The sequence below is a fragment of the Pseudorasbora parva genome, chromosome 3, assembly GCF_024679245.1.
Source record: "Pseudorasbora parva isolate DD20220531a chromosome 3, ASM2467924v1, whole genome shotgun sequence".
NCBI classification, from domain to species: Eukaryota; Metazoa; Chordata; class Actinopteri; order Cypriniformes; family Gobionidae; genus Pseudorasbora; species Pseudorasbora parva.
In genome coordinates, this window is record NC_090174.1 from 8,842,604 (window position 1) to 9,076,280 (window position 233,677).

Here is a 233,677-nt window from a genome sequence, read left to right on the forward strand (position 1 = left end):
GCAGACATTTTTCATGCTCAAACAGCAACATTATGTATGAAATAAAATCCACATTTCATATTAGTTTTATTTTACGTATGAAAGAAAGCATGTGAATTTCTTCCTTCTGCTGAACACAAAAGAAGATATTTTGAAGACTATGGCTAACCAAATAGTGGATGGGCCCCATGGGGGTCCATCAACTGTCTGGTTACCGACAGTCTTCTAAATATCTTCTTTTGTCTTAAGCAGAAGAAAGAAATTCACACAGGTTAGTAAATGATGGCAGAATGTACATTTTTTGGTGAACTATCCCTTTAAGACATGCAGACTAATCGCTGTCTCTGTTGTCCGTGCCAGAGTTCTTGCGTCGTCTTTTGGAAGGTGGCACTAGATGTGCAGGTAGCTCACAAGGGAGCCCAAAGCCCTCCAATTTCACCTCAATGAGATGGCCGGCCAAAGCAAACTCCTCATCGTCTAACATGCCATCAGCGTCCACATCTGCGAGCTTCCAGATGCGTCCCAGAACTGAGCTGGGCAGACGAGTGCTCATCATCCAGTTCTTCACTTTAGTCCCACTCAGCTTTCCCTCATGAGGTGAAAGGTTGTAAAAGATCTCATCATACTTTGGTTTATCTTTTGATACCACCCATTCTTCATCTAAGATATAATCAATTTCTCCATTGGATCCAGAGTGATGAAATGGGTTCCTCACAGTAAAAGGGCCCATGTGAGACCCTAGAAAAGGTCCTCCTTGCACCAAAAGTTGGTCAGCTGCCTCTTCTTCTTGGCGTAGAAGAGGCATCAGCTTGGCAATGTCAGTGTTTAGGAGCTCATCCAACCCAGCTAAGAGCTTAGGCTTGAGGCCTTTAAACTTGAAGTTGTGACTCAAGAGTTGCTCCTGTGTGTGATGATTTGAGAGTGAAATTGCTTAGAGATATATCAATCTCATGCTAATATAGGTAGCAGATAACATTTCATAATAGGCATGCTTGACTATAAAGTATTTGAATAGTTAAACACCTGCATCTTGGCGCAATCTGGAAAATCTCCAGGTGAAATCTGATGCCTCTGTTGGATTCTTGAGTAGATGATGGGAAGGTCATAGATTAGATCCCTTTTCTTTTTTTCTCTGCAGAAAACTAAAGGCATCTCTTCTTTTAGAGAGCTAATGATATAAGCATGGGCCTGTGGGTTAAGAAAGGAAATAAGAGAAGCCACATAAATATTTTAGTATAGGACTACATCAACTGACCACAACAAAACAAGCAGGTAGATGTATTGTAATCACAACTATATTAGTCCAAAAATTGCATTTTGTTTCCTCAAAAAGACAACTTTCACACATTCTTCAAGTCAATCGCTCCCACATTCTCAAGCAAAGAGATTGTGGAGAGGGACCGATTCCAGACCTTGGGGGACCTGCGGAAGCAGCGGACTGAGTCTGGAGTCGAAACATCTAGAGCCACCGTGCACAGGCGTGTGCAGGAAATGGGCTACAGGTGCCACATTCCCCAGGTCAAGACACTTTTGGGCTACAGAGAACCAGCACTGGACTGTTGCTCAGCGGTCCAAAGTACTTTTTTCGGATGAAAGCAAATTTTGCATGTCATTCGATCTTCTGAAGAGACACAATCATTCACACAAAAATTGAAATTCTGTCATTAATTACTCGCTCATGTCGTTCCAGACCCCTAAGACTTTTGTTCATCTTCGGAACACAAATGAAGATGAAGACATTCTTCTCTCAGGCCTTCTGAAGCCCACAGAAGCGATGTGTTTGTGTAAGAAAAATATCCATATTTAAAACTATTTTAAAACTAAATTAGCTTCCAACAGGCAGTCTAAAACGAGAATTTTAAAGAGAAATATCGGAGGAGCTTGAGTTTGTTGCCCAACCCTATTTGTTTGAACTGCGAGAGGCATCAAAGCTCACGTCTACATTGCGTCAAATATCACATCAGGGGTTACTCTTTTGCCATTAAGTCAACATGCGTAGGCCGTCTGCTGGACGCTAATTATTTTAGTGTATAAAGTAGTGCTGGACAATTGATTAATCATGTGTGTACTGTGTATAATTACTATGTATATATAAATACACACACATGCATGTATATATTTAAGAAAAATGTGTTGTATATAAAGATAACTATTATATATAAATATAAAATATACAGTATATACATGCAAATATTTCTTAAATATATACATGCATGCATTTATATATATACATAAAAATTATACACAGTACATACACATATACATTATTAAAAAATTATTTAAAAACAAACTTTTATTTTAGATGCGACTAATCGTGATGAATCGATTCCCCAGCACTAGAATAAAGTTTTAAAATATGGATATTTTTCGAACAAAAACCCATCGCTTCACTTCACAAGGCCTTTATTAACCCCCAAGAGCCATGTGGAGCACTTTTATAATGGATGGATGCACTTTTATTGGACTTCAAATCAGGACTGTCATTCACACCCATTATATAGCTTGAAGAGCCAGGATATTTTTAATATAACTCTGAATGTATTCGTCTGAAAGAAGAATGTTATATACACCTAGGATGGCTTGGGATAATGGGTTAATTTCATTTTTGGGTGAACCCTCTCATTAATTTAGGTTTTTATTCACATATAAACATTGGTCAGTGAACTTACACAGAGCCAAACCTGCCTGACGCACGAGAATGAACCTCATTGGTTCTTGTGAAAGCTCATGCGTGCTGCATAACACGAGAATGAACCTCATTGGTTCTTGCACATGCTTGCAAGCAAACATGCTCGAGCTTCCGTTTACAACAACTAGTGTGCATTGATGAATGTTTATACATGAATAAAAGGCTAAATTACATCTTTTCAACATATTGTTTGCATCTGTTCAACATATTGTTTTACATATTGTTTGCATTGATCAACACACATCAAACATCAGGTTTCACAAAAATATTCATTATGTTTCAAACACGAACTAATGTCTTGTGGGTTTGAAATGGCATTTAAATATGACAGAACTTGAACCAACTCTTTGGTGCCTATATTTATTTATTTAAAAGGGACTGCATATTGATGAACATATATGTAAATATGGCAGATTTAGCCCACTGGCTACTTTCCATCTGTAGTCCCTGGCAGATCAGGACAAGAAATGACATAAAACAATACACGCAGTCACAATAAATTACAACATTAGACTTAAACAACACAAAGGCTATGACTCAGTCCACTGAACTCAGTCAGAGGTGGCGGAGAAAGGCCATGTAGACTTTTATAAATTGAACAAGCTAATTTTAATTTTAAATTGTCAAAACGTTAGTTACACTTATGAAGTATCAGACAATGATGATATGAATAAGGTTTTTTATCTAATATTTTTAAGGCTCTTATATGACGATTCAATTGGTTTTAAGACAGCGTTTGTCATTGTCCAATTTGTTATGCAATATTCAATGTGTGAAAAAAACATTCATGCTGTTCATGCTGTGAAGAAATATTTTGGAAGCATTTTCTGGCAATAATGATCTAATTTGTTTAAAACTACGAATATTAAAATTTACAATTTTACAAATTGTTCCAACATGTTTTTTAAAAGACAAACTTGAGTCCAAAGTCACACCGAGATATTTAAATATGTCTACAATTTGAATCTCCTCCCCTTTTAAAATTATATTTGCACTTGGCTTTGCTGTTGGATGCTTTAAAAATGCCATATAAACTGTTTTTTTAGAATTTAACAGAAGACATGACTTTCTGAGCCACTCGTTAATGCACGTCATAGCTTCCGTCATTGTATGAAGCCTATATTTATAAGAGCAATACATTGATTTGTAATGGTGCAAGTACAGCAAGCTTATTATTTAGTGAATATAACTGACAAAGTTATAGTTATAGTAAATAGTTATAATAAAATGATATTTAATGGCGCCATGCATGTTTTTCCCCAGTGTTGCTGTATTTCCAAATGAAACAGGAAGTTTGGCTGTTACATGTTGAAAGATCTCTCCCATTACAACACAGCTAGTCAAAATAGGTTGTGTTGATGTAACAAATATTTCTGTTTTTGACTTTTAGATGCATGGGCCTGTGTATCTGCTCAATGATCATTTTGATAACTCTTCTCAATACTCTAACATAGATGACCTCAAAGTGAATAGACATGGATTAAAAGTTCAATTATTATTTTATGGAACTAAGTCAGTTGTGTAAAGCACAAAGGTCCTCACCCTCACAAGCCGAGCTCGTTTCACTAGATCATTGAGTTTCCTCAGTGCAGAATTTCGTGGCAGGTTTTGAATATCTGCAAAAAGGTCTTCCTCCTCTTGCTCAAACAGTTTCCGGTTGTCGGTCATACGCATTGGAGAGGACCAGAAGGAGCCGATGTAGACTCTCAGAACCTCTGGAGTGCAGAACACCTTCCCGAGTGACCACATGAGGGCGCCGTAGACTCGCATCAGCTCCTGGGAGTCCACCATGTCGGCCTTGTTAAGCACCACTCTGAGCTTGTCCTCATTTCCTCTCAATGCCATTATAGCGCGTGAAAACTCATCAGAGATCTCTAGCTTGTGTGCATCACACAAGAGGATGATGCGGTCAACATGCTCTGCAAACCAGTGGATAACTGCTGGAAAGTCATACCCTGAATAAATAAAGAGATGTTGAGGTCATGCACAGCTGCTGGATCAGATATATCTTAACCGAGGAGCAAATTTCAATCAGATGTGAGAGTCCCTGGCCCTCAAAGTTGAAACCTACTGTAATCAAACATATCTGAACATACTAATCAAGGTCATCAGATCTTAAAGGGTTAGTTCACCCAAAAATGAAATTGATGTCATTATTGACTCACCCTAATTTCGTTCCGCACCTGTAAGACCTCCGTTCATCATCGGAACACAGTTTAAGATATTTTAGATTTTAGTTCCAGAGCATATGCAGTCTATGCCCACTATACTGTCCATGTCCAGAAAGCTAATGAAAACATCATAGTCCATATGTGCACTGTAAAAAAAATGTGGTTGTTTTTTGTTGGTTTAACTTAAAAAAGTAAGTAACCTGGTTGCCCTAAAATTTTGAGTTTATTGAAATTAAAAATTTAAGTTGATACAATGAAGGAAATTTGTTTAATAAATAGAAACCTGAAAATAGCACTATTTGGTTTCACTGCATCATCAGAAATAAAACACACACAATTATCCAATATGCTTAAAAAATCTTTCAATAATATTTTAATAAAGGTTGTTGAATCTCAAAAAAATTTCATTGTATTAACTCAAGATTTCAATTTCAATGAACTCAACATTTTAAGGCAACCAGGTAACTTTTTTCAAAATAATTTTTTACAGTGTGACATCAGTTAGTTGATTAGAATCTCTTGAAGCATCGAAAATACATTTTGGTCCAAAAATATCAAAAACTACGACTTTATTCAGCATTGTCTTCTCTTCCGTGTTCCTCCAAAAAGATTCAAACGGTTCATGAATCAGTGAATCGATCAATGATTTAGGTCACCAATGTCATGTGATTTCTAGCCTGACAAGCCAGACCCACATCAAGATGTTTGGTCTGGAAACTCACCATAGACAGGACTCAATCTGAGGGGCGGATAAACGGTTGTCTCAAAGTTGAAGCTAAACTATGCAGGACAGTGGCCCTCCTCTCCAGTGGCCTGTTGCACAAAGCTGTTTTTGTTTTTTTTTCGGGCTCAAGAAGGTAGATTGGTTTTTAGCTGTGTTCATCATCATGGTAACATACACTACACAGCTAACCTGCTCTGGAGCAGGTTTTATTCTGGGTTAGATGGCTAACCCAAACTGGACCAATCAACTGCAAGTAAAGACGCAATAAAGCCTCACCCCCTGTTCCAAATTTGCAGTTTATAGTTAAAAAAAATCAAATTGCTTATCCTTTGGCGCTAATTATTTATTATATTTAAATGATAGCCAATGAATTAGAATTATTTTTAATCAATATATTCATATAATTGTTATATGAATTGACAAGTAGCCAAATATTCATATAAATATAAAACATGCATTCATAATTATTTTAAACAATGTGTATTTATTTGAGCTCTTGTGAAACTATAATTATTAGGTATATTTCTTTGATTCACATCATGCATTGATATAGTGGGATATTCTTTAAGCTGCCTTCTCAAACAGTCGCTGCAGCAACAGTGTTTATTCCTGCCTTGTAAACACATTTACTTTCATAATAATTTTCAAAACGATCTTCAGAAGAGAAGTCAATCAAACAGACACTGTGATTGGCTGTTTGCCGCACGTCACACTTTCAGGGCCCCGCGCTTCAGAGTTAACCGCTAACTCTGTTAACTCTGAAAGTTTATACCAAGCTTTGAGAAACGGTTGAACTTGATCTAAACCAGGTTGGATTTATCTGGATTTGTCAACTCTAAACCTACTATGAAACTCGGAGTTTGTTCAGCTAGCTTCATGCAACAGGCCTCAGGAAAGTGGATCTTGAGAGTCAGAGCCCCGCCCTAATCAGAGCCCTTAAAGTGAGGACTTTAGAGGGAGAAGGGTATTTGCATGTCTAATATACTCCATTTGCAACACACTTGGCAAAGGAAGCAATGAAAGACAATGTCATTTCCTCAGTATCTTCACCTGGAATGTAATCATGGCACCCTTTAGATGTTCTCACAACAGTAATTTCTTCTTTCTTTTAACCGTTGCAAATAAATACAGGCTATGTTTTATCTATGTGTGTGCGTGTAGTCCAGGTAAGCCCTACATTATGAGGACAAAATGTCCCCACAAAGATGAATCACGTTGAAATCCTTGTCCGTGTGGGGACATTTTTTGGTCACATCAGGAAAACAGGTAAACAAGTAGTCACTTTTACCTATATGTGTATCACCCTTATTCAAGTGACCATAAAGAATTACTTCCTTAAAATGATCATCGCATGTACCCTCCGCTAACAGTCTTGTAGAAGAGCCCTTAGTAAAGGGATTCTGTTGTTTAGTTCCTTTCTTCCCCTATAAATGGCATCCCCTTCCTGAAGTTCCCTTTAAGGGCAAAAAAACGCCTTATAATTTGTCCTATAGTGTCACATAAAGTGCACCAAAGAGCACTGCAATCTTCAGAGGGCGACATCAGCGAGAAGAAATTCAACTCCACCTCTAGTATATGGAGTATAAAGCAGGCCTTGGTTGAATATTATGATTTGCGAGCTAGTCATTTTATACCTTCATTGCTTACAGCATTGTTTATGAGACTTCATACCTCGACTCATTTTGCGTTTGGCCACAGACAGGATCCCTGGTGTGTCAATGATGCTGATACTCTCTAGGACTCGGTTGGGTAGATGCACACACTGGAATCTGAGAAACAACAGATGAACATTACTTCATTCCAGATTTTCTATGCTAATTCAGTATTTTTCAAATTGACAGGGCATGGGAAAAACATCTACAGATTAAGTTTACCATTTAAGCCAAATAATGAGTCATTAGCTAATGTTTTCCTGACTATGTCCACCCTGTCACAAGAGTAATCTCTGCTGGTGGAGTGATTTTGACTCACTCAGTCCAAGTGCAACAGAGTTTTCCCCCTGTGATTAAAATTTCTTCTCATTGCATCATTGCCTCTGTCTCACTTACCGATTGAGGAAGGTTGTTCCAAATGGGCTGAGTTTGCGGAAAGGCTTGATGGGATCTACAGTTAAAGCATTGCCATGAATAATTCCCTCAATCTCTCCATGCATTATAGCTATGAAACTGTCGGTTGTTGGTTCCGGGCCTACTCGGCTTCCTGGATACTCTTGTTCAAGAAGATATCTGCCACACATTAGAACACATTGTTTAAACTAGATCATAATAATAATAATATATAATCCATTAAACAGGCAATCGGAAAGTCACACATATGTATGTATGCATGCATGTATATTTTATATATATACATATATAAATATATATATATTTTTTTATGTTATTGTGTTTTGAATGTATAAGTGTTAAATGTGAAGCACCATGAGAGCCTAAACTAATTGCCCCAAGGGGATAAATAAAGTTCTAAACTAAACAAACAAACAAAAAACTTTAAAAAACTAAACTAAAAATGTGCAAAACAGGCATGAAAAAACTGGATACGCCCGAAAACTAAAGAAGGCTGCTTTCGTAAGTATGCATTCCAAGGTAGGAAGGCATCAAGGCTCGTCCGAATCCAATGTTAGCTTCATAGCCTGTCTAGTGAGATACCTTCATCTGAATGATTTTTTAAGGCAGCATGGACGTATCCTTCGCTCCCTTCGATATCCTATAATACTGTGCTTTCCATTGTGTGACAGTTGAGCTAAAAAAAAACTGTTTGGTGGTCAGTTTGCGTGTAAAATATGATTTTGACCAATGTTTTCCACTTTTAAATGTCATTTCTAGTGATAAATTACTATTGTAGAAAATAAGTATTTGCTTAGTTCTCACCAAAGCTCGCTCTATTTTGCTGTAGATCATTAAACCGTTACCCTGCATTAGAAGTCTGTCCAAAATCTGTTTTGTGAGGTGCGCAAACGCTTCCTGCAAAGTCAGTCCTGCAACAAGTCAGCTGCCTAAATTTTCGGATGCAGCCAGAGTTTCTCATCCAATACTTTTTTCATTTATCATAACTGGGCCTGTTTTGAGAATGTGGGTCACATGACTGTTTTCTGGGACCGTTTACTGCGCCTCTCCTAAAAGCAACACTGCTGCCAATGGTGCAGGACATTCTGACTTTGTGGAAAGATTATATATTAATCTTAGTTTTCTTCAGTAAAATAAATAAATAAAACTGAATTTTAATTATTATTTTTGCACATTATGAAATTATTGTATCCCCTGATTTATGTAATCCAGATGATATAAAACAAGATCTAAAACCTTTTTTTTCCTAATCATTTTCCACTCTTGCCTGTTTAATAGATAATATAATATAATGGTGGTAATAGAATGTATTTCTTCAAAACATTACATGTTACTTCCAAGATGTGAAATGTCTTAAACATGTTTTTATGCTTTTATTTTTATGTAGCCAATTGATTAATTCACATGTAACTAGTTATTGTTTTTTTGTTGTTGTTCTTTATGTATTGCACTTATTACTATTGTTATATATTGTTCTGAAGAAGAATGCAATTGTGATTCACCTGATAAAAGTGGTCTTGCCTGTAGAGCACTGACCCACCACTAGTATCATGGGCTTGTTGTCGAAGTCTGCATCTTCAAGGCTTGATGAGTGGAAATCGGAGAAACCATAACACTTCTCCAGAGGGAGCAATTTTTGCCGGTAGAGGATCTTTAAAGCCTCAGTAACTGTGTGAACTTCCTTCAGACATTTACCACCACTGCTCTTTGTTTCTTTACCAGCCATTGGGCCGCAGCAGTCTGAGAGCTTCAGTAGAGTTTTCCTATATGTATACACATAATACAAATGAATGAATATATGATGGTTTTAATGAGAGTGTGTGTGTGTGGGGGGGGGGAGTTGTTATTTTCTGTGTTTGTCTAAGAAAATATCAATATTTAAAACTTTATAAACTGTAATGCCTAACTTGCGCTGACTGTTGTACACGCATTCACGAGAGACTGCTGTTCCAGCGTATGATTTAGGATGCTCCAGTGAGAATATATGGTGGTTCTTGCAAGAAACCAAGCTTTGTTTTGCTTTATCCTCTGCACTTCCACCTCCATCACTGGAATTTATGCTACGCCTGCACCTTACGTCATACGATGGAACATCAGTCTATCGTGAACACGCGTCCGACAGAGAGCAGAAGTTAGACATTACGGTTTTACATATGGATATTTTTCTTACACAAACACATCGATTCACTTTAGAGGGCCTTTATTAACACCCCGGAGTCATGTGAAGCACTTCTATTATGGATGGATCATGGATGCACTTTTATGGACTTCAAAGCCATTCACTGCCATTACAATGCTTAGAAGGGCCAGGACATTTTTTAAATATAATTCTGATTGTATTCTTCTGAAAGAATAATGCCATTTACACCTAGGGTGACTTGATGGGGAGTATATCATGGGCCAATTTTCATTTTTGGTAGAACTATCTCTTTAATTTTTTTGGTAAATGCTGACTGCTCATCAAGGACATTGATGCTGTTTCTTTCCATTTCAGGAGGATGAAAACCAGATTATAAACGCTGTGGCTGACCAACACAAGACACAGCTGGATTTAAATTAGTCAAAGTCCTAAAACCAAAGCACAATTTACTCTAAAAATGTTTTGCAAAAATGCAACAGCTTGATGTTCTTCTATGGTTTTTCTAAGTGTAAGGGTACATACACAAAGATAGTAACATGTCCTTTTAATGGTACTGGATATTGCATTCTAAAAGTATTTTGCACATCTTTTTCTGACATTGAATAATAGTATAAGAATGACTTCAAAAGTTTCAAAAACTACTCCTTCTGCTGGCCCGAATTCATCTACACATACTTCAATCAATGCAGTGTTTTTACTAGTACTTTTTAATTGACTATAGCATATGGAACACTGCCAGGAGCATTTAACATCTTATACTGCAAATATCCATATATCACATTTAATAATTAGTGTAGATGGACTCACTTTGACGTTGCTGTAGAGCTAACAGATGTGCTCTTAACCCAGACACATCTGTAGAACAGAGGGGAGTAGTCCACTCTTTCTCAGGACTCTCTCAGATTGGCCTGATGGGAAAAAAGTGGAGGTCCAAGTGGGTGGAGTAAAACATATGAAGCATACAGAAATGATAGTGTCATGGCATCTGTTCGGCCTCAGAGCACATAAACATGGGCTGTGGGAATTCTTTCCTTCATAACCGAGACATGAAGATGCACAAATACATTGTTTTAATGTTGGATTTTGCAATGCATAAAACCACAAAGGTACAAAAATACTGTTATGTAAGCTTTTATGAACAGCAATATTTACAGTGCTTAAACTCTAATTGGTAGTGGATATTATTTTAAGTTTACAAATAAAATCTAATATAATTTTAAAAGTAGAATTTGTTTTTTCAATTATAGTTGCAATCAGTGTTGTGGAAAATTACTCATAAAGTAATGCGGCACTTCTTTAAAAAAATAACTAATTGCGTTAATTTTTATGGAAAGTGTTACATTTTCATTACCGTTTCTCACCTGGGCTGGGCTTGCTTGTTTGCACTTTATAACAAAAAGAATTGGCAAATGTAATGTCCAATTAACACCAAAAGTCAAATGAGATATATAAAAGTGCTGTCAAATCAATTCAAATGAATGTTAAATCACAGATTTAATTGCATTCAAAATAAAGTTTTTGATAATTATTTTTTATAAATATATTCATTATTTCGTATTATCTTAATTTGTTTAAAAAACAAAATCACATTTTAAAATCACAAATCGCACTTCTAACCAGAGAAATCTCAATTATATTTTTCCCCAAACCGTGCAGCCCTAAATTATCATTTCACTTTTCACACCAAAAGATGATCCAGCACACACAACGCCTCTGCAATCACAACATGAAGAAAGGAGATGTGTTAGTCAACAAATGGGAAAACAAAGTAGCTTCCATCGCCTATTTGAATAAGTAACTCCAATATTTTAATGCAAATTTCAAAGGGTTACTTTGCTAGATACTATAAACAAGTAATCTGATTACATTAACTTATATTACTACCCACAAAACTGGTTAATTAACATATTGACACTAGTTAGTTGATATATATTAGTTTACTTTAGCCCAATTAAACTATTCATATTAAAAATAGAGGGGGAAAAAGAAAGAAAAAAAAAAGGATTAAGAACGCTACGCCATATCTTACCTGGACCAGTTGAGATTTTTTTTATGCAGCAAATACAGTTTACTACTTCCTTCAAAATGCACAAAACAAAAGTTGAGGCATTGAGCTTTCGAGCATAATATTTGTAGGTTTTAGCGGGTGGTGATGTACAGAGGTCCTGTAGTCTGCAGAGATCCAGAGCTGGATGAAGACATCTGTCCTCCTCTCCAGTCACACACAGCAAGGCTGTCAACATCAAACTTTTTCCACGCCTGTTCAGTGCGTCACTGCGTCCCTCTGGTTCTTCCTTCCTATGTTACACATGACAATTATTGTAAGGGAGAGGTCTGAGTATTATTATTTTAACTAGATAATCATCATTATGAGTTTACTGAATGGAGATAATTTCATGCAGGCAGTCTTATTGTTTACTATTTTACAATTAAACAACTGTGTGGACAACTTATGATCAATATAATTTTCCCACGTTTATCTGTTACAAATTATAGTTGATATGAAATCTATAATTTAACCCTTAACTTTGTGAATCAACGCTACAATCAAAATGATATTGTTAACCTCCGTTAAAATACTTGAATAAGGGGCGTAGCTAAGGGGGGAAAGTTAGGACGATTCTAAGGACCCATGCACTTTTGGAGCCCCCTGAGATCGGTTTTATTAGTACTAACAGTACTAGTAGTAATAAAATATAGATTGTAAATTTATAATCTACCAGAGTAACAAATAATTTCATGTCTTACTTCTGCATTTCTGGCACAAAAAAAAATCTCTCCCCCATTCACTGCATGGTTCCGTCCTGTTCCCTATAACAATCACGGAGTGAGATCAGATGGTAAACTGTCAAATTAGAGATGTCTTACCGAACTATAAAGCCGGTCATCAAAACTAAGGCTACAGCGACAGTCTATTCAATAGGTTACGTTTTTCACCACTGAAAATAAAAATCTAATTTTGGCTCTTGTAACGTCAAATAATCTAAAAAAATAAATATAAAAAAACAACATTCCGCAGGCTTTATGTTCAGAGCTGTTGAGCGCGAATTCCAGCGCAAGGCTTCAGTTTAACAGTCACAAAGTGCAAGATGAGGTGTAAGTTAGCTAACTAAACAGTTGTGTTACGATAGAAGTTAAATGAGCCACAGAACATCAGTTTGCAAAGACTGTATCAACCAAAGCTCAGCTTTGAGAAGGGGAATATGCAGGTCAGGAAGGAAGGAGAAGAGGATGGAGATGAGAAGCAGCTCTATTGTGCTATTAAACACAGATATACACTACCGGTCAAAAGTTTGAGAACAGTTCGATTTTTAAAATATCTTCTGCTCACCAAGGCTACATTTATTTGATCCAAAATACAGCAAAAACTGTAAAAACAAATTGTTTTTTTTCTATTATATATTTTTTCTAATATATTTAACAAATATTGTATTCCTGTGATCAAAGCTGAATTTATCATCATTACGCCAGTCTCAAGAGACGCATAATCCTTCAGAAATCATTCTAATAAGAGGACGATGATCAACAAACATCCATGATTATTATCAGTGTTGAAATCAGTGTTGAGGATAATTTAATGAATTGAAAGTTCAAAAAACAGCATTTATCTGAAATATATAAAGCTTTTGCAATATTATAAATGTCTATACTGTCCCTTGATCAATTTAATGGGTCCTTGCTGATGTATTAATTTAAGTTCTTTCTCAAAAAGAATTAAAAAAAACCTTTCTATTCCTCAAATGATCCTAAAAAAAATTACACAACTGCGTTCAACAATCCTCATATGAGAATGTTTAATGAAGGATCATGTGACACTGAAGAATGGAGTAATAATGATAAATTCAGCTTTGATCACAGAAATAAATTACACTTTACTATATATTCACAAAGAGAATTTAATTTACATTTGAATAAGATTGTACAATATTACAGCTTTTTTTGTATTTTAATAGCAGAAGAGACTTCTTTAAAACTATTTTTAAAAATCATACCGTTCTCAGACTTTTGTTTGAGTAGTGTATATATAATTAAATGGCTGACAACGATTTTGGATCGTTATAGGTTGGCCTGTATGTTTGTATGATAGGGGGCCCAACATCGACATAATATATGATGTCTATGGGGCCCAACCTCATATTCTTTCAAGGGCCCAAAATTGCTAACCCTGACTCAAATAATACTCAAATAAAATACTTGCATAGTATAAAATACTAAAATACTTGCACAGCCACAAGACAAACAATATGCATAATCATGATAGGATATGCAGTTAGTTAGGAAAAAACTGCTTTTTATCAGAATGTATGCGCCCTTTCTTTTTCTGACAACAAAGGGATAGGCGATGGTCACGTGATTACAGTAAACAAGGCTTCGTTACGTCAAACCTGCTTTTTAATGGTTCACCGCTGGGGATTATGACAATAGACATGATGTCTATGGTTATGACGACGATCTGTAAACTATTCACCTTCTTTTAGGTGAACAGACCGTAAAAAAATACGGTCTTTGGTAAAACGCTTTGAACCCATGAATCATGCGGATTGGCTGAGACTGCCCCCCAGCGGCGAACCGTTGAACAAGCGTAACTGATCTCAGGTCAGCTATATACATTTTAATTAGACAGTAGTAAAATTAAAAGGAATAATATAAGTTAATAGTCTTATATAGGCCTGTTTAGCTGAGCCACCGATGTAACAAACAAAAGCAAAGCCCTGAAAATTACTATTGGGATGATTGTATTATGATTGTACGGTGATTTTATGCATTTTGTGCTTGAGTGTTGTTGCATTTACAGGTGTCTGACCAGCAGGGGTCCCCAGCGTGAACGCTTCGAAACAGTGAATCATTTGTCCGCATTTAGTTCAATCGGTTCGACTCTTTGAAAAGCTTCGTTTCTCCCATCAGTGATGAAAGGAGATTTTTTAAAGTCTTGCTCGCGTTCGTCTAATCACTTCCAGTGAAAACTGTTGTATGTAAAAGTGTCACACAAAAACAGCGAATATACTGTATCGTACTCCTTCGGTATGGTGCTAAATGTTGAAAACTATTTAAATTTCGTTGAAAACTCAGGATATGGGCAGTCGTGAGGGGCATATATCTTTGGTAAAAGTAAATATTTCTCAGGGTGGGTTTTATTTTTGAGACACTGGGAAATCATTATTTTGTCACTAGATGGCGACAAGTGAGTGTATTTTTGACATAATTTATGACACCATTGCCTTTTGGACATTAAATGTCAAAAAACACTCACTAATACCAAGGATGCATTTATTTGAGCAAAAATACAGGAAATCAGTAATATTGTCAAATATAGTCACAATTTAAAACAACTTTTTTCTTTTTTAAAATACTTAAAAAAGTAATTTATTCCTGTGATGGCAAAACAAATATGCCACTAGATGGCGACAAGTGACTGTCTTTTGAGTGTTGTTTACAGGTTTTTTTTAATTTTTTTAATTATGGCTCCTTTTCTACAAATTCTACACACAGAACATTACACATCTATTGCAAAAGACAAACACTTCATTCAAAACTATTTTAACTCTTCTACAAATTGTGTTTTTGCATACTAACCATAGATACTAACTCCACACACAAACCGTTAAAAGCCATGAAAACGGCAAACTACACATAGATATGTCAAATCAAATGTAAAAAACTACTATCTTGTGTCTTTTACTTGCTCAGTGTGCAGTGGAGCACACAGGAGTTTGTTGCAGCACTCTCACGTACAGTTGTGTGCACAAATACATTGTATACATCGTATGTATGCACAATTTATTATCTTCAGTTATTGAACTAAACCGAATCATCACAGAACTCACTTGAGCTCTATAATGGCACAAGTGGCTTGTTAAAACAGCTTTACAGCAAATTTGGATAAGATTTTGAAATATGAAACAAATTTGAAAATATTTGAAACAATTAGTCTATATATTGCTTCGGGACCCTTAATTTGTCAAATAAGTTTAGACAGGGGCTGGTGGGACCTAATGCTCATTGTTGGTCATATTCTAGTACATAACTTGTACCTTCTAGCCTTTGATTTAACTATTATCATTTGCATCATGCTGATGGCTTTATTTACAACTCTCATGGCCACATTAAGCTTTGCAGAAAGATAAGCTTTGTTTGTAGAAAGATGTATAGATGAGCTCCTTTGAAGGGATCTTCAAAGTAATAGAAAGACACACAAAATACCTAAACCGGAAGCGATGCAACCGGTTTTACAGGAAGTATGTTGCACATAACCCTCATTGATCTTGGTGTCAGACCAAACCTCCGTTCTGAGTTGTGTGTGTTTCTTAGGCTTAAGCATTCCCCAGTGTTTCCACGACCTTTGGTTGTTCTGAAAGGAGTTCCCTGTTCTTCGAGCCTTTTATGCAAGAAAGACAGATACAAAATGTGATCTGGCTGATAAAATCTGAGCTATAGAAGACCATGCAAAAGAAGCCTGTCTATAGTAGCTGAGATAGAGCCCCTCTACGTCCCCCGTGACGTCCTTTGTCACATTTCACGCACCCTTCCCCCTCAAATAGCGCAGATCTTCCCCCCTGGCCAAAGTACGGTCATCTTCCTCTCAGAAGAGCACCGTAGCCAAGGGGGAGGTTTTTTCACTGTCTGAGGGGGAAGGGTGTGTGACGCATTACAAAGAGATCCTCTACGTCCTCTCTACGTCTCACTGAGGCGTCCAATTACAGCTGGTAGAGACGGGCTACTTTTGCATATGGAGGACAGCTCAGATTATACTACTGTAAACCTACAAAAACTCCTGGTTTGAAAATATCCAGTTTTTTTAAAGGTTTAAAGGTTTATAGCACCATGATTCACAGTCACATTTGATATGAGAATGCAGAATAAGTGTTTTTTCCACTTACCACCAACGATACACATTCCTGGGAGTCCGGGGTATAAATAGCTCTGGTGGAAGCTCTCAGTTCGTGCTCGCTTCGGCAGCACATATACTAAAATTGGAACGATACAGAGAAGATTAGCATGGCCCCTGCGCAAGGATGACACGCAAATTCGTGAAGCGTTCCTCATTTTTATTAATTATGAATTATTAAGAATTTACTGTACTTTTTCATATTTCATACTGTACCGAGGAAAAAACTGTTTACTGGTGCAGTACGCAGCCTAACCGCTAGAGCGCGGCATTGCACTGCCGTCTGGCGCTAGAGCGGCTCACTGGAATCATCTTTTACTCGACTTCAAATGAACAAAACGTTTTGTTTACAAGCAAAAACATTTTATAAGTATTGCCAATGATTACATTTACCATCATAACGTTTCCTCGGCCGATTTAATCTACTATATTAATCTGACAGGTTAGCAACAGTAATGATAACGCTAAATCTTCGTTCCCTTCACCTCAAAGTAGCAGATATCGACACGAATTCAATCAAATATGATTATATAGAATACATGCTAATGTATAAAGTCATTGAAATTCACTTACCGTGCATGTGTGTCATGCGTGTTGTTTTCGCATAGCTTGGCTCACATTTGCGTCGTTTTTCTTGCCTTGTGTTTTTCTTTTGTACCTGAAAAAGAGAAAACGCGAATTATAAACACTATATGTGTATTTCCAGCCGCCACAAACAAAACTCAACCAAACATTTATATAAATATTTTTTTTTTGCATTTAGGCGAGTTGCAGTAGGTAGTTGCAAACATTTTCGCTGCGTTCAAGACCAAGACTAAAACGTTTCTCCTTTCCAGCATCATCTGACAGATCAAAGTTTAAAGAAAAGAAAAATGTTCAAAACAAAGAAATGCTAGATTTGAAAAGTTGTCTAACTTCTTGTGTACTGCTAAACTAAACTGAAGAAGTTACCGCTGTAAATGGCTGGATATCATATGTGGCAAATTCCCTGCGTCTCAATCAGCTCCCAAGTTCACTAGTCAGGGCACTGATAGGAAATAAGTCAATGCTGACTCCCTGATCAGTGCCCTGACAACTGAACTAGGGAGCTGATTGAGACACCCGGTGTGTTTGGACCAATACAGCAAAGTAACTGAAATTATCATTTGTATAGTCACCATTTGGCAAAACCATTTTTTTTTTGTTCGAGCTGCTATGGAGTGGAACCTCACCCACATACATTAGAAATGGAACCAAATATAGTACATTAAAGATTCAGTTAAAGAAATGGTTAATTGATAATCAGAGCTGTCAACATTAGCCCAATGCTAGACCCATTTTCGCTGCCTCCTGCTTGCTTTTTGCTTTGTGTCATGTATTTATCTGATGTCTGGCTGTTGTTGGTCTGATGTGTTTTTATTGTACATCTTAATTAGTACTTTTTTATATTGTGTTTTTTAGGATGACATTTGTCTAGGGACTGCAGGTGAAAAATAGCCCTTTGGCTAACTCTGGCATATTAACAGAAATGTTTATTAATATGCACTGTCCCTGTAAATAAATAAATAAATAAATAACAAAAAAAAGGCAAGAAAGACAACAGAGAAGGAAAGAGATGCCGCCATGTATATCAAACACAGAAACACTAATAAAAACATTCATATAAAGCCTCATAAAAAAGAATGCAATAACCAAGCTTTTAAAAGTATATAACTGGCTGAGTATATCCCTTTAACGTCTTACATTAAAAACAAAAAACAAAACAGCAACTAAAATCATGTTTGAGTGTGTTTTATTTGTTGAACAATACACCTTAAAAGTCCCTTCAATAAATATTAACCACAGACATTAATTTACTGCTAAACTGAAAATGCCCAATGAAACTCATGTCTTAAAAATGCCATTAATCTTCCAGGTTTTGGTCTACAAACAGGGGCCTGTTCTTCGTACCTCGCGTAATACGTCCGAGATGATTTGACAGACCCCAAATCTTTTAATCGTGATAACTGATCTCTGGCTAATTTGGTTCTTCAAACGAATTTGCGGATTGGATTAAAATATCTGGGTTAAGTTATATGAGATCACTACTCGTGCCTGTGTTCCCTGAAGAGGGCAGATGCATCGATACTCGGTACCAGCTGAAGTGCAGCAAGGACTTTGCAGCTTTGATTACGGACTCCAGCACGGTTAGCGCTCACACTGCATGTGAACCGCGCCCGATTCCAACTGATCCGTGCTCTGGCCCACCTCTTCCAAGCGGGCCAGGGCCGGCTAATTGAGCCGAGCCGGGGCACGGTTCGGAGCACTCACACTAGTCAAACGAACCACGCTTTGGTAGTCAAACGCACTCGGGCACGGTTCAAACTGGCTAGTGCGAGTACACCCTTAGCGACGTACGAAGAATGGGCCCCTGGTCTATAAATATATAGCAGAAAAAACATCTGTATCTTAAGCAGCAGATCTGGCAACAGCTGTTGCTGTTGAGCCCACTGGAGGAGGTTGGCTTTGAACACACTGTACTGCCTTGTCGGATACACTGCCGGATGCAGATTGTGTGGCCATGTCGGATTGTTTTGGGAGGTTTTGACAGCACAGGTGGGAGGAGTTCAGAGGGCACCAACGGAGGCCAGATTACCGCCGAAAAGTTAGATAAGTCCATACCATTCTCATCGCCGTGCGTGCCATCACTCTGTCTGACGCACCCACCACTAGCCTAGCTTAGCACAAAGACTGGCGGTAAACGGCTCCATCTAGCCTACTGCTCAATAATTAATTCATTACATTTATATAGCGCTTTTTCTAGGCACCCAAAGCGCTTTACATAGAAGGGGGAATCTCCTCAACCACCACCAATGTGCAGCATCCACCTGGATGATGCGACGGCAGCCATATTGCGCCAGAACGCTCACCACACACCAGCTGATTGGTGGAGAGGAGACCGAGTGATGAAGCCAATCAGGATATAGGGATGATTAGGAGGCCATGATGGACAGAGGCCAGTGGGCAAATTTGGCCAGGATGCCAGGGTTACACCCCTATTCTTTATCGAAGGACATCCTGGGATTTTTAATGACCACAGAGTCAGGACCTCGGTTTAACGTCTGATCCGAAGGACGGTGCTCTTTGTCAGTGTAGTGTCCCCATCACTATACTGGGGTGTTAGGACCCACACAGACCACAGGGTGAGCGCCCCCTGCTGGTCTCACCAACACCTCTACCAGCAGCAACCTGGTTTTCCCAGTTGGTCTCCCATCCAGGTACTGACCAGGCTCAGCCCTGCTTAGCTTCAGTGGGAATACAGTCTTTGGCTACAGGGTGATATGGCTGCTGGTTAATTTAGTCAATAAGTGACTAAATAAAGGCAACATTTTCCTATTTACATGTTGTGATGTGTATAGTTACGTCATGTACTAAGAGCGACGGAAAAGGAAAAGTTATGATTATAGTACGCACGGAAATGAGAATAGTATGCATGGACTTACAGTATCTAACTCTAGGGGATAAGGTGAATAAGCTAAAGTCCCAAAAGAGTCAGCCTGTTCCTTTTAGTTGCATTTTGGTTGGTCGAATCACAACTGGACATGGGAGACCCATACCCTTTTACACCTGGTGTTATAATCTGTCTCTTTTTTCCACTTTCAACTACTGTCTTTTTTAAACCGGGCCTATTGGACAAAATATGCAGGTGCAATTCACAAATGAATGCACCTGGAGAAATATATATAGAAGAGCAGCAGCTTTCCTTTCTGCTGTTAGAAATCAGGAATGGTGAGAGAACATTGAGCTACGTTTTTCATCTTCAAAAAGTTTAAATCCCGTCTGTCTAGCGCACTTCCCATAATGTTTACACATTAGTAGGCGGAGAGTAGGCGTCTTTTGTGGCTTTTCACATTCGACCACAAGAGCGTTTGCACTACGAAAACAATCCAGTCAAATACGTTTTTAACTACCTCTGGAAGTGGTCGAAAGTGGACAAGCTCAAAAGGTTTTGGCCCTGTTTACACCTGTATTTACCATTGTCCACTTGTGATCCAATCGACCAAAACAGATCTTAAAGGAGTACTTCAGCGCTGGGAAGATGAATCTGTATTTAAACTGGGTCATTAATGTAGTAGAAATGTGAAATAATTTTTTAATTTAGTGCTTTCTAGACTGAGAAAAGACAGAAAACGTATTTTTGTCTCATGGGGATGAAAGTCAACAATTCCCAGAATGCGTCGCTGCCCTACAAGGCCACTCCCAAAGCCACCGCTACTAGATTATTGAATCATTTTCACTTTCCCATCGCGACCGCGTTCATTTTCATAAAATCAGTTCAGTTAGAGAACAATTAAAAACTGAACGTGTCTGTTCAATATGTGATTTAGCCGCTGAGGGAGTCTCACAGCCCAAAACGCTGCAGGAGTCAGATATATTGAGTCATGGATGAGCGCATGATGAGAGCTGAGGTAAACGCGTCCGCGGCATAGATTCACAGCGCATGTTCAGTCTGGCGTGTTTTCAGTTCACGCCGTTGAAAGCTTAACTTTCATAGGAATTAATTTGAGAAGTTGAAAGACTTACTTTGCTCTGCTGGCCGCACCATTTAAACATGAATGCCTGAGGCTGCAGCTGCAAGCTGAGTGCTGTGTGTGATCTCCCATCCCCCACGCGCGAGTTGAAAACATGCGGAAATGGCTCCCTCCGCTGGCTGTAGTCTTTACTCTTTAGCCTCTGGCCAAAAATTCCGCCGATGGCGCAAATTGACGATATTTGTTTCAAGGGAGGAATTTTTCCAGAAATAAAATGCATAAATCTCTTGTCTCAGGGGGACATGAGGGAGGGGGAAGCACAATTATTCGAATATAATCCAGGGTTTCTCCTGATACAAAGCCATATACTAATCGCTGAAGTAACCCTTTAACACCAGATGTAAACAGGGCCTAAGACCTTCCTGATGGTCTCGTACATCCCACACGCTGTCAATTGAATGCCAAGCTGATGACAGGTGAAGATAAGTGAGATTCATGCCTGGACATGCTGGCATCTTCTCAGCATTTCTCTTCCTTGTACACTTATGCAGAGCATCCATCTTGGTACCCGGTCAGACTGTCTGCTTCCTCACCCACTTGATGAAGCTGAAATGGAGGAACACACACAATTAACTTGAACCCCAACACTACACAAAGGGATAGTTCACCCATTGAATGTTTATTGTGTTACCTCCAGTGCATCCAACATGTAGGTTTGTTTGTTTAACCGTTTGAATCTTTCTGGAGCAGCACGGAAGAGAAGACAATGCTGAATAAATTCATAGTTTTTGATATTTTTGGACCAAAATGTATTTTCGATGCTTCAAGAGATTCTAATTAACCAACTGATGTCACATATGGACTACTATGATGATGTTTTTATTCCCTTTCTGGACATGGACAGTAAAGTGGGCATTGACTGATTATGCTCTGGGACTAAAATATAAAATATCTTAAACTGTGTTCTGAAGATGGTCTAACGGGTGTGGAACGACATTAGGGAGAGTCATTAATAACATCAATTTCATTTTTGGGTGAACTAACCCTTTAAGATGTTTTACAGGTAGAATTGCTATTAAATTGATTACCTTTATAACTTTTTAAATAGGAACATTAAAATGCTAATGAAGTAGGGAAACATGAGAAATACAAATAAAAAATCTGCAAAGTTACAACGCTCAACAAAGTTTATGAATTTCAAAGCAAAGGGAGATATTTTCTCTTACAGAAACCGCTTTGTAAGGACTACAACAAGATAATTCACAGGTTAGTGACATCACTAACCCTAAAATTTACATAAACCCTGTCCCCGGGAACAAACAACAAAGGGAGAAGAGGAAGGGTAATTGTTGTAGTAGAGCACATTTGGGAGTCTGCACAAACGGTCACATCCTGTCTTTTCACATTCATTGCAATACAGCACATAACACAAGTGCAATAGCATGTCATAAAGCAAGATGGCAACATAAGATATAACCGTAATTAAGTTAAACTAAACCAAACCTGTTATATCTCATGCATTTCTTCATTTATTCTTTGGGGTAAGACATCATCTGTTCTGAGGACACAAAACCAGCATATCCACTAGTAGTTGTTGTATTTATTTGAAATGGCAATTAATAGAATTTACTGAACTTTCAAATTAATTTTACATCTGGCTCTCAAAGAAGCTACTCACCAGACAGAAAGCGTCCACTGATTGACCTCGAACAGCTGAATCTTTCCCCACCTGCAGGACGTGATTGATTAGTAAGCAATTGCTGTTAATGTCAGTCTGTCAATCAATTAATGGCAATGACTGTCAAACAGCATATCCCTGCTACATATTACAAAATAAAAAATAAAAAGGAATTTTCAGACTACACTTGTGTGTCATCATATGTCGTTAGCATACGGTGGCCGAGAGCTCAAAGCGCTGCAAACTGAATAAAACGCATGCAAATACAAAAAAAAAACATCAGAAAATGTAAAAAAACATCTTCATCAGTTTGATAACACATGTGCTGCAAATACTCACTACACAACTAAATGCAGAAACGCGGTGCAAAAGTTCACTTACACAACCAAATACAGAAACTGGCTGCACTTTTTACGCTGAGTTTAGGGCAATCGGTTCGGGGCTCTGATTCAACTGTGCGATAGCCCCTCACGAGGGGCGACCACATTTTTAACATGCAAGAAATTCATCCGACCATCCGATTGCCGGTCGGGAGAGGTTTATCTTCTCTCGTTTGTCCTATACACAGTGCATGACAACGCTAAAAATCGTCCCGACCCAAACAAGAGTTGCACGTTTCAAGAATTCGAAATTAATTGAACCACTGAATCGGTTCTTCGATTCGATAACATGAATCAACAAAAAAAAGAACCGCTAAATCGACTTCCCTCATTGGCTGCGCTCTGTGCCGTTTCTACAAAATGATTTTTTTAAACAAATAATCATCAGACTTTCGACGGAACACGTTAACATCTTGATGTAAACACTAATTTCTAGCAGTAACGTTAATATAAGAGTGGATTTACATCGGATTACATTCCTTGTTTTACAGTTAGTGTTATGATTTAGCACGTGCTAATTTTGCTTTACGTCACGATGTTCAGTTCACTTGCGATTAATTTTAGTTGTGTGTATTAATATGACTGCTAGCTAGGCTACCTACATCCAAAAATTATGTGTTGTTTAACTTATAATTTTTGTATTTTTAACACATAAAACTATAGTTTCAATCTCATGTGATCGCAAATATCGCCGTTGTTTTTCAGGATTAAGTTAGCCCACCGGATTGCGCTCGTGAAATATTAAGAAGTGTTTTCAAATAGCTGAATTTTATTTCTCCGCTGTACAACAGGAATCCCACTGAGTTGGTAATGATGGAAGACCAGTCCGACAATGTGTCCAGTGATGCGACCTACAACATATCGCCATCATCAGACTTGTCAATCATAGATCCAGAAATGTGGCTAGACTCCATGTCTTATTCAAGTAAGAAAATTAGCACTTTAAACAATATGGTTTCCTGTTTATTGGATTTTCTGACTGTCCAAACCAGAATGTATGTCTTTCTCATTTGATACAGAAAGCAGAAAGTCCTCCACATCCGGCCCACTAACCTCTGTCCGTCCTAGCACAGAGGATGCTGAGCTTCTGACGCCTGTGGGCTCTGGGAAGAGATCCAGAGTCTCTGTGAATAAGTGCCATGTGTGCAGGAAAGAGTTTAAAACCTCCAGTGCACTTAAAACACACCTCTTGATCCACAGACATGATGGGCCACATATCTGCAGCGTCTGTCAGAAAGCATTTAAACAATATCATCAGCTGTGAGTATCACATCTGCTGGCATCTAGAACGGAGGTTTTCAAACAGGGGTCCAGGGGAGCGCAAAGGAGTGCTAGGGGACAAATGTCAAAAATAAGGTTTAAACTAAAAAAAACATGATTTAAAATAAATATAAAAATGAATTAAAATAAATAATACATCAGCACAATGTTAAGTGAATGAGTAAAGAATCGAGTGAGCATTAATTTGTTAGCATATAAAATACAGTAATGGCTATCATACATGTCACTTTAGTACCTCGACACAGAATGTTATGAAAATGATAGACCTGAGCTGAGGCAGAATTTTGTATTATTTTTTCAAAACTGCATTGTTCTGGTGTTTAAAAATGAAAACAGAATGAAAATAGTCTTCTCTTCCCTATTGTGACGTATATCAAAGTGAAACGGCTTCTCGAACAAGAAGAAATGTAGGGCAGGACTTCATTTTGTCAATCAGGAATTGATTAGATTGTTGTGGTTTGCTAGCCTAGAAATCTAGACGCACCCTAGCGGCAGGAAATTTGATCTGCCCGCAAGTGTCTAGGAACTCTCAATACCCTTCTGAGCTGTATTCCTCACAATCTGGACGGGCCAATCACATCGTGTGTAGAGTTGGCGGGCGGGGCCATAATGACGACGGCCGAGTTGCGTTTGCGTGCTTCTGTTGTCTAGTAAACACAGAAACTGGCGAAGGGCGGCGGTCTTTCGAATCAGCTTTGACCTTCTGGAAGACTTGGAGTTAAGCTTTTCTCGGAGAAAAGAACAAAGAACGGCACTGAAGTCATTCTTAAAAAGGGAAGATGTGTTCGGAGTTTAGCCGACCGGATACGGTGAATGTTTAATCTATCAACAAGCTCTGCTTCACCTTCGTTGCTCTGGTTGGTGGTAGCGCTATCCTATCCCGTGCAGAGGGAGTTTGAAAGACAACCGTTTATCCCGCCCCTCGGATTGAGCCCTGTCTATGGTGAGTTTCCAGACCAAACATCTTGATGTGGGTCAGGCTTGTCAGGCTAGTGGTTTGCTATTGCTGTGATGTTATGTGAGTGACAGGTTGTCAATTTTGTCATCACTCTCTTCCGATTGCTTTAATCCATTTTTTCCCCTCTTTTGGAAACTCTTTCAAGGGAACACAAACGGGGATACAAAAATGGTCACTTACCCCACCACAAATTAATACATTTTTCATAATAATTTAAAAAAAAAATTTCACGTTTGTTTATTTAAAAAGGGCAAATTTGTAACAAGCTAGAAATTATACAGTTATAATTATATTGTAACTCCATAAATTCATTATCACTTTTACAAAAAATGATCGGGTAGTAGCTTTCAACACCATTTTTAGCATTTTCCCAACCATCTGAATGTACAGCATTAACGTAGAATAACAATACAGAAAACCAAATGTTTATGCATGCAAGGTATAATAAAATAGATTTACTCTCCCCTTTACTCGTTCACTATTTACTTCATAGCAAGTCTCACATGGGGGTGTAAAATAGATGTACAATTCTTCAGTTGGGCAACACAACACTGATCCAAAACGCTCTCACACTAGCCCCGAGCCAGAGGGCCATCCCAATTTTTGAGCCCTGCTTACAATCAATAATATCTGTCTGCTGAGCCACAGTTTCACCCCAGCCACGGTTTTGCCCCGTGTATGCACACTTTCATTACAGCTGTTTAACTCTGATGCATTGATTTTTAAATCTTAGTTCTGTCCTAAAACTATTGATTATTGTTGCTCCTGCTGTTATTTTGCATCTGCTGTTGCTCGGAGGCCTTCAGGCTCCTTTACTGAAATAAAACTATGCTGTCATGAACACATATCTTTCTTTTTACGTTTTTTCTCCAAAACCAAACAGCCTGGTATAATAAACACAATGTATTTTCAAAACCTGGTATAAAAAGCTAACTTTTGAATAGATATTTAAACGTTTTTTAGAATGATTACATTATGTTTATCAATTTAAGTTGATTAAGTCTGCCTAAGGGTAAATGCTTAAACACAAATAAAACATACTTTTAAACAGGCTGAAGGTGTGAGCATATTATTCATTTGTTGGAGACATAACCAAGAATACAATTTAATTTACATTTATTTAATACATTATGGGTGGGTTGCACCAACAAGGATTAAATTAAGCTCAGTTTAGAGCTAATCTAGGATTTGTTGATCTAGGCTTTAATTTAAATCTAGTTGTGTTGCACCACTTAATTTTAAACCAAGATTAACAAATCTGGGATTAGTAGTATTTAACCTGCGATTAAAACCTCCATTAATTTTCGCCGCCATGATGAGCCACTGACAGCAACAATACTAACATTCAATTTCCTTCTTTATTGAACACCAGAAACACTCTCTCTGACATAAGGAGCTCTCGCTGATAAAGGAAATAAACTTGTAAAATGTCCTCTGTCTTTATAAAGTGCTAGAGAGTAGCAAGTTTAAATTTAATCCCTAACTGAAATTTTAATCTGAGATTCAAGTTATGGAGCAACAAGATTATAGTTAATCCAGGTTTATTATGAAAATAAATCCAGGATTAAAGTCATGGTTTAAATTTAAGCCTGCTTATTTTTAAACAAAGTTTAAAGTTTGGTACAACAGAATTATAAGATAAACCTTGATTTAATCTAGATTTAAAGTTAATCCTTGTTGGTGCAACCCACCCTTAGAATTTAAAACTTTAAACATTGCATTATTTTACCAATACAACTGATCACTAACTGTAAAATTAAACAACTGCAATTACAATAAATAAATAATAATTCAATTGTAGTTTTATTTCCTTCCAGTGCCATTACATGCATCTGAAAGACATAAGTCTCTCATGACGCAATGGGCATGCGTGGTCAGAACTGCTGTGGTTGGTGTTTAACTGTGGCTATGCGTCACTGCATTCAGACCCTTCTCCTTACAATAGCAGCTAATGTAAATTTACTGAGAAATGCAGTGTGCACAAATCCTGTTTCAAGTGCCATTACCTCCTTATTTCTCCGTAGCACTTCCCACATGATGACACAGCACAAGAAGAAGATGTATCACTGTACTCTGGCTGGCTGCCCCAAAACCTACAGTGACAAAAACTCCCTGAAACATCACTGTGCGTCTCGACACGGAGTCCACTTAACGTCTCCTTCTTCCACCAGCTTTACTTATAAGCATGACCTGCTGGCCTCAACGGGGGAGCCTTCGGTCAATCGTGCACCGTTAGACTCCCGCGGCCTTGTCATCTCTCAACCAAAACCTGTTTCAACCCCTGTGCTAAAAGATCCCAGTTATTCTGGAAAACTCAAGCTTGAGTTGGGGTGCTACGCAGAAGACACCCATCCCGCTAAGGTAAAACGTTTAGCGCACCAGGAAAGCTGGACTTTAGCCACTGCCGGTGAATCTTATAAGGTTCAAGAAAGCCCCAAGATGGTAAACTCCACCCAGTGGACTTTAGGTCTTGACGTTGTTGAAGAAAATCCTGTGGCTGCAAAGAGTCGATTTGATGTTCGTGGTTTGGACACCAATCTTGATGTCCCTCAATATCACCCTGAAGGATGGAAAGAGATGCTGTCATTTCAGTCGAACAAAGAGGCAACTACCTGCAGCGTGGGTAGCCCTACGAGGCCACCAGCTTCAGTCGGCCCCAAGAAGCATTGTCCAATCCTGCTGAAACACAGTTTGAAAGACCCCAAACCTCTGAACAAGTTAAAGCGACGGAACACCTTTTCTAGTTTTACTCAACCTGTCTTATTATGCCCTGAACCAACAAAGGATTTTGACAGTAACCTTCCTGATCCTGTACTTCCTTCTCCTCCTCCTCATGCATCATTAGCCAACATCAGGAAGAGGAAGTCCTGCTCTCAAGACTCTAGGGACATCTTGTCTAACGTTCCAGCTCCTCCACTGCCTGCTCCTCAGCCTAGTTGTCATAAACGTTCACGGTCACGCTCTTCCTACCTTGTCTCACCTAGTCAGGTGGCACTTGCATCCTTCAGCACTTACCTAGGCAACCCATTTTCAGAAAAGGTACACAGCATTCCACTTTTTCCTATATGTCATCCTTTTTTGAAGAAATAATCAATATTTTGCATTTCATTATGCAGGAGTCCATTATGAAATCAACAGGAGAGGAGCCCAGCTCTGATTGCAGGTTAGAAAACAGAGTAAAAGCAACATTGAGATTTTCTAAAGTTAATAGAGATTGTGTTTTAAAAGGAATATTTCAACTCAAAATTAAAATTTGCATCATCCTAATGTTGTTCCAAACCTGTATGACTTTCTTTCTTCCGTGGAACACAAAAGGAATAGCAATTTAATCATTAGTCCTTTGCTCACAGTTTTCATATGACCAATTAATTTCATTCCTTTCCAGCCAGTCATGATTACTGAATAAGAATATTTAAAAATGTATTTAATCCAAAAAAAAATGTAACCATCAAGGAACAATATTATCATGCTGACTTTAATGCAAGTTTTAATCTTCTGAACAGTGCAAATATATATTATTTTACATACTACTGTTCAAAAGTTTGGGGTCAATTTTTAAAAAGTTTTTGAAAAATCTCATATGCAGTAAAAACACCAAATATTATTACAATTTAAAGGTCCCATTCTTCGCGTGTTTTCAAAGCTTTGATTGTGTTTACAGTGTGCAATATAACATGAGTTCATGTTTCGCATGTAAAAAAACAGTATTTTTCACACAATTGACTTATCTGTACAGCGCTGTTTCCTCTGTCCTAAAAACCGCCTGATGATTTCCTTGTTCTATGAAGTCCCTCCTTCAGAAACACGTAACGAGTTCTGATTGGGCCAGCGCTTCCCGTGTTGTGATTGGACAGCAGCTTAGCGCACTTTGCCCGGAAAGGTCCCGCCTCTTACCATAACGGGGATATGCAAGCGCTCTTCTCCTCGTGGGAGAGCAACAAAACCACGGCCCCTATTTTGCGTGTTCTTGTGGGCAGAGGGTTAGTCAACAAACGGTTCTAGTGACGTCAGTACATCCCTGCAATTCCTGCTGTAGTCCAAACCGGCCGTTCGCTGTAGGCTTTGAAAGGGAACTTCTGTTTAATAAAATTTCTCGCTTGGCATTGAACTTTGAGCTTTATAATTTGACAGGTATTATTTATGCTATAATGGCAACATTACACACTAACTAAAGTTTGAAAGATGGAATCGCGAAGAACGGGACCTTTAAAGTAACTGCTTTCTGTTTGAATATATTTTTACAATGTAATTTATTCATGTAATGCAAAGCTGAATTTTCCGCATCATTATCATATTAGTCTTCAGTGTCACATGATCCTTCAGAATTCATTCTAATTTGCTGATTTGGTGCTAAAGAAACATTTATGATAATTATCACATTTGAAAATAGTTGTGCTACTTCATATTTTTGTGAAAAACTTGGTTTTATTTATACAGGATTCTTTGACGAATAGAAAGTAAAACAACTATTTTTCACTGCAACTTGATAAATGTAATTCAGCCTTGCTGAATAAAAGTAATTTCTTAAAAATAAACACTTTATAACACTAATTTTGTAGTGCTTTTTTGTCGGTTTTGCAGCTTGACAGCATTAGTCTATATGCTTTCATAGTATGGAAAAGAGCGATTTTTAGGATACTATTCAATTAAATAGCTCCTGAGACCTGATACTGCATTTTTTTGTATATTTTTCAGCAGACCAAACACAAAGACCTTTATATTCTGACTCAGCAGATCTATGATAAAATCACTGCATGTTTGATTGTGGTTTGTTTCCTGCAGAACACATAAAAGAGCTTCATCTGTTCGCAGAGTTCGATCGCAGCCCTCGTGTTCTCAAGAAGCTCTTGCCTCTGACGGAACAAGGGAGAAACACAATTCACAGCCGGCCACCTCAACACTGGTGCTGACATTTGAGTATTATTGTGAACTTAAAACATGAAAATCAGCACAATACTTACATTGACATATTTTATTATTTATTTTTCTGTCACAGGATGAAGGACAGAAGGAGAATTCAGAACAAAAGCAAAAGTCCAAAGGAACAAACCTGTCCCCACTGATCATGCCCGTGTCTGTCCCAGTCTCTGTGGCAAACATTTTAGACTTCCAAGCTTCCACACATGAAGTAATCCTGTAGTAGATAACAACTTAATAACAATAAACAATGAATATATGGCTTCAGGGATAGTTTAAAAGGCAATCATGCACTATCCACTAAATGAGTTTTTATCTTCTATAGGCTGAGAGGTTACAGACTCGTAAAGGTGCTTCTAAGAGGTCTCATTGTCTTGACCCTTTAAAGCGCCTGATCATCCCCAGTCCACCTCTGCCTCTCCTGTCTTCCCCACAATGGGCCCGTGATCAGGAAACCCAGGGTTTGCAGAGAAGCCGTGCCACGGGGGGTTACCCCAGCCAGCTGCGCTCTCCAACCTATTTGGCAGACCACCCGCTGAGCCCTAGGTTTCATCCCCCACCCTACACCCCTCAGCCCATGCTGAGCCCTCTCCGTCCCGGGACAGGCCTCTACTTTAAAAACCTGCCGCAGTATCAGCCATGCCCACCACTACCCAGCACCCTTGGTGAGCACTAAACCCATTATTTCTTATATTTATGTTACTTTTTTTTATTATTATTATTTTGTTTTCACCAACAATGTAAATCTTTTTCTTGAACAACCAATAAAAATACAGCAATAAAAACAGCTTTAATTATATTTTACCGAGAGAACCTGACAACATCGGTTTCACAGATTAATGCAGATAATGTCATTGTTTTTTTTTCCTTTCTTGCCAAATCATTTTAACTTTGAAACCCTACAGACGGCGTCTCCTTGCCAATTGACAACACAGTCGTCAACATACAGCCGTGAGTCACTCTACATCTGTATTAAAGATGACTTATGCTTTTTTACATTAAACTTTCTTTAGTGTGTAATGTTTCTGTTAGAACACGAAAACTATCTGCAAAAAGTTACAAAGCACAAAGTCCACACCAAGGGGAGTTATTATCTATATCACTACGTATTGTTGCTGAACTCCATGAAATGCCTCGATTGTAGCATTCTTGAGCTTTCTTCAGGGAACGTACGTTACAGTATTTCTCATTTAAATAATTCCCACCCAAGGTATATGCAATATAAAGGGGGCATGGTCTTGTAGAGTTTTGTTAGTTGTGTGTAGGGTTGGGTATCGTTTGGGTTTTTTACGATACCGGTGCCAAAGCGGTACTTTTAAAACGGTACCAATGCCTGAACCAATACTTTTAAAAGAGCCACAAAACGACGGTGAATGACATTAAATAATGGCTTCTTATTGATTAAAAAAAAAATAAAAAATGTTAAGTATACTTACATACATAAATAGATACAAAACCCAATTTACTTAACAAATTCACAGTAAAACTGAAGCCACCGAACCCAACTACAATAGCCCTAATTTAACACTAAATAACAGTAACGGCACTAATAACAGCAAAGTCTGTGTTCTTGGTATCCTACAAACCAGCTTCAGTTCAGCTTTATTTTGCAGAAAAATTATTATATTCTCTGGCTAAATACTTTAGAACGCATCGCCTTATTGTTTTCATGGCCAGGCGTTGTGCTTCTCACATGACACACAGCAACCACAACAGCTGTATCGGTTTTATTTTGTTTTTTTGTTTTTTATTCAAAATATTCACAAACTTGTTATTATTATCATGACCTATCTGATAATCAGCTTTTAAATATGTGTAAGTGAATGTGTTCTGTCATAATGATCACGTTAGTTGATCAATGCGCAATGGGCACCATCTTGTTAGTTTGGGTCTCAGAGAATCGGATCTGTCGGATTTACATCACGTAAATTCATCCACGTCTCACGAAATACATGAAAGTGACCGGTGAACTGGGAGAAGATTAGCGTAAACTATATAGTAACTTATATAACGTGTGTCTGATATGAATAAAACACATAGTCAAATTATAACTGTCAGAAAGGAGTTATTGCCACTTCCATAGACATCAGTGTGTGTTTTTGCTGTTTGATGTTGAAAACACTGAATAGTTGTGATATGTGACGAGCACTGAGCATGTCTGGCTCAGCGCCAGCCAAGTGCGAAAGCACGTTTGAACTTAAGTGGGCGGCACAGAAATGAGGTACCGAAATCTGCGCTCTGATTCGGTCCGGTACATGCCGGTTATATAGGTATATGGCACCGGGTTTTGGTACCCAACCATAATTTGTGTTGTCGTCATTCCCAAGAGATGCTGTTTTTCCCATAAATATTGTACATAATATCTAGTTATATATATAAGTATATTGAAATGTATTACCAAATAGAGAGGAACATTCTACACTGTCTTATTTACAAGATCATCCATTTCCTTTCAGTGTCAATGGCAGTTACTTCTGTCCTATTTCCTTTAGGAGGATTAACGTGGGTTCACGTTTTCAAGCAGAGATTCCCCCAGTGCGTGACCCGCTCTACATACTTTATGAAGAACACCCTGCTCAGCTCGTCTGGACTCCTTGGAAAGATCTCTCTACCAACACAGAGACACAGCAAAGGGGTAAAGGTCATTTCCCCCACCCCCTCCTCCTCAGACTGGATCCTCACTAGGGTTGCCAGATTGTTAACACAGAACAGGAATTAACACAATTGACAATGAAAGCCACACTATAGTTTGATGAATTGATTTATCTGCGTTTTAATTAGGGATGATCCAATACCATTTTTAGAACCGATCCCAAAAATTCTGAGTATCGGCTGATATCGATACAAATCCAATAACAGAGTAGTTTTGTTTAAAAATTGTGCCAAACCGGTTCTTTTAAAAAGCTTTTGGTGGCTAAACAGTGCCTGAACCGATACTTTAAAAAAAGAGCCACGAAACGACGGTGGATGACATTAAAGAATGGCTTTTTTTATATTTTTGAACACACACAGTTTGAAAGTGAATGGAGAAAGCATTGACGTGAACTTGAATTTAATGACTTAAATATTCATCTGTACCTCTGTACCTGTTTTTTTTTTTGTTTTTTTTTGACATTTTGAGTACAAAATATATATATTTTTTAAATCCTTATCCAGTAAATCATCAACTGGAAAAAGACATTAGGCCGTCCAATATTGCTGTGGACAATGGGGCCTAAAAGGTTGACTTGAGAACTACAGGTTTAGACACTGGGTTCTCATTTATAAAATGTGCATATGCACAGATTTGATCTTCACGCAAATGTTAATATTTATATAAAACAGTCTTTGATGTGGAAAAGTGCTTAGCAGCCTGTCAGGTTCTAAGCAGCTGTACACACATTTACTTGTAGAAAAGAGTGAGTACTGCAGGTATTTGTAAATCTAAGCAATTCTTGCCGCTCGCCATTTTCAAATTAAGAACTTGGACGTTGACTGGTGCTCATTTAAAGGTAGGGTAGGTAAGAATTGGTTAACAAACTTTTTTCCCAAATATGTTTAAACGTTCTTTATATATCAATACATAATTCAAATGTAAGTACTTTTAAACAATTTGAGTGTCTGTAGACCTCTCTCGACTGTATTAAAGACGGCTCATTATTTCCATTCACTCCACCTTCTTCCTTCTGTGCTCTTTCCAAAGCCACGCCCCCAAAACACATGAACCCGCTACACCGGTGAATCAGCTGGAAGACGCATTATTTACCTGAGACGAGTGGTGTGCATGTAGTGACATCATGTCAGAATTGTTGATTAGTAGTAGCTAAAGCTAACTTAGTTCTAAAAAAAGTTCCTGGATGCGGTGTACTAGCTTTTACACATGCCTTTTGTTATCTAAAGTAAAATTTTGCGAAATTCAACACGACAGCGATCAACTTGAACTAAGCATATTGAGTATTTATCATCTCTACTAATGGCTAAGTATGTAATATTGTAACTTTATGCTAAGTAATGTTACGCTATATTAGGCAGCTACATATGCTCTTGATACAAGCTTTATGAAAACATAAACTTAAAAATGTATAATCAAAATGAAATATTACCTGTTCAGCAGAAAAACAGCCAGCAATGAGTCGTTTTTCAGCCCCTTGAGGTCCCTCAGTTCTCAACATCGTTGGAAAGCCACGCTGATATTTACTTGCGTTTGATTTCTTTGTTTATCCAAAGACTTCTTGTGCATTGCCTTTACATGTAGGCCTACTGTCTTCCTTTTTTTTTTGCATTGTTTGCCTTCGCTAACTGCAAAACCCGGCACCGTGCATTTTGAATGCTTTTGCTCTTTGCGCATGTGGCAGATCCTGTAGTGAAAGCGGTGGTTGCCATGGTAGCAAGAGAGAGTGACAGTCGCCCAAGCCAATCATTTGTTACATCCCGAACTAAAATAATGAGCGGTGTTTATTGCAGATTAAAAAGTCTAGAGTCAATTGATTTTTATACTCTCTATTTCAGAGTACTTACATTTTAATTATGTATTGGAATATAAAGAAAGTTTAAACAAATTTGGACAAAAGTGTTTTAGATCATTCTTACCTACCCTACCTTTAATGATATTAACTTATTGTTTACAAAGCAGAGATCTGAAAGCATTCAGTTGCTCATTTATAAATATCTGTAGAAGAAAGGCGTACGCACATTTTTTTGTGTGTACATTCGTTCTCTGCATAATACAAAAGGGTCTGCAAGATCAAAAGGGTTAGTTCACCCAAATATGAAAATGATTTCATTAATTACTCACCCTCATGTCGTTGGACATCTTCGGAACACAAATGAAGATATTTTTGTTGAAAGCTGATGGCTGAGAAAGGCTTCAGAAAGTCCTCCATTGGCATTCAGTACATTGCCACTCACAAGACCCATAAAAGGCACTAAACACATCGATACAAAGTCCATCTCACTACAGTGGCTGTACAATAATTTTACAAAACGATGAAAACTGTTATTGTTCAAAAAAAAATCAAAATAACGACTTTATCCACCAAGTTATTGACGTAAACTCGACGCATGCGCAAGAATATGACGCAGATCCACTGTTCGGATACTTGACCCGGAAGCGAAGAGGAGCGTCGCTATCACGGGAGTTTACAACCAAAACCTACACGGAAGACAATTGCTTGGCAGATAATGTCATTATTTAAATTTTTTGCGCACAAATACTATTCTCACCGCTTCTTCAACTTATTGTACGGCCCCTGTAGTGAGATGGACTTTGTAACAACGTTACAGTGCCTTTTATGGATCTTGTGAGTGGGAATGTATTGAAAGCCTATCTGAAGCCTTTCTCAGCCATCAGCTTTCAACAAAAATATCTTCATTTGTGTTCCGAAGATGTCCAACGACATGAGGGTGAGTAATTAATGAAATAATTTTCATTTTTGGGTGAACTAACCCTTTAACAAAGTCAAAGGTTAAACCCAGCTCACTGCCTTTTTGTTTTCTTTTAGCATGTGAAAAAGGTTAAAACTGATCACACATCTTTTTTGTGCTTCAGTCACTGAGCTTATAGACATGTGCTGTTCCAGTGTGCTACCAGGAGGAGGCACCAACATCGAACTCACACTCCACTGCCTTCATGAAGTCCAAGGAAACATAACGGTGAGCTTATTCATCACACTGAGAGTATTATTTACAGATGTTTAATACATGATTTGACTTTCAGGCAGCTCTGGATTTACTGCTAATGAGAGGATATTACCGGACCTCCTGGCACCCTCTGAGTGATTATCACTACACAGGTACAAGCTCTTATTTCACAAATACATCAGGGATGTATAGTCCTGTGCCTGCACTTTCTAGCTGTTTCACTCCAACCTTAATTAAATACACCTGAAACAACTAATCAATGTCATCAGGATTACTAGAAACGTACAGGCATGTGTGTGTTTGAGTTAAACAGGAAAAAGGTCTTCCTGGGGCAGAAGGGGACACCTATGAAATACATAAAACTCTTAAGTCCTTCATAAACGTAATGTTGCTCATGTTAATTGGCAGGGTCAGACCACTGGACTGCTCAAGAGATGAAGGTGTTCAAGAAAGCTCTGGCTGACCATGACAAGGACTTTCAACTGATCCAAAATGTGGTATGAAATTTAGAGTTCAGAAAAGACCCCAAACCACATATGCTCTCTTCTGCCGACATTCTGCTCTCTTGATATGTCTTAAAGGGATAGTTTGCCCAAAAATTAAAGTTCACTCATCAGGGCCCGTATTTATCAAGCTTTTCAAAGGGCTATTTTAGTCTTAAGTGCTGAGAATTCATGAAGTTTACTCCTACTTTCAAACTTAAGTATAAAAGCAAGTTATCAAATTTCTTAAAGCTAAGAATCACTCTTACTCTCCCAGTTATTTAAGACAGCCCGAGAGGTCTCTCAAGTGGTTAGGAGTTGCCAGTAGGGGCTTGTGATGGCACTGAGGAGACAGAGATGTGAACAAATCTTTCAATAGAGGGAGAATGTGTTCGAAATGTTTGACGACGAGCAGTTAATCAAACGGTATCGTTTGGACAGAGCAGGCATCATCTTTTTCAGCGCTGGTTAATGTTGGGTTTAATATAAAAAATTTAAAAACGCTGTTCGACTAATTCAGCACGTAGTAGCGATCGCTTCTTCCTCCTGCCAGTTCGGCTTTCTTTTGGAATCCGTGGTGGCTGATTATATAATAAAAAAATCTAGGCTATATATAGGCAGGTCAGTTAACAGCACACCAGTTTAAAAATTGTAATTCAGGCATGGATTGAAAACATGATTATCTTTCATTTCAAATGTGTATATTATAATGTATTCTCCTGAAAACTCTTTATTGTCAAATGTGTGTTGAATGTAAACTCCTCTTAGGAACTTCACCATTCAATGTGAATTTATCTGAGAATATTCTTAAATATGGACATCTATTCAGTGATTGGTTCATGCCTATGACATCATCCAAAATCCCGTTTGTGGCACAGCAAAATGTCGTAAATCAAGTCTAAGACTGACACTTAAGATTTAGTCCTACACTTTACTTAAAGTATGATTGGGATGCTTGATAACTAACTTTTAAGCGCAGCTTTGAGCCAAGAATTTTTTTACTCTTAAGTCAATTCTTAGCAGTGTACTTGTGAGTAATTCTAAGATGTTTGATAAATACGGTCCCAGGTTTCCAACCTGTATGAAGTCCTTTGGTTTGCTGGAAATCACAAGTTTAATAGGTTATTTAAGTAGTAGCACACCTCTCAAGTCACACAATTTTGATCATTTATATCTGTAATACAAATGATGATGGACGGACGAGTCACATAATGATATTTTGGGTTAGAGGTTTGTTTAAATCCCTAGTGAGTGGTCTAGAAATGAGTCCTAAAATACAGAAACAAGTTAGCACATCACCTCATTCACAGTCTGAAAACGGTTTGTTCGATGATTCAGGGTGCTTTCACACTAGCACTTTTGGTGCGCACCCGGGTTTGATTGACGTCAGAGTTCGGTTCGTTTGGAAGATGTGAACGCGGTCTTCCGAGCCTGGGTGCGCACCCGCGAACCGCACCCGAATCCGCTTAGGGTGCTTTCACACTTGGTTCGATTGCCTGGACCGAACCCGAGGTCGATTGCTCCCCCTGCCCCCCCCTGGACTGTGTTCATATTATATTATTTGGGTCCGAACCTGGGTTGGTTTGTGTCATCGTTGTTTACCCGGTTGCTTAGTAACGACAGCGAGCATAAAGGCAGCGAAATGCATAGCGTTGCTCCCGTCACTTTTATATTTTTGTTTTTAAACCGTTAGTTTTGTTACCAAAGCTTCAGGTGTGTCTATCTGCCGCGAATGTACTGCAAATGCTCTAAAGAATGCCGAAGACGAGCAGAAATGAGAGTCATCTCATCTCATGAGATTCATGAGTTCACATCAGCAGCAAACCGTACCGGAGTTCACATGAAATGAACCCCAGACCACCTTTTTAAGCGGACTCGGAAGACCGCGTTCACATCATCCAAACGAACCAAACTCTGACGTCAATCGAACCCGGGTGCGCACCAAAAGTGCTGGTGTGAAAGCACCCTTTAAAAGGTGGTCTGTGGTTCGGTTCATGTGAACTTGGGTACGGTTCACTGCTAATGTGAATGCAATCGTACTAAATCGCAGAAGTGAACCGCTATTAATGACATATGATTTGATAAAAATGTGTGTTTTGTGTGTGTTTCATTAATTTACCTGACGATCGTCACTGACATACTACAAGCAGAGAGCTGTAGATCTCATTTCTGCTCGTCTTCGCCGTTTTTTAGAGCATTTGCAGTGCATTCGCGGCAGATAGACGCAAGTGCCATTACATACTGAAGCTCTGGTAACAAAACCAACAGTTCAAAAACAAAAATATAAAAGTGACGGGAGCAGTGCTATGCATTTCTCCGCCTTAATGCTCGCTGTCGTTACTAAGCAGCCGGGTAAACAGCTGCTGCTTTGATGATGCAAACAAAGGGTTCGGATGCAAATAATATAATATGAACACAGTCCAGCGGCGGCAGGGGGAGGGGGGAGCAATCAATCCAAGTGTGAATGCACCCTCAGTCTCTCTAAACCCCTCCTTTCCACAAGCATACTCTGCTCTGATTGGTCAGATTGGCTGAGTCTGTTATTACTGGATTACTGCTTATAGCGCTATAAGAAACAAAACAACCTTTACCAAGGCTGCATTTGAAATGGCATACTTTCCTACTATATACTATGTGAAAAACAGTATGTGACAGAAGCATGTCTGAATTCACAGTACTCATAAAAGAGTAGGCAAAAATTACCTGGATGACCTACTTCTTCCAGCGAGATTCTCCAGTGTGCATACTATGATCACTTTACTATCCCATGAGGCCACAGGATTTATGAATGGCAGTGATGCGACACAACTGACGCTGGTAGATAACATGATAATAACAGCATGGCGAATGTAGTGTGTCCAGATTACATTCATTCTACACACATTCATGCTAAATAGAACATACTTTTTTAGCGGTCAAGAAGTAAATATTTATTCAAAATAAGGACCTTCTTAAGAGAGTATGCAATTTCGGATGTAGCCCCCATCTGAGTTCCAGCTTGATGCACAGTGATACAACAGTAAGGATGTTGTCCAACAATAAGGATGTTTCCATACCTAGTCAAAATGGCGTCTTCTCAACATGTCGACAACATGAACCAAACTCTTCCAGTCTGCTACAACTAGTGTTTGAGGGTTAAAGGAAACTTTGTTTGCAGGCAGCCAATGAAGACCATAAACTGACATTATGGAAATTTGTTAATGTTACGTTGGTATGTAACAGGAATTGAGACTGGAACTTTATTTGTTGTGCACTTTGATCTTTAAAACTTTCCAGACTTTTAACATTCACAAACAGCTATAATACACACTACATGAAAGATTATATTTTTTTAAAACATAATAGGTGCACTTAAAATGGCTATAGTTAACAAAAGCTCAAGATATGTTCACATTTTATTCTACAAAATAAAATACATTAGTCATTCCCATAGACTGTAAAAAAAAAAAAAATATGGACGATATTTTAAGATAAGCCGTCCGATAAGCCGTTCTGAAGCTTAAAGTAGGGGCGAGCTGGGTGTGCCATCGCGTGTCACTCCAGGATAACAGAAAATGGAGAAAAAGGCGGGATGCGGGCGGAGCTTAGGTGACACAATGACTATAGACGGCGGATGAATGGCTATCCACCTGCAACTCAAAGTAATCACGCCCTTAATTATGCAGAACCTAAAGGCTTTAGAGTTTCAAGAGTTTTATTTGTCACATACACAGTTATACAGTATACAGCCGGCAGTGAAATGTAAACAGGTCCGCTCCATGGACAGCAAATAACAATTAACAAAAAGAGCACAATAAATTATAAAATAGGAATAGGATAAAATAGGAATAGGATAAAGGTGCTATATATACATATGTAGAATTATGAATAAATCAAGTAAAAGAAATAAGAGATGTGGAATAAAATAAGTGAGATAAAGTAAACTGGAGACTATAAAAATAAATCTGTGGATAACAGAAGTGCAGGAGTGTAATGTGCAAACAGCATTATAATGAGTAGTTACATGAAACACAAGAATAAAGTGCAGTGCAATATCAGTATGTGAGTTTGTTAATACTGAAGTGAGGTGAAGTCACATGTAGTTAAGTGACAGCGTTCAGGAGTCTGATGGCCTGTGGGAAGAAACTCCTCCTGAGTCTCTCAGTTTTGGCCATCAGGCTACGGAAGCGCTTACCAGAAGGCAGCCGGGTGAAGTGGGGGTTGGCCGGGTGATTAATGTCCTTGATGATTTTTGTAGCTCTGCCTCTGCATCGTTTGATGTAGATGTATAACGTAAACGAATGAATTATAAAAATCACCCCCTCACAGCTGTCATGAAGGTCAAAATTAGCCATATAGGCCAAAACCACAATTGGTACCAGGCTGCAAACATGTTTTTTTCTGCTGTAAAGTTTGGTATTTTAACATGGGGCTCAATGAGATTCTGCTCCCTTCTGGAGCCTGCCTCTAGTGGCCAGTTGAGGAATTGCAGTTTACATTACATCCGTATTGGCTTCAAGAGAGATCGCGGGAGGTTTCCGCTTGGTCATACCCTACTTGTGACTTTTCTTTTTTACCTGTCTTAATAAATACATCATCCCTGCAGCACTCTATTGCCTTAAAGGGATCGTTCACCCAAAAATTGGTAATTTACTCATCCTCAGGTTGTTCCAAACTTTTTCTTCTGCTGAACACAAAATACATTTTGAAGAATATCAGTAACCAAAGAGTTGATGGACCCTACTGACTTCCATAGTATGTTTTTTATACTATGGAAGTCCATGGTGTCCATAGAATGTTTTTTTTGTGTGTGTGTGTGTGTGTGTGTGTGTGTGTGTGTGTGTGTGTGTGTGTGTGTGTGTGTGTGTGTGTTTGTGAACTTTCCCTTTGAAAAATGTCTCTAAATACTAAATGAATGTTTGTTTTTTTAGTTGCAGACAAAATCAATAGCTCAGTGTGTAGAATATTACTATAACATGAAGAAGCTGAAGAAGTTAAATCAACGTGGCCGAGCCGCCAATAAAAAGGATGGATGTGGAGAGAACGCTGTATGTTTTATTTTACATTAACACATTATCAGTTATTACATCTGAATATACAGTACATCATCTAAATAGATGATAGTGGGATTTAATTTACAATTGGCCTCATTTCTACTATTTTCCAGAATATGTTCTATTGCTTCCAAGTGCACCAACAAGAGCAGACAGACAGAAACACACGACAGAAGACAACAGCTGCTGAGAGCAAGGTGTGTGCCAGGTTAGAGACACTACATCCTACAGCACTCATAAGGTACAGTGTATCTGGAAAGTATTATGTCATGTACAGCCTTATTCCAAAAGAGATTAAATTCATATTTTTTCCCCTCAATTCTACAAACAATACCCCTTAAACGGGGGGTGAAACACTCAGTTTCAGTCAATCTCATGTCAGTCTTGAGTACCTATAGAGTAGTATTGCATCCTTCATATCTCAAAGTCTTTAGTTTTATTAGATTTATAAAAGAAATATGGGCTGTACCGAGTCTTTCCGGAAAAAAACGAGCGCCTGGAGGCGTATCGTGTGGGCGGAGCTAAAGAATGACAAGCGTGCAAAGCGGTGACGTCCTCAAACGTGGAGAAACCCACGGCTATCAATCTCAGCTAATAGATATATGATCCAGAATCAGATCCGGAGGCTGAAATAAATTGAACAGGAGAAACGGCAACATCAGGACGTCCGTCTCTGTGGTATGTACTGTATTTAGTGGCCTGTCAACATTTGTGTGTGTTTACTCGCAGTTTATGAGGACTGGATTCGGTTTATGGACTATTGTATGTGCATTTGAATGACGAAGCACGCGATCGTGTCGTTTACTGATGTTTACTCTCGCGACGGTAGCCAATAGCAGAGACATTTGAAGCAGTTTAACTCACGGGCTGCTTCCAAAGCAGGACCGAACCTTTATCGCTGGGACCGCTCCGTCAAAAACACACTTCTTTGGTATGATTTGGTGAAGTCCTGACAGCAGTGAACGGTGGAGATCCACTTTTGCGACGCAACTAAAGCGATGTTGTGAAGCTTCCCGTCATTTCTGTGTTCAAATCGGTTCAAATGCAGCGCTGCCTTCCCAGAATGCTGTGCTGAAGCGTTGAAATCACCCATAGGAATAAAGTGGAGCGCGGCGCCTGGATCGACTGGATCTGCACCTGAGAGACTGTTTACGGCGTGCATTTCCTCTCTCGCTCTAGTCACGTGCGCGCGCACCCTACCGGGAGAAGAGCCCGTACGGCCCATACAAGGACCTTCCGCTCTATTAACGTCAAGCCGACCCATACTCGAAAAAAACTCTCTGAAACTTGTGAGAAACCGGAAGGAGTATTTTTGACACAGAAATACTCCATCAAATGTCCAACATTAGTTTTTGAAACTTTGTCTATGTTTAGGATGGGAATCCAAGTCTTTAACAGTGTAAAAAGCTCAGTATGCATGAAACAGCATTTCATCAGCCACCTGAAGGATTCTCAGACTACAAGAAACAAAATTATCTGGTCTGATGTTCTGAAAGACAAACTTCTTTCACATTGACACTGTTCAGTGTTTCAGAAGAGTCCTCCACTTTCAGAACAATTTTATCCAGCTGATGAATGTTAAAAACATTGACAGCCAATCAGAATCCATCCTGCTGTAACGAGCTTGTGCATTTACAAGGAGGTGCTTAGAATTAACAAAATGATATTGTCCGCTGGTGTGAATGCTAATATAGTTATCTTTACAGTTATTGTTCTTGGTGTGAACGGGCCTTAACATAGTCCAAAAAAAAATGTGTGACATTAAGCTAAATATAATACATTTATGACACTATTTTGTCACTCAGGCATTTTCACTCCTGGCTTTCTTGGGATAGTTTATTGCGAAACCTGGCGCATTTACTCCTTTAGTTTGGCTAGTTTAGGCATGAACACAGCAATCACACTCAGATCCGCACCAAAACAATCACTCCTAGATCGCCTGAACGAGGTGGCCTCGGCCTGATTAAAAACAAACTGGAGAGATTCGATTGAAATGTGAAAGCAATCCCACCCAACAAACCAAGCGGTATCATAATTCATAACATTAGATCCGTTATATAAATATTCTTAAAATGTTGTGTAATTGTTCTTTCACTGTGTATTGCACAAAAAAGTGCTATTGCGTATTTTTTCTATTATTACTTTGGGCATCAGAGTTTTTAATATTTTTATTCTAATAATTTCACAGTTACTCTCCAAATTTATGTAGAAACAAATTAAATATTTGTTGTAATGGCATCTTTTTATGAATAAAGGCCAGTATCACTGATACGAATACAGCTGCTGATGTCTATGAATTTTTACATTATTGATAAACATTCAGCATTACAGTTTTATTGAAAGCAATATCGATTTCAACATTTGGTTTAAAAAAAAACTTTTAATTTAAGTGAACTTAAAACAATCTACACATAAACCCATTATAATAAATTTACAGAATATATATACAGAAATTTAATAAAGTCAAAAAGTCTGCACTGCATAAATAATTAAATATAGTTTAATCCTTATTCAAGCCACAATTTTCTTTGTTACCATTGTTCGATGATTAATATTAATGAAAGACATCACAGCAGGCTGCTGTGAAGATCTGCCACTGCCGAACATGACGCTGATCTGAATGGTTTAAAAGCATTTGCATGAATAAGAGCGTGATCATACACTACCCAAGGATGACAGAAAAAAAACATGCTGCGTTAAATATTTTTAACATGTTAAACTGAAGGGGGAAATAGTATCTGATGCGCTAATTTTGACAGCACTTATACGCAGTCAAGGTTTCTGCAGGTTTTATGAAAGAAAATTTAAGACCAATTCAAGAAAATTTTACGGGAACATAAGACGTTTACATTTCGAGAACATATTGACGTGTTTTAAGCATTAGTGACACCTCAAATTTTGGAAATACAATTTCCAACAGATATCCATAACTTTGAGATAATTGGGAAACCTTGTGATTAAAGCAAGAACAAATATCTGCCAATGGGTTCATAAAAATCTTCTTAATTCAAATATAAGTAATTATAATTATTCTAAGTCATTGTTCAATGACAGATATTTGTTCTTGTTTTAGGCTACGTATACATTAATCCGGATAGATGTAAAAAAAAAAGAGAGTTTTTGTTTCAAAACGCTCTCCGTCCAAACTGACGTTTTCCAAAAGTTTATCATCCACACTGAAAGGTCAGTAAATGCCAAACTCAGCTAACTGCACATGCGTAAAAGCTCAGAGATGATACAGACATCATAAAGTTATCACACAATTCTTCTGGCAGGATCGTTTTATTTAGCAAAATCTCTCACCATTCACTGATGCGTCCAGATCGCACTTGGTCAACCATTTTTATGTTTGGTCTAAAACGCAACTTCACTTGTTTTGCCACAGGACAGCAAATGCGAGTACATTTTCTGTCATCCTTGCAGGACTTTGATATGAAGTGTGCAAAGTAACGTATTTTGGCAACTGTGTGAAAGTGAATAGCATATAACTGGCACAATAGCAGTATAAAGATACATATCTATTGGTACAATGTGAGTCATGCATGATTAAAATGCGTCATCGTTTTCAAATATCTCCGTCTTCACAGTGCACACTATGACGCGAAGACAAGGGTTTCAAATTTATCCACTTTGGAGCGTTTTTTTTTTTTTTTTTTTTAATACTTAAAACGTCGTTTTAAGGTTGACGGTGTGCAACCTGGACGCATCAGTGAATGGTTTGATATTTTGCTAAATAAAACGTTCCTGCAAGAAGAATTGTGTGATAACTTTTTAATGTCTGTATGTCTCATCTCGGTGAGCTTTTATGGTGTTCTACACATGCGCAGTATGTTCAATTTGGCGTTTACATGACGTTTCAGTGTGGATGAAAAACTTTTGAAAAACGTTAGTGTAGACAGAGAGCATTTTGAAACGAAAACTAAAATCTAAATCTATCCGGATTAATGTAGCCATAGTATTTTTGTTCTGTTTCTTAGAAAACAAGATTTATTTTCTTCATTTTGCATATCATTAAATGTATCTTGATCTAATGTATCTTGTAAAAATCCTCATTTGTTTGCAGTGCATGCAATCATTTTGCAATTCAATTTAGGGTCTTATAAAATCTGTTTTTTTGCTTTGTTTTATAGTTTATTCTGGAATAAACTACCACTGATGCTTTATCATCATTCCCATTTCATTCAAAATGGCACATTAAAATTCCCTTTACCTTTTAAATCCAACAGAGATGTGAAGAGCCATAGATCCCCCTAAATCAGGACAGAAACTAAATCCAGATGGCAATGACGACACAGGTCAGAGCTGAAGCCTGAAGTTCACTGAAGTCTGTTCAGTGTTTCAGAAGAGTCCTGTGTGAAGTGCTAAAGGTTTGAGACTAGAGTAACTATTCAGCTCATTGTCCAGAGATTAATACGGACCCTGAAATAAGGCATAATTGTAATCCAAGTTCTCATCTAAAGTGAATTTGTTTATTTGTTCTTTTTAAATTTGCACAATGCATGCAAGTTAATATTTAAAGTTCTTAAACTGTTCTAGACTAATGACTGTACTATGACAGGGTTTCATTCAAAAAGTTTCCTTTTTCCATGTTTGTTCTACTGTTTGTGACGTTTTGACCCTGATCAATATTTTCTGTCAGTTCAAATGTATCAATTCATATTCCTGTCACTTTTTAGAGTAAAATACTGATAAATCTAAATGATAGTAATGTGCAACAAAACTAAATTTTCCCCTTTCCAATTTGATATATATTCAATCCATGTGACCTATAAGGTCATTAAATTGCAGTTATTGCCATTAAACAGCTGATGTCAATGTATAACATGTTTACTGTTTATGAATAAGTTCTCCTTTATGTGCTGTTATAACAGAACAAATGTTTTCCTATAGTAATGTTAAACTTGTTCAAATAAACAAGAACTGAAAACACACCCTTTTCCATTTGCAATTCCCAGACTCGAGTTTTTCATACAACACTTTAATCTGATCATGCTACCGATAGAATACACTGTAAAGTATGAAAAAGATTAATAATACCTCATCTGCATGTACATATCCAATCCCCCATAAATATAAAGGAGGAAGTGATCAGGTTGAAATGCATGCATGATTTTGACAATGCATGTAAGTAATGCTTGCACTGTGTAAAGTGACAATAACATTGAAGTAACAGTATATGACAGCATTTGAAAAAGAACAAATCACATATTGAGCAGTAATACACCTGTTACTTCCTGGCTTGGAATTAGCCAGATTTGATTTGCGGTGTCCCAAAGCAGAGTATGTGAACGATTCAGTAAAAAAAAGCCTGATATCTGCATGACTGTGATGACCTGAGGCCAAATCACAGCCCTGTTAATATTCAGAACAGCAGCTTGATTGCTCGTGCTCATATTGTGTAATTCATTAGAGACAAGTTAAGAATGTAGTAAAACAGCATCTATATTAGTCACAAGACATTAACTACACAAAACCTCAGACCTCTTAGAGACCAAAGACGATATTAAACGATAATGTCACAAATTCCTTGTACAAGGAATGTTATTTACATCGCAGTGTAACTGTATTCATCTCTCGCTGTAATCCTTGCGTCAAGAACCCATTGATGATGGAAGTCATATTGTGGGATGTGACAACTGTTCAAAAATTAAAGCAAAACATAAACAGTGATTATGACTCTTCCTCTGGCACACGAACCTTACTTTCATAGGACACTAGAGTCTGGTAAAGACTTTCTCTGCTTTGGTTTCCACTGACAGTGTTCCACTGGTCAATTTCGCGTACAGCGGCTCCACCTTTCAGCTGATCTACGTAATCGGTGTTCTGATGGAGAAACAAAATGTGATCAAGGTGTTTAGACCCCAGTGTAGCCCTTCTTTGGGTCACTGGAGACTCCCTGGGGGCAAAGGTTCGATCGGCGGCAACAGCAGTTGCTGGTATGGACAGGTATTTTCGTGCCAGTCTGGCCACAGCAGGAAAGCGATGCTCCTTGTTGCGCCACCATTGCAGGGGCGAGAGGCTGCGTCTGCAAAGCGGCTCTGCGATGTAATTCTCCAGCTGCTGGTGAATTTCAGGCATCCGCTCAGTGGGGTCCTCGCCCAGAAGAATATCATACATGCTCTGTGGGAGAGGACTTATTCGTATTCGAGGCGCGTGCTGTAAATCTCCCCTCAGTGGCGAGGTCATGCTGGTCCCACTAGAACGTCTTTTACGTTCGTTGGCGTTCTTGAAAGGCGATCCGACAACCTCGAGCGCGCTCTCATTGACCTGTTCTGGAGATGATATGGCAACGGAGGGCTCGCTTGGCTGCAGCTCGATGCTGTCACCTTCCTCCGCTGAGCCGCACGATTCAGGAGAATCCAAAGAAGCCATTGCAGGTATTGTCAAAGAATCATCCAATACGAAATCTGCAGGTTCTTCACGTTCGTCCACGGTCGCTTCCATTTGCATGCTTTGTCTTCTCTCTCGATTGACTCCTTTGTTGCTTGTGAAAGCCTGAACAGATAGCAGCTCTTTGACCTTGTCATGCAGCTTGCTGCGGGCATGTGGGCTGAGAAACCGCAACTCTTTAAAACGTGGGTCTAGAAATGAGGAAAGTACGGCATTGCAGTCCAAAAGAGCATCTTCGTCACTCAGACTCCAGCGTTTGTCCATACCAGCACGAATTCGCTCCATAACTCCCCTCACCACTGGACAGGTGCACTCCACAATTTTCTGTCCCAGGAGCCTGGACACTCCTTGGAGGCACGGCATTAGGGCTGAAATGGGTCCATTGATGTCCTCGCTCAAAAACGATGCTGCAATGCGAACTGTTTTAAGCACAGGGACCAGTTCATGTATAAGGCGCCACTGGTGATCTGCCAGATTTGTTGCAACTTTTTGCTCCTCTAGGACAGAGCTTATTACCCACTTGAGCTCCAGCAGACTCTCACACATCTCAATGGCAGTGGTCCAGCGCCCTGGGTCGTTCAAGACCAGGGTTACAGACTCTTTATTAACAGCCTCTGCTTTCTGGCTCAGTGCTGTAGAAGCGCTCACATCATGTTGGAAATGTAGGACGATGGCACGAGCATCTGCCAGAGCCTGTCTGACGGTCTCCACGCAAAGTCCCTCCTGGACACAGAGTTTCAGGGCCTGTCCTGTGCAAAGCAGAGGTGCCCATCCCTCCGGAAGATTACTGGGGGGCGGATGGCTGGTCCCAGCAAATTCTTGCTGATATTCTGGATCGATGGACATATTCTCCTGCCCCCCAGACTCAGATGGACTTGGGGTGTCATGCACAACACAGAAAACAAAGTCCTCTGGAAGCTGGAACTCGGAGAGGACTCCTCTCAGGGTGTCTGCAAAGCTCACTTGCCCTCTCTCAGGCGGGTTTCCTTTGAATTCTGCAATCGGTCGGGTCTCGAGCACACAACGTGCCAGGCGCCAGTGGGAGTCGACAAAATGCGCACTGACTGTAAGGTAGAACTGACCGTCCCCGCCAACGCCACATCCATCAACAGATCGCCAGTATTCGGTACAGAGGGTCAGACAGTGAGAAGCTAGGCTTGTCTGAAGATGCTGCTGAAGGCATTGCTTGAGGATGTGGTAACGATGCCAAAGTAGGCTGCCAAGCAGAGATGGAGACGGCACGGGGTAGTTAGGCTCTAGGCAACTCAGTAAAAGCTTGAACCCCCTCTCTTCCACCACAGACAATGGCTGAAGATCTCTGAACACCATCTCCAAGATGAGATCGGTCAACACCTCAGCTCGCTTGTTGCTGCAGGCTCTTGTGCCATTGCGGACGCTGCTGCTTCCAGCAGTGCTGCTCATGTCTCCAGCAGGAAAATTATACATTAGGCAGCCCACATCTGTATCTTGGTGCACAATGGCATTTGAACTAGAAGTTGCGTTTCCTGCCGCACAGTCAGGGGCATATGTGGTCCGAGCAGGTTTGGTGTCTCCCAACTCTGCTGTCAGTACTTCTTCCTGCTCCTCTTTGATAGCAACAGGTAGCACTGGTTGAAATGCCGGATTGACTGTGGCGTTGTATCTGGTACCTTGTAAACTGGTCTGAATGTGAGAATGTAATGCTGCAGGGGTGGGGATGCCTGCTGTGTTGTGAGGGGGTACCGCTCCGTCCCGAATGCTGTGTTTGCGTCCTAAGTGTTCTCTCATGGAAGTAGTGCTGTTGTGAAAGGAAAGCTGTCTCTTACAGTGGTTGCACTCGACACGGTGCAGACTTAGCTGAGTGTAGTGGTTCCACACTTTCGACGTGCGCCGATCAGAAAATGGCAAAAAACGCTGCATTCTCCTCCGAATATTTTGACCGTTGAGACTTGCAGGATGTATTTGAGATTGGAGATCCATGTCTGTGGTGAAAGATAAGACAAAAATTCATTTAAAATTTGCATTTACAGTAATAATAAAAAAAAAAAAAACATGTTAATCCTAAATCCTTAATGTGACATCAAGGTTTTTTGTCACGCGTTTTCATAAAAATGGTAAGTCAAGGTTAAAATCTGGGGGACAACACAATTCCGTGTTTCTGGGGGACAACACAATTCATATAAAACTAATGAATCAGCACTGTGTGTAATGGTTTCATTCTGACTCTATCCTGAATGCTATGACATTACTCACATACAGCTTTTTAAAATCTTTTGTTATAAAGTGTCCCAGCTCACCAAGTCAGTGCATTAATCAGTTATTGTAACCATGTGTGTGTGAGAAAGAGAGAAATGGTTGTGTGCTAAAGAGTTGCTAGCTAAAACGTTATACAAACATTGCAGTTGTCTGATTTTATGTTCACTGTAAAAAAAAAAAAAAAAAAAAAAAAAAAAAAGCAGGTTTTGTTGCTGCTCAAAACCTACAATGTTTCCAGAACAAAATAGTTGCTTTTGATAATACCAAATTATTTTGCAGCTATAATTTACATTTACATTTAATCATTTAGCAGACGCTTTTATCCAAAGCGACTTACAAAAAAGGGGAGAGTAATAGAAGCAACGAAACAGACAAGGCCAACAACCTGTAAGAGCTGTAAGAAATCTCATATAATATAGCTTGCATGCTGCAGTTTTTAATACAAATACCTACAGTACCCAACACATCTATTTGGGTTTATCTCGCATGTGGCTGGTTATATAATACGTTACTGTATCATAACCAAACTGCAACACTGTGAAATTACATAAAAGGACATATTTGTGTAAGAAAAGCGGGTTTTAGGTATTTTTTCCCCGCCTAATTGATATCACATCAAAACATACTGCAGTGTTAGAAGTTAATTTTTGAAAAATAGCCGTAAGGCGCGTGTAGAGGAAGACACTGCCATCGTTGCTTCAAATGAATTCAAAAGCATTTTTGTTTCTCGCAAAAACATTTGAAATACATCATAAGGTTTGTATTATGATAATGATTCCACATCAGTCACAGCCCACTTTGCTCGTCACAAGAGTATTAAGGCAGAGAACAATAACCATGCAACGTGATACTAATGAAACAATTCCGCTATTATTTACATCAAACGTCACTGGATGTTCTTCCGGGCGTGTTTAAGGGCCATTATGATTTCATCCACTTCCTGTCTGTGTTACCTCCATTAAACGGTACACGATTCAGCGATAGTTACTTCTACAACTTATTTTTTTATCTGAAAATAAATAATAGCTTATTAGGAATATATATATATTTAAATCTCAGAATCCATGGACATCCTCCGCGTGTTGGCGACCTACACACTGGATGTGCTTAGCGCGGTTCCCGCTAGGGTTTGAGGGTAAATTTCGAACAGCCAAAAAAAGCGAAAAATGTCTATAATTCAGGTTTATGTAGTATAAATGTGACACTGTTGTGTAGCTTACATATAATTATTGAAATAAATTAAAGGGATAGTTCACCCAAAAATAAAAACGATCCCATAATTTACTCATCCTCAAGATGATCCTTTTATTTCTCATTACTTTCTAAATATATCAACCTCAACTAATTAAGTGATTAATGGATGAAACGGCTCTTTTAATTACTTCAAATTAATAATATAAAACTACATCAATTATTCTTATTGACTGACCAAATTATTACTAATGTGAGAAGGATGCATAAAAACATGGTACATTTTGATGTATTATACATAGTTGTTTTACAGTCTATACACGGTATTTAGTTCAATTATATCAAAAGTAACTAATTAAATTGCAGAAAAAACAACCGTAATCTCTTACTTTACCTTTTCAAGGGAGAAGTAGGCCTAATTAAATTACAGTAATGCTGTCTTCACGTGCTCTCTGAATTATTGAAAATACGAGTTTCCTAGATATAATTTTCACATGAACGCCCTCACATTTTGAAACTTGAATGCAGTGATCTCGTATTCACGACTTCAGAAGTCGGAATTATCAAATTTCCAATAGCACGTGAAGGCAGCATAATTTCTTAGTAACGATTTACACTCAAAACTTCGTCCAACTTCATACGTCAAGCCAGTTACGCCTTTGCCGTAAATTGAATAAGGAAGGCAGTCAGCTAGATATTTTACTTTATAACATGTTAAATAAGGATATTTTCTTAACCCATCAATTTGCTTCAGAAGACGTTTATTAACACCCCAGAGCCGTGTGGATTTCTTTTAATATTGGATAGATGTATTACTAGATCTATAGATGCATTACTGGATACTATTAATGGATAGATCCATTACTTTTATAATGGATAGATTCTTTTGGGATTCAATTGTTGGGCTGATATTAAAATGCTTGGATTTATGTCCTATACACCTGGGGTTGTTGAGGGTGAGTAATCATGGGGTAATTTTCCTTTTTGGGTGAACAAACCCTTTAATGACGTATATGTACACACAAATCAAGAGTTAATTCCACAGCAAGCACTGTTAGCTGTTTTTTTTTTTTTTTTTTTTTACAACTATTTAGCGACAGTCCCTAAAGTGGAATTTACTTCCGATTTCCGCATGATGTGTCAATAAAACAAATAACTTCATTTCAGGCGACGTGAGTGGGATATTGCTTGGATATCATTCCCTACAGTCCGGTTAAAATCTAAACCTGCATAATGGATAATTCTGGAAAAGAAAAGGAAGCCTTGGCCATAATGGCTGAGGCAGACAAGAAAATGAAAACGACGCATTCGCGGTTGGGAATGTTTTTCGGGTAAATCTTAACAAACGTTGTTTTGTTTTTGCATGCAATATTTAATGTGCAAATTTGTGCGCCTAAAATCTAACTAAAGTGCTTGATATCAAATAGTATCCGTTTGGAACTAACAATGTTGTTATAGATCATATTTATTAATTCAGGTTATACTTTTGAAATTGCATTATTTGTAATATCGAGTTGTTCGTATTCAGCTGTCCTAAATCTACTAGTTTTTTTATTTTGTTTTGTTTTTTCTAGTCCGCAGATTTTGCACAAAAGTGATCAGCTAGCCAAGTAGCATCACACTGCACGCATAAAGCGTCATAATAAATAAGAGTTGTGCGCGCTGAATGTGGCCTTTCCCTCTCGCGTTCATTCATAATCTTGTCAAACCCAATGCACACTAAGATATTTCGCTCTTTATTCCCTGATTTAGCACTTTTAAAAACTCACCCATGTTGCCTTCGCCTGGCTCTTCCGCGCACAGTCTTTCACCGCCGCTGGCTACAGCTGGGATGTTCAGTCGATGTTTCACTCTGAGGTGTTTTATCATGTTAGCTGTATTTGAAGAGAACTTAAAGTCCGTCTTACACAGTTTGCAGTAAACGGTGGCATTGCTCTCATTTTTAATGTAGTACTTCCAGGCTATTGAGCAGTATCGGGCCTGTGTTTTCACACTGATTTCTGGGTCCTCTTGCTTCATGTTGGCCATATCAGGTCTGAAAACACGTTGTGAGTGCAGGGGACAGACGCTAATAGCGCCGCCTAGCGGTCTGAGTGAATCTCCCCTCTCTTTTGTTCATTGTAGGAGTTCCTCCAAGGTCGAGGAGGCCTGTGACTTGTACGTGAGAGCTGGGAACATGTTCAAGATGGCAAAGAACTGGAGTGGTACGACACACAGCAACTTTTGCACCTCAGTATTAAGGGGTTCAATAAGCACGTGTCATTTGTATTGTTCTCTTGTTCATTTAAGCTGCGGGAGATGCTTTCTGCAAAGCTGCACGACTGCATTTGCAGGTGCAAAGTAAGCTCGACGCAGCCGTGAACTTTCTTGATGCTGGCAATGCATTCAAAAAGTCTGATCCTCAAGGTACAGCTCGTAGATGCTGAACAATAAGAATTCCTCAGTGTGTAGATTTTTGTTTAGATTCATTTGTATTTTGTTTCTCCTACAACTTCTCTACACAGAGGCAGTGAACTGTTTCTGTCAGGTCACTGACATCTACACTGATATGGTGAGAGAAATTCTCTTATTTATAGGTTTAGTTCACCCAAAAATTTAAATTCTGTTATTAAATGCTCAGCCTCATGTTGTTCGGAAAACAAATCAAGATATTTTTGATGAAATCTGAGAGTTTTCTGTCCCTCCATTGACAGTTACACAACTACCACTTTGCAACCCCCATGCTTCAAAAAGTTCATAAGGACATTGTAAAATAATCCATATGAATTGAGTGGTTTAGTCCAAACTTTCTGAAGAGACGCGATGAAGAACATTGAATTTATGGTTTTATTCACATATAAACATTGTTTAGCGAACATAAACAAAAGCGTAATACGAGAATGGGCTTCATTGGTTCTCGTCACACACTTGAGCTTCTGTTTACCACAAATGATGTGTGCATTAATGAACGTTTAAATATGTGAATAAAACCGTAAATTCTATTAGTTTCATGATCTCATGGTCTATAGCTTTTTTAAGCATCAAAGTGGTAGTTGCATAGCTATCAATGAGGGACCGAGACTCTCAGATTTCATAAAAAATATCTATTTGTGTTCTGAAGATGAGTGTAGCAGGTTTGGAATGACATGAGGGTGAGTAATTAATGACAGAATTTTCAGTCATTTTTGTTTGAACTCTTTAATTGTTCCCTCAAAATTCAATATAGTATATGTAATATGTTTTTGTTTGTTTGTTTATATAGTGATACACTGAATATTCCTTACAAATTCTCATCTGTGTCCACAGGGGCGTTTCAACATTGCAGCAAAACACCACATATCTATCGCAGAAATCTATGAATCTGAGTTAGTGGACATAGACAAAGTAAGTTGGAAGGGATTTATTTTTATGGAAAGGTGCACATTTATCAGTAAGTGGTTCAGATGAACATGGACAGGATGTCAAAAGTATAAAAACTATTTGTGGCCAGTAAGATTTATTTGTTATTTTGAAAGGCTGCATTAAATTGATCAATTCTAAAATGATCAAAGACATACAATTTTATAAAAGAGTTAAATGCTGTTTTATTAAACTAGAAGCAGAACAATATTTCTCTTAATAAAAAAAAATGTTTCTTGAGTAGAAAATCAACATTTGAGTGATTTCTGAAGGATCACGTGACATTGAAGACTGGAGTAATGATACTGAAAATTCAGCTTTGATCACAGGAATAAATTACATTTTAATTATGTAAACTTTTAAATGTTAGTGTTCTTGCTAATGCATCAGATGATCCATACTGAGCCTAAGTTACAGAGAACCCCTCATGAAAGAAAGGTAATGTTCATTCATTGGCTATTATTTGGTCCCAAAATACTTATTTATGTGTACAGGCCATTGTTCATTATGAACAGGCAGCCGATTATTTCAAAGGGGAGTCATCCACCAGGTACTCTACTATTATAGTCTTTATATGCTTTTATATGTTTCACATTTATCTTGTGTTGTAGAACAAATGAGGTTTGAGCACAGATTACGTGTTGTAATTGAATGACTGCATTTATATGTATTAGGTTTTCATTTGTTTTTATGTTAAATATGATTAAACATAACATCATTTGTATTCACTTGTATTCTCTCCCCCTGTAGTGCAGCCAACAAGTGTCTTCTCAAAGTGGCGACCTACGCGGCTCAGATGGAGCAGTACCAGAAAGCCATCGAAATATATGAGGAGGTCTGTGTGGTGATCTGTCAAAAACCTTCGTTCATTTGTTTTCTGCTTCCTTCATGTTGAGTGGCATACTACTGTGTCTGTTCAGATTGGGGCTTACTCCATGGACACTACCCTGCTGAAGTATGGAGCTAAAGACCATTTCTTCAAAGCAGCGCTATGTCACTTCTGTGTGGACATGCTCAACTGCAAGGTGCCTGTTTACCGTCTAAAGAGGAACGATATTTACAACACAACTCTGCTTTGCCATTATTTAACCCTCGTTCTCGTCATTAGCTGGCTGTACAGAAGTATGAAGACATGTTTCCAGCCTTCTCAGATGCTAGAGAGTGCAAACTTCTTAAGGTGAGTCTTTCCTTCCAACACATTTAGTAGCTTAGGGTTCATTCCATAGACTTCAGTTGTAAACTATTCTCGCCGCTTCATAAAATGATTGTAGGGCCACTGTAGTGAGATGGGGACTGTAATGACATCTTTAGTGCCTTTTATGGGTCTTGAGAGAGGAAATGACATTGGTGTCAATGAAGGCCTGTCTGAGCCATCGGATTTCAACAAAAATATCTTCATTTGTGTTCTGAAGATGAACGGATTAATGAGAGAATTTTCATTTTTGGGTGAACTAACCCTTTAATGCCAGGTGGAAACAAGGCCTTAGACTCTGGGTCAAACATTAGTGCCAAAGCCTTATCTTTATATGTATAAGGTTTGTATTGTCTCTATTAATTGTTTTCTATAATTTAAAAAAAAATGTATGTGTGTGTGTATATATATATATATATATATATATATATATATATATATATATATATATATATAACATAACCCCAAACTTTTGAATGGTAGTGTGTGTGTGTGTATATTATATAATATATACACACACAATTTTATATATATATTTTTCAGCTTTATTTAATAAACAATATCAAAGGTTGAAAGATTTTTTTGTTAACATAGTAAAAGTCTTTTCTTTCACTTTTGATCAATTTAATGCAATCTTGCTGAATAAAATTATTAGTGAAGCATTTCTTTTTCAAAAAAATCTTTCTAACCTTAAACTTTTGAATGGTAGCATTTGAAGATTTTGTGATACTTTATACTAAATAATCTTTCACACTATTTCTGCATTTCCCATTAAACAGAAACTTCTTGATGTATATGAAGAGCAGAACAGTGATGCATTTGCTGAAGCAGTAAGTTTCTCTATATGGTATATTGACCATTAACCGCACACATTTGTTCTAGTATGAGCCTGTTCTAGTTCATTCATCAATTAAGGCCCGTTCACATCAAAAATGATAAATAACTGAAGTAGCTTCCACATTAGTGGGCGATATCATTCTGTTTATTCGAAGCACTTTAAATGCTTGAGCTTGTTAAAGCAGGATGGATTCTGATTGGCTGTCAATGTTTTTACCATTCATCAGCTAGAAAAAAATCCAATCTAAGAAAAGTGGTGGTGTGGTGTGGACTGTGCTATTCTTTTGTATTTAGAATCGATATCATTCTGAATGAGCCTTTACTCTATGCAATATTCTGCAATTATAAGTCTTTTTTTTTTTCATTAGATAAGGGAATTTGAATCCATCACCAGGCTTGATCAGTGGCAGACCACTATGTTACTAAGAATCAAGAGGACCATTCAAGACGAGGAGAGTGACCTTCGCTAATGTGAAGCCATGATTCCAAGCACACCACCCATTCTCCTGTCCTATTCACCTATCCTCTCTCTCTCTCTCTCCCTCCCTCCCTCCCTCTCTCTCTCTCCTCACACACACACACAGAGTATTTGTGTGTAAATGAAGGTCACGTACACTTTGTCTTGAGCCTTTTCTCCCAAATCCTAAAGTCTTTAAGGAAACTTTTCTCCCCTAGCCTAGATCACTGTGAAGTCTTCTAGAATGACACTGGCTAGGATTTGTTACAAGCCTTGACCAAAACTTCCCTTTGTGGTGAATATAGTTTAGTATAGATGTGATTTTGTTAGCATTTTCATTCATGCGTGTGCAGCTTCAGTAGTTGTTTTATTTATCATTCTTTTATTAATGGTTGTAAATGAACGTGAATTGAATCTGTTATTGATCCAGTCACAAAGCTCCGTATGTGTCGACATTAATTTATTAGTGATGATATTATTATGAATAAGTATGTATAATTTGTGCAATACACTGTAACGATGATCAGCTAGAATAGGCTGAAATAACACTAATTGCCATTTTCTTGTTTTCCTCTATGGAGGACGTGACTGGGTGAAAGCTCACCCGAAAATGAAAATTCTCATCATTTACTCACCCTCGTTCCAAACCTGCATGAGTTTCTTTCTTCTGCTGAACACAAAAGAAGATATTTTGAAGAATACGGGAAACCAAGCGGTTGAATGGACTCTATTGGCTGAGTTTTTCTCTCGCTATTTCTCCATACTATAAAAATAAATGAGGCTCAAGACTTTAGAATACTGTTCCTTCAGTAACGCAATATTAACATTCTAGTACCACATTCAACTAAGAACTAGTACTTACTAATTTTTGGTCAGAGATTCTTGTTAGTTAATAGTAGATACTAGAGTGTTAATACTGCATTACTCACTCTTACTCAATGACGGAACAGTATTCTACTCTTCAAAATACCTTCTTTACCTTTTGTGTTCAGCAGAAGAAAAAAATCATACAGGTTTGGAAAGACAGCCTAGACGTGTTCCAACACAGAGTGAATCTGCATGAGTGTTATTGCAGTATTTTGGAGGATGTGAGGTTGTGTAAGCGTGCACTGGTTGACTGTGTAATTTCTTTATGATGTATAGTGAATGAAATAGGGTTTCTACAACCATTAGGACAAACTCTGCAGTACTTGGGTCATGTTTCTAAAATCTTTTTAGGCCAAACTGGATCATTTATCATTGCTTTGGCACAAAACACATTTAATGGCTACTTTCAAACCTCCGCCAAAACCTCATTTGCACGTTTACATACTCTTTTCAGAACTGTTAAACTTGAGTTCAAAACCTAAAAACATAACACTAAATGAATGACATGGCAATTTGCTGCATTTCCTCAGTAATACCATATTTAAATATATTCTGAATCTAAAAAAATGAAATACTGTTTCTTATTTTGCTGTTAAAAACGCGAGACGCAGGCCAGTGAAGCGAAACGCTTCGGAAAAGTTAAACTTATTTTAATTTGAGCTCCGCAAATGTTCTGTCTAGCGCATGTTTACATAGGAAAAAAGCACAGTGGGATGGAAAACCGGCCCTGTGTTTGTTTCACATCTGTACAAAAGGGAACAATTTAGGAATAGTTTTGTACTGTAATTTAAATGACTGTGTAACAAATACTACAGTGAATTGAAACCGTAGAGATGTGTTTTGTAAAATTGTTTTTACTAGTGTTATGGAAGAATGGCTTGATTTGAGACATGAAATGTTTTGGTTGTTTTAGTGCATTTTCAATGTGAAATGAACTGCTGTGCCAAGCTGAAAAGTTGTCTGTGTGAAGAGTTTTGAAAAAGTGACCTAAGTATTGAGAAATGTCCTAGCGATTGTTAACAAAAACCTTTAAGTTGTACCTGAGGAACCAGCTTGCCATTAAGTTGTCCTAGTTTTCCTGAAGCTAATATCATGCTGAGTTTAATTTATTGATGTTAGAGTACTCAGAAAACAGGATCATATTGTTTACCTAAAAGGCACTAGAAATGATAGGTGTCTTATTTATTAAGTACTGTGCTTTATGTGTTGACAGTTTTATCTGCATACACAGATGCTTATGACTAATGACATACCAATGCAGGAACTTGAGCATGCAAAAAAGCATGGCTGAATAAGCTTAATGTAACAAAAAAAAATGCAACAAAAGGAATGATGGTGTTTATAACAGGTGTTACAATGGTCGAAGCATGCATGTATTCATCAAAGCTGTTATGTTAAACTGATTTAAAAAGCAAATAAATTATATGATTCCCTCAATATTGGTTAAGTCTTAATATTTCATTGATGTGGGCATACATACAAAGACACTGTTTATATTCCTGAATGAATTGCACATAGAATCTGACCTTTAATATCCTTTCACATGTAGGTTTAAAATATTCTAGCTGACCCCTCAACATTTGTTTTTTTAAGGCAACTGCTCTTTTACAATGTATAATTTTGTTTTCTATTATTATTATAAAACTTACGGTCACACTTTAGACCTTATGGTCATGCGGAATAAGGCATTAACATGTGCTTTATAACAAAATATGATTAAAAGTAAGAGGAAGAATAGATTTTTACCTAATACCTACACAATGTGTATCTGATAAGAACAACATGTCGCTAATTTATAGTCTGTATGATGCAATGATCGCTTCTAAACACTGGTGTGATTGTACACATAAAAAAGGGTTAAACATCTGACCAAACACCAGGTTTATTTTGTCCACTCGTCTCGCCTCCTTTTTAATCCCCCTCCTCATCTTCTTCCAGATCCTCTGTTTCTTCCAGGGCCGCCGTCTGCTCCTCCAGGGCTGCTTTCAAAGCCTGCTCTTCCGCCACACTGGGGTCCAGGGCCTCTGTGATTTCGGGTCCACTGGGGTACTCGCTGTGGGGCGGTGGAAGCCCTATTGGGGTGTAGGCCTCTCCAATATATTTCAACCCCCAACCAATGTATACGTTTCCAAAACTCCTGAGAGGGGAGTAGAAAAAGGGTTTTACTCAGCAGAAAAAGTCTCAGATGAAAAGACATGGTTAGACGGTTTGATAAAGTAAGGTTCTTACTTGCCGCTTGCATAAGCATAAGCTCCAGGCCAGAGGTTGGAGCGCAGCACAGCGATGGAAAACTGAGGAATGAGGTTAGAGGAAGTCATGGAGCTCCAAGGTGGGGTGTCATTAATCTCTGTGGACAGAACATTTTCTGCATTAGAGCTGATTGTATGTATGGTATTGGTATTGTATGCAAATGTAATGCGGTGAGACTGACTTGCATCCTCAGAGAGAGGCGTCAGAAGAGGAGGTCCAATCTCAGGCTCCGGCTCATCAGGTCCTTCCTCCCTCTCTTCCTCCTCGGCATCTTCCTCAACGTCATTCGCAGACTTCTTAGTTATGTTTACCCACACACAGCGGCCCTAACATTCACATGTACAGTAATGTGCAAATGTCTTCGACATGTTTGATTTTTCAAAGACAGTTATTCATGTGCCGGTAGGAAACGTCAGACACACATTTCCAAGCATTCTTTTTGCAGTTTTGAGGAAAGTCCACCCAAAAATAAAAATTGTGTAATTATTAACTCGCCCTCATGTTGTTCCAAAAGCTGTATGACTTACTTCAGTGTAAAATTAAAGAGGATATTTTGAAGAATGTTTCGGTTCCCTTTCACTTCCATTACGTGAATAAAATGGATGTCAGTGGAAAGCAAAATGTTTTGGTTTCCGACGTTCTTAAAATATTTTTATTGGTGTTCCGCAGAAGGAAGAAATTGGAACCACATGAGAGTGAGTAAATAATGACATTTTCATTTTTGGTGGACTATCCAGTGAGAGATTTGTATGCACAAGAAGTCAGACAATATGATTCACACAGATCTGATCTTAAAAGAGTATGATTGAATTTTTTATTTCTTGCATGTTATATTTGGTAACAGTTCTAACCCTAATTGATGGAGTGTGTAGCTTTTCAAGGGTTACTTCAGTGATTTGCGTTGTTAGTTCACCCGAAAATGAAATTGATGTCTTTAATGACTCACCCTATTGTTGTCCCACACCCGTAAGACCTCCGTTCATCTTCAGACACAGCTTAAAGGGATAGTTCACTTTGAAATTAAATTTTGATATGTTTTAGCTTACCTCATGGGCTTCCGAGATGTAGGAGTATTTGTTTCCCCATTTTTTTCAATTTTGATCATTTTAGGTCAAACTGTTCTTGTCTGTGCCTCACATAATGCAGGTCTATGGTCACCACCTCGAAGATCCCTGAATGAGCCCTGAACCACAGGAAACACGCACACGAGCCCTCGGATCAGTCGGACGTAGTGGTGTACAAGAGGTAAAAACAATATAAATACTGTTCGTTTTTTCACACAAACCGCTTGTTTCGTGTCTTAGGCCATTAGTGTGTACTTACGATGGGGGATGCTCTTTCTCTGTGTATGCTCTTTGAGGTGGTGACCATAGACCTGCATTATGTGAGGCACAGACAAGAACGGTTTGACCTAAAATGATCAAAATTGAAACTACTGGGGAAACAAATACTTCTACATCTCAGAAGCCCATGAGGTAAGCTAAAACATATCAAAATTTAATTTCAAAGTGAACTATCCCTTTAAGATATTTTATATTTAATCCGACAGCGTATCCAAGTGTAGGCACACTATACTGTCCATGTCCAGAAAGGGAATAAAAACATCATCAAAGTAGTCCATATGTGACATCAGTTGGTTGATTAGTCTCTTGAAGCATCGAAAATAAATCTCTTCCGCGTTTGTTTTCAAACCTCAAAAAAAGATTGTATTGATTCATGAATCAATCCGCTGATTCACAACCGTTTGAATCTTTATTTGAGGTTTGAAAAAAACGCGGAAGAGAAGACAATGCTGAATAAAGTTGTAGTTTTTGTGATTTTTGGACCGAATGCTTCAAGAGATTCTAATCAACCAACTGGTGTCATATATGGACTACTTTGATGATGTTTTATTCCCTTTCTGGACACGGACAGTAAAGTGTGCCTACACTTGGATACACTGTCGGACTAAATATAAAATATCTTAAACTGTGTTCTGAAGATGAACGGAGGTCTTACGGGTGTGGAACAGCATTAGGGTGAGTCATTAATGACATCAATTTCATGTTTGGGTGAACTAACCCTTTAAGCTTTGTATCAGTAGAAACCTGGTAGTGTTTCTTACCTGTGTAAGTATATGCTGTACATGATGGACCCATAGATTCAGAGACTCGGCAATCTCATTTACATTAATGCCTTCAAAGTTAGGATTTTCCTCAAAGCTGTCTCGCAGTCCTTCATCCTCACCTTCATCCTCCCCAAACTGGTAAAATCCCAGAGGGCTGACGTGTGTGCCTGCTGAGATCCGAGCGATCTGGGCACGCAGGTAATTGGCCTCATTGCCAGGAAAGGGGGGGCAACTTACAACAGGAGCATCAAGCCTGCCTGAGAAGAGCCTGCGGATGTGCCGTGCCGCTGAGATCTGAGTGGGGGTGACCACCGGCAGTCTGACCCACGGCATGCCGGGTTCTTGACATACAAAATAAGTGAATTTATTGGCGCCAGTGTGATTTTCCTCCTTTGGCACTGGCGGAGGTGGCTTGTAAGTTGATTTGGGGGGTGGATCAGCCTGCAAGTAAAGTTCAATAACTTTTGTTAAGTTTGAAGGTGCATTTTCTACAGTTTCTAGCCTTTCATCAACACTGGGGCACGGCTCCACGGTGAATGTGATTTCAAAAAGTTCAGCACGATCCTGGATCAACACCTTCCAATCAACAGATTTGAGGGAAAAGTTTATCAGTTTAGGCTTACAACCAGGGTTAGGTGCTTCTACATCAGTGTTATTCACCTATCATTTCCCTCTGATTTTAGGGGTAACGGTAACTTATGGGTAGGGTTAGGTTTACAACAACACATTCGGTCAGAAATGTTCTTCCAGGATCAACAAAATAAGATACTGTTATGGATATAGATTGTCTTTACCTGCAGTTGTAAGCTGCACACACAATAAAGATCTGCTTCGACAGAAGACATCTGGTGGTTTTGGTAACTACAGTGGATTTTGGGTAAATGTACACCTCATTCAGGGCTCTTTTTGTTTTCTGGCTTAAGGTGCATTAGTGAAATTTCGCGAACAAAAGGCACATTGTCTATTGTCAATCCTGATGTACGAAATGCCGCTCACACAGAAGTCACCTTCGAACCAAGCAACTTTCTGTTGGTCAATGACACATTTTGAAATCTGCATTAGGTATTCTTTCGCCCTCACGGGAAATTCACAATAGCACCTATTCATTTAGCCTGCGAGGGAAAAAAACGGTTAATATTTCGGTTTAGTGGGTGAGTCTGGCATTGCTGGTTCTGATTCTAAACAGCTGATAGTAAAAACACCTGACTTGATTGCTGATCAGAGAAAATATTCTCCAGTCAGTATACAGTAATCCTCATTGACAGATTTTATCAGTAATATTTTACTGGTAATTCACTGGGGCTTGTGTCCCAGTAAAAAGGGACTAGCAACACCTCTGACTTTGTATACAGAATTTTTCCCTTAAAAGATCAGGGCACATTTCCAAAACTTCTGTAAAAAAAAATTGGCCCATTAAAATAAATAATTTAAAAGATAATTGTGACTCTCTCTCAATTCCGACATTTTTCACATCACAATTACAAGTTTGCATCTTTTTTTCTCAGAATTGTGTTTAAAGGGGGGGTGAAACACTCAGTTTCAGTCAATCTCATGTCAATCTTGAGTACCTATAGAGTAGTATTGCATCCTTCATATCTCCGAAAAGTCTTTAGTTTTATCATATTTATAAAAGAAATATGGGCTGTACCGAGTCTTTCCGGAAAAAACCGGAGGCGTATCGTGTGGGCGGAGCTAAAGAATGACAAGCGCGCAAAGCGGTGACGTCCTCAAGCGTGGAGAAACCCATCTATCTCAGCTAATACAGATAATGATCCACAATCAAATCTGAGGCTGAAATAAATTGAACAGGAGAAACGGCAACATCAGGACGTCCGTCTCTGTGGTATGTACTGTATTTAGGGGCCTTTGTGTGCAGTTTATGAGGACATGATTCGGTTTATGGACTATTGTATGTGACTAGACCTTAGAGGTAGCAAGCAAAACGGTTTTGCACGTCAGAGTCAGAATAGTGTAACGTTATACAGAACAACAATGGAGTAACCGTTAGCGCATTTGAATGACGAAGCACGCGATCGTATCGTTTACTGATGTTTACTCATGCGACGGTAGCCAATAGCAGAGACATTTGAAGTTGATTTACTCACCGGCATCTTCCAAAGCAGGACCGCTCTGTCAAAAACACACTTCTTTGGTATGATTTGGTGAAGTCCTGTGACAGCAGTGACCGTGGAAATCCACTTTGCGACGCGACTGAAGCGATGCCTTGAAGCTTCCCGTCATTTCTGCGTTCAAATCGGTTCAAATGCAGCGCTGCCTTCCCGGAATGCTGTGCTGAAGCGTTGAAGTCGCTCGACGTCACCCATAGGAATAAAGTGGAGCGCGGCGCGTCATAAGTGTTCACGGACGACTGGATCTGCACCTGAGAGACTGTTTACGGCGTGCATTTCCTCTCTCTCCCTCTAGTCACGCGCGAGCGCACCCTACCGGGAGAAGAGCCCATACGGCCCATACAAGGACCTTCCGCTCTATTTAACGTCAAGTAGACCCATACTCGAAAAAAACTTGCCGAAACTTGTGAGAAACCGGAAGGAGTATTTTTAACACAGAAATACTCCATCAAACGTCCAACATTAGTTTTTGAAACTTTGTCTATGTTTAGGATGTCCAAGTCTTTAAAGGTGTAAAAAGCTCAGTATGCATGAAACAGCATTTCACCCCCCCTTTAAACTCATTTATATCATACCATGCACTTCAGACTTTTTAACTCACAATTGTGAGTTTAAACCACACAATTCTAAGTAAAAAACAAATATGTAAACTCGCAATTGCACAAAAAAAAGTCTAAATTGAGAGATAAAAAGTTGCAATTACCTTTTTTATTCCATGGCGGAAACAAGATTCTGTAGCGATGTATAAAGCACACATAAAAGTCACTTTCAATTGACTTTCAAAATAAAATCCACATCATGAATTTCACGTGAGGGCGAAAGGATTCCCATCACAGATTTTGCAGCAGTTTCAATTTGATTGCTCAGATCTGTGCAATGCTTGGTTTGAAAGTGATTTCTTATCTCTAAACTATTTACAATGGACAAAGTATATTTCTTACCTGCAAAATTTAACTAATGTGACCATACCATTTTTAGAGCAGCTTTATTTACTTCAGTTGCCATCTTGTGACTTACAGCTTCTACAAGCTCTGCTTCATCCTTGTCCTCCTGTGGCTCTTCCTCTCTCTCCTCATCCTCATTTGTCAGTTCTGTGCTCTCCTCCTCATCCCCTTCACCCTCTCTGAATTCCCCCTCAGCCACCAGGTAGTTGCTCTGTGTGCCGAGGATCTTGCCCCAGAATCGACAGCGCTGGAGACACTGTGTGTCCACCAGTTGTTTCAAAGCCAGAAAGATTCTCTGCATCTCCAATTTCCCCAGACCCACACCAGCTTGCTCAAAGAAGAACGCAAGTTCTGCAACATTTGGTAGAGGAGAATCCACCTGAAAACAATACAGCAGAATATATTACAGAGACTGTTGTACTGTAACGAACTGCTCATAAGATCCACCACAATTTGTATTTCAAAGGTTAACCAAAGTCTTACGGGTTTGAAACCACATGAGGGTGAGTAAATGATACCAGAATTAAAATTTTGGGGTGAATCATCCCCGTTAAGGGATATATAACCATTGATCAGCAAACATAAACAGAAGCTCAACTGAACCTGTGAGAACAAACCTCATTGGTTCTTGCGGAAGCTCAAACGTGCTGCGTAACAAGATAATAAACCTCATTGGTTCTTGCCGAAGCTCAAACGTGCTGCGTAACACGAGAATTAATCTAATTGGTTCTTGCAGACGCTCAAATGTGATGCGTAACACGGGAATGAACCTCATTGGTTCTTGCGGAAGCTCAAACGTGCTGCGTAAGAAGAGAATGAACCTCATTGGTTCCTACACATCAAGCAAACATGCTTGAGCTTCCATTTACCACAACTGATGTAAATTGATGATTTCAATCTGTTCATCACGCAATCATGTCCCTTCAGAAATTTTGGACTAAACGGTTCAATTCATATGTAATCGTTTTTCAAATCTCTTTATGGATTTTTTGAAGCGTCAAAATGGTAGTTTTTGTAGAGCCAATAGAGAAAGTGTCTTCATTTGTGATCCTAAGATGAATGAAAGTCTTACTGGTTTGAAACGACATGAGGGGGAGAAATTAAATACAGAATTTTCATTTTTTGGTGAACTAACCCTTTAAATGACACTTCAAAAATGTCTGAATGTGATTGCACTAGATAACTACTTATCTAATAAAAAATTGCATTGATTTAAAAGACAGCACAAGTACACTTTTCAAGCAAAGCATTTAACAAAAAAGGTTAGGTTTTAACAGTTTAAAAAGCACTATATGGGCCCTCAGCCCCATGAGCAGGACTGATAAACTCACCAGCTCTTCTTCGTGATCTCCTTCACCGCCTGCCGTGCGTGTGAAGAGCGTCTTCTGCTGCTCGGCAAGCAACAGAGCTGAGGATGAAGACGGATTGTCACGCAAGGTGTCCTGCTTCTCCTGAAGGATGCTTCCTTTCAGATCACGACTCATGTCCTCTATCACATCGACCGCGTTCTCTGGACGCTCGTCCATAACTTTGGTTAACAGTCGCACAAGGTGGTCATAACTGGACAAAGAGGTTACATTAAGATTATTATTATTATTATTTTCGGGTGAACTAAGTCTTTAAGCTTCTGCCCTCCAAACTTAGAACATTTTGTTTTAAACTGATTTAGTCTAATAGTTCTGTCATTAATTACTCACCCTCATTTAGTTCCAAACCTGTAAGACATTTTTTCATCTTCGGAACACAAATTAAAATCTTTTTGATGAAATCTGAGAGATTTCTGTCCCTCCATTAGCTCTACACAACTAACTTACCACTTTGACGCTTCAAAAAGTTCAAAAAGAGATCGTAAAACTAATCCATAAGAATTGTGAGGTTTAGTGTAAATTTACAGAAGAGATACAATCAATGATATACCGATTGAATTTAGGCTTTTATTCACATATAAACGTTTATATTAAACGCACATCATGTGGTAAACGAAAGCTCAAGCATGCTGCTTGTGGGCGAGAACCAATGAGGTTCATTCTCGTGTTACACTTCTGGTTATGTTCACTGATCAATGTTTAAATGTTAATGAAAGCCTAAATTAAATCTGTTCATCATAGCGATCAGGTCTCTTTAGAAAATTTGAACTAACTCAATTGATCTCTTTATGAACTTTTTGAAGCTTCAAAGTAGTAAGGTAAGTTGTCAACGGAGGGTCAGAAAGCTTTTAGATTATCAAAAAGATTTCATCCAAAGATGAATAAAAAACTTGCGGGTTTGGAACTAATGAGGCTGAGTAATTAATGACAGAATTACATGAGGCTGAGTAATTAATGACAGAATTTAAATTTTGGGGTGGACTAACTCCAAGATTGTGTCCTCAAACGCAATATCCGCATTTTTGTAACAAAGTTAGAAACAATAAAACAACACTGGCAACTTGCACATTAAAGCAAGGGTCAAAATGAAAATGACGCTAGGGTCATCAAGGGTCAAAATGAAAATATGCTTTAAATCCAAAGTTTAAACTAACTTACATAAATATATTAACTGCTAACATAAATGTAGCTAAGTTCTGTCCGGGACATATAGCCACAGGATTTCTCAAATAACGATAACGTTACGTTTTAATAAACAAAAGGTCCTGTGACAACATGCCCCGATAGGTCAAATATATGTAACTTAATATTTATACTGCAATAACGGTGCAAATGTGTTAAACTCGGGGCAGAGGGGGGCCCGTGGAATCCATAAACATTAATGGACCCTATTAAGGGCCAAAAAAACTAAGCTCTTTTAGAGCGATGTAACATTAGAGATGTAACTTGGAGGACCCCTCAAGATCTTTGACGCAATTTAAACACTGGTTAAAAAAATGTCCATCGATCGTCTTCCAATAAGTTTTCGTTTTAGCTTCAGTTAAGATGCAAAACGGCGCTTTATAATTGCAATAACTTCCTAAAATAACGTAAAAAAGGCTTAGTAGTGAATGAAGCTAATGTGATATGTTACTTACAGATTTAAGTTTGTTTTAGTGCTGTTCTTCATCATGAAAGCCTTAAAACGAGCCGCCGCCTGCAGTCGCTCATTGTTCAACGCTTCCTCGGTCATCTCCATTTTTTAAAAACTTGCAAACGGTCGTCAATTATTTAAAAACAGACGGTATATATTTTTTAAATCCGTATTTTTATATTTTAAGGCAAAAGTCCATGAACACAAACGAGCTTATCATTTCCGCAGAGCACTTCCGTTGCCATGGACTCAGCTGTGTAACTACAACAAACGTGTTGCCTAGCAGCTTCTTTACTCTGACAGGACTGTCGACATTAACATTAACATAATCATGACAGACTGAAGTAGAATAAAGCACAGAGACCAATGATTAGTTTCTCATTTTTGTTTGTTGGACATATTTTATTCTAGAAATGAAAACACAGTGGCTCATACAAAATCTATTTATTCTCCAACTAATTTCAAGTCAACCTATAATGAACCAAAATTTAGTTTTTTTATATTTACTTCTAACTTTCGGATACACTGAACAATGCTGTATAGAATGAGATGTCATCTCAAAGTCAGTGCCTTCATTCAGCCTCATTTCAAATGGCATCAGTCCACACTGCTTTCTTCGTCTTCTTCTGCTTCTTCTTCGGCTGCTTCTTCTTCTTCTTCTTCTTCTTCGGCTGCTTCTTCTTCTTCTTCTTCTTCTTCTTCTGCAACAACATCCTCAGTCTCCTCTTCGGGTTGGGCAGCCACATCCGCAGGTCTAGCAGTTGACTCTTCCATGGGCTCTTCTGTTTTTTCTGTGATGGAGCTGGACTGTGATGCCTCCTCAGACACCTCCATCTGCTTAAAGTTAAAGTTAAAGTTATGGGTCAGCCGGTGCTATTGACTCTTGTACTGGTCTGCAATGATGATGATAATGATAAAATTGTACCTGCAATGCTGATTCAGATGATGCTTCTTCCAGCTCCGGAGTAGAATGGGCTGGTTCTTCCTGCTCCATGGGCTCTTCTACTTCTTCCCTCCTGGCTGGGATCTGTTGTGGCGGTGGAGGTGATGGTGATGGTGCTGGTGCTGGTGCTGGTGCTGGAGGTTCGGTAAACACTACGGGTGTCGGGGCTGGAGGTTCTGCTTGTTTTACTGGTGCAGGCATTGATATATGCTTTGGTACTGGCACCTTAACAAACATAAGTGGACAAAAAAAGAGCATTTTATTTGCAGGGTTAGCCAAAGATTATCAATAAAAATCAACTGGTTGCAAAATCTGGTGGGAAAATCTTTCACTTTCACACAAATTCGCGGATCGCATGGATTTCTATGTGACCGCACAAAGTCAGTGTGGAATGAAAATTCACCCGTCTATTTTGTAAATGCATGTTAGTCCTACATGTTATAAGAGATAAAAGAAAAAAAAGTGAATTTATATTTCATTAGAAAGTCAATCTTCCAGTGAACCCATTAAGTCCTGGTTTGCTTGCCATTCACACTAGGGCTGCATGATTAATCAAAATTAAACCGCATGTGATTTGGCAAAGGCTGCGATTATTTTATGCACAGCTTGTCAGTGAAGCATGGCTCTGTGATCAGTAGTAAATTCTGCTCTCCATCTCATGCAGAAACTCAGAATATGCACTGCAGAAGTAAGATAACTCCAGGAAATCCCTATAGGCATCATACTGTCGCTGTAGTTGAATAAACAAAAGATTGAAACACTTTGACTGGATTAAACATGACTAATAAACACACGACTACAACAATATATGGTTTATCTGAGTCAAACCTAATCCACCGCCTTTATCACTTCATAGACTGCTTATGAAATAATATGTTGTGTGGCTTATTCTGTGTAAGAAGCCACATCATCTCACAGAAGGATGTTTTTAAACACTCAACTGTCATTGTGAAGTGACTGTGAAGTAAAAACATGTTATTAAATGTATTTTGTTGGACAAGAGGTTTATAAATGCTTCCCATGTTTGTAAAGATGTTTGAGGTGTGTTGCCTTTTCAAATGCATGTTATAAGTGACTCAAACTCAGATGTGATTTCAGATGGAGCAGCATTCACTACTGATCACAAAGCCGTGCTTTACTGACAAGCTGCACATAAAATAAATAAACAGCAATAAGCTTAATCAGTTCACTCTATCATTTTTAACACTGAACCTAAATACACAAAACAAAAAACAGCTTGCATAACATATTTTGTGATATTTTGTGACATCCAAACCAATACTGTGTGCTGGGCTAAATGCACCGTACTAAGAGTGTGTTCACAGTTGGCTTGTTTGGTTTGGTTAAAGTGAACCCTGGTGCGATTTTTCAGTTAGTGTGATTCAGTTGAATAAGTGTGAACACTACCATCAGAACCCAGGCGTACACCAAACAAACTGACCAAGACTGCTAAATAGATGATAAAATTCAATATAAAATTTCAAATATAAAATTTCGGATTACATTGAAAGTTTCTTAGTAAGATAAATTACAATAATATCCCCTGTGTTGTCTAGATTCAACGCAAGATGCTAGTAAAATAACAATTGGACACTCCAAGTAGCTCACATAACAGTTTGTCAAATGATAAAGGTTCATATTATTTCCTGCCAGTGTTGTCATAAAATACAACAGTAGATACGCATGTCGATCCCTTTTGATGGATCTAAATATAAATTAGCCTATATTTCATCATTAAAACATAACTCAGAAACTAACTACATTTACTACTACTGTTTAGTTGCTTACAGATCGCTCACTCGGTCCTTCTAGCTAACATTCCCTTCTCCACCATCTAAGTTGAAACGATAGTCATTTGACAAGGCTTCTAGTCAATTTGTTAAATAAATATAGATTTTTGAGAACTGAAGTATGATTATTTTGCGGCGGGTGAGTAGTAAACATGACACTGACTATTGTGGCTTCTATATTATTTTGTTTGGCTAAATAAATCGACATTTAAATCAGTACTCTACTGTCAAACTATAACGTTACTGTAAAAACAACATATTTGCGCACTCGTGATTCAAAGTTCAGAAGCTATCATTGTAAAATCATTGCCATGACGGATGGTAGATGTTTTAGCTGTCATTGAGCAGCAGTGGAGTGAAACAGCCAATCAGAGCAGAACTCTGCATTAATATCCATGACTCTTCCAAATAAGGCAAAAACAGAGGATTACATCCTAGGGACAATTTTAAGGGTTGTAAATGGACCTGTAAAACTGTGTCTGGACAAATTTTGACCTTAAATAAGCCACATCTCTCTATGTAGATATCAGAGAACAATTTAAACATTTTAACATATTGTTTCAAATCATTCTAGGGCACCTTTAAACCCACCCCCTCCATTATCAATTGCCATCTTGCATTCACATTTGTGCAATGCCCACATCTTAAAATCCAATTAACAATCAATAAATATAATTGTTTTCTTCTTCGATAATCTGTTACTATCTGTTACTTGTATGTATGTCACAATATAGAAGAAAAGATCTGTCACTACTTCATCACAACATACCTCTCGCTCCCTCTCTTCTATTACTTCTGGAAGTTGAAGTTCAGGTTGTGGTTCTGGCTCCGGCTTCCTGTTGTTGGCCTCCAGAACAGTCATTATAGAAGTTGGAATGTGGGCTTGCTACAGAAACAAATATATAATAAACATTATTTAGAAGTAACATTTTAATAACTAAAGTTCTCATAAAGACTGAATGCACGTTTTTTCCACTTTTCATACTATTCATATTGATGTTTTGGAATAGCATTATAATACAATTTAAAAGAAAATATTTTGCATGCTGTGCATGTTTTATGCATCAAGTAACAGTTTATTTTAGCACTAGTTGTAAACTATTATATTATTTACTCATTTTGAATTGTATTTTTATATTTTCTGTTTAATTCGATTTTAGTTTACGTAATTTTATGTGATTGACATTTTTATTATAAATTTCAAATTAGCCTTATTTTACTTCACCACTTCAATAATTAGTCCAATAATTCGGTTCAACAGTCCAATAATTAATATATATATATATATATATTTAAATGTATTCCTGTGATCAAAGCTGAATTTTCTTCATCATTACTCCAGTCTTCAGTGTTACATGATCCTTCAGAAATCGTGCTATGCTGATTTGGGGCTCGAGAAATATTACTTATTATCCATGTTGGAAACAGGTTTCGCTGTTTAATATTTTTGTGGAAATAATGATGCACTAGCATTCCAAAGTTTGGGTACTGTAAGTGAGATTTAAATTAATGACTTAATACTTTTATTCAGCAGTGAATACATTTAGGATTTTAGTCTCAGTAGCCATTCATTTCCCAGATGACACCTATTTGTAGTGTAGTCAAAAGTACCAAATTTGGTACCAAGTTGGTACTGAAATTTTAAAACAGTGACACTTTGAGTGCTGTTGAGCGGAATTGTAAACGCCTCTGACTGACCATTGTGCGTAAGTGCTAAATGAAAAGCATCATTGATGTATATTTACAATGTTTTTAAAAAGCCGTTCATGATTCCGCTCAACAGTGCTAAAAGAGTTACATTTTTGTCACATTTCAGTACCGACTAGGTACCAAAGTCGGTACTTTTGACAACACTACCTATTTGGGACAAAACCTGACACTTTGGCGATACACACTTGGTGAGGGGTGAAGGAGTGCACGTGCTGCAGGAGGGGCTCCCTCATCTCCGGGCAGCGCTCGAACACACTGGCCAATTGTGGTGGAGGCAGCTGGAGGAGAACATTGTAGGACTGGGGTTTGGTGCGCTGGCAGCACTTCACAAAGCCCTCCCAAACTTTAGGATACTTCCACACCTGAACAATCAAATCAACAGTCAATCAGCGTACAGGCTTATCAGCACAAGATTATAAAATCTGAGATGAGTATGAGATTATTGGCACTGGTAAACAACTGTGCCATTTATGAGTATGAAGGGTTCCGTCCATTGACCTGTTTGAGGATGAGTCGAGCTAGGATGTTCATGACGAAGCCAGCCAGGCGAGGATACATAGTGAGGGACTGGATGACCGTACGCATCAGCAGTATGGGGAGAGGGGTCTGCTCCATCAGCTGCTGCATCACCACGGCCAACACCTCGGACGTGTACACGTTCTTCTCCCCAAAACACAGGTTAGTGGCTACAGGGGGGAAAGAACGACACCCACAGTTAGAGGTAAAAAAAACAATGGAGTCATTTAAGACATCTTTTCAAATTATTTTGATGCGATTTGATTGCAAACTACACCAAATTTAACTAATTAAACTACTAAATTAAACAAACTATTAATTAGGATATTTGTTTTGAACCTACAATTTCGATTAAACCATCACAATATGAAGAAAGTATTTTTGATTTTTTTAATTACATAACTACCGTCATGATTTACTAAAGACAAAAAATACAAAAATTAGAGCTGAAAAGTCATTTTTTTGCTGAAGCATTTGTAGGAGTTTCCCTTTCAGACACAAAATGATGGGGTGTGGGGGGATTTTCATGCAAGGTGATTAAGATTTGCTCTTATCAATTTGCTGGTATTTGTTCCATTATTCAACTGCCAAATGACAGCATGTCTTAAAACAGACTAGTTTGAGCTGCTCTTTATTTTTATTTTTTTTATATAGCGCTTTTACAATGACAGTTGTTTAAAAGCAGCTTCAGTGTTAAACAGGACAATATTGGAACAAAATTTGATTCGGCTGTACAGTCGTTCTGGAGAAAACAGTGATGTTATCAGCTTATTTTAATTTATCATATAGCGACAATGTTGGCAGATCAGTATTATAGTTAATACAATTAATTAAGACCTAATAAATAAATATTTAAATAATTAATAATTTCATTTATTTAAATAATTACATTTATATAAAAGTGTTGAAATCAATGTCAAACTGAAGGATTTATTTTAATTTTAGTAAAAGGCTAGATAGGGACTTGTGTGGAGGATACCTTTGATGATTGACTTCATGTCACACTTGGAGGAGTCAATGTTGTGTAAGGCGATGAGGAGCTCTCCAGGAGTGAGTGGAGACATGGAGGAACTGCCCTCACCTACAGAAAAGAATCTCAAGTTCACTAGAATTCAACTGATCTACGGCAAAACATGACACTGACACAACATCCTTCTGAAAAGAACTTCAGTCAACCTATAATACATGCTTTTCATTGTATTTTATCATCACCACACATGCACAAGAGAGTCAGCAGGTATTACTGTGTTGAGTGCCCAGCAGTCTGTTGAACACCTCCTTCACCACGATGGGATTGAGTTTGATGAGTTTGGGTAGAGCCTGGATCACCTCGTTCTGTTTGACACAATCAAGATACCATTATAAACTCAGTCTCCACAGAGCCCTTTCAAACTTAAAGCCATTTTAAATGCCTTTTAAAGGCAAATGTATCATGCTGACCGTTTCTGATCCTGTTAGTAACCGGCTCGTCTCAGTGATTACAGAAAGCGGGTGTATGTGCAATTATGAACACACATTTAACTGTGACAATGTATATGCAAAATAAAATTGAAAGTTAGGAAAAATTTACCAACAGCTCTCTAACAGAAGGAGCTGATGGAATACTGACAAAGAAAAAAACATGTTGTTTTAAGTTTACTTAAAATCAAAGTCGTTGAAATAGAATTAATATTTTGTCAAAAAAATCAAATCTGATAATTGGCAGTTTAGGTCAGGAAATTCAGGTTGGCCTGCAAAAATATAACGTCACTGCAGCACTCTTATGTGAAAATATATTTAAGATTACAAATGTTAATCTTAGGTGTGATTAACTGCAATAAATAACAAAAATCTGTACACAATTATTTTTAACAGCCTTAAAATAGATTGTTCTGGATGTAAAATCTAACAGGTTGAGCCGTGTTCAGAGTGACTTTAAACTTTAAGGGTGTGAGTTCCAGTTTTTCTCCTGTGTAAGAGAATTGCAAGCACTTCACTTGTCTAACAACAACTCTAAACTAATGGCAAACTCATGAGACGAACCTTCTCCAGGCCGTTGATAACAGGGATGAGGAAACGAACATCTGGCACTCGCTTATGATAAAGATCCCTCACTCTCTCCACCAACTCAGGAGATGGGGGCACTGTGAAAACGATACAACCCACAAAGGTCTACATTTACTATTCAGAGATGCATATAATGACACACGCTCTTTTTCTCTTTCACATCCACACACACCTTTATCAGTGAGTATGTGCAGACAGCGAGTGACCAGCGTCTCTGCTCCTTTAGGACAGTTCTCCACCAGAAGCAGCAGGTCAGGAGAGCTCATTCCCATTCCTCTTATCTATAGAAAAAAACATTGATAAAACAAAACAATTAAAATGACAATAATAAAACTGATGCAATTGTCACTGTCCATACAAGTGCTGAGGAAGAGCTGCAATTCAGTGTTGGGGGTAATGGATTACAAGTAACTAGAGTTATGTAATCAGATTACTTTTATCAAGTAACTAAATTGAAATAAACTAAACTGAATAAATTGACAATTTATTTAACAAAATATCAGTTACCTTTTTAAATAAATGACACAAGTTACTTTGTTTTACCATTTATTGACTGACAGATCTTTCCATGTTAAGAAATTGTGAGTAAAAGTGCAGAGGTTTTTTGTGTGAAAAAGATGATGATTGCAGTACTAGACTAAATGTGAGCATTTACTCATCTCACAAAAAGTAAAAAAAAAAAAAAAGAAAAAAGTAATGCAAAAGTAATACTGCTGTTACTTTTCTTAAAAAGTAACTAAGTAAAGCAAGAAGTTACTTTTTTAAGGGAGCTACGCAATATTGTAATGTATTACTCTTCAAAGTAACTTTCATTTCATGAAGTAAGTTTCATTTCCAACAGACACCATAAGCGGTACACCAATCACAACAGACTGGTCCATCAGACCAATCAGAGCATGTATGTATGCTCTTGGATAGAAGAGTTTTAGAGAAACCGATTGCTTTATGGAACCATTTCAGACACTGCTTATGAGAAAATGAAAGCATCTTTTGACCTTCGATGCATGTAAACCTGTTATACAAGAATGGCATAATAGGGGCAGTTTAACTAAAATAAAGCTGAAATAAAATATCTAAATATTAGTTAGCAAATAATAGTAAACTTAACTGGTTTAACAAACTTAATTATGCTCATTTAGGTTCATAATTTTGTTCTACTACATGATTAAACGCTCAAAAAAATACATTATTTAGTTTCAGGCCCTGTCCACACGAAGCCAGCGCTTTCCCAATCCGATCTTTTTAAATACATTTGCTACTTAACAGATGTGTTTTATTAACGCCTACACCTACCCCAACCCAAAACATACCCTTACAATAATGCAGATACGTTAATTAAATGACACGATATTGATGTGCGCATGCCCAGTGCCCGTAGTTGTATCCCTTACCTCTTTCACTTTGGGACCCGGTTTCGAAAAAAATCGGATGCATGCTTCTAAAACGCCGGATCCGTGTGGACGAAACGCTGATACGGTACAACATTTATACGTATACAGCTAAACGCGTCTCCGTGTGGACGGGGCCTCAGTTTCTTTAAAACCTATCTCCGAAAAGAGCAGTTTATTGTGATGGTCAACCACTAAGACTGTGTGTCAGAACTGTAATGCCCCTTACCATAACTCCCGAAATTCAGCAGCCAGTGCTGTAAACAGGCGCAGTAAAAACTACTGTAGCTACGCTATGTTGCAATAATGTCATGAAGAATAAGATGATCGACCAGACTTTGTATTTTTTTTACATTTCAGAGGCGTCATAAAACTCTGAAATGCATGGTTAAATAAGCAGTCATTGGAAAAACGGTGAGAACACAGATTGTGGTTGTACTGCTTAAGAATATTAGTTTGAGCCAGCAGGTGGGTATTATGCAAATGTATTATATGGTGACGTAGTACAAACAGCTATAGTGGGCACTGTTAGGATATTCGCTAACAGTATGCTGTTGGCCATGCATTTCAGAAAATAAACACTGGAGTGAGTATATCAGGGTCTCTAGAGGATGAGAAGGTCTTACAGGCTGTTCGATGACCCTGAGCACACTGCGTTTGATGTCGGCGATGGCCTCGGTGTAGACAGCAGCCAGCTCGTGCACCAGACGATGGTTAAGGGGCAGGAGAGAGAGATAGAGGTAAAGGCACTGCCGCACAGTCTCCTCTGTCCAGGAAGCTGCTACCTCTGAGGTGTGCAGGATTGACAAAAGTCACCATTATATTAGAACATAGCACACAGTTGAGCTCAGTTTACACCATGTTATTAAAGTAATGATAAAGTTTCTTTCTAAATTAAGGATAATTCACCCAAAATTAGTATTCTGTCATCAACTCATCATTTACTCTTTACATCGGTCCAAACCCATAAGACTTTTGTTTATCTCTGAAACACAGATAAAGATATTTTTAATGAAATCTGAGATTTCTTTCCCACCACTGAAAACCTATTCACCTATAAGGTTCATAAAGAGATTGCAAAATAAACCGAGCAGTTTAATCCAAGTCTCACTATTAAATTAAATTAAACATATAATTACTACTATAAATTAAATTACATCGGTTTGTAAGGCTGGAAAAAGCTAGTAGATGCTGGAAATGTCTAATCACTCTGAGAAAACAAAGGAAATTAGCATCTGAACTCATTCATACAGTTAGAGTCTCTGTCCGAGACGACATCACACTGAGTGAATCATCTATGAATGACTCTAAATTACATGCCTGTCCTTTCACATGAAAATTCCCCCAAACTTGAGATCACCTGAAATGCACCAGAAATCTCTTTGTTACGATGTCAATCCTCACGATGCAGTATTATATGTGTTTGATATCATTTGAAATGTCTCAGTGCGACTGGTACAAATATCTCAACTCCACAGAAGTAAACTAGAACATCCTAAACGTTTTAAGAGTTTAAAGATATCTTTCCTTGGTGTATGGTGGGTGTGGCTTTCAGCCATTTGGCCTCTCTTCTAATCAAGTCTATAGGACCTGATCAATGCAAATTCCTATTGTGAACTGGTATTTCCATTTGAAAGAGTTTCAAATGGTTCTGGGTATGTATCTGGTTCTGGGTATTTAGCCTCCATTGGGACGATTTGGGCGGCCCTTACAAGTTCATCATGTAAAGTGATTGTGTCTCTTCAAAAGATCTGGATTAAACTACTCAATTAATATGGATTTATTTTACAGTCTCTTAATGAATGTTTTGAAGTGTAAAGAGTTTTGGATTAATTAACTTTCAATAGAGGGACAGAAATCTATATTATTTAATTCAAAACATCTTAATTTGGTTTTAAGATGAACAAAAGTCTATGAGAAAAGGTTAATTTTTGGGTGAACTAGTATAAGTACAGAGCACAATTATATCACAAATCTGAAGACTAGATAAAGTCTCTGAACCTGTATCCTCTGCTGCTCCAAACAGAAGAGAAGGTGGGTTTGGGTGGACCAGAAACTGCATGTAGGTGAGAGCGAATTTCTCAATACAGTCCTTCAGATGTTCCTTCTCATACATGCGCTTGATGAAGCTGAGGGCAGTCGACCGCACCTGAACAACATTGGGATTGTTATTATAATACTATGAAATTATTTTATGCAACAATGAAAGACTTTGGAGATTAACCTTTTCTTTCTCATGAGAGCTGAGGTTCAGAAGGACATTGAGGTACTGGTACTGTCTGGAGGGCCGTTTGAGAATGAGCTCCTTTAGGGTGGATATGCCCAGGTAAACACGTGACTGAAAGACAAGTGAGGAAACCATGATTTTATATGTACTGAACTTTTTAAATGATGGCATCAGAAACTTACGGGGGTTTGTTTAGAAGAGTGACTGACCTCATCCTCACAGTAGCGTTGAATCACCTCTAGTGCCGAGTCTGTAATCACCGGAGCCTCCAACACAAGCTTGGTGAAGAGCCTGAGATCAATTAAATTCAGGAATAGTGCAGATGTTTTAAACATGCCAAAATATTTGTCAGAGGTTAAAGTGTTTAGTTCACATGAAAACACTGAATTTGGATAGAGGGCAACGAAACATATTTGGACATTTGAAATGTCCCACAGGGTGACATGTAATCATCCAAAATCATTATAAACAGCATTTTGGCAATTATTTCTTATGATCACAAATTCTAATTAACTGAGAGACTATGTGAAATATTTGTACTTTAATATTTGTAAAAATGAATTTGTCAATGCAGGACCATTTGAAATTAACTAATGAAGGCAATAAAATAAAAAAAAACGACAAAAAACTATGCATTTTCCTTAATACTATACTAAACTTTTAACCCAAAATCTTAAAATAAAAAACAAATATTATGCATCTTTAAATGTTACCCATTCAAAAGATAAATGGACCAAGTAATTGTCTCCCTAAAAAGTTATTTTGATTTGATGGTTTTAAAAACTGTTAATGAAATACCTAATTCATATAAATGTAAAATTACAATAAACGAATCATTTGAAATTTAAATAAATCAAAATAAAACACTAAAAAAAGATAAAATATTTTACGTTCACCCGCATATCATGTGACCATTTACCGATGAGAGAACTGTGAACGGGTTGTTAAATTATTGAAATATATATATATTTTAAATTGTTTATATATTGAGTCTGACAAGTTTAAGAAAACCTAATGTATAACAAACATTGTATCGGCATGGGAATGCACATAAAACCTTTTGATGAACTATTTTCATTCACTGATTGTATCATGTTGATGAATAAATCTCACCCATCCCTCTGCTCAGGTTTCTCCTGCACGCCAGACAGAAGTGTGAACAGACAGTGCTCATAGCTGTCCAGAGAGCTGGAGGGCTGCTGACTCAGGTATTCATTGTACTCGTGGTACAGCAGGGAAAAGGCCAGCTCACTTCTGCTCCGCATATCCTCCAAGATAAACTGTAACAAGTCTTTTTTCTTCCCTCCCTCAAATTGGGTCACCAAGCGTGCAAGCAACTTCACACGGACCTGGGATAAGATTAAACACACAGATGATTTAGATAAGTGGACATGGTGGCCGAGACAGTATGCATAGAACAGCCTCCAAAAGCACTCACATGGGACATCCCAGTCTGTGCAATGGCCTTTTCTGATTGGAGGATCCGCTTAATGGCCATGTTGGTAAGTTTCTCGATCTGAGCAGCTGAAAACGGCTGCACCACGTCCGCCAATTTGAACACTTTTTTTCTGCCACTGGCACCAAGAGCTCTGAATAAGGGTTAATGGGGAGAAAAACAAAAAGAAACAATTAAAGGGTTACTTCAGCAATTAGCATATGACTTTGTATCAGTTGAAACCCTGGAGTATTCGAATGATCGTACCCCCGCGGCCGCAGGCATTCATGTAAACGGAGCGGTGTGGAGCAAAGTGAGGGTTTCAAATGAAAGTTAAGCTTCCAAAGGCATGAACTGAAAACGCGCAGGACTGAACATACGCTGTAAATGACTGCTGCGAGCGCGGTTGTGATTACCTCAGCTCTCATCAGGAGCGCTCATTCATCACGGTGAATGTAATCTGACTCCTGCAGCGTTTGTGCTGTGACATTCCCTCAGCGGCAAAATCACATTATATATTGAACAGACACGTTCGGTTTTTAATTCTAATGTCTGTTCTCTAACTAAACTGATTTTATGAAAATGAACGCAGTGGGAAAGTGATCCAGTAATCCAGTAGTGGTGGCTTTGGTAGTGGCCTCACAGGGCAGCGAAGCATTCTGGGAATTGTTGACTTTCATCCCCATGAGACAAATACATTTTCTGTCTTTTCTCAGTCTAGAAAGCACCAAATTCAAAAATAGTTTCACATTTCTACTACATTAATGACCCAGTTTAAATACAGATTCATCTTCCCAGCGCTGAAGTACGGCTTTAAACCACACAAACGGTATGTTTCTGTTTGGAAATGTAGTGAGCCCCTTAACTAGACAGTATTTAAAGAGGACATTTTCAACTTCAACTAATATCCATTTCCGTATTTATAGCTGCTTGCAGGGCCGTACCCACCATTGAGGTCCCCGAGGTCCGGACCTCGGTAATTCTCCGAGGTGTACATAATAGAAGTTGCAAAATAATAGCTTATTAAGGCAGCGTGTACAAACAAGTGTTCTCGCCTCGCCCGGCGTATGTTTTCAATTGTTTCCAATGGATGCGCCGCACTTTTTAATAGCGGCAACAGCTGGCAGGTTTTGTCAATTTTTACGCGTTGAGCGTCCACAGTTCAACTTTGGGTGAATATCAATGTCCAATCACAGTGGAGGAGAGGCGGGACAAATGCCACAATCACCAACCGGCGCTTCGAACAGCGACTGATGTTTGACATCACAACACCGCGAGAGCGCTTAATAATCAGGGATGCAAACTAATAACGTTTTCTTTACCTGGTTTTCCTGGAATCCTTTAGTAAATTTACATTTACAACTTTGTTTTTACCGATACAGTCGAAAATGAAATAAAGACAAATAAAGCTCAGCTTTGAAAAGAGAAAATATACATGGCAAGAGAAGGAGACTGGGGGAAAAATAAAGAGAGAAGATGATGGCGATGAGACAGAAAGCGCAGGTAGCCCCCTGTGCTCAGAATAGAAAAAACATTAGCCTACAATATATTCCTAATTGCTACACATAATGTGATTCTTGTCTGTGAAATCCTGGCTAAAGTCTCATAATCTAATATTGAGATTAGGAGAACCAAATTTTGATTACACTCATTGGTTATATTTTCACATTGATTTCTATCTTTGACATGATCTTACTCATTCAACATTAAATATGTCAAGGTTATATATTCAAATAATGTTCTTTATATAATGTAAATCCCAAAAATTAACTTAAGCTAGGTTTTCAAAGATGGAGTCACACATATGTCTTCTTTGGCTCAATTTAACAACAAAACAGATCTTCTGATTTTCTAATTTGGAGTCAAATTTTTTTGCAACATTTAACCAGATTCTCATTTATAAAAATCTGTCTTCTTAAAATAATTTATACTGCACACTTACATGGTTTAAAAGCTAGTTAGCTGATTCTTTGATTTTCTTATGTCTTAAAATGCATATGTAAAGGAGCTAAATGTTTTTTTTTCATTTGGACCTCGGTATTTAGAAAATCCTGGGTACGGCCCGGACTGCTTGTATGTGTATATGTTATGCTATGGGTACACTCTTACTTGGGCTGTGTGGTGGGCAGAATGGGTTCTGGAAGCTTCTTGATCTGAGGTGCCTCTTCAGTAAAGGGGCTCTTGTAGGCAGCCACCGCCCCTACTACTGAGATGGCTTGACCGAGGGACACTGCAGACAGCTTGCGGATGATGAGAGGATCTTTGGAGCTGGACTCAGCCGCTCCTCCCTCTTCCTCCTTTACCTCTTCATCTCGAGCCTTACACATCTCCAGCCCTGAGTGGGAAGAGAGAAAGATGGTTTTCAACATGCAGTGCTACACTTTGCACAACCCCCCTCACTGTCAGCTGTCCTGTAAAGGAGTTTCCTCTCCTTCCTTCAAAATATCCATCACCTCACCTGGTCCCAGTCCAGCCCCAGTCATCTGTGTGGCCATCAGCCTGGCTAAATGTTTGATCTGAGCATCAGTGCCGGCCGATTCTACAGGCGTGTAGGTGGCCTGGAAAGAGGCTGGCATCACTTCAGGCAGGTAAACCATACTGATGAGCACCTGCATTGAAAGGAAGCAGAAAATGTGCAGTTAACAAACATGAAAGTTGCAGTAATAAGCAAGACTGTGTGCTACTCAACAAAGAGCTCCACAAGTTTCTGCCAATGTTTTGATTTATATCAAAAAAGATTTAAATGATTACTAATTTTAAAGTCTCAAAATTTAAAAAAAGACCCACAATGAGCAAAATAATTTGGTTGATAAAAAGCTTATAATTAATGAAATCATAAAAATGTAAAATTAAAATAAATTAATAAAACACATAGGACTGCACAATTAGTCAAAATAAATATGGCTTAGTGCGATTATTAAATTCAAAGGTGGGGTAAGTGCTTTCTGGTAACCGTTGTTCTCATTTCAAATCACCAAAACAAACACGCCCCTACCCCCAAAAGGGTCTCGGCCCTATTTTGATAGCTCCGCCCCACACATACGCAACCCAGGCAACGACTATGGCAGAATCTGCATCACGCGTTACAACTCTAGGTCGAATATTCAATGAAAAAGTCACCCCTTCCATCACAAAAACACAAACTGATCTCATGATCAACTCGATAGTACACAAGCATGACATTACAACTAAGCGACAACTACAAACAAGCGAACATGACACGAGCATATTCAAGCAAAAGTCAGAATATATTAGTTCTCGGCTAATGTCTGTCCTGTGTGTCGTGTGTTTTGAATAATGACATGCACTGAGCACACTCCTCACCCTCAATAGTAGACACGCCCCTTACCTGCTGATTTGCTACAAGTTTGTTTTTGGACTCGGCCCGGGTCAGAGTAAAACATTGCACTGTGTTCATTTACACTGTTCTCAAGTGTTTTCATTGTCTAAAAAGTAAACCGGCTCACAGTAAAATCCACAAAATTAATGAAATGATAACAGAAGACTAAAAATAGAGGTGCTATTACCAGTGATGGGAATAACGGCGTTAATTTTTTCAGTAACAAGTAATCAAACTAATTACTGTTTCCCCCGTTACAATGCCGTTATCGTTACTGAGAATAAAATGCCGCGTTACTATAATTGAGCTCACTGAAGCGGTTTACATCCGATCAGACACGCTCTGGCTACCGGATTAGACAGAGCCACGACATTAAAGCAACAAAAACTAGGTTCTTCTCATGAGAAAGTGGGTAAGCCCACCATACAAACAATACTTGAGAGCACTTCTTGTTAAACTGTTTACTTTCGTGAGGAAGAAAATACTTCAAGCAGGCTACAGTATGTCTACCAGTTGTGTGACAGACTCTTTGTAGTGCACATTAAAATTCTAAAACTATGTAAATTAGGCTAATATATTTTTTATTATTATTTTCTATTTTTGGTATACTTTTCTTAAGGAGCATCATTCATTTTTAGATTTATTTGATGGCCCGTTGGGGTCTGTGCAATAAATATTACAGTTCTAAACAATTTATTTTGTTTTATTGTTCCACTATATTACTGATATTTACAATAATGTATTGAATTTGATTGTACAATGTTTTATAATAATAATTTATTCTATGTAGTGTCCATTTCATTCATTTAACATTTAATATTGGGGGCATCCAAGTTATTTTACATATTTGAACATTTAAAAAAAGTTATAAACACTTGTCTGTTCTACTAATTTCAATTGACTTGTGAAAACTGGTTAAAAAAAATCTAAATGATATGACTTATAGCAATTTTTTTTACAGTAACGCATTATAGAGTAATTCAGTTACTAACTCAGTTACTTTTTTGAACAAGTAGTGAGTAACTATAACTAATAAAAAAATTTAAAGTAATGTTCCCAACACTGGCTATTACTGAATAAATATCAATGTAAAGTACAGTAAATGCATGCATGTGTGCAGTTAAAATATAATAAAAATCAATGGAAAAGAAATCCACACAAACTACAGTTCTATATGTCACTCATTTTCATCACTTTAAGTTCCCTTTTTTTCAGCATTATTAATTTACCATATTTATAACGAGAAACATCTATTTAAACTAACCTGAAAACTTAACAATTTTATAATAATAAAACTTTTACTATTATTTCAGCAGAAAGAAATACATGTTAAGTAAGTTCCTAAACTAAAACTACCACACACAAAACTCAAGAGGAACACCACACTTGCTAACTGTAGCCACAGTACGCACCAGGTTGGCCACATTCTCTGGTGACAGCAGAGGCAACAGGAACTCAGCAGTGAGATCGATGGCTGATTGGGTGCCAACGGAGGAGGACGGTTTTGGGGTGACAACGGGAGCTGGTTCCTCCTTATCCTCATCATCCTCCCCTAGAGCACCCTCTGAGAGCACAAACAAGGCATTTTTTTCCCTTCTTTTCAAAATCAGTGCCAACAACTGTTTGATCTACAACAAACAACGAGCCATTTAGCTATTTAAAATAGCCACTCACCCATCTTGATCCTCTTGCCCTCAACGTAGGGCTCATGGTGGAGTCTCTTACGTGGTTGTACGATGGCTGGCGTGCAGCGGGCAATCTCGCTCTGAGACATACCAAGGTCAAGCAGGAGAGTGGAAATCTGGCCCTGAAAGTCTACGCTGCTGGGGTGCTTCAGCACTGCAACCAGGTGCAGCTTCAGGTTCTTGCGCACACTGCTCACTTGAGACTTAGCCAGAGTTGGAGGCAGGTTAGCTGGCGAACACAGCAGAAGCAAATAAGATCAAAAGAAATTATTACATTAGTGTTCAATGCTCTGAATAACGTCAGTAAACAGAACTCACCATGTAGCGTCTCATAGGCCTGCACCACCTCAGACATGAACATGGGCCGCTGTCTGGCCAGCGTAGCCAGTGATCCCAGTGCAGTGGTTAGATTAATGCTGGAGATGGCAGGGTGCACCATGAACTTTAACAACTGCTCCAGAGCCGACTTACCCTCCTCACATAAGGTGTCTTAGAGCAAGAGATGAAGGAAGAGGAAGGTGAAGAATGAAGAAAAAGAAAGCAAAAGGAGAGAATTAAAATATGTTTGTAAGACTTGCTGGGTTAAAGATTATTAATCAAATTTGTCTGTTCAATTGAACTGATTTGCTGAATTCAAAACAGGGTGAGCTCGCATTAGCTTCATCACTACCATTGAAACCGGCAGTGGCTTCTGCATATTCTTAAAGGAATAGTTCACCCAAAAATGAAAATTCCATCATTAATTACTCCCCCCTTATGTTGCTCCAAACCTGTAAGATCTTTGTTCAACAAATGAAGATCTTTTTGATTAAATCCAAGAGCTCTCTTACCTCTCCATAGACAGCAATTGAATTAACACTTTCAAGGCCCAGAAAGGTATTAAAGACAATCGTTTAAATAGTCTGTGTCTACAGTGGTTCAACCTTAATGTTATCAAGTGACGGGAATTAGCCTGACAAGCCAGACCCACATCAAGATGTTTGGTCTGGAAACTCACCATTGACAGGGCTCAATCCGAGGGGCGGGACAAATGGTTGTCTTTCAAACTCCCTCTGCACGCGATAGGATAGAGCTACAACCAACCGGAGCAACGAAGGTGAAACAGAGCTTGTTGATAGATTAAACATTCACCGTATCCGGTTGGTTAAACTCTGAATACATCTTCCCTTTTTAAGAATGACTTCAGTGCCGTTCTTTGTTCTTTTCTCAGAGAAAAGCTTAACTCCAAGTCTTCCAGAGTCGCGGTCAAAGCTGATTCGAAAGGCCGCCGTTCGCCAGTTTCTGTGGTTACTAGAAGCACGCAAACGCAACTCGGCCGTCGTCATTATGGCCCCGCCCGCCGACTCTATACACGATGTGATTGGTCCGGCAAGAGTTAGGCGAATACAGCTCAGAAGGGTATTGGGAGTTGCTAGACGACACTCGCGGGCAGATTAAATTTGCTGCCGCTAGGGTGCGTCTAGATTCCTAAGCTAGACGGGAATACTTTTTGTGTAAAAAAATAACGGTTTTATGCAACTATTTTTTTCTCCTCCGTGTCAATCCTCTGACGCTGTTCATGTAGTAAAGACATGTTCTACGTCAGAATGCTGGCTTTGTATCGGCCAGAATCTGCATCAGCATCACACGCATGCGTTGTTACACCGTAGTCACATGGACTATTTTAACAATGTCTTTACTACCTTTCTGGACTGTGAAAGTGGTCGTTGTGTTGCTGTCTATGGAGGAGTCAGAGACCTCTCGGATTTCATCAAAAATATCTTAATTTGTGTTCAGAAGATAAACAAAGGTCTGATAGGTTTGGAATGACATGAGGGTGAATTATTAGGGTAAGTAATGACTTTTCATTTTTGTGTGAACTAACCCTTTAAAGCAGGGGTGGCGAACTCCGGTCCTGGAGAGCCTCAGTCCTGCGAAGTTCAGTTCCAACCCTGAAAAAAAGTCACCTGCCTGCAGCTTTCTATTAAACCTTCAGACCTTGATTAGCTTGCTCAGGTGTGTTTGATAAGAGTGGAAGCTAAACTCTGCAGGACTGAGGCTCTCCAGGACCGGAGTTCGCCACCACTGCTTTAAAGGATGAATAATTCCAAATGAACTCACTCTCTCTCCCTTCACGAATGGGAGAGAAACACAGGCACCTTCACACTTATACAAAATATGCGCATGTAATAGAGCACTTTAAAAAGAGTGAAAGACGAGGGAAGGCGAGTGAAAATATATCTGTTCTAGACTTATACTTAGCCTCTAGCTCAAACACTGGTGAGTGAAATCTAACAACAATCGCGCAGCCACCATATAAAATTAACAAAAAAGCTTGAGTTTGGAAATGTGTTTCTGCTCTTACCATATCGAATATATGAGTGGTCTTTGGGGATTTTGTCCAGGCTGATGTCTCCCTCCTGCTTCTTGGGTGTGTCAGAATCGGATGTCCGTGGTGAAAGAGTGATAATGAGGGACTCTGTGAATTTGATGGCGTGAGTGCGGACTCCGTCGTTATCGGAATCAAGCAATGCCAGAACATCCCCTTTCATCTGGGTCACCATATCCCAGCATGCCTCCTGCATGTCCGAGACACTCTTTGTGCGCACCAGCCACTAACAGAACAAATAAAAACTAAGTCAGACACCTAAAAATATCAACCCAGCTTAACAAAAAATACTGTGTAATGGCTGATACCTGTAAAGCCACTTTATATAGCTGAGTGAGCGTCAGAATGGCCTTTTTTACCACATTCACACTATCATCTCTCATCAGCATGTTCAGGTTGGCAATCAACCTCAGGAGAAGCTCATTGTCTCTTTTGCTGAATAAACGAAAAGCGGCTGGTCATGAAGTGTTGATCAAAGTGTTACGCACTGGAGTGTTACTGCTCACAAGTGCACAAACCAACACTCACCTTGCCTCCTCAATGAATCCGATGACAAACTTTCGCACCTCGATTGACTTGTCAGTCTGAAAAGCGATGATTTCCTGTTGAGGATGGATAAAAGCAGAAAAAAATAATTTAATTTCGGTACTGGCAACATTTACACAAGCTGGTGAAGACTGTATGGATTATGGAACTTACATCCAGAAAGTTATCAAGCAAAGACGGGTCCTTGTTGATAATCAACTCCTGCACCTAATAATAAAAGGACATAACTAATTAAACATGAACACTAAACATCTGATTTTAATATTTACAACCATATGGAAAGGATTTTAAAACCTGTTTGAGGACAATAAGCTTTTCCTCTGTAGAGATGAGGGCTGCCTGGTTTAGCAATTCCACCACCTGATGGAAAAAAGCAGTCCATGCCAAATGTCACATTTGTAAAAATACAAAAATCGTAATAATTATTGGTGTAACTCAGTTATAAGTAATGATGGGATTGGCCAGTGTGTTACCTTTTCGCTGGTGGTCATGTCTGAGACTGCATCTCCCTCATTGCTGAATAACTGGGAGCTACCATGTGCTTGTTCTCCCACGCCGGACGCCATTATAAGAATATCTAAAGAAAAGAGCACGAGAGGTATTAATAGAAGGTTCACAAATGATTAAAGTCACCATGAAATCAAAATGGACAATTGTTGTTGTTTTTTATAGAATATTTCAGTATTATTAGAGATTTATTAAATTCTTCATTTTTTAAATTCATGTGCCCTCTTAATATTTAATCAAAATAACTCCCCCACCCTCTTTCAGCGACGTCTTCTCTGATGACGTGTTTACTGGCGTGAGGACGGGACAACCTGTCCAACCCATAGCAAACCACAACCATCCAATGAACCAAACAATTCCATTTGGACAAAATTCCCACCCCACATTTCTGCTTGTTTGGGAAGCCATTTTACTCAGATACACGTCACAATAGAGAAAAGACTATTGCAACTTCCTTTACATGCAGAGTTGAATTTCTAAATTAAGATGAAGAAATAAGGTGAGCGCAAATTCCATATTGCAGATTGTTCGATTTGATATTATTTGGATCTAATTGTAAAGTCACGGTGAACAACAACTCGAGACATTTAACTAGAGGCTGGAAGAACAATTGTAACTCAAACTACATTCTTCATTTAGATTAATGTACATACTACAAAACAAAATTCACTAAAGTCTTAGTCCACACTATGTGGGATGTCTTTTTTCTTAAATGATATTCAGAGCATCGAGGAATATGCTCAATAATTATAAAATCAAAAATACCACTTAACAGAATTCACTGTTTTCACACACAAAAAAAACACACAACTTGAGCACATCAAAGTAGTGCTTAATCTAGAAACACCTGGCATTTAAAACCTCTACCCCCCTTCTGTAGAACCCGTTTACCCCATTCACCTGTGGTGTCTTCACTAAATACAAGGAGCACAAACACAAGACAAAACAAGAAACCTGTCAAAGAAGCAGAAATCTGAGGTGTGTCTATAAAGAACTTCATCATTGTGATGAAGCATGTGGTAAAAATAAGACTTATAATGGCAGAGATTGCCAAATAATTGCACCCTAATCTACAAATGTCAATTAAACCATAAGATTATTTAGGCAAGAACACTAGTAGTTCTGCAAGATGCTCTTTACTTTTACAGTACAGAAGTACACAGCAAATTGGGATTGCTGTATACAATAGTGTTTCATAATTCATGAAGAATCATTGATTTCGGTAGCACTCAACATACAATTTGACAGAAAACATAATAGCAATGTCATGTCTTCATGTCGAGGTAATATTACTTTAGACAGTACACTTACAGTACTTTAGTCTACATCTTTAAAGGCAAAAATAGACGTTTTTCTTGCATAACTTGTTGGTTAAAATGACTACATTCAAAGTAATTCAAATGTAGTCATTACATGTCACATTGGGATTATGTTTTGAAACATAATGTACTTGTGTAAAATGAAACATTCAAACAAATGAAAACAATTAGGTGTTGAATCTCTTTAACAAATGGTACTAGAATACAACTAAGCGAGACAAATGGTCGGGGAAACACTGACCATGAAGCAGATATAAGTGCTGAAGTAACTTTAAAACTAGTACTTACTGAAAATGAATGAAAAATAGCTCGTTGACGTCTCATACAGAACTAGGCTAACAGCAGCTTGATAAATTAATCGTATAAAACAGGCTTCCTGGCAGCCATAAAATAGTAAATGAGTATCACAGAGAAATCAAACTTATTTTAAAGTAAGAGGAATTACTAGATGAATCCTTTTAAATTTTATAAAATGTGGGAAATAGAAATTTAGAGTTAAAACCAGCCAGTTAGCACTAACGCTAAGCAACCTTTTAGGCATGAAAATTAAAAAAAGCACAAACCGTATTTTACCTTACTCGGAACTTCTTTTGATAACTTCACACGTTGGAATTACATGTTCGTATAATTCACTTAGATGCAAATTGACCATTCGTAGCAATTATTATAGAAAAGTATTGATTTACGGCATGCTAAGAGAAGAATCTACTTCCGGGGTTGAACGTGAACGTGGGGTTGATGGGAAATTGAGTTTGTTTTTATTTTTTTATTATGCATTGAACATATCGGTAACAGTGAAAAATAGAGTTGTTGTTGTTGTCGTCGTCATTTTATTCGCATCCAAATCTTGTAACAATACCACAAAAAACACGTCACCACTTAATGAGAACAAATTCAAATATGAACAGGCTTACAGATTAAATAACGATTACAAAAAAGGTTAGAAAATACACAAAAGGATAAAACCCACAAATACACAAAATACACAAATGAGTAAAACCATATTTGTCTAAAACAAACTAACATTAGTTATTGGCTTGAGGACCTCAGTACATTGGACAGCCACCAAACATCTGCATTCGTGAATTAAATATCAGCGATATTACCAACATTTTTTTCAGGTATCTCGGTAAATCCGTTGTTTTAATTACTATTATTAATGCAAAATATCGGAACCAAGAAATATCAGAAATACCAAGAAATAATCAGAAATAAGCAAATATAATGCTTATAAAAATACATTCTCAAGAAATACCAAGAAATATCAGAAATAAGCAAATATAATGCTTATAAAAATACATTCTCAGCAGTTTACACATCATTACACTTGATAGGCCTATACATGTGAATTATAAACATTTATCATTTAAATAATTAACTGCACCTCTTTTTAATAATCAAAATATATAAGATATATTTCTAAACTTCAAATTAATTACTGATTTTACAATAATATTGTATTTAACAAACGCATCATCACAATCTATTGTCACATTACACAGTAAAGCATTACACATCAAAATATTTAAAGACAGTCAGGTTCACTAATCAAGGACAATATAACAGATCTTTGGCAAATGTTATAGCAGGAGTTTAAACATAAATGATTACATTTTTCTGTTCAGTTTCTCTGTTGTTCATCTCACATGCATTAGCTCTTGTTTGTTGTCACTTCTGAGTTTTTTCTGCTTTGTAAAGCAAGTTAAAATATCAGTTTTGATTAACTAAATCGTGTTTCTATGATCACAAAGATGCTCCTCATTTTACTCTGAGATGTTGTCATTGCTTTGATTTCACTTATCAGTTCATGTGCAATGATGTCACATTCACCAAGATGATCTAAAATTACATTAACATTTTTCACCCTTTGGATAAGTGCAGCTTTGTTGTTTTTCAGAAAGGAAACACCTGTAGAATGTAGTCAACAATCATTAATAATATAGTATATTTAAATGTTTGTGAGATAGAAAAAAAGTTTATAATTTTAGTCTGCTGCAGTTCAAAAACAGCATAGCAGGCAGATTCAAATGTAAATACATTGTTAAATGTATGTGCTTACGCTGCATATCGGATGGGTTCAGTCCGCTGTTGTCTGCTGTATCTGTAAGATAAAAAGTTAGTAATGTCTTAATTTTCAACTTTGTTGACCATAAATATAAATCCCTTTGGTATATAAATATAAAATATAAATACATTTGGTGCCGTGACCCGGGTGGGAGTGAGGTTTAGGGGGGCTAATTTAACTGGCATATAGTAAGAGCTGTGCGTGTAATACACAAAGGTGTTTATTTTAAAGTATATGGGGAAAATCCAAAATTGATATTTGTATTTCAACCACTGATCTGTATAATGTAGTAATCTCTATAGATCAGTGGTTACAATGCACCGTCTTATTCATTTTGTTAATAAGACGTTTGATGTCCTGTAGTCAATATTTGTATCCCTTAAAAACATCCCCAAAAGACACATTTAAACATTTGTCCCTGTAAAAATATTTCTTTATGACTTAAAATAGCTTGAATGTAACTCTACACTCTTGCTTCATTCAGTATACCACCTACATCATAATATGCATAATTCATCTGATGTACTGCTAAATGCACACAATTTTTCGTATCAACAGAAAAACATAGGGGGATATCCTGCTCTCTTGAGACTCCCCTGCTTCGCACAGTAATGATGATGATATGCTAAAGCCCGCCCACACGTTGACGTGATTGGTTACAGGGTAGTTTGCCATGTAAGAAACACCAACAATTTGAGTTCAGACTGTGCTTTTGAGACACAGTTATGTTACAGCACTGGTGTTAACTGATGAATTTGTATATGGTTTGTCTTAAAGGGGTGGCTCTGTGGGTTTTTTTTCTAGGCTTGGTTGTGTTTATTGGGCGCAGTATAACATGTCTTAATACTTCTTTTTTTAAAACGCTGTCTTTTTCTTATATTTGACCTTTATTCCACACCGGTGTCTCCACTGTCCTTTGAACGGCTCGTTTGCTTCCTGCTTCTATGAAGCCCATCCCTCCGAAAAACGCAATGGTCTTAGATTGGTTAGATGGCCAAATGTAGTCACATGTATTTTTATTGGCTGAAGTGCCAAGCACAGGTTGTCATGGAAACGCCACGCCCTTCACCATTACGGGCAGAAGTCACATCTGCTGAGACTAGCAAGGGTTTATGATGTCACCAACCCAGGAAGAAGCTCGTTGTAGTCCAAACCGGCCGTTTTTGTAGGCAATAAACTGCCATAACTTTAAAAGACAATATCTCTGTTTGCATTGAACTTTCAGGGCTGTAATTTTGTAGATACTGTTCATGCTCAAGCAGCAACATTAAAAAAGTGAAATCGCATGCAACCACCCCTTTAAAAATCTTTTAAATATCTTTAATATAAGCAAATTAGTAATTGTACTATTTTATTATTGATGTGTTTTCATTAATAACAATGAACCACAAACTAAGCATCCGTTTTTAATGTAAGACCTTTCATTTATTTGTATAACAACACAGGTATGCCATTTCATAATTCGTTTGGTAATAAAGGTTCTATGTTTATTATAAGTGAGTTTGTCATTGTGCTATTTTATTGTTGTTGGTTTTTTTCATTAAGAGTATAGCCATGGGCGTGTAGGGAGAAAGCACATGGCAGAAAGTTTTGATTAAAAAAATCGACCCGTGGTTCGAATCTGCCTTTTGCTGTCATCAATTATCAGATTGGAAAAGCATTTATTTTTAATAAAAATGAAGAAATATTCAAAATGTGGAAATAAAGCGCCTAACGTGTGTTTAATAATAAAGTGTTATAGGTGAACGGACATATGTGCTGATTTAGAGATGATAAAAGTGAGTGTGCCCAATATCATTGGTTTTAAAAAAGTGGGTGGGTCTTGTACACACAATGGTTCCGACGCCCATGAGAGTAGACTAGCTAATATTGAATCGACATTTTGTTTTTTCCCCAGAAAAGGAAAGATCTAAAAATAAGAGCTATCTTGAGCATCACATATATTCTCTTTTAAAATATGTGGTGTAATTGATATGGCGTTGTCACAAGTTTATTCAATGGAGGGAAAATCACCACATCCCTGGCGTAGCCTATCCTGACTAGCCTGTCCTAGTGATATTATTCACCCCAAATTTTTTTAATTAGTTATTGATTCGATTGGGCCTGGTCTGTTATCTCTTGTTAATAAGTGTCTCCAAACGGGTTCTGTTCCTGCTGACCTTAAAGTCGCTACAGTCACTCCTCTGCTCAAGAAGACTTCTCTGGACCCCATTGTCCTAAAAAAAAATGTGTCCCGTGTCTGTTAAGAGGCACAAAGACGCCCTTTACGTTTATACCCCCAAAGCTACCGTTTTATCTTTTTTTTGGGGGGGGGGGGGGGGGGGGCTCTGGGCATTAACTGTAATAACTCCGTGTTGCAAGCACTAATCCGATTCGTTTTTTTTCTATAGACTGTATTCACAAAGATATAACGATCAAGATAAACTTTAAAATTCCCCGGAGTTGAACCTTTAAACTTGAATTGAACTTTAGCATAGAGGTTTAAGTAAAATGTTGATAATTATGCAACATTAGTTGCTGCTAATGGACAAATATACTCTCTCTCACTCTCTTTCTGCTTTTTATTTGCAATGACTGGAGTTTGTTATTTCTTATATTGTCTAAAGACATGTTACAGTTTGACTTTTTGCAGTCAAGAATGCCCAAACACACCCTGGTAACCCTACTCATAATCCTATCCCTCCATCCATTTGACATCCAGAAAGGTGGAGCTGGATGTCATTTGGCTCTGCAGGTAGCTTGTCCTCCACCTGTCAATCTGCTATGAACGAGGGATTGAGAGGATGTGTGCTAAAATAAATCCCTCTATTTAATATTCCATTTCACTTGGAAATACATCACAACACTGAAGTAAAATTGGTTGCAACATCTGATTCACTGGGACTTTAACCCACCTAAATTTTTATTGGGCTCCGCGCCGGGGGGCTGCAGCACCCTCAGCATCGATACTTCCCACCGTACTGGCTGTATAGCCTGTAAGATAAAAAGTTGGTAATGTCTTCATTTGCTCATATAGTTACAGTCTAACATGTACATACAGTATCCAATTAGACTTGGTAAACCCAGCTCAATCAGCCGGTGATTTGATTTCACCCTGCAGCTCAGGCTGGAAACCTGTACATATTTCTATCCTGCTTCTGTTACAAATTTGCGAGAACACCTGGCCCGCTATTGTCGGGTTTAACACGATAGTGGATAGAGGAGCAATGGATCGATGCCTGTTGGTGGATGTTGATGCATCGATGGTAATTACTGTCAGTTATTTACTTTCTAAATCTTTCTACAATTCCTGTAACACACAAACAGTAAAGGGTCTTATTTACCTGCCAGTGGTATGTCGAGACTCCACTCAACTTCAGCCTCTCCTTCCTTGTGTTTTTTCTTTTTGAGGCGTAATCCCACATTCATCACGCCATTTGGTAACTTTATGTCAAATGTTGGGTGGAAATGTTTCCACTGCTCAGTGAAACAAAGTTGTGTGGACTTATAAAGGAAAGAGAGGGATAATGAGTTAAAAGATTGAAAGGCACTGTAACAAAAGTCAATGTTAGATTATTTTGATGTTAGCTGTTTCTTACTGCTAAATTCATAATTTTATTTAAGATGACAATGCATAAACAGTCTTAACTTAAAAAAAAACATTTGTCAGATTAAACATTTGGTTTTAAAGGAGCAGGTGATGAGTAAATGCAATATAAACACATAACTTATTGATCATATAATTTATATAAATCACTGCATCATCTCATTGTACCCTTTTTGAAAATGCTTATCATTTCGTTCATAGAGAGTCTGGTGTGTGTCTGTGGCGAGGTGTAGATTCACATTATTTCTATATTATTGTGCAGAGTGACCAGAAGCATTTTGAATAAATGTAAACTTTACTGTTTTGATGATCAGCTAACATCAGTTCACTAATACTCATCAGCACATGGCAAAGTGTGAACAAGCACTAGGGTTGGTATTATAGAAGCATGATTGCTATAAAGGAGGGAATAAGTGCTTCCAATCAGAGGTTACCTCCAAAAAAAAAAGATGTGCAACCATTTTTTCTTTGTATCAAAGCAGACTCACATGCAAGGGAAACTGCTGGAAAGAATATGGCACCTGATATTTTTTACAGGATCATCAACTTAAAGAGAGAGGGTCAACGAGTGTTTAGCAAGCAAAGGAGAATTATGTCACCACTAGTCCAGAGCTTTCTCAATATTGGCAGCAGGTGGGTGGAAATGCATCTGCACTCTGACGCACAACGGCCTACTGTCAAGAATGGTAGCAAGGAAGTCACTTCTCTGCCGAAAAACATCAAGGACATACTGAAATTCTGCAGGAATTACAAGGATTGGAAACAGTCGCAAACATTTTTTCTCAGACTGTTTGGGACATCTGGAAAATCGATTGTCCGGAGAAAAAAACGTAAATGCTACCAGGAGTCTTCTTGTCTTGTGCCCACAGTGAAGCTTCTTGAGACCATCCTCGTGTGAATGAATAAAAAAGGGTATCAAACTGTCCTGCATGTGCAACTTCTTCAAAAGATGAGTGGACAAGCAGAAGTCCACAAATTGTGAACAACTTTAAGCACAAATAAGGCAGGATGGATTGCCATCAGTCTAGCCTGACAAGCCAGACCCACATCAAGATGTTTGATGACACTTGCGGGCAGATTAAATTTGCTGCCGCTAGGGTGCGTCTAGATTTCTAGGCTACCATCAGTCAGGATTTGGCCCAGAAGCTGATATCCAGCATGCCAGAATGAACAGAGGTTATGAAGAAGAAGGGTCAACACTGTACACTAAATGGAATGGGCGGATAAGTCAATACTTTAAACTATAAACAGCAATGCAGTAACATAAATACATATAAACATGTACATATAAATACATAGGCCTATACAAAAACATATACATATCAATAATTTCTAATTAAAATATTGAGCCTAATGAAGACCTGAAAATAGGTTTTAGATTCTATGGAGAACTTCAAGATCTTTATGAGAAGAATAGACATAAAGGCAGATAAACTATATTACAACACCATTTCCGTAAAAAAAAATTAAATTATTGTAAAATGCAATAAAATCAAGAATATGTTATTTGTTAATTCTCTTTAACCTTTATTTTTAAGAAATATGTCCAATGTTTGCGCTGGCCAACTTAATTGTATTCTGTAAATATAAACACATTTTGATGGTTGCAACACACTCCACTCACCATCATTAATGAATAATAATACACATAACTACTATTAACTAACAAGAAACTCTGATCAGCACATTAGTAAACAACAGCACTAAATTGAACAGATGTATAGCTTTCTCCTTGTGTAACAGAGATTTGAGTTGCATTCCTGATGCAGCGGCATTAGGTATCAACGGTTTTCCAAAGCCCATGTGGCCGTATTTAACACAGCAGCATGACGGTTTCTCGTGCAATGCCATCTGGGGGCTCAATGGTCACACACATTTAACTGAGGTTTCCTGCCTCATCCCTGTGTAATGGGATTTCTCTGGATTCCCTGAATCTTTCCATAATATTATGTATGGTAGATGGTGAAACCTAAATACTTTGCAATCTTACATTGAGAAATATGTTTTTTGATTTGTTTGACAATTCTCTCATGAAATTTGTCACAAAGTGGTGATTCATGACCCATCTTTGCTTGCAAAGACTGAGATGCTCCTTTTATACTTTCCCGAAACTCGTGCCTATTACCAATTGACCTGCTTATTGTGGACTGTTTCAAAAGAGTTTTACTTGGATATTCTATAAGCTTTTCACTTTTATTTTGCCTCTGTCACAGCTTTTTTGGAGTGTGTTACTCAAGGGGACTGTGCCATTAAACTATAAATATATTATATACACACACACAAAATATAATAAAGTTGGTCAGTGAAAAGATTGGAAATATATTTTTTTTTACTTTTGTCCGTTAAATAAAGATTGACAGATTCTTGGTTGTACTACATTTTATATAATGTCCCATATTTTCTGGAAATAGGTCCCATGATCCAAGAGAGAAAAATGCATGCTTTGAGAATTCTCACATCTGTTGATAATGAAATCTGTCATGTTCACTTATTCATTTATACACTTATACACTTGTTCATTCTTATTCTAAACCATACTGACCGACGGTTGTATCACTGATACCGGCCTCTCTGAAAGTTCGTGTTCCTCAACAGGATCACAGGACATGCTGTACTCACAATTATATGTGAGCATGCATTCACAGGCTGTTTGGATTTGTGTATAATCTTTATTAGATTTTTTCACCTAAAAAAAAGAAGAAAAAAAGAACATTTAATGTAAATAAAAGTCAGCCAAAATAAAGTGAAAATCTAACACAAAAACATACTTCTCCGGGGTCCACATTGCGTGGCTGTAGAAACACATGCAGCCTATGTGATTTCTTTATGTAGAACAGCATCACTTGGCCATATGTCTCAGACCAATGACCTGTAAACCAGTTTTGTAGTTTCGAAAGTAAAAACTTTGACGTTCCTCCTGGGGTGCTAACTATAACATCTGTGCTTGTGATATTCTGAGGTTTCAGAATATCAACATTCTGATTAGAGTAATGTATGACGGACATGAAGTGATGGGCATCCTCTGAAAAAAAAAATAAGAAAATTTCACAAAAACAAATTCTTTTTTTGCACTTAAATCAGTATCGCTCATAATGTTCATAAGATTGAACTCACCAATGGAGGTCTCGCAGTGAGGTAGACTGAGTTGAGACAGCTCACCCTGAACACATTTGATATCATACAGGGGTCCTGCTTGGCAATGGTTGGCAAGGACAGGACAGTCGCTATCCTGAAGAACAGTGCTGTATAGCACCTCCCCTTCCCCTTTCATGTTAAAACCAAGCTTTGTAATCTTACAATGGAACCAGCCTGCATGGCTGCTCTGTAACCTATTTCAAAAAAATATCAAATATGAATGCAAACTGATACACACAATTATGGAAATTTATATGTAGCAATATACAATTTGCAATGCAATATGTAAAATGGCAATGCATTTCCACATTGAATTTTGCTTCATTCATTGTGGGACATATAATGAAAATGCCATCGCAAGTATCTTAATTGGGAGTGTAAATGCAATTAAGAAAAATAACATTTAAATTTGTATTTTTCTACAATTTTAGCTTGAACATGTTAAACACATTTAATAATTTATGTAATACATTTTCATTTTCATTTAGCAATTTATAAAGCATTAAAATATATGTTAAAATTATATGTTAAAACTAGTGTAGGAAATAGCAAATGTAAAGTATATTATTCAGTTTGAATGATCATTTTGCTCCAAATGTTGCACACATGGTATGGAAAATGTAAATTTAAATACTGAAATGCATTGTAATTTTACATATCGGATTGCAAATTGAATATTGCTACACATAGGCTTCCATACAGAATAGCTTACATCACCTGTTTGTTGAAATATTACAGTACCTGTATTTACTTTGCCCCTCCTGAAAGATGACCTCAGGAGTGAACAAATGATCTTTTACATCTAGCTTCTGTGTAAAAAAAAAAGAGAAAAAGGTGTTTTATGTACATTGTAATTGCATTACAATTATAGACATAAGTGATTATAAAGCCACATTTGTATTTGCAAACAGATTATTTTACAAACCTGATTCCAATAAAGTTGGGACACTGTACAAAATGTAAATAAAAAAAGAATGCAATGATGTGGAAGTTTTTTTTAAAATTCTATATATTATGCAGAATACAACAAAGATGACTTATCAAATGTTTGAACTGAGAAAATGTATAATTTTAAGGGGAAAATAAGTTGATTCTAAATTTCATGGCATCAACACATCTCAAAAAAGTTGGGACAAAGCCATGTTTACCACTGAGTGGCATCCCACCTGCTTTTTATAATAGTCTGCAAAGGAGACAAGTTGCTGAAGTTTAGGAATAGGAATGTTGTCCCATTCTTGTCTAATACAGACTTCTGGTTGCTTAACCGTCTTAGGTCTTCTTTGTCGCATCTTCCTCTTTATGATGCACCTAATGTTTTCTATGGGTGAAAGATCTTGGACTGCAGGCTGGCCATTTCAGTACCCGGATCCTTCTTCTACACAGCCATGATGTTGTAATTGATGCAGTATGTGGTCTGGCATTGTCATGTTGGAAAATGCAAGGTCTTCCCTGAGCACATTATGTCTGGATGAGAGCATATGTTGTTCTAGAACTTGGATATACCTTTTATCACTGATGGTACCTTTCCAGATGTGTAAGCTGCCCATGCCACACGCACTCATGCAACCCCATACCATCAGAGATGCAGGCTTCTGATCCGAGAGCTGATAACAACTTGGGTTGTCCTTGTCCTCTTTAGTCCGTTTGACATGGCATTCCAGTTTTCCAAAAAGAACTGATTAATCTGACCACAGAATAGTTTTCCACTTTGCCACAATGAGTTTGAGCCCAGAGAAAACGCCTGCGCTTCTGGATCATGTTATGGCTTCTTTTTTGAGCTATAGAGTTTTAGCCGGCAACGGCAAATGGCACGGTGGATTGTGTTCACGACAATTTAGTTTTCTGGAAGTATTCCTGAGCCCATGTTGTGATTTCCATTACAGTAGCATTCCTGTGCAGTGCCGTCTAAGGGCCCGAAGATCACGGGCATCCAGTATGGTTTTCCGGTTTTGACCTTTACACACAGAGATTATTCCAGATTCTCTGAATCTTTGGATAATATTATGCACTGTAGAGGATGATAACTTCAATCTCTTTGCAATTTTTCTCTTAGAAACTCATTTCTGATAGTGCTCCACTATTTTTTGCTGCAGCATTGAGGGAATTTATATTCCTATCTAATATGATTTATGAGAATAATAATTATACACTGTTTAATAATAGGCTAGAGGAGAACTGGTACCCCAACTGAGTCTGGTTTCTCCCAAGGTTTAGTTCCTTGCCACTTGCCGTTCCTTGAATCTTTTTTGCAGAAACACGGAAGAGAGGACAATGCTAAATAAATTCATAGTTTTTGATATTTTTGGACCAAAATATATTTTTGATGCTTCAAGAGATTCTAATCAACCAACTGATGTCACATATGGACTACTTTGAGGATGTTTTTATTCCCTTTCTGGACATGGACAGTTAAATGGGCATAGACTGATTATGCTCTGGGACTAAAATATTAAATATCTTAAACTGTGTTCCGATGATGAACGGAGGTCTTACGGGTGAGGAACGACATTAGGGTGAGTCATTAAATACATCAATTTCATTTTTGGGTGAACTAACCCTTTAACTTATTGCTACCTGTCCCAACTTTTTTGGAATGTGTAGCTCTCATTAAATCCAAAATGAGCCAATATTTGGCATGACATTTAAAAATGTATCACTTTCAACATTTAATGTTATCTATATTCTATTGTGAATAAAATATAAGTTTATGAGATTTGTAAATTATTGCATTCGTTTTTTATTCACAACTTGTAAAGTGTCCCAACTTTTTTGGAATCAGGCTTGTAAAAGAAATGAATAAGTGACTTACCCTTAAAATGTCTGAAGCGAAATGAGAATATCCATCTGAAATTTCTGGTAAAACCAGATGCATTGAATTATTTCCGAGGATCATTCTCTGTATCCTCTCTGAAAGCTCTCTCCTTTCTGTAGTTTCTGGTTCAGAGCCACAGATGTAGGTTTTGTGTCCACATTTTTCACGAAGCCACTCCAATACGCTTCGCTGAGCTCCAGTATAGTTATGTATATTAAAGTCTCCCTCTATAAATACTACAATGACGTGATTCCAAAATTTCTCCCCAAGAAACTCTAAATTTTCAAGAACCTCTTTGGTCTGGTTTGTGAATTGACCATCATGCAGAAAAAATGCAAGCAGAATGGCATGAGGCCCAGGAGTCACTCTTTCCCATCGAAGAATCCTCTTGACATTGCATATATCAATATCAACCAAGTGCACAGTCTTTTTGTTCACTGAACCTTTGAAAATGTTAAGCCTACCACTGCCTATTTCGTCATAACTTCCTCCATCAAAAATCAGGTTTAGAACAGATTTTTCTGTTTCACTGAAACTCATGAGCCAAATCCTCATCTCTGTAAGAAGACAGCTGTCACCTGTTTAAGAAAAACATTTAAAAAAAAATCTGAGATATGACCAATGACGGCTACAGATGGTATCATAAAACATGACAATGTTAAACAGCACTAGGTAACTTTTCAACCTTCATAATATATTTTTTAAGACTCTTGTGATGATAAATCGACTTACAATAGGTTGAATGACACGTCTGCCATAGCCTGATGGGGTCTGTATCGTTTTTAATCGTACTTTTAAACTTCGGGTTTCGGGTAGTAACCCGAGAAAAAAAAGAACTACAAAATTCGACTGCTTTACGGCATATACGTCACTTCCACCAACACCCACACTTCCTTACATCTGGACGTGCAAGCTCAACTTTGTTCGTCGGATAATATAGTCATGTCCGAAGCAGCACAGACAAATAAGAAAGAAAAGGTTTTGTTGGAGGAAAGCAATAAGAGGAAACGAAAAAGTGATGGGATTAAAGGCAGGACGAGGATCAACATGTGACCAGCGTTTGCTCGTCGGCGTGAGCTGAAGGAGGCGAGCCCGACTGATGCTGTCAGACTTGTTACGGTGATTACCTACCACTCAAACATTGAAGTATCATATAGATTCTGTAAAACGGTAACCAATAGACTACTATTATGACCAGGGGCGTAGCCATCTTTTCAGAAGTGAGGGGGACAGAAATGTCGTAATACCATTTTTTTTTTTTTTTTTGGACCAATATAATTTATCGCATCTCTTGCTTTTAATTGGGCAAGATATCAAATACACTGCTGAACAATAACCAATAATTAATATCTATAATATTATTCTCCTATTCTCCTTTTTTGTGCCAATTTTATGATTGGTTTATATACTACAAACACTTCTGCATTAAGACTCCATAGATTTTATGCAATGTAAAAAAATATATATATATTCTGATGTAACTCATCTGTTCTCTATGTGAATATATAGTAAAGTGTGATTTATTCCTGTGATCAAAGCTGATTTTATCATCATTACTCCAGTCTTCAGTGATCCTTCACTAATCATTCCCATATGAGGATCTGATGATCAACACACATTTAGGATTATGATCAGTTGTGCTGCTCATGGTGATGCTTAATTTTCTAAACATTTGTGGTAAAATTAAAAAAGAGAGAAATTAATACTTTTATTGATCAGACATGCATTAAATTGATCACAAGTGATATTTTTAATATTACAAATTAGATAATTTATTTAATAAATGCAAATAAATGCTGTCCATTGAACTTTCTATTCATTAAAGAATCCTGAAAAATAACATGTAGGCTATCATGGTTTCCACAACATTTTGGGAACTGTTTTCAACACAGATAATAATCATAAATGTTTCTTGATTATGAAATCCTCATTTGAGAATGATTAGTGAAGGATCAGTGACACTGAAGACTGGAGTAATGATGATAAATTCAGCTTTGATCACAGGAATAAATTACTATATATTCACATAGGGAAAAAAAGCGGTTTTAATTTGTAATAATGTTCAAAATATTACTGTTTTAACTATTTTCGATTACATAAATGCAGCCGTGGTGAGCAGAATACTAAACATTAAAAGCTGTATTATTCATGATACTTTATTGTGAATAAATAGCCTACATTGAGATGACTTAAAAACACACACATATAGCATTGTCGCACTCATCTGATTGTCGTCGTCACGTTTCATCACTCATAACGATTGTTTTCCTTCAGCTGCAGCTCCAGCTTGACAGGGTATTGCGAATCCACTTTTGGACTTTCTGTGAGAGTGCCCTCCTCATATTAAGATTCGGAAAAAATTACAGGTCATGCATAGATAATTTTTTGTCTCTGAATTTAAATCTTGATGTATTCACATTGGTTTCTATGTAAATACACTTGCCCCTGACCTCAAGAAGCGCGCTATCAACCGAGTTTAGAGAAGGCTGTCGTTAGCGTTCCTGTTAACTTGTCCGCCCCCGCACAGGGTAACACCGGTTCGAATCCCGCTCGGAGCGGGTCGACTAGGATCGGTGAGACCCAGTAAAAGTGCGGGGGACGAAAATACATTTTATTAAAAGTGAGGGGGACACGTCCCCCGCGTCCCCCGCGTAATCTACGCCCATGATTATGACGCTGGCTTGTAAACATGAGCATCGTGATTATTTGGCGTTTGAAAAAAATAAAACCCATGAAATTATATTCATATGACATGCTGAAACATATGCCACTGACTGTAACGTTACCTGGGATGAAGACATTTCACACGCGACGCCAGAAGAACTCTGAACTCCTCCTGCAGTGTTCAGGGGAACTGTTAGTGCTGCACCAACCCGCGGGACGCTTTTATGAAGTTATTTGGCCCGCACCGCACCACTGTATATATTTTTACAACCCGGCCCGCACCCGCGACCATTAAATAGACATAAGGGGTCCGCAGGTTATGAGACGACCCATGCATCACTAGTTCAGAGCTATCAGGGCTGTCATGTCAACAAATGTACGGGCGATGGCATCCCCTGTTGTAGGATGACAGATCTTACGACAGTAGTTGAGGACATTATTTTTTCCAAACTGTAGGGGGACCCCGAGGGCAAAAGTAGCCAAGTGCTGCTTTAATGCACGACCTAGAGGCAACCACCCTCCGCTTCGCGTCAGGCGGTTCTTCGCCTCTACGCCTATGACATGATATTGGCATGGCTAGCCGTGGATTATCCCTTACTTAATTTAGTATCAATTCATATGTAATATATAGCTTACTGTACATAGTAAGGAAACATTAATTTGTCTTAGCACTATTTTAAACTTTTCTTAGGTCAAATTAAATGTGCTCGCATTCATTAATATTCACTTGTGTGTGCTTATATAATATAAGCACACACAATGATCATTATTCATTAAACATATTCAGATACTAAGTCCTAATATGATGCATAAGTTATTAATGTTTTAAAATTTCACATTTAAAGAAATCTATTGTTTGATCATATCTAAATATTTATTCAAATGGAACACTGTTTTTGAGCAACTAGATTAGATACGCATGTATATTTATTAAAGAGCCATAAGGCAACTATAATGGCATTACAAATTAACATTATTATTTTTTAAGCAACAAAATTAATCTAATTTACCTCTTTGAATTGGAATTCTCTATTTTAACCTTAATTACTACACAAATTGAAATATAAATAATAAAAAATATTAGAAGAAATATATTTTAAGTGGTCAGATTCACGCCGTAACCTGAGCCTAAAAGATTTACGCGCGGCGTGGGTTGTTTACAGGCCTATAAAAACCTCACACGGGTATATTTGTGGAAATTGCCAACAAGACATTGTATGGATCAAATTTAGGCCTACAATTTTCTTTTATGCCAAAATTCATTAAGATATTAGGCTAAGTAAAGGTAATGTTCCAAGAAGATATTTTGTATATTTCTTACCGTAAATAGCCTATATAAACAATTTACTATTTGTATTATATGTTTTTGTTTTCATTAAAACTGCTAGCAAATAAATCCAGCTCTTGCCATTTGCAACCCCTTGCTGAATAGGTTCGGCAAAGGATCTCAAGCCGGGAATCAAACTCAGGTTGCCAGATGCCCAACTTCATATCACACTGACAACATTCTTAATCAATGGGTTTTAGATCCTAAGAATTGTAACTCAACATTATCTTGAAACTTAGACAAAAGTAATATGAAAAAAACTAACCTACTGTAGTAAAATCTTTTTTTTAGGATTTTCTTTTAAGAAATTTAACTTTTAATTTTGCAGATCAGTGTATTTATGAAGAGGATCAGATCAGTTGCAGATCAGTGTATTAAGTTATCCAATTCCTAAATATAAAAAGTAATTAAAACTATGTAAAAATTACTTTTAAAAAAATTATGTAAAAATGAATAAAATAAAATATTCACCCAAATCAAGGCCATTTGTTTGGGCTCTCTCATAAAACTCTTTAGCCTCGAGTTTTTCATTCTTCACTTCATGAATTAATCCTTGTATAGCACACGCCTTGCTGTCATCCGGGTTTTTCATCCTTTTAATACGTTTAATCACCTCCTTCAGGTACTTCTCACAAAACCTGCCATCCTCTGATTTCGGCTGCAGCCTCAGACCTTGCATGAAATGATAGACGGCCAGTTCTTCAGATCTTTTGGTGTAGAGCTGGTACTGGCCATAGAAACAATGAACTGACTGTAGGTGTATCCTCAGATTATTAGCTATTTTAAATGCTTCTTCAAAAAGTCTCTCAGCTTTAAAGCTGTCAAATGGTCCGTAATGCAATGCTAAATCTGCCAAAGCAATAACGAAAGAGGGCTTTAGGGATATCGCCCTCTCCAGATGATCGATGCACTTTTGCCGGTATTGCTTTATTTCATCCGACTCTTTAACATCAAACTCTGTTTTGCCATGTGTCCTAGGCCTAGATTTTTCCAGGGTTATTCTTTTGCTTTTGTAACACATTGCCAACTGATGGTGCATAAAGGCTGAGTTTGGGGTATCCTGCAGGGCTTCTTTTAGTAGAGAAATGGCATCGTCCACACTTCTGGACTGGCGAAAAAATTTACCTGCGTATCTTATGACATGTGGGTTTTCAGGGGACATCACCAGCGCCTTTTTCACCTTCATCAATGCAGTTTTGAGCATCTTTCTATTATTATGCAGCATTCTCAGTGCTAGCAACACTAATAGCACAGCATCATCTGGATTAAGCTCTATAGCTCTTGTGAGTTGTTTTATTGTTGGCGAGTCTGAAGGGTCAGAGGTCTCGTCAGTTGTGCGGTACAGGGCAATAGCATAGCCTGTATTTAAATCACTGTCATCCGGATTCATTTCAAGGGCCTGTCTAAAGCATTCCTTTGCGACATTGTAGTATTTAGAAGATAATTTAAGAAAAACCCAACCCTTTTCTCTTAATACCTCGACAGTGTGAGTGAATCCTTTAGAGGATTTCCTATGGATTCTTTCTAACAGTTTCAAGTACTCTTGACATGTAGAAAAATCTTTCATATGATAGTGCAACCAGGCAAGGTCTCCATAGGTAACAATAAGAACTGGATCACTGTCTTTGTAGTGTTCCTTTGCGAGCCGCACTGATTTCTGGAGGTTTGCGAGCGCTTCCTGCTGGTTGCCATAAAGATACTGAACAAATCCAAGGGTGCTGTAAGCTCGCGTTACTCTCGCCTCAGCAGATTCCAGCTGAATCTGTTCCTCCAGACGATTCAGTAAATCACAGAGCACAAAGTCTTCTCCTTCTCTTAGAGACCAAGTAAAATGGCACTCCTGCTGCAGCAGTTTGGCTTTTAAAACACCTTCAAGACTGAAAAACGAAAGGAAAGCTGAGACAAATTATTTAAACACATTTTATTTATATGAATATGAGTCATGTACTGTAGCAGTATGTCAACATGTCAGTGTATGGTGTGAGTCACTGATTCTTGAGATAAGGGACAAAACATGCCCACACCCAAAAGCTTTATGCTAAAAATAAAGAAACTCATCAAAATAAATATACTTGAAAAGTTAGCCTACATCTAAAAGAAATCTGGATAAACAATTGTTATTTTAAAAACATTCTCTGTACTTGACAAATACATATAATTTAACCTCTTCTCAAAAAGTGGTCAAAACGTAAAACTGCCAAAGAGTTTAGAAATATATATATATTTTTAAATATACATTTAATTTGAAATGCAGAGATGTGATATATCAAACAAAGTATATATGTGTGTGTGTATATATATATATATATATATATATATATATATATATATATATATATATATATATATATATATATATATATATATACTGTAAAAATTATTTTGAAAAAAGTTGCCTGGTTGCCTTAAAATTTTGAGTTCATTGAAATTAAAATTTTGAGTTAATACAATGAATTTTTTTTGAGATTCGACAACCTTTATTAAAATATTATTAAACGATTTTGTAATCATATTGGGTAATTGTGTGTGTTTTATTTCTGATGACGCAGTGAAACATGCCATATAGTGCTATTTTCATAATTTATCAATTTTTTATGTGGTTCAGATACAATCATATTTTGAGTTTCTATTTATTAAACAAATTTCCTTCATTGTATCAACTCAAATTTTTAATTTCAATAAACTCAAAATTTTAAGGCAACCAGGTTACTTACTTTTTTAAGTTAAACCAACAAAAAACAACATTTTTTTACAGTTTTAACCAACATTTTATATATATATATATATATATATATATATATATATATATATATATATATATATATATATATATATATAGCCTGATTTACATGTCTACATTGTTACACACATAGATATATATAAGGTTACGTATACACACATGCGTATAACCATTTAAATGTTTTACTGATATGTTGCCATTCAAGTTCTTAAATATATTTGAAGGTAAAATGACTGTGCACTGTAAAAAAATGTTTTTGTTTGTTTAACTTAAAATATGTAACCTGGTTGCCTTAAAAAATTGTTGATACAATGAAGGAAATTTGTTTAATAAATCGAAACTCAAAATATTATTGTATCTGAACCACATAAAAATGTGATATATCATGAAAATTTAGCATGTTTTACTGCGTCATCAGAAATAAAACACACAATTACCCAATATGCTTACAAAATCTTTTAATAAAGGTTGTCGAATCTCAAAAAATGTTCATTGTATTAACTCAAAATTTTACATTCAATGAACTCAAAATTTTAAGGCAACCAGGTAACTTTTTTTCAAAATAATTTTTTACAGTGTGGGGAAATTAAGAAATGTCGCACACAAAGCTTGTGTAACCACTTGGTCTACAGATATAAAATATCAAAACGAATTCATAATTAGACCGTGAGAAATAAGTCTGAAAATCACGTTTGACAATTAATTTTGCGCTTGTTTTGGATATATTCCTACAACATATAATTCAGCATTAATACAACAAACTAACTCACCTCATTTTGAGCCGATCTTCAGTATAAGCATCATGAAAATAATGGAGCAAAACGTTTTGGTGGGAGTGTTGTCAAATTTAAAGCTACTTTCGCTTAGGGTAACTCAGGTGAGATTAAACCTGCTGAGTAACTTTGCCTAGGGTGGAGTTATAGTGGAGCTCTGCAATTAAAGGAAGGCTACACGTAGCCTACTAACTTGTTTCCTTTCTCAAAAATGACAAAATGTAAACGAGTCAAATCAATAGATCATTAAAGGGGTTAGTTTACCCAAAAATGAAATTGATGTCATTAATGCCCTAATATGTCGTTCCACACCCGTACGACCTCCGTTCATCATCAGAACACAGTTTAAGATATTTAGTCCGACAGCATATCGAAATGTAGGCACACTATACTGTCCCCCATAACATTTACCCTGTCAAACATTTTTTTAAGAATAAATTTGATCTGATTTTGACACTAAATTTTCCTTTTGTCAGAATGAAACTAAAACTTTTAATTTGTTTCAGTCATGCAATATATTTTATTTTCAGCTTCAGAAATGTTTATAAATTGCTATCTTGTTTTTTTTTTTTTTTAAAGCAAATTCAAATGCCTGCGTTATAATAACCATAATGCTCGTTCTATGTAGATTTTATATTCATAAAAATACATTTTTATAGTATTGCTACAATAGATTTACTTACAATTTTCACTCTTGCTCAACAAAAACCTTTCAGAACGCAGCCTAAAAACGTATTTTATTCAATATGTCGTCTATTAATTTAAGTACATATACATATGATTTGAGTACAATTTGCTGTACTTACATACTTTGTGCTAACAGCTGACGTTTTTGTTAACTTGTTCCACATTTGAAGCTGCGTTTCAGACAGATTGAGGTTTGTTTTAGCTTTCACACATTCCTCTTGTACAAAAATACAGAACACAAGATGGTTCTTCTGATTATATTCTCAAATACAAAATAATGCATTTTGATTTGACACAAAACCATATGCAGATACTGCTTTACAGACAAGACACAAGGTAAAAACATATCCACACAAGGAACTAATTTTGGATCATTACTAATTTGCAACATGGGAATAGATGTGCATCAGACCAGTCATTTTAAAAATGCTATATAAAAAGAAATGATAACCTTCACAGGCATCAGAAAATTGTTATTCAAGATTTAGGTTATTAAAATTTCCAATATGATGTACCTAGACAAAAGTGTTACATGGTCTTACATCAATGTGTACATACAGGCATATGATCATATACAGAACAATACCCATAACCATCAATTGCAAAATGTGGTTCTTTAATCTTACAAGATAAAAAATAAAATAAAATCAGTGGTAAAACTATCGGAACACAGAAACACCCTGCCCCTCTCTTTCTATACATCAGATGCAAATCTAATCGTGCAGAGCTTCCTCGATAAATTTAACCTGCTCTATTTTGAAACATTCAAGCACATCATAGTGTGAGCTTTCTGGAGCGGACTAAACCACACATTACTAAATTCAAAAGTCAAACCTCTCATCTACAAGTACACAGAGAAAAGGAAAAGAAAAAGATCAAGCATGTAAACAAATATTAAGTAGAAGATCTAAAAAGGGATACTTGCCGCCAAAACTCAAAGAGCAATGGAGGGCCACAGAAATGTGGCTACCTTTAAGGTTGGCATAAATAGGGAGAGAATAAACTTTTACAGAGAGCAGGGGTGGGGGAAATGGTAAGACTGGGAAGGATCACAAAAAAGGCATGAGGAATGCTGCTTAGGGAATGGGCCGTCTGAAGCGGCTGCGATGCTACTACTGTGTTCCCTGAGCACCCTGGCTGCCTTGGGCGCCCTGCTGGTAGTTGCCGTAATTGCCGTATTGGTTATAGTACTGGTTCCACTGGCTCTGGTTCTGGTAGTACTGTTGCCACTGCTGAGCGTACTGAGGGAAGTAAAACAAATGTATAAAAATGCATGCATCAACAACACAATACTAAACAGTGCCTTTCAGGACCAGAAATCTTTTTATGGCTGCGATTAAAGAGAAATGTGAACATTAATGGAACGTTTCGACTGCGGCGTTACATTTAGATCTGCTCATGTTGCACCAGATTTCTTTCTACATGTTTTTGCCGCACTGAGCATTATAACTAATTATACTCGTTTCTGTTGAGATATGAAAGCAATGGCTAATCAGAGGTGTTTAGATTAGACACCGCTGGTGGCCGTTTTGATCATTGCACACACACACACACACACACACCAACTGAATTCTGCACTCTCGCGGATTCTCTTATCATAAACAACCAAGTGTTGATACGATGAGAGCTTTGTTTAAGAGTAAATAACCTTGTAAACCTTGTAACCTTATAAAATTCACGGGCGGGGATGCGGGCGGATAATTAACTCTGTGCAGGCGGGTAGTAGCACGGATGAAAAATATGTGCAATATTTTTGTGGCGAGGTGGACGAGCGAGAGAGCAAGGGAGACCGGGGCGTGATTGTGAATGAGCGTCACCTGCGAGCCACACCGGTCTCGAGTCCTCTGAGGGAGCTCGGAGGCATATAAGGACAAGAGATCACCAGACCTGGATTTGAGGTTGAGTTGTGTTTACGTTTTATTGTGTGTGTGTGTGTGTGTGTGTGTGTGTGTGCGCGCGTGTGTGTGTGTGTGTGTGTGTGTGCGTGTGTGTGTGCGTGTGCGTGTGCGTGTGCGTGTGCGCCTGTGTGTGTGTGTGTGTGTGTGTGCGTGTGCGTGTGCGTGTGCGCGCCTGTGTGTGTGTGTGTGTGTGTGTGCGCCTGTGTGTGTGTGTGCGCCTGTGTGTGTGTGTGTGTGTGTGTGCGCCTGTGTGTGCGCCTGTGTGTGCGCCTGTGTGTGTGTGTGTGTGTGTGTGTGTGTGTGTGTGTGTGTGTGTGTGTGTGTGTGCGCCTGTGTGCGCGTGTGTGTCAGTGTGTGGCAGGCAGATGTCCGTGAGGGGCTACCCACGTTACTTCGTTTAGTAAGAGCTGTGCGTGTAATACACAAAGGTGTTTATTTTAAAGTATATGGGGAAAATCCAAAATTGATATTTGTATTTCAACCACTGATCTGTTTTAGCCTGGATGCCAGCCGAATTTAGCCCCGCCCGCAACATTTTTGGGTCGGGCAATTCGGTCTGGCCTTGCTCCATAGAGGAGTAATTATCCCCAAACAGAAACTGTTCGGACCAATGAAATCATTAGGACGGGCTTTAGCCGATGATGGACAGATGATCAACAGTAACGTAATCATGCACGTCATCAAAGGGGCTTGGATTATATTTGTTTGAATCCTAAACGGAGAGCTTGTTTGTATCTGCATTTACCATCACAATTTCTCTCATAATGATCATGTTGGGTAAGTACTCTGTGTATCATTAAATTATTTTACAACACTGCCAAAGATCGTGTATTCCAGCCTGATTTCAGCGCGTGTGCAGACAGGGTTGCCATGTTTTTACAACAAAACGCGGCAACTACTAGGGTTCTCCGGGGTAAAAATGGTGTTTGGGGGGTAAAAGGTGTCTTATTTTGGCAAGGTTGCCTGCAAAAATTCGCACTCATGGGTCTATATATCACATAATAGTCGCATCAACCCGCGGACATAGAAAAGAACAAGCGGAAAAAACGCGGACTTGGCAAGTGCCGTTGAGCTCTTGACATTTGACAATGCGACGCTTCGTTGCTCTGATTGGTTGTAGGTCTATCCAATTGATGTCTTTCCTGGTTCGGTTGAAACACGCCCCATAATCACAGCCCAATGGAGCAGTTTCAGACTCATATTCTGACTAGAATTGAGTATGACCACGTCAGGCTAGTATAATGTAGTAATCTATAGATCAGTGGTTACAATGCACCGTCTTATTCATTTTGTTAATAAGACGTTTGATGTCCCCCCTGTAGTCAATATTTGTACCCCTTAAAAACATCCCCAAAAGACACATTTAAACATTTGTCCCTGTAAAAATATTTCTTTATGACTTAAAATAGCTTGAATGTAACTCTACACTCTTGCTTCATTTAGTTTACCACCTACATCATAATATGCATAATTCATCTGATGTACTGCTAAATGCACACAATTTTTCGTATATCGATATCCTGCTCTCTTGAGACTCCCCTGCTTCGCACAGTAATGATGATGATATGCTAAAGCCCGCCCACACGTTGACGTGATTGGTTACAGGGAGGATTGCCATGTAAGAAACACCAACAATTTGAGTTCAGACTGTGCTTTTGAGACACAGTTATGTTACAGCACTGGTGTTGACTGATGAATTTGTATATGGTTTGTCTTAAAGGGGTGGCTCTGTGGGGGGTTTTCTAGGCTTGGTTGTGTTTATTGGGCGCAGTATAACATGTCTTAATACTTCTTTTTTAAAAACGCTGGATTTTTCTTATATTTGACCTTTATTCCACACCGCTGTCTCCACTGTCCTTTGAACGGTTCGTTTGCTTCCTGCTTCGAACTAGTCGTTTGCCCATCCCTCCGAAAAACGCAATGGTCTTAGATTGGTTAGATGGCCAAATGTAGTCTCATGTATTTTTATTGGCTGAAGTGCCAAGCACAGGTTGTCCAGAAACACCACGCCCCTTACCATTACGGGCAGAAGTCACATCTGCGGAGCAAGGGTTTATGATGTCACCAACCCAGGAAGAAGCTTGTTGTAGTCCAAACCGGCCGTTGTTGTACACTCTAAAAAATGCTGGGTTAAAAACAACCCAAGTTGGGTTCAAACTGCACCAACCCAACAATTGGGTTGTTTTAACCCAATGGTTGAGTTGTTTTAACCCAGTGGTTGGGTTAAATGTTGCTTAAGACAACCCAAATGCTGGGTAAGAACAACTCAACCATTGGGTTAAAACAACCCAATTGTTGGGTTGGTGCAGTTTCAACCCAACTTGGGTTGTTTTTAACCCAGCATTTTTTAGAGTGTAGGCAATAAACTGCCATAACTTTAAAAGACAATATCTCTGTTTGCATTGAACTTTCAGGGCTGTAATTTAGCAGATACTGTTCATGCTCAAGCACCAACATCAATAAAGTGAAATCGCATGCAACCACCCCTTTAAAAATCTTTTAAATATCTTTAATATAAGCAAATTAGTAATTGTACTATTTTATTATTGATGTGTTTTCATTAATAACAATGAACCACAAACTAAGCATTCGTTTTTAATGTAAGACCTTTCATTTATTTGTATAACAACACAGGTATGCCATTTCATAATTCGTTTGGTAATAAAGGTTTATTATAAGTGAGTTTGTCATTGTGCTATTTTATTGTTGTTGGTTTTTTTCATTAAGAGTATAGCCATGGGCGTGTAGGGAGAAAGCACATGGCAGAAAGTTTTGATTAAAAAAATCGACCCGTGGTTCGAATCTGCCTTTTGCTGTCATCAATTATCAGATTGGAAAAGCATTTATTTTTAATAAAAATGAAGAAATATTCAAAATGTGGAAATAAAGCGCCTAACGTGTGTTTAATAGTAAAGTGTTATAGGTGAACGGACATATGTGCTGATTTAGAGATGATAAAAGTGAGTGTGCCCAATATCATTGGTTTTAAAAAAGTGGGTGGGTCTTGTACACACAATGGTTCCGACGCCCATGAGAGTAGACTAGCTAATATTGAATCGACATTTTGTTTTTTTCCCCAGAAAAGGAAAGATCTAAAAATAAGAGCTATCTTGAGCATCACATATATTCTCTTTTAAAATATGTGGTGTAATTGATATGGCGTTGTCACAAGTTTATTCAATGGAGGGAAAATCACCACATCCCTGGCGTAGCCTATCCTGACTAGCCTGTCCTAGTGATATTATTCACCCCAAATTTTTTTAATTAGTTATTGATTCGATTGGGCCTGGTCTGTTATCTCTTGTTAATAAGTGTCTCCAAACGGGTTCTGTTCCTGCTGACCTTAAAGTCGCTACAGTCACTCCTCTGCTCAAGAAGACTTCTCTGGACCCCATTGTCCTAAAAAAAAATGTGTCCCGTGTCTGTTAAGAGGCACAAAGACGCCCTTTACGTTTATACCCCCAAAGCTACCGTTTTATCTTTTTTTTGGGGGGGGGGGGGGGGGGGGGGCTCTGGGCATTAACTGTAATAACTCCGTGTTGCAAGCACTAATCCGATTCGTTTTTTTTCTATAGACTGTATTCACAAAGATATAACGATCAAGATAAACTTTAAAATTCCCCGGAGTTGAACCTTTAAACTTGAATTGAACTTTAGCATAGAGGTTTAAGTAAAATGTTGATAATTATGCAACATTAGTTGCTGCTAATGGACAAATATACTCTCTCTCACTCTCTTTCTGCTTTTTATTTGCAATGACTGGAGTTTGTTATTTCTTATATTGTCTAAAGACATGTTACAGTTTGACTTTTTGCAGTCAAGAATGCCCAAACACACCCTGGTAACCCTACTCATAATCCTATCCCTCCATCCATTTGACATCTAGAAAGGTGGAGCTGGATGTCATTTGGCTCTGCAGGTAGCTTGTCCTCCACCTGTCAATCTGCTATGAACGAGGGATTGAGAGGATGTGTGCTAAAATAAATCCCTCTATTTAATATTCCATTTCACTTGGAAATACATCACAACACTGAAGTAAAATTGGTTGCAACATCTGATTCACTGGGACTTTAACCCACCTAAATTTTTATTGGGCTCCGCACCGGGGGGTTGCAGCACCCTCAGCATCGATACTTCCCACCGTACTGGCTGTATAGTCTGTAAGATAAAAAGTTGGTAATGTCTTCATTTGCTCATATAGTTACAGTCTAACATGTACATACAGTATCCAATTAGACTTGGTAAACCCAGCTCAATCAGCCGGTGATTTGATTTCACCCTGCAGCTCAGGCTGGAAACCTGTACATATTTCTATCCTGCTTCTGTTACAAATTTGCGAGAACACCTGGCCCGCTATTGTCGGGTTTAACACGATAGTGGATAGAGGAGCAATGGATCGATGCCTGTTGGTGGATGTTGATGCATCGATGGTAATTACTGTCAGTTATTTACTTTCTAAATCTTTCTACAATTCCTGTAACACACAAACAGTAAAGGGTCTTATTTACCTGCCAGTGGTATGTCGAGACTCCACTCAACTTCAGCCTCTCCTTCCTTGTGTTTTTTCTTTTTGAGGTGTAATCCCACAATCATCACGCCATTTGGTAACTTTATGTCAAATGTTGGGTGGAAATGTTTCCACTGCTCAGTGAAACAAAGTTGTGTGGACTTATAAAGGAAAGAGAGGGATGATGAGTTAAAAGATTGAAAGGCACTGTAACAAAAGTCAATGTTAGATTATTTTGATGTTAGCTGTTTCTTACTGCTAAATTCATAATTTTATTTAAGATGACAATGCATAAACAGTCTTAACTTAAAAAAAAACATTTGTCAGATTAAACATTTGGTTTTAAAGGAGCAGGTGATGAGTAAATGCAATATAAACACATAACTTATTGATCATATAATTTATATAAATCACTGCATCATCTCATTGTACCCTTTTTGAAAATGCTTATCATTTCGTTCATAGAGAGTCTGGTGTGTGTCTGTGATGTGGTGTAGATTCACATTATTTCTATATTATTGTGCAGAGTGACCAGAAGCATTTTGAATAAATGTAAACTTTACTGTTTTGATGATCAGCTAACATCAGTTCACTAATACTCATCAGCACATGGGAAAGTGTGAACAAGCACTAGGGTTGGTATTATAGAAGCATGATTGCTATAAAGGAGGGAATAAGTGCTTCCAATCAGAGGTTACCTCCAAAAAAAAAAGATGTGCAACCATTTTTTCTTTGTATCAAAGCAGACTCACATGCAAGGGAAACTGCTGGAAAGAATATGGCACCTGATATTTTTTACAGGATCATCAACTTAAAGAGAGAGGGTCAACGAGTGTTTAGCAAGCAAAGGAGAATTATGTCACCACTAGTCCAGAGCTTTCTCAATATTGGCAGCAGGTGGGTGGAAATGCATCTGCACTCTGACGCACAACGGCCTACTGTCAAGAATGGTAGCAAGGAAGTCACTTCTCTGCCGAAAAACATCAAGGACAGACTGAAATTCTGCAGGAATTACAAGGATTGGAAACAGTCGCAAACATTTTTTCTCAGATTGTTTGGGACATCTGGAAAATCGATTGTCCGGAGAAAAAAACGTAAATGCTACCAGGAGTCTTCTAGTGTTGTGCCCTCAGTGAAGCTTCTTGAGACCATCCTTGTGTGAATGAATAAAAAAGGGTATCAAACTGTCCTGCATGTGCAACTTCTTCAAAAGATGAGTGGACAAGCAGAAGTCCACAAATTGTGAACAACTTTGAGCACTAATAAGGCAGGATGGATTGCCATCAGTCTAGCCTGACAAGCCAGACCCACATCAAGATGTTTGATGACACTTGCGGGCAGATTAAATTTGCTGCCGCTAGGGTGCGTCTAGATTTCTAGGCTACCATCAGTCAGGATTTGGCCCAGAAGCTGATATCCAGCATGCCAGAATGAACAGAGGTTATGAAGAAGAAGGGTCAACACTGTACACTAAATGGAATGGGCGGATAAATCAATACTTTAAACTATAAACAGCAATTCAGTAACATAAATACATATAAACATGTACATATAAATACATAGGCCTATACAAATACATATACATATCAATAATTTCTAATTAAAATATTGAGCCTAATGAAGACCTGAAAATAGGTTTTAGATTCTATGGAGAACTTCAAGATCTTTATGAGAAGAATAGACATAAAGGCAGATAAACTATATTACAACACCATTTCCGTAAAAAAAAATTGAATTATTGTAAAATGCAATAAAATCAAGAATATGTTATTTGTTAATTCTCTTTAACCTTTATTTTTAAGAAATATGTCCAATGTTTGCGCTGGCCAACTTAATTGTATTCTGTAAATATAAACACATTTTGATGGTTGCAACACACTCCACTCACCATCATTAATGAATAATAATACACATAACTACTATTAACTAACAAGAAACTCTGATCAGCACATTAGTAAACAACAGCACTAAATTGAACAGATGTATAGCTTTCTCCTTGTGTAACAGAGATTTGAGTTGCATTCCTGATGCAGAGGCAGACTGTGTTAGGTAACAACGGTTTTCCAAAGCCCATGTGGCCGTATTTAACTCAGCAGCATGACGGTTTCTCGTGCAATGCCATCTGGGGGCTCAATGGTCACACACATTTAACTGAGGTTTCCTGCCTCATCCCTGTGTAATGGGATTTCTCTGGATTCCCTGAATCTTTCCATAATATGATGTATGGTAGATGGTGAAACCTAAATACTTTGCAATCTTACATTGAGAAATATGTTTTTTGAATTGTTTGACAATTCTCTCATGAAATTTGTCACAAAGTGGTGATTCATGACCCATCTTTGCTTGCAAAGACTGAGATGCTCCTTTCACGAAACTCGTGCCTATTACCAATTGACCTGCTTATTGTGGACTGTTTCAAAAGAGTTTTACTTGGATATTCTATAAGCTTTTCACTTTTATTTTGCCTCTATCACAGCTTTTTTGGAGTGTGTTACTCAAGGGGACTGTGCCATTAAACTATAAATATATTATATACACACACACAAAATATAATAAAGTTGGTCAGTGAAAACATTGGAAATATCTTCTTTGTACTATTGTCCGTTAAATAAAGATTGACAGATTCTTGGTTGTACTACTTTTGTATTTTATATAATGTCCCATATTTTCTGGAAATAGGTCCCATGATCCAAGAGAGAAAAATGCATGCTTTGAGAATTCTCACATCTGTTGATAATGAAATCTGTCATGTTCACTTATTCATTTATACACTTATACACTTGTTCATTCTTATTCTAAACCATACTGACCGACGGTTGTATCACTGATACCGGCCTCTCTGAAAGTTCGTGTTCCTCAACAGGATCACAGGACATGCTGTACTCACAATTATATGTGAGCATGCATTCACAGGCTGTTTGGATTTGTGTATAATCTTTATTAGATTTTTTCACCTAAAAAAAAGAAGAAAAAAAAGAACATTTAATGTAAACAAAAGTCAGCCAAAATAAAGTGAAAATCTAACACAAAAACATACTTCTCCGGGGTCCACATTGCGTGGCTGTAGAAACACATGCAGCCTATGTGATTTCTTTATGTAGAACAGCATCACTTGGCCATATGTCTCAGACCAATGACCTGTAAACCAGTTTTGTAGTTTCGAAAGTAAAAACGTTGACGTTCCTCCTGGGGTGCTCACTATAACATCTGTGCTTGTGATATTCTGAGGTTTCAGAATATCAACATTCTGATTAGAGTAATGTATGACTGACATGAAGTGATGGGCATCCTCTGAAAAAATAAAATAAGAAAATTTCACAAAAACAAATTCTTTTTTTGCACTTAAATCAGTAAATGCATAGTGTTCATAAGATTGAACTCACCAATGGAGGTCTCGCAGTGAGGTAGACTGAGTTGAGACAGCTCACCCTGAACACATTTGATATCATACAGGGGTCCTGCTTGGCAATGGTTGGCAAGAACAGGACAGTCGCTATCCTGAAGAACAGTGCTGTATAGCACCTCCCCTTCCCCTTTCATGTTAAAACCAAGCTTTGTAATCTTACAATGGAACCAGCCTGCATGGCTGCTCTGTAACCTATTTCAAAAAGATATCAAATGAAGGCAAACTGATACACACAATTATGGAAGCCTTTGTGTAGCAATATTCAATTTGCAATGCAATATGTAAAATGGCAATGCATTTCCACATTGAATTTTGCTTCATTCATTGCGGGACATATAATGAAAATGCCATCGCAAATATCTTAATTGGGAGTGTAAATGCAATTAAGAAAAATAACATTTAAATTTGTATTTTTCTACAATTTTAGCTTGTATGTTAAACACATTTAATAATTTATGTAATACATTTTCATTTTCATTTTGCAATTTATACAGCATTCAAATATATGTTTAAATTATATGTTAAAGGAAATAGCAAATATAAATTATATTATTCAATTTGAATGATCATTTTGCTCCCAATGTTGCACACATGGTATGGAAAATGTAAATTTAAATACTGAAATGCATTTCCATTAGGTTCTGACGCTCATCGCATGCCAGATGATGAATAAAATAATCTTGAATACCTGTAGGAACATGTAGGCTATTCTATTGCTACAACTGGTCGTGGCTATTTATTTGCAGCTTGTGAACATATGCATGAGCACATCGGTAGATCACGCAAGTTTACGTGCTGATAATAAGGCTATATTTCTTCTAACTGATCGTTTCATATTTGAGGGATGCACGTGACATCACCGTCAGCTGGAGTGACTGTTTATTTTACTACAATTTTAGCTTGAACATGTTAAACACATTTAATAATTTCTGACATATATTTTTATTTTTATTTTACAACTTATAAAGCATTAAAATATATGTTAAAATTATATGTTAAAACTAGTGTAGGAAATAGCTAATGTAAAGTATATTATTCAGTTTGAATGATCATTTTGCTCCAAATGTTGCACACATGGTATGGAAAATGTAAATTTAAATACTGAAATGCATTGTAATTTTACATATTGGATAGCAAATTGAATATTGCTACACATAGGCTTCCATACAGAATAGCTTACATCACCTGTTTGTTGAAATATTACAGTACCTGTATTTGCTTTGCCCCTCCTGAAAGATGACCTCAGGAGTGAACAAATGATCTTTTACATCTAGCTTCTGTGTAAAAAAAAAAAAGGTGTCTTATGTACATTGTAATTGCATTACAATTATAGACATAAGTGATTATAAAGCCACATTTGTATTTGCAAACAGATTATTTTACAAACCTGATTCCAATAAAGTTGGGACACTGTACAAATTGTGAATAAAAACAGAATGCAATGATGTGGAAGGTTTTTTTTTATTCTATATTTTATGTAGAATACAACAAAGATGACTTATCAAATGTGTGAACTGAAAAATGTATAATTTTAAGGGGAAAATAAGTTGATTCTAAATTTCATGGCATCAACACATCTCAAAAAAGTTGGGACAAAGCCATGTTTACCACTGTGTGGCATCCCACCTGCTTTTTATAATAGTCTACAAAGGAGTCAAGTTGCTGAAGTTTAGGAATAGGAATGTTGTCCCATTCTTGTCTAATACAGGCTTCTGGTTGCTTAACCGTCTTAGGTCTTCTTTGTCGCATCTTCCTCTTTATGATGCACCAAATGTTTTCTATGGGTGAAAGATCTGGACTGCAGGCTGGCCATTTCAGTACCCGGATCCTTCTTCTACACAGCCATGATGTTGTAATTGATGCAGTATGTGGTCTGGCATTGTCATGTTGGAAAATGCAAGGTCTTCCCTGAGAGAGACGATGTCTGGATGAGAGCATGTGTTGTTCTAGAACTTGGATATACCTTTTATCACTGATGGTGCCTTTCCAGATGTGTAAGCTGCCCATGCCACACGCACTCATGCAACCCCATACCATCAGAGATGCAGGCTTCTGGTCTGAGAGCTGATAACAACTTGGGTTGTCCTTGTCCTCTTTAGTCCGTTTGACATGGCATTCCAGTTTTCCAAAAAGAACTGATTCGTCTGACCACAGAATAGTTTTCCACTTTGCCACAATGAGTTTTGGGCCCAGAGAAAACGCCTGCGCTTCTGGATCATGTTATGGCTTCTTTTTTGAGCTTTTAGCCGGCAACGGCAAATGGCACGGTGGATTGTGTTCACGACAATTTAGTTTTCTGGAAGTATTCCTGAGCCCATGTTGTGATTTCCATTACAGTAGCATTCCTGTGCAGTGCCGTCTAAGGGCCCGAAGATCACGGGCATCCAGTATGGTTTTCCGGTTTTGACCTTTACACACAGAGATTGTTCCAGATTCTCTGAATCTTTTGGATAATATTATGCACTGTAGAGGATGATAACTTCAAACTCTTTGCAGTTTTTCTCTTAGAAACTCATTTCTGATAGTGCTCCACTATTTTTCGCTGCAGGATTGAGGGAATTTATATTCCTATCTAATATGATTTATGACTCTAAGTTTGCCAGAATAATAATTATACACTGTTTAATAATAGACTAGAGGAGAACTGGTACCCCAACTGAGTCTGGTTTCTCCCAAGGTTTAGTTCCTTGCCACTTGCCGTTCCTTGAATCTTTTTTGCAGAAACACGGAAGAGAGGACCATGCTAAATAAATTCATAGTTTTTGATATTTTTGGACCAAAATGTATTTTTGATGCTTCAAGAGATTCTAATCAACCAACTGATGTCACATATGGACTACTTTGAGGATGTTTTTATTCCCTTTCTGGACATGGACAGTAAAGTGGGCATAGACTGATTATGCTCTGGGACTAAAATATTAAATATCTTAAACTGTGTTCCGATGATGAACGGAGGTCTTACGGGTGAGGAACGACATTAGGGAGAGTCATTAAAGACATCAATTTCATTTTTGGGTGAACTAACCCTTTAACTTATTGCTACCTGTCCCAACTTTTTTGGAATGTGTAGCTCTCATTAAATCCAAAATGAGCCAATATTTGGCATGACATTTAAAAATGTATCACTTTCAACATTGGATGTTATCTATATTCTATTGTGAATAAAATATAAGTTTATGAGATTTGTAAATTATTGCATTCGTTTTTTATTCACAACTTGTAAAGTGTCCCAACTTTTTTGGAATCAGGCTTGTAAAAGAAATGAATAAGTGACTTACCCTTAAAATGTCTGAAGCGAAATGAGAATATCCATCTGAAATTTCTGGTAAAACCAGATGCATTGAATTATTTCCGAGGATCATTCTCTGTATCCTCTCTGAAAGCTCTCTCCTTTCTGTAGTTTCTGGTTCAGAGCCACAGATGTAGGTTTTGTGTCCACATTTTTCACGAAGCCACTCCAATACGCTTCGCTGAGCTCCAGTATAGTTATTTATATTAAAGTCTCCCTCTATAAATACTACAATGACGTGATTCCAAAATTTCTCCCCAAGAAACTCTACATTTTCAAGAACCTCTTTGGTCTGGTTTGTGAATTGACCATCATGCAGAAAAAATGCAAGCAGAATGGCATGAGGCCCAGGAGTCACTCTTTCCCATCGAAGAATCCTCTTGACATTGCAAATATCAATATCAACCAAGTGCACAATCTTCTTGTTCACTGAACCTTTGAAAATGTTAAGCCTACCACTGCCTATTTCGTCATAACTTCCTCCATCAAAAATCAGGTTTAGAACAGATTTTTCTGTTTCACTGAAACTCATGAGCCAAATCCTCATCTCTGTAAGAAGACAGCTGTCACCTGTTTAAGAAAAACATTTTTTTAAAAATCTGAGATATGACCAATGACGGCTACAGATGGTATCATAAAACATGACAATGTTAAACAGCACTAGGTAACTTTTCAACCTTCATAATATATTTTTTAAGACTCTTGTGATGATAAATCGACTTACAATAGGTTGAATGACACGTCTGCCATGGCTTGATGGGGTCTGTATCGTTTTTAATCGTACTTTTAAACTTCGGGTTTCGGGTAGTAACCCGAGAAAAAAAAGAACTACAAAATTCGACTGCTTTACGGCATATACGTCACTTCCACCAACACCCACACTTCCTTACATCTGGACGTGCAAGCTCAACTTTGTTCATCGGATAATATAGTCATGTCCGAAGCAGCAGAGACAAATAAGAAAGAAAAGGTTTTGTTGGAGGAAAGCAATAAGAGGAAACGAAAAAGTGATGGGATTAAAGGCAGGACGAGGATCAACATGTGACCAGCGTTTGCTCGTCGGCGTGAGCTGAAGGAGGCGTGCCCGACCGATGCTGTCAGGCTTGTTACGGTGAGCTACCACTCAAACATTGAACTGAAGTATCATATAGATTCTGTAAAACGGTAACCAATAGACTACTATAATGACGCTGGCTTGTAAACATGAGCATCGTGATTATTTGGCGTTTGAAAAAAATAAAACCCATGAAATTATATTCATATGACATGCTGAAACATATGCCACTGATTGTAACGTTACCTGGGATGAAGACATTTCACACGCGACGCCAGAAGAACTCTGAACTCCTCCTGCAGTGTTCAGGGGAACTGTTAGTGCTGCACCAACCCGCGGGACGCTTTTATGAAGTTATTTGGCCCGCACCGCACCACTGTATATATTTTTACAACCCGGCCCGCACCCGCGACCATTAAATAGACATACGGGGTCCGCGGGTTATGAGACGACCCACGCATCACTAGCTCAGGGCAATCAGGGCTGTCATGTCAACAAATGTACGGGCGATGGCATCCCCTGTTGTAGGATGACAGATCTTACGACAGTAGTTGAGGACATTATTTTTTCCAAACTGTAGGGGGACCCCGAGAGCAAAAGTAGCCAAGTGCTGCTTTAATGCACGACCTAGAGGCAACCACCCTCCGCTTCGCGTCAGGCGGTTCTTCGCCTCTACGCCTATGACATGATATTGGCATGGCTAGCCGTGGATTATCCCTTACTTAATTTAGTATCAATTCATATGTAATATATAGCTTACTGTACATAGTAAGGAAACATTAATTTGTCTTAGCACTATTTTAAACTTTTCTTAGGTCAAATTAAATGTGCTCGCATTCATTAATATTCACTTGTGTGTGCTTATATAATATAAGCACACACAATGATCATTATTCATTAAACACATTCAGATACTAAGTCCTAATATGATGCATAAGTTATTAATGTTTTAAAATTTCACATTTAAAGAAATCTATTGTTTGATCATATCTAAATATTTATTCAAATGGAACACTGTTTTTGAGCAACTAGATTAGATAGGCATGTATATTTATTAAAGAGCCATAAGGCAACTATAATGGCATTACAAATTAACATTATTATTTTTTAAGCAACAAAATTAATCTAATTTACCTCTTTGAATTGGAATTCTCTATTTTAACCTTAATTACTACACAAATTGAAATATAAATAATAAAAAATATTAGAAGAAATATATTTTAAGTGGTCAGATTCACGCCGTAACCTGAGCCTAAAAGAGTTACGCGCGGCGTGGGTTGTTTACAGGCCTATAAAAACCTCACACGGGTATATTTGTGGAAATTGCCAACAAGACGCTTGGATCAAAATTAGGCCTACAATTTTCTTTTATGCCAAAATTCATTAAGATATTAGGCTAAGTAAAGGTAATGTTCCAAGAAGATATTTTGTATATTTCTTACCGTAAATAGCCTATATAAACAATTTACTATTTGTATTATATGTTTTTGTTTTCATTAAAACTGCTAGCAAATAAATCCAGCTCTTGCCATTTGCAACCCCTTGCTGAATAGGTTCGGCAAAGGATCTCAAGCCGGGAATCAAACTCAGGTTGCCAGATGCCCAACTTCATCACACTGACAACATTCTTAATCAATGGGTTTTAGATCATAAAAATTGTAACTCAACATTATCTTGAAATTTAGACAAAAGTAATATGAAAAAAACTAACCTACTGTAGTAAAATCTTTTTTTTAGGATTTTCTTTTAAGAAATTTAACTTTTAATTTTGCAGATCAGTGTATTTATGAAGAGGATCAGATCAGTTGCAGATCAGTGTTAAGTTATCCAATTCCTAAATATAAAAAGTAATTAAAACTATGTAAAAATTACTTTTAAAAAAATTATGTAAAAATGAATAAAATAAAATATTCACCCAAATCAAGGCCATTTGTTAGGGCTCTCTCATAGAACTTTTCAGCCTTGAGTTTTTCATTCTTCACTTCATGAATTAATCCTTGTATAGCACACGCCTTGCTGTCATTCGGGTTTTTCATCCTTTTAATACGTTTAATCACCTCCTTCAGGTACTTCTCACAAAACCTGCCATCCTCTGATTTCGGCTGCAGCCTCAGACCTTGCATGAAATGATAGACGGCCAGTTCTTCAGATCTTTTGGTGTAGAGCTGGTACTGGCCATAGAAACAATGAACTGACTGTAGGTGTATCCTCAGATTATTAGCGATTTTAAATGCTTCTTCAAAAAGTTTCTCAGCTTTGAAGCTGTCAAATGGTCCGTAATGCAATGCTAAATCTGTCAAAGCAATAACGAAAGAGGGCTTTAGGGATATCGCCCTCTCCAGATGATCGATGCACTTTTGCCGGTATTGCTTTATTTCATCCGACTCTTTAACATCAAACTCTGTTTTGCCATGTGTCCTAGGCCTATATTTTTCCAGGGTTATTCTTTTGCTTTTGTAACACATTGCCAACTGATGGTGTATAAAGGCTGAGTTTGGGGTATCCTGCAGGGCTTCTTTTAGTAGAGAAATGGCATCGTCCACACTTCTGGACTGGCGAAAAAATTTACCTGCGTATCTTATGACATGTGGGTTTTCAGGGGACATCACCAGCGCCTTTTTCACCTTCATCAATGCAGTTTTGAGCATCTTTCTATTATTATGCAGCATTCTCAGTGCTAGCAACACTAATAGCACAGCATCATCTGGATTAAGCTCTATAGCTCTTGTGAGTTGTTTTATTGTTGGCGAGTCTGAAGGGTCAGAGGTCTCGTCAGTTGTGCGGTACAGGGCAATAGCATAGCCTGTATTTAAATCACTGTCATCAGGATTCATTTCAAGGGCCTGTCTAAAGCATTCCTTTGCGACATTGTAGTATTTAGAAGATAATTTAAGAAAAACCCAACCCTTTTCTCTGAGTACCTCGACAGTGTGAGTGAATCCTTTAGAGGATTTCCTATGGATTCTTTCTAACAGTTTCAAGTACTCTTGACATGTAGAAAAATCTTTCATATGATAGTGCAACCAGGCAAGGTCTCCATAGGTAACAATAAGAACTGGATCACTGTCTTTGTAGTGTTCCTTTGCGAGCCGCACTGATTTCTGGAGGTTTGCGAGCGCTTCCTGCTGGTTGCCATAAAGATACTGAAAAAATCCAAGGGTGCTGTAAGCTCGCGTTACTCTCGCCTCAGCAGATTCCAGCTGAATCTGTTCCTCCAGACGATTCAGTAAATCACAGAGCACAAAGTCTTCTCCTTCTCTTAGAGACCAAGTAAAATGGCACTCCTGCTGCAGCAGTTTGGCTTTTAAAACACCTTCAAGACTGAAAAACGAAAGGAAAGCTGAGACAAATTATTTAAACACATTTTATTTATATGAATATGAGTCATGTACTGTAGCAGTATGTCAACATGTCAGTGTGAGTCACTGATTCTTGAGATAAGGGACAAAACATGCCCACACCCAAAAGCTTTATGCTAAAAATAAAGAAACTCATCAAAATAAATATACTTGAAAAGTTAGCCTACATCTTAAAGAAATCTGGATAAACAATTGTTATTTTAAAAACATTCTCTGTACTTGACAAATACATATAATTTAACCTCTTCTCAAAAAGTGGTCAAAACGTAAAACTGCCAAAGAGTTTAGAAATATATATATATTTTTAAATATACATTTAATTTGAAATGCAGAGATGTGATATATCAAACAAAGTATATATGTGTGTGTGTGTATATATATATATATATATATATATATATATATATATATATATATATACTGTAAAAATTATTTTGAAAAAAGTTGCCTGGTTGCCTTAAAATTTTGAGTTCATTGAAATTAAAATTTTGAGTTAATACAATGAATTTTTTTTGAGATTCGACAACCTTTATTAAAATATTATTAAACGATTTTGTAATCATATTGGGTAATTGTGTGTGTTTTATTTCTGATGACGCAGTGAAACATGCCATATAGTGCTATTTTCATAATTTATCAATTTTTTATGTGGTTCAGATACAATCATATTTTGAGTTTCTATTTATTAAACAAATTTCCTTCATTGTATCAACTCAAATTTTTAATTTCAATAAACTCAAAATTTTAAGGCAACCAGGTTACTTACTTTTTTAAGTTAAACCAACAAAAAACAACATTTTTTTACAGTTTTAACCAACATTTTATATATATATATATATATATATATATATATATATATATATATATATATATATATATATATATATATATATATATATATAAAATGTTGGTTAAAACTGTAAAAAAAATGTTGTTTTTTGTTATATATATATATAACATATATATTTAATATATATATATATATATATATATATATATATATATAGCCTGATTTACATGTCTACATTGTTACACACATAGATATATATAAGGTTACGTATACACACATGCGTATAACCATTTAAATGTTTTACTGATATGTTGCCATTCAAGTTCTTAAATATATTTGAAGGTAAAATGACTGTGCACTGTAAAAAAATGTTTTTGTTTGTTTAACTTAAAATATGTAACCTGGTTGCCTTAAAAAATTGTTGATACAATGAAGGAAATTTGTTTAATAAATCGAAACTCAAAATATTATTGTATCTGAACCACATAAAAATGTGATATATCATGAAAATTTAGCATGTTTTACTGCGTCATCAGAAATAAAACACACAATTACCCAATATGCTTACAAAATCTTTTAATAAAGGTTGTCGAATCTCAAAAAATGTTCATTGTATTAACTCAAAATTTTACATTCAATGAACTCAAAATTTTAAGGCAACCAGGTAACTTTTTTTCAAAATAATTTTTTACAGTGTGGGGAAATTAAGAAATGTCGCACACAAAGCTTGTGTAACCACTTGGTCTACAGATATAAAATATCAAAACGAATTCATAATTAGACCGTGAGAAATAAGTCTGAAAATCACGTTTGACAATTAATTTTGCGCTTGTTTTGGATATATTCCTACAACATATAATTCAGCATTAATACAACAAACTAACTCACCTCATTTTGAGCCGATCTTCAGTATAAGCATCATGAAAATAATGGAGCAAAACGTTTTGGTGGGAGTGTTGTCAAATTTAAAGCTACTTTCGCTTAGGGTAACTCAGGTGAGATTAAACCTGCTGAGTAACTTTGCCTAGGGTGGAGTTATAGTGGAGCTCTGCAATTAAAGGAAGGCTACACGTAGCCTACTAACTTGTTTCCTTTCTCAAAAATGACAAAATGTAAACGAGTCAAATCAATACATCATTAAAGGGGTTAGTTTACCCAAAAATGAAATTGATGTCATTAATACCCTAATATGTCGTTCCACACCCGTACGACCTCCGTTCATCATCAGAACACAGTTTAAGATATTTAGTCCGACAGCATATCGAAATGTAGGCACACTATACTGTCCCCCATAACATTTACCCTGTCAAACATTTTTTTAAGAATAAATTTGATCTGATTTTGACACTAAATTTTCCTTTTGTCAGAATGAAACTAAAACTTTTAATTTGTTTCAGTCATGCAATATATTTTATTTTCAGCTTCAGAAATGTTTATAAATTGCTATCTTGTTTTTTTTTTTTTTAAAGCAAATTCAAATGCCTGCGTTATAATAACCATAATGCTCGTTCTATGTAGATTTTATATTCATAAAAATAAATTTTTATAGTATTGCTACAATAGATTTACTTACAATTTTCACTCTTGCTCAACAAAAACCTTTCAGAACGCAGCCTAAAAACGTATTTTATTCAATATGTCGTCTATTAATTTAAGTACATATACATATGATTTGAGTACAATTTGCTGTACTTACATACTTTGTGCTAACAGCTGACGTTTTTGTTAACTTGTTCCACATTTGAAGCTGCGTTTCAGACAGATTGAGGTTTGTTTTAGCTTTCACACATTCCTCTTGTACAAAAATACAGAACACAAGATGGTTCTTCTGATTATATTCTCAAATACAAAATAATGCATTTTGATTTGACACAAAACCATATGCAGATACTGCTTTACAGACAAGACACAAGGTAAAAACATATCCACACAAGGAACTAATTTTGGATCATTACTAATTTGCAACATGGGAATAGATGTGCATCAGACCAGTCATTTTAAAAATGCTATATAAAAAGAAATGATAACCTTCACAGGCTTGAGACATCAGAAAATTGTTATTCAAGATTTAGGTTATTAAAATTTCCAATATGATGTACCTAGACAAAAGTGTTACATGGTCTTACATCAATGTGTACATACAGGCATATGATCATATACAGAACAATACCCATAACCATCAATTGCAAAATGTGGTTCTTTAATCTTACAAGATAAAAAATAAAATAAAATCAGTGGTAAAACTATCGGAACACAGAAACACCCTGCCCCTCTCTTTCTATACATCAGATGCAAATCTAATCGTGCAGAGCTTCCTCGATAAATTTAACCTGCTCTATTTTGAAACATTCAAGCACATCATAGTGTGAGCTTTCTGGAGCGGACTAAACCACACATTACTAAATTCAAAAGTCAAACCTCTCATCTACAAGTACACAGAGAAAAGGAAAAGAAAAAGATCAAGCATGTAAACAAATATTAAGTAGAAGATCTAAAAAGGGATACTTGCCGCCAAAACTCAAAGAGCAATGGAGGGCCACAGAAATGTGGCTACCTTTAAGGTTGGCATAAATAGGGAGAGAATAAACTTTTACAGAGAGCAGGGGTGGGGGAAATGGTAAGACTGGGAAGGATCACAAAAAAGGCATGAGGAATGCTGCTTAGGGAATGGGCCGTCTGAAGCGGCTGCGATGCTACTACTGTGTTCCCTGAGCACCCTGGCTGCCTTGGGCGCCCTGCTGGTAGTTGCCGTAATTGCCGTATTGGTTATAGTACTGGTTCCACTGGCTCTGGTTCTGGTAGTACTGTTGCCACTGCTGAGCGTACTGAGGGAAGTAAAACAAATGTATAAAAATACATGCATCAACAACACAATACTAAACAGTGCCTTTCAGGACCAGAAATCTTTTATGGCTGCGATTAAAGAGAAATGTGAACATTAATGGAACGTTTCGACTGCGGCGTTACATTTAGATCTGCTCATGTTGCACCAGATTTCTTTTTACATGTTTTTGCCGCACTGAGCATTATAACTAATTATACTCGTTTCTGTTGAGATATGAAAGCAATGGCTAATCAGAGGTGTTTAGATTAGACACCGCTGGTGGCCGTTTTGATCATTGCACACACACACACACACACACACACACACACACACCAACTGAATTCTGCACTCTCGCGGATTCTCTTATCATAAACAACCAAGTGTTGATACGATGAGAGCTTTGATTAAGAGTAAATAACCTTGATTTATTGTAACAAGTTTAAACTTGTACAAGACTGATTAATGGACACTTCAGTGATAAGGAATGTACTTTGCTCCAGAGTCCTGCAACGGGACGAATAAAAGTGGCTAAAACGGGTGGATTGTGGCATTTATAAAATTCACGGGCGGGGATGCGGGCGGATAATTAACTCTGTGCAGGCGGGTAGTAGCACGGATGAAAAATATGTGCAATATTTCTGTGGCGAGGTGGACGAGCGAGAGAGCAAGCGAGACCGGGGCGTGATTGTGAATGAGCGTCACCTGCGAGCCACACCGGTCTCGAGTCCTCTGAGGGAGTTTGGAGGCATATAAGGACGAGAGATCACCAGACCTGGATTTGACATTGAGTTGTGTTTACGTTTTATTATGTGTGTGTGTGTGGCAGATGTCCGTGAGGGGCTACCCACGTTACTTCGTTTAGTAAGAGCTGTGCGTGTAATACACAAAGGTGTTTATTTTAAAGTATATGGGGAAAATCCAAAATTGATATTTGTATTTCAACCACTGATCTGTATAATGTTAGCCTGGATGCCAGCCGAATTTAGCCCCGCCCACAACATTTTTAGGTCAGGCGGTTCGGTCTGGCCTTGCTCCATAGAGGAGTAATTATCCCCAAACAGAAACTGTTCTGACCAATGAAATCATTAGGGCGGGCTTTAGCCGATGATGGACAGATGATCAACAGTAACGTAATCATCACGTCATCAAAGGGGCAATATTTGTTTGAATCTTAAACGGAGAGCTTGTTTGTATCTGCATTTACCATCACAATTTCTCTCATAATGATCATGTTGGGTAAGTACTCTGTGTATCATTAAATTATTTTACAACACTGGCAAAGATCGTGTATTCCAGCCTGATTTCAGCGCGCGTGCAGACAGGGTTGCCATGTTTTTACAACAAAACGTGGCAACTACTAGGGGGGTTCTCCGGGGTAAAAATGGTGTTTGGGGGGGTAAAATGTGTGTTATTTTGGCAAGGTTGCCTGCAAAAATTCGCACTCATGGGTCTATATATCACATAATAGTCGCATCAACCCGCGGACATAGAAAAGAACCCGCGGAAAAAACGCGGACTTGGCAAGTGCCGTTGAGCTCTGTTGACATTTGACAATGCGTCGCTTCGTTGCTCTGATTGGTTGTTGGTCTATCCAATTGATGTCTTTCCTGGTTCGGTTGAAACACGCCCCATAATCACAGCCCAATGGAGCAGTTTCAGACTCATATTCTGACTAGAATTGAGTATGACCACGTCAGGCTAGTATAATGTAGTAATCTCTATAGATCAGTGGTTACAATGCACCGTCTTATTCATTTTGTTAATAAGACGTTTGATGTCCCCCCTGTAGTCAATATTTGTATCACTTAAAAACATCCCCAAAAGACACATTTAAACATTTGTCCCTGTAAAAATATTTCTTTATGACTTAAAATAGCTTGAATGTAACTCTACACTCTTGCTTCATTTAGTTTACCACCTACATCATAATATGCATAATTCATCTGATGTACTGCTAAATGCACAAAATTTTTCGTATCAACAGAAAAACATAGCGGGATATCCTGCTCTCTTGAGACTCCCCTGCTTCGCACAGTAATGATGATGATATGCTAAAGCCCGCCCACACGTTGACGTGATTGGTTACAGGGAGGATTGCCATGTAAGAAACACCAACAATTTGAGTTCAGACTGTGCTTTTGAGACACAGTTATGTTACAGCACTGGTGTTAACTGATGAATTTGTATATGGTTGTGTCTTAAAGGGGTGGCTCTGTGGGGTTTTTTCTAGGCTTGGTTGTGTTTATTGGGCGCAGTATAACATGTCTTAATACTTCTTTTTTTTAAATGCCGTATTTTTCTTATATTTGACCTTTATTCCACACCGCTGTCTCCACTGTCCTTTGAACGGCTCGTTTGCTTCCTGCTTCTATGAAGCCCATCCCTCTGAAAAACGCAATGGTCTTAGATTGGTTAGATGGCCAAATGTAGTCTCATGTATTTTTATTGGCTGAAGTGCCAAGCACAGGTTGTCCAGAAACGCCACGCCCTTCACCATTACGGGCAGAAGTCACATCTGCGGAGACTAGCAAGGGTTTATGATGTCACCAACCCAGGAAGAAGCTCGTTGTAGTCCAAACCGGCTGTTGTTGTACACTCTAAAAAATGCTGGGTTAAAAACAACCCAAGTTGGGTTCAAACTGCACCAACCCAACAATTGGGTTGTTTTAACCCAATGGTTGAGTTGTTTTAACCCAGTGGTTGGGTTAAATGTTGCTTAAGACAACCCAATTGCTGGGTAAGAACAACTCAACCATTGGGTTAAAACAACCCAATTTTTGGGTTGGTGCAGTTTCAACCCAACTTGGGTTGTTTTTAACCCAACATTTTTTAGAGTGTAGGCAATAAACTGCCATAAATTTAAAAGACAATATCTCTGTTTGCATTGAACTTTCAGGGCTGTAATTTTGTAGATACTGTTCATGCTCAAGCAGCAACATTAAAAAAGTGAAATCGCATGCAACCACCCCTTTAAAAATCTTTTAAATATCTTTAATATAAGCAAATTAGTAATTGTACTATTTTATTATTGATGTGTTTTCATTAATAACAATGAACCACAAACTAAGCATCCGTTTTTAATGTAAGACCTTTCATTTATTTGTATAACAACACAGGTATGCCATTTCATAATTCGTTTGGTAATAAAGGTTCTATGTTTATTATAAGTGAGTTTGTCATTGTGCTATTTTATTGTTGTTGGTTTTTTTCATTAAGAGTATAGCCATGGGCGTGTAGGGAGAAAGCACATGGCAGAAAGTTTTGATTAAAAAAATCGACCCGTGGTTCGAATCTGCCTTTTGCTACCATCAATTATCAGATTGGAAAAGCATTTATTTTTAATAAAAATGAAGAAATATTCAAAATGTGGAAATAAAGCGCCTAACGTGTGTTTAATAATAAAGTGTTATAGGTGAACGGACATATGTGCTGAATTAGAGATGATAAAAGTGAGTGTGCCCAATATCATTGGTTTTAAAAAAGTGGGTGGGTCTTGTACACACAATGGTTCCGACGCCCATGAGAGTAGACTAGCTAATATTGAATCAACATTTTGTTTTTTTCCCAGAAAAGGAAAGATCTAAAAATAAGAGCTATCTTGAGCATCACATATATTCTGTTGTCACAAGTTTATTAAATTAACTGTAATAATTGTTGCAACTAAGCACCAATTCGTTTTTTTCTATAGACTGTACTCACAAAGATATAACGATCAAGATAAACTTAAAAATTCGCCGGAGTTGAACCTCTAAACTTGAATTGAACTTAAGCATAGAGGTTTAAGTAAAATGTTGATAATTATGCAACATTAGTTGCTGCTAATGGACAAATATACTCTCTCTCACTCTCTTTCTGCTCTTTATTTGCAATGACTGGAGTTTGTTATTTCTTATATTGTCTAAAGACATGTTACAGTTTGACTTTTTGCAGTCAAGAATGCCCAAACAGACCCTGGTAACCCAACACATAATCCTCTCCCTCCATCCATTTGACATCCAGAAAGGTGGAGCTTTCTGGATGTCAATAGTCATATAGTTACAGTCGAACATGTACATACAGTATCCAATTAGACTGGGTAAACCCAGCTCAATCAGCCGGCGATTTGATTTCACCCTGCAGCTCAGGCTGGAAACCTGTACATATTTCTATCCTGCTTCTGTTACAAATTTGCGAAAACACATGGCCCGCTATTGTCGGGTTTAACACGATAGTGGATAGAGGAGCAATGGATCGATGCCTGTTGGTGGATGTTGATGCATCGATGGTAATTACTGTCAGTTATTTACTTTCTAAATCTTTCTACAATTCCTGTAACACACAAACAGTAAAGGGTCTTATTTACCTGCCAGTGGTATGTCAAGACTCCACTCAACTTCAGCCTCTCCTTCCTTGTGTTTTTTCTTTTTGAGGCGTAATCCCACATTCATCACGCCATTTGGTAACTTTATGTCAAATGTTGGGTGGAAATGTTTCCACTGCTCAGTGAAACAAAGTTGTGTGGACTTATAAAGGAAAGGGAGGGATAATGAGTTAAAAGATTGAAAGGCACTGTAACAAAAGTTAGATTATTTTGATGTTAGCTGTTTCTTACTGCTAAATTTATAATTTGCTTTAAGATGACACACAATGCATAAACAGTCTTAACTTAAAAAAAAAAACATTTGTCTGATTAAACATTTGGTTTTAATTATTGTGCAGAGTGACCAGAAGCATTTTGAATAAATGTAAACTTTACTGTTTTGATGATCAGCTAACATCAGTTCACTAATACTCATCAGCACATGGGAAAGTGTGAACAAGCACTAGGGTTGGTATTATAATAGAAGCATGATTGCTATAAAGGAGGGAATAAGTGCTTCCAATCATTGGTTACCTCCAAAAAAAAAAAAGATGTGCAACCATTTTTTCTTTGCATCAAAGCAGACTCACATGCAAGGGAAACTGCTGGAAAGAATATGGCACCTGATATTTTTTACAGGATTATCAACTTAAAGAGAGAGGGTCAACGAGTGTTTAGCAAGCAAAGGAGAATTACCACTAGTCCAGAGCTTGCTCAATATTGGCAGCAGGTGGGTGGACGCACAACGGCCTACTGTCAAGAATGGTAGCAAGGAAGTCACTTCTCTGCCGAAAAACATCAAGGACAGACTGAAATTCTGCAGGAATTACAAGGATTGGAAACAGTCGCAAACATGTTTTCTCAGACTGTTTGGGACATCTGGAAAATCGATTGTCCGGAGAACAAAACGTAAATGCTACCAGGAGTCTTCTTGTCTTGTGCCCTCAGTGAAGCTTCTTGAGACCATCCTCGTGTGAATGAATAAAAAAGGGTATCAAACTGTCCTGCATGTGCAACTTCTTCAAAAGATGAGTGGACAAGCAGAAGTCCACAAATTGTGAACAACTTTGAGCACAAATAAGGCAGGATGGATTGGCATCAGTCAGGATTTGGCCCAGAAGCTGATATCCAGCATGCCAGAATGAACAGAGGTTATAAAGAAGAAGGGTCAACACTGTATACTAAATGGAATGGGCGGATAAATCAAAGCCGTGAATAAATATTGAGCCTAATGAAAACCTGAAAATAGGTTTAAGATTCTATGGAGAACTTCAAGATCTTTATGAGAAGAACAGACATAAAGGCAGATAAACTATATTACAACACAATTTCCGTAAAACATTTTGAATTATTGTAAAATGCAATAAAATCAAGAATATGTTATTTGTTAATTCTCTTTAACCTTTATTTTTAAGAAATATGTCCAATGTTTGCGCTGGCCAACTTAATTGTATTCTGTAAATATAAACACATTTTGATGGTTGCAACACACTCCAAAAAGGGTAACACTCACCATCATTAATGAATAATAATACACATAACTACTATTAACTAACAAGAAACTCTGATCAGCACATTAGTAAACAACAGCACTAAATTGAACAGATGTATAGCTTTCTCCTTGTGTAACAGAGATTTGAGTTGCATTCCTGATGCAGAGGCATTAGGTAACAACAGTTTTCCAAAGCCCATGTGGCCGTATTTAACACAGCAGCATGACGGTTTCTCGTGCAATGCCATCTGGGGGCTCAATGGTCACACACATTTAACTGAGGTTTCCTGCCTCATCCCTATGTAATGGGATTTCTCTGGATTCCCTGAATCTTTCCATAATATTATGTATGGTAGATGGTGAAACCTAAATACTTTGCAATCTTACATTGAGAAATATGTTTTTTGAATTGTTTGACAATTCTCTCATGAAATTTGTCACAAAGTGGTGATTCATGACCCATCTTTGCTTGCAAAGACTGAGAGGCTCCTTTTATACTTTCACGAAACTCGTGCCTATTACCAATTGACCTGCTTATTGTGGACTGTTTCGAAAGAGTTTTACTTGGATATTCTATAAGCTTTTCACTTTTATTTTGCCTCTATCACAGCTTTTTTGGAGTGTGTTACTCAAGGGGACTGTGCCATTAAACTATAAATATATTATATAAACACACACAAAATATAATAAAGTTGGTCAGTGAAAACATTTGAAATATCTTCTTTGTACTTTTGTCCGTTAAATAAAGATTGACCGATTCTTGGTTGTACTACATTTTATATAATGTCCCATATTTTCTGGAAATAGGTCCCATGATCCAAGAGAGAAAAATGCATGCTTTGAGAATTCTCACATCTGTTGATAATGAAATCTGTCATGTTCACTTATTCATTTATACACTTATACACTTGTTCATTCTTATTCTAAACCATACTGACCGACGGTTGTATCACTGATACCGGCCTCTCTGAAAGTTCGTGTTCCTCAACAGGATCACAGGACATGCTGTACTCACAATTATATGTGAGCATGCATTCACAGGCTGTTTGGATTTGTGTATAATCTTTATTAGATTTTTTCACCTAAAAAAAAAGAAGAAAAAAAAGAACATTTAATGTAAATAAAAGTCAGCCAAAATAAAGTGAAAATCTAACACAAAAACATACTTCTCCGGGGTCCACATTGCGTGGCTGTAGAAACACATGCAGCCTATGTGATTTCTTTATGTAGAACAGCATCACTTGGCCATATGTCTGGGACCAATGACCTGTAAACCAGTTTTGTAGTTTCGAAAGTAAAAACTTTGACGTTCCTCCTGGGGTGCTCGCTATAACATCTGTGCTTGTGATATTCTGAGGTTTCAGAATATCAACATTCTGATTAGAGTAATGTATGACGGACATGAAGTGATGGGCATCCTCTGAAAAAAAAAATAAGAAAATTTCACAAAAACAAATTATTTTTTTGCACTTAAATCAGTATCGCTCATAATGTTCATAAGATTGAACTCACCAATGGAGGTCTCGCAGTGAGGTAGACTGAGTTGAGACAGCTCACCCTGAACACATTTGATATCATACAGGGGTCCTGCTTGGCAATGGTTGGCAAGGACTGGACAGTCGCTATCCTGAAGAACAGTGCTGTATAGCACCTCCCCTTCCCCTCTCATGTTAAAACCAAGCTTTGTAATCTTACAATGGAACCAGCCTGCATGGCTGCCCTGTAACCTATTTCAAAAAGATTTAAAATGAAGGCAAACTGATACACACAATTATGGAAATGTATATGTAGCAATATTCAATTTGCAATATTGAATTGCAATATGTAATTACTGAATCCACATTGAATTTTGCGTCATTCATTGCGGGACATATAATGAAAATGCCATCGCAAGTATCTTAATTGGGAGTGTAAATGCAGTTAAGAAAAATAACATTTAAATGTATATTTTTCTAAAATTTTAACTTGAACATGTTAAACACATTTAATAATTTATGTAATACATTTTCATTTTGCAATTTATAAAGCATTAAAATATATGTTAAAATTATATGTTAAAACTAGTGAAGGAAATAGCAAATGTACAGTATATTATTCAGTTTGAATGATCATTTTGCTCCAAATGTTGCACACATGGTATGGAAAATGTAAATTTAAATACTGAAATGCATTGTAATTTTACATATTGGATTGCAAATTGAATATTGCTACACATAGGCTTCCATACAGAATAGCTTACATCACCTGTTTGTTGAAATATTACAGTACCTGTATTTACTTTGCCCCTCCTGAAAGATGACCTCAGGAGTGAACAAATGATCTTTTACATCTAGTTTCTGTGTAAAAAAAAAAAAAAAAAAAAAAAAAGTCTTTTATGTACATTGTAATTGCATTACAATTATAGACATAAGTGATTATAAAGCCACATTTGTATTTGCAAAGAGATTATTTTACAAACCTGATTCCAATAAAGTTGGGACTGTACAAATTGTGAATAAAAACAGAATGCAATGATATGGAAGGTTTTTTTTTTATTCTATATTTTATGTAGAATACAACAAAGATGACTTATCAAATGTTTGAACTGAGAAAATGTATAATTTTAAGGGGAAAATAAGTTGATTCTAAATTTCATGGCATCAACACATCTCAAAAAAGTTGGGACAAAGCCATGTTTACCACTGAGTGGCATCCCCTCTTCTTTTTATAACAGTCTGCAAAGGAGACAAGTTGCTCGAGTTTAGGAATAGGAATGTTGTCCCATTCTTGGCTAATACAGGCTTCTGGTTGCTCAACCGTCTTAGGTCTTCTTTGTCGCATCTTCCTCTTTATGATGCACCTAATGTTTTCTATGGGTGAAAGATCTGGGCTGCAGGCTGGCCATTTCAGTACCCGGATCCTTCTTCTACGCAGCCATGATGTTGTAATTGATGTAGTATGTGGTCTGGCATTGTCATGTTGGAAAATGCAAGGTCTTCCCTGAGAGAGACGATGTCTGGATAGGAGCATATGTTGTTATAGAACTTGGATATACCTTTTATCATTGATGGTGCCTTTCCAGATGTGTAAGCTGCCCATGCCACACGCACTCTTGCAACCCCATACCATCAGAGATGCAGGCTTCTGATCCGAGCACTGATAACAACTTGGGTTGTCCTTGTCCTCTTTAGTCTGTTTGACATTGCATTCCAGTTTTCCAAAAAGAACTGATTCATCTGACCACAGAATAGTTTTCCACTTTGCCACAATGAGTTTGAGCCCAGAGAAAACGCCTGCGCTTCTGGATCATGTTATGGCTTCTTTTTTGAGCTATAGAGTTTTAGCCGGCAACGGCAAATGGCACGGTGGATTGTGTTCACGACAATTTAGTTTTCTGGAATTATTCCTGAGCCCATGTTGTGAATTCCATTACAGTAGAATTCCTGTGCAGTGCCGTCTAAGGGCCCGAAGATCACGGGCATCCAGTATGGTTTTCCGGTTTTGACCTTTACACACAGAGATTATTCCAGATTCTCTGAATCTTTGGATAATATTATGCACTGTAGATGATGATAACTTCAATCTCTTTGCAATTTTTCTCTTAGAAACTCCTTTCTGATAGTGCTCCACTATTTTTTGCTGCAGCATTGAGGGAATTTATATTCCTATCTAATATGATTTATGAGAATAATAATTATACACTGTTTAATAATAGGCTAGAGGAGAACTGGTACCCCAACTGAGTCTGGTTTCTCCCAAGGTTTAGTTCCTTGCCACTTGCCGTTCCTTGAATCTTTTTTGCAGAAACACGGAAGAGAGGACAATGCTAAATAAATTCATAGTTTTTGATATTTTTGGACCAAAATGTATTTTTGATGCTTCAAGAGATTCTAATCAACCAACTGATGTCACATATGGACAACTTTGAGGATGTTTTTATTCCCTTTCTGGACATGGACAGTAAAGTGGGCATAGACTGATTATGATCTGGGACTAAAATATTAAATATCTTAAACTGTGTTCCGATGATGAACGGAGGTCTTACGGGTGAGGAACGACATTAGGGAGAGTCATTAAAGACATCAATTTCATTTTTGGGTGAACTAACCCTTTAACTTATTGCTACCTGTCCCAACTTTTTTGGAATGTGTAGCTCTCATTAAATCCAAAATGAGCCAATATTTGGCATGGCATTTAAAAATGTATCACTTTCAACATTGGATGTTATCAATATTCTATTGTGAATAAAATATAAGTTTATGAGATTTGTAAATTATTGCATTCGTTTTTTATTCACAACTTGTAAAGTGTCCCAACTTTTTTGGAATCAGGCTTGTAAAAGAAATGAATAAGTGACTTACCCTTAAAATGTCTGAAGCGAAATGAGAATATCCATCTGAAATTTCTGGTAATACCAGATGCATTGAATTATTTCTGAGGATCATTCTCTGTATCCTCTCTGAAAGCTCTCTCCTTTCTTTAGTTTCTGGTTCAGAGCCACAGATGTAGGTTTTGTGTCCACATTTTTCACGAAGCCACTCCAATACGCTTCGCTGAGCTCCAGTATAGTTATTTATATTAAAGTCTCCCTCTATAAATACTACAATGACGTGATTCCAAAATTTCTCCCCAAGAAACTCTAAATTTTCAAGAACCTCTTTGGTCTGGTTTGTGAATTGGCCATCATGCAGAAAAAATGCAAGCAGAATGGCATGAGGCCCAGGAGTCACTCTTTCCCATCGAAGAATCCTCTTGGCATTGCAAATATCAATATCAACCAAGTGCACAGTCTTCTTGTTCACTGAACCTTTGAAAATGTTAAGCCTACCACTGCCTATTTCGTCATAACTTCCTCCATCAAAAATCAGGTTTAGAACAGATTTTTCTGTTTCACTGAAACTCATGAGCCAAATCCTCATCTCTGTAAGAAGACAGCTGTCACCTGTTTAAGAAAAACATTTTAAAAAAAATCTGAGATATGACCAATGACGGCTACAGATGGTATCATAAAACATGACAATGTTAAACAGCACTAGGTAACTTTTCAACCTTCATAATATATTTTTTAAGACTCTTGTGATGATAAATCGACTTACAATAGGTTGAATGACACGTCTGCCATAGCCTGATGGGGTCTGTATCGTTTTTAATCGTACTTTTAAACTTCGGGTTCCGGGTAGTAACCCGAGAAAAAAAAGAACTACAAAATTCGACTGCTTTACGGCATAAACGTCACTTCCACCAACACCCACACTTCCTTACATCTAGACGTGCGAGCTCAACTTTGTTCGTCGGATAATATAGTCATGTCCGAAGCAGCACAGACAAATAAGAAAGAAAAGGTTTTGTTGGAGGAAAGCAATAAGAGGAAACGAAAAAGTGATGGAATTAAAGGCAGGACGAGGATCAACATGTGACCAGCGTTTGCTCGTCGGCGTGAGCTGAAGGAGGCATGCCCGACCGATGCTGTCAGGCTTGTTACGGTGAGCTACCACTCAAACATTGAACTGAAGTATCATATAGATTCTGTAAAACGGTAACCAATAGACTACTATAATGACGCTGGCTTGTAAACGTGAGCATCGTGATTATTTGGCGTTTGAAAAAAATAAAACCCATGAAATTATATTCATATGACATGCTGAAACATATGCCACTGATTGTAACGTTACCTGGGATGAAGACATTTCACACGCGACGCCAGAAGAACTCTGAACTCCTCCTGCAGTGTTCAGGGGAACTGTTAGTGCTGCACCAACCCGCGGGACGCTTTTATGAAGTTATTTGGCCCGCACCGCACCACTGTATATATTTTTACAACCCGGCCCGCACCCGCGACCATTAAATAGACATAAGGGGTCCGCAGGTTATGAGACGACCCATGCATCACTAGTTCAGAGCTATCAGGGCTGTCATGTCAACAAATGTACGGGCGATGGCATCCCCTGTTGTAGGATGACAGATCTTACGACAGTAGTTGAGGACATTATTTTTTCCAAACTGTAGGGGGATCCCGAGAGCAAAAGTACTCCCCAAGAGCCAAGTGCTGCTTTAATGCACGACCTAGAGGCAACCACCCTCCGCTTCGCGTCAGGCGGTTCTTCGCATAGATATCCATAATAAAGGCTAGATGTCTTGTCACAGGCAAGCTTTCTGTCGGGCTCTGTGGAACCTGATGTAAGATGGTCTGTCCGAACATAAATACTCTTATCTCACTGAAATCTTGACGGATTTACAAATGGTTTGGTTTCTTACAAACGTTATTAACATGGGTACAGATCTGGATGTTTTAACACGTTGAAATTGCAGCTTTTCGTTTCGATAAACGACTTAATCGTGCAGCTTGTGTATGACGGCTAACTTACGTGCACGTTATCAACACTGAGACCACAAACGAGCTGTTCAATTATATAGGTTTAATGACACCAATAACGATTTAATGACAACCAATCTTTTGTCTGGTTAAAATAAACTTAGTTTGCATGTTTTTTTTTGTTTTAATTTAAAAAATATATATTTTATTATAATAGTGATATTCTTATTATAAAAGTATATATATATATATATATATATATATATATATATATATATATATATATATATATATATATATATATATTAGCTATAGCTAGCTCTGGAAAAAAAAATTCTGAGCTATGTTTGTGTGTGTGTGTGTGTGTGTGTGTGTGTGTGTGTGTGTGTGTGTGTGTGTGTGTGTGTGTGTGTGTGTGTGTGTGTGTGTGTGTGTGTGTGTGTGTGTGTGTGTTTGTGTGTGATATAATTAATAAATTTCTCATGTTGCCATTCGGTACACAGTTTTAGTAGCCTATATATTGATTTAACATAAATACCTTTTTTATTGCACCTATCTGTTCTGCTTAATGTTACTTTCATATCGAAGTCCATGGTTATAATTATTCATAAGTATGTAGTGTCATAACTACATCTCTGACGTTTATAACAAACGAAACAGTTTGAAAATCGGTTGAAAATTGATCAAGTTATGGTTAGTTAAAAGTACACACACCATTAAAACACACTGTTACGAGTGAGCGAGCTGCCTGTGACAAGATGGCCGCCAGGTGCGGACGGCGACCTCCATTGGCCAACAGCGCGCACGAGACATCTAGCCTGGTTCTTCGCCTCTACGCCTATGACATGATATTGGCATGGCTAGCCGTGGATTATCCCTTACCTAATTTAGTATCAATTCATATGTAATATATAGCTTACTGTACATAGTAAGGAAACATTAATTTGTCTTAGCACTATTTTAAACTTTTCTTAGGTCAAATTAAATGTGCTCGCATTCATTAATATTCACTTGTGTGTGCTTATATAATATAAGCACACACAATGATCATTATTCATTAAACATATTCGGATACTAACTATTAACGTTTTAAAATTTCACATTTAAATAAATCTATTGTTTGATCATATCTAAATATTTATTCAAATGGAACACTGTTTTTGAGCAACTAGATTAGATAGGCATGTATATTTATTAAAGAGCCATAAGGCAACTATAATGGCATTACAAATTAACATTATTATTTTTTAAGCAACAAAATTAATCTAATTTACCTCTTTGAATTGGAATTCTCTATTTTAACCTTAATTACTACACAAATTGAAATATAAATAATACAAAATATTAGAAGAAATATATTTTAAGTGGTCAGATTCACGCCGTAACCTGAGCCTAAAAGAGTTACGCGCGGCGTGGGTTGTTTACAGGCCTATAAAAACCTCACACGGGTGTATTTGTGGAAATTGCCAACAAGACATTGTATGGATCAAAATTAGGCCTACAATTTTCTTTTATGCCAAAATTCATGAAGATATTAGGCTAAGTAAAGGTAATGTTCCAAGAAGATATTTTGTATATTTCTTACCGTAAATAGCCTAAACAATTTACTATTTGTATTATATGTTTTTGTTTTTATTAAAACTGCTAGCAAATAAATCCAGCTCTTGCCATTTGCAACCCCTTGCTGAATAGGTTCGGCAAAGGATCTCAAGCCGGGAATCAAACTCAGGTTGCCAGATGCCCAACTTCATCACACTGACAACATTCTTAATCAATGGGTTTTAGATCCTAAGAATTGTAACTCAACATTATCTTGAAACTTAGACCAAATTAATATGAAAAAAACTAACCTACTGTAGTAAAATCTTTTTTTTAGGATTTTCTTTTAAGAAATTTAACTTTTAATTTTGCAGATCAGTGTATTTATGAAGAGGATCAGATCAGTTGCAGATCAGTGTATTAAGTTATCCAATTCCTAAATATAAAAAGTAATTAAAACTATGTAAAAATTACTTTTAAAAAAATTATGTAAAAATGAATAAAATAAAATATTCACCCAAATCAAGGCCATTTGTTAGGGCTCTCTCATAAAACTCTTTAGCCTCGAGTTTTTCATTCTTCACTTCATGAATTAATCCTTGTATAGCACACGCCTTGCTGTCATCCGGGTTTTTCATCCTTTTAATGCGTTTCATCACCTCCTTCAGGTACTTCTCACAAAACCTGCCATCCTCTGATTTCGGCTGCAGCCTCAGACCTTGCATGAAATGATAGACGGCCAGTTGTTCAGATCTTTTGGTGTAGAGCTGGTACTGGCCATAGAAACAATGAACTGACTGTAGGTGTATCCTCTCATTATTAGCGATTTTAAATGCTTCTTCAAAAAGTTTCTCAGCTTTGAAGCTGTCAAATGGTCCGTAATGCCATGCTAAATCTGTCAAAGCAATAACGAAAGAGGGCTTTAGGGATATCGCCCTCTCCAGATGATCGATGGACTTTTGCCGGTATTGCTTTATTTCATCCGACTCTTTAACATCATACTCTGTTTTGCCATGTGTCCTAGGCCTATATTTTTCCCTTTCCGTTTTGCTTTTGTAACACATTGCCAACTGATGGTGCATAAAGGCTGAGTTTGGGGTATCCTGCAGGGCTTCTTTTAGAAGAGAAATGGCATCGTCCACACTTCCTGACTGGCGAAAAAATTTACCTACGTATCTTATGACATGTGGGTTTTCAGGGGACATCACCAGCGCCTTTTTCACCTTCATCAATGCAGTTTTGAGCATCTTTCTATTATTATGCAGCATTCTCAGTGCTAGCAACACTAATAGCACAGCATCATCTGGATTAAGCTCTATAGCTCTTGTGAGTTGTTTTATTGTTGGCGAGTCTGAAGGGTCAGAGGTCTCGTCAGTTGTGCGGTACAGGGCAATAGCATAGCCTGTATTTAAATCACTGTCATCCGGATTCATTTCAAGGGCCTGTCTAAAGCATTCCTTTGCGGCATTGTAGTATTTACAAGATAATTTAAGAAAAACCCAACCCTTTTCTCTGAGTACCTCGACAGTGTGAGTGAATCCTTTAGAGGATTTCCTATGGATTCTTTCTAACAGTTTCAAGTACTCTTGACATGTAGAAAAATCTTTCATATGATAGTGCAACCAGGCAAGGTCTCCATAGGTAACAATAAGAACTGGATCACTGTCTTTGTAGTGTTCCTTTGCGAGCCGCACTGATTTCTGGAGGTTTGCGAGCGCTTCCTGCTGGTTGCCATAGAGATACTGAACAAATCCAAGGGTGCTGTAAGCTCGCGTTACTCTCGCCTCAGCAGATTCCAGCTGAATCTGTTCCTCCAGCAGTGGCGCCACCAGGGGGTGGCCAGGGGTGGCCACGGCCACCCCTGGCCAACCCCTGGCCACCCCACTGGCCACCCCGCTGGCCATGGCGTAGGTTTGGGGGTGACGCTAGGTACTAGTCCCAATCAATATTTAGAATAAGCAAAATGACGCGTCCCGTATCAAACCAATACGGACGCGATGCACAAGATTGCGTTTTAGCGGCGCTTTGCTGCCATAGCGACGGAGTCTCGAGAACATGCGCTGGAAACTTGCGCGTTTTTTTAAAAACATGTCGAGCTCGCGTCCACAGTTTGAACGCAAGAGGATTTCCAGATATAGGGCTGAATAGAAAAAAAGGTATCATGAGTGGGTCTGTCCAGTAACTTAAGATGAACCTAAGACAAACTGCACCCTTTGCAGAGAAGCATTTCAGTGTCTCAGACTGTCTGACTGAAAGCATGCGATGACAGACACATCCGTGATCTAAAGGTAGGCCTATTGTTTTTTTAATGGATAATATAATATTTCATACATTATCAGAGCTTGGCAGACTTATTTTTCTAGAGATTAGAACTGTTAAATAATAGATTATAGCATATTAATGTTATCAATTTATAATTTAGCAGTTTGATATTTAAAAAATATTTAGATTAAAATGGGACAAATAATTACATAATAATATAGTCATAATAGTAAATTAATAAAGAGGATTAAACATTTTTGAATTTCAGATTTGTCAGTAAAGTGGTTATTGGTTCAGAATGACTGCTTAAAGAGACAGTGCACCCAAAAATGAAAAATCTGTCATAATTTCCTCACCCTCAAGTTGTTCCAAACCTGTGTGCATTTCTTGTTGTAGATGTATTGAAGAAACATTCCTACCATGGAAGTCAATGTTGCCCCCAAAGCAAACATTTGGTTACAAACGTTCTTCAAAATATATTCTTTTATGTTCAACAGAACGAAGAAACTCGTAAAGGTTTGGAACATCATGAGGGAGAGTAAATGATGACAGAAATTTCATTTTTGGGTGAACTATCCCTTTAAAGTACACCAATACAGGCTACTAAAGAGATCTTTAGAAATAAATAAAATAATCAAAAGTAAAATCATTTAAAATGTGTTCTGTTGCAAGTTTACATACTTGATTCCATTATTATTGTTGAGCTGCTGTCATTGTTTCATTGTCACTCTTATCACTCTTTAACTAAATTCATAAATTATTTTCAAAACTGATTTGGAAAAAAAAACATACACACAAAATAACTTATTTTCAATATAAAAAGTGATTGTGGACTGGATATTTTTTGACCTTTTATCACAGTCTTGGACATGCCAAAGATTAGTACCAACACTGGCTCTGATGCATTGTTAGTTTGTGTGCAGCAACAGATTTACATTTTTTAAATCCCTCATTTATATGCAGTTATTATACTCTATACAAATGCCAGAAACTAAGCTTCTTCTTTTGTTCTTCAGCACAGGCCTATCTAAAGGGTTAATGGTGCCACCTGGTTATCAACTGTAAAAATTACACATTTTACCTCTTCCCAACTGGGAAAACCACCAACAATCAAGAATGCATGATTATATGGTGTCATGGCTTTCCAATAATTTTTTTGTGGCTATAATGGAAGTCAATGGGGCAAAAACAGCCACGAACAGTAAATGAGGGAGAAAAAAATCTGATGCTGCACAAAAACTAACAATGCATCAAAGCTAAAGTTGTTACAAATCTTTGACATGCCCAAGACTTTTATATATGTATTTTATATTTAAAATAAGTCATTTTGTGTGTATGTTTTTTTTTGTTTTTTTTCAAATCCGTTTTGAAAATCATTTATGAACTTGGAAAATAAAGAGTATTATTATTTTGGTACTGGATAATTTGAACTGAAGAGTCTCATAAATTAATAGACTTATTAATAAACTTTGCGCGCTCAGACAGCAACAGGTCAGCTCATGCCCGTCAGTCAACAATTTCAAAAGAAGTTAACGTTAGAAGACGATGACTACTTGTAAGTAAATAAGTAAAAAAATATTTTTTAGTAAAACACGACGCGGAATTATGTGTCGTGACGTGCTACAGGCCGGTTTACTACACCAGTAGAATACAATTCTGAAATTATGGTTTCTAGTTTTGGTGTGCCACCCCAAGATTTTAAGTGGCCCCATCTGGCCACCCCTATGAAAAATTTCTGGAGGCGCCACTGTCCTCCAGACGATTCAGTAAATCACAGAGCACAAAGTCTTCTCCTTCTCTTAGAGACCAAGTAAAATGGCACTCCTGCTGCAGCAGTTTGGCTTTTAAAACACCTTCAAGACTGAAAAACGAAAGGAAAGCTGAGACAAATTATTTAAACACATTTTATTTATATGAATATGAGTCATGTACTGTAGCAGTATGTCAACATGTCAGTGTATGGTGTGAGTCACTGATTCTTGAGATAAGGGACAAAACATGCCCACACCCAAAAGCTTTATGCTAAAAATAAAGAAACTCATCAAAATAAATATACTTGAAAAGTTAGCCTACATCTTAAAGAAATCTGGATAAACAATTGTTATTTTAAAAACATTCTCTGTACTTGACAAATACATATAATTTTACCTCTTCTCAAAAAGTGGTCAAAACGTAAAACTGCCAAAGAGTTTAGAAATAGATTTTTTTTTTTAAATATACATTTAATTTGAAATGCAGAGATGTGATATATCAAACAAAGTATATGTGTGTGTGTATGGTGTATATATATATATACTGTAAAAATTATTTTGAAAAAAGTTACCTGGTTGCCTTAAAATTTTGAGTTCATTGAAATTAAAATTTTGAGTTAATACAAAGAAATTTTTTTGAGATTCGACAACCTTTATTAAAATATTATTAAAAGATTTTGTAAGCATATTGGGTAATTGTGTGTGTGTTATATCTGATGACGCAGTGAAACATGCCATATAGTGCTATTTTCATAATTTATCAATTTTTTATGTGGTTCAGATACAATCATATTTTGAGTTTCTATTTATTAAACAAATTTCCTTCATTGTATCAACTCATATTTTTAATTTCAATAAACTCAAAATTTTAAGGCAACCAGGTTACTTACTTTTTTAAGTGAAACCAACATTTTATATATATATATATATATATATATATATATATATATATATATATATATATATATATATATATATATATATAGCCTGATTTACATGCCTACATTGTTACACACATAGATATATATAAGGTTACGTATACACACATGCGTATAACCATTTAAATGTTTTACTGATATGTTGCCATTCAAGTTCTTAAATATATTTGAAGGTAAAATGACTGTGCACTGTAAAAAATTTTTTTGGTTTTTGTTGGTTTAACTTAAAATAAGTAACCTGGTTGCCTTAAAAAATTGTTGATACAATGAAGGAAATTTGTTAACTAAATCGAAACTCAAAATATTATTGTATCTGAACCACATAAAAATGTGATAAATCATGAAAATTTAGCATGTTTAACTGCGTCATCAGAAATAAAACACACACAATTACCCAATATGCTTACAAAATCTTTTAATAAAGGTTGTCGAATCTCAAAAAATGTTCATTGTATTAACTCAAAATTTTACATTCGATGAACTCAAAATTTTAAGGCAACCAGGTAACTTTTTTTCAAAATAATTTTTTACAGTGTGGGGAAATTAGGAAATGTCGCACACAAAGCTTGTGTAACCACTTGGTCTACAGATATAAAATATCAAAACGAATTCATAATTAGACCGTGAGAAATAAGTCTGAAAATCACGTTTGACAATTAATTTTGCGCTTGTTTTGGATATATTCCTACAACATATAATTCAGCATTAATACAACAAACTAACTCACCTCATTTTGAGCCGATCTTCAGTATAAGCATCATGAAAATAATGGAGCAAAACGTTTTGGTGGGAGTGTTATCAAATTTAAAGCTACTTTCGCTTAGGGTAACTCAGGTGAGATTAAACCTGCTGAGTAACTTTGCCTAGGGTGGAGTTATAGTGGAGCTCTGCAATTAAAGGAAGGCTACACGTAGCCTACTAACTTGTTTCCTTTCTCAAAAATGACAAAATGTAAACGAGTCAAATCAATAGATCATTAAAGGGGTTAGTTTACCCAAAAATGAAATTGATGTCATTAATGCCCTAATATGTCGTTCCACACCCGTACGACCTCCGTTCATCATCAGAACACAGTTTAAGATATTTAGTCCGACAGCATATCGAAATGTAGGCACACTATACTGTCCCCCATAACATTTACCCTGTCAAACATTTTTTTAAGAATAAATTTGATCTGATTTTGGCACTAAATGTTCCTTTTGTCAGAATGAAACTGAAACTTTTAATTTGTTTCAGTCATGCAATATATTTTATTTTCAGCTTCAGAAATGTTTATAAATTGCTATCTTGTTTTTTTTTTTTTTAAAGCAAATTCAAATGCCTGCGTTTTAATAACCATAATGCTCTTTCTATGTATATTTTATATTCATAAAAATAAATTTTCGAATAAACCTATTTTTATAGTATTCCTACAACAGATTTACTTATAATTTTCACTCTTGCTCAACAAAAACCTTTCAGAACGCAGCCTAAAAACGTATTTTATTCAATATGTCGTCTATTAATTTAAGTACATATACATATGATTTGAGTACAATTTGCTGTACTTACATACTTTGTGCTAACAGCTGACGTTTTTGTTAACTTGTTCCACATTTGAAGCTGTGTTTCAGACAGATTGAGGTTTGTTTTAGCTTTCACACATTCCTCTTGTACAAAAATACAGAACACAAGATGGTTCTTCTGATTATATTCTCAAATACAAAATAATGCATTTTGATTTGACACAAAACCATATGCAGATACTGCTTTACAGACAAGACACAAGGTAAAAACATATCCACACAAGGAACTAATTTTGGATCATTACTAATTTGCAACATGGGAATAGATGTGCATCAGACCAGTCATTTTAAAAATGCTATATAAAAAGAAATGATAACCTTCACAGGCTTGAGACATCAGAAAATTGTTATTCAAGATTTAGGTTATTAAAATTTCCAATATGATGTACCTAGACAAAAGTGTTACATGGTCTTACATCAATGTGTACATACAGGCATATGATCATATACAGAACAATACCCATAACCATCAATTGCAAAATGTGGTTCTTTAATCTTACAAGATAAAAAATAAAATAAAATCAGTGGTAAAACTATCGGAACACAGAAACACCCTGCCCCTCTCTTTCTATACATCAGATGCAAATCTAATCGTGCAGAGCTTCCTCGATAAATTTAACCTGCTCTATTTTGAAACATTCAAGCACATCATAGTGTGAGCTTTCTGGAGCGGACTAAACCACACATTACTAAATTCAAAAGTCAAACCTCTCATCTACAAGTACACAGAGAAAAGGAAAAGAAAAAGATCAAGCATGTAAACAAATATTAAGTAGAAGATCTAAAAAGGGATACTTGCCGCCAAAACTCAAAGAGCAATGGAGGGCCACAGAAATGTGGCTACCTTTAAGGTTGGCATAAATAGGGAGAGAATAAACTTTTACAGAGAGCAGGGGTGGGGGAAATGGTAAGACTGGGAAGGATCACAAAAAAGGCATGAGGAATGCTGCTTAGGGAATGGGCCGTCTGAAGCGGCTGCGATGCTACTACTGTGTTCCCTGAGCACCCTGGCTGCCTTGGGCGCCCTGCTGGTAGTTGCCGTAATTGCCGTATTGGTTATAGTACTGGTTCCACTGGCTCTGGTTCTGGTAGTACTGTTGCCACTGCTGAGCGTACTGAGGGAAGTAAAACAAATGTATAAAAATACATGCATCAACAACACAATACCTTTCAGGACCAGAAATCTTTTTATGGCTGCGATTAAAGAGAAATGTGAACATTAATGGAACGTTTCTACTGCGGCGTTACATTTAGATCTGCTCATGTTGCACCAGATTTCTTTTTACATGTTTTTGCCGCACTGAGCAGTATAACTAATTATACTCGTTTCTGTTGAGATATGAAAGCAATGGCTAATCAGAGGTGTTTAGATTAGACACCGCTGGTGGCCGTTTTGATCATTGCACACACACACACACCAACTGAATTCTGCACTCTCGCGGATTCTCTTATCATAAACAACCAAGTGTTGATACGATGAGAGCTTTGTTTAAGAGTAAACAACCTTGATTTATTGTAACAAGTTTAAACTTGTACAAGACTGATTAATGGACCACTTCAGTGATAAGGAATGTACTTTGCTCCAGAGTCCTGCAACGGGACGAATAAAAATGGCTAAAACGGGTGGATTGTGGCATTTATAAAATTCACGGGCGGATAATCAACTCTGTGCAGGCGGGTAGTAGCATGGATGAAAAATATGTGCAATATTTCTGTGGCGAGGTGGACGAGCGAGAGAGCAAGCGAGACCGGGGCGTGATTGTGAATGAGCGTCACCTGCGAGCCACACCGGTCTTGAGTCCTCTGAGGGAGCTCGGAGGCATATAAGGACGAGAGATCACCAGACCTGGATTTGACATTGAGTTGTGTTTACGTTTTATTATGTGTGTGCATGTGGCAGATGTCCGTGAGGGACTACCCACGTTACTTCGTTTTGTTTGGTTAAAGTCTTTTAAATGTTCGCCGGTTCCCGCCTCCTTCTTCCCCCCCTCGAACATTGTAGGCTATTACAATTTCTATGTCCAAATTACCATTACACATACACGCAACAACGATATGCCATTTGACCCATCATTGCGTCACCACCACTGCGACATTGAAACTTTTGTTGATGCCTCTCGTAACCCAGAAGGAGCGAGCGTTGCAGGAGTAGCAATGGACGAAGTAAAAGTAAAGTTGGTGAGTAGAGTATATGAAATTGTTGACTACGAGTCTTTAAAGGCATTTTTGCCTGTTTCATTAGCCCATTCATGACGCTGTTGATGTTGAGAAAGGTTCAAAATAAAAAATAAAGCATTTTAATTTGAAAGATTTTAGCGTGTGTGATTTATCGCAGGCACGGATCGGGTAACGGGCCAAATATTAACGGGTCTGGACGGGTGCGGATTTAATTTTGATATTTTCACGGGTCACGGTCAGATCTGGTGCTAAACCTTGCGGGTACGGGCGGGGGCGGGTCTCCAAAAATGAATAACTGTTTTGTTCTTGCAAGCTACTAAAACAGCCAATAGAAAGTCTTTTTAAATAACGATTTTTTTAATGTGTACGGTTGTTAGATTTAAAAAAAATATGACGTACAATTTCCCAAAATGCAACGATTTTGATAATCATTATTACAATATCAAGAGCAATCACTGGCAATACTGATTTAGGTATACATTTTTTCATTTTATAATTTATATAGACTACTTTATTTAGGCAATTGCGTAAGTACATAAGCAGCATGCAACAGTCTGTGTAAATAAACGTGCCATATCAGATGCAGCTTCTGTTCCATCTTTGCAGTGTAAAGATGGCTTCTGTTGATGTTGATAAAATGTTGTGAGACAACACGTATGCATTTGATAAAGTATTCATAAATATTTGCCCATACAGAGATAAAAATGCCCCTGGAAATTAATTCCAGGGTGCAAAAATGTCCTCTTTAGCCTGACCCTGATGCCTGTTGCGGTTTCTACCACCGATGGTCTCACCTGCTGGTACTGCTGATTGTAGCTCTGCTGCTGCTGTTGCTGCTGCTGCTGCTGCTGGTTGTAGGTCTGTTGTGTGGGCGCTGGAGTTTGACTGTAGCTCTGGCTGTATGCTGGGTACTGACTGTAGTTGCCATAGTTGTACCCTTGGCTGTAGTTGCTCTGGTTGTAGGGCTGGGTGTAGCTTTGATTGTAAGACTGAGGCTACGAAACAAAAAAGAGAATATAATATGCAAGCAATAACTCCTGGATCCCTAAACTGATTCTTGGGTAATGTAAGCCCAGTCCTATTACCTGTGATTGGCTGTAGCCTGCACTTGCTCCAGAGCTACTCTTGTTGTAGGAGCCCTGACGGTTGTGGTTGTAACTGCTTCCAGACTGCTGGTTGCGGTTGTATCCACCACCACGGCCTCCTGAGCCTCCATCCCTGTAGTTTGATCCCCAGCGGTTCTGGTTGTAGCCTCCACGGTTGTATCCTAATTAGCAGAGTGTTTATCAACATCTAGTTCTTGTAGCCAGTATCTAACCAGCAATACAGAACAATAAACAAGGATCAAGAGAAAAGTAAACTGGGGCCTATTGCACAAAACTAGGATAAGGGATTAAGCCAGGATATATTGGTGATCCTGGCTCAATTTATCCGCTAATATACAGTTATCTTTCGTTATCGTTCTTGGTGTGAGTGTGCCTTCAGGGTACGTTTACAAGACAGTGGCGTACTAAATGTTGCACACAGATGACAAGATCAACATGATATCCTGGCTTAATCCCTTATCCTAGTTTTGTGCAATAGGCCCCTAGTCAAAAAACAAAACAAAAACACGCAAAATAAACCCAGACCAGGATATGATCAGGATAACTTGCATCACCCTAAAAGGATAACTTGCACCACCCTATTACTTTATGATTTTGCCTGAATGTTCTCTTAAAGGGATAGTACACCAAAAATGAAAATGTTATGTTTATCTGCTTAGCCCCCAGAGCATCCATGATGTAGGTGTGTTTGTTTCTTCAGTAGAACACAAATGAAGATTTTTAACTCCAACTGTTGCTCGTATAATGCATGTCAATGTGGAATAATTAGAGTTAGATTTTTAAGTTAGCCCTTTAAAGCCTTCGCTAAGAAACAATAGTCCATTACGTTCAAATCCTTATTCATACATGTATTAAAAATCTATAAGAACAAAAAATTACAATGAATATGTAATATTGTGCATATATTAAACAAAATGTTCCTCTTTAGAGTTCATTTTTCTAGCTGACTAGCACAAGTTTATGGACACTGGATATGGTTTTTCTAAGGTAAAGGTGACATTACTGTTTTACTGCCGTCTTTCCACAGATGAAACACTAATTGAGCGATTCCATTGACATGATGTGGATTTCAGTAAGTTGTACTCTCTTTTAACTCACTTTCAGATGCTCATTTAGGTTTATTTCATGCCGTAACTGGTATTTAAGCGGAAGAAAAGATCAGTTCATGTGACTTCCGCGCTGATGCTTCTCTTGGGCTAAGCTGCGCCAGAGCAATCTCGCGCCACAGCACCAAAACTTTACTTTTGTTTTTGAATTTTGTAATAAAATGGATGTAATTTGAAATCTAAAACTTTGTTCCATATCAATACTAGCAAAGCACAAAGATTGTGATTCATTGGATGGGAGGCACGCTACAATGTTCCTTTCATTCATCAACTGAAAACCGGATGACATATCGATTCCTAAATCCCAAGACTCAATTAAAATCTGAAAAACTGATCAAAATCAGTTCGGGAAAAAAAACCCCACTTAACTTAACCAGCGTTAATGTCTTTGAAAGGCAAATGATCACAAAGTCTTTGTTCATTTAATCAAAAATAAAAGCACTAATATTTTATATTGTAATATTTCACAATAACTCTTTTCTAGTTTAAAGTATCATTTATTTCTGTGATGCAAAGCTGAATTTTCAGCATCTTCAGTGTCACATGATCCTTCAGAAATCATTCTAATATGCTGATTTGCTACTCAATAAACATTTCTTATTATCAATGTTGTAAAGAGTTGTGCTGCTTAATATTTGTTTTGAAAACAATGATACATTTTTCAGGATTCTACAGTAAGAACTTTTTCTATTAAAAAAAGCATTTGTTTTTCTATTTAAAACTCCTTTATTTTAAAAAGATATTGTTTGTAACATTCCAGGTATCTTTATTGTTGAATAAAAGTATTATTTTCTTTTGTTTACTAACCCTAAATTTGAAACGCACAGAATTAGCAAATTCAACACGCCTACCTCCTCCTCGGAAGCCTCCACTTCCAGAGCCGCCTCGGTTCTGGTAGCCACCTCTACTACCCTGAGGTCCACTACGATTGTCATAACGCTGGAAGTTGCTACGGCCACGGAAACCACCCTGGCGGTTATCAAATCGCTTCTCCGGGGGAGGGCCTGCTTTACGGCCTTCTTCGTTGTACGTCTTGATGAGGGCGTCGGCTTCTTCCCGCTGAAGCTCTACGAATCGCACCTCATCCAGGAACTCGCCGGCCTCGGGCAGAACATAGTTCGCTGCGGGAGCAGAGGCATGCAATGAGAGACAGAACAGCTGTGCCGGCAAAAGACAATCATAATCAGCACCATAAAATGGTGACAGCAAAAATACAGGGGAGGGGACAGCACAAGGAGACAGAGAGAGAAAGAGAGAGAACTGGATCATGTGGTGATAAAGGTAACATGCTCTAGGACAAATGTTGCCTTAGCTGGGTAAGAAAACCCTTGTCCCAGAGTAGGAATATGAGGACAATGTAGGGGGCCATAGGGAATGAAATTAAACTAAAAACAGTTGCCAGAAAAAGAGGGTTATGAAAGGTGTCCACGCAAAATAACTAGCTATGGGCATCTGTCCAATAAATTATTTTACATTAAATAGTACAGCCAATACAAACTGCTTGGTTGCTGAAGTGAATTGGAGAGCCAGAGCCAATTGCGTTCCTCAATCCTGATTATCTGAGCTGGTTTGCAGTGGTGAGCAATGGCATGAGAGACAATGCAATAAAATGTGGTTAACAGGGCAGGAAGAGATGAAAAAAAGATGAGAGGAGCTCTTTTATCTGGCAAAAAGGTTTAACAGAAGGAGGGACGGGTGGGTTCTTCCAAGTCTTAAAATAAAAATTAAAAAAACAAAACAAAAAAACAGCAAAAGCAGATCTGGTGTGTAGTTTTGAACATTTGTTTTGGTTATCCATGGCATTCCTACCTTTCATTTCTAACACAGCATGATCGGGAACATCCTTCCCTTCCTCATCAGTTCGCTTTAACGTTCGCTCTTTTAAATCCTCATCCGTGGGACAAATTACAATAGCCTTGCGTTGAAAACCTTCAAAAGGACGCATTTTTCGTCTCTGGGCTGATCCATATACATTTGTCTAGCAATGGTGACAAGAAAGAAGTAGAAGCTGTTCATTATTTGCTTTTGTTACGGCTTTGCGTTCCATAGGAGGGGAATTGGATTCCTGCAACGATGAAAGTGAGAGAGTTTTTTTTCATGTCTATAGTTACTGCTCTGGAATGACTAGCGGTTGTCTCTCACAACCCCAACTGACTTACCGTGAACCGGGCCGACACATGAGAGTCTATGAATGACTGACATTGTACAGGGGACCCTTTCTGCTTCCCTCAAGCTAGCCCTTTTAACAGAAGCCGCTCTCTTATGAGAAGCTTGTTACAAACAACTGGTCTATCAGTTTCTCACTATACTCTAAATTATTCTAGTTGCAAGAATTTACATGAAATTAAATTCTTATGAGACAGCTTAATACAGCAGTCTACCGTTTTACCAAACACAGCCATGCTCTTAATGCAACTACATCAATCATTTCTAAACATCAACGACTGAGATTTAGACATTATATACTCGAGGAAATCATCTTACATTTCCGTTATTTACAGGGAATGTAAATTAACCCTCACTTCTAGATTTCAAACACATGCACTGCCTGCCTGGGCCCCCTCACTTACCTTTATATACCCGTTGTTGAAAAGACCAGAATGCCCGACACGGACAAACATCGAGTACAAACCTGTTCATACTCACAGTCTCCTTAAGGACCCATTAGCATGTCCTTTGACCTTACCTACCTTACAACCTCTGCAACTGTTTACCTGCAAACTTCAAGCAGGTTAGTTTTTCCACTTACCTGCCATTCATTTTTAAAAACAACATTCAAGTAAAGTTCCAAGTTTATCTAATGAAAAGTTCTCGTTTTCTTTACAGTTACATAGCAACAGAAGGTGTTTTCTTACTCACCAGGCAGTGACTACTTGTTTTTCAACATCTTACTAATGTCATGGACTACTTGTACAGTGTGGCAAAATCTCTTTACAACAAGGCAATACATAAAGTCAAAAATATTCATTGTGACAACATACTATACTGCATTCTTTCACTGCTCGTTTTTAATGTTTATGCCAAACAAAACAAATCATAATTCAGCAACATGTTCAGGACAAGGAAATAAGGACTGAAAAAAACAAGTCTTCAGGAGCACAATAGGCTAACCAATGCTTTGGACTAAGCTACAGAAAGAGCAGAAGTGCATTAATGAACATGTGCATCAGTGAGCAGCAGTGATGTGGGGTTTTTTTTGGGGAGGAGGGTTGAGGAGGAAGGGGAGAGCTTTAGCTGTGAGGACAGCACAGAGACAGGCAAGTATGACAGTACCTGGTCCAGGATGTAGTTGCGCTTCTTGCGGGCAGCGATCTGGATGAGTCTGTTGAGACACTGCGTAGCCTGCTGAATAAGCACGTCCCAGCGTCCGGCATAGTTGCGCTGCCGACGGAGTCCCATGACCTGAAAATGTCGTAAACGACACAAACTTTATTTTGTGGACTTTGAATTGGAGGAACAACATATTTCCAAAAACGACTTCTTGGTGGATGAACTGAGCAACACGAGCCTAATGGTCCTGCAGAGTTTAGCTCAAATCAGTTAGTCAAAGTATTAAGGATTACTAGAAAATTACAAGCAGGTGTTTGATTATGTTGAAGTTAAAAACACTGAAGGACAATGGGTGTAAATGAGTTTCCCATCCTTTAGATTTAAACAGGCAAAGATTTCCATCTGAATGTGTATGGCTTTACAACGCACAGGTGCTATAATAACAGTGCTTATTATTCAGCAGCCATACCTTCATCTTATCCATGATAGCATTTGTGCCCAGGATGTTGTACTTCTTGTCTGGGTTCTCTGCAGCATATTTTAGGGCCCAGGTAGTTTTTCCACTTCCAGGCAAACCAACCATCATCAAGATCTGAGAAGAAAACATTTTGAGGCAACATTTTACAAAACTTGTATCAACATCTGTTTACAACAACTTCTTCAGTTGTGGCCAAAAGTTTTGGCAGTGACACATTTTGTTTCGCAAAGTTTGCTGTTTTCCAAATTATTGTGCAGAGTGATCAGATGCATTTTAAATAATTGCAAAATCAAAGAAAACATTTTTAAAAAATATAATTCAGCTATTTTGGTCGTGACTCAAAATGACTAACAAAATAGCAAATATAATTGTACTATTCATATCAAGTAATGTTGTCACAAAATTTCTCTAAAATGTTAACAGTCAATTCAAACCTCGCAATCAGTTTTATTGGCAGGTCCCAGTGTCCCTCTGACTCGGTCATCCAGGTTAAGATCCTGAATGAAGGTGAAGCCTTCTGGCTTGGGGAAGAAGGGCTCCTCTCGCTGTCCAAAGTTGAATTCTATGGCACAGTTCTTCACCAATACATGTGGGAAAAGAGCACGTCCGGCCAGATCCTCTCGAGAGACATGGAAACATGGGCCCAGCGACTTGCCATTCTTGGAGAATGCCATCTCTACTTCATCACCGCTTTCAAAGTCCTATGAAAAGCAATCAGAGTGGGGGAAAAGAAAGGAAATAAGGTTAATTCAGTGTCTGAGATCTTTTTAAGATGCATTATGTTTAATGTAATATAGAAAATATGAGAAAAACAATTACAATATAGCAGCCAATGATATCATTTTCACTGAACTTTTCCCCATAGTCTTCAAATTTACAGTTGGAGGACTTCTTGCCAGTTCCTCCATACCCATAAGAGAAGGGCTCTTCGCCTATAATATAAATAAAAAAGTTAATAAATTACTTAAACTACAATTACAATTATCACACTAAAGAAAAAGGCATTAGGTATCAGAACTGCCTTGAAATATGGTCATTTACCGAGTTGAGTGTTGCATGTATCCAAGGACCATCCGATTCTCACCACATGAGGGTCAGGCTCAGAGCTAGGAAGGTGCTTTACTGAGATTTCCTCATTTATCTAAACAAATCAACAGGAAATATTTTTATCTCTACAGATATCCAAGGAAAACAAACATGACACTGGTTTACAAAACTCGTATTAAAATCGCATCTTTGCTACCTTCATTTCAAAGCACACACGTCCTTTGGTAACACCATAAGTGGCTCGAGCACCTGACCACAGGAAGGCAAAACCCTCAATGGTCAGAGGGTAACCGCTGTATCTGTCACGAGCCACTTTGAAATGCAGGTCACAGTTATCTAGAGACAAACAAACCAGAAGCCATTCAGTATAAATACTGGATATGAAACTATCAACCACATTTTAAATAACATATTTTGTGTCCAGGAACCATGTAAATAAGGGACGTTCCGATACCCCGTTTCCCAGAACGAGAATGATACTTTCATTTTTTGGCAGTTGCTGATGATACCAGTATACGTATTTTTATTCCATGTGTAATAAAAAAATTGTTGGGTAGAGAAACCATAAGAAATCAATCATGTTAGTTGGCCAAAGTTGTTTAGTAAATAGATATTTCGGTAACACTTACATGTACTTGCTATACTAATATACTAATAACAGTAAATTATGCATAATTACATGCAAATAACTCTGAAACAAACTCTAATTGTAACCTTAACCCATTAGTGAGTACTTCCTGTTTAAAATTACTCCGTGTATGATTTTACTGGAACAAGGACACATTAAAATAAAGTTTAAATGAAATTTCCTATAGTAATTTTCATGCTTAATTATGTCTGTTAAATGTATTGGTTTATTTTATCATTCTATCATATTTCATCTTTTATTTTATTATCAGAGCGCAGTCACAGCAATCGCATGACGTTTTCCTGGAATAAAACAGGGAACCGCTCATAATACGAGTCACGTAACAGTTGTACTTACATATACTATTATGTTTTAATTCAAATAATGCAGCCATTCAGGCGTAATTATAAATTTCATATTTAAGATTAAATTAATTAGATGCATTTACATCATGAATACAGATTTAATCTTAGATATCTCCATTCTGCACACGTTTCTTTGTGTGGACACAAACACTGTGCACGTTTCATGGTATCGGAGCATTTTAATGAGAATGAATAAATGAGTGCAGTATTGGGCATCCCTAACACCGTGTCTACACCGGACACGAGCGGCATGACAAAAGACAATAGAGCCCATTATAATCAGTGATGTTGTCTACACTGGATGCGGTGAACTGATGCCTTGTCTTATTCATGGACTGCATTTATATAGACAACAGTTGTGTCTGATGTAGACACAATGTAATGAAAATACAGCACTGCAAATAACAGCTACGTCACACACACAAAAAAATATCTTGTTAATTATACTCACAGGTGTCTATAACCACGAGTTTATCATCAATGTCTTCCTCCTCCTCTTCAGCTGGGGGCTGTGGTGATCGTCCCCTACAACAACCAGAAAACTGTGAGACTGAGCAATACAAATAGATTAAATAAATCCAAGGAGGCATAATTTACCTTCTTTCCTCTCGATGCTCATAGTAACCGTATCCTCGACTATCGTCATATGACCTCTTGCGACTGTAAGACGAGTTTCTATCATCCTCTGATTTAGCCTGTGCATCCCAGTCACCACCGGCCTGCTCAGCCTGCTGTGGAGCGTCCTCGTCAGGTTTATACTCAGGCTTCACCTCAAAACTCTCTAAAAGATTGGGATAATACATCATGAGCAACATCAAATGAAAATGGTAAGACCACATTTAACTACTAGCTTTGAATATGAATGGGACAGTTCATGTCAGATTTTGTTGCTGATTTGAAATTATTTAGTTATTTAGTTCTGAGTTTAGCAAGCAGTTTTTGAGACTCCAGGATTCCCCCATTCAAATACATGGGACTTCGTCTTGTATGCACGAAATAGCTGCCAGAAGTGTTGCATATATGCCTGCCAAGTGAATGGATGTGCTTGATAGGGATTTTGATATAGCTAATGATCAAGTGTGTGGACTGTGTGGCTACTTCAAGGAATAGTTCACCCAAAAATTAAAATACTGATAATTTACTCACCCCCAAGGCCATCCAAAATATATGACTTTCTTTCTTCAGCTAAATAAGAAATAAGGTTGAGGAAAACATTCCAGAATTTTTCTCCATCCACATGATCCCAGCCTACATCAAGCATGACCTTCCTAACCTGCATAAGTCACTCGAGAGGTCAAGTGGATTACAATAAAGCTGCCTAAAAATGGATTTTGGACTATGGCGATCCCTGCTGACTTGCATTAGATAGATGAAAAAGTGTGGAATGTTTTCATTAAAACTCTTCATTTCTTTACGGCTAAAGAAAGTCATCTACATCTTGGATGACCTGGGAGTGAGTAAATAATCAGGAAATTACATTTTTGGGCAAACTATTTATTGAATAATGTGCTAAGAAAAAAAATGTTTAGTAATAAATAGGGGTGACCCCGGATAGTCGAAGATTCGATATGCGGAGCCGGATTCCACCACTGATCTCTCAGTCGAATCTTCACGGGTGTTATGAAACGAGGATCATAACATTTTGGCAATATGGGGGGGTGCTCAATATTTTAAAGACATGGCACAGCGCTGAGCTTTGTGTCCGGTGTGCAACCCCTTGAAGGGCGCTGAGCTTCGCACCAGTGTCGCAACTTTAAAATTCGAACACGTTTTCAATGACTGTACGCACACCGGTGGCGGCATTCGGTGCCTGTCCGCGACGACTCAGGAAGTTGTTTAAATCCTGCTGCGCCAGAGCGCCATTTCAAGGTTTTATATTAAATTTATATTATATTTCCCTCAAATCGTCAATGTACATACTGATTTCACCCTTTGCTACAAGATACCCTCATCGTGCAGCTTTTCTGTCAGAAGTCGATTCAAAATTGAGCTTGTGCGTATATAATGTGTGTGTCCCGTGAGAGATACCTTTAGGAACAATCTGCTTAAGAACGTGCATGTTAACGCACTCAAAGTGTTCTTTTCCTCTCTAGGCAGGTATTTTTTTAGGTTTATTTATCAAAATGTTCTTTAATATATTTGTGTAATGTAGCTTTGATCGCGGCTTTAAAATGTTATGAGAAAACGTTTTACAAATGTTTATCCACCATATTACTTACCTTTTATTTAAACTTAAATTAAAAAAAAAAAAAAACATTGTCAGTTCGTCTATGAGTTGGCAAGCAGTTTTGGTCGCTTTATTAAAAGTTGTCCCCGTGTGCAGTGTGTAAAGGAAAATAAAAATAGTTTTACCGTCCTGCTGACTAGTGTTCTGCCCCTCCCAACCCATTCACACACACACAGATGATTCGACTATCAGTCGACCATAGAGATTCGACAATTCTGATTTGAATGTGTAAATCCTTAGTCAGGGACACCCCTAGTAATAAAACACTATGCTAATGTAGTCCAACTATTAGAGAAAATCACCCCTTGTGGTTTAAACACCTGACAAGGCTTACCAGACTCTTCCTGCTGGTTGCGTTGACCCGAGTCTCCCTCTGGGATCTGCCGTGATGCTGGCTCATCTGACTTCTGCTCCACCTGTGGCTCTGCTTGTGAAGGAGTCTCCTCATCCTCCTGCTTCATCTCATCCTGCTTCTTAAAGTGCTTCCCGGCCACTTCCTCACGGTACGGCTGCTTGGCCTCTGATGATTCATCCTGGTCATAGGAGTACTGCTCTGTCATTTGTTCCGGCATCGCATCCGATGAATAATCGCTCGTTCCAAAAGCAGGTATGGGAGTCTCGGTGCTGTCCTCGTTGCCTTCGTTACTCCCATTTCCCTGATCGTCAAATCCACCCTGGTAGAGGTCTGTGCTGTTGCCATCATCAAACTGTGCCTTGGATTCTTCTCCAAAATCTTTCTCTCTGTCTGCAATTTCTGTGGAGAAATTAAGCAGAATTAAAATGATGTTGCATCAATGTTAAATCATTTACATGACTTCAAGTCATACACTATTACTCAAGGAATTGTTTAAATTACTTTAAAAAGAATGTATTCACAAATAGAAATAAATAAAACATTCAGCTTAACTATATTAGGGATGCTCATAACTGGTTAATCCTTAACCTACAGTAAGAATTTTGATAGTTCAGCACTATCGATTAAATCATGGTTTAAAATGCATTTTATCATTACATTCAGAAATAAATGTAAAATACCGGTAAATAAAGCAAAATGTTTACAAATATTATAAACACTATAAAAATAGGCCATTTTAGTGCCCCTCCCTCCACAAAAAAAATAGTTTAATTTGATGGTATTCAGAACAGAACAAGAATGAAAACTGAAAGTAGCTAGATAAACTTTAAGCAAACTGAAACAGAAACCAAAGTTAGGAAACGCAGCATAGAAACGTAGTAAACGTAGAAAAGTAGGGTTAGGGCTACTTGTTCATTCATTTTGTTAATCTATTAACTATTTAAAGAACATATTTTGCACATTTATTCGTGATATAATTTTATTCTGTTTTTGATGTGTGAATCCATGTTTTGTTGTTTATGCAGCAATTTGTGCATGTAAAAAAAAAGAATGGGTCACTTAAGAAATGTATAACATTACATTTGTAATAATGTACTTTCAAAAAATGCATTTGATTTTTTTTTTTACTAAAAGCTTTTTCCAGGCTAGGAAAGTCAAAGCTGTAATTTTGTTTGTTGTTAATGGCTTCAACAACGAATTTCCATCACTTTTGTAGTCATTCAGAAATATTCAATTGGGACTTTAATTATTATTATTTTCTATTTTACGACAATGTATTCACAAAAAACAACAATGATTGCCCTTATTTTAAGGTGTTCTTATTACAGTGTAATTACACAAACTACCAAGTAATGTAAATTAAAAACAAGTAGCACTACGTTTAGTGTTAATCCTAAATATATATATTAACAATATACATATAAAATAGAAATGTTTAAAACATATCAATGGCGTTTTAAAGGTTCTTACTGAAAGAATTGAATCATAAATTAAGTTTTCCACAAATAGAAACACTGCCCCTAAATTTAAAAATCCGCCAGTGCTTGTTTTATTTCACAGAAGGATGTCCTCCAGCAAAAGCTAAACCCCCAATTGTAGTAATACACGTTGCCAGGCGCTCCTTATAAATAATAATCTCTCCTAATCTCTGTGAAGCGCATCTCCATTTGCAACAGCAGCCTGGATTACTGCCTCAGAACACAGCCAGGTCAAACATACACGTAAAAACATGCATTATTACCGTCCTCCTGGTCGTCATTCCCCTCTCCAGAATCCCCGCCAGCCTCATAGTCCTGGTCCTGCTCGCCCGATGGTGCATCGCCCGCCGCCTCGGCCTCCAGTGCCGCCTGCAATCGGTCCGCCAGGTCCGCCTTCAGCCCGCGAGTGTCCAGGCCTCGTCGCTGGAGCTCTTCTTTCAGCTCATTGACTTTGAGCTTTTTCACATTAAGCCCACTCATTGTTCATGCACCCCTGCAGTTTATTCCAAACTGTGCGCCTGTACATCAGAGTAAACAAACGCGAGTCATTGATTGGTTACTGTACGCGCTCAGCGGATCTTCACAATCGCTAAAATATTAGCCCGCGAGCTAACTGGCTAACAGAGGCTATAAAGGTCTTTGTAGCTTAAATATAATTTCACTGACTTGTAATAAGCATTTAGGCATTAGTGCATTAAATACAACAACATGCACGGACCAAATCCATTCGTTTAAGTGTCAAAACAATGTAGTGGCATGGTTAATCGTAGCCTGTGACTCAATGCACGCTTAGCATACGTGATAACTCGCGAACTATGGAGTCAAGTAATGTGCGCGCGAACGCACCCGCGTCACATGCATCCTCTAAAATCACAAAATCCCGATTTTAAGTCACTTACAAAACATAAATACTTCCCAGTGTTTGCAGAAAACAAAATATTTACCTTTATCTGTCAGTTCCCTCTCAAGCAAATTGTCGTTACGGTTGTATCAAAAATGGAGGGTGACCGTGGTAGCCCACTTCCTCCGTCTCGCGAGGGTCTGAGCGGTCTCGGTCCCTGAAGCTGATTGGCTAAAGCTGCTGTCTGTCTAAAGCCCGCTGTAGCAAATCACAGAGCCGTTGAAAAAAACAATTTCTAAAACAGCTCTGGCCAATCGTAATCATCATACGCAGTCCCTAGTTTCCTCGCCGTGAACTTATCGCAACTTCCGTTTTATTTATTTTTCATATAAAAACAATGTTAGTGTGTCAGATACACTGATCTATTCTCTTCACTCACTGATCCATTCCCTTCTTGATCTATTCACTGATCTATTAATCTTTTGGGACTAGTATTTTTATTTTGACACTTTTTTGTCAGTGAACGAAATGTATAGATAAAATGTTAAAATTAAATAAAATTGAATTAAATACATTTGTTATTTTGATTTTGTCCCAGTTAAAATAACTGGGATAAGTGCCAAACATAAGCGCTCTCAAAAGTTTCAGGGGTTTACAAAAATAAAATAAAAAAAATGTCGACATATATATATATATATATATATATATATATTATATATATATATATATATATATATATATATATATATATATATATATATATATATATATATATATATTATTTATTACGAAAAAGAGACTTTTCTACTCGTATTTGTTTTTATATATTTACTTTATTTTTTAATTTGTACATTTTTATTTATTTGCGAGTTTTAAAAAAAGAGCGATAGATGAGTGAGTCTGTTTGTTAGGTGTCTAAATCACACTCTTTGTTTTGTTTCTTATCGTATTGATACATTTAGAACCAAAGGAATCTGTCCACCTATTGATTAGGACCTATTTTTTACGGGGGTAATGATTAGGACGATTGAACTGTGGAGCGCATCAATTTCGATCGATTATTTTAGTCTTGCAATAGGTTATCTATCTGCGTAGCCTGATTTCTACTGCATTTTACAACCAACAGGCGTGAATGCAGAATAAGGAAGTACAGTTGCTATGGAGAGAGATACTGGCGCAATCGCTTTAATTAAAGCTCTGGGGTGAGTAACGCTAAAATAAACAGCGATATAAAAACGATGTATTGTTCTTGTCAAGTAACAATCACAGCTGTATTAATATTACATAGGTATAACAGCAGAGAGTGCCTGAAGAAATGTAAATGTGACGAATTGCCTTGCCCTTTGCTCACCTGGTTGGTCTCAGAGTTAAGAAAAAGTGTTCCTGATGTGCCAGGTAACCAAACCAAGTCCTGTTCTGTATATCCTATTCCACCTTTTGATGTCGTTTTTAAGTCGATTGTTTTCCATGGATCATATTTAAATTAATAGACCTGCACTTTTAAATCTAATAATAATGTTTAGCTTTAATTCTAGCTGGGATTAACAATTAAAACGACTTTTCCTGCCTTTAAAACAACATCTTGCACAACGTTGTTTAACCATCCATTTTTTTCTGCTGGTATTATGCATAAAATGTAACTGTGCTTTAAGCACGGAGAGTTGGTGGTGCAGTTCTGTTCGGGGAGTTGAGGGAGGTGCTGAAGGAGATGTCCTGTCCTCAAAATGCACTTGTATCCGAGCACCTTAGCCCACTTCTGTTGTTCAGAGTGACCGGTAAGGTAGGGAGGTGATAGATGTTCTCAGTTTGTGCATTTTTTTGGATTTTCTGTGAGGAGCTACTGTGTAATTATTTTCCAATTCACAGAGTATTTGGTGTCCGAGCTGATGGCAGTGCGTATGCTGACGTACAGAGAGAGTCACCCAGAAGATGCAGATCACACCGGTGAGACAAATGGCAAAGAGCAAAGAAAACGGAACAGTCTTACTACTGGCGGCGAAGATGAGCGTCAGGAAATCAGTCAAGTGGAAGAGGATAAAACTAACTGGAAAGAAGTAAATAAGCATCTGGCAGAGCTGTTCCAGACTCTTGGCTTAGAAAAAGACTCTCAGATGAGCAAAGCTTGTGCAGAGGTAGGAAACAGATCACCAGTGAATGTCTAGTAATTAGTACATACAAAAATATGTAGGTTTCAAAATGGGGCGTTTTGTCAGCTGTACTGTAGAAGAACCTTTTTAAAGGGTAAGTTCACCCAACAGAGAAAATTCTGGCATTAATTACTCACCCTCATCATGCGTTCAAAACCCATAAGACTTTCGTTCATCTTCGAAACACAAATTAAAGTCTTTTTGATAAAATCTGAGCACTTTCTGTGCCTCCATTGACAGCTACACAACTACCACTTTGACGCTTCATAATGTTGATAAAGAGATCGTAAAACGAATCCATGTGAATTGAGCGGTTGTGGTAAGCTCAGTGATGTTTGCTTGACGTGTGAGAACCAATGAGGTTCATTTATGCGTGTCAAGCAGTTTCGGTTGAGAAAAAAATAGAGACTTGATTTCATCCATCAGGAATTTATTGGGTGGTTGTGGTTTGCTATTGCTGTGATGTTGTGAGTGACAGGAATAGAAGTAATAGAGTAGTAGAAAATAAATAAATTCATAAATCTTTCATTCAGGTGGAGTCACGGCTGACATCACTTCCAGAAGGTGAATTTCCAGAAGCGTTACTGAATGCAAAACTGAACTCTGAGCAATGGGTATGTATTACAAAGGTTACATTTAACAATTCCAGAACTCCATTCCAGAACAAATATTTTCACAATATTTTTTTCACTCTTAGAAAAAGATTAGTGACATCAACAGAGCTCTCTGTAAGGATTATGAGTGTCGGCGCCAAATGATGATCAAGCGTTTTTATGTCACGCTACAATCCTTTGCTTGGGGAGAAAGGGCAATGGTACTAAGATATCTTTTTTGCAAACCTTCAAGCATGTGTAATAATATTTGTTTCATTAAGCAAATTCTTAATTTTTTCCCCCCAAGGAGCGCAGTGCTGTGCTTTCTTCCATGCCACCCTTTTCACCTTCTCCTGAGTCCTCCATCTCCATTGCTATGCTGTTGGCGACCAGAGAGGACGAGTCTCGCATTAGGCCAGTTAAAGCAGGGCCTTCAACAGCTGTTCACAAGGTGCCCTTCACCAAAGTTTTGCTTCTAATAGTAGCAATAATTCACTTTTTTCCATCATTGAGGAAAATTATATAAAAGGGGATAGTTCACTTTCAATCAGGAGGACTATTGTTGGTGTTAAGGCCCATTCACACCAAGGACAGTAACTATAATGATAGCGATAGTTCTAAAAAATAATTCTCAATATTAAAGAATAGCAGAGTTCACACCACAGCTAACAATAACAATATAGAGCAACGACATCATTGTGATCTCTTTCAGAATTTTTTTTCCCCCAGACTATGGAACAATAAAACACTGTCAGCCAATCAGAATCCATTCTAATTTAAGGACTTGCATGACAGATGACATTGCAGAAAAATTAATAACTGAGTTCCAGAAAAATACACCACTGTTTGACTATTTAAACCCTCTTTTCAAATAAATGGATATAAAACAATTGTTCATAAAATTACCACGGATGTCCAGCGCTCGTTTCGACAACATTGTCTTGATTTCTTTGAAGTTGCAGAGATTTGGGCGGTGTCACTCCTTCGAGTGGACTATATTAGTGGAGTAATGAAGGAAATAGTGAATGAGGGTATAGGAGGCAATTTCAAACACAGAATAGGTGTTGGTTTTTATTCTACTATATGGACTATGTCAGCTAAATTCACTGTTATCAGATCAATTACACTGGCTGGATTTGCTTGAAACATAGCGTGCTGAGCATCTGCTGGTTAAAGCTTTTCTAAATGCAACAAGAACAACAAAAACATGTTCAATGAAGTGGTACACACATTGAAACCAAGCTTAACATAAACAGACCATCTGTTGAGGTAGATGCTAATACAGTTAGTTATCAGTTTAGTTATCGTTCTTGGTGTAAATGGGCCTTTACAGGGCTTGAATTTCGGTGTGGGATTGTGCATATTGCGCATAATTGTTCTTATTCCCACATATTTTTTGCTCACACCCAAAGTGCATAATCCACCTCTCAGTACAAATTTTTTGCTGAGTAATTTTTTGCTGCTTATTATTGACCTGAAACGGTTAAATACACACAAAATAATGTCAAAATGCTGGTCTTGGGGAGTGTTCACATAAATACAGTCAGTTATGTTAAGTAAACGTAAATATTTGAGGAAGAAAACGCACGTGTAACAGTATAATGGATCAATGCGTCAGGTCTTAAAGTGAGAATACATGCTGCCAAATTTTTAAATATATGGCAGTTTTCCCCATGGTATTGATGTCAAAATTATTGCCAGTGAAAAACGAGTGGCTAGAAACTTTGGAAAACCACTTGTGGCTGGTGAGCAGAAAAGTTAATGTCAACCCCTGTAGTAATAACCCTCTGTCAATCCGACTGTCCGTGGGCGGGGATAGTAAAATGTGAAAGTACAATCTGTAGTTTTCACAAAAGCCCTGGATCTCTCAATTATGCATTTTGCGTCATCCATCATACTTTTGCTGACAAATAAACATGAATTTCTCTGTCCAGGGGCCTATACCATGAAGCCGGTTCAGCTGGCTAGCCAGATATGTTTAAGCTTAGTTTGTGCCAATCCTGGGTTTTAGGTACCATTAAAGTGATTTGGCTTTTAGCTGTGTTCATCGCCATAGTAACTTACGCTCCACGACTAACCTGCTCCAGGGCAGGTTATGTCCTGGATAAGAGATCTCAAACTGAAATTGGACCAATCAGCTGTGAGTAAAGTTACACACCTCTGATGCCGTAAAGTCACTCCCCTGTTTCTGCTCCAAATTAAAGGTCACTACATAGCAAATCGTTTTTAAAGACTAAAACGTCTGGCTTTTAACAATACAATATTAATTTTGAATGATTTAGATATAATCTATGTAATTATTATACCCTTAATCAATCACACATTTATCATTTTAGTAAATTAATAATTAATAGGCACTTTGTTAAAATTAATATTAATAGCCTATATAGTCATACAAATAAGCTTTAAAATCAATAAACAAAGCTATTAAAAAAAATCTATTAAGAAGCTGACAGAGCTTAAACGTTCAATTCTTTCTCTATAACTATCTTCATAACTTTTACTTGCATTGACGTATATTTTTTCTTTTAGTTGTCCTCTTTCATAAATAGCTATTTTCTTGCTGTGTAAATTTGTTTAAATTCTTAATATATTTCAATCATGTAATATTCTGCAGAAGAGCGAAATTAATCTTGCTGCTTCTCTCGTGAGAAGTGAATCTCAGTGATCCGCAGCGTGTGATTGGCTATTCACTGCTGATGTCACCTGAACTCAGGATTAAAGCCTGAGTTGACAGAAAGCTGATGATCAGTATCATGGGACCAACAAAGCCTGAATAGATTGGTTTGGTTTTGTTAACTCAAAACTAATCCTGTAACCCTGAGTTTGTTAATTTACAATCATGGTACAGCCCCCTGGTCACACGGAGAAAGAGTAAACATTGTTAATTTACATATAATTCCGACATTGTACAATACAAACTTTTACTTTAAGAACAAATTATGCAAAATATTTGTTTCTGCAGGTACAAATGGGCAGCGTCCCAGACAGAGGGGGACGTCCAGGAGAGATTGAGCCACCGATGCCCAGCTTCACTGGCCGCAGTGAGGGGGGAGGTGGGGGTCAGTATAGAAAGAGAAGGCGAGAATATTCAGGAAAGAAGAAGAAAAATAAAGAAAACTAGAGGTGTTTTTGTAGTGCTAGTTTTGTAACTAACACAAAACAAAGAGCTTATGTTTACTTATGTTATGTCATGTTACATAAGCTTATGAAAAATATTTCTCAGTAACATGAATGATCATGGACTATGCTAATAGATTAAAAATGAATTCTTATTTAATGTTTCAAATCACTATTTGCACTATTTAATTTGATGAACAAAAATATTCCAAGTTAATTTCAATGAAAATGTACAAATATGAATGGATGCAAGCTGTATTTTATTTTCTCAACTAAGATCTATGATATTATTAAAGGCATTTATGTTTCCTTTAAAACATCATTCTCTATTTTAACTCTTTTCTCCTTATTACATTAACCCTAATAAAATATGCAGTATTAGTTTGGCATGCTATTGTTTTTGTGCATGTTTCAGTAGTTGTTGACGTGACATCTATGGCAAGCTGTTTTTAACTTTTTTTCATTCCCAGGATATTAATTCTTGATATAAATTCATTCTTCAGTAGTTAAAATGCTAATTCTTGATATCAGGAATTAGATTTCTACTAGTAAGAAACTATTAGAGCTCTCACTTATGCGTTAATTACATAAATTCTGGATTATTGCAATGCTCTGTTTCTTGGTCTTCCTAAAAAAACTTATTGTAAGATACTTATTGTATTGTTCTCACCTCCACCAGGCACTCTGCTCACATAACTCCTCTACTGTATGATCTTCACTGGCTACCTGTGGCATCACATATTCATATTACTTCTAACATTTAAGGCATTAAATGGTCTTGCACCTCCATATGTCTGATCTACTCTTCTCCTGCTCTCCTGCCCGGTCCCTCAGATCATCATGAGCTTGGTTTTTTGTCCATTCCTCGTTATTGGTTGTCCACTGAAGGTGGTAGGTCAGTGTTAATGCTCCTAAATTATGGAATTTGCTTCCCCTTCCACTTCGTAATATATCATCTTTGTCTACCTTCATGATTAAATACCTATATATAATATGTATTTTGAATAATAAGGCTATATAATCCCTGTGATTGTATTGTGTATGTGGTTGTGCAAATGTATAGCACTATGTAAAGCGACCTTTTCATGAGCTATGAAAAGGTGCTATATATAAATAAAACTTCTTCTAGGAACAATGGCAATTTCTTATATCAAGAATTACATTTCAACTAGTTAAAACTCAAATTAAATCTGTAATTGTATTTTCATAAATTAAATGTCACCATATAGGTTCCCATTCAAATTCAGTTGTTGATATCAAGAAATAAGTTTTTATATCAATATTTACATGGTTACTAGTGCTAAAAGTATGGCAAGCCGTTTTGACTTTTATTAATTTACAGGATTTGAATTCTTGATATCAACAATTCAATTTCAACTAATAAAAACTAATTCTTGATATCAGTAATTTTATTTTCACTAGTGAAATGTCACCATAGATATTTTGATATCAACAGATATCAACAATTGAATTTGAATGGCAGCCTATGATGACATTTAACTAGTGTAAATACAATTACTGATATCAAGAATTAGTAGCCTGATAAGCCAGACCCACATAAGGATGTTTGGTCTGGGAACACACCATTGGCAGGGCTCAATCCGAGGGGCGGGATAAACAGTTGTCTTTCAAACTCCCTCTGCACGCAATAGGATAGCGCTACAACCAACCAGAGTAACAAAGAAGGTGAAGCGGAGCTAGCTGATAGATTAAAAGTTTGCCGTATCCAGTCGGCAAAACTCAGAACACATCTTCTTTTTTAAGAATTTTTTTTCTCAACAAAAAGCTTAACTTCAAGTCTTCCAGAGTCGCGGCCAAAGCCGATTAGAAAGGCCGCTGTTCTCCAGCTTTTTTTTTTTTTTCAAGTTGAGCGCGGATTTAGGGAACTGTCGCAAATCGGCCATCGTTATGTTAAGCCTGCCCACCAGCTCTACATGATGTGATTGGCCTGACTAGAGTTTGGTTTTTCAAGCTCGCAAGCCAATGGAGAGTTGCTAGATGACCCTGGCAGCAAATAACAAGAATGTATACTGAGTATGAATAAAAGTGAAAATGGCTTGCCATACTAAATGTTTGTTTTTGATAACAATTGCTACTAGTTTTTTTTTTTTTTTTTTTTTTTTTTTTTTTTGCTACTAGTATCAATATTCATTTTTGGTATAAATAATTTGATTGTCACTTGGGTCAATTATGAATGTGATTGTTAGTAAGAAAGACATTTTAGATACCTGAAATTGCTCTCCTAATGATTGATATCAGAAATACATTTTCAAAAATATTATTTTTTACTAGTAAAGTATTAATATAAAAATTATGAATCTTAGTAGTAATAATTGCATTTCTTATGTGAAATTGGAATTTCAACTAAGAAATAAAAATTTTATATCAACAATTAAAATCATGGAAGCACATTTAGTGAAAATGTAATACAAATATCAAGAATTATAGTTTTTACCAGTGGAAATGTGATTTCAGATATAAAAAATTGCCATTGTTACTAGTGAAAATCATATATCAAGAATTAGAATTTGAACCCGTGAGAATTCATATCCTGGGAAATAATAGTCAAAACGGTTTGCCAAAGTGAAATGGAAGTTGCTTCTCCCCTACTGTGATTTACATCCAAATTAAAAGAAGATTGTGGCCAAAACTATTACTGCTGGTGTATCCCCTCTCTCCCTCCCCTCTGACTCGAGGTTGCCCGATTGGCTGCAGGATCCAGCAGGAACGTTTGTAGATAGGTGGAGGGCGTTAACATCATTTCTTCATGTCTAGTGACATATCAGGGTAATTTTAAGTTGATTTGAAATACATTTCTTACATACAGTTCCTTTAAATGGTTCTCAAGCAAGAAGAAATGTATGGCGGGACTTGATTTTGTCCATCTAGAATTGATTGGATGGTTGTGGTTTGTGATGTCATGGAAATGTTATTTTAATATTTTTTTATTAAAGATTTTGAGGGCATATTTTTAAAAAAATAATTTTAAATAATGAAATGCGCGGTTAAATAATTTATTATAAATACTGCAGTATTCCATATTAAAAGTGGTCAATTTTGATTTCTGATGACTTTAAACTGAGAAGGGTAGACTAACACTGAGATATAGGGAAAAAAAACCCACTTTTGTTATTGTTATAACTTTGGCGTTTGTTATTGATATGTTTGGCGTTAGGATGTTGTGGTGGGCAGTAAATGGTTAACTGGAGTGTTTGGATTTAGACGCTGTCTGGTAACCAAGGACGATTCCGCGCTCACACACGCCCTGACAACATTAAAAAACTTAGCAACACATCACTGCACAACCGATGCACTTCATGCTTTTATATACACACCAAATTTTGGACTGAAAATATGTCTTTGGACTCGATTAAACGAACACTTTAAACTTCATTTTAGACTTGATACTGTTTTGTTGTCAGTTACCCCTACACTTACAGTTATGCTGCTAATGCAAACGTATATTTTTTATGCGAGCCTTATTTTTTCCCTTACAATACTGGATTATTTGGACGTGTTTTTGAGTCGATTATACTGATTTGATTCTATCCACGCCATGTCTGGGATTCAGCATGCATCTAATCAAAGCATCAAGCCTTTTAAATCCGGAGAGGAGTATCTCTATGCCATGAAAGAAGACCTGGCAGAATGGCTGGGAGATTTATACAACATAGACATTAACGTAAATAATATTTTGGAGATGTTGGAGACAGGTGCGCTTTTGTGTGCTCACGCTAATAACGTGACAGGAGTGGCGGAAGACTTTCAAAAGAAGAGCGGAGCCTCTGAGATCCAGATGCCCGCTTCTGGGGTCACTTTCGTCAGCTCTGCTCATCCAACAACATTCCTGGCCCGGGATAATGTGACGAATTTCATCAACTGGTGTCGAAAAGAGATGAGTATTCCAGGTAAGTTTTATTATTTTGCATGTGAATGTGACATATTTGTCTAATAAATAATTATTATTCACAAGAACATAAAAATAACTTGTTTGCAATTCTGACGCTTACCACTAGATAGTGCTGTGAGCTCACAATACTGGAGACGCTTTTTATTGCAAACGATAGGAGACAATAACATACAATATATATTTTTAAATCATTTAGTTAACAAGAGTAATGGGAAGCACTTTATTTTACAGTCCTGTTCCCCATGTACATACTATTATAGTAGCTAATTGTAATAACTGGTTAATAACTAGGTAGGCTAACTTATCCTTAAACCTAGCCTTAACCCAAGGACACATACTGTAAAATAAAGTGCAACCGAGGAATGACCTAATATTGAAAAATATTTTCCAAGGTAAGAAAGAGAAAAAAACTTTCACAGCACTGTCTAGTATTTTGTATTTAGCGACGACAAAAATGAATGAAAGAATATTCACAAAATTCTAGATGTTTTTATAGCTTTGTTATTTTAAGGCATTGGAATTGAATTTAAATACAATTCAGTCTTGTTTGAAGATGTTTAAGTGGTGTTTACTTTTTGTATATTTACATTTATGGATGTAAAACTTTTCAATTATAATAAAAAAGGGTTTACACCACTTGCTTTGATTAGATTATTGTCATTAATATAAAACCCGAAATGTGTCTGTAAGATAAGCAAAAATCCCAAAACACAGTTTGGACAATCAAGGCATTACTCCAGAAAGACAGTTTTAGAAGAAACTTAACAAAAAGAGCAGGATTTATCTTCTAAATTTCTGCAAAAAGGCTTGACAGGATAAAATCTGAAGATATTTCTTTAACTTTATTTTGTTAAGGAAAATTTCTGATACGTCCACTTAATATGATCAAAAATTTTGTTTCATCAATAAGTATTGATGAAAGACATTGCGGTAACAAGGTTAAATAAAATAAAGACCCGATTTTGTAATTGGATTTTTCTAAAGAGAGACAACAGACAATGCATTCAGGGCTTGGGGGACAAACAGAAATCATTGACTGTTATTGTTTCTGAAGGTCATATAATACTGGGGAAGCTTGTCAAGTGTTGGGCTGTTTGCTCAAATGCAGTTTTACACATAAAACTTAACTAGTACATTTGATACATACATTTAAACATTCAGATGAGAGGAAGACTTCTGTCAAAAAAAAATTAGCCTTTACAATAAAGCCTTATGGGGGTCACCATATTGAGATCACATGACCAATGGTAGTAGTAACCATTGATTTTTGGTGAATTGATTACCATTTGTATGACCACAGTTTTAATATAAATGCCATGTTTAAACCATGAATTTTATAATTCATTTGTGGTTACCATGGTTTAACTACATTTTTTTTTTTTGTCCTTGTAAAGCGTGGTTAATTTCCATTAAGGTATATTATTATATTATATTATTATACTATACTGGAATAAAATAATATTGAATTGCACATTGACCTCAGTGTTGACCTCAGTAACTGAAAACTTTGCTCAATGCTGCATCCTACAAGGTGTAAGTCCAATATGACTGTCAGCACAACATAAACAAAATACCTTAAATTCTTAAAGTTTCTAATTCTGTTTTCTGTTACTCTACCCCCATTTCAGATGTACTGATGTTCGAGACAGACGACCTTGTCCTGCGTAAGAATGAGAAGAATTTTGTGCTGTGCCTGCTTGAGGTGGCCAGACGGGCCTCTCGTTTCGGCATGGCTTCACCAGTCCTCATTCAGCTGGAGCAGGAGATCGAGGAGGAGATTCGCGAGGAGATGGAGGACTTGCCTGCTCATCCCAAACCACAGAGGCGCTTGATAAACATCCAGAACCTGGATGAGATGGTGCTGCATCAGTGATTAAATTCACATGTTTACTGAAATGCTGAGGGCATTTTAATCAAGAATTGAATCTAAATGAAGCCGTTTTCGCATAAAATGTGGATTAAAATTACCTCATTTGATCCTTGCAGCCTTCTAATGATCCCTTTAGGTGAATCTCACAAAACCTGTCAAGAAGATATTTCATATTCCACTGCAAATTAAAATTAAATAAAAAACTGCATAATGCAAATAAAACTACTGTTGATAAAAAGTATTTATTTAAATTGTAAAGAATGTTTTTAATTAAAAAAAAACCTGTTGTGTCTAGACAGGAATATTTTTTTATCACCTAATAAATAAATATATATATATATATATATATATATATATATATATATATATATATATATATATATATATGTATTACATTATACAGAAATTAAACATGAGAAATTAAAGGTGAAAATGTGCTAAATTGTAAAAATAAATGAATAAATTGTGGTCCTAAAACTGGCTCAATTTTCTGTATTGAAGATGTATGAACATCTTATTTTTTTCACCATTGATGTTTAATCTCTAATGAACATTTGTTGCTGTTTGTTGTTAGTAATTAGTCATTTAGCAGATACTTTAAACCAAAGCGACCTGCCTATAATAAGTACACTTTGGTGCAGGCACAAACAGTCTGTAATTAAGTGCTTTGCTCAAGGGCACAATGTTGGCAGCTCACGGATGGCTCCTTCCAGCAATTAAACCGCTAACCTCTAACCACTACTCCACCTGTAACACAGACCCCACTGTTATTCAACCGATATGGCATGCAAGATGATGCCTTAGAAATCTGTTTCGGAAATCCCTCTGTAGTCTACCTATAAGATTCATGCATCTTTTTCCATTTAAAGTGATTTGCAGGATAGAAAAAGAGAACTTTGGATTAGCCTGTCATTTTGATTTGTGGTTGCTCTCCTTACTGATTTATGAAGGCTTTCAGTGGCAGGTTACATCTGCTTAGAATTTTCTATCAGAAGTGTGTAGGTCATTCCAATGACATTTGTGTGTTTGTGTGTGTGTGCAGGTCCAGTTTCTGATAAGCCGATGCACTTGTCCATCCCAGTTCCCGATGGTGAAGGTATCAGAGGGCAAATACAGGGTTGGAGACTCCAACACGCTCATATTTATTCGGGTATATAAAAACTCTTTTTTTACTTTATGTCTATTTAGTGTGTGTCTAATTCTGCCTAATTATATGCAGGAAAATGTTGAACCATCATAATTCTTAAAATATGTGTTACTGTCTCAGAAGCTTTGTTGAACAGAAATGGAAGAGAGGAGTATCTGTTTTGTTAATATGGCGACCAGCATAAGACCAACTCACAATCAACTGCAGATGCCATGTGCTCATACATTTTTCTCAAAAAGCATGCGTGTGTGTTTGTGTGTGTGTGTGTGTGTGTGTGTGTGTGTGTGTGTGTGTGTGTGTGTGTGTGTGTGTGTGTGTGTGTTTCTTTGTAGATTTTGAGGAATCATGTTATGGTGCGAGTGGGCGGAGGATGGGACACCCTGGAGCACTATCTTGACAAACATGATCCCTGCCGCTGCACTTCTCTCAGTACGCTCACAAATACACACCTGCAGCTAAAATTAGCATCAGAAATTATATAAACGGTGAAAGGTTTGTGGTAGTTTATCATGTATCTCAACTCCAAACATTTTTGTGTGAACTACCCCTTTAAGATCAGTTTGGCTTTATGAAGTACATTATGAGACATTGAAGTGGGATTATGCCTTAGTGGCATAATGTTTGTATAATCTCCACTAATATTTTATCACATTTAAAACATGTACTGTAGTATATTAACATAACTTAAAAGTGTCCCTATTATGCTATTTTAAAGGCTCTTATTTTTGTTTCGGAAGTCTCCACCAATAGGTTTGCATTAGACTTGGTAAACCCAGCCGATCTGACAGCCGTTTGATTTCAACCTGCAGCTCAGGCTAGAAACCTGTACATACTTTTATCCTGCCTGTTAAAAATTTGCAGGGACCAATCACTACCCAGCTTATCCACCAGATCGTTGGTCTGTTTGGGTGAAGAACTATTTAGTTTCATACAGATTAATTTGAACTATGCCTGTTGATCACTTATTGTGCAGTAAAAATACAGAGCAGACTCCCTAAACCTTTGTTCAATCTTAAGGTCTGCATCCAAGGTCAAAAAACACAAATTTTCTCAAAATACTCATTGCAGCATCACCTCTTTTTTTACAGTGTCTGAAACGGTTTGATCAAGGATTCTATCTCTCTAAAGTGTGAGATAAGATGTAAGTAGCTAACCTAAACATTTGACAGCTTTTTCAAGATAGAAGTGCTTAAAAGGTCAGTTCACCCAAAAATGAAAATTCTGTAATTAATTACTAACCCTAATGTCGTTCGACACCCCTAAGACACGGTCATCTTCAGAACAAACATGAAGATATTTTTGTTGAAATCCGATGGCTCAGACAGGCCTTCATTGACACCAATGTCATTTCCTCTCTCAAGACCCATAAAAGGCACTAAAGACGTCGTTACAAAGCCCATCTCACTACTGTTATGGTACAGAACTGCGGAGACAAATGTGTTATATGAGATGTTTATTGAGCGAACCAGTATAGTGAGCAGAGTGGAGATTAGTGCAGAGAGTGGTCTTGGGATGATGACAGGCAGGTGAGAGAAGTGTGGAGACTCAGGGAGACAGGACTGGAGAACGAGGAACACTTAGCCACAGGACGATGGAGATCAGGAGACTAGGAGACACTGGACGATAGAGACGAAGGAGACACAGGAGAATCGCTGGAGACTAGGTCAGAGTAGCGAGGTGAGTCCGTTGTTTGTAGCTTGGAATGAGTACCTTGCATAAACGAGACCGGACCATGAGTGACTGATGAGGTACAGGTGGAGGTGATCAGAACTCAGGAGATGGTGTGCGTTGGGATACCGTGACGTGGGAGCCTGGCGTTTCTGCGACAACTACAGTGACTACAATAATTTTATGAAGCGACGAGAATAGTTTTTGTGCGCAAAAACCCCCTGAAATAAAGACTTATATAGTGATGGGCCAATTTCAAAACAAGGCTTCGATCCGTTATGAATCAGCATATCGATTCGTGATTCAGATCGCCAAAGTCATGTAATTTCGGCAGTTTGGCGGTTTGACACGCGTTCCGAATCCTGAATCGATTCGCTGATTCATAACGGTTTGAAGCTTTGTTTTGAAATCGGCCCATCACTATGTAAGTATACATAAAATGATTGTAGAGCCACTGTAGTGAGATGGGCTTTGTAACGATGTCTTTAGTGCCTTTTTATGGGTCTTGAGAGAGGAAATGACATTGGTGTCAATGAAGGCCTTCCTGAGCCATCGGATTTCATCAAAAATATCTTCATTTGTGTTCCGAAGATGAACGGAGGACTTACGGGTGTCGAGCGACATGAGGGTAAGTAAATAATGACAGAATTTTCATTTTTGGGTGAACTAACCCTTTAACGACCATCAAAAATAAAAATGAGACAAACTAATAAACTTTTGTATTTTCCATACTGAGGCCTAATATACATTATTCATGTAATGTAATAATTAGTAACTGTCAATGTGAGGGGGAAAGAAATATTAATGAAGCCGTTTTCATCATATTAGGCATAATGAATGTGTACATATTGTGAATTAATTTAATAAAGTTATTTACCTACACTGTAAAAAAAAAAATCTCTCAATGTCTCCAATTGAAAATTTCTAGTGATTGATCACATAACATTTTTTCAGTTGGCCAAATTTAATTTCTGTGAATTAATGCAATTTAATTAACGGAAATTCAATTTGGCCAACTGAAAAATGTAGATGTAATCAGTCACTAGAACATTTTCAATTGGAGACCTAAATTTTTTTACAGTGTAGCTTTCCTGGTAGCCTTTATTAAATTCACTTATCTAAGAATATGATTCATGAAACATAAATATAATTTGACCCCATGTTTACTTTCTTCAGTGACACAGACAAAAATGAAAAGACTATAAGTCAAAGCTCAGCTTTAGGAGGAGAAGAGACAGGGCGAGATACACTGAAAAAAGTGAAACTACTGTGTCATTTATTTAAAGTACATTTTTACATTGGACTAAGTGAAAATCATGATTTCTGGTTTAAACCTGTTTTGTTCAGGTTTCCTTAACCTCCTGGGACCCAGAAAAAAAAAGTTTTTCGAATTTTGTATTTTTTCATGTCATTACATTGTTTAGAGCATAAGAAACAAATGGACACATAATTTTTTGGGAAAATTATATTGTATTCATATTTTATGATATGTCCTCTGTAGTTGACACCAGGACTCAGTTGTTAAATTTTTTTAATGAAATGAAATTGCATGTATAGGCCAAAACAATGGGATTTATTTTTAACTCACGAATACATTTTTAAGTTTCAGGATTTTTTTAAAACAAACTTTTTTTAAAGATGATTCTGAGCTATGTTATAAAAGATATAACTGAATGCTTTGATATACCATCTTACTTTATGCAATATGAGGGTAAAATCGCCATACTTGGATTTTCCCATTCAATACAATGTATCGGTATATTGCATCTAATTTGCATATTATTGTGTTCTTGGTGCAACATGTAATGAAAAAAAGAAGTGTAATAAGGGGAGTAATAATTGGCAACATTTTCATAATAATATGTAATATTTCATAGGAATATTGTTATGTAATTTATTTCCCTATTTACTGTTTGTGTCTCCAAAATGCCTGATAAACATGATTTATGTCCCGGTGTCCTCTACAGTGGACATTTATGAAATCAATGCCCTGTTTTGTAATAAAAAGTCATATTTTGATTAGAAACCCCATAGCATTTTCCTGAGATGTTGATTTATAACAAACAATTAGAAAATTAATCAGATTTAAATTATAATTACAAAATATTATCATATTTCCATAAGAGTGCTAAACATTAATGTCAGCCATTTTCAAAGACCTAGAAGTTGTTGTTGTCCTGGTGAAACCTCCAAACATTTGGTATCTGTGCAAAGCCCTGAATGTGCTCTATAAAGGACATCCTGACTCAAAACTGTGACATGTGTGATGTCACAGAAACTCACTAAAATATAATGTCCACTACAGTGGACAAAAGTCTATTACTGGGTCCCAGGAGGTTAAAGCAAATAACGAACACCCTAGACAAAATTAAAAGCAACAGTTTGAGTTAAATAGCATTTTTAACTCAAACCAGAGTTTTTAATGTCACGTGACCCCATGACGTCACATCAACGAACTCCTTGCTCGGCCAGCCAGAGTTTTTCAATCCGCCATTGCTCCCTTCGCTTCGAAGACATCAAGACTCCGGTCTGTGGCCCAGGAAATCTCCTTGACTCGGTAAGCATTCGATATTGTATTATTTTTTTACGTGAATAAGTGTTTTTCATTCATATTTATGGTTAGTGGCAGGATGGTCGACTGGGCTATTACTTTACATACAACTGTGTTTGTGCAGGTGTTAGCTAAAGCTATAGCCAAGCCTCTGTTTGACAAATTCAAAGTTAACTTTTTATTATTTCACTGTGATGTAATGTAAATTTGATGATGGTGTATTGTGATGAGGCTTGTTTGTCTCTAACAAAGTTAGTCAAAGTGCTTGAATAAATTAACGTTGTTATACCTCTTTTCTCACATGCACTGCAACCGTCAACTAACGTTAAGTTAATTTAAGCACCTTGCAGCCTGCAGGAACAATATATGAAAAGGCCAATGTCCGAATTAGCTAATGTTCGATTGAGCCCATGTGTAATAACTCCGGAAAATAATTATTCTATTAGGTATTCTACATTTAAATGAACTTTAGATTTTGAATAAAAACTCCCGCCCGAGCGCGCCCTGCCCCCACGGCACCGTTTTGATATCTCCGTGCATGGGGGATGGGATCGATCGCACTCACAGAGCACTCGGCTCGGGTATTCATAACGGAGTGATGCAGACGGAGCAAAGTGACTCGTGAGTGTTTCAACTTTTCAAATTCATTCCTATGAAAGTTAAGCACAGGAATGTCACACGTACCGGTACTTTAGTCCCAATTTGGTACTGAAATTAAAAAAATGTTAAGATACCAGCATTTCTGTGGTACCGATTCGAGTATATCCGGTAAAGTGACCCGCTGCGTTCAGTCACTTCCTATCGTTACTGTGTATGTGAATATTAAGCTGCAAAATACTATTAAAATAGTACTCCTGCATGTTCTGTGTGAATGACGGGCACTTATGATGAATAGCTCTTTGCTCTTGTGATGAATGAACTGACTCGTGCTGCGTTTTGCATTTATGAAATGCATTGGAATAGAAAATGTGTTCTGATTTAAGAATTCATATTCCATTGTTTCACCTGTCAGCATAATCTAGTATTGTACAATATCACCAGTATGTCTAAGGTCTAATTAATAATGACAGTCTAGTGATTATTTTGGAAAGTGCTTTAACTGCCCCAACAACAACAAACTAAATTGTGACATTTCAACTTTTCCTTTGTTTTACAGGTTGATTTTGTTTCCTGGAAATCTTGCAATTTTGGCCTTCTTGCTGAATTTGGTGAGTCCCAAAGAATACAACTGTGAACATTATTTTCATGTATTTTTAAATAGGAATGACTAACACTAGAGAATAGCTTTGAAATTACCACAGAGGTATCCTTGCTAATATTATACACTACATAATAGTATAAAAATACAATGGAAGGTTCACTTCATGTCAGTATTTAATTTATTTGATATATTTATTACATTTTTTGAGAGAACCCCAAATCAAAACTAATCTAGAAGTTACCCAATTTAATGTGGTTTCTTTTACCAGGCAGTATAAATAAATCAATAAAACGCAGTTATTTCATGAAGCTTCAAATGTCCTAAAATATGGTGTAGAGATACTCGCAAGAAATCACTTGAGCGCTTGTATCCCATTGAGATGTGCCATATCGTTTAATTTGATCTCACTTGCAGGCAGTGATGGCGCATTACATTTTTTAATATAAATACTGTTGTGTTTCTCGCATAAACTGATCGTTCCGTGTCTTAAGACATCAATGTGTCTCCACGAGCCACAGGGTTTAATATGGATCCCTATGTCTGTGTGTTTTTTACTCTCATAGAAGTAAAATTGACATGCATTATACGAGCAATGAGTTAAAAAATCTTCATTTGTGTTCTACACACCTACATCTCGGATACCCTGGCGGTCAACAGATAAACATCACACTCTCATTTTTGAGGAATTCAAAATTTCCTAAATGATATTGACTGAAATTTCTTCTTCTTTTTTGCCAGAACTGTCAAAATATATTTGTTAATCAATTAATTTGTGAATATGAATTTAATGTAAGATGCTATGCCCAATTTTGTACTACAGCTAATACTATTGTTTCTTTTCTTGTTTCAACAAGATCCTTTTGGATGGGCAGACCTGGCACTCAAAAGGCCAGCCAAGTCGCGGGTTATTCTGAATCCCGATGACACCAGGAAGCTAATTCTCCCTCATGGCATTCCAGAGTCAATGGAGTATCTTATGGATGAAGTCCGGAAAGTGTGTGGGTTGAATGGCAATTTAGGACTGCAATACCAAGACAGAGACTTTGGAGATGCGCTAGTGAACTTGACATCTACTGTGGAACTTGAGGATTTGGCAACTATCAAGGTCATCCCAATAACTCATGATTGTAGCCAAGTAATCACTCTCACTGTCTGTGATGATATAGTGTCTGCTCAATCAGATGTAGTTAAGATGCATCTCTTAGCTCTGTATCATGCTTGAAGAAATTTTTTATCTCTATTTGCACTTTGAATATTGAGTACTTTGATTACGGTTGTACTTATTGTTTGCACTATGATTGACACTATGACAATTTGTGGAAAGGAGTTCAGTTAGGAGGTCAAAAGTTGTAGGAGCTCATAACACGTGCACCAAGTCTTAAAGGGTTAGTTCACCCAAAAATGAAAATTATGTCATTAATGACTCTGTCTAATGTCGTTCCACACCCATAAGACCTCTGTTTATCTTCAGAAAAAGTTTGATATTTTATATTTAGTCCAAGAACTTTCTGTTCCTTCATTGAACATGTATATGCGGTATACTGTCCCTTTCCAGAAGGACCAGAAAGGTAATAACAACATAATCAAAGAAGTCCATATGTGAAATCTGTGGGTTAGTTAGAATCTCTTGAAGCATTGAAAGTGCATTTTGGTCCCAAAATAACAAAAACTATGACTTTATTCAGCAATGTCTAGACGCCATTGATAATGCTGAATAAAATCGTAGTTTTTGTTATTTTGGGACCAAAATGTATTTTTGATGCTTCAAGAGATTCTTACTAACTACTTTGATGATGTTTTTATTACCTTTCTGGTCCTTCTGGAAAGGGACAGTATACTGTGCATACATTTTCAATGAAGAGACAGAAAGCTCTCTGACTAAATATAAAATATCTTAAACTGTGTGAAGATGAACAGAGGTCTTACGGGTGTGGAGCGACATTAGGGTGAGTCATTATTGACATAACTAACGGAGAGTTTTAAAGGAGAGGTGTACGAAACAGTTTTGCATTAACGTGGTTGCATTTAGTGGAAGTTTACATAAGGTTTAAAAAAAGGTCTGGAAAAGACCATTTACTTTATTCCCCAAGTGTTGATGTGTAAAATACATACCGGCTTGCCTTACTGGCAGCACAATTTGACAACAGTGATGTATCTTATAGAAAAACTATCACAATAAACATTTGGGTGTTTTGAGAGAATATTCCTGTCTTTATTTACAGTAAGTCAACTATTTTCTGACAATGTTTTTGTTTTATTTTAAATGTAAATGTTTCTTTTATATTAAAGCAAGTTTAGCTTTTTTCGTGGTAAAAGTTAAGTTGTAACAAAGCAAAAATAAATATTATAGTAAAATGTTTTCTTGTGGCTAAAGAAAATATGATTAAGGTATTATTCAAAAATATAGTTTGTACAGAATCAGAAATTTAATTTGAGCTAATTTTAAAAAAATGCTTGTAACAAAATTACAGCATTTTATTTAGTTTAGACCAAACTAAAAATTATACTTTGTTATTATAATAAAAAGCAAGTTTTTCCAAAATACAAATTTAAGTTGTACCAAAGTAAGAAAAATGATTCATGGCCTCTATAATAAACAATATTTTTACTTTGTGTGAATGTAATTTTTTTATCTTGGGCAGAAGAACTATTTTGATTAATATTAAATTAAATTGTTAAGTTTCAACCAAATTAAAAATATAGCTTGAGGAAAAACTAATAAATTTAGCTGTAACAAATTACAGCAATTTTTTTAGGTTGGAGACTGAGAGAAAAAGGGTGATTGAGATGAGGAGAGGCCATATATATATGTATATATATAAAAAAATGTCTTCATTAACTAGCTCAAATTTAGGACCTCTGTGATTATAAAGCCCTGCATACGGGCCTTCTTACAGCTTGAGTCAGAAAGGAAGAGCCCATTACAATATCTGATAATAATCTTCCTAATATTCCTCTGCACTTGGTACACACAGTGATACAAACAGGATCTATGATGCCGGATTTACTGTATCAATTCGAGTCTGATAATGAAATATTGGTGGAGTAGCTAATCAACCTGAACCACCATCGCAAGCATGACAGGATGTTTCTAACACAAAACTATGGATTTTTAATTCTTGGTTGAAAACATATACATAAATAATTAATTAATTAATTATTATTATTATTACTTTTATTTGAGACAGGGACAGTGCACAATAAAAACATTAGCCTTGTTTATAACAAGGAGAGATGCATTGCACCGGGTTGTAGCAAATTGCTATTTTCCACCGGTAGTCCCTGGGCAGGTAGAAATAGAAACATACAATAAATTAACAGTTACTAAAATAGTTGTGAAAAATATCAATTACAGAGTTTTAAATACACACATTTCAACATCATTAAAACAATGTACCTCCTCCCACCACCCTTTCTAAATAAATACCCCCCCCCCCCCCCCCCCGGCTGCCCGCCCCCACATCACACACACACACTCACTCACAAATGTCTACAAATTTGCTGTGACAACATCCAATTTCTTGTGAGACATGAAAATGTTTTAAAATCCGTACAATTAATTAGCTCTGTTGGAAGTGAATTCCATTGCTTTATGGCAACAAAAGAAAAAGAGGATTTGACAAAAACAATGCGGGAATAATACTTACAGGTTGTGATTCAAAGGCAAAAGATGGTCCAAATGAAGTGGTTATTAACTGCGTTAACGCTTGAGTAAACTTTTTGCAAATCCCGCATTGATCGTGGCAAGATTTGAGAAGCAGTCATCAGAAAAATGACAGAAACACAACAATTGGTGGGAGTTAAACTGCTGTAGTATCACTGTAAAAAATACATTTAACCACTGACTCTTCACATCCTCATCCTTTGGAAGTAAAGTTAAGTGAATTTGCTTTCACAGCACAGAAAACAGTGTCTTCTTGACATGTTGACAACATGAGCAACGACTCTTCCAGGCCTCAGCCATTGTTTGCAGGGAGCCAATGAGGAGCATAGGCTGGCATCATGCAAATTTGTTACAAACCTATGTCTGACTCGTCTCAGGCATGTCAGAATCTTATTTCTTTTAGGAGATAATAACTGTATTTGTCCTGCACTTTGATCTTTGAAACTTTACAGATCTTTTCACAAACAGCTATATTACACCCTACATGAAACTAAGGGAATATTCAAAAAAGCATAATAGGGGCACTTAAAATAATTGGATCAGTATTTTCTGGAAAACCTCTTGTTTTATTTCTCTCACGCATTCATCAGTCCATAAGTTGACCGCACGTCCAGCTACTCCAGTCCATGAGGTCAAAGAGCGGTTGGCCACACCACGACCTGATGCCCAGGGCGCTTCTCAGACCACTCTCATGCTGAGCCGGACTCAGTCACCCCTTCAGCCAGTTGTCTGGACTCCTTCAGCCCAATACAGAGGCCAGAGAGGATGGCCCTCTCCCCCACGCTCCTCCTGTTCCCCTGACCCTGATCATCAGCCCACCAGCCGGAGAAACAGCCCCTCTCCTAACAAGTAAGTTCCTAGTTGGTTTGCTAAACAGTACCTAAACAGCTACTTAACTATTACGACAATAAATATGGTGCATTTTGATTAACTACAAAGTTGGCATGAATTTTAAACCCATCCTATCTATTTCCTAAATGCATCTTATTGATAATATTGTGAACAATCATTCGTGCATGATTAATTTTAATAAATAGGACTTCTCCATTCATGTCATCTATATACTTGTTGCTATGTTGAATTATAGATAGATAGATAGATAGATAGATAGATAGATAGATAGATAGATAGATAGATAGATAGATAGATAGATAGATAGATAGATAGATAGATAGATAGATAGAATCAGGTCCCCTCCCACCACACACACACACACACACACACACACACCGATAATCCGTTTCATATACATCACAGTACATAAGAAAAGATCTGTCGTCTGACATTTTCTTCTGTATATACAGTCAGAACTAATTGAAATTCTTCTTCTCAGGCATAGATCTAGCTGACAGGATGATAGAAATCCATTTAAATCCTTGGATTTTCGCAGACACTTGTTGTCCGAGACCCAGACAATGGCATAAACATGAGTTAGTGTGCAAGACATGGAGAGAGACAGAGGGGGGGATTTTTATGAAAATAAATTTACAACTGAACTCGCCCCTTCAGCAATTAAATAGTCACCGAGAAGCAAACTTCATCATGACATCTCATTAGCAATGGCATGTATTTCAGCAAAGACCACTGCAAGGATGTAATTACAGAGGCTACTATTTCATATTATTATTACTATAGTCTCTATCATACACAAATGTAATGATCACCAAATGCTGGACATTAAATCGTAATAAAATTAGTAAAGTAACAAAAGGAGAGCAGTGGAAGAAATTAACCTTCGTGCTTTATTATGTTAATGTTGTGCCTTGATTTTTGTGGTGAAGTATACTAAAGGCACTGACATACTTCAAGCGAAAGTGAAGAACAAACTGCTGTGACGTCATTTTGAACAAAATCAGGCCAAGAATTGTTTGGGATTCGTTTTGAGAGTTCAAAACAGCTTGCCAAAGAGAACATTCTTGGAAAACCCCTTTGTACAACCATTGGTCCATGGTGATTTTGTAATAGGTAGTTGTGTACAGAGGCTCAGCCTTTTTACGTGGAAATCTTTTCCAGTTCAGTTCTCCTGTTCAGTCCATGACAGTCGAGGTCAGACGCCCGCGAGTGAAAACTCTTGAGAGCTGCTTGATGAAACGAGACACTGACATAGTTTTTTTATGTTTAATGCTTTTCTTATGTTTTTTACCAAAAAATGCTTGCTGTTTTTTTTCTCTGTGTTTATTTTGTTATTAAGAGGAAAGCGCACAGCACATACTGGTATTTACATATTCATCTAATCGTTGCTCTTTTCTCAGAGAGGGCGACATCGGATGTTCAAACAGAATAAACGTTGCTCACATATTTCACATTTCTTTTTACTCCTAAGCAAATAACTTTGCCGTGAGTATATCAGGGCCTTAACTCTTAAAGGGTTAGTTCAACGGAAAAGGACAATTTTGAAAATTCATTAATTATTTCAGACCTATTTATCTTTGGAACACAAATTAAGATATTTTAATTAAAATCTGAGCCAGTTCTATACTCTCCATTGACAGCTACGCATCTACCACTTTGATGTTTCAAAGAGTTAATAAAGAGATCGTAAAACTAATCCATATGAATTGAGCCAACCTGCTTGACACACAAGAATGAACCTTATTGGTTCTCACGCATCAAGCAAACGTGCTTGAGCTTCCGTTTACCACAACTGATGTGTACATTGATGAATGTTTATGTGTGAATAAAAGCTTAAATTCAATCTCTTCATATAAAGCAATTGTGTCCCTTCAGAAAATTTGGACTAATACAATCAATTCATATGGAATCATTTTATGATCTCTTTTTTGAAGAATCAAAGTGGTAGTTGCGTACCTGTTGATGGAGGGACAGAAAGCTCTCAGATTTCATCAAAAAGATCTTCATTTGTGTTCCAAAGATAAACGAAAGTCACCAGAGTGAGTAAATGATGACAGAATTTAACATAAGGGTTTTAGACAGTTATTTTTAGTAGTTTGCCACCATAATCAATGACAGTGTGTATCAATGTTCAAGTATTACCTGAAATTATATTTATATATATTTACACTACAATTCAAATAAATTGCCAGTGACAATTACCTGTGCAAAATGCAAATCACCACTCACTAACATATTAAATGAGTGTTTGCATTAATTTCTGTCACTGAATAAAAAAAAAATTAAAAAGATGGATGACTCCAAATGTTTTCCAGCATTTTCTTTCTTTACAAACACCTCAATAAAGGAGGTTAATAAGGATTATGTAAAGAAAATGACAAACAAGTACTCTCTTTGGGAGGAGAAATTTGTAGTTTCATGAAGCCAGACGTTCAGACTGACACCAGAAGGTCTGGACTTTATCGCAGCTTTCATTGGTCAAGGACCGCTCAAGAGGACATTTGACATATAATGCAATCAATCTACAGTTTGTTCTGTGTCATGTTTAGGTTCGTGAAAATGTCGATGTCCCTGCAATAACAGACCAGCGTGCATCTATAAATTACTCATTTAAGAATATTGTGCAAGTTTACTGCAACAATGGAGCTGCGAACTTCACATACTTTTGAAAATTCAGCGTTTAGTTGATCCTGGTAAGCGCTCATTGTCACAGTCGTACGGCTTTCACAATTGTACATGATGGCTTTCTTCTTCCACAAGGGAGAAAAATACATGCCAATGCCTGGTGTAAATGAGGCCATAAACTGAGTGGGCCTGCAAATAGGTTGTTTTAATGTATGTCCATGAAGTTTCCATTAAATGAAATCCCTTATGATCTGATAAAATGGAGTTTGTATTACCATATGCCTAATCATGAATATTTGTGTCCCTAAATACATGATACTATTAACAGCTGTTGATGAAGCACACACTCACTGACAAGGCTCTGTGTGGGTGTTTTTTTTTTTCAGATTAAGGGAGAGACCGAGTACCCCATCTCATGTGTATACTTGTGCTGACAGAAAAGAAAGCTTGAAAACAAACTCCTCCAGCAGGACAGGAAGAAATGCAACACGGACGTCACCAGCACCTCGCCTGACAAGCAGTCTTCCACGGGCCACCTATCATCCTTCTACACCACAACCTGAGATACAGCGCCCTCAAACACCTCTAGTCCTTCAGAGAAACACCTATCAGATCCAACCCCAGCAAGTGCCTGAGAAGAGTCTGGGTCAAACCTGGACCAAATCGCAGTTTGTTTCCAAACTTAGACAAAATTCCTCTGTTGGAGTAAAAGGACGAGAGAACCAGGACAAAGCACACCTTGTCTCAGATATGCACGAAAGTCCAGGAAGGATCTCCCAAAGTCCTCCAAGAAAAACACATTCATGTTCCAAGCCTCCCAACATAACCATTCATGAACCGGCAGGCAATGGGGGTCCCAAAAAGTGTCCACATTACATCCGCACCATTTCTCCGTTGAAAGGGATAATTGGGGCCATCTCAGAAGCAACACACATTAGACCTAGAACAACAGCTAAGATGTCTCAAGAAGAGTCCCCAGATAAAATTAAAAATCTGGATGCAACTGAGAAAGGTCAATTTGACCAAGGAGCAGGTAGATCAGTCAGCAAAAAGGTACAACACTTGGCTCTACCCATGCCAAACACTGTGCAGTCGCCTCTCATTAGCAGCGCAAGTAAGTCTTCCGAAAGCTTTCTTGAGTGTCAGAAGTCTAAAGCACATTTGGGAGGTGAAGAGGAAGGAATTAACTCAAATTATGTCTTCACTCCTCCTCCTCTCAGCCCTTCTCAGGAAGCCGTCCTCTACAAGAGCCTAGAGGAGGAAATCTTGTCCAATCTACAGCAGCTGAGCACTGACTCAGAAACCAGCTCTAGCTCTGATGAGAAGTATCACGAGGTTCCTAAGAATTCGAGAGAGGCTCCATCTGACCACTGTAAAGCCTCCAACAGATCAGCAAGTCTTGATCGGGCAACACGTGACAGTGGAAACAGAACTTTTGATGCAGTCATTGCCGAACTCTCGGGTGGCCAAAGGAAGATGGAGAAGGTATCGGTTGAGAAGTGGATGATCACTCTTCCTAAGAGTCTCGAAGGCATTGTGGTGGAAGACCACACTACCGCACATCACCTCAAGGTCTCTAAACCTAGTATGAACAGTTCTTGGTCCTCCTTGGGATCCAGTATGGATTCAAAGGAGACTGCTGAACTTGTGAAGGTGCCAGTTGACAACTCGAATGTTGAGACTAAAATTCCCCCTGGCAGAGTATCAAATTTAGGAACCGAACATGTAAAAACGCAGAGGAGTTGTTCAATCAAACAAAGAAGATCCTTAAGGAAACCAGAGAGAGTGCCATCCATCTTCAAGCTGAAACTAAGGCCCTGTGTGCGCCCGAGACGTGACCACAGGTCCGACCGAAAGCCTTCAAAGATCCCAACACCCGTTTTCTACAAAAGAACAAGCTGCAAAGACGGCAACTCTCAAACCCAGAGAGGAAATGATTCCCCACATGGTTCTTTCGGCACAGACAACTCTCGAGGGAACACTTGGACTAACCCAAAATCCCAGGTCCCAATACCGAGGGCAACAAAGTGCCAACAAGCAAACAAAGAACCACATGCAGATCAAGATCTGGAATCCTGGGTTTAACCAAAACCAAATTTGGAGTTTACTGAATATTCAACTGTCAATTCAGACAAGCCATATGTTACTCAGGAAGTATTTTTTTAATTGCTACTCAAAAAAACTTAACAAAACTTGCAAAAATCACAGCAATTTCATCTGTGATTAGAGTCACCATACCCTAAATTAAATACTTTGGTGGTTTGTTGATTGTTTATGCATATATTTTTAATCTACAATGCATTTACTGTATAAAAACCTTATTGACAACATAAATTTGAATGCCATAGCAATGAAGCTATGTTGGATCTGTCAAAAAATGTAAGGGATTTTTGTTGTTCTGCATTACTCTTTTGAATCTAACAAATGATTTTGCAAAATGAGGGAGATTTTCAAAATGATGCCTTTACCGTCTCCACATAAACAACACAAATGTGAATTTGTGAAAGTGGTGACATCATGTCACATGTTCATGCATGTGTCTTACGTGTTTGCGGGGTATTCTTTACAAAGAGATATCGCCAACTACTAGCCAAGCAGCATAATACAGCCTTTTTAGTCATTTTCGCAGATCCGTGTGAATTAACGTTGTCTGTAATCTGTTTTTAGTACATCATTGTTGTATAAACGAAAAATGCACTGTGTCAAGACGTTTACTAGTTCCAATCTGTGCACTAAAGCTTAAGTTATAGGGTAGTTCAAACAAAAATAAAATACAGTTATAATTTACTCGCATGTTGTTCCAACCTGTAAGACTTTCTGCAGAACCCAAAATAAGATGTTTGATCTGTTTTAGTCCATATTATGAAAGTCAGTGGGGTCCAAAACAACACTGGAGCCCAATGAATTTAATTGTATAGACAAAATAACAAGTTTTTGTTAAATACCTCCTTTTGTGTTCCACAGCAGAAAGAAAGTCATACAGTTTTGGAGTGACATGAGGGTGAGTAAATAATTTTTTATTTTTGGTTAAATTGAGCTATATTCGGAGCTCTTTAACATAGAATTTGGGTTGGACTACTTAGACTTTCGAATAAGGTTTGGAAAGGGGATTGTCTGAATTGATATCCTGTTATAATGTAGCCTTGAAATCTAGACGCAGCCTAGCGGCAGCAAATCTAATCTGCCCACGAGTGTCGTCTAGCAACTCTCAATACCCTTCTGAGCTGTAAACGCCAAACTCTTGCTGGGCCAATCACATCGTGTATAGAGTCGGTGGGCGGGGCCATAATGACGACGGCAGAGTTGCGTTTGCATGCGTCTAGTAAACACAGAAGCTGACGAACGGCGGCGGTCTTTCGGATCAGCTTTGACCGCGACTCTGGAAGACTTGGAGTTAAGCTTTTCTCTGAGAAAAGAACAGCACTGAAGTCATTCTTAAAAAGGGAAGATGTGTTCTGAGTTTAACCGACCGGATACGGTGAATGTTTAATCTATCAACAAGCTTGCTTCACCTTCGTTGCTCTGGTTGGTTGTAGCGCTATCCTATCGCGTGCAGAGGGAGTTTGAAAGACAACCGTTTGTCCCGCCCCTCGGATTGAGCCCTGTCAATGGTGAGTTTCCAGACCAAACATCTTGATGTGGGTCTGGCTTGTCAGGCTAGTTATAATGAGCATTTCTCCTCAATGTCACACTCGGGCAGTCAGGGGCTAGTAGACGTGACTGATCAGATGATGTTCTTCCATATAATCAGGTGTTTAAGTTGAGGGTGATGAAACTCGCTCCATTTAATAACAACTGATACTGACATCTGAGCCACGTGAATGTTTGCCACATCATAATGCATGTCCATGTACAGATTCAAATTTGTATATTTTTACATTTTGTTACATGCTTTAAATATGTAATGACTGTACAAGGTTTTGTTCCTGTGCGATGTTTATTCATGTCTGCTCCACCATTTCTTCCTTGGCGTTTCCAAGTCACCTTGTGCTTCAATGTTTTTGGCTGCAGGTTTTATAAATAACTCTTGGCATAAGTCTGGAGCTAATAATAGCTTCGTCAGAACTGCAGCCTGTCACACTACAGCAGCTGTGCTCCCTTGCAACTTTCTTCTCCTTGTTCCCTCCCTCCCTCCCTCCAACCCCAGTCCCCTTTCATCCCCAGACTCTTGTCAGTGGAGAGGAGCACTTTGAAGATATCCTCTGAGGACTGTGAGAGCATGATACTGTGAGGACCTCAATTTTGAGGACTTGGGATGAAAAGATTAAATTCAGCTTTTTGGAATTACACTGAATCTTGTCCAATTATTTAGAATGACAGCGTAAAACATGCTTGCATTTGTCATGTTACCTGAAATTATTCTTTGATTGTTTAAGGATTAATGAACATTAGTAAGCTTCAGTCGTTCCTCGGTGAGACACGACGTTAAGCAATGCCTCACTGATTTATATAGTACATGCAAATCACATCTTGTTATTACTGAGTACGTGTAGTGCATTGTGCAAACAGTAGGGCAGATACACTACCTCTGAAGAACAGATACTGATGTATATTGATTTTGTACTCATACATCACACAGAACAGAAGAGAATACATTTTCAGTATCCAGTGTCCATTTATTAGACTTATGTGCTCTTTACACGTAGACATTTGTATTAACACGTATTTGATCAGACTGGGGTGTGTAGAAGAAGCTAGCCTGTATATTTGGTGGGTTAAATTATTAAAGAAGGGAATATTTTTAAGCTTTTACTTGCCTCACACAAACATCGTCCAAGCCTCTGTATGACAAAGTGGATTCCACAAGATCATACATTTATAAGACATTTATATTTAAATTATATTTTCCTCTTCCCCTTGTGACTTGATCTAATGTGTCTACAGCATTTCAAAGTGGGTCAAATTCTCATACCTTGGCATTAATTACATTTTTGGGGACATAGTATCAAGACATACCTTACAGGGATAGTTCAAGATCTGTCATTATTTACTCATCCACATGGCTTTCAAAAGAAGAACTTTTAATAATTTAGCAGTCACTCCTTTTCATGTAATTGCAATGACTGGAGACTGAAGATTTTATACATCATGCTGAAACATACAACGTTTGCACCACTGTTCTTATTGTTAACTTAAAGAAAAAGAAAAAAAAACTATTAACAATAATTTTCAGCAAATTAAATAAAGCTGACGAAAAACAAACTTACAGGTCGAAATGAAAGTTAATTAGGCAACTATCTAAAAATAAATGTTTAAAATGAAGTACTAAAAAAAATTAAAGCTATATAGAACTATATAAAGTAATAAAATGACAAAAGCACATTACCAGAACTGTAAAATTAAAATATATATTAATTTTTTATAAAAAAAACAGACCACAATTTAAGTTGTTATGCACTAAAAAACTTCCATTTGAGCTCTTTTTGGTTCATTCATGATGGGAAGATGTCCGATGAATGAATGAACTATTGTTTGATCTTTTCAGTTAATCTTTTCTGATTCACCAAACTGGCCTGAATAATTAGGTCACAAATCCAAGACTCCATTCGGTTGCAGCAGTTCTCTATCAAGCACACACAGTTATCACAGCTCACTGCAGAGGAAGATTATTGGTACATTTCTGTACGTTCATTTTACAAGCTATTGTATCGTTTCAGAGCCATATGGATAATTTTATAACTCTTTTATGGTGTTTTGCACCCATTTTGAAGCTTCAGTAACCATTCAATGTAACTGCATGAAGAAAAAAAACACATTATTAAAAATTCTCTTTTGTATTCCACAAATGAAAGAGTCATACAACAACATAGAGGTGGAGTAAATGACATTATTTGAACTATCCCTTTAAATACACAGAAGTGTCCATAGAACAAAGACTAGTATATTTGTGCTGTGTGGCATATTGCAGAATAAGTGCCAGTGTACGGCACCAGATCACACTTCTGCTTGCAGGTACTGGAAGACCCTTCAGCTTATAAGTAGGGTTGGCAATCGGATTTAGATTCCAATTCTGGAATCAGATGCTGTTAAAAAATTAAATTTCGCCTGTCGATTCCTCAGGTGTGTGCATGACGAATCGATAAGATGCAAAAAGAACTAAATTCGGCACTTGCACGCTGTTTTCTGTGATGAACTCATCCAGAGTGCGCACAACTACTCAATTAAATACATAAAAAAGTATTTTGTATACATGTCAAAATATCCTCTTAAACACAGTCTGTTATGTCTTAAATGGTTAGTTTAACCAAAAAGGAAAATTCTGTCATTAATTACTCACCCTCATGTTGCTCCAAACCTGTAAGACCTTCGTTCATCTTCGGAACACAAATGTAAATATTTCTGATGAAATCCGAGAGCTCTCGGACCCCCTCAGACTGCAACATAATTTCAACTTTCAAGTCCCAGAAAGGAAGTAAAGACATTTTTAAAATAGTCCATGTGACTCCAGTGGTTCAACCTTAATGTTATAAAGCGACAAGAGTATCACTTTTTGTGCGGAAAAAAAACCTAAAATAACACTTTATTCAAAAAGCTCTTCTCTCCTAGGCCAGTCTCCTATGCAATTCACGCAAGCATGTTGTTACACAACACAACCATGAGATCATGGGGTTGTGCTCGGCCAATAGTGAGCTGGTGTTTTGCTGTAAAACCCGTAAGTGCTGTACTTTGTGAATAGCCCAACAAAGTAATTAGCGTAAGAGAGTGACAGGGAAGAGAACAGATTGTTGAGTAAAGTTATTTTTGTTTGTTTGTTTTTCGCACAAAAAGTATTCTTGTCGCTTCATTACATTAAGGTTGAATCACAGTAGTCTCATGGACTACCTTTCTGGACCTTAAAAGTTGCAATTGTAATGTATGGAGGGGTCAGAAAGTTCTCGGATTTCATCAAAATTATCTTAGTTTGTGTTTTGAAGCTGAACGAAGGTCTTACGGGTTTGGAACAACATGAGGGTGAGTAATTCATGACAGAAATTTCACACTATCTCTTCAAATTAACGTAAACAGTTGAAAATGAAAACGCATGTATAACAATTTATTAGATCTGTGCATCTCTTAAAGTGACAGCAGCCTAATATACCTTCTGCAGTCTGTCATCACTTTAAAAAAAAACAAAAGAAAAAGAATACCACTGGCAAAGAAAAGAAAAAGAAAAGAACCTGAATCGACTGGATTCAAACAATACCTAACCCTACTCGTAAGCATAGAGGAGTGTCCCATGTTCTGTCCTGGCCGGAACATAAGCAATGATAAAACGTGTACTAATGTAATATTAAAGCTGATGTAATTTCTAATTAAATCTTGTCGCCTTTCACCAGCTTTTTGGCAGTTCCTAAGATAAAAGGCAGAGATGTTGATCCAAAAGGAGAGACATCGATTTGAAGGCTTAGGTAATGACGCAACAGGGACGTCCTGTTTTAAGACCACATCTGTCTGTCCATAGTTAAAGTCTCAAATGTTAAGTTCCTTGGCAAGAGGGTTATCACAGCTCTTCCAGCTGCCCAAACAATAACCGAGCATCCATCGCCAGACAGATCCCATAAATCGCTTTACAATGGCCAATGCAGAAGTCCTCACATCAGGACGCATCGCTCTCTCCTGAGCGCCCGCTGGAAACGGATGGTGGCATGGACGTGCTTGCAGCGGGCACAACCCATGCTGCGGAGAGCCTCGCCGAACAACAGTAAAACGTGCCAGTTGAACTTGGCAGAGCACTCCACATATCCACACTTCCAGCTCTTTCGGACTAAGTCAGATACGCTGTGTCGGGGGATGACGCGACCTCTCTGCAGATCACGCTTGTTGCCGACTATCAGAATGGGCGTCTCTCCAGAACCCATGACTCTGTGGAAAGACACACACAGACAAAACACTTTCAGTAAAAGGTATGAAGAACATTTCCACTACAAAGAATATGTTGTTCAATGAAAAGGTTCCATGATGGAGTTTTTTTATGGAAGATGCAGTGTGGTTCTATATAGAACCCTGAGATTCTTGATTTTAATGAAAACCAAATATGCCAAAAAGGTTCTAGATAAGAAGAAATGTCTTAAATGACCAGTGTTGGGGGGTGACACATTACAAGTAACTTGAGCTACGTAATCAGATTACTTTTTCAAGTGACTAGTAAAGTAACGCATTACTTTTAAAATTTACAACAAAATATCGGAGTTACTTTTTCACAATTATTTGACTGAGCTCTATTCTCCCTATGTTAAGAAAAATCGAGAGCAAGTGCAAAGGCGTTGTGTGTGAACAGGTTATTGTAGTTCTATACTGAATGTGAACATTTATTCATCTCACTTGCACAATAAAGATTCAGTACTCCTCAAAATGAATGAATTCAGTCAAAATGCAAAATCAGAATACTATCCAAACCAATAACTAAATATTAAATAAAACAAATATTTTATGCATTTAATCTACCTTTATTGACCAATATTTTGCTGCTAACTTTCGGTGATTCAGTTAAACCAAAAGCAAAAATTACTTTCGATTTTTTGTTTTTATTGCTGAAGTAAGATTGTTAAACTTTTTTTCTCCTGCGTCCTATTCTTCCATTATCCAGAACTTTCAATTATCCAGCTGAAAGGTTCATTTGAGCTGCGTCCTCTACTGTACACATTTGCATTTTTACTCGGCCTGAGGTTTATTATTTCATTTTTGGTGTGAAGACGTCTTTACATTTGCACAAAAATATAACTCATGTTATAACTACAAAAGGTGAGAAAAAGTAACGTAAAAGTAATGTAACAAATTACTTTTTTAAAGTAACTAAGTAACTCAATTAGTTACTTTTTTAAGAAGTAACGCAATATTGTAATGCATTACTTTTCAAAGTAACTTTCCCCAACATTGTAAATGACACATAATATTTTCATGCATAATAATTTTGTTTCTATTGTGATCTTTTTCTGTTTAATTTATAACATTTAGTTACAATTAAAAATGTATTAAAGCAAAATGTATTCATTAAAACTAATCCATAAAATGATCCCATGATGGGAACACCTAAAGGGTTCTATATATGAAGTGTCTGGCAGAACCCTTTAAAGCTACACTGTGTAACTTTTTTTAGGTTATTCTTAGCTAGAAACACTTAGTTCTTTCAAAAATATATGTGCTCATTAACGTATATTTACTTCTTTCAAGTAATAAAGTATTCTCGTAAGTTTATAATATGCCATTGAAAATACATACGGGTGAGGGGTTCGAATGCTGATCGCCATGTTGGCCCTCCATCTTGAAAGCACATTAGCCAAAGAGGGACATACCCGTAAATTCAAGCTTCGCCTTTCGCGTTTTAACACTCGATGGCACCATGTCGAATGTGAAGAGGGGGATTGCCATGTTAATCTTGGACTTAATCGGCCACCGTAGGAGTTAAAACGAAATCAGAATTGAGAGGAACAGAAACTAATATTCACTGGATGGTCATATACTGCATACACTGCTAGATGGGGGAAAATATCACACAGTGTGCTTTAAAGTTCTATATAGAATATTTTCTTTTAAGAATGTATTTGGATGATTTTGGGTATCAAAAAACACAATAAAACAATTATATCATAATATTGATATAATCAAAACCTTTCGGATGCAATATTTATGGGAGGAGAGTATTTAAAATGAATCACGCAACGTGCTCTACTAAGGTTTGTGGCATTCATTGGGATTTGCAGCATTATTTAACACCCCAAAAAAGCATGGCCTTGTCCCAAATGTCCCACTTCATATGGACTTATGATCTTGTGGACTTACAATAACTGCGCATGTCCGTTAAGTCTATTATTAGAACATATAGAGTGACCCATTGGTCATTATAGTTGTCAGAAGTGTGCTCGCGATCGCCCCCTTTGGTGGTCGATATGTCCTCGAGGCTTGAGCCATGTTATTTTTAACTTGCTGCACCTGTGTGTTAGTAGATCACCCGCACATGATTATCAGCGGCTCTGCTGGTTTGTAACACTGCACTAATTTGTGCTGCTCTTGGTAGATTTTGTCGGTCATAATGGAAATGAGCTGTGTACTTTATTGTGCGCATTATCAGTAGATCAACCGCAGAACTTTCCACTCCCAACCGTGCTTTATGGCATTGCGGTCTCAAGCTAATTTCCCCCATTTTGTAAATCTGACCCATGGTCTTTATGTGTTGGTGTCCGGTTGAACAGAATTCAGTAACAGACAATTGGTTAAGATAGATGCAAAGATTTTACTATACTTTTCCTGAGCATAAAATGTGCCTGTAATAACCTCAAAGAGAGGTTATCATAGCGTGTTCAACACTCTCAAAAAAAAGGTTCAAAAGCTGTCACTGGGGCAGTGTGCTTTTGTTCCTTTTAGGAACCAGTATGTACACTTATAAGGCACATAAGTGTGTCTTTTAAAAAGGTACCACCCCAGTGACAGCTTTTGTACCTTTTTTCTGAAAGTGTAATGAATAGAACCACCATGCTGTGATTGTGTGTCTGTGTCTATAAAGCATTTGATGAAGTGGAGAGGATATCCTTTGAGAGGATAAATTTGGGCTGTAATTTCATCAGACTAATACAACCATTTGAATCTCTACAAATGATCTTTCTGAAAGCCTCTATGATGTCTGAAGCTCTCTTTGCATTTCTTCAAGATGCTTTCACAATGAAGTGGCATCAACATACATTTTATGTAAATGAAAGCTATTTTTCCATCTGAAAAAAGCCTTGGTACCGTAATCAAACTGAAAAACTTTTTTAAATAAAATTGTAAAGTTGTTACCTTGAATATGAAATTAAACATAAAGCTTGTTTATCACACTTCTTATTCTTCTGCAGGATAGAAAAGATTAATAATATGCCTAAACTGGCATGTCATTTTCCCCTCATCCTTTCTTCCAAAATATAGTATCAATATATTATCAAGTTATGTGGTCATTTAATTTTTTCCACATATTGCTTGTTTGAAGAGAAATTGGGCAAAATATAGACTTATAGTGCTTCACAGATGCAGGTGAAAATCTTGCATTTCTTAAATAGGCTTTGATGCGGATAATTCAGAGAGACAATTGAATCCATTGAGGACATTAGATTAGGCATCATTTTAACATTCCTAATCATGACTTCTCAATGAGTTCTATTAATCTTCAGCTGATTAAAGGTGCAGAAATCAAGGGGATAGTTCACCTAAAAATGAAAATCCTGTCATTAATGACTCACCCTCACGTTTTTCCAAAGCCATACAACTTTTGTTCATCTTTGGAACACAAATGAAGATATTTGTAATGATATGCGAGAACTTTTTGTCCCTCCATTGACAACTATACAACTACCACTTTGACGCTTCCAAAAGTTTGATCTTTAAAGAGATCGTAAAACTAATCCATATGCATCGAGCAGTTTAGTCCAAAATTTTCCTGAAGAGACACAATCGCTTTATACGATGAACAGATTGAATTTAGGCTTTTATTAACACATTAACATTGCCCTTATGAAAGAAAAATATATTTACCAATATATTACTTGAAATATATTATAATATATTGTAAATACATGAAATAATATATTGATGGTATTATACAATATTCCTTTAATATATTGCAAAATATACAAATGATTGCCGCTTTCATGTATTGCAATATATTGGAGAATATAAATATTAAATCCCATATATGTGAATATATTGCCTAATGTATTACATGATATTTTTTAATATACTGCAATAAATGTATGTTTCCTAAGGGTGATCAGGGAACAAAAACAGAAGATCAACTGAACCTGGATATGCGAGAACAAACCTCATTGGTTCTTGCAGAAGCTCAAACGTGCTGCGTAACACAAGAATGAACCTGGAGAATTGGTTCATCCAGAGAACATCCTTGAGCTTCTGTTTACCACAACTGATGTGCGCACTGATGAATGTTTATATGTGAATGAAAGCATAAATTCAATCTGTTTATCATATAAAGCAATCGTGTCTCTTAAAAAAAAAAAAAACTAAAACCGCTCAATTCATATGGATTTGTTTTATGATCTCTTTGTGAACTTTTTGAAGCGTCAAAGTGGTAGTTGTGTAGCAGTCAACGGAGGATCAGAAAACTCATTTCATCAAAAAAGATTTAGAAAGATTTCATCAAAAATATCTTCATTTGAGTTCTGAAGATGAACAAAAGTCTTATGGGTTTGGAACGACATGAGGATGAGTTATTAATGAAAGGATTTTCATTTTTTCAACAATCCCTTAAACCCTGTAAAATATGAAATAATAGTATTTTTAACTAATATTTAACAGTTTATTACCATTACATATTAGGATATAGTCACACTTGACGAAAAAAATCACCTAGCAAAACCTGCAATCCATTGAACGCACTGTGTTCTATCCCTCACAGCCTTGTTTTTATTCCTGTCAAAAAAAAAAAAATATGGCGCTACCCTGACTAAGATCTATTAGTCAGAGAGAGGGTTTTTGGCCCATTGGTGTCTAGCAGCCTCACATATATATTGCATGTGCAAACGGCTTCAGCGCAGCTCCGCAGTGACATGCTGTCAGGAGCCGGGCTGCTCTATCAACCTCTCGTCCTGTCTCCAACAGAGAGCACAGATCCCGGAGAGCAGCTTATGTCTCCTCACTTATCTCTGTTTGAGATGACCTGTGCCTCTGACAGCTCTGAAAAAAGACAAATAGATTTCCAATTGTTTCACTTCACAGAGGCTTTCCACAGCGCTGCACTGGGAGAGAAAGCCAAAAATAGACTTCTGCTGTGGAAAATACTGCGAATGGACAGCTACAGTTCTGATGTGCAGTCGTTTCAAAATGTGATCATTCAAAGCTAATCTCATGTCTGATGTGTGTCTGTGTACTGATAAGAAGATTGGGTTGTAAACACAATTAGCCCGAAACCTCCACAGACCCCGTACTGTCAGTCACCATGTAACTCTGGGTCTTGAATTGACAGAAACCACCAGTATTGTCCATCAGTCATCGTGTGTGACAGCTCTGGACTCTGATCCCTGACACAATCATTTCATTCTCAAACACAGCAGCGTCCCACTGCAAACAGAATTAATTTAATACTGCTTTCATTCATCATTCATTCTAACTCAATCTATTCTGATTCATTCATTTAGTCATTAATATTTAGGTGTTTTGACAGTCGGTCTGGATTGCTGCGCAGTCTACATCAATTTATCCTCTAAATCCGACATGTGTTGTGCTTCTCGGACAAGATCTGACTGAAAGGCTGGGACTATAACATTAACTTAAATAGAAAGTGGCTGTAAGAAAATAGCCAAATCATTGAATCCTCATTTCCCCCAACAGAGCAGCCATCAAGTAGTTCCAACTACTAAAGATGTTACAAATCTGCCTGGAAGAGGACGTGTCTATATCGTCCTAATGCACGGTCAGGAAGAGAGTTTGAGTGGACAAAGACTCTCCAAGGATCACAGATGGAGAATTACAGAGATTAATTGAGTCTTGGGATCAGAAAGCCTTGAAAAAAGGATAAAACGGCACCTATACATGACCACATGTTGTTTGGGAGAGTTTCAAAAAATCCTCCTCGCTCATCCAAAAACAAACTCCAGCATATTCAGTGATCAGAAATGACTGGAACTTCAAAAGGGACATGGATCTGTAGTCAGATGAAACTGAAAAAAAGAGCTTTTGGGAGCAAACACACCAGAGGGTTTGATGCAAACAGGGATAAAAAGTACCCCGTGCTGGATATTTAATGTTGTGATTCTATTTTTTTTTCCGCATTATGAACATCTTGTTCAGATACATGGTAAATACCAAAGCAAAATCAAAAAAAAAAATCTAAGTCTGACCGCCGCTGCTAGACATCTTATAATGGGTCGTAGATCGTCACTGTGTGTCACTGAGCACAAAATGAAGCTTCTGCCATGATCATCCCAGTTCCCTGACCTGCGCCCTGTAGAAAATGATGAAGAAGCCCCAGCATGGATCTGTGAATCTGAAGGATCTGGAGAGATTTTGTATGAAGGAATGCTCTCTGATCTCTTGTCAGGTGTTCTCCAAACTCATCAGGCATTATAGGAGAAGACTCAGAGCTGTTATCTTGGGAAAATGATGTTGCAATGAGATTTTCCACCCACTTTCAATTGTTTTACTTTAATAAAAGGTTTGAATTTTCCTGAATTGTTTGAATGAAAGATCGAAAGGATAAACAATCAGATTTATTTTCACAGCCGCTTTTCCTCATATTTACCAAGGGTGCCAATATTAGTGGAGGGCACTGTATCATGCATTTAAGGGTTAAAATGTTGTACAGGTACTGGATGTTTTGCACGGCTACTGTATATGGACACTATTAGGAACGTTAACAGATCTTCATACAAATTTTATCTGAGATCAGGACAGCTATTGTTTTACCAAGGATTAATTCACTGTCTCTCTTGCAATTCCTCACTCTAACAAGCTCTGTCTTATTACAAGAACAATTGACAGTGAGCGCTGTCACTTGGTTTGGTTATTAGCAGATCAGATCAGTGAATCGAACTGGCTCATCCTCCTCCTATTGTGTGCTAGAGGCTGTGAGGCAGTGTCGGGCCAAGGTGACTTAATTGTGTTCTGCTGGGATCAATAAAACATGAATGTTTGTCACCGGAACCGCCTGTCTCACTGCTCAGGCCTTGACGCAAGCGAAGCATGACAGCTGACGCCATTGATTACGCTAAAACTGCCTGAGTGAGAGACTCACCGCTGACACCTACACTGACCGTTTCAGCCAATCCGTGACTGAGCTGAATTTAAATAATGATGGAGCATCACTGTTACTGTGTGTTACTCTGATACACAGGGAAATTGTATTCCCTATCCTATTCCCTTTTTCTCTCTTTAGCAATCCACACATATCTGTACACCTCTTTTTTAACCTATTATTAAAAACAATTCTCATTTTAAGCATAAATCTAACAAAACACTAACTGCAGAAGAAAAAATAAATGTATTACATATAAATTCTCTGAAAACAAGTCAATATTATATTATATTCAAAGTCAATAAAAGTCAAATTTATTTAAATAGTGCTTTTCACAATACACATTGTTTTGTTTTAAAGGAGCTTTACAGAAAATCATGATGTTAATGTTAATAATAATCTTAATGCCTTATAATCACATTTAGTATATGAGAGATGTGTGATAATATACTTTACATTTTGGGATAATACAAACAATCAAGTATTTGAGATATGCTATATAATATATAGAGTGAGGAAAATAAGCATTTGAACAACCTGCTATTTTGCAAGTTCTCCAACTTAGAAATCATGGAGGGGTCTGAAATTGTCATCTTAGGTTCATGGCCACTGTGAGAAACCCATAAATAACAATGTATGATTTTTTTATTATTTATTTGTATGATACAGAAGTTTTTGAACACCTGAGAAAATCAATGTTAATATTTGGTACAGTAGCCTTTGTTTGCAATTACAGAGGTCAAATATTTCCTGTAGTTTTTCACCCGGTTTGCACACACTGCAGGAGGGATTTTGGCCCACACAGATCTTCTCTAGATCAGTCAGGTTTCTGGCCTGTCGTTGAGAAACATGGAGTTTGAGCTCCCTCCAAAGATTCTCTATTGGGTTTAGGTCTGGAGACTGGCTAGCCCACGACCAGAACCTTGATATGCTTCTTACAGAGCCACTCCTTGGCTATCCTGGCTGTGTGCTTCGGGTCATTGTCATGTTGGAAGACCCAGCCTCGACCCATCTTCAATGCTCTAACTGAGGTTGTTCCCCAAAATCTTGCAATACATGGCCCCGGGCATCCTCTTTTTAATACAGTGCAGTCGCCCTGTCCCATGTGGAGAAAAACACCCCAAAGCATGATGCTACCACCCCCATGCTTCACAGTAGGGATGGTGTTCTTGGGATGGTACTCATCATTCTTTCTCCTAACACGTTTAGTGGAATTATGACCAAAAAGTTATATTTTGGTCTCTATTGACCACATTACTTTCTCCCATGACTCCTCTGGATCATCTAAATGGTCATAGACGGGCCTGGACATGTGCTGGTTTAAGCAGGGGAACCTTCCGTGCCATGCATGATTTCAAACCATTATGTCTTAGTGTATTACCAACAGTAACCTTGGAAACGGTGGTACCAGCTCTTTTCAGGTCATTGACCAGCTCCTCCCGTGTAGTTCTGGGCTGATTTCTCACCTTTTTTAGGATCATTGAGACCCCACGAGGTGAGATCTTGCATGGAGCCCCAGTCTGAGGGAGATTGACAGTCATGTTTAGCTTCTTCCCTTTTCTAATGATTGCTCCAACAGTGGACCTTTTTCACCAAGCTGCTTGGCAATTTCCCCGTAGCCCTTTCCAGCCTTGTGGAGCTGTACGATTTTGTCTCTAGTGTCTTTGGACAGCTCTTTGGTCTTGGCTATGTTAGTAGTTGGATTCTTACTGATTGTATGAGGTGGACAGGTGTCTTTATGCAGCTAACGACCTCAAAACTGCATCTAATTTAGGATAATAGTCGGAGACTTTTTGGTAGTCGGACATTTTAAAGGCAGACTAACAGGTCTTTGAGGGTCAGAACTCTAGCGGATAGACAGGTGTTCAAATACTTATTTGCAGCTGTACCATACAAATAAATAGTTTAAAAAATCATATATTGTGATTTCTGGATTTGTTTTTTTTAGATTATGTCTCTCACAGTGGACATTCACCTATGATGACAATTTCAGACCCCTCCATGATTTCTAAGTGGGAGAACTTGCAAAATAGCAGGGTGTTCAAATACTTATTTTCCTCACTGTATATATATATACTCTTTTTTTTAGACATAAACCTTTTTTAATAGTTGTGTTTGAGTCCCTCAGTTGTCCTCGGTGTGAAAAGATGGATCTCAAATTCGTATAGTCACTGCTGGAAAGGGTTCAAATTTGCAAAAGATGCTAGAAGACATCTTCCAGCACAAAACACAAAAACAGCCGTGGATCATCCAGAAAACGACACACAGTATTGAGACTCACGGGTATAAACTGGACTGTAGGGTATGAACTGGGTTATTTTAATACATTTTATTATGTCAAATATTGTATTCAGGAAAGCACTAAATAAAAAATAACATGCATTTTGTATGATCTCTCTTATTTAGTTAAAATTATTCAAATTTTCAGATTCTGCAAGCGGTTCACATACTTTTTCTTGCAAATGTATATATAGATACATACAATATATATTTATGTATTTACAAAATTTTATATTAGATGAAGTTTGTCAAGATTAATTGATTTGACAGCACAATTTTTTACTGATTATGAAAATGATTTCTTGCATTTAACTAATTTTATTGTTCATTTCAAGTTATTTAATTAGAGCTAGAAAAAAGGCCATTTGTTCACACAATAATGTGATAATTAATTCAAGCAGCACCATATCAAAAGTGTTGACATTTGGATATCAACAAAAAGTGTTGACATATGGATATCAAGTCAAATAGCAAATTATATCAAAGCGATATCAAACAAGCATTTGTACACACTACACAGCCAAAACAGCTACAATTAGGCATCATCATCAAAACTGCTCGGGGTACAAAGCAAAAAGTCTCTGAGGCTTTTGAGTTAGCTTTTGATGATGACCTTTGCAATCAGCAGAGGAGAAAAGAAGACATTTTTGCTGATTTGGATCCACATGATAAAATGACCCAGTGTGCTGGCAGCCCATGATTACAGAAGGGTCTTGCCTTTTGATCGTAATTACAGCATCAAACATTGAAGAAAAGAAGGGTTGAGAAATATGCGGGAGATAAAGCAGCGCAGGGGGAAAAAAAACAGGGAATAGATAAAGCATAAGAGGGAGAGAGGAGGGTGCAAAGATGTAAAGGTGTGAAGGAATAAAAAGAGAACTAAGCAGAAATTCCCATCACGTACCTGGTCTCTAAGATCTGCTGCCGCATGGTCTTGACATACTCAAAGCTGTCGAAACAGCAGATGTCATACACCAGAATGTAGACATGAGCGCTCCGAATGCCTCGACAGCAAACATCTGACCATTCCTGCACAAAGAGCAAATTATCAAGCAACACAAGACCTTGATACTAATCGTGTGAAACATATCCAAAGTCGACTGTATCATATTTATTCTGCCATCTGTCATCTGATTGATAGTTTATACACTGTTAAAACAAACAAAAAGTTGCTGTCTTAAATGTTTAAGTACAATCACCTCGGATATTTTAGTCATTTAAACTTAAATTACATTTAACTGGCTTTACAAATGTGTTGAATCTTGCATAACTAATAAAAAAAAAGATGAAAATGACAAATTATTTTGAAGAGTTGAAGCAATATTAAAACACAATGCCTTAACTTACTGATCATAACATTTTTTACAGTCAAATTTTTTAGCAAATAAAGGGCCTTTTAGTATATAATTCTAAAAACGTTCCCCTCAAGGTCCTGGTACATGTATATTTTGCTGTGAAAATGTACTGATTTTTATCAATTAAACTTTATAATTACTTTTATATTGTTCGGAATTCGTACAAGATGAACACTTACTGAAATTATGTTAAAATGTTATACTTCAGTCAGAATTTCATCTAATATTTGGACAATATCAATATCAGTAACTGCAGAAAACTGCATATTTCTGGTCAGTTTGGGCCTCTGAATAAAACTGAGGTGTTTTTATATTTGCTCCTCAAGTATGAGCTCCAATTTCACAATACTATATGAGCCATAAAAGTCTGATGTGTTGAATAAGATAGTCAACACGAAACCAATATGCAAACTTATTAAAAAAGAAATCAGTAAACCATTTTCAAAAAATGTCTGACTTTTATTTCATATGACAGACTTTAAAATACAAGTGCTCAACTGAAACACTAAGCTTAAACAAAACATAACATTTTCAAACTTGAACCTTGAAATTTATATTACACATGTTCAGATGATTCATTCAGAACCTTTCTGTGTTGATTAATATGTGCTAGTTATAACGGAAGGAGATAGGAGTATAAAACAAGAAAAATGATAAGCTCCCCTATTCTTATTCTCTCCATTTGTTTGTGTATATTAGTCATGTGAAAAATGATAGAAGGCACTCTGATGGCATGTTTAGGACTTTACAAACAAATTATGATTTAAAAGAAGGTGTTTTTAAAAGAAAAAAATCTGTTACTGTGGCAAATTGAAGAAAGAAAAACAGTTGTCCTAAGGCCATGTTTACACCTTGTATTAAGATGCGTTTTGGTCGATCGGATCACAAGTAGACAAGGTAGACACGTTTACACCTGGTGTTTTAATCCATCTCTTTTGTCCACTTTTAACCAATTCTGTCCTGATTTCTTCGGGGGGTAAATGTGTGGGCTTTTTCAGATCTTTCGATCTAAAGGACGAAATCTCGCACAATTTACATATACGGAGACGACGGAAAAACATACAGAGCACCAGCTTTAGTTTTTGCGGAGAGTAGGCGACCTTTTAGCTGTTTGAACACATTCGACCACATGAGCGTTTACACTACGAAAGCAATCCAGTCAAACTCGTTTTTCCTCTGGAAGAGGTCAAAAGTGGACAAGCGCAAAACTTTAGACCCCGTTTACACTAGCATCGTCCATTGTGATCTTGATTCCAGGTGTAAACAGGGCCTAATTCACCTTGCTAATAGTAGTAGTTTAAAATAACTGCTAGTTCTCTGACAGGAAACTCCAATTGAAATTATAATTATGGATGTAAAGTTATGAAAGAATCCTCTCTTCCTATTGTCACTAATTAAAGCACTGAATCATTATGACAGCGCTGAGAAAGAAAAGTGAGCTGAAACAAAGGCTTCGCTGCTCAAGTGGCTCTTTTATTCTTTCAAGCTGTCTGAAATCACAAGTGTTACACTGAACCATAAACTCTCAGGCTGCTGGTTCATTATAAACCATTCTGCAATACTAATGCTCTCACTGTGCATAAACTTAGAGAGCCTGACACTGTTGCTGATCTGAATATCTCATAAATGTATACTATGTGGTTTTTATAAAATGAAAATTTTGCATGATTATTACATAAATGTACGAGTAAGTGAAGTGTTTCATCGCAGCACATGTATCTGCCCCCTTGGTTTAAAATGAAATGCAGTGTTTACAAGGGACTGCAAATCATAATTAAAGGCACACACCTACACTAATTAACACACACACTAATAAACAAAACAAAAGAGAGTAATCCAACACAAGGAACAACCTAATGAAACATTGTGCTGAGGCACATTCAACACCAGAAAAAGAGTGAATTAAACTGAGGCCATTATATACACAACTAACCAAGGATCAAAATGGAGGAACAGGTGTGTGAGAAATCAATATAACAATGAGTAACCATGACAACCATTGATAAATGTGCTAGAAACCATGACAACAGAAATGAAACGCAGGAAAAAATTGAGACAAACTTAAGCCAAGTGCACACTGTAAGATTTATAACAGTCCTTTATGGCTGTTGCTTGTACGAACATGATCCCCGCTGTAAAGCGTGTCACACTAAGACCTCAGTTGTCATTCATGTCAGTTTTACATCATCAATCAATGACACATTCTGAGACTGTGAGCTGCATTTACATGTGAGATAAAAACGGTGGCTGCAAGCAAACAAAAACAATCTCTAGTGTTCATTTTGCTCATGGCTTTTCCTAAAGAGGTGTGTGTGTGTGTGGGCTGGTAATCACTACGTTATGGGGACAAAATGTCCCCACAAAGATGGCAATATCCGAAATCCTTGTCCTTGTGGGGACATTTTTTGGTCCCCATGAGGAAAATATCTTATAAATCACACAGAAGGAGTTTTTTTGAGAAAGTAAAAATGCAGATTGTTTCCTGTGATGGGTAGGGGCAGTGTAGGGGGATAGGATGTACAGTTTGTACAGTTTGAAATCCATTACGCCTATGGAATGTCCCCATAAAACATGGAAACACGACGTGTGTGTGTGTGTGTGTGTGTGTGTGTGTGTGTGTGTGTGTGTGTGTCTCATAAATTGCATCATCAAGTTTTGGGCTTCTATTGGTTTTTGATTTGACGGTTGTAGGAGAAGTCACACGGCAGAATTGTGCCTCAAAACATCTGACACTGTCAGAATTTCATCGAAGCTAATATCTGATTGCAATTGGCTGTCGGAGACATGTCAAACTAGCAATTAAAGACTTTGGCCCAGACTTAGAGGAATCTTTTAGGATTATCAAAATTTGTCTCAAATGGCCAAATTGTAGCCGAAAACATACAGTGTGAACTCAGCTTAAGGATGCGGTATGTAGGATTGACAGCTAGTGTTTGAAACAGGTACTGCAGTCCAAATTCAAAATACTAGAGATCGTTGTTTCCCTCGCCCCCTCGGACTTGACGCTCACGTGGGTTACCAACTTGAGGTCCCACAACATAAGCGAGCAAAATTGACAATAAAAAACACTGTAAGTTGTTGAGTTGATTTATTCACATTTTAACATGCTCTCATTCATAGAGATTTTTAGATGGATGCCGAGGTTTTTTAGGTTGGGTAGAATCTGCAATCTCTGACCCAGTTTGTTTGCTGGCTTTCATGGCTGCAATATGCAGTGTTTTCCACTAGCTGGCAATCTGTAGTGGCGAAATACTATTGGGTAAACTGGCAACATGCGGTTTCGCAAAAGTCAAAAAAATTGAAAAAAGTAGAATAACTGGCTGTAGCTTTGTTTTTCTGCGAAACAAGTAGGATAATTTAACATTTTTCCTAAATATCTGCAAACTTTTGGTATTTTTTTTTTTTTAGTAAAGAGAAAAAACTTGCATACAGCACCTTTAAGGATACATATTTAAAGTGTATGTTAAGCCCCGTTTCCACCACAGGAACTTTACCCAGGAACTAGGAACTTTGGGTGGTACTTCGTGTGTTTAGACCGCAGGAACCAGGGTAAAATTGAAGTTCCGGGTAAATATTTCCCCCTCCAAACGGCCCTGCTCGCGAGGTAGTACTTTTTCAAAGTTCAGGAACTTTCGAGGGCGGGACTTGGGCGCTGAACATGCTGATTGGTTGAGCTCACGCAGTTCAACCGGCATTTTTAAAAGTCTTTTGCGAGGTTCGTTCTGCGTTCAGTAAATATCAGTCTTTGCTCTCTGTCTGGTGGCGCGCGGTCGTCTCAGCCATCTCACGTTCAATGTCCGTAATAGCTGATAATAATATACATTGTCATTTTAAATCTAGCTTTACAAGCTTTCTGAATATGCTGCAGCTGCATGCTGCTGAATCTGCATATTAGTGCTCTTTTCTGTCGTTCTTAATTACCTCTTTAGTAAACCTATACATAACCAGCAGAAGCAGCAAAGCTTGAATCTCTTCCATACTCGTTATTAATTTTTTTTCACCATGTAAACGACCTGACCGATTACTTTTAAGTGTGTGTCCTTACATGACGTGACGGCGCGCGCCGCGCTCATGTTGACAAGAGAAGAAAGCTAATTTTTCTGAGGGGTAAACTTTTTATTTCGTAAGTTATGAAGATAATGTTGGAGTAATGACACAGCGTATATTGCCCCAGGCAGTTTTTACTTTAACTGCGCCTGACAGAAGATTTTTTTTTCTGAGATGATTTACACTTTACAACAAATAGCTATAAATAATACTGTATTATTCCTGGTGGCCGTTAAGAGTTGCTATGGCTACAGTTAACACACTCCAGCTGCTGGAGAAAACAGCGTTGACATTTTTGGTGCGGCAGACAAACTGCATGTGACAAAATGATTGCGATTGAAAGTCATCACATGTAAACACCAGATCGGTTTGGATAACGTCTCATGTAAACAGTTCACTAAATCTTTCAATCGGTACACACACAAATGATTACGGTCCTTCACTGATTTTGAAGGAGCAGTCGCGCGCAGTCCTACATCACCGGACTAAAGCCCCGTTTCCACCACAGGAACTTTACCCAGGAACCAGGAACTTTGGGTGGTACTTCGTGTGTTTAGACCGCAGGAACCAGGGTAAAATTGAAGTTCCGGGTAAATATTTCCCCCTCCAAACGGCCCTGCTCGCGGGGTAGTACTTTTTCAAAGTTCAGGAACTTTCGAGGGCGGGACTTGGGCGCTGAACATGCTGATTGGTTGAGCTCACGCAGTTCAACCGGCATTTTTAAAAGTCTTTTGCGAGGTTCGTTCTGCGTTCAGTAAATATCAGTCTTTGCTCTCTGTCTGGTGGCGCGCGGTCGTCTCAGCCATCTCACGTTCAATGTCCGTAATAGCTGATAATAATATACATTGTCATTTTAAATCTAGCTTTACAAGCTTTCTGAATATGCTGCAGCTGCATGCTGCTGAATCTGCATATTAGTGCTCTTTTCTGTCGTTCTTAATTACCTCTTTAGTAAACCTATACATAACCAGCAAAAGCAGCAAAGCTTGAATCTCTTCCATACTCGTTATTAATTTTTTTCACCATGTAAACGACCTGACCGATTACTTTTAAGTGTGTGTCCTTACATGACGTGACGGCGCGCGCCGCGCTCATGTTGACAAGAGAAGAAGGCTAATTTTTCTGAGGGGTAAACTTTTTATTTCGTAAGTTATGAAGATAATGTTGGAGTAATGACACAGCGTATATTGCCCCAGGCAGTTTTTACTTTAACTGCGCCTGACAGAAGATTTTTTTTTTCTGAGATGATTATTACACTTTAAAACAAATAGCTATAAATAATACTGTATTAGTCCTGGTGGCCGTTAAGAGTTGCTATGGCTACAGTTAACACACTCCAGCTGCTGGAGAAAACAGCGTTGACATTTTTGGTGCGGCAGACAAACTGCATGTGACAAAATGATTGCGATTGATAGTCATCACATGTAAACACCAGATCGGTTTGGATAACGTCTCATGTAAACAGTTCACTAAATCTTTCAATCGGTACACACACAAATGATTACTGTCCTTCACTGATTTTGGAGGAGCAGTCGCGCGCAGTCCTACATCACCGGACTAATTTGCCTAATCTTCTCGGAACTTTATCGCGGTGGAAACGCAGACAGCTGCAGGTCTGGGGGGGAGAAAAGTTCCTGTAAAAAAGTTCCTGGTACAAATTGTTCCGGGTAATTTTGGTGGAAACGGGGCTTTAGTTGTGTTTTAAATAAAATATAAAACAGACGAAGCTGTTTCTTCACCTATAAATTCAATGTCAGACACGTATGTGTATATATATATATATATATATATATATATATATATATATATATATATATATATATATATATATATATAGATAGATATATCCATGGACAGATTATATTAAGTGTGTTTGAATTGAATCTGTGCACACTGTAAAAAAAAAATTCTCAGATGTGTTCTCGACATGCAGAGAAACTGTGCCCAATCATTTTTAGGCCATTTTACATGACCACCTTTAAGAGATTTCTGCAACTCTAGAGAAACACGGGATCATTTTCTCAGGGTTTTTTTTCTCAAGACTTCATCTGAGGAGATCTCATTAGTGATTTCCTATGCTGGCTTCATTTGGGTACAAGGGCATAGAAATTAATAGGGAAGCTATAGACATGTCCCTACCAACATCCAGCTAAACTTAATTATCCCTAGCAATAATATTGATAAAACAATTAAAATATATTTATATGTAACCACTGTTGTTGTAATGTCGGACACATTTGAAATGGGTTCACTGACATTCCCAGAGGAGTCAAAGTAAAAATTAATAAGAAAATGACATTTTAGGTGCATTTAGTCCATGGGTGGAGTAAAGTAAGTGTTTGAAATATAGCCTATGTGCACAGTTAGGAACTATACTGTCATTCCTGCGTAATAATTAAAGGTATCATGAACTGGCTTTTTAACAGGTTAACTTACGACGTTCGCATGGTTTTTACATTCAAAAACATCATAATGAATAAGTAATAGGTTATTTTCTACACTGTTTTTTCCAAATTATTCAATTTTGATGGGCATGCCGCACTGAAGAGTTGGAAGTAAACGCCCACGGCTAGGATCGGAGAAGATTTGCATATTTAATGAGCTTCAGCTCCACTGTTGGAGAAGGATTGTTTTGAAAGCAGCAACCGGAATAATTCTCTTCAAGGGGCTCAGTCTCAAAACGTATTTATCAAACAAACACAATGATTTATCACTTATCCACCCGTGATTTATTTTTTTATTACTTGGCCCGCCCAATCGGTGGATAGAAGCGCGAATCACGCGAATTCGAATTGTTTTCTGAGCCTGGTGTCTATAGAAGCTTTTCTTTTACTAACAAGGAAGTTTTCAGCTCTGAAACTTACAGGATATTCTTATATTACCATGACATTTTATACACTCATCAAAGGATTATTGGGAACACCATACTAATACTGTGTTTGACCCCCTTTTGCCTTCAGAACTGCCTTAATTCTACGTGGCGTTGATTCAAAATGTGCTGAAAGCATTCTTTAGAAATGTTGGGCCTTAATGATCAATGAACTTATTGTCATGTTCAAGAAACCAATTTGAAATGATTCGAGCTTTGTGACATGGTGCATTATCCTGCTAGAAGTAGCCATCAGAGGATGGGTACATGGTGGTCATAAAGGGATGGACATGGTCAGAAACATTGCTCAGGTAGGCTGTGGCATGATGCTCATGAGTGCTCAATTGGCACTAAGGGGGCTAAAGTGTGCCATAAAAACATCCCCCACACCATTACACCACCACCACCAGCCTGCACAGTGGTAACAAGGCATGATGGATCCATGTTCTCATTCTGTTTACGCCAAATTCTGACTCTACCATCTAAATGTCTCAACAGAAATCGAGACTCATTAGACCAGGCAACATTTTTCCTGTCTTTAATTGTCCAATTTTGGTGAGTTTGTGCAAATTGTAGCCTCTTTTTTCTATTTGTAGTGGAGATGAGTGGTACCCGGTGGGGTCTTCTGCTGTTGTTGTCCATCTGCCTCAAGGTTGTGTGTGTTGTGGCTTCACAAATGCTTTGCAGCATACCTCGGTTGTAACGAGTGGTTATTTCAGTCAAAGTTGCTCTTCTATCTGCTTGAATCAGTCGGCAAATTCTCCTCTGACCTCGAGCATCAACAAGGCATTTTCGCCCACAGGACTGCTGCATACTGGATGTTTTTCCCTTTTCACACCATTCTTTGTTAACCCTAGAAATGGTTGTGCGTGAAAATCCCAGTAACTGAGCAGATTGTGAAATACTCAGACCGGCCTGTCTGGCACCAACAACCAGGCCACGCTCAAAATAGCTTAAATCACCTTTCTTTCCCATTCTGACATTCAGTTTGGAGTTCAGGAGATTGTCTTGACCAGGACCACACCCCTAAATGCACTGAAGCAACTGCCATTTGATTGGTTGATTAGATAATTGCATTTATGAGAAATTGAACAGGTGTTCCTAATAATCCTTTAGTTCAATGTATATCAAAAGCCTCAAGGGAAAGTGGATTTCGTAATTCATCACCCCTTTGCTCCCATTCCTCAAAGTTCCTTGATTATTACGTAGGAATGAGAGTGTACTATAGAGTAGAGGGGTACGTGTGTAGCTGTTAACAGAGGGAAAGAAAGCACCCGATTTCATCAAAAAGATCTTCATTTGTGTTCCGAAGATGAACGAAAGTCTTACGGGTTTTGAACAACATGAGGGTGAGTAAATAAGGAAAGAACTTTTATTTTTCGTGTGAACTAACCCTTTAAGTGCTCTATGTATTATATGGGGTATTGCATATACATTATGTACTCTGAAGCTGATAAGATATGTTAACTATGGACAGAGTTAAGATAAAGTTAAATCTCAGTCAAACTACCTTTAACAACTTTATTCATGGACAATAACAACAATACTGTCCATGAATAAAGTTGTTTTCGTCACTGCTTTTATGTTCCCACCGCTGTCAAAATCTAACCTATGCCCATGTTTGGGTACCTCAAATGTGCTTTCTCTAAATATGCTAAAACTTTGTCCCGACACAAGGTCAGGTCAGAGTCATATTATTAGACCCCGTACAGTGTTGTGGAGGTTACCGTACCTGCAGAGAGCTGCCAGGAAAACTGCTGATGGCTGGATAATCTGTGATCTGAAGGTCATGCACATGACCATTGAGCACTGCGGCAGAGAGATGCACCCGCCGTGTCTTACTGGACACTGCCACCTCACTGTAGTCATTGTGAAGAAAGCGCTTCACAATGGCCGTCTTGCCCACCCCCTGAGCTCCCAGCACCGCGATCCGGAACTGAGGGGACATTGTCCTGTTTCCACCACGCCCCCGGTGGGCCGCCCCACCCTCCCTGCTCTCGCAAACAGCTGGCCAGTGCATTCAGAGTGACACATGGGCAGCACATAGTCCTGACTGAAGCGCAGAAAGCAGTGGTGGCCACAGCGCAGTCCCATTCATAGGCCAGCAGAACCTGTGGAGAGAAAAGTGAAACAAGAGAGAAAATGCCAATCAAGAGTCCAACTCAACTTTGACCATATGTCTATATTTTTGTAGTAACCTAAGCATCTATTGTGTTTATATATCATAGATATATCACAATGTGTTCATGATATAAAGCACTTAAATGGGGTCAGGATGATTTAAATGGAGCAAAGATATTAATAGAAATTGTCACACACAGGCAAACGACACAGGCAGCAGCACCTGTGTGTGTGAGCTATTCTTATGGAGCTGCTGCAGGGGGCGGGATGCATGATGCTAATCCAATAGTTTACTATGAAAATTAGAAGTGATTAGACTGATATAATACGACCCAATGCTTATGTAATGTACTCTATGCATCCTATAGAATAAAGACACACGTGTCATTTACTTGTTTATTTACTTCTATATAAGCGCTAACTTCCTTTGTAAATGTCTACCCTATCTAGAACGAAGGACAGTTTATCATTCCTCTAAAGAGATTTTTAGGTTTGAAGCGCGCGACTGTCGGTGCAAGCGTATCGCGCGCTCGGCAGCAATGACTTACCTTATGCGCAGGTGAGAAGTTGCATTTTTCCTGAGGTTCGGGCTGCTGAACACCTGCGCGATCTTTCTCGTCGAGTTCCCACTCTCCGGTCGCATTCAGGTGCAGAAGTAACCCTCAAACTGTCCTGGAGGAATATCCTGCTCTTCTCGCGTCATGTAGACCTCGCGCACTGCTCGGCGCGCGCATGTTAACAGACCGATAAATCAACGCTTGCGCGTAAAATCAGAGTGGTGGGACGCGCCGAGCCCTCGCGCCTCACCGGGTCAACGTCACAGGTTAATTGAATTAAAATAAATAAATAAATAAAAACCGCTGAGAGCTCTGCTTTGGCTATGGCAAGCCTTTTTGACATTTATTGCTTAAAATACATTTCTGTTACTAATCATTTTCTTTTTAACTAACACTTTATCCAGTAGTGACTATTTCAATGTCACTATTGTTGAATTATTATTTAGATACTAGAACATATTCTACAACCAACAAGTAGGCTACTAACAATAAATATATTGTCTAACATAATATGTAATCATTTTTTTTTTTTTTAGTTTTGTTTATGTGCCATTTTTAATTTCTTACTGGAATGGTTTTGTAAGTAATATTCCTTGGAAGAAAGTTGAGATATCCTACCTCATAAATTCATTGATCCACAAATAAAAATTAGCCCATGATTTATTTTTGATTTATAGCAGTAATTGTTGCTCTGTTTTTGAAGTCCATAAAAATGCATCTGTCCGTCAAATAACGTGCTCCACATGGTTCTGGGGGGTTAATAAAGGCCTTCTGAAGAAAAATATCCATGTTAAAAACTTCATAAAATAAAGTTTCAGCCGATCACCTTTAATATAACTCTGATTTTATTTGTCTGAAAGAAGAAAGTCGTATAAACCTAATATGACATGAGGGTGAGTTAGGGCGTTTTCACACCTGAAAGTCCGCACCGAGGTCTGAACCAAAGTTTGTGTTTTGATACATTGTATCCATTTGGTTAGTTTTGGTTTGCTTTCACATTGCAGTTATGCAAGTGCACTAAAGAACTTTACATAACGCACTGGTGTCCTATCTTTATCATCTATGTGGGCTGCATCTTAACATTGATTGGTTTGTTAGCGGACATGCGTCTGACGTCAAGTGTGTTGTCAATTCAGCGGGTAACTTTGAAAAGAATGAATGAACAGACGCATATCGTTGCCAATACTGTTAATATTTTGGCATTACTATCTGCAGCACCAACTATACTCGAGGCAAATTCAACAAATGAACGTCCTTGTTGTGCAAACATTTTATCGGTGCCGACAGGAAAGGAGGCGAAGACTAGGCTACTTTGTTAGCCAAACAATGTATTTTGTTTAATAGTTATGTTTAAATATAATAATGCTATTTTTTTAAATTTCATCTAGGCTATATTGATTATGAAACGTGCACAGATGTGCAATATATGTTAAAGACATCGGGTCAGAAATGATTTTGACCACTTCATTAATTTTTGTTTTGTAGAAAGCTTTGTATAAATTATATCTTAATTTTAATAAATGTTTCATCATTTGCCTGAATTTAATAAATTTGCATTTATATATATATATATATATATATATATATATCTCGAAAATAAATAGTCAAGCAAAGCGCGCTGTTCGCGCGAGCTGACTACATAAGCGGTTCTGTTTAAAATGCTGCATGCTCCATCACTGCATGTGCTGTAAATTTAATCTGTGTTTTTTCACTAATCCTAACACCCAGACCAAATGGTCTGAAAGTCCGAACTATACAGAAAATGCTTTCACACAAGAAACGAACCGAACCTTTGTTCAGTTTGGTCTGGACCAAGACAATCTCTTTTCGCCGGACCAAATTTTGTCTGTTTGGTCCGGACTGTGGTCCAAAGGAGGTTTCACACCAGTAATTTTGGTTTGTACCAAACGGAAAAGTCAGAAAATCCGGACCAAACAAGGTAGGTGTGAAAGCACCCTAAATCATGGTCTAATTTTCATTTTTGGGTGAACTATCCCTTTAAGTTGATTCAGATTTTACCTAGATAAGTGCTCTCTCAAAAGACTTAAAGGGTTAGTTCACCTAAAAATGAAATTGATGTCATTAATGACTCACCCTAATGTCGTTCCTCACCCGTAAGACCTCCGTTCATCTTCAGACACAGTTTAAGATATTTTAGATTTTAGTCCCAGAGTATATGCAGTCAATCCCACTTTACTGTCCATGTCCAGAAAGGGAATAAAAACATCATCATAGTAGTCCATATGTGACATCAGTTGGTTGATTAGAATCTCTTGAAGCATCGAAAATACATTTTGGTCCACAAATAACAAAAACTATGACTTTATTCAGTATTGTCCTCTCTTCCGTTTTTCTCCAAAAAGATTCAAACGGTTCATGAATCAGTGAATTGATCAATGCTTCAAGTCGCCAATGTCACGTGATTTCAGCAGTTTGGCGGTTTGAAGCGATCTGAACTGCTGAAATCACGTGACATTGGCGACCCAAATCAATGATCGATTCACACCGTTTGAATCTTTTTGGAGGAGCGCGGAAGAGAAGACAATGCTGAATAAAATCATAGTTTTTGTTATTTGTGGACCAAAATGTATTTTCGATGCTTCAAGAGATTCTAATCAACCAACTGATGTCACATATGGACTACTTTGATGATGTTTTTATTCCCTTTCTTGACATGGACAGTAAAGTGGGATTGACTGCATATGCTCTGGGACTAAAATATAAAATATCTTAAACTGTGTTCTGAAGATGAACGGAGGTCTTACGGGTGTGGAACGACATTAGGGTGAGTCATTAATGACATAAATTTCATTTTTGGTTGAACTAACCCTGGTGTTAAGACTTGTATGGCTTAAAATAACATAAATTATGTATCTTACTCTTACTTCAACCAACAATCAACTGGCAGTATACCCGAAACTATTTTTTTTAAATAAGGTAGATCTTTCATGGGTTTTCTACTATACAGTATATTTCAGTAAGAGACATAATTAATGTTATATTAAGCCATACAAGTCTTAACACCAGGGGATCCTTTTAAGAATGATATTAATATATTCTGCACTTTTTGTTTAGAGAAGGCTGAAACTTTTTAAAATTTATTTTGGAACTGCTCTCAAGCATTGACACGTTGGTGTGACATTCGTGATTTTATCAAATGTTATGTGAATCCTAATTTTGAATTTACATATAGAAATATTCATATACAAATTGGATTTGCTTAAAGTCTTGCCACTTAATCTGGACTGAAAAGACTGAAGGACCCCGGATTTTTTACTAGTTATGGTTTGACAATGATGACAACTGTTGCTACTCTTTTTCAAACATTTAATAAATAAATATTCAAATATGCAAACTACAACAACCATGCTAATCAATTCCCAAATTATATACATAAAATATTTTGTATTTTATCCCACAGATTTTGCAAAGCCACCTCTCAGTACCAAATGAGTTATTTTTCGCTGCTTATTGCACTGGAACAGTGAAATACACAAAATAATGTAAAAATGCCGGTCTTGACGAGTATTCACGTAAACACAGTCATTTTTTAAGGAAGAAAACGCATGCATAAAAGTATAAAGTATTTGTGTGTCTGGTCTTAAAGTGACAGCAACCTAATATACCTGCTGCCAAATTATGAGATATAAAAAAAAATGTTTATTATGGCATTTTTTACCCATGGTACTGATGTCAAAATTGTGGCCAGTGAAAATGCTAACTTTGGAAAACCACTAGCCACAGTACCTGGTGAGCAAAAAAGTGAATTTTCAAGCCTTGATTGCGATCATACATTTTGTTTTTTACAAGCATGTCAACCACACTGTATATCCGAACTGACACATTTTCAGGACTTACAATGTCTGCATTCTTGGCAAACATGCACTATATGAATTAAAAACACACTGTACAGCCAGTTAATTTCATGTCATGTCATAATCATGTGTTAATAATGATTGGTTTTGTTTACTCAAAGAGATGGAGAAATGATTGGCACAAAACATCTATAGTTACTGTGGATGTGAGCTGCAAGGCATACGGCTCAAACATACTCTCTACACTCAGTTAAAAGATGTTGTTGGTTATGTAAAATATCTGCTGAATGAACTTGGACACATTTATTTAATAACGTGCTCTCAACTGTATTAAAACATCCCTCATCACTCAACATAATATCACACATTAAATGCTGTATTTTACCCATCTTAACCCTACCAGGGAGTTTTAAAGAATAAATGTTTAAATGGCTTGCCATAGTTGTCAGCGGCATTATCTGTCTCCTTGCGTAAATACGCTGCGCGTCATGAGCGGTAAATACCAGAGAGTAAATACCAGCACGCGTTTGAAGAGCATGTGTTAGGAAAACTCATCTCTGACATGCTGCACTTGAACATATCCGATATTACCTTAAAAACAATGTATGTGTTCCACAGAAATCATCCCCCTCTTAAAGGGTTGTTGACTCTGTCGTGATTGCCCATTGTCATTGCTATCTGAAAATGTACACTCTTCTGTATCAACCGACTGTTGAGTACCGCGGCTGTCTCTTAGCAACCTAATCTTTTCTTCTGTTGCTAAGTAACCACGTGGTTCTTACCTGTTCGCTTCACGTCATTCACACAACCCCAAATCCAGAAAAGTTGTGACATTTTGTAAAATGCAATAAAATCAAGAACATTTGATTTGTTAATTTTTCTTTAACCTTAATTCAACTGACAAATGTACAAAGTTTCGAAGTGTAGCTATTTTGTAAATATATACTCTGCAGCACACTGGGACAGATTTTCACATTTCCCTTCCTTTTATTACACTTTTTAAATGTTTGATAAAAAATGTTGAGGTTTAATTTTTGCATTGCCTGAGACAAAACAGCTACTCAACAGTCTGAGGTTGTTGTCTGATTCTCCTTTTCATGATGTGGCATACATTTTCAGTAGGAGATGGATCTGGATCCGGAGTGCAGGCAGTCAAGCACATCCACTCTATGGTGTGTTGTAGCACATGCTGAATGAGGCCTGGTATTGTCTTGCTTCCCAGGGAAGATGTCATCTTGAATGCAGTTTACGTCTCTGTACAATCCCTATATACGTCTCCTCGTCAATGGCACCATCACACATGTGCAAGTCAGCCATGATGCGCCGGTATACCATGACAGATGTTTGCATCTGCTGCTGGTTAAAGTCTGGATGGTCTTTGAGACTGAGAGCTCAATGTCAGTTTTTCCCAAAAGCAAGCAGAAACGTGGACTTTTCTGACCACAGCACACATTTCCACTGTGTTTTGGACCATCTGGGATGAGCTTGGGCCCACAGAACTCAGCGGCATTTCTGCATTGATGTAGAGTGGGGGAAAATGCCCCTTAAAGGTATCATGAACTGGCTTTTTTTTTAAAAAATGTATACTGTTGTCTGAGGTCAACTAATGACGTTCGTGTGGTTTTTACATTAAAAAACGTAACTAATAAGTAATAAGCTATTTTCTACACTGGTTTTGAGGCTGTCTTCTGAACGCTGGGTTTTGATGGGCGTGCAGCACTGGAGACTTGTAAGTAAACGCCCACGGCTAGGATTGGATAAGATTTGCATATTTAATGAGCTTCAGCTCCGCTGTCATATCTATGTCCCTGTCAGTCCAGTTCACATGAGAGTTCACAAGATTATTTTGAAAGCGGCAACTGCAAATATTCTCTCGACCACAGGGCTCGTAAACGTCTTTATCAAGCAAACACAATGATTTATTTCACATCCACCCTCAATTGACTGGAATATTATTTATATATTACATGGCCTCGATATAAGCGCGAACCATGCGCGCGCAACCAGATCAGGAAAGAATTTCTGCTGACGGCCGTACATTTTGGTAGGTCTGGAAAACACACAGTCCTGGACTATACTATTACTACATATAAAAATAAGTTTTACTCACATAAGTTTGTTGCACCATTCCTGTCGGATCCAATATAGAAGGCACAACATTGTGTCTACAAATCCAGCACTTGAGGCTTGTTTATAAACGATTCTGCAGTGAAATGAAGCGAACACACAAACCTTCTTCCCCACGTGAGCTGGAACTTCATTAATAATAAATGAAGTATCACACATTCCTAATATTATGATCTGAAGAAAGCTTATGTAGCGACATTGTTATTTCTGCTGGCTAGTGAGCCGATCAGCTCCATGAGTCGGTGGGCGGGGCTACAGAATTACACGTCTGTATAGGCGCTGTTTAGTCGTGCAATGACGTAAGAATGAAGCTCACGGTCGTCTTCTTGGCCTGGTGTCTAAAAAAGCTTTTCTCTGACTAAAAAGTCAGTTTTCAGCTCTGAAACTGACAGGATTATCTTATATTATATGACCTTTTAAATATCAAAAGCTCAAGGGAAAGTTTTTTTTAAGGACTGTGTAACCTTTTCTGTAAAACAATATTAAATGTGTCTAGAATATCCTAGTTTTCAGTGACAATGACAGCAATTATAAACCAAGTATGAAATAATGTCCAGAGTTTTCATGTTATTAGATTTTTAACAAAAAATGTATTTGTACCACATGGGGTAACTCTGACTCAATACTCTCACCTATTACCAAACCAACTGCTAATTGTGAACTGTTTCCAAAGTGTGGAGTTTATCTTGGATATTTTAAAAGCTTTCCACTTTCCACATCTGTCCCAATGTTTTTTGGAGTGTGTTGTAGCCATCAAATGTATATATTTACCAAATACACTTAAGTTGGTAAGTGAAAACTTTTAGCAGTTAAAATAAAGGTTCAAGAGAATTAAAAATCCAGGTTTTATGGCATTTTTTTCATAAAAAAAAGTCCATATTTTTCTGGATTTAGGGTTGTAGGGTGGCTGTGTGACAGGACTGCAGCTCAGCACTGTTTAAAGAGAGCAGGGTTATGGTTAATAATCAATCCCATTTATTCTGCTAATGACAGCTTTTTCATGCCATAAAAGTCTATAACAGGTGGCGATTACAATAGTTATGTTTAAACAAGAACACAATCTGGTGGACTTAATCCACAAATTTCAATAAACAAGATTTTATTATTGAGGATAATTAATATTTAATATAGTTATTTTGTCTATATTTGCGTAGGTAAAGCTGGCCGCACGTCCTTGAGCAACACAGGTGTTTCTAAATGAATCAGTGTTTTTGAACAAACTGGTTGAGTGATTCTTTCCATGACTCACTCGTACGTCCCCGTGTTTAAAGGGGGGGTGAAACACTCAGTTTCAGTCAATGTCATGTCAATCTTGAGTACCTATAGAGTAGCATTGCATCCTGCATATCTCCGAAAAGTCTTTATTTTTTTAATAATTATATAAGAAAGATGCGCTGTTCCGAGTCTTTCTGAAAAAAGCCGAGCGGGGGGGGGGGGGGGCGTATCGTGTGAGCGGAGCTAAATAATGACGTGTGCGCGCCGCTGTTATTGTGTTGAGTCGAGTGCGTCGTAAAGCTGTGTCATCCCTAACAGCGGGAAAAAAACTTTATTCAAAATAAAAATATGGCTTTTAATCAGATACAGCCATACATCTATGATCCGGAATCAGACCCAGAGGCTGCAGTTGAGCAGGAGCAGCAGCAAAAACGACTAGAGCAGGACGTCTCTATGTGGTACAAGTTATACACTAACTATATAATATGCTTAGCGACTTGTGTTATTTACATATTTATACTTGAATTATATCGTCGTATTTTTGTCTTTGAAGGTGTACATGTGGGAAGTGCAGTTGTGCACGTGTGTGTGTGTGTGTGTGTTTACGCGTGGTTTGTGTAGACAATTGTAACGTTATTAAGCGGACTGGTTTTGCACGGCAGGCTAAGTTAGTGTTTACATAGAAAGACACGGAATAGTAGCACATTTGAATGAAGAAGCGCGCTTATTTAGTTCAACATATTTCCCCACTCTTTGTGTATTGTTGTTTGGAGTGCTTTTACAATACACAAACATAAAGTTACACATAATGGCCAGCTAAACAAATGTACACGCACTACACATCGCATGCTCCATTGATCAATTTCTATATATAGTAATATATATAGTAACTATACATGATCATGTTTGGGCTACTTGATGAGCATAGGCAAAAACACAGCTTTGATGGGCGTAGCCTGTTACTTTCGCTCTCTCCCTCTCTCTCTCTCACGCTCTTCCGGTAGAATTGTCCGTAAAGCCCATACAAGGAAATTCCGCCCCCACTAACGTCAAAGGGGACGCATGATCTCAAAAAACTTGCCGAAACTTATGACTAACCGGAAGTAGTATTTTTGACAAAGAAATACTTCCATCAAACGTCCACCTTAACTTTTGAAACTTTGTCCATGTTTAGTATGGGATTCCAAGTCTTTAACAGTGTAAAAAGATCAGTATGCATGAAACAGCATTTCACCCCCCCTTTAAATATGCCTCGTTTCTACTATCCACCTTTTGCACCAAGCGTTTTAGATTATAATGTGGCCAGTTTAAGGAAGACTGAAACAAATCATAAAGCTGCACTATAAATTAATCCTCATCCTTCAGTTTGACTGAATGAGCTGGAGAAATGTCCTTCATTTTATTTCAGACGTCAGGAAATTAACATAAGGCTTTGTATTTTAATGCAACTTGGTACAACAGGAATAGCTAGGCAAGAGACACTGTATTCTTTTTCTCCTCGTTCTTTTATGTTTTCTTTGTATTCCACTGTAGTATAAAAAACAGACAAACACAGTACATTTGTGGTCTGCTCTCCCGATTTAATATACGATATATGAATAATTTACTGGAATGCGGCTAAGAATCTCTTGTTTTTCTCCACAAATCCTCACGTCTCGGTTTGTTTTCACACGGAGGCTTTATAATGTAATTGCCTCGCCTTTTCACTTCTAACCCCTATTAGCAGTATTTACTGGAACGCTTCTAAAGCAGGTAAATACTACAATTATTGGAAATCACTTTGATAATTACCACCCAAAGTTTTCAGTTAATGAACATTCTTGATTATGGTGATTACAGTGATTACCACATTCAAAATATTGCTGTGGTAATACAAAGTTTATTCTTGGTCTTTTGTGGTTTGTTAATGCTTTTACACTTTTAAATTTCCTTTTAATGTTCAATGGCAAGTAAAATCATCTCATTGTACCCCATTGTTGAAAATGCTAATTATTGCATTAGAGCAAACCATTTTCTGATTGTCTACAGTTTATCAGAAGTTACTCCCATAATTTGCGCAAAGCATCATGGGGTGTATGCATGTGGATATATAAGCGAAAAGTAGACATCCTACGAGAATGTCCAAAATACCAGGATGAGCTTCTACTTCCCCTGAGTTTACTATCCAATTACGCCCCGTCCACACGAAGCCAGAGCTTTTCATATCCGATCTCATTTTCCCCTCGTTTCAAGAAATATCTGCGTCCACACGAGAGCTATGAAAACGACTCAAAACGATGTAGTATGTATGCCAGGCCAGTGTGTGGCACTGTAATTCTCCCACAGAAATACACTAAAAACAGAGAAGAAGAGTTATGGATAGAAGGGGTAAAGCCAAGGGGGTAATCTAGCGCTCGGAAAGCGTTCCACCCCTAGGGGCTGCCATTGCTAACCAAGCCATGGTTAGCATCCCATTGACTCCCATTCATTTTTGAGTCACTTTGACAGTGAATAACTTTACATCTGAGGCGTTTAAAGACTCCATTTGTCCATTGTTTATTTCTAAAGAAACACGACAATGTATAAAAGGCTCCATTACCGTGTATCTTACACTATCGCCCCGCAGAAGCTGTTTTTGTAAAAATAGGCTAACGATTGCGTCATAACCAACGCGACTCTGTCGCACAGTTGAGAAATTACCGTATAGACCTGAGGAGACGCTCGCAGGCAATCTTTTACTGTCTATGAGGCAGTCGGGGGGACGTGGAGACATAAAGTCTGATAAAGTCAAGGGGGAAGAATGGGGAGAAGCCCATAGTGAGCCAAAAGCAACGGGAGAAAATATTTAAACAACGTGATTCAGCTTTCACTTTCCACATCTACTAGAAGACCTACAGCTGTCAGACAGGAGGCTCACGTCACATCTACGTCGTCAAGCTCAGTCTGAGCCGGCGCAGTTCGCTCAGCCATCAGGAAGTGAGTGCCCCTAGGTTGACTTCATTATTTCGCCGTTGACGTCAATGGGATCGCTCAGTCCATTTCTTTTACTGTCTATGGGTAAAGCAATGGTTTGAAATTGAGTCACAATCTCACAATAAAATAACAATAAATACATTTGCTACTTAACAGATGTGTTTTATTAATGCCTACACCTACGCCGACCCTAAACATACCCTTACAATAATACAAATACGGTAATTAAATGACGTGATATTGATGTGCGCATGCCCAGTGCCCGTAGTTGTATCCCTTACCTCTTTTACCGTGCTGCACGTAGTGTGATGACATCACCGTTTTGCAAAACATACGGATTGGCTCCACACGAAAACGGAAGATTGTCTTTTTCAGATTTATCCACTTTGGGACCCGGTTTCAAAAAATATCGGATTCATGCTTCCAAAACGCCGGATCCGTGTGGACGAAATGCTGATACGGTACAAAATGTATACATATACAGCTAAACGCGTATGTTACAAATTGGCAGATTCAATATATCGATATTGTTACACACATGTAAATAACTTACTTTGGCATTGTTACAAAAGTAAGTTCATCTTTAAATGTAGACTAGTGTGACAGAATGTCATTTAGGAAGCAGCGAGCATTAAGCTTTGTATTTAAACTGGGTCATTAATGTAGTAGAAATGTGAAATTATTTTTGAATTTGGTGCCTTCTAGACTGAGAAAAGACAGAAAATGTATTTTTGTCTCATGGATGAAAGACTACAATTCCCAGAATTGCTGCCCTATGAGGCCACTCCCAAAGTCACCGCTACTGGATTACTGGATCACTTTCCCACCGTGTTCATTTTCATAAAATTGGTTCAGTTAGAGAACAAACACTACAATTAAAAACTGAACGTGTGTGTTCAATATAATGTGTGTGAGTCGAATGAGAGTCACAGCACAAACGCTGCAGGAGTCAGATTACATTCACCATCATGAAAGAGCTGAATGAGCTCTCGTGATGAGAGCTGAGGTAAACGCGTCCGTGCTCGCGGCATACATTCACAGCGCGTGTTCAGTCTGGCGAGTTTTCAGTTCATGCCTTTGGAAGCTTAACTTTCATAGGAATTAATTTGATAAGTTGAAACACTTACATTGCTCCGCCGGCCGTTTACATAAATGCCTGAGGCTATCTGAGCTGAGTGCTGTGAGTGAGATCCCACTCCCCATGGATGGGTTGAAAACATGTGGAAATGGCTCCTTCTACTGGCTGTAGTCTTTAGCCTCTGGCCAAAAAATCCTCTGATAATAACGATATTTGCGTCCTCTGAGGATTTTTTCCAGAAACAAAATATATAAATCTCTCATCTCAGGGGGAAATGAGGGGGGAGGGAGGGTACGATCATTTGAATATACTTCCGGGTTTCTACTGATACAAAGCCATTTGCTAAATCACTGAAGTAACACTTTAATGTAAGGCTTAGCCTAGAAATCTAGACGCACCCCGGCGGCAGCAAATCTAATTTGTAGCCAGGGTGGTAACTCTCCGTTGGATTGTGAGCTGGATAAACCAAACTCTGGTCAGGCCAATCACATCGTGTATAAGGTTGGTGGGGTGGGGCTTAACACAATGATGGCAGAGTTGTGACTTCTGTGTGCTACTTGTTAACAAAGAAGCTGGCAAACGGTGGACTTTCAAATGGGCTTTGGCCGCGACTCTAAAAGACTTGTTGTTAAGCTTTTCTTTGAGAAAAGAACAAAGAATGGCACTGAAGTCATTCTTAAGAAAGGAAGATGTGTTTGGAGTTTTGCTGACTGGATACGGCAAAAATTGAATCTATCAGCTAGCTCCGCTTCACCTTCGTTGCTCTGGTTGGTTGTAGCGCTATCCTATCGCGTGCAGAGGGAGTTTGAAAGAATTGTTTTTCTGGCCCTTTGCATTGAGCCCTGTCAATGGTGAGTTCCCAGACCAAACATCTTGATGTGGGTCTGGCTTGTCAGGCTAGGTAAGGCTTAGTATTTTAATGTGACTTATGACCAGTGTTTGGAAAAATTAGTTTTAAAAATAATACCTATAATATTGTTATTCTCTAAAAAAGTAACTAATTGCCTTTCTGTTAATTTTTATGGAAAGTAATGAGTTACGTTACTTTTGCGTTACTTTTTCTCTCATTTGTTTGTTTCTTAATAAAAAATGAACAAACAAAAGTTCTATTTTTGGCAAACATAAAGGGCCTTGAAATGTAAGCCTCAGGCTAAAGGACATGCAAATTCACGTCTGTACATTAGAGGGCGCAGCTCAAACTAACATTCAGCTGTGCTGCCATTCTGGACCGCAGAAGAACAGGACACCGGTGAAGAAAGTTCAACACTTTTGCAATAAAAAAAGAAACACAAATATGATGTTAAACTAAAGTAATTTTTGCGTATTGGTATGGTTGAATTGAATTATTGAAGGTCAGCAACAAAGGCATTGGCTAATAAAGTGAGATTAAATGCACTGGTATTTCTGTGTTATTTAACATATATTGCAGGTTTGCGCACTACATTCAGAGTTTTGATTTGACTGTTTTTTTTTTTTTTTTCCTTTCACACTGAATATTTTGTGTAAGTGAGATCAGTAAATGCTCTCAGTCTAGAATTACAATAACGTTAACCATCATCTTTACAAAGCAAACACACCTCATGGTTAAAGGGTTAGTTCATCCAAAAATGAAATTTATGTCATTAATGACTTACCCTAATGTCGTTCCACACCCGTAAAACCTCCGTTCATCTTCAGAACACAGTTTAAGATATTTTATATTTTAGTCCCAGAGCATATGCAGTCAATGCCACTTTACTGTCCATGTCCAGAAAGGGAATAAAAACATCATCAAAGTAGTCCATATGTGACATCAGTTGGTTGATTAGAATCTCTTGAAGCATCGAAAATACATTTTGGTCCAAAAATCAAAATCTATGATTTTATTCAGCATTGTCTTCTCTTCCGCGCTCCTCCAAAAAGATTCAAATGGTGTGAATCGATCAATGATTTGGGTCGCCAATGTCCCGTGATTTCAGCAGTTCAGATCGCTTCAAACCGCCAAACTGCTGAAATCACGTGACATTGGCGACGTGAAGCATTGATCAATTCACTGATTCATGAACCGTTTGAATCTTTTTGGAGAAACACGGAAGAGAGGACAATGCTGGATAAATTCATAGTTTTTGATATTTTATGACCAAAATGTATTTTCGATGCTTCAAGAGATTCTAATCAACCAACTGATGTCACATATGGGAACATATTTTAACGATCTGAAACGCAAGTGTCAAAGCGCAAAGCGCAAGTAACTTTCTGGGCAGGTCTCGGCACTGTTGCTATTTTCCCAGCGGGATAAATGGCTCTTGCGCCTGGTGCAAATCTAAAATGGGTTGGTCTGAAGTAACTTCATTATTCATAGGTGTGGTTTGGGCGTAACGCGAATAAACCAATCAGAGCGTCATCCAACATTCCCTTTAAAAGCAGGTGCGCAAGTTCCATTATGGATTACTATTATTATGGCGTATTTACCAGGCGCACGCCAGGAGCGGTTCACAGCCGAGGAGACTGATGTTCTTGTAAGAGCAGTGAAAGACAGAGAAGTTGTGTTGTATGAGGATGGGAGAAACCCACCCAATATAGCGTCGGTTAAACAGTTTTTTCAGTTTTTCAGTCGATCTCCTTATATACATATATGTCTTGCCACTATTGGGCAAACAGGTCTGATCCTTAATTACTACAATTAGCCTGAATAATTTGTAAGCTAGATTTATGCCTATTCATTCACATCTTCGTGGCACACCACAATGATTTCCATCATCTCGTGTTAATATTT

General features: G+C 37.6%; 13 protein-coding genes, 1 non-coding gene and 1 pseudogene across 26 annotated transcripts; 5 read left to right on the plus strand and 10 right to left on the minus strand.

Moving 5' to 3' along the window:
* Positions 1 to 225: 225 nt before the first annotated feature.
* Positions 226 to 23,418, minus strand: ehd2a (EH-domain containing 2a). 4 transcript variants are annotated; one of them, XM_067437739.1, is made up of 15 exons: positions 23,205 to 23,418; positions 22,824 to 22,874; positions 22,649 to 22,703; positions 21,645 to 21,751; positions 17,229 to 17,313; positions 16,648 to 16,734; positions 11,928 to 12,067; positions 11,799 to 11,847; positions 10,577 to 10,677; positions 9,132 to 9,392; positions 7,612 to 7,788; positions 7,235 to 7,332; positions 4,211 to 4,623; positions 1,003 to 1,167; positions 226 to 880 (listed from the first exon to the last, which is right to left on the minus strand). In XM_067437739.1, the coding sequence occupies exons 10-15, from the start codon at positions 9,353 to 9,355 to the stop codon at positions 311 to 313; spliced, it is 1,647 nt and encodes a 548-aa protein (XP_067293840.1). In that variant the 5' UTR covers positions 9,356 to 9,392; positions 10,577 to 10,677; positions 11,799 to 11,847; positions 11,928 to 12,067; positions 16,648 to 16,734; positions 17,229 to 17,313; positions 21,645 to 21,751; positions 22,649 to 22,703; positions 22,824 to 22,874; positions 23,205 to 23,418; the 3' UTR covers positions 226 to 310. The 4 variants fall into 4 exon arrangements, with proteins under 4 accessions (XP_067293840.1, XP_067293838.1, XP_067293839.1 ...); XM_067437737.1 differs by having other exon boundaries at positions 11,799 to 12,067; XM_067437738.1 differs by lacking the exon at positions 23,205 to 23,418 and having other exon boundaries at positions 11,799 to 12,067; positions 22,824 to 22,942.
* Positions 16,711 to 16,817, plus strand: LOC137072183 (U6 spliceosomal RNA). The gene has a single exon (XR_010904633.1). It is a non-coding gene; the product is annotated as a U6 spliceosomal RNA (small nuclear RNA).
* On the minus strand, positions 19,850 to 19,966 carry LOC137072208 (5S ribosomal RNA; annotated as a pseudogene).
* Positions 23,419 to 23,503: 85 nt separating the features above from the next.
* znf541 (zinc finger protein 541) lies at positions 23,504 to 45,963 on the plus strand. Of its 5 annotated transcripts, none has more exons than XM_067437745.1 (16): positions 23,504 to 23,621; positions 23,995 to 24,128; positions 24,223 to 24,463; positions 27,467 to 28,481; positions 28,559 to 28,605; positions 30,225 to 30,345; positions 30,439 to 30,570; positions 30,685 to 31,024; positions 31,265 to 31,310; positions 32,852 to 32,994; positions 35,887 to 35,990; positions 36,055 to 36,130; positions 36,387 to 36,475; positions 41,371 to 41,487; positions 41,607 to 41,734; positions 45,720 to 45,963. In XM_067437745.1, coding segments are annotated over exons 1-16 (2,763 nt in total). In that variant the 5' UTR covers positions 23,504 to 23,619; the 3' UTR covers positions 45,748 to 45,963. The 5 variants fall into 5 exon arrangements, with proteins under 5 accessions (XP_067293846.1, XP_067293849.1, XP_067293850.1 ...); XM_067437748.1 differs by having other exon boundaries at positions 41,607 to 41,701; XM_067437749.1 differs by having other exon boundaries at positions 41,607 to 41,690.
* A 566-nt stretch (positions 45,964 to 46,529) lies between these two features.
* Positions 46,530 to 53,392, minus strand: zbed4l2 (zinc finger BED-type containing 4-like 2). 3 transcript variants are annotated; one of them, XM_067437741.1, is made up of 2 exons: positions 53,079 to 53,392; positions 46,530 to 49,844 (listed from the first exon to the last, which is right to left on the minus strand). In XM_067437741.1, exons 1-2 carry the CDS (start codon positions 53,335 to 53,337, stop codon positions 47,164 to 47,166), a joined length of 2,940 nt encoding a protein of 979 aa, XP_067293842.1. In that variant the 5' UTR covers positions 53,338 to 53,392; the 3' UTR covers positions 46,530 to 47,163. The 3 variants fall into 3 exon arrangements, with proteins under 3 accessions (XP_067293842.1, XP_067293843.1, XP_067293845.1); XM_067437742.1 differs by lacking the exon at positions 53,079 to 53,392 and adding an exon at positions 50,997 to 51,233 and having other exon boundaries at positions 46,532 to 49,844; XM_067437744.1 differs by lacking the exon at positions 53,079 to 53,392 and adding an exon at positions 51,072 to 51,219 and having other exon boundaries at positions 46,532 to 49,844.
* On the plus strand, positions 52,409 to 59,477 carry napaa (N-ethylmaleimide-sensitive factor attachment protein, alpha a). The gene is made up of 11 exons (XM_067437753.1): positions 52,409 to 52,640; positions 53,434 to 53,513; positions 53,599 to 53,715; positions 53,814 to 53,860; positions 54,595 to 54,672; positions 55,182 to 55,237; positions 55,438 to 55,522; positions 55,608 to 55,712; positions 55,796 to 55,864; positions 56,659 to 56,709; positions 57,085 to 59,477. Exons 1-11 carry the CDS (start codon positions 52,543 to 52,545, stop codon positions 57,184 to 57,186), a joined length of 888 nt encoding a protein of 295 aa, XP_067293854.1. The 5' UTR covers positions 52,409 to 52,542; the 3' UTR covers positions 57,187 to 59,477.
* Positions 59,478 to 59,615: 138 nt separating this feature from the next.
* Positions 59,616 to 68,708, minus strand: rsph4a (radial spoke head component 4A). Of its 2 annotated transcripts, none has more exons than XM_067437750.1 (7): positions 68,475 to 68,708; positions 66,802 to 67,030; positions 65,544 to 65,849; positions 62,395 to 62,838; positions 60,472 to 60,616; positions 60,270 to 60,387; positions 59,616 to 60,177 (listed from the first exon to the last, which is right to left on the minus strand). In XM_067437750.1, the coding sequence occupies exons 1-7, from the start codon at positions 68,573 to 68,575 to the stop codon at positions 59,952 to 59,954; spliced, it is 1,569 nt and encodes a 522-aa protein (XP_067293851.1). In that variant the 5' UTR covers positions 68,576 to 68,708; the 3' UTR covers positions 59,616 to 59,951. The 2 variants fall into 2 exon arrangements, with proteins under 2 accessions (XP_067293851.1, XP_067293852.1); XM_067437751.1 differs by lacking the exon at positions 68,475 to 68,708 and adding an exon at positions 67,168 to 67,202.
* A 132-nt stretch (positions 68,709 to 68,840) lies between these two features.
* On the minus strand, positions 68,841 to 91,000 carry sympk (symplekin). Of its 3 annotated transcripts, none has more exons than XM_067437756.1 (27): positions 90,864 to 91,000; positions 88,938 to 89,041; positions 88,759 to 88,824; positions 88,618 to 88,671; positions 88,447 to 88,520; positions 88,227 to 88,353; positions 87,895 to 88,144; positions 85,869 to 86,039; positions 85,540 to 85,779; positions 85,278 to 85,429; positions 82,984 to 83,134; positions 82,635 to 82,860; positions 80,529 to 80,679; positions 80,204 to 80,439; positions 79,300 to 79,381; positions 79,088 to 79,201; positions 78,865 to 79,012; positions 77,490 to 77,650; positions 75,648 to 75,756; positions 75,452 to 75,552; positions 74,674 to 74,764; positions 74,409 to 74,510; positions 73,412 to 73,599; positions 73,099 to 73,275; positions 71,973 to 72,089; positions 69,396 to 69,638; positions 68,841 to 69,304 (listed from the first exon to the last, which is right to left on the minus strand). In XM_067437756.1, exons 2-27 carry the CDS (start codon positions 89,028 to 89,030, stop codon positions 69,068 to 69,070), a joined length of 3,861 nt encoding a protein of 1,286 aa, XP_067293857.1. In that variant the 5' UTR covers positions 89,031 to 89,041; positions 90,864 to 91,000; the 3' UTR covers positions 68,841 to 69,067. The 3 variants fall into 3 exon arrangements, with proteins under 3 accessions (XP_067293857.1, XP_067293855.1, XP_067293856.1); XM_067437754.1 differs by having other exon boundaries at positions 68,841 to 69,307; XM_067437755.1 differs by having other exon boundaries at positions 68,841 to 69,307; positions 90,854 to 91,000.
* Positions 91,001 to 91,116: 116 nt separating this feature from the next.
* Positions 91,117 to 115,372, minus strand: LOC137070398 (uncharacterized). The gene is made up of 13 exons (XM_067437504.1): positions 115,334 to 115,372; positions 111,212 to 111,320; positions 110,914 to 110,920; positions 106,351 to 107,756; positions 101,886 to 102,466; positions 99,818 to 99,885; positions 99,056 to 99,270; positions 98,710 to 98,963; positions 98,484 to 98,627; positions 95,683 to 95,838; positions 95,250 to 95,328; positions 92,350 to 92,391; positions 91,117 to 92,198 (listed from the first exon to the last, which is right to left on the minus strand). The coding sequence occupies exons 1-13, from the start codon at positions 115,370 to 115,372 to the stop codon at positions 92,011 to 92,013; spliced, it is 3,288 nt and encodes a 1,095-aa protein (XP_067293605.1). The 3' UTR covers positions 91,117 to 92,010.
* Positions 115,373 to 116,064: 692 nt separating this feature from the next.
* On the minus strand, positions 116,065 to 150,551 carry LOC137070399 (uncharacterized). The gene is made up of 10 exons (XM_067437505.1): positions 150,547 to 150,551; positions 148,874 to 148,991; positions 145,386 to 146,679; positions 141,378 to 141,958; positions 139,306 to 139,373; positions 138,550 to 138,764; positions 138,204 to 138,457; positions 137,976 to 138,119; positions 135,549 to 135,708; positions 116,065 to 116,135 (listed from the first exon to the last, which is right to left on the minus strand). Exons 1-10 carry the CDS (start codon positions 150,549 to 150,551, stop codon positions 116,065 to 116,067), a joined length of 2,910 nt encoding a protein of 969 aa, XP_067293606.1.
* Positions 116,478 to 129,286, minus strand: LOC137072156 (uncharacterized). The gene is made up of 8 exons (XM_067440373.1): positions 129,271 to 129,286; positions 126,149 to 127,554; positions 123,169 to 123,749; positions 121,100 to 121,167; positions 119,868 to 120,082; positions 119,522 to 119,775; positions 119,295 to 119,438; positions 116,478 to 116,645 (listed from the first exon to the last, which is right to left on the minus strand). The coding sequence occupies exons 1-8, from the start codon at positions 129,273 to 129,275 to the stop codon at positions 116,478 to 116,480; spliced, it is 2,841 nt and encodes a 946-aa protein (XP_067296474.1). The 5' UTR covers positions 129,276 to 129,286.
* A 943-nt stretch (positions 150,552 to 151,494) lies between the features above and the next one.
* hnrnpul1l (heterogeneous nuclear ribonucleoprotein U-like 1 like) lies at positions 151,495 to 166,721 on the minus strand. Its single transcript, XM_067437757.1, has 16 exons — positions 166,567 to 166,721; positions 165,886 to 166,140; positions 164,124 to 164,543; positions 162,160 to 162,343; positions 162,014 to 162,087; positions 160,766 to 160,905; positions 160,564 to 160,663; positions 160,342 to 160,454; positions 159,957 to 160,223; positions 159,514 to 159,636; positions 159,048 to 159,176; positions 157,584 to 157,752; positions 156,626 to 156,895; positions 154,648 to 154,829; positions 154,357 to 154,557; positions 151,495 to 152,499 (listed from the first exon to the last, which is right to left on the minus strand). The coding sequence occupies exons 2-16, from the start codon at positions 166,100 to 166,102 to the stop codon at positions 152,371 to 152,373; spliced, it is 2,718 nt and encodes a 905-aa protein (XP_067293858.1). The 5' UTR covers positions 166,103 to 166,140; positions 166,567 to 166,721; the 3' UTR covers positions 151,495 to 152,370.
* A 763-nt stretch (positions 166,722 to 167,484) lies between these two features.
* im:7138535 (uncharacterized protein LOC797998 homolog) lies at positions 167,485 to 172,642 on the plus strand. The gene is made up of 8 exons (XM_067437758.1): positions 167,485 to 167,665; positions 167,752 to 167,858; positions 168,116 to 168,238; positions 168,330 to 168,595; positions 169,144 to 169,224; positions 169,308 to 169,424; positions 169,511 to 169,654; positions 172,169 to 172,642. The coding sequence occupies exons 1-8, from the start codon at positions 167,622 to 167,624 to the stop codon at positions 172,325 to 172,327; spliced, it is 1,041 nt and encodes a 346-aa protein (XP_067293859.1). The 5' UTR covers positions 167,485 to 167,621; the 3' UTR covers positions 172,328 to 172,642.
* A 2,825-nt stretch (positions 172,643 to 175,467) lies between these two features.
* LOC137070526 (GAS2-like protein 2A) lies at positions 175,468 to 194,151 on the plus strand. Its single transcript, XM_067437759.1, has 6 exons — positions 175,468 to 176,231; positions 177,862 to 178,091; positions 179,146 to 179,253; positions 179,583 to 179,679; positions 188,925 to 189,183; positions 192,198 to 194,151. The coding sequence occupies exons 1-6, from the start codon at positions 175,880 to 175,882 to the stop codon at positions 193,894 to 193,896; spliced, it is 2,745 nt and encodes a 914-aa protein (XP_067293860.1). The 5' UTR covers positions 175,468 to 175,879; the 3' UTR covers positions 193,897 to 194,151.
* A 2,251-nt stretch (positions 194,152 to 196,402) lies between these two features.
* On the minus strand, positions 196,403 to 219,989 carry LOC137070527 (ras-like protein family member 10B). Its single transcript, XM_067437761.1, has 4 exons — positions 219,727 to 219,989; positions 218,790 to 219,168; positions 209,691 to 209,815; positions 196,403 to 199,653 (listed from the first exon to the last, which is right to left on the minus strand). The coding sequence occupies exons 2-4, from the start codon at positions 219,075 to 219,077 to the stop codon at positions 199,383 to 199,385; spliced, it is 684 nt and encodes a 227-aa protein (XP_067293862.1). The 5' UTR covers positions 219,078 to 219,168; positions 219,727 to 219,989; the 3' UTR covers positions 196,403 to 199,382.
* Positions 219,990 to 233,677: the final 13,688 nt, after the last annotated feature.

Bases quoted from the DNA above. Each gene is read 5' to 3' on its own strand.
- sympk (XM_067437754.1), bottom strand. From the start codon at position 89,030: ATGGCGTCCGGCGTGGGAGAACAAGCACATGGTAGCTCCCAGTTATTC. The intron at 79,382-80,203 runs GTGAGATTTATT...AATTGATCTCAG, and splicing joins AAACCTGAGCAGAGGGATGG to GCTCTTCACCAAGCTTGTGT. The intron at 73,600-74,408 runs GTATCCTCCACA...TCCCCCCTGTAG, and splicing joins CATGAAGTCAATCATCAAAG to CCACTAACCTGTGTTTTGGG.
- znf541 (XM_067437745.1), top strand. The intron at 31,311-32,851 runs GTGAGTCACTCT...TATTTCCTTTAG, and splicing joins ACAGTCGTCAACATACAGCC to GAGGATTAACGTGGGTTCAC. The intron at 41,735-45,719 runs GTACAGTGTATC...TAAATCCAACAG, and splicing joins CATCCTACAGCACTCATAAG to AGATGTGAAGAGCCATAGAT.
- rsph4a (XM_067437750.1), bottom strand. From the start codon at position 68,575: ATGGAGATGACCGAGGAAGCGTTGAACAATGAGCGACTGCAGGCGGCG. The intron at 67,031-68,474 runs GTAAGTAACATA...CTCTTTGTCCAG, and splicing joins ACTAAAACAAACTTAAATCT to TTATGACCACCTTGTGCGAC. The intron at 65,850-66,801 runs GTGAGTTTATCA...TATTGTTTTCAG, and splicing joins GAGATCACGAAGAAGAGCTG to GTGGATTCTCCTCTACCAAA.
- LOC137070527 (XM_067437761.1), bottom strand. From the start codon at position 219,077: ATGCACTGGCCAGCTGTTTGCGAGAGCAGGGAGGGTGGGGCGGCCCAC. The intron at 209,816-218,789 runs GTACGGTAACCT...CTCTTTGTGCAG, and splicing joins TTCCTGGCAGCTCTCTGCAG to GAATGGTCAGATGTTTGCTG. The intron at 199,654-209,690 runs GTACGTGATGGG...GTCTTTCCACAG, and splicing joins CAGCAGATCTTAGAGACCAG to AGTCATGGGTTCTGGAGAGA.
- LOC137070526 (XM_067437759.1), top strand. From the start codon at position 175,880: ATGTCTGGGATTCAGCATGCATCTAATCAAAGCATCAAGCCTTTTAAA. The intron at 176,232-177,861 runs GTAAGTTTTATT...CCCCCATTTCAG, and splicing joins AAAAGAGATGAGTATTCCAG to ATGTACTGATGTTCGAGACA. The intron at 178,092-179,145 runs GTGCTGCATCAG...GTGTGTGTGCAG, and splicing joins TCCAGAACCTGGATGAGATG to GTCCAGTTTCTGATAAGCCG.
- napaa (XM_067437753.1), top strand. From the start codon at position 52,543: ATGGATAATTCTGGAAAAGAAAAGGAAGCCTTGGCCATAATGGCTGAG. The intron at 54,673-55,181 runs GTAAGTTGGAAG...TTATGTGTACAG, and splicing joins AGTTAGTGGACATAGACAAA to GCCATTGTTCATTATGAACA. The intron at 56,710-57,084 runs GTAAGTTTCTCT...TTTTTTCATTAG, and splicing joins GTGATGCATTTGCTGAAGCA to ATAAGGGAATTTGAATCCAT.
- hnrnpul1l (XM_067437757.1), bottom strand. From the start codon at position 166,102: ATGAGTGGGCTTAATGTGAAAAAGCTCAAAGTCAATGAGCTGAAAGAA. The intron at 159,177-159,513 runs GTATGGCTGCTG...CGACATTTTCAG, and splicing joins CTATCATGGATAAGATGAAG to GTCATGGGACTCCGTCGGCA. The intron at 156,896-157,583 runs GTAGGAATGCCA...CTGCTCCCGCAG, and splicing joins TGCTGTGTTAGAAATGAAAG to CGAACTATGTTCTGCCCGAG.
- LOC137070398 (XM_067437504.1), bottom strand. From the start codon at position 115,372: ATGGGGTCCAGAGAAGTCTTCTTGAGCAGAGGAGTGACT. The intron at 98,964-99,055 runs GTGAGTTCAATC...TTTTTTTTTCAG, and splicing joins TCACTGCGAGACCTCCATTG to AGGATGCCCATCACTTCATG. The intron at 95,329-95,682 runs GCAGGTAAATAA...TTTATCTTACAG, and splicing joins GGAGTCTCGACATACCACTG to GCTATACAGCCAGTACGGTG.
- ehd2a (XM_067437739.1), bottom strand. From the start codon at position 9,355: ATGGCTGGTAAAGAAACAAAGAGCAGTGGTGGTAAATGTCTGAAGGAA. The intron at 7,333-7,611 runs GTAAGTGAGACA...GTTGTTTCTCAG, and splicing joins GGAACAACCTTCCTCAATCG to ATTCCAGTGTGTGCATCTAC. The intron at 1,168-4,210 runs GTGAGGACCTTT...CTTAACCCACAG, and splicing joins AACGAGCTCGGCTTGTGAGG to GCCCATGCTTATATCATTAG.
- zbed4l2 (XM_067437741.1), bottom strand. From the start codon at position 53,337: ATGGCCAACATGAAGCAAGAGGACCCAGAAATCAGTGTGAAAACACAG. The intron at 49,845-53,078 runs GTGAGTTTTTAA...CTTTCACCACAG, and splicing joins GCCAGGCGAAGGCAACATGG to ACATGGATCTCCAATCTCAA.
- im:7138535 (XM_067437758.1), top strand. From the start codon at position 167,622: ATGGAGAGAGATACTGGCGCAATCGCTTTAATTAAAGCTCTGGG. The intron at 167,859-168,115 runs GTAACCAAACCA...CTGTGCTTTAAG, and splicing joins AAGTGTTCCTGATGTGCCAG to CACGGAGAGTTGGTGGTGCA. The intron at 168,239-168,329 runs GTAAGGTAGGGA...TCCAATTCACAG, and splicing joins TCTGTTGTTCAGAGTGACCG to AGTATTTGGTGTCCGAGCTG.
- LOC137072156 (XM_067440373.1), bottom strand. The intron at 123,750-126,148 runs GTGAATATTTTA...TTTCTTAAACAG, and splicing joins AACAAATGGCCTTGATTTGG to GTGACAGCTGTCTTCTTACA. The intron at 120,083-121,099 runs GTACTGTAATAT...TTTTTGAAATAG, and splicing joins GAGGGGCAAAGCAAATACAG to GTTACAGAGCAGCCATGCAG.
- LOC137070399 (XM_067437505.1), bottom strand. The intron at 138,458-138,549 runs GTGAGTTCAATC...TTTTTTTTTCAG, and splicing joins TCACTGCGAGACCTCCATTG to AGGATGCCCATCACTTCATG. The intron at 135,709-137,975 runs GTCAGTATGGTT...TTCCTTTATAAG, and splicing joins TATCAGTGATACAACCGTCG to TCCACACAACTTTGTTTCAC.